The sequence below is a fragment of the Heteronotia binoei genome, chromosome 5 (genome assembly GCF_032191835.1).
Source record: "Heteronotia binoei isolate CCM8104 ecotype False Entrance Well chromosome 5, APGP_CSIRO_Hbin_v1, whole genome shotgun sequence".
Lineage (NCBI taxonomy): Eukaryota > Metazoa > Chordata > Lepidosauria > Squamata > Gekkonidae > Heteronotia > Heteronotia binoei.
In genome coordinates this window covers 17,527,962-17,778,182 of record NC_083227.1, presented here as the reverse complement: position 1 = coordinate 17,778,182, position 250,221 = coordinate 17,527,962, and the positions used below count along the sequence as shown (strand labels likewise).

The following is a 250,221-nucleotide window of genomic DNA, read 5'->3' as shown; positions in this document are numbered from 1 at the left end:
GTTCTCTCTCTCTCTCTCTCTGCTTGACTTCGCGAATGAAGATTTAAGAAGGGTGCAGTAGTCCACGTCTGCTGCAGGCTCGCTGGTGGCTGACAAGACCAATGCGGGACAGGCAGATCCGGCCACAGTGGCTGCAGGGAAAAGTCTGATTTGGGGTTGGTGCTGTAGCAGTGCGATTCTTCCTCAATCTCCTTTTGTCCTCAAGACCAGCTATGTGTGCGTTCTCAAAGGAAAAGACAGCCTGGTGGATGGTGTGCCTCCATGCTTTGCGATCTGAGGCTAGGTCAGACCACTGGTGATGGTTGATGCGACAGGTGCCAAGGGATTTCTTCAAGGAGTCCTTGTACCTCTTCTTTGGTGCCCCTCTATTTCGATAGCCGGTGGAGAGTTCGCCATACAGGGCAATCTTGGGAAGGCGGTGGTTTTCCATCCTAGAAATATGCCCTGCCCAGCGCAGCTGCGTCTTCAACAGCAGTGCCTCGATGCTTGTAACTAAGGAAAGCCCCCTACTTTTCATACACATGGACATCGTGATCACCAGTATGGTTGCCAGGGTGCCTGGATTTTTGACTCTCACACATCTGCTCTAAGAAGTGGACTTTGCTTACAGTTTCTAAGGCTTATGTGGATACTATAAGCCTCGGCTTTGCAGCTGCATTCTACACCTCTGGATGGGTGTTAGCCAGAACTCTGCTCCTTGTGTGCCCAGTCTTGGCCGCTGCAGTAAAGGAAGCCATGCCACCATGAACTGTACAAGCAGTTTCCAGCCTGTTTCCATGAACCAAAGGCTAACACCACCAGAATCCATCTTGCTTTCCTGACTCCATATCCAACAGCTGCTTCAGCTTTTGCATAAGGCAATCAAGCTTATCCAGGCATGGATCCTGCCAGACCACTCAAGCCTTTGTCTAACGAAACCCAGGACAAAGACGGGTGCCAGGAAGAAGATAAGAAAGAGGAAGACCATCTCCTGCATGAGCAAAGTCTTTTGTCTAATCTGGGGGATACCTAGGTCAATATTTGATTCTCTATTGTCACCTTTTCAGATAAGTCCATCTAATCTTAAGTGTTCCCCACCCAGTAATCACTTCTATTCTGTCACTTTGGAGCCTACCCCACGGCCTGTTTCAATCTGGAAATTCTTTCAGGTACCCAGGATTCAGGCAAGCTCATTGGTCAAGAGCAGGTAGCCAATTAGGTGCCTCCAAGGAACTTGCTATTCGCTCTGCAATAGTCCAGCCCTCCTGGTCATTGCAAAGCCCCCCCTTTCTCCTCCCTCCTACCTCCCATCCCTTGAGGGCTCAAGGGAGTCCTTATAACCTCTGACCCAACTCCACTCATGTGTGCTTCTAGCAGTATCCCAGTTCCGCTGTCTAGATCCATCCCCAATTCTGGCCACAGTTTTGGGTCCATTTCCCCCGTCCTCTTTTGTCGCCATTGGAGCCTTCCTTGAAGACTACGATAGGTAATATTACCCTGTGTGTCTACCCTTTATGTTCCCCTATCGATCTATCTATATTTCTAGGACTGTATGTGTGATTGGATGTGTATTTTTATCTTGTATGAAAGACTACATTTTTCTTAATAAATTATAATTGGTTTTACTAAATTAGAGTCCCAAATATTTAAGCATCACTTTTCTGGATGTGTATTCTTGTATACATTGGTAAAAGATTCCTAGTGAGCCAGGTGCCCACCTAACTAATTCCCCAACCTTGTTTTGAGGGCATTTAGGCTTACAGAAACCTCCGCCCTCTTGAGGACTTCAGTGTTGGTCACAAAGTCACTCCAGTGGATGTTGAGGATGGTGCAAAGGCAGCGCTGATGAAAGCGCTCAAGGAGTCGCAGGTGATGACGGTATAAAACCCATGATTCAGAGCCGTAGATGAGGGTTGTCATCACAACTGCTTTGTAAACATTGATCTTTGTGCCTTTTTCAGATGCTTGTTGCTCCACACTCTTTTGTGCAGTCGGCCAAATGCACGATTTGCCTTTGCCAGCCTGTTGTCAATCTCCTTGTCGATCTTGGCATCTGAGGAGATGATGCACCCCAGGTAGCTGAACTGCTGGACTGTCTTCAGAACTGATTCACCCACAGTGATGCAGGGAGGGTGATAATCTTCCTGGGGTGCAGGCTGGTGGAGAACTTCTGTCTTCTTCAGACTAACTTCTAGGCCGAATAGCTTGGCAGCCTCTGCAAAGCAGGACGTCATATGCTGCAGAGCTGATACCGAGTGGGAGACGAGTGCAGCATCATCAGCAAACAGTAGCTCTCGGATAAGTTTTTCCATTGTCTTGGAGTGAGCCTTTAGTCGCCTCAGGTTGAACAGGCTGCCATCGGTGCGATAGCGGATGTAGACACCATCGTCATCATCTAGATCTACTGCGGCTCTTTGAAGCATCATGCTAAAGAAGATCGTAAAGAGAGTTGGCGCGAGAACGCAGCCTTGCTTTACACCTGTGCCTATTGGGAAGGGCTCTGAGAGGTCGTTGCAGTGTCTGACTTGGCCTCGCTGGTCTTCATGTAGCTGGATGATCATGCTGAGGAACCTTGGGGGACATCTTAAACGTTCCAAGGTTTGCCACAGGCCTTTCCTGCTAACGGTATCGAAAGCTTTGGTAAGGTCGACAAAAGTCACATATAGACCCTTGTTCTGTTCCCTGCATTTCTCTTGGAGCTGCCTGAGAACAAATACCATGTCGGTGGTGCTCCTGTTAGCTCTGAAGCCGCACTGGCTCTCTGGGAGGAGTTCTTCTGCAATGGTGGGCACCAGTCTGTTCAGGAGTATTCTGGCAAGGATTTTGCCTGCGATGGAGAGCTGGGTTATCCCCCGGTAGTTGGAGCAGTCTGACTTTTCCCCTTTGTTCTTGGGTAGAGTGATGATGAATGCATCGCAAAAGTCCTGTGATAGTTTGCCTTGTTCCCAGCAGGTGACAAGTACTTTGTGAAGTGTGCTATGTAGTACTGTGCCCCCATGCTTCCAGATCTCTGGTGGGATTCCATCAACTCCCGCTGCCTTGCCACTTTTCAGCTGCTTGATGGCTTTAACAGTCTCTTCTAGGGTGGGGATCTCATCCAACTCTGTTTTCACCGGTTGAAGTGGGGTGAGGTGGATTGCTGAATCTTGAACTACGCGGTTGGCACTGAAGAGAACCTGAAAATACTCTGACCACCGGTTCAGTATGGATGCCTTGTCGGTGCGTGTGTATGCAGAGTGAGAAGTGAAGTATATACAACAGTGAGCTCCAGTAAGGAAGTGAGCCAGACACCTGCAGCTAGTATTAAAACAGTGTATTTACAAACTATATACAAAGTATCTACTAGTGCAGTAACCAACATTAACCTTAGGAACAAAGTGCTCCGCCAGCATCTATCTCTACAACGAGAGGACTGTACACTGGCAATGCAGTCCATATATATGTCCATCAGCCAATCCAGGCAGTCCATAGTCATGCTGACTCAGCAGGTACTTTCCACCTGTCCTTATCCAGCCAGAACCGGCTTGCTGACGAGGCCACTGTGACCTAGCCTGTCAGTTAGATCTCTTGCTGTCACGTTGCACCTGTCAAACTGTGTAAAGGAAGACTTAATAACAACATGCCTTGTCTGTGAGGAGCACTTGCCCGTCTGCACTACGCAAAGGACTCTGAGCCTGATATGATGGGCCATATACGGCCTTCAGGGCTTTGTAGAACCTTCTTAAATCACCAGTGTCTGCACACAGCTGGGTTCTCTCTGCAAGCTTGGTCCACCACTCATTCTGAATGTCTCAAAGCTTGCGCTGGAGGTTGCTACATGCAGCGCGAAAGATTGCTTTTTCCCCGGGACAGGAGGGCTGAGCAAGATGTGCTTGGTAGGCAGATCTCTTTTTCGCTAGTAATTCTTGGATCTCTTGATTGTTCTCGTCAAACCAGTCCTTGTTCTTCCTTGTGGAGAACCCGAGGACTTCTTCAGAGATCAACAGGATGGTAGTTTTTAGGTGTTCCCAGAGTGCTTCTGGAGAAGGGTCTGTGGGGCAACTGGGGTCCTCAATTCTTGACTGGAGTTTTGCCTGGAAGGCAGCTTTAACTTCGGCTGACTGAAGGCTGCCAACCTGAAGCTTCCTCCGAGGGATACCTCCTCTCCTGGGTGTGGGTTTAAAGTGAAGACGGAGATTGCAGCGTACAAGACAATGATCCATATGACATTCCACACTGGGCATTACTCGGGTGTGTAAGACATCTCAAAGGTCTCTCTGGCGCACCAGAATGTAGTTGATAAGGTGCCAGTGCTTGGACCGTAGGTACATCCAGGTTGTCTTCAGGCTGTTCTTCTGCTGAAAGATAATGTTGGTGATGGTGAGCTGGTGCTCCATGCAGAATTCTAGCAGGAGGCGCCCGTTATCATTGCAGTTGCCAATGCCGTGTTTGCCAAGTACTCCTTTCCAGGCTTCCGAGTCTTTACCTACTCTGGCATTGAAGTCGCCAAGGATGATCACCTTGTCCTCTGAAGGGGTCTTCCGAAATGTTAGTAAAAAAAAATATGGTCATTTGTCTCAACCTTCCCTGCTCCACACAGGCAAACCTCTCAGCTATTGGGATCTTTCTACAGTGTTCCTCCACTACTGCAGAGGGGAACATATTCCATCTAGCCATAGGGTAGGCCCTATACTGGGACAGGATCTCTAACAGTGATAAATACAACATTATCTAGTGTTCTTTGGTGGCAGGAAATTTGAAACTCTGTTGATGTTTCCCAGCTTGCTGGGGGTAAAGTGTAGATGACTGAGGAAGTCAATGACAAACCATCCCGTAAAAAGTCTGCCAAGAAAACCTCATGATGTGACATCATCCCATGGGTTGGTAATGACTCGGTGCTTTTACCTGTTGTCTTCCTGCTGTTCGGTGTCCAGTATCATTTGCTTAACCAGGGCCTTTGCTTGATTGAAGGCCATTTTAAAGAGAAACTCTGGGGAGAGACCTAACATATTCAACTTATGACAAATTGACTTTAACCAAGTGCATCAAAAAGCATCCTGGAGAATTAATGACGTGAAGTCTTGGGAGGAATGGTTTAGGTTAAGCCATGGATTGATAGAATCTAGATGCCCCCCTTAGAATCTAGATGCAGGCTTGCATTTGAAACACAGCTAGGGAATCAAAATAATGCTCTTAAATTTTTTGATTGTATTCTTTTTAATGGGGTAAAACACTAAGATAGTGGGCCTAACATTGTCCCATACAGAAGCTGTATTGATATAATTTGAAGGCCAGTGGAATATATTTTTCACCATTTATATAAAAGAATCTTAGAATAGCCTGTACCGATTTCTGGCCTGTGTTGGCTACCTACTTGTGATGGACCTTCCTCACCCCAGAAGCTTGAACCATCACACAAAAATAAGTATACCTCATGACCTGAGTAAGGATTTGAACCCAGACCTTCATCATTCAATATTCTAACTATTATACCACATGGGAAAGCAGGAAAAAGGAGGGATGTGGTGGGTGAATAGGCGCTTGTTCTGTGGCAGCAGACACCCACCCTATGTCTGGAGAGACCACTGCTGATGCCACTGAACTTGCCATCGCCACATGTGTCAAATATTTTGTAAATGCACAGCAGGTACCAACAGTCAACTAGGGTCAAAGACAGAGTTGCCAGCCTCCAGGTGGTGCCTCGAGACCTGCTACTACAATTGATTTCCAGACCAGAGAGCAGTTCCACTGGAGAAAATGACTGCTTTGGAGGAGGAACTCTATGGCATTATACCATCCTGAGGTCCCTCCCCTCCCCAAACCTCACATCCTCAAGCTTCACCCTCAGAACTTCCATATATTTCCCAACCTAGAGCTGGCAACTCCAGCCAAGGTGTTGTGAGGCATGTAATGAGAATACATTTGTGTCCCAACATGACTGTGTTGTTTGGAACTCTTGAGGGGAAAAACATCCATCCCCCCATCCCAAAAATGTAAAGTAGGGTTGCCAGGTATATAAAAACAAACTGGACACACTGAGGCACCCTCTCCCAGCACAAGCAGTGTGAAACACAGTGTTTGCACTAAAGAAGAAGATATTGGATTTATATCCCGCCCTCCACTCCGAAGAGTCTCAGAGCGGCTCACAATCTCCTTTACCTTCCTCCCCCACAACAGACACCCTGTGAGGTGGGTGGGGCTGGAGAGGGCTCTCACAGCAGCTGCCCTTTCAAGGACAACCTCTGCCAGAGTTATGGCTGACCCAAGGCCATGCTAGCAGGTGCAAGTGGAGGAGTGGGGAATCAAACTCGGCTCTCCCAGATAAGAGTCCGCACACTTAACCACTACACCAAACTGGAGGGAGCACCCAGCAGAACTTCACCCTTGGCCTCAGTGCCACCATGTCCAAGCCCAAAAACCATGCTTTGTGCTCTTCGAGATTGGTATGGGTACTAGTTGGACAGTCCAGGGCTTTCACTGACTGCTTGGGAAAAACAGAGAAAATACCAGACATTTAAATGTCAAATATTTTTTCATCCCTCCCCCCCTTCCCAGTCAGTAGAAATACTGAACTGTGGAGGTCAGTACCGGACATCTTGGCAACCTAAGTTTGAAGAGGAAGCCTGGAATTAGGACCTCAACAGTTCTGACTGCAGTATAGCTTATTGATAACTGGCTCACTTTCTTCCCAACTTTTTTTGTGCTCTATCAGGAAGTCATGAAGTCCAAACCTCTGAGCCCATGTAGCTTCCTTCTGGAACCCTCCTCCCTCAGGGCTACTTGCTGGAAAGTTGTTGAAAGCTGGCAAGGGTTGAACAACTCTTGGGATAAGGCCTTGTTCTTTGACGTGTCCCATACCGAGTCATAACCATAGTGGATGAAGAGGAAGTTTTCTAAATAGTGATTTGGAAATAATCAACCAAAAGGAAATGAATAACAAAAACCCACAGACACTGGCCTTAGGCTAGCTAGTCCCCAGGTCCTGGGGGGATCCCCCAGTTTTGCAGGCCCCTCTCCACCAGCAGCCAGCTGGCCAGAAGGCAGGAAGCTACACCCCAACAGCCACCATGTGCCTTTAGATCTCAGGCAGGTTCAGAAGCTTGCAACTGCTCCTGCTTTAAAAGGTATGTGCGTACCTTTAAATCTGTGAGAATGAAGCTGCCGGAGGAGGGCAAGCAGGAAGAGCCATGTGTGTGTGAGAGAGAGAAGTGAGACAGCCCAGCCCCTATGTTCATTTTGCATTCAAAATTAACTAGAACCTGAGTATGGGATAGAGGAAAACTCCACCCCCAGACCCCTCTCCATAAACTGGTTGAAATACAGCAGATTGTTACATTCAGCAACTGCAGTGAGTAAAACTTTCTACACCATTGTCCCAGGTAGAGCACAAAAGTGTGGGCAGGCAAACTGTTTACTTTGGCTGGGGTGTGTGTGTGTGTGTGTATGTGTGTGTGTGAGAGAGAGAGAGTTAGTTCACTTTCATTTTAGTGGAAGTGCAGCTGCTGTGGAACTGTTTGAATGCAAAGAAGAGGAGGAAGACAAGAAGACTGTATTCAGGGGAACTGCACTGCTATATTTTTATTTTATTTTTAGGGAAAGTCTCCTGGCTCCACCTGCAAAGTCCCCAGATACTTCCTGAGTTGGACATGCCAACCTAACTGGCAACCTATCCCCCAACCACAACCTTCACAGCAGGCTGTGCAAAAATTGTTGTACGAAACTGTGCACAGATAAACTGTCAGAACTTGTATTTCTTATGCCTGTCTAGCTTTGCTATGTTAGCCTAACAGACTCCATGTTGTAACTGGATACTAACCATTCCTGTTTGTGACCAGATACTAACAAAATGCTTTACACTTCAAACAAACTGTAACCACTGAAGGGTGACCGATAGGCTCTGGAAAACATCTGCAGGTGTCCTTTGAAGCCAGGGCTGTTGGAATCTCACAGCAGGACTTCTTCCTCCCTTCGGAGATAAGGAGTCCTGGGAACAGCTAGCTGTCTCCCAAAGTGTGAGAAATGCTTTTATTGTCCTTGTAACAACCGCATAAAATATGTATCAATTGCTGGGCTCGTTATCAGTATCAACTTGTGCTTTTCTCGAACGCTGTTCTCAATAAACATCCTATACTTTGCAACAGAGTAATGGGTCTCGTTTGAAGTTCTTCAAGTTCTGACATAAACAGGCAGAGGGTCCATTTTATTATTACTTCTGTGTTCAAAATGTATTCCCCACTTGTCTACTTTTCAGTTAAGCTTACTTCAAGTAACTGAGGCAGCCAGGGTTGCCCACCTTCAGGTGGGCAAACCAGTGAAAACCACAGAAAACAAGCCAAAAGCTTCTATGTAACCTCAAAAGAGTGTTTCTGTTTGAAAACTGATTTTATGATCTTTGTAAAGGTAGGTAAATGTTTTTTTCTCCAGATGTCAATTATGATTAAAAGTTACAGATTTTAATAATTTTTGTTCTCAACTTGTACTCAGTTTGGAAAAAGACACAGCAAAATGAGACTCTTGTATTCTGTTTCTGCTCATAAGCTGCACACTTGAAGTCAAGTTGGACTATTCTTGAGAATTTTTGAATACAACACTTGTACCAGAAGCAATCCTGATTCCATGAAGCAACCATAATTGGGTCTAGGTAATTCAAACATAGCAGCCCCATAGCGCAGAGTGGTAAAGCTGCAGTACTGTAGTCCAAGCTCTCTGCTCACGATCTGAGTTTGATCCCAGCAGAAGCTGGGTTCAAGTAGCCGGCTCAGGGTTGACTGAGCCTTCCATCCTTCCAAGGTTGGGAAAATGAGTACCCAGCTTCCGGAAAGTGTAGAAGAATGGGGAAGGCAATGGCAAACCACCCCATAAAAAAGTCTGCCGTGAAAACGCCATGATGCGATGTCACCCCAGAATCAGAAACAATGGGTGCTTGCACTGGGGACTACCTTTACTTTCATTCAAACTTATGTGTTTAACTTGCATGGATTTCCTGTTCTTGGTATTATAATTTTTTGGGATGTCCGTTGGACTTGGAAATTCATAGAGACATATTTTATTATGAAGTGACGTTTTCAATGATATATGAAATACTGGAATTTCTATGGATTTATGTTTTGGGGGGCTTGTTTACACAGAAGCTTTTGGCTTGTTTTTTCCACCTTCAAGTTTGTCCTGAAGATCTCACAGAATTATTATTGATCAAAGATATTTTCCTCTGGAAGAAATGGCTATTGTGGAAGGTAAACTCTAGCATTATATCTCACTAAGGTCCCATTCCCCCCCCCCCGACCTTTGCTCTCTCAGTTCGCTCCTCCAAATTTCACAAATTTCTCTACCTGGAGTTGGCAACCCTAAATAGTAGCTCCCCACTGTGGTAAGACTGATGGGGCACTTGGCCAAGTAAAATAGCCTTTGAACTTTGCTTATTCTTATTTCATTCATGGTTACCATATTTTTTTTATTCTATTAGGGTTTCTTGGATGCTATCCATTTTTCTATTTATTGTTCTCATGGTGATTTTTCAAAACTGTTTCTTTTAATTAACTCTTTTCTGCCTTCAGACACTTTACAATGAAAGAGACAGGGGGAAATTAGACATGTTCTCCATTTGGAAAGGATTCCGAGTTGACATCTAAGCCCAACTGATAGTGCTGTTCTTTGAGGTGCTAACAGAGCATTCACTGAGGTAATAGAAACAAAAAGACTGTTTCCCGTCCAATTACAGTAGTCTCTTTGTACATTGCCACCTCAGTGAACTTCTGCAACCAATATCATAGTTTTGATCTTCTAAAGCCCTACTGTGGAATAGTTCAAGGAACTACTCCTCTCATGAATGTCCCTTGCTACTGGTCAACCTGTGAAGCCCTGAAACATGGGGCCACATCAGCTTCAGAACTGCTGAAGACAATTCCAGTGAGTCAGAGCCCCATCAGCCTCAGACTTAGCAATTCACTACTGCTACAGTGAGAGAGTTCAGCTGACATTATTTTGAGTGAAGGCAAAGCCTGTTTCCCTGCTTTAAAACTAGAGGGTCCCAGTCCTTAGTGATCCTTCAGCGGTAGGGCCAAAGAGTTGTGTGACATTGGCTCTGATCTGGCACCAACTCTGATCAATTCTGGACCATTTTGGCATACCATAAAACACATGATGCAACACGAACACCCTTGACCAGGGCATAAAGTTGTATTATAAGAGGCCTCAATTACATCTCTTAGCCTTTGTCACTTTATTAAACTACTTTCTATTCAGTCCAGCATTGATTTATTGTATTTTGTAATATGAGCCTATATGTGTATAGAAAGTCAGTCTGGTGTAGTGGTTAAGTGTGTGGACTCTTATCTGAAAGAACCAGGCTTAATTCCCCACTCCTCCACTTGCAGCTGCTGGAATGGCCTTGGGTCAGCCATAACTCTCTCTCAGTTTTTGACGGTCCTTAGGGACTGTCTCTTCCCATATGTTCCCCAGAGAGTACTGCGATCTGGCTCCCAAAATCTGCTCGTAATCCCTGGGCCAAAGGAGGCCCGGTTGAAGTCAACCAGGGACAGGGCCTTCTCAATAACAGCCCCTTGCTGGTGGAACCAGTTACCGGAAGAGGTCAGGGCCCTGCGGGATATTGGACAATTCCGCAGGGCCTGTAAGACAGTCCTCTTCCGGTTGGCCTATAACTGACCGGCACCAAACTACCAAAATACCGAAGGAAGTGTATAGATTGTACGTTGTTGGACTGATGCACTGTTTTTAATGTTTTTAATGTTTTAATTTCTTAACTATGTAAATTGCTATTATATTTAAAATTTGAATTCTATGTTAGAATCTCTGTGTTGTAAGCCGCCCTGAGCCCGCTTCGGTGGGGTAGGGTGGGATATAAATCAAATAAATAAATATAATAATAATAATAATAATAATAGAAAGGGCAGCTTCTGTGAGATCTCTCTCAGCCCCACCAATTTCACAGGGTGTTTGTTGTGGGAGAGAAAGATAAAGAAGATTGTAAGCTGTTCTGAGATTCTGCAACTCAGAATGAAGGGCAAGATATAAATCCAATATATTCTTCTAGATTTGTTTGACCTCTGAAGAAGACCATATTAGGTTGAAATGTGTCAAGTCGAATAGTTTCCCATTGTTGTATGATTTTACTGTGTAAGGAGGCTAATGATGGACCCCTAAAATGTTTGAATTTACCAAGTTTATTATTATATATGCATTCAGACACAGTATTGATCTGTTTGGTGCTCCATACTGTGAAACTCACCTTTTTGGGGTAGCACAACTCACCAAGTAAAATTCTCCATTATACCCTACAGAGACTGTCCACATAGGGTATATCAGAGCCAAATAAACTCAGGTTTCCCAGATATTTACCCAATTCCCAATACAACACTGCTATTGGGATTCAGGAATATTTGGGAATGCTGTTACGTTTTGGGTCCACCTGACCCAAATCTGGGGGGAAACCCCCTATATAATTCCTTAACACACCTCTTTGATGATGTTTAAGAGAGACTGAATCTCTGCACGCTTGCCTGTGTGGGTTAAATTTTTTCAGCGAGTGCTACCATAACTGATTCTCTTCACAAACTCTAAGCATTCAAAAGGCTTCTCCCCTGTTTGGGTTCTTACAGCTATTGAAGAGTGCTGCTCTGCCTAAATTGCTTCCCACATTCTGAGCATTCAAAAGGCTTCTCCTCTATGTGCGTTTGTTAATGCTATTGAAGACCACCACTTTGACAGAATCTCTTCCTACAGTTGGCAAATTCAAAGGGCTTCTCCCGTGGGTGGGTTTGTTGATGATCCTTAAGATGGCCACTCTGAGTGAATCTCTTCCCACACTCTGAGCATTCAAAGGGCTTCTCTCCTGTGTGGGTTCGTTGATGCTTTTGAAGAGTACCACTTGAAATAAATTTCTTCCCACACTCTGAGCATTCAAAGGGCTTCTCCCCTGTGTGAGTTCTTTGATGCTCTTGGAGAGTGCCACACCGAGTGAATCTCTTCCCACACACTGAGCATTCAAATGGCTTCTGTCCTGTGTGGGTTCTTTCATGCTGTTGAAGAGTGCCTTTCCGACAGAATCTCCTCCCACACTCTAAGCATTCAAAGGGCTTCTCCCCTGTATGGGTTTGTTGATGCTGTTGAAGAGTGCTACTCCGATTGAATCTCTTCCCACACTCTGAGCATTCAAAGGCCTTCTCCTCTGTGTGAGTCTGCTGATGTTGTTGAAGACTGGTACTGCGGCTAAATCTCTTCCTACAATCTAAGCATTCAAACGGCTTCTCCCCTGTGTGGCTTCTTTGATGCTCTTGAAAACTACCACTTTGGCTGAATCTCTTCCCACAGTCAAAGCATTCAAATGGCTTCTCCCCCGAGTGGCTTCTTTGATGCTGTTGAAAACTGCTACTGTGACTGAATCTCTTCCCACACTCTGAGCATTCAAATGGCTTCTCCCCTGTGTGGGTTCTTTGATGCTGTTGAAGAGCGACTCGCCGACTGAATGTCTTCCCGCATTCTGAGCATTCAAAGGGCTTCTCTCCTGTATGGGTTCTTAGATGTTGTTTTAAATGGCTACTTTGACTGAACGTCCTTCCACACACTGAGCATTCAAACGGTTTCTCCCCAGTGTGGGTTCTTAGATGCTCTTGAAAATGGTTACTCCGACTGAATGCCCTCCCACATTCCAAGCATTTAAAGGGCTTCTCCCCTGTGTGGCTTATTAGATGACTTTGAAGATTTCCACTGGAATAGAAACTCTTCCCACATTCTGAGCATTCAAAGCATTTCTCCCCTGTATGAATTCGTTGATGCAGCTGAAGAGAGGCACTCCAACAGAATGTCTTCCCACACTCTGAGCATTCAAATGGCTTCTCCCCTGTGTGGGTTCGTTGATGCTGTTGAAGAAGGCCATTCCGATTGAATCTCTTCCCACACTCTGAGCATTCATAGGGCTTTTCCCCTGTGTGGATTCTTAGATGATGTTGAAGAGAGTCACTCTGAGAGAAACTCTTTCCACACTCTGAGCATTCAAAGGGCTTTCCTCCTGTGTGGGTTCTTATATGCTTTTGAAGAATGCCACTCAACCTGAATCTCTTCCCACACTCTGAGCATTGAAATGGCTTCTCACCTGTGTGGATACGTTGATGATTTTTAAGACGGCCACTGTGCATGAATTTCTTCCCACACTCTGAGCACTGAAAAGGCTTCTCCCCTGTGTGAATTCGTTGATGCTCTTTAAGATGGCCACTCCAACTGAATCTCTTCCCACACTCCGAGCATTCAAACGGCTTCTCCCCTGTGTGGATTTGTTGATGATCTTTAAGACGGCCACACCATCTGAATTTCTTCCCACACTCTGAGCATTCAAAGGGCTTCTCTCCTGTGTGGGTTTGTTGATACTCCTGAAGAGTGTCACTCCAACTAAATCTCTTCCTACACTCTGAGTATTCAAAGAGTTCCTCCCCTTTGTGGACCTTTTGATGCACAATGAGATGTGATCTATATCTGAAGTACTTTCCACACTGAAAGCATTTATGTCCCTTCATTATGCTGGGTTTCGGGAAGCGTACTTTATGCTTTCTTCCATCAGAGAATGCCATTCTAGCCTCTGAGCAGGTAAATTTTTTCTCCCCTGAATGCATCTTTTGGTGCTGAATAAGGTCTGATTTCTCTGAAAAACTCTTGCTACAGTCTGAGCACCTATAAGGTTTCTCTCCTATATGTGTTCTTTGATGTCTGCAAAGCTCTGCTCTGCCAATCATGGTCTTTCCACTCTCCAGGCATTCATGGCTGCTCTTTCCACCATGCATTTCTAAATGGACCTTATATTGGGTTTGATCAGAGATGTTCCTTCCACACTCAAAGTCCTTGTCTGTTTCCTCCACCATGTGAATGACTTCATGGAAACCCTCCCTTTGACAAGGAATAGGTTTGTCCCTCTTCTTAACCACGTGGCTGCCTTTCTGCCTCATGGGTTTTCCTTGATTCCTGAAGTTTCCCCTCATATCTTCATTCTGGAGTTCATCTGGCAATAGTGGATGCTGTTCCTCATCCTCGTTCTGCTGATCTCTCCCTGCTGGAATAAAGAGAGATCCTTTTAGAACCCACGCAAGATCTAATCTGACCCTTAAGTTCATCCACACTCCAAATATTTCAGTGGCTTCTTCCTGCTGTACATTGAAGAGTACACTAATATACACTTTCAGCATACATTAAACCTCCTGCATCAGAGATGCTTGTTTGGGACACTGACCAATTCTTTAGCTCTGTGTGACTTCTTAGATGTGATGAAGATACATGATTTGTAATGGAGGTTTCAACTGAGCTATCAGATTTCAAACTTTTTTTTCTCTCCAGGGAGAGCAGGCAAGAAATAATGGGACACTCCAGTTCTCTTTCCCTCCACCCCCAAGCAAGGAACAGAGATGTGGAGGAATAGAGACTACAAAGGATTCAAGAAGAAACTCCTGGAGACTTCAGAAAAAGCTTCTTTGACCCAGTCTGACCTAATCAGTGGGAGGGGAAAGACTGCTGGGAGAAAGGAGGAGGGGCTCTTTTGTGTGCATTTCATTGGGGGACTTGACTAAGGTCGAGAGGAGGCAGCTATTGCCAGGTGCTGGCCTACACTTGAGGAAGAGGAGTGAAATCAGTGGACCTCCTTTGAAAATCTGTAACTTTCTAAGCTAAGGAGCCTGCATTATATTTAAAAACTGATATGGCATCCAGAGAGGGAGGGACAGAGGAACTATATTTTACCCATTTTGTTTGAATCACTTGCTTAATCTGGAGCTGTGCTAAGAGTATGATTATAAACATTATCAAAGATTTCAGGTTTTCACAGCTGGTAACATCGTTAGGGTTTGTAGAATCTTCAAGTGCCGTGTTCTACTGGAGAAAGTTTTCCTTCCAGACGTTTCGTTCTCAGCTGCAGAGAACATCCTCAGTGGCGTTGCAGCCAGAGCAGGCGCTCTGACCTTCTTGGCTGCTGTGCATTGAGATGGAGATGGACCTTAATGCACAGCAGCCAAGAAGGTCAGAGTGCCTGCTCCGGCTGCAACGCCACTGAGGATGTTCTCCGCAGCTGAGAACGAAACGTCTGGAAGGAAAACTTTCTCCAGTAGAACATGACACTTGAGCCCGAAAGATTCTACAAACCATAATTATAAACATTGTCTTGTTAATAAACACTTTATAACTTTTGATCCTGGTATTGGTTCTGTGTACCACATAGGCCTCCACTATCTTGGAGAAGCAATTTGAAAAAGAGCCCCAGGGGTGCACGAGGAAGCAAGCTGTCCCTGTGGTGACCAGGTGCTGGGTAGAGGGAAACACAGGGGCAAGGCCTCAGAACTTAGAAGGGAAGCTGGGAGTCCTGATCCTCACAGTGGGTAATTCCATCTCCGGTTGGGGGGTGGAGGTGGCAGCAGTTGACCTGAGGGAGAGAAAATGTCCCTCCAGGAGTTGGGAAAGCCTTAAAGGGCAGGTGGAGCAGAGCCTTCTGCCTAATGAAGTAGGAACACTTTTCCCACTGAAGCTCTTTTCACACTCCAAGTCATTTTATGGTTTCTCTCCTAAGGGAATTATTATCTCTGAAATGGCGTTCGTTCTCTGACTGAAGATCTTTTCAGTGGCTGCAGTTTCATCCCTCTTTTTCTGAAGAGTGCATTTTCTGGTCCATACATGGACCTTTCCCCCCTATTTTTTGGATGACCTTTTGTCTTGGACTGGGATTTCATGGAAACCCCCTCCTTAGGAAGGAATGGGCTTACCCCTCCTCTGACCTAGGTGGCTTTCCATCTGCCTCTGTGGTCCATCTCCATCTCCCAACTTTCCTTCAGCATCTTCATTCTTGACATTTTCCAAAGAGAACCCACGGAATTCCCCAGCTGTCTTCTCTACATCTGCTGCTAGAATAAAGGAAGAGTTTCCTTCAGCACCCAGACAAGAAGCCAGGCCTCCAGGCAGGCCCTGCTCATGAATGGATGTGCAATTCCTTTGTCAGATCTTCTTTCCAGAGAAACCCGCACACTGGGGTCCATTGATCAGACGGGTACATCTAGCACTGTGTGTGTGTTTCTGAGGCAGATGCTTTCTGGCCTGAAGGGAGCGGAAGGAACTCAGCCTTTGGGAAGGAGTTGACTGCTTGCCCTTTGGGGAGATGGGAGGGGGCTACAGTGGTTTCCCTATCCTGTTCTGGCTAAACCGACTGTGTTTCCAACAGAGGACTCGCCTCTGTATTTACTGGGTTGGCAGGGTCAGTGTGAAAGCTGTGCTAGGAGGGTGCTGGTGCAGTTTTTTAAAAGGCTGCACACAAATTTCTGCTTCAGCTCATTAGAAAGAATGGAGGATGGGTGCACCTTTTTCCGGAGTCCATAAAACTGGACACCCTGGTTCAATTTTTTGAAGCTTGGGGAGGTTTTTAAGGTGGGGCACCAGCAGCTATGCTGCAAATTTGGTACCTCTTCCTCAAAAAAACAGGTGCTCCCAGAGCCCCAGATTGATTCTCCGTTATAGCCTATGGGACCCCTTGACTATAATTGTCTCCATAGGGTACAATGGATTGGGGAAAAGCTTTCTTCTTTTTCTTCTTTGTGCACACTAGTATTATGCTTTTCAGCATGGTTTGAAAGCTGCCTTCAGTCACAGGGAAAAGTGGGATATAAAAATAAATAAGTACTTTGGCCAAGTTGATAACATTTAAGCAACTTCTTTTTTGTTAGGTTAGGCAGGGTTCTGACAGTGATTGTTCCTCCTCTGTTATACCTGATCTGAAACACTGGTTGTCATATTTCCCTAAAAAAAACCAAAGCAGACTGCCAGAGACCCCCTCCCCAAGTGCTGGTATGTTTTCTAAGGCTCAGTGAAGGGTGATGGTCCAAGTCCAGGTTAACCAATACGGAGGACTGGGGCAGGTAGACCAGTTCTCCAGAGGCCAGGTCTACCAATATGGTGGAAAGGGATGGATGAGATTTGATTTGAATCTGTTATAATGTTTAAATTACTCTTAAAATATAGTTTTAAATATAACTGAAAATAATGTATGCTGAGATTTTTACAAGGTTATGGAAGTAATCTTCTCAGGGTTTGTTTGTTTCTTTCTGGAAAAAGAGGTGCTGGAATTCCCAAGAATGAAATGAAGAAGAAAAAACAGGTTGCTTACCTGTAACTGATGATCTTCGAGTGGTCATCTGTGTAGTCCCACACATGGGTCTTGCCATAGGCAACGTATCCATACATCGGAGTCTCCAATAGCTCACCTAGAGCGTTTTTTGGCGCGCTTTCCGTTCGCCCTGGGGAGCAGGCATCGACTGCGCATGCCTGGAACGAGCGGGAGGTGCCATTCCCACTCAGTTTCTTCCAGCCGCTACTGACAGTCTACAAAGGTAAAAACCAAGGTAGAAAAAGCCAGCAGAGGGGAAGGCTGGGTGGGCGTGTGTGACTGCACAGATGACCACTTGAAGATCATCAGTTACAGGTAAGCAACCTGTTTATCTTCATCGTGGTCTCTGTGCAGTCCCACACATGGGAGACTAACAAGCTGAAAGTCAAAAGGAAGGTGGGTGCTGGCAAGAAAAAGACATTTCCATACTTACAATGTATGCATGCACTCACCTGGGGTGATTTCAGTGGAAGATGGACCTGAGGACCGCTTGGCCAAAGGAGGCGTCCCGTCTGGCACAAACATCCAAGGCATTGTGCGAGACGAACGTGGAAGGCGAGGACCATGATGCAGCAGCATAGACGTCCTCTAAGGAGACGCCCTCCAGGAAGGCCGAAGAGGTCGAGACTGCTCTAGTCGAGTGAGCCTTAGGCCTTCAAGTAAAGGTTGCTTAGCAACTTCGTAACACAACCAGATTGCAATGGATACCCACTTAGAGAGTCTCTGGGTAGAAATTTTGCGTCCTCTTTGAGGATTGCCGTAGGCCACAAATAAGTTAGGGTTCTTACGTAACGGTTGTGTACAAGAGAGGTAAAAGGACAAAGCTCTTCTGACATCGAGAGTGTGTAGAGCTCTTTGTCCAGAGTCTTTAGGATTAGGAAAAAACGTGGGCAATGAAGTAGAAGTTGAAAGATGAAATTTCGATACAACCTTGGGTAAGAAAGCAGGATCTGCTCTCAGGACCACTTTGTTCCTATGAAAAACTGTATAATGTGGGTCAGAACGGAATGCACACAAGTCACTGGCCCGCTTGCCAGAAGTGAGAGCAAGCAACAGGGCAGTCTTCCAAGAGAGAAGATTAAGGTCCACAGTGGCCAAGGGTTCAAACAGGGGTTTCATAAGTTATGAAAGAACTAACGACAAACTCCAAACTTGCACAATCAGTTTGATAGGGGAGTGAAGGTGCAACATGCCCTTGAGGAATGATTTGGACAGTCTATGGGAGAAAACAGTCTGCCCATCAATAGGTTCATGGAAAGCAGAAATGGCTGAAAGGTGAACCTTTAAAGAAGAATAGCTGAGCCCCGACACTTGTAGAGACAGCAGGTATTCTAGGATCGAAGGGAGAGGTACAGACTCTGGATCAAGTTGTTGAGAGGATGCAAAGGAGCTGAAGCGCTTCCACTTACACTGGTATGAGCGCCTGGTAGAAGGTTTTCTAGCATTCAGGATAACTTCCACTATTCTCGGTGGTAAAGATGTGGCTGAATTCTCCAAGCCGTAAGTCCTAGAATTTGGGAGTTGTGGTGGCATACCTGGCCGTGATCTTGGGAGAGGAGATTGTCTGCCAGGGGAAGGCGGCGGTAAGTGTGATGGGACATTTGAAGGAGTCTCGTGAACCACGGGTGCCATGGCCACCATGGCGCTATCAGTACGCAGTCTGTACCGTCCCAAGCAATTTTGAGTAGAGATCGGGTAATTAGAGGGGTTAGTGGGAAAAGATAATGAAGAGGACCCCTCCAGCTGTGGAGGAAAGCATCGTTGCCTCTCCTGGTATAAAAGAGAGGGCATTTCGAGTTGTCCTTCGTAGCAAAAACATCTGCTTTTGGAGTCCCGAAGCATGCAAAGATGCGATGCAAGTAACGTGGATTGAGGGACCATTCATGGTTGTCTATGCGAATCCTGCTGAAAGAATCGGCCAAGACATTCTCTATCTCTGGAAGATGAATGGCAGTCAGGTACATCCTGTTTTTGATGCACCATTCCCAAAGAAGTATGGCTATGCAGCACAGACGGATAGATCTGGTACCGCCCTGCTTGTTCACATAGAAAACTGTGGCCATATTGTCGGTTGTGATCTGTACATGTCGGATGATTACAGATGGAAGGAACGATTGAAGAGCCCTGGGAATGGCTATGAGTTCTAGGCAGTTTATGTGCATGGCCCTCTCGGGGGCAGTCCACAGACCCCTGACAGTCTTGTCCTCTAAGTGGGCTCCCCATCCCCACTTGGAGGCATCTGTAGTCATGATGACAGACGGAGGAGGAAGAACAAAGGGCATTCTGCAAAGTAAATTGTCTGGTGCTGTCCACCAAACAAGGGAGAGCTGAACCCTCTGAGGTACAGTGAGAATGGTATTCTGTGGTTGTACGTGTGGATGGTAGGCATGAACAAACCAAAGCTGGAGATGTTGCATGCGCAGTCTTGCGAATCGAAGAACTGCGGTTGTTGCGGCCATGAGGTTCACAGAGACACAGAGCAGCTGCGACTACTGCCATGCACTTCGTAAACACTATGGGGGCAGTGGACAGCCCGAAAGGGAGGGATCGATACTGGAAGTGATGTTCTCCCATGGCAAAACGAAGATATTTGCGGTGCTGAGGTCTGATGGTCACATGGAAATAAGCATCCTGAAGATCCAGAGATGCCATCCAGGAATCCTGTGGAATTAGGGGAAGGATGGATTGAACGGAGATCATTCTGAATTTCTTGTAGACTATCCGCTTGTTTAGTCTCCTGAGATCCAGAAGGGGTCGCTTGCCCCCGTCCCTCTTGGGCAACAGGAAACATCGTGAGTAGAAACCTGTCCCCTGATGGTGAGAAGGAACAGGTTCTATGGCATTTTTTTGGAGCAAGTCCAGAATCTCTTGTTTGAGATGAGGGGAGGGTGGAGTAACGGTGGTGGTGGTGGTGAGGTGGCAAAACGAACTCGATTGCAGTAACCTAGGCGGATTATGGTGAGCACCCAAGAGTCCGTGGTGATTGAGCTCCAGGATGGATAGAACAGGAGAAGACGTGTTTGATAGCAGGGATTCAGCTGTTGAGTGAGATGCAGAGGGGAGTCAAAGAGACTGCTTGGCTGGCTGAGAAGACTTGCTTGGCTGGCTGAGAGCGTGGCCTCTGTTGGAAGGGTTGCTTTTGTTGGGGGGGGTTTCCTCTTCCAGTAATCAGGTTGCTTAGGAGAGCGTTGACGCCTCTGAAAAGATGGTCTCCAGGGCTTAGGTCGATTGAACTGCTGAGAGGCTGGCTGAGAGACTCCAAGGCGCTTTGCCCTCTTGCGGCCGTCATCTACCGAAGTGAGGACTTCATCAGTGGATGCATGAAAGAGGCCAAGACCATCAAAAGGTAGGCCTTCGATTTTTTGTTTAATATCGGGTTGCAGGTTGGTTGACCTCAGCCAGGCATGTTGACGCAATGCCACCAATGAAGTGAACACTCTAGATGAGCAGGAAACGGCATGTCTGATGGTGTTAATCTGCTGTTTCGAAACTTGTGATAGCTCAGAGACTAAATTAGATGCAGCTCTCTGAGAAGTCTCAGGCAGAGAAGAAATGAGAGGAGTAAACTGGTTGGCGAGATTAAATGTATATGAGCAAAATAAGCCAAGTAATTATTAAGCTTCGAATTAGTAGAGGCAAGGTAGTAAATCTTGCGAGCCAAGGTGTCCAACTTCTGGCCCTCACGATCAGGAGGAGTAGGGTGCCTGGATGGTTTGGCTTTAGTCGCTGAGTGCCAATTATGGAGTTTGGAGCAGGATGGGAGGCTAAAAATTTAGAATCAGGAGCATGTTCTCTGTACAGGGAGTCAAAGTGCTTCGAAGTAGGTGGAATTGAAGCAGGTTTGTCCCAGGCCTCACGCAGCCCTTCCAAGTGCACGAGCAACATAGGTAGGAGTGACCCCACTGGGAAATCCGCCTGAACCAGATCGTGGACTATGTCAGAAGCCTTGGGTGAGTCGGAAGGAAGAGTAACATTCAAGGCTTCAGCCATAGTAGTAATCAGGTTAAGGTAGGCCTTCGAACCGTCTGATAGAGAAAGACAAGCTAGCTGCGTGGAATCCGAGGCAGGAGAGCCAGGAGGATCTTCGGAGTCAGAAGAGCCTGAGCTGTCCCCGTCGGATTGGGATTCCTCGGTTGCAGGAGAGATCAGAGGCTTGGTAGGTGCAGATGTGGATGCACGTTCCTCGGAAGATTTAGACTTTTCTTGTAAGGCAGTCGAAGTCATGGCCGATGTAGAAGTTGTGGCCGGAGCAGCAGATATGGTGGCGGAAGCAGTGCGAGGTATAAAAGGTTCTCGGTACCAAGGAGGTTCATGGACTCGAAGGGCTTCATGGTCTCGAGAAGAGAGATACTCCAGGTCTTGGGTTCGAGAAGGCTCACGGTACCGAGGAGATTCGAAGTCACAGATTCAAGGTGTTGATACATCATGGCTGTGGGATGCGACCTCAAATTCATGGTACCGAGAGCAACAGAAACCCTCATCCGAGGGGGAACGGGAGTAGCGATGGTACACCCGGCGATGTCTGGGAGATGGTGATCTGGAGAGTGAGGAATATTCATATCGACCCCTCTGGTAATAGTCCTGGTATTCACGGTAGACTGGAGAGCATGAACGGAAATCACAACGTCGAACCGGTGAGCGGGATCAGACATGCTGGGTGGAAACCTGTGTCGACAACTCTCTGTAGAGAGGAGAAACTCCGATGTCTCGAAAGGATCCAGCCTGTAGCAAAGACCGGGGATGCTCCTGAGAGAAAGTCGGATCCAAACGGGTTGTGTTCGAGGATGTCAAACGGCACCACACTATGGACTGAGGGCGAGCGAGATCAAACCAGTATAACCTCGACTGCAGGTGGGGAGTGAGAAGTGAGATGAGGCATATTGGATATGATGTCAGAGGGCGCCAAAAGCTCTGGTGAAACAAGAGGTTGGATCAGAGCCAAGTGTGTGGAAACCGACGCCATCGATGTCGCTATAGCAGTCGAAGTGGTGGCCCTCGGGGAAGTCGTCGGATCGCGCGATTTCTTTGGGGCCGAGGCGGACAAATCGGTATGGCAAGACTTCTTCGAAACCTTGTGGCTGGTGTTGGAGGGCTTGGATGGTCTCTTGTCGGACTTATGCTTCTTGTGAAGTTGAGGAGCAGCTGACACAGCCGAATCTCCCGCTTGGTGTGGGAGAGGCGGCGAATCAAAGCTGGGCATAGCCCAAAGAGATTTTTTCGAGCAGGAAACTTTGAAGTCTGGCCACTCGGTTTTTTCGCGCCTGTTTACCGAAGCTGGCGCAATGAGGGCAAGTATCTACCCGATGAGCTTCACCCAAGCAGAAAAGACAGTACGAATGTCCATCTGAAGTAGGGATTTTAGATCCACACCTCCGACACTTTGAAAGTAATTTTCCCTTCCATATGCTCCGGACAAGGGAGGGGAGGGAGGGGAGAAAAATAGGGAAAGGAAAGCGCAGAAACAAGGGCTTTAAAAAAAAAATTATAAGGACGAAAAATGATAGAAGAAAGGTAAGAGAAAAAGGAGAATAAGATACCAAACAGGAGAAGACGAGCTGAGGAGGGAGAAACGCAGCAAGGTAGGTGTTGTCCGGGCGGCGGAAAGGAAGAAACTGAGTAGGAATGGCGCCACCCGCTCGCTCCAGGCATGTGCAATCGATGCCTGCTCCCCAGGGCGAACGGAAAGCGCGCCAAAAAACGCAAAAAACGCTCATGTGTGGGACTGCACAGAGACCACGATGAAGATCACACAGGTGTCTCCCATGAATTTTTAAACATTTATGAAGATTTTGTTCCCACAAAGAGGTTCCAGTCAAGTCTACCAACACAGTGGAAAAGGGTGGGTGAGATTTCACTTGATTCTGTTTTCTCTTATAATGCTTAAATTATTCTAAAATATAGTTTAAATATAATATAAAACAATTTATTCTGAGATTTTTTTACAAGGTTATGGAAGTAATCTTTTAAAAAACTAATGTGTTAGTCAAATGTAAACTTGCTGACAACTTTAATGCAGGCAGCTTTTTACACTCATGAGGTAGAATTTTCACTTACAACATTGTTGAGCTTTGAGGAAACATTGGTGGGAATCCCTTCAACAGTGCATGATTCCACCCCCATTTGGTGAACATTGATCCCCATCACCACAACAGAGGGTACTGTGTGGTATAACTGAAGCTATACCCTTGAGTTGCAGTGTTAACTGGTGGAACTATCTGCTGCAGGCCACACCTGCAAGCTAGAACAGCCCTCCCCTCAAATGCACTCAAACCCATCTCTACCTAATGAATGATGGCATCCAGGAGACCACAATAGGAGAGGGTTGATGTGCCTTTGGCCTAGTCCACAGGGCTCTTCATAGGTAATCCCCCCCAACCTCAGGATATCCAATATTTAAGGAGAGTGCAGCCCCTCAGCACCCATAGCTGAGCTTAGCCCCAGAAGGTGCTCCCAGATCTCTATATCCCAGTCCCAGAAGGCCTCCCTCCCTCTTTACTTAATGAGCTTGATCATTCTACCAAACCAAGAGTTGCCTAGAAGGGAAGAGGAAAAGTCCCCTCCTATTCCTGACCAACTCCCTTGACATAACCATGAGGGATAGCCACTAGCAGGCAGCTCATGTGGAAAAGAAAGAGTCTCTTCAGATACTCCTGAGAAACTCTTCAGCCATTTTTCAGACACAAAACCTTTGTTGCTCTCCATCATAGACTCTCTTATATTCCTGGCTTCTTTGGCAGAGAGACAGACTGAGAGATAGTGAACAGTCTTATATGGGGAAGGAAAGAAATCCAAGGAAGAGGAAAAAATCATCTGGAAGGATGGAATCGTGGTGAGTCAAAGCCCCAGATCCCAACCAGTATAGAGCAAATAGATCTTTTCCTGATCAAAGACAGAGCTAAGGGCTATAATCCCATCTGGAGCAAGGCCACAGGCCAGGACACCCTTTGTGGCTTGGATGATAGCCACAATATTGGCCTCAAATGTCCCTGGGTCAGCAAGCGGGCTGAGGTCACCCTCTCCAGCCATGCTGAATGTCTCCCTGCCACCTCAAATCCTGGAGGCCCACAGTGGGGGCAAGTACCTCAGAAGGTCTCATAACCACATACTGCTTTTCAATTTTTTGAGTCCTGCATCATCCCAAAGGCAGCAATTAACACCTATGAAAGGTTCTTACCTAGAGAGGCCACATGCCCATAGTTCTCCAACATGACTTCCCTATAGAGAGCTTTTTGGCTCGGATCCAGGAGGGCCCACTCAGCTTTGGTGAAATACACAGCCACCTCCTCAAAGGAAAAGGGACACTGAAAGAAAAAGCAGATTCCCTTGTCACACATCATGCCAGGCAGAGACAACACTCTCGACAGACAGGGGCATTCTGGGAGGGTGCAGAATGCAGAGCTAGCTATGTGTAAACGGAGTTGTGTTCAGAGCCTCTCTTGTTCAGACAGCTGCAGCAAAAGCATCTGTCCCTGAGAAAGAAGCAGGGGCTGACTGTCCCCCATTCATGCCTCTTACCTGGATCAGAGAGGGAGTAGACATTTGCGCTCCACTGGAAAGATGATGGCTTGGCAACATCTCTTCATGGCCTGCGAAGGAGACACAATTGAAAAGGTGAATTCTAGCTTCGACTCTATATTTTGTTAAATTTGTAATGCTTTTAAACAAACTAATGGAGAGTTGGAAGACAACCACCAGGTACCCATGAGACATGGGAGGCAGTTAGAAATGTCTTCTGAACACCAGTGCTCAAAAGGTTACAGAGTCTCTGCTGAATCAGAAACACTCCAATCTTCTTACAGCTGGTCCCTCCCACAAACCCTTGAGTCTGGAATGGAAGTTGAAAAAGAGGGACCAGAAATCACATTGAACAACACATCATTAACACATCCAGCCCCAAACCCAGGCATGATTTTAGCGCTTCAGCTGACATTCTGGTATACCGACAGGGTTCCAGGGAGTCTGCTGATTCTCTGACTTCACATCCAAGTATTCAGCCAGATGAAACATCAACAGAATATGACGTCCATAACATGCTCCACCCTCAAACCTCATGTTGTGGGAGGCAGGCCATGTTCTCTGAACTCTGGAGCTGAAAAGGTTACAGCATCCTGCCAACTCTTCAGATGATCTGGTTGGGTCTTGGCATGGCCAGTTCTCCAGAGCCGTCTATAAGATTGCACCTCAGCGTCCTCTGCGCCCTTGTTCTAACCTAGCACCATGGTACCCCTCGGAACTGCGGCAGATGAAATGAGGGCTCAGACGGCTAGAAAGGCAATGGCGGCGTAGTTGAGACAAAGTGACTAGAACATCTTATAGAGAGTTTACGAGGTCCTATGAGATGGCAGTCAAAGCCACAAAGAAAACTTACTTTGCGGCCAAGATTGCGTCTGCAACTTGGCGCCCAGCTCAATTGTTTAGCACAATTCGGACCCTTACAACACTGCCACAAGGCAGGCCAAAGCTTAGGGAATTGGAGACTGGCTGTGAGGCTTTTGCGAACTTTGTTGCAGATGAGATCTCATCGCTCTGCCACGACCTCCCCGCCACATTGGAAACAGTACGTGAACTCAAGGCCCCGTGCCTGTCTTCTGGACCAGCTTTAGATCACTTTGAAACACTCAGCCTGGAGGAAGTTGACAGAATCCTCTCCACTGTGTGCCCAACAACCTGTGATCTGGACCCTTGCCCCTCCTGGTTGATTAAAGCTTGCCAGAGGGAGCTTAGATATCCTATACGGGATATCATAAATAGATCCCTCACTGAAGGGCTTTTTCCAATGCCTCTTAAAGAGGCTGTGGTCCACCCTTTCTTGAAAAAACCTACATTAGACCCAGCCGAATTGGCATACCACCAGCCAGTCTCGAATTTACAGTTTTTGGGTAAAATTATTGAGAGGGCAGTAGCGCTACAGTTACAGAGTTTTCTGGATGATACTTCTGTTCTAGACCCCCACCAGTCCGGCTTCTGCCCAGGCCATGGGACGGATACAGTACTGGTCGCCCTGGTGGATGACCTCCAGCAGCATCTGGACCAAGGCGGCTCAGCGGTAGTGATGCTGTTAGACCTATCGGCTGCGTTCGATACAGTCAACCATCGGTTGCTAACCTGCTGCCTCATTGACGCAGCAATTCAGGGGTTGGCCTTACAATGGCTTTCCTCTTTCCTAGATGGTTGGGGACAAAGGGTGGTGATTGGGGGAGAGTCATCCTGGAGGCACACACTTAATTGTGGGATGCCTCAAAGGGCAGTGCTCTCCCTGATGTTGTTCAACATCTACATGCGCCCCCTTGCTCAGATTGCCCAGAGGTACAGGTTGGGCTGCCATCAGTATGCTGATGACACCCAGCTCTATCTGCTGATGGATGGCCGGCCTGGCTGGGTCCCAGAAAATCTGGACCTGGTGCTGCAAGCCGTGGCAGGATGGCTTAGGCTGAGTCGATTGAAGCTGAATCCAACTAAGACAGAGGTCCTTTGCCTGAGTCACAGTGGTCTAGGCAGGGAAATCCCCTTACCAGCATTTGACGATGCACCACTGACAATGGCACACAAGGTTAGAAGCTTGGGGGTGCTGCTGGAGCCTGCCTTGACAATGGAGGCTCAGATAGCAGCCACTGCTAAATCCGCATTTTTCCATCTTAGGCGGGTGAGGCAGCTGGTTCCCTTCCTTGAGCGCGACAACCTGGCAACGGTGATCCAGGCAACGGTCACCTCGAGATTGGACTACTGTAATGGCCTCTACTTGGGGCTGCCCCTGTCTCAAATCTGGAAACTACAGCTAGTGCAGAACGCGGCAGCCAGGCTGCTACTGGGACTTCCCAAGTGGGAGCACATACAGCCAGGTGGGAACTGCACTGGCTGCCAATTGTATACCAGATTCGCTACAAGATGCTGGTTATCACCTTTAAAGCCCTATATGGCCTAGGACTTGCCTACCTTAGGAACAGTCTCTCCCCACACATTCCCCAGAGGGTACTTAGATCTGGATTTCAAAATCTATTAGCAATCCCTGGGCCGAGGGAGGCCAAACTAAAGACCACTAGAGAGAGAACCTTCTCAATAGGAGCCCCCTACTGGTGGGACCAACTGCCAGAGGAAGTGAGGGCCTTGTGGGACCTTGCCCAGTTCCGGGGCCTGCAAGACCACTCTCTTCTGCTTGGCTTTTAACTGATGCTGAGCCTGTACTGTAGGGAAACTGAAGAAATACTGTCGCCATTGAAATTCTATAACATCAAAGAGGCTAGCAGCAAATCATTTTTGGACTGTTTTAATTACTGAATGTGAAATTTTATAATATTGTATGGATTTTAATTGTTTGTTGTGGTTTTATGCTGTGAGCCGCCCTGAGCCTGCCTCGGTGGGGAGGGTGGGATATAACTCAAATAAAGTAAAGTAAAATAAAGTAAAGCATCCTTGGCGGATCAAACCAAGACTCCAGGCACACCAGTCTCCTGTCCTCCCACAAATCCTTGAGTCTGAACGGGAAGGAGAAAAAAAGGGGCTGGAAATCAAGTCAAATGACACGGCATCAGCACATCCAGCCCCAAACCCAGATGTTAATAATAATAATAATACTTTTTATTTGTATCCCGCCCTCCCCGCCAGGGCAGGCTCAGGGCGGCTTATTTTATGTTATTTTATTGCATCAGCTGACATTCTGTAATACCAATGGGGTTCCAGGTCATTTGTTGATGCTCTGACTTCACATCCAAGTATTCAGCCAGATGAAACATCAACAGGATATGATGTCCATAACATGCTCCACCCTCAAACCTCATGGGGTGCGGGACAGGTCATGGCTTGGCATCCCTAGTCCAGTATCCTCTTTCTGACTCTGGCCAGCCAAAAGCCCCTGGAAAGCCCTTAAGCAGGGGCCAAGAAACCCAATAATTGGCCTCTGGAAACAGATGTTCAGAGGTATACTGCCCCAGAACATGGGTGAGTGTAGGTGTAAAGTGCCCTCAAGTCACAACCAAGTTATGGAGACTCCACAGTTATTCAAGGTAAGAGACATTCCGGGGTGGTATGCCACTGCCTACCTCTGCATAGCAATCCTGGCCTTCTTTGGTGGTCTCTCATCCAAGTACGAATCAGGAGTGACCCTGCTTAGCTTCTGAGACCAGATAAAATCGGACTAGCCAGGGCCATCCAACTCAGGGGAACATGGGGGTACTATTTATTCACCACAGCAAGCAGCTGCACCCACATTTTTCTTCCTATCCTTTTTTTTTTTTTGAGGGGGGGGATTTGTGTATTTTGTCTGTGTGCGTGTGTGCACCTGAAAGTAATGGTGACCTCTCATGATTGACCCCTACTAGTGGCCTGGAGGTTATTCAGAGAGGTGGCTGAATAAAACCTGTCCCTGTTCTCCCGACTGCTGGTATTTCAAGGAGGTCTCCCACCCAAGTACTTGCCAGACTGACCCTACTTAGTTTCTGAGATCTTACAAGATCGGGCTTGCCTGGGCTATCCCAGTCTGGGCATCTTCCTATCCTTTTTGGAGACACCTTGAGTCCAGCTAATGGAAGGAAAGTGAGATACAAATATTTTAATTCAAGTAAATCAGAATGTAATGGCCTTCTAGGAATCTGTCTACTCCCCCTTCAAGTGAGTGGCCATCACAACATCCTGGAGCACTAAGTTCCAAAAATCAACTCTGCATAGTGAGCAGTATTCCCTTTTTCTCCTGTCTCAAAACTTCCACCCAACAACTTGACTAGCTGCCCCAATCCAATCTGGGCAGGAGGCTTCCTTACCACTTGACAGGGTATCTTGGGCACACTTCTTGGCCTGCACCCTCTGACTTTCCTCTGATGAAGCTCCTTCTGCCTCAGAGAACTTGGCTTCCATCTTTACAGCTGGTCCCCACATCTGAAACAACAGGAAGGGAGACTGGTAAGAGGAAATGGAAGAGGCCAAGAAGACAGACCCTGCCCCACTACCAGAATCCTCATCCTTGCATCCACCAGCAGAGCTGGTTTAACCACAAGGTCAAAAATTAAGGTTGGGTTTTCTTCACAGCATAGTGAATTCTATCAAGGTAGAAATATCTGACAGAGAAGCCTTAGGATAAAGTTCTTGCTGGAACTGAATGAAGGAAAACCCCTCACCTGCTCTGCTTGCCTCTTCTCCTCAGCCTGACTCAGGAGGAAACCTTCGGCCAGGGCCACGGCCTGGGAACTGGTCTCTGGCTCACATCCTCTTACCCAACACTGCATTTCCTGGGGCAGGATGGCCAGGAACTGCTCCAGGATCACCAGGTCCAGGATCTGCCTTTTGGTGTGCCTCTCGGGCTCCAGCCAGTGGCTACAAAGTCCATGGAGCTGGCTGCAAACCTCTCGGGGTCCATCAGCCTCATCGTAGAGGAACTGCCGGAAGCAGCGGTTGCGTCCATCTGCAGTCATTGTGTCCTGAGAGAGAATCTCTGGTGCAGCTCTTTCCCAGAATTCAACATCACTCACAGCCTGGGTAAGATTAAAACTTTCCCTTGATCTCTTGCCTATTCCAGGTCCTTCTGGGTCCTCCTCTTCCATCTCCATCCTCTTCTTTTGAGTCCCCTATGAGAGTGGAAAGATCCTCTTACTCACATGGCTACAAAAAGAGGAAAGGATATCACAAAGGCAGAAAGAAATCAAAAGGGAACTGAGCTACATCACCAAACCTGGTCAAGAAACACTGAAGGATTGGCTCAGTGGATCAGAACGAGCGTCACTTTTGTTGTTTCTGGTGGATTAAGGTTAGCATTATTGTCCTGTATCATGTATTGAGCTTTGTTAGATATGCCCAGGGCTTTTTTTGAGCAGTTCTGGCTGGCTGGCTTGGCATGTCCTAATATGCAAATGAGTTCCTTCTGGGTTTTTTCTACACAAAAGTCCTGTGTGAAACAATGGTCAGGGTGTGTGTCCTAGCATGCAAAAGCCCTGGATATTCCTGTTTGGGCCTTTAAAAAAGTAAACCATCTCTATTTGACTGTTTAAAAGTCTGTTGCTGATGGCATGATCTTGGCTTTAGATGACTGGAGAATCGGTCTGTCCTAGGGGCTCCAGTTCAATGTAGACTGTAATGTGAAGGAGCCGATTGGCATGAATGATTCCTCCCCTCCTGATCAGGCAAGGGACTCTTTTCTGGGCTTCCCTAAGATCTCAATGGCTGAGAATTGATTTTTAATAACAGTATTCAGATCCCAACCATCTGTCCCCCACAAGCTCCACCAAGGCAGCGAACAAATTAAAACAGACCTCAGAAAAATCACATTTTGGAAGCATTTAAAGCCCCTTAGGGTCATTAACTGAGACATACATTTCAGATGGCTGGGGCATAATAACAGAGTCACAGTTAATTACTCTCAGTCTCCCACGATGAAGAAGGGTGCATCTTCTGCCCTCAGTCTCCAATCTAACACATTTATTTTCTCCCCTGGAATGAACCTCATTCAAATAGTAACCATAAAAACGAAGCTGGTTGTTCCTGTTTGGTCCTGGAATCTGTTCAACATCTTCATTATGTTGGATGCCAGTATTCTGCTCACGCTTTAGCTATATGTCCGGACTGGTAAATTCCATTTCAATGTACATCAATCAGCTTATACCATGAATAAAGCACTGTGCATGCATGCATCCGAAAGCTTCTATCTTGAATAAAGTTCCTTGGTTTTAAAGGTGTCCTTGGACACGAACTTTGTTCTGTTGCGTCAGACCAACCCGGCTCCCTGCCTGAATCTATACATGAGGACCAACATTCCTCTTTCCCAAGATTTTCAAGCTTATCCTTTCCCCCCTCCCCCGTGCCTTACTTGTGAGTAAACCTTCCCAGGATCCGGCTGTACAGCTTTTATCCGCAGTTACCTGCCTGAAGCCCCTCCTGTCCTCTTGGCCGATTCAGAAGCAACCCACCCCCGCCACAAACATACACAGACTGGAAAAGAGCCATTCCACTCCCCCCGCCGACCCGCTTGGCCTCTCTAGCAAGCAGCTATGTTGGTTCAACTCTTTCACTGCCGCAGACGAATGAAAATGCTTTTCGTCCTTTCCAGGAGCTGAAAAAAAGCGGACTTCAGCCGTAACACCCTAGGCAGCTCCACGGCGCTGCTTGGGAGTAACTCTGCACAGGGTTCCGCTCCCAGGATAGCCAAGTGCTTTCCAGCCATCTCAGAAAATAATAGTATGAACAGAAAAAAGAAAACGCCTTTCCTTTAACCCTCCCCCTTACGGATGCTAGCCACGAGGTGGGTCTTGGGGATCCTCTGGAATTACAGTTCATCTCAGTTCCCCTTCTGGAGGACAGATTTGTCTCCCAGCAGGAGACTGGCAACCCCCTGGGTCTGAACCCCACCCCCCCCACATCTGCAAAGACAGAAGCTATGTATCAGACAATGAGCTCTGTGGTGGTGGTGGGGAGACTGTTCCCTGGGTGTGGGGAAGGCTGTGTGTATTGTAAATCTTCGTTGTAGTCCTGCTTTGAAGACGAGCTAAACTAGCTGGAATTCTGAAGGCTGAACCACAAATGGAAATGTAGTAGCTGAAGAATGTTAGAGATATCTGGAATAATATAGAACAGCATTGTTGATTGAGTTTAATTAATTAACATGAGAATATCAGTTGAGGGGCATTGATAGAGATATATCAGAATGAGGGTGCCTATATGAATCAATGGGCTGAGGTCTATAATTATGATTGTGTATTTGCTTATTTGGTAGGCTTATATTCTGCCTTTTCCCGTAAACGGGCTCAAGGCAGATCACAACATATAATAATAATAATAATAAAAAACTACATATCAAAGTTAAAACACATTAAAATGAACAGTAAAAACAATAAATAAAACGCACCACCGGCAGACAGGGCACAGCATATCAATAACCAGTTGTAGGCCCACCTTAAATGATGGTAATAAGACAGCACTGTAATAAAGCATGATATCACCACAAGGGAGGCCAAATGATGGGATAATAGGACACCTGCTGCCTCAACCATAGGCTGGCGGAACAGCTCCGTCTTGCAGGCCCTACGAAATGGCAGTAGTTCAGGTAGGGCCCGGATCTCCACAGGGAGCTGATTCTGCCAGGCAAGTCAGGCATCCTTAGGGCCAGGGGTGGTCAGGAGGTGTTGCATAGCCAATCACAGTGACCTCCGGGGCGTATATGGGGAAAGGCGGTCCCTCAGGTATGTTGGTCTCAACCGTGTAAGGCTTTAAATGTCAGTACCAAAACCTTGAAGTGGATCTGGTACTCAGTAGGTAGCCAGTGCAGTTGGCCAGCACTGGCTGAATGCTTGCCCATATAGGCAATGCAGTTAACAGCCATGCTGCCGCATTCTGCACTAGGTGGAGTTTCCAGATCAGCTGCAAGGTTAAGTCTGCATAGAACGAGTTACAGTAACCCAACCTGGAAGTGACCATTTAATGGATCACAGTAGCTAAATCCTGGGGGGGGATAGGTAGGGCACCAGTTGCCTGGCCTGCCGAAGGTGGTTAAAGGTAGATCGAGCAACTGCTGTGACCTGGACCTCCATGGTAAGTGAGGCATCCAGTATCACTCTCAGACTCCTCACCTTCTGAACCGGTGCAAGAGATGCACCATCCAGGGTTGGGAGTCAGAGGCTCAACTCTAGTCCCCCACGGTTCAGGTACAGGACCTCTGTCTTGGTTGGATTGAGTTTCAGCCGGTTTTGTCACAACCATCCAGCCACGGCTTCCAAGGCCCCGGTCAAATGCTCCAGAGTGATGTCTGAATGGCTGTCCATCAACAGAGAGAGCTGGGTGTCATCCGCGTATTGGTGACAGCCCATTTCAAAACCTCAAGCAATCTGGGCAAGGGGGCACATATAGATGTTAAACATCATTGGTGAGAGAACAGCTCCTTGTGGTACACCACACTCTAGTGGGTGTTGCAAAGACCACAGGGACAAAGGCATTTTAGGTTCTTGTAAATATTTTTTCGGGTCTCTGGGGATTGATTCACTGCAGAGAAATAAACCGTTTCTTTCCTGATCACTTCATACCACACCTGGGGGGAAATAAATGTTTCTGAGGGTGGGCCCTCTGCCTCACTGGTCCCTGTCCTCCCCAAGCCCCATCCCCAAATCTCCAGGAGTTTCTCAGCCTGGAGCTGGCAGCCCTATCCACCCCCCATCCCCCACCAGTGGCCAAGGGGCATCTGGCAACCCGACCTGCACTGCCTCTGGCTTCCAGCATCTCTGCCAGCTGCCTGCAGTTGCCAACTCCTGGGTGGGAAATACCTGAAGATTGGTTTGGGTGGAGAACAGGGAGGGGTGGGTTTGGGGGTGGGAGTGGAACCTCTGTGGGGTCAAATGCCATGGAGTCCACTCTGTCATGTAGCTGTTCCTTTCTCTGTGGGATTAGTTCAAATTCTGAGAGATCTCCAGGCCCCACTGGAAGGTCAGCAACCCTTCTTCAGCCTTTGCATATTAGGCCACGCACCCCTAATACAGCCAATCCTCCAAAAGGTTACAGTAGGCCCTGTAAGAGCCATATATGCTCTTGGAGGATTGGCTACATCAGAAGTATGTGGTCTAATATGCAAAGGAATTCCGGCTACAAAAAAAGCCCTGCTTTCAAGCATCGCAACCCTTCCCTGCTTTGTGGCCCCTTTGCACAAATCCCCCCCTTGTAGCCCCACCAAAGATCAGGCTGTGGCTTCAGATACATTCCCCACCCCCCAATGCAAAAAGCAACATCCCCCCCCCCCTCTGCAGGCTCCTCTCTGCCAAGGTATAAATTGGGACAAGGTAAAAGTTGGAACAGGCCAGAATGGGCATTAAACAAACAACAGTAATGCAGAAAACACTGGGGTGCATTACAGACACTCGAGAACAATATTTTAGAAATGAATATGTGTAACTCTAGCACCTTTGTAAACCATTTCTAGGCCAGAATGACTCTGGAACAGGCTGGAACTTGCATTGAACATACAATAGTACAGAGAAAACCCTGTGATGCATTACAGACAGTTAAGAACAATATTTTAGATATGAAAATATGGAACTCTTGCTACTGTATGAACCCTTTTCAAACCAAAATGCACACTGAACAGGCTGGAATTGGGATTAAACAAATAGTAGTATTGCAAAGAACACTGGGATTACCGTATTTGCCGGTGTATAAAATGACTGGACGTATAAAATGACCCCCCCCCACTTGGTGGCATGTTTTTCAGGGCAAAAAAGTCATCTTATATGCCGGCAAATACGGTAAGTATCCCTGCAGAGCATATGAACATATATGAACATATGAAGCTGCCTTATACTGAATCAGACCCTCGGTCCATCAAAGTCAGTATTGTCTTCTCAGACTGGCAGCGGCTCTCCAGGGTCTCAAGCTGAGGTTTTTCACACCTATTTGCCTAGACCCTTTTTTGGAGATGCCGGGGATTGAACCTGGGACCTTCTGCTTCCCAAGCAGATGCTCTACCACTGAGCCACTGTCCCTCCCCTTGATGGGAACTTCAGCATCAACAAGATTGCCAGGCAAACTCACCTGATCAAATTCTCGTCCTTATAGGCCATGCAAGTTCCTGGATGGAGCTCTTCAAAGTTGTTTCAAATCCTGTGCCCCCCCCCCAAAAAAAACATTTTATTTTATAGTTTCATCTTGAATTTTCATTTGCAATGGGTATGAATATAACTTTGCAATCAGTTTCTCTTGGGGTACTAAGATTATATTGTTGTGTAGAGAAGCCAACTACTTTATCTTTAGAATATCTAGACTCCAACTGTAATCTCAACCACCAACTCATTCAGGGATTTTAGCTCCTCTTTAGATTTCAGTTCATTATTCTGTTCCAGTAAATCCTCATACCTCTAAATCATATTTGGGTTTAGTAGTTTTGACTGAATAAAAGCTTCTACCGGGGAAACCCATCTCGGAATTTTTTGATACTGCTGGGTTAACTCTCTGACCCGGATCTGTCCATCCTTACAGGGAACCACTATCCCCGTCTTGCCAAAACATACTGTCACTTTCATCTCATCGACCCTCCTCCTCCTCCTCCTCCTCAGGTGCTTCCCCTCAGGCGGCGGCAAAAGCAGGAAGGGGGGAAAGAAAAGGGGGGGGAGGAGAAAAAAGCCACACAGGCCGCGCTGAGGGGGCGCGAGAGCGGCAGTTGGTGCCCTCGCGCCTCTCCGGGGAGGGGAGAAGAACCCCGCCACTCAATGCGCGCCCCCGAGGCGACGGCTTTGCCTCGTTCCCCGCGCCCCCTCTGCTGCTCCTTCGCCTTCTCCTCAGCCCTCGCGAGTGCGCTCCCGCTGCCGCGCTGTGGGAAATCGGCGGAGGGGGTGGTGGGGAAGAGGAACGGAGGGAGGTGCTGAGAAGGGCCAAACAGGGCCCGCGGCAGGGTTGGTTTCCTCGCGGCCGCTCCAGGAGAGCCCAGCCCGGCTCTTAAAGGGGCCGCCGCCTGGCGAGGAACGCCTGGAGAGGGCAACGGCCGCCACTCCCCTCGCTCGCCTCCCGACCACCGTGGAGTTTTCTCTCTTCCTTATCCTCACCTCCAATAAACTAAATGGTGAAGCGCGGGGCTAAAAGAGGCCGGTGGTGAGCATGCTTCCTCAAAAGTCAGTGTTCCTGGAGGAGATTCAGCACAGACTGGCTCAAGAGCAGCAGGCGAGGCTGGTGGCACCTTTAAGACCAAGGAAGTTTGATTCTGCGCCCAAGTTTTCATGCGCAAGCACACTTGGGCAGATATTTGCCGGCGTATAAAACGACCCCCCCCCCCACTTGGAGGCATGTTTTTCAGGGCAAAAAAGTCGTTTTATACGCTGGCAAATACAGTAGCTTAAACCCAAGATTTAAGGCTCAAGCTACAACTGGACAGTTGGAGAGATTGAAGATGAAAGCATGTCTGGGGCATTTTCAGTCCTGACCCGTTGCAAGACACTGCTGCCTGCCACTCCCACCCAATCCTCTGTCGTTCTCCCCTCCCATAATCTGGCCCACTGTCCTTTCCACAGCAGTCCCTTAGGTCTTCCTGACTTTTCATGGGGATCTTCAGGTGCTAGGCAATTCGACATTTCTGGAAGGCAGCATGTTATAGCAGTAGGAAACCATCACTGCTTCTCACTCCCTTTGAAAGCTCCTGCACCATCACACACTCAGGGTTCAGTCTCTCACACCTTGTTCCAGGATGACAACATGGGCTGCGATCACAACACACTAAATAATGCACTTTCAATCCACTTTCAGTGCACTTTCCAACTGGATTTTTCCAGTTCACACGGTAAAATCCAGTTGGAAAGTGCATTGAAAATGGATTGATAGTGCATTATTTAGTGTGTGTGATTGCAGCCTTTGTCTATCATCCCTCATGTTTTGATCCCTCCTTTCCACTAAGAAGTTCAAGTTTCTCCATGATGTAGGTTAGGCTGCTGACTGGCCCAAGGTCACCTAGTGATCCCCCTGGCTGAGTAAAGTCAAAGTCAAATGTATAGTTTGTGACAACACAAAATCAGTTACAGCAGTGTATATATGTCTTATAAATTTTAGGAAATATACAATATTAAAGTTACTGATCTGACACAAGGGAACGTGAACTGGGGATCTGCATCTGAGAGGAACTTCCTTGTAATTTCAGACTCAGAGCAGGCAGAAAACCTCCGAGCAAGGATACAAAAATCCTCAAATTTACTCATAGAAACGGCTGTGTAGCAAAATATGCTCATTTGTCTCAACGTTCCCTGCAAACCCTGTGTCATTAGGATCTTTCTATAGCATCTTGCCGCTACTGCAGAGGGGAACATATTCCATCCAGCCTTAGAGTAGGCCCTATACTGGGACAGGATCTCTTACGATGATAAATACAATATTATCTAGTGTTCTTTGGTGGCAGGAAATTTGCAATTCTGTTGATGTCTCCCAGCTTGCTGGGGGTAAAGTGTAGATGACTGGGGAAGGCAATAGCAAACCAGCCCATAACGAGTCTGCCAAGAAAACGCCATGATGTGATGTCATCCCATGGGTCAGTAACGACTCGGTGCTTGCACAGGGGACTAACTTTACCTGATGTCTCCCCGCTGTTCAATGTCCAGTGTTGTGAGGCATGTAATGAGAATGAACTTGTGCCCAAACATGACCGTCAGTTGTTTAGAACTCTTAATGGGGAAAACATCCATCCCCCCCAACCCCGATAATTTGAAGTAGGGCTGCCAGGTATTTAGAAACAAGCTGGACACACCGAGGCACCCTCTCCCAGCACAAGCAGCGTGAAACAGTGTTTGCACTGGGGGGAGCGCCCAGCAGAACTTCACACGTAGCCTCAGTGCCACCATGTCCAAGCCCAAAGAACATGTTTTGTGCTCTTTGGGATTTATATGGTTACTAGTTGGACAGCCCAGGGCTTTCACTAATTGCTTGGGAAAAACAGAAAATACCAGACATTTAAATGTTCAATATTGCTTATTCTTTTTTCATTCATGGTTACCATATATTCTTGATTCTATTAGGGTTTCTTGGGCGCTATACATTTTTCTATTTATTAATATCCTGGTGATTTTTCAAAAGTGTTTCTTTTCTATCTTCAGACGCATTACATAGAAAAAGATGGGGTGATTATTAGTCATGGTCTCCATTTGGAAATGATTCCGAGTTGACATCTAAGCCCAACTGATAGTGCTGTTCTTTGAGATGCTAACAGAGCGTTCACTGAGGTAATAGAAACAAAAAGACTGTTCCCCCTCCAATTACTGTAATCTCTTTGTATGTCGCCATCTTGGTGAACTTGGAGATTCTGCAACCAATATCATAGTTTTGATCTTTTAAAGCCCTACTTTGGGATAGTTGAAGGAACTACTCCACTCATGAATGTCCCTTCCTACACTGGTCAACCTGAGAAGTTCCGAAGCATGGGGCCACAAATTGACTTCAGACAATTCCAGTGAGTCAAACCCCATCAACCTCAATGATTCACTACTACAGTGAGAGTCCCACTGACATTGTTTTGAGTGACAGCAAAGCCTGTTCCCCTGCTTTAAAACTAGAGGGTCCCAGTCCCTCAGTGATCCTTCGGGGGTGGGGCCAAAGAGTTGTGTGACACTGGCTCTGATCTGGCACTGACTGATCAATTCTGGACCATTGTGGCATACAATAAGACACATGATGCAACACGTATACCCTTGACCAGGAAATAAATATTATCAGAGGCCTCAATAACATCTTTTAGCCTTTGTCACTTTATTAAACTACTTTCTTTTTGTTCCAGCATTGATTTATTGTATTTTGTAATATGAGCCTGTATGTGTATAGAGAGTCAGTTGGTGTAGTGGTTAAGCGTGATCTGGGAGAACCAGGTTTGATTCCCCACTCCTCCATTTACAGCTGCTGGAATGACAGCCATAGCTCTCACAGAGTTGTCCTTGAAAGGGTAGCTTCTGTGAGATCTCTCACAGCCCCACCTACATCACAAAATGTTTGTTGTAGGGGAGGAAAATAAAGGAGATTGTGAGCTGCCCTGAGACTCTGCAATTCAGAGTGAAGGGTGGGATATAAATCCAATATCATCTTCTTCTAGATTTATTTGACCTCTGAAGAAGACCATTTTAGGTTGAAGTGCGTCAGGTCAAGTGGTTCCTCATTGTTGTTGTATGATTTTACTATGTAAGGAGGCTAATGATGGGCCCCTAAATGCTTTTAACTTTCTGTAATAAAGAAATGTATTTTTGGTTATGATTTTATTTTAAATTCTGCTTTTAATTTTTGGCCTTTATTGTATATTAACCTTTAAGTTCTTGATTCCTGTTAAAATAATCATAAAGAAAAGGACAAGCTCATCTTTTACCCATTTCAGTAATCCCTAGTATAAATCTATACTATGAAGGAATACTATACTTAAAAGGAAAGAAAGAAGTTAAAAAACCTGCAGAACCCACAGGGCCAGCTCTCGGGTGTCTGGCACCTGAGGCAAGGCCCTGCCACCCCTCACCGCCTGCAGCTTTTCTCCCACTCACCCTTGCCTCCTCGGCAAGGGAAACAGGCAAGCGCAGCGCAGCTCGGCTCCTGCGCCTCAAGAGTACATGCACCTGCCGCCCAGCTAACATCGCTCAGCCTCCCCATTTCTGCCTAGGGCTGTCTAATGGATGGGTCAGCCCTGACCACCCAGAAACTAATAACCAACTACATAAAACCCACTCAGTACTCCCTATTTGTAAAAGTATGTAACGTGATATAAATAGCAAGATGCTAGACAGACTCCACCCTACCCCCAACCAAAAGCTAGTAAATCTTTCCACTAATGAGCTGAATGCCTGAGAAATGGCCACAGAGAGCACTTTCTCTTTTCACTCGTAAGAGAGGGGAAAAGTGTTTTTTCCACTTCCCCCCTTTGACTAAAAAAATCAAAACAGAATAGAAAGAAGAGCCCTTCAAAACAAAAGGCAAAATCAATATCAGCCAAAGAGGTACTCCTTTGGAGTAAAAGCCAAAAACACTGACCTATACTAAACTGGCAAAAACAAAAAAAGCATGGGGGGAGATTTGTGGTTGCCAAAGGCAGGTACTTCATGACAAAGCAGATCAAGCTAGTGACTCTGAAAATAAAACCATAAGATAAAACTGGCTAAAAACAATTAAAAGGAAGAATTCTTCATGGAGTAAACCCAGCTCAAGCAGGAAACTGAAAGCATACGAAGAATATTCTGTATCATTCACTAACAAGAGAGTTGTTGACTGCCTTTGAACATATGAAGCTGCCTTATACTGAATCAGACCCTTGGTCCATCAAAGTCAGTATTGTCTACTCAGACTGGCAGCGGCTCTCCTGGGTCTCAAGCTGAGGTTTTTCACACCTATTTGCCTGGACCCTTTTTTGGAGATGCCAGGGATTGAACCTGGGGCCTTCTGCTTACCAAGCAGATGCATTACCACTGAGCCACCATCCCCTTTACATTGGATACCCTTCTTTATAAGGTTATTTGTTCGCTTAAATCAACTGGGTTTAACTGTGTTTGAAGTAATTATAACACATTTCAATTCTGACTGAAAATGTTTGAATTTACCAAGTTCATTATTATATCTGCATTCATATACAGTTTTGATCTGTTTGGTGCTCCATACTGTGAAACTCGCCTTTTTGCAGCAGCACAACTCACCAAGTAAAATTCTCCAATAAACTCCACAGAGACAATCCACATAGGGTATATCAGAGCCAAATAAACTAAGTTTTCCCAAAATATTTACCCAATACAAAACCAATATAGGGATTCAGAAATACTTGAGAATGCTGCAATTTTTCAGGTCCACCTGGCCCAAATCTAGGAGCGGAAAACCCACATATTTCTTTAGCACACCACTAGTGGGTTCTTTGATGATATTGAAGGATGACTGAACGACGCTAGCCTGTGTGGTTTAAATCTTTTCAAAGAGTGCTACCACAACTGATTCTTTTCTTACACTCAAAAGGCTTCTCCCCTGTTTGGGTTCTTACAATCTGTTGAAGACTACTACTGTGAATGAAATCTCTTCCCATGCTCTAGCTTGGGCTTCTTCTCCAGTAAATGCTGTTGAAGAGTGGCATTCTCCCCAAATTGCTTCCAACATTCTGAACATTCAAAAGGCTTCTCCTCTGTGTGCATTTGTTAATGCTGTTGAAGACCACCACTTTGACAGAATCTCTTCCTACAGTTGGCAAATTCAAAGGTCTTCTCCCATGGGTGGGTTTGTTGATGATCCTTAAGATGGCCACTCTGACTCAATCTCTTCCCACACTCTGAGCATTCAAAGGGTTTCTCTCCTGTGTGGGTTCGTTGATGCTTTTGAAGATTACTACTTGAAATAAATCTCTTCCAACATTCTGAGCATTAAAAGGGCTTCTCCCCTGTGTGAGTTCTTTGATGCTCTTGGAGAGTGCCACACCGAGTGAATCTCTTCCCACACACTGAGCATTCAAAGGGCTTCTCCCCTGTGTGGGTTCTTTCATGCTGTTGAAGAGTGCCTTTCCGACAGAATCTTCTGCCACATTCTAAGCATTCAAAGGGTTTCTCCCCTGTATGGGTTTGTTGATGCTGTTGAAGAGTGCTACTCCGATTGAATCTCTTCCCACACTCTGAGCATTCAAAGGCCTTCTCCTCTGTGTGAGTCCGTTTATGTTTTTGAAAATTGCCACTGTGGCTGAATCTCTTCCCACAATCTAAGCATTCAAACGGCTTCTCCCCTGTGTGGCTTCTTTGATGCTCTTGAAAACTGGCACTGTGGCTGAATCTCTTCCCACAATCTAAGCATTCAAACGGCTTCTCCCCTGTGTGGCTTCTTTGATGCCTTTGAAGAGTACCACTTGAAATAAATCTCTTCCCGCATTCTGAGCATTCAAAGGGCTTCTCCCCTGTGTGAGTTCTTTGATGCTCTTGGAGAGTGCCACACCGAGTGAATCTCTTCCCACACTCTGAGCATTCAAAATGCTTCTCCCCTGTGTGGGTTTTCTGATGCTGTTGAAGAGTGGCTCTCCGACTGAATGCCTTCTCACAGTCTGAGCATTCAAAGGGCTTCTCTCTTGTATGGGTTTTTAGATGTTGTTTTAAATGGCTACTCTGACTGAATGTCCTCCCACACACTGAGCACTCAAACGGTTTCTCCCCAGTGTGGGTTCTTTGATGCTCTTGAAAATGGCTATTCCGACTGAATGTCCTCCCACAATCCAAGCATTTAAAAGGCTTCTCCCCTGTGTGGGTTCTTAGATGACGTTGAAGAATGCTGCTAGAACTGAAACTCTTCCTACAATCAGAGCATTTAAAAGGCTTCTCCCCTGTGTGGGTTCCTAGATGACTTTGAAGAATTCTACCAGAACTGAAACACTTTCCACACTCTGAGCATTCAAAGGGTTTCTCTTTTGTGTGAGTTTGTTGATGCTGTTGAAGAGAGGCACTCCAACAGAATGTCTTCCCACACTCTGAGCATTCGAATGGCTTCTCCCCTGTGTGGATTTGTTGATGCTGTAGAAGAGTGCAACTCCGACTGAATCTCTTCCCACACTCCGAGCATTCAAAAGGCTTCTCCCCTGTGTGAGTTCTTAGATGATGCTCAAGAGTGCCACTCTGATTGAATCTCTTCCCACACTCTGGGCATTCAAAGGGCTTTTCCCCTGTGTGGGTTCTTAGATGCTTTTGAAGAGTGCCACTCCGACTGAATCTCTTCCCACACTCTGAGCATTCAAAAGGCTTCTCCCCTGTGTGGATTCGTTGATGATCTTTAAGACGGCCACTGTGCATGAATTTCTTCCCACACTCTGAGCACTGAAAAGGCTTCTCCCCTGTGTGAATTCGTTGATGGTCTTTAAGATGGCCACTCTGACTGAATCTCTTCCCACACTCTGAGCATTCAAATGGTTTCTCCCCTCTGTGGACCTTTTGGTGTGCAATGAGGTGTGATCTATATCTGAAGTACTTTCCACACTGAAAGCATTTATGTGCCTTTGTTATATTGGCTTTTGGGAAGCTTACATTATGCTTTCTTCCATCAGAGAATGCCATTCCAGTCTCTGAGCAGATAAATTGCTTTTCCCCTGAATTAACCTTTTGGTGCTGAATAAGGTCTGATTTCTCTGAAAAGCTCTTGCCACAGTCTGAGCACCTATAAGGTTTCTCTCCTATATGTGTTCTTTGAGGTCTACAAAGCTCTGCTCTGCCAATCATGGTCTTTCCACTCTCCAAGCATTCATGGCTGCTCTTTCCACTATGCATTTCTAAATGAACCTTATATTGGGTTTGATCTGAGATGTTCCTTCCACACTCCAAGACCTTGTCTGTATCCTCCACCATGTGAATGACTTCTTGGAAATCCTCCCTTTGACAAGGAATAGGTTTGTCCCTCTTCTCGACCATGTGGCTGCCTTTCTGCCTCTTGGGTCTTCCATGGTTCCTGAAGTTTCCCTTCATATCTTCATTCTGGATTACATCTGGCAATAGTGGATGCTGTTCCTTATCCTCATTCTGCTGATCTTTCCCTGTTGGAATAAAGAGAGATCCCTTTAGAATCCATGCAAGGAGGTTTAATCTGCCCCTTCTTTCATCCACACTCCAAATATTTCAGTGGCTTCTTCCTGCTGTACACTGATGTGTACAATAACATGCATTTTCAACATACATTAAGCCTCCTGCATCAGAGATGCTTGTTTGGGACACTGACCAATTCTTTGGCTCTCTGTGACTTCTTAGATATGGTGAAGAAACCGTATTTTTTGGACCATAAGACACACTTTTCTCCCCCAAAAAAGTGGGGGGGGAAGTGTGTGCGTCTTATGGTCCGAAGGTACGTTCCTTCGGGGGGCGATCCGCTGCCTCTTCCTCCGATCCAGCGCTTCCCCCGTGCATGCTTGCCTGGCTCCATCTTCTTCAGCAAGCGCTGGGATCGCTCCACGTGGCCCCAGCGCTTCGCAAGCGCCGGCTGCGGAGGGGGCAGCGTGCTTCCTCCTTGCCTGCCTTCAGCTGTGATGTTTAAAGCAAGTGCTGGGATCGGAGGGGGGAGGGAGCGATCCCAGCGCTTGCTTTAAACATCACAGCTGAAGGCAGGCACACAGGCAAGTAGGAAGCACACTGCCCTCTCCACAGCCAGCGCTCGCAAAGCGCTGCGTTTGCGGAGGGGGCGGGTGCTTCCTACTTGCCTGTGTTCCTGCCTTCAGCTGAGATGTTTAAAGCAAGCGCTGGGATCTCTCCCTCCCCCCTCCGATTCAGCGCTTGCTTTAAACATCACAGCTGAAGGCAGGAACACAGGCAAGTAGGAAGCACCCGCCCCCTCCGCAAATGCAGCGCTTTGCGAGCGCCGGCTGTGGAGAGGGCAGTGTGCTTCCTACTTGCCTGTGTGCCTGCCTTCAGCTGTGATGTTTAAAGCAAGCGCTGGGATTGCTCCCTCCCCCCTCCGATCCCAGCACTTGCTTTAAACATCACAGCTGAAGGCAGGCAAGGAGGAAGCACGCTGCCCCCTCCGCAGCCGGCGCTTGCGAAGTGCTGTGGCCACGTGGAGCGATCCCAGCGCTTGCTGAAGAAGATGGAGCCAGGCAAACAGGTGCGGGGGAAGCGCCGGATCGGAGGAAGAGGCAGCGGATCGCCCCCCCAGGAGGAAGGTGCGTCCTATCCTCTGGAGCGCCTTATGGTGCGAAAAATACGGCATTTTGTAATGAACTGAGCAATCTGATTTCAAACTTTTTTTCTCTCTGGGCAGAGAGCAGACAAGAAATAATGGGACACTTAAGTTCTCTTTCCCTCCACCCCTAAGCAGGGATTAGAGATGTGGAGGAATAGAGACTAGAAAGGTTTCAGGAAGAAACTCCTGCAGACTTCAAAAAAAGCTTCTTTGACCAGCCTGACCTAATCAGTGGGAGGGGAAAGAGAGATGATAAAACTGCTGGGAGAAAGGAGGAGGGGCTCTTTTGTGCACATTTCATCAGGGGACTTGACTAGGGTCGGGAGGAGGCAGCCATTGCCAGGTGCTGGCCTACATTTGAGGAAGAGGAGTGGAGCTCCTTTGAAAATCTGTAACTTTCTAAGCTAAGGAGCCTGCCTTATATTTAAAAACTGATAGGGCATCCAGAGAGGGAGGGACAGAGAAGAAGAAGACATTGGGTTTATATTCCGCCCTCCACTCAGAGTCTCAGAGCAGCTCACAATCCTCTTTATCTTCCTCCCCCACAACAAACACCCTGCGAGGTGGGTGGGGCTGAGAGGACTCTCACAGCAGCTGCCCTTTCAAGGACAACCTCTGCCAGAGCTATGGCTGACGCAAGGCCATTCCAGCAGGTGCAAGTGGAGAAGTGGGGAATCAAACACGGTTCTCCCAGATAAGAGTCTGCGCACTTAACCACTACACCAAACTGGCTCTATGTTTTACCCATTTCTTTGGAATCACTTGCTTAATCTGGAGCTGTGCTAAGAGTATGATTATAAACATTGTTTTACTAAACACTTCATAACGTTTCATTCTAGTATCCCAGTGGTCTGACCTAGCCTCAGATCGCAAAGCATGGAGGCACACCATCCACCAGGCTGTCTCTTCCTTTGAGAACGCACGCATAGCTGGTCTTGAGGACAAAAGGAGATTGAGGAAGAATCGCACTGCTACAGCACCAACCCCAAACCAGACTTTTCCCTGCAGCCACTGTGGCCAGATCTGCCTGTCCCGCATTGGTCTTGTCAGCCACCAGCGAGCCTGCAGCAGACGTGGACTACTGCACCCTTCTTAAATCTTCGTTCGCGAAGTCAAGCCGAGAGAGAGAGAGTATTGGTTCTGTGTACCTCCACATAGACCTCCACCATCTTGGACAGGCAATCTGAAAAGGAGCCCCAGGGGTGCACGAGGAAGCAAGCTGTCCCTGTGGTGACCAGGTGCTGGGTAGAGGGAAACACAGGCAAGGCCTCAGAACCTGGAAGGAAACTGGGAGTCCTGACCCTCACAGTGGGTAATTCTCTTAAAGGTGGGGGGTGGGTGTTGGGAAAGCCCCAGGTGTTGGGAAAGCCTTAGAGGGCAAGGTGGAACAGGGCCTTCAGTTCAGAGAAGGACTCTTCTGCCTCATGAAGTAAGGATACTTTTACAACTGAAGTTCTTTTCACACTCCAAGCCATTTCATGGTTTCTCTCCTAAAGGGATTAGTGTCTCTGAAATGACATTCATTCTCTGACTGAAGATCTTTTCAAAGACCAAAGTTTCATTCCCCTTTTTCCCAGGAGTGCATTTTCTGGTCCACACACAGACCTTCCCCCCCACCCCCCATATTTTTTGGACTGGGATTTCATGGAAATTCCCTCCTTGGGAAGGAATGGGCTTACCCCTCCTCTGACCTGCATGGCTTTCCATCTGCCTCTGTGGTCCATCTCCATCTCCCAACTTTCCTTCAGCATCTTCATTCTTGGCATTTTCCAAAGAGAACCCCTGGAATTCCCCAGCTGTCTTCTCTACAACTGCTGCTGAAATAAAGAGAGAGTTTCCTTCAGCACCCAGACAAGAAGCCAAGCCCCCAGGGAGGCCCTGCTTGTGAATAGGCATGCAACTCCTCAATCAGGTCTTCTTTACATTGAAATTCGGGCATCAGTCACACCTTATCCCTGTCAAGCCCTCCCATACAGCTGAGTTCATATTCTGCCTATTCCTCCCCTCCCTCCCAGTATGTCCTTCAAGAGGGAAAGTGGCAAAGATTCATTTCCCCGCTGTTACCACTTGATGTGCCATATAGCTCTTTAGATTCTCTGCTCTTGACCATTAAATGCAAGAAGTTATCAAGACATCTAGTCCTGCAATTACACTGAGTGTCCTTCTAAATGTCATGAGAGCCAAGAAGGAGCTGGTTTTCAAATTCCCACAAATACATGTTTGCTAAGGAGCAGTGAGAAGCCAGGAGCTCACAAAGTGAACCCTACAGTTCAAAAGGGACTCCCGTGGTTTTTGAAGGGGTGCCTTTCGTTAGGGAATACAGGTAATGACGAGTGAGAAAAGCAACCCTGCTGTGTAGGGCTACCTACACTCAGAGCATTTTCTTGGTATCTCTGAGCTTTTCTCTGGGCCTTTCTATTTTCTAATGTGCAGCCATTTCTGAGTCACCCAGGCATTTCTGCCTTCCTAGAAGCACAGAGTCAACCTGTCTCTTTGAAACCAAGTTTATCTGATGGTCAGAAAGAGATAGCCAGAAGAAGGGCTTACTGAGCCACTTCGGTGGGAAGGGCGGGATATAAATCGGAAATAAACTAAACTAAACTAAACTACTGGGACTCAAGGTCATTTTGTCATTACAAAATGTCACATTAGAGGAAAGCCTTCTGGAGACCCACCCTAGAGGAACACACAGTGCCTAAAAGTCCAAATAAAACCCCAGAAGAGTTTGTCCTGTTCCATCCTCCTCAAACCTTTGCAACACACAGCGAATATGCAGATATGCACAGGACTAGCATCCCCAGAGTGATGGAAGGGAAGCATTGGGAAGTGAGTCTGGCAGTAGCTTAGAAAAGCACATGGTTGTCAGCATTGTCAACTGTCATGGGATTAGGGGTGGACTGAGATAAACATGTTACTTTAATTTCTATAGTAAATTAGCTTCTATAGTTGAATCTTTGGTTCTGTCTCCCAGGAGGGTACAAGCACTCTGCTGATGCTGTGGCCTTCTGGTACAGGTAACCCTGGACATTATTTTTGCCTTAGAGGATGTTTATCGATTCCAGGAGTTAGTGGTGCCACTATCAATGTTTGAATAGAGTATCAGAAGCTAGCTTCCTTGATTTTTTTATTGCTTCCGGACTCCAGAGATAGAAAGAAGAGGAGGGATATGGAATGGAACATTGTGCCAGTTCCAATCAGTGCCAGTTTGTCCTGCCTCTCATTTATTGCAGCTATTCATCAGTCGGCGTGTTAGCAGCTATGGGTTCAAGAAATATATATACCTCTGGTTTACTAATAGTCAGGGCTGTTTGTCAGTGCCAGGGAGCCTTGATGCTGTAGCCAGAAAATACTCCTTATTTGTCTGGATGTGCATTGCATATTGAATTATAAGTATTGAATTAAGAATTATGAATCAATTTTGTATGCTGCACGCCAGACCCTTCTATGTTTGGGAGGTTTTGCAATTTCAGTTTGATGTTCAATAAATAAAAGGGGTTTCTTTTTTTAAAAAAATAGCTGCACGTCTTTCTTGATGCAATTGGGATCCCTGCCAGTTTCTCTCCCTCCCCAGTGAACACAGTGGGGATTTGAGTCCATGAAAAGGTTCCTGGACGCCTAGTTTCCCCAACATCCAAGTCTTCCTTGGGGACTGGGGGAAACAGTGCTGGGTGGCCTCAAAGAAACCCACACACTGGGGTACATTGATCAGACAGGTACATCTAGCATTCTGTGTGTGTGTGTGTGTTTCTGTGGCAGATGCTTTCCTGCCTCAAGGGAGTGGAAGTGAATTAGCCTTTGCCTCCTAGGGAGATGGGAGGGGGCTACAGTGGTTCCACTATCCTGTTCTGGCTCAACCGACTGTGTTTCAACAGAGGACTCACCTTTGTATTTACCGGGTTGACAGGGTCAGTTGGAAAGCTGTGCTAGGGGAGTGCTGACACACACATTTTTAAAAAGCTGCACACAGATTTCTGCTTCTGCCCACAGACACTGCTTCAGCCCATTAGAAACAATGGAGGATGGGAGCACCTCTTTCTGGTTGATCCCTGCCAGAACCGGACATCTAGTCCTAATTTTTTAAACTTGGGGAGGTTTTTAAGGAGAGGCACCAGCAACTAGGCTGTAAATTTGGTGCCTCTACCAAAAAAATCAGGTGCCCCCAGAGGCCCAGATATCCCCACACTGATTCTCCATTATAGCCTATGGGACCATTGAGTATAATAGTCCCCATATGGTACAATGGAGCCGGAGAAAAGCTTGCTGGGGTTTTTTTGCGCACTCCTGTTATGTTTTTCAGTATGATTCGTAAGCTGCCTTGAGTCACAGGGAAAATTGGGATATAAAAATAAATAAGTGCTTTGGACAGGTTGATAAATTTAAGCAACTTCTTTTTTGTTAGGTTACGTAGGGTTCTGACAGTGACTGTTCCTCCTCTGTTATACCTGACCTGTAATGCTGGTTGTCATATTTCCTTAAAAAAACCCAAGTAGACTGCAAGAGACCCCCTCCCCAAGTGCCAGTATGTTTTCTAAGGCTCAGTGAAGGGTGATGGTCCAAGTCCAGGTCTACCAATGCAGGCACTGGAGGAGGTAGCCCTGTTCTCCAGAGGCCAGGTCTACCAATATGGTGGAAAGGGGTGGGTAAAATTTGCTTTGAATCTCTTTTCTCTTATAATGTTTAAATTACTCTTAAAATATAGTTTCAATATAACTGAAAATAATTTATTCTGAGATTTTTTACAAGGTTATGGAAGTAATCTTCTCAGGGGTTTCCCCCCCCCCCTGGAAAAAGAGGTGCTGAAATTTTCAAGTGTGAAATGAAGAAACACACAGGTGTCCCCCATGAACTTTTAAACATTTATTGAGGATTTTGTTTCCACAAAGAGGTTCCAGTCAAATCTACCAACATAGCGGAAAAGGGTGGGTGAGATTTTACTTGGTTCTGTTTTCTCTTATAAATGTTTAAATTATTCTAAAATATAGTTTAAACATAATTTAAAACAATTTATTCTTAAGATTTTTACAAGGTTAAGGAAGTAATCTTTTAAAAACTAATTCATGTGATAGTCAAATATAGACTCACTGACAGCTTTAATGCTACTAAGCTTTTTATACTCAGGAGGTAAAATTTCCACTTACAACATTGTTGAGCTTAGAGGAAACATTGGTGGGAATCTCTTCAATACCACACAATCCCACCCCCATGTGGTGACCATTGATCCCCACCACCACAACAGCTGAAGCTATACCCTTGGGTTGCAGTGTTAACTGGTGGAACTATCTCCTGCAGGCCACACCTGCAAGTGAGAACAGCCCCTCCCCTCAAAAAGCACTCAAACCCATCTCAACCTAATAAATGAGACCATCCAGGAGACCACAGTAGGAGAGGGTTGATGTGCCTTTGGCCTAGTCCAGCAGGCAGGCCCGGCCCGTGGGAGCATGGCGCCCCAGGCAGCCCCAATGCCTGCCAACCCCCATGCCACACCCCGCTTCTCCCTGCGCCGTGCCCCTCCGCAGCACCTCCCTCTCTCTCCCTCCCAATCTTTAATGCCCACCCAGGGAACATGCGCCAGCTCCCAGGGCTCTTTCAAGGTGCCCCCCTCCCCCGCCAATACGCTGATCGGCGGGAAAAGTGGTGGGGAGGCCGATGTGCCTATGCTGGCCTTCCGGCGCCCTCCAGACCTTCAGCACTGGGGTAGCGGCGAAAGGATCAGCAAGCCACTGAAAAAGCGGTCCCTGCCGCTTCCTCCCTGGATCACATGGGAGGGAAGTGGGGAGAAAGCAGTGGCCACTTTTTCAGCAGCTTGCAGATCTTTCCTTTCACCGCCACCCCAGAGCTGAAGGTCCAGAGAGCGTGAGAAGGCCGGCATAGGAGCGCCAGCCTCCCCACCGCTTTTCCCGCCAATCAGCAGGGGGACACCTTGAAAGAGCCCTGGGAGCCGGCACTTCATCGCCGGTTCCCCGGGCATTTGAAAGTGAGTGGGTGGGAGGGGGAAGCAGGCAACTAGAGATTTGCCTAGGGGGCGGGGCTGGGGCTGACTGTGGTGCCCCTGCCCTGCCAGCACCTTAGGCAAATGCTTAGTTTGCCTAGTGGGCGAGCTGGCACTGTCAGCGGGGCTCTTCATAGGTAACACCCCCTCCCTCAGAATATCAAATATTTAAGGAGAGTGCAGCTCCTCAACAGCCACAGCTGAGCTCAGCCCCAGAAGGAGCTCCCAAATCTCCACATCCCAGGCCCAGAAGGCCTCCCTCCCTCCTTACCTAGCAGACTTGATCAGTCTACCAAACTAAGAGTTGCCTAGATGTGAAGAGGAAAAGTCCCCTGCTATTCCTGGCCCATTCCCTTGACATAACCATGAGGGAGAGTCACTAGCAGGCAGCTCATATTGAAAAGAAAGAGCCTCTTCAGATCCTCCTGAGAAATTCTCCAGCCATTTTTCAGACACAAAATCTTTGTTGCTCTCCACTGTAGGCCAAGGAGCCCTTGTGGCTTGGGTGATGGCCACAACACTGGCCTCAGCTGCCCCTGGATCAGCCAGGGAGCTGGGGTTGCTCTCTTCAGCCATGGGGAGCAAGTAGCTCGGCAGGCCTCACAACCACATACTGCTTTTCAATATTTTGAATCATGTATTATCCCAATGGCAGCAACTGGCACCTATGAAAGGTCCTTACCCAGAGAGGCCACATGTCCATAGTTCTCCAGCATGACTTCCATATAGAGAGTTTTTTGGCTCAGATCTAGCAGGGACCACTCGGCCTTGGTGAAATATACAGTCACCTCCTCAAAGGACAAGGGAAACTGAAAGAAAAAGCAGATTCCATGTCACAGATCATGCCAGGCAGAGACAACACTCTTGACGGACAGGGGCATTCTGGGAGGGTGCAAGATTACTATGCGTGAAGGGAGTTGTGTTCAGAGCCTCTCTTGCTCGGACAGCTGGAGCAAAGGAGAAAGGAGTGGGACCTGACTGTCGCCCATTCATCCCCCCCTTACCTGGACGAGAGGGGGAGCAGACATTTGAACTCCACTGGAAAGATGGCAGCTTGAAAACATCTCTTCACTGCCTGAGGGGGAGGCAAAATCAGAACGGTGAATTCTAGCCTCAACTCTATATTTTGTTAAATTTGTAATGCTTCTTAATAAACTAATGGAGATATGGAAGACAAGCACCAGGTACCCATGAGACATGGGAGGGAGGCAGTTAGAAATGTCCTCTGAACTCTGGAGCTCAAAAGGTTACAGCGTCACTGCTGGATCAGATCAAAACCCCAGGGACTCCAGTCTCCTTACAGCTGGGCCCTCCCACGAGCCCTTGAGTCTGGACTGGAGGGAGAAAAAGAAGAGCTGGAAATCAAGTCAAATTACACATCAGCACATCCAGTGCCAAACCCAGACTTAATTTTAGCGCATCAGTTGACATTCTCTAATACCAATGGGGTTCCAGGGAGTCTGCTGATGCTCTGATTTCAGATCCAAGTATTCAGCCAAATGAAACATCAACAAGATACGATGTCCATCATATGCTCCACCCTCAAACCTCATGGCCTGGTATCCCTAGTCCAGCACCTTCTTTCTGATTGTGGCCTGACGAAAGCTCCTGGAAAACTCTTAAGCAGAAGCCCAATTATTGGCCTCCAGCAATGGGTGTTCAGAGGTATACTGCCCCAGAACATGGGTGTAAACTGCCGTCAAGTCAGAACCAACTTATAGGGATCCCACAGTAAGCTAAGAGCTACCTCGGCATAGCAACCCCTGGACATATTTGGTGGTCTCTTATCCAAGTACTAAGCAGGGCTGACCCTGCTTAGCTTTTAAGACCAGATAAAATGGAACTAGCCAGGGTCATCCAACTCAGCAATATGGAGGTCCTATTTATTCACCATAGTGAGCAGCTGCATCCACATTTTTCTTTCTATCCTTTTTTTTTTAGGGGGGGATATGTGTATTTCATATGTCTCTGTGTGTGTCTGCACCTGAAAGTCATGGTGACCTTTGGTGACTGACCTCTACTAGGGGCCTGGATATTCAGGGAGGTGGCTGATTAAAGCCTGCTCCTGTTCTTCCAACTGCTAGTATTTCAAGGAAGTCTCCCACCCTAGTATTTGCCAGAGCTGACCCTGCATAGCTTCTGAGATCTGACAAGATCGGGCTTGCCTGGGCTACCCCAGTCAGGGCAACTTCTTATCCTTTTGGGGGCCACCTTGAATCCAGCTAATGTAAGGAAAGTGAGATACAAATATTTTAATTCAAATAAATCAGAATGTAATGGCCTTCCAGGAATCTGTCTACTCCCCCTTTAAGTGAGTGGCCATCACAACATCCTGGAGCACTATGTCCCAGAAGTCCCCTCTGCTCAGTGAGCGGAAGTATTTCCTTTTTCTCCTGCCTCAAACCTTCCACTCAAAAACTTCACAAGGTGCGTCAATCCCATGTGGGCAGAAGGTACCTTTACCATTTGACAGGGCTATTTCGGCACACTTCTGGGCCTGTACCCTCTGACTTTCCTCTGATGAAGCTCCTTCTGCCTCAGAATACTTCACTTCCATCTTTACAGCTGGTCCCGACATCTGAAACAACAGAAAGGGAGACTAGTAAGAGAGGAAATAGAAGAGGCTGAGAAGATGGATCGTGCCCCACCCCCAGACTCCTCATTCCTGCATCATTCAGTAGAGGTGGTTCAACTACAGGGCCAAGAATCAGGGTTGGGTTTTCTTCCCAGCCTAGTGAATTCTCTCAAGGTTGAAATACCTGGCAGGGAAGCATTAAGATAAGGTCCTTGCTGGAACTGTGTGAAGGAAACCCCCTCACCTGCTCTGCCTGCCTCTTCTCCTCAGCCTGACTCAGGAGGAAACCTTCAGCCAAGGCCACTGCCTGGGAACTGGTCTGCGGCTCACATCCTCTCACCCAGCACTGCATTTCCTGGGGCAGGATGGCCAGGAACTGCTCCAGGATCACCAGGTCCAGGATCTGCTTCTTGGTGCGCTTCTCAGGCTCCAGCCAGTGGCTGCAAAGTCCATGGAGTTGGCCGCAAACCTCTCGGGGCCCATCAGCCTCATGGTAGCGGAACTGCCGGAAGCAGTAGTTGTATTCTTTTGCAGTCATTGCGTCTTGAGACAGGATCTCTGGCACAGCTCTTTCCCAGGATTCAACACCACTCCCAGCCTGGGTGGGTTGGGGACTCTCCCTTGATCCCTTGCCTGTTCCAGCTCCTTCTGGGTCCTCCTCTTCCATCTCCTTCCCCTTCTCTTGGATCGCCTCCTACTGTGTTCAGATACCCTTACTTTTGTGGCTATGAAGAAAAAGAGGAAACAAAATCAAAAGGGCAGAAAGAAACCCAAAAAGAGCTACATCACCAGCCCTGGTCAAGAGACAGTGAAGGATTTGCCCAGTGGATCAGAAGAGAAATTATTGTTGCAGTTTGCAGATCATGATTGGTATCACTGTACTATATTATGTACTGAGCTTTGTTATATGTGTCTGTTTCGGCCTTCAGGAAAGTAAACCCTCTCTGTTTGGTTGTTTAAAAATCTGTTGTGGATTATATGATCTTGGCTGTAGATGACTGGAGAATCAGCCTGTCCTAGCAGCTCTGTTTCAATATAGACTGTAATGTGAAGGAGCCAGTTGGCACAAATGATTCCTCCCCTCCTGATCAGGCGTGGGACTCTTTTCTGGGCTTCCCTAAGACCTCAGTGGCTGAGAATCCATTTTTAATGGCAGTATTCAGATCCCAACCATCTGTCACACACAAGTTCCACCAAGGCAGCTAACAAATTAAAACAGAGCTCAGAAAAATCACATTTTGGAAGCATTTAAAGCCCCTTAGGGTCATTAACTGAGACATGTATTTAATATGGATGAGACATAACAACAGGGTCACAGTTAATTACTCTCAGTCTCTCCAGATGAAGAAGGGTGCATCTTCTGCCTATCAGTCTCCAATTTAACACATTTATTTCTTTCACTGATTCCTCTCCTCCGGAATGAACTCCAATTAAATGGTAACCATAAAAACGAAGCTGGTTGTTCCTGTTTGGTCCTGGAATCTGTTAAACATCTTCAGTATGTTGGATGCTAATCTTTTTGCTCACACTCTAGCTTTATGTCTGGACTGGTAAATTCCATTTCAATGTACATCAATCAGCTTATACCATGAATAAAGCACTATGCAGGCATGCACCCGAAAGCTTCTATCTTGAATAAAAATTCCTTGGTCAACTTTGTTCTGCTGCTTCAGACCAACCCGGCTCCCTGCCTGAATCTATACATGAGGACCAACATTCATCTTTTCCAAGATTTCCGAGCTTATCCTTCCCCCACTCCCCCGTGTCTTACTTGTGAGTAAACCTTCCAGGATCCGGCTGTACGGCTTTTATCCGCAGTTACCTGCCTGAAGCCCCTCCTGTCCTCTTGGCCGATTCAGAAGCAACCCACCACCCTCAGCCACACACGCACATACTGGAAAAGAGCCTTTCCATTCCACACACCCCCACCCCCGCTCAGCTTGACCTCTCTAGCAAGTAGCGTTGTTTGTTTAACTCTTTCACGGCTGCGGACGAATGTAAATACTTTTCGTCATTTCCGGGAGCTGAACACATCGGACTTCAGCCGGGCTGCTGTCCGTAACACCCTAGGCAGCTCCACGGGGCCGCTCAGGAGTAACTCCGCAGAGGTTCGGCCCCCAGGATAGCCAAGTGCTTTCCAGCCATCTCAGAAAATAATAATATGAACAGAAAAAAGAAAATGCCTTTCCTTTAACCCACCGCCTTAGGGATGGGAACTTCCAGGTGGGACTTGGGGATCCCCTGGAATTACAGCTCATCTCAGTTCCCCTTCTGGAGGACAGATTTGATTGTCTCCCGGCAGGAGACTGGCAACCTCCCGGTCTGAACCACCTCCACATCAGCAGAGACAGAAGCTGTGTATCAGACAATGAGCACTGTGGTAGAAAAAAAAAAGGCTTTTCCCTGGGGTGGGGGGGGGGGAGCTGTGTGTATTGCAAATCTTTGTTGTAGTGCTGCTTTGAAGACAAAGTAAGCTAGCTGGAATTCTGAAGGCTGAACCTCGAAGGGAAATATGTAGCAGCTGAAGAATGTTATAGATATCTGGAATAATATAGAACAGCATTGTTGATTGAATTTAATTAATTAACATGAGAAAATCAGCCAAGGGGCATTGATAGGTCAGAATGAGGGTGCCTATATGAATCAATGGGCAGAGGTCTAAAATTATGATTGTGTATCAAGGGAAAAGGTATTTCAGGTTCTTGTAAATATTTCTTCAGGTCTTTGGGGATTGATCCCCTGCAGAGAAAGAAACCATTTCTTTCCTGAGCACTTTGTACCACAAGTGGGGGGAAATGAATGCACTCAATGGTTGGGCTCTCTGCCTCACTGAGGTCCCTGTCCTCTGACTCCTCCCCAAGCTCCATCCCCAAATCTCCAGGAGTTTCTCAGCCTGGAGCTGGCAGCCCTATCCACCCCCCCCCCCACCCCTCACCAGTGACCAGGGGGCACCTGGCAACCCAACCCCCACTGCCCCTGACTTCCAGCATCTCTGGCCAGTTGCCTGCAGTTGCCAACTCCTGGGTGGGAAATACCTGAAGATTGGTGGGGGTGAAGAACAGGGATGGATGGGTTTAGGGGTGGGAGTGGTACCTCTGTGGGGTCTAATGCCATGGAGTCCACCCTGTCAAGTAGTCGTTCTTGTCTCTAGGGGATCAGTTCAAAATCTGAGAGATCTCCAGGCCCCACTGGGAGGTCAACAGCCCTTCCTGAGCCACTCCTTCAAGCAGGGTTTTTTTTTTTGTAGCAGGAACTCCTTTGCATATCAGGCCACACACCCCTAATATAGCCAATCCTCCAAGATATTACAGTAGGCCCTGTAAGAGCCCTGTATGCTCTTGGAGGTTTGGCTACATCAGAAATATGTGGCCAAATATGCAAAAGAGTTCCTGCTTTAAAAAAAAAAAGCAACCTTTCAAGCATCGCATCCCTCCACTGCTTCGTGGCCCCTTTGCACAAATCCCCCCATAGCCCCACCAAAGAGCAGGCTGCAGTTTCAGATACATCCCCCACCCCCACCATGCAAAAAGCAACATTCCCTTCCCTCACAGACTCCTCTCTGCCAAGGTATACATTGGGACAGGGTAAAAGCTGGAACAGCCCAGAACAGGCAATAAACAAACAACAGTAATGCAGAAAACACTGAGGTGCATTACAGACACTGGAGAACAATATTTTAGAAACAAATATGTGTAACCTTTGCACCTGTGCTAACCATTTCCAGGCCAAAATGTCTCTGGAACAGGCTGAAACTTGCATTGAACAAACAATAGTACCGAGAAAACCCTGGGATGCATCACAGACAATTAAGAACAATATTTTAGATATGAAAATATGGAACTCTTGCTACTGTATTAACCCTTTTCAAGGCAAAATGCATACTGAACAGGCTGGAACGGGCATTAAACAAATAGTAGCACTGCAAAGAACCCTGGGATTAGCTTGACTCTATGATTTAAGGCCCAAACTGCAACTGGACAGTTGGAGGGACTGGAGATGAAAGCATGCCTGGGGCACATTCCGTCCTGACCCACCGCAAGACCCTGCAGCCTGCCACTCCCACCCAATCCTCTGTTGTTTCCCCATCTGATAATCTGGTCCACTGTCCTTTCCACAGCACTCCCTTAGGTCATCCTGATTTTTTCACAGGTATCTTCAGGTGCTAGACAACCCAGCATTGATACGCAATCATAATTTCAGACCCCAACCCATTGATTCGTACAGGCACTCTCATTTGGAATATTTCTATCAACACCCCTCAGCTGATTTTCTCATGTTAATTAATTGAACTCAATGAACAATGCTATTCCATATTATTCCAGATATCTCTAACATTCTTCAGCTGCTACATGTTTCCCTTTGTGATCTAGCCTTCAGAATTCCAGCTAGCTTAGCTGGCCTTCAAAGCAGCACTACAACAAAGAATTGCAATACACACAGCCTTCCCCCCCCCCCAAAAAACCTTTTTTTCTTTCTAACACAGAGCTCATTCTCGGATACACAGTTTCTGTCCTTGCAGGTGTGTGTGTGGGGGGGAGGGGTGCCAGTCTCCTGCCGGGAGACAACCAAATCTGTCCTCCAGAAGGGAAATTGAGATGAGCTGTAATTCCAGGGGATCCTCAAGTCCCACCTGGAGGCTGGCATCCCTAAGGGGGAGAGTTAAAGGGAAGGCTTTTTATTTTTTCTATTCAACCACCCTATTTTCTGAGATGGACGAAAAGCACTGGATACCCTGGCAGTGGACGGAACCCTCTGCAGAGTTACTCCCGAGCAGCCCCGTTGAGCTGCTTAGGGCGTTACGGACAGCAGCCCGGCAGAAGTCCGCTCTGTCCAACTTCCGGAAAGGACGAAAAGCATTTTCACTCGTCTGCGGCAATGAAAGAGTTAAACCAACTAAGCTGCTTGCTAGAGAGGCCAAGCTGGGAGGGGGTGGAGTGGAAAGGGTTTTTTCCAGTCTTTGTGTGTGTGGCGGGGGTGGGTTGCTTCTGCATCTCCCCAGAGGACAGAAGGGGCTTCAGGCAGGTAACTGCGGATAAAAACTGTACAGCCGGATCCCGGGAAGGTTTACTCACAAGTAAGACACGACGCGGGGCGGGGGGGGGGGGATAAGCTCGGAAATCTTGGAAAAGATGAATGTTGGTCCTCATAGAATCATACAGTTGGAAAGGACCTCTAGCGTCATCTAGTCCAACCCCTGCACAATGCAGGAAACTCACAAACACCTCCCTCTAAATTCACAGGATCTTCATTGCTGTCAGATGGCCATCTAGCCTCTGTTTAAAAACCTCCAAGGAAGGAGAGATTCAGGCGGGGCGCTGGGTTGGTCTGAAGCAGCAGAACAAAGTTCATGTCCAAGGACACCTGTAAGACCAACGAACTTATATGCCTTCGGGTGCATGCATGCGCAATGCTTTATTCATGGTATAAGCCAATTGATGTACATTGAAATGGAATTTACCAGTCCAGACATATAGCTAAAGCGTGAGCAGAATATTAGCATCCAACATAATGAAGATGTTGAACAGATTCCAGGACCAAGCAGGAATAACCAGCTTCATTTTTATGGTTACCATTTGACTGGGGTTCATTCCAGGGGAGAGGAATCAGTGAAGGAAATAAATGTGTTAGATTGGAGACTGAGAGCAGAAGATGCACCCTTCTTCATTGTGGGAGGCTGTGAGTAATTAACTGTGACCCTGTTGTTATGCCGCATCCACCTTCAATGCATGTCTCAGTTAATGACTCTCAGGGTGTGATTTTCTGAGCTCTGTTTTAATTTGTTAGCTGCCTTGGTGGTGCTTGTGGGGGACAGATGGTTGGAATCTGAATACTGTAAATAAATACATTCTTAGCCACTGAGGTCTTCGAGAAGCCCAGAAAAGAGTCCCACATCTGGTCAGGAGGGGAGGAATCATTCGTGCTAATCGGCTCCTTCATATTATAGTCTATATTGATACGGAGCCCCAAGGACAGGCTGATTCTCCAGTCGTCTAAAGCCAAGATCATATCATTTGCATTAGACTTTTAAACAGCCAAATGGAGATGGTTTACTTTCCTTAAGGACGGAACAGGCATATCTAACAAAGCTCAATACATAATATAGGACAATGACACTAACTCTGATCCACCACAACCATCAAAAATGATGCTCCTTCTGAGCCACTGGGCCAATCCTTTGGTGTTCCTTGACCAGATTGGGTGATGTAGCTTCATTCCCTTTTGGTTTCTTTCTACCTTTTTGATTTCCTTTCCTGTTTGTAGCCACGACAGTAAGGTTGTCTTTCCACAGCCATAGGCGACCCAAGAGAAGGGGAAGGAGATGGAAGAGGGGGACCCAGAAGGGCCTGGAACAGGCAAGAGATCAAGGGAAAGTCCCCAACCCACCCAGGCTGGGAGTGGTGTTGAATCCAGGGAAAGAGCCGTGCCAGGGATCCTGTCTCAGGACACAATGACTGCAGATGGACACAACCGATGCTTCCGGAAGTTCCTCTATGATGAGGCTGATGGACCCCGAGAGGTTTGCAGCCATCTCCATGAACTTTGCAGCCACTGGCTGGAGCCCGAGAGGCGCACCAAGAAGCAGATCCTGGACCTGGTGATCCTGGAGCAGTTCCTGACCATCCTGCCCCAGGAAATGCGGTGCTGGGTGAAAGAATGTGAGCCAGAGACCAGTTCCCAGGCAGTGGCCCTGGCCGAAGGCTTCCTCCTGAGTCAGGCTGAGGAGAAGAGGCAGGCAGAGCAGGTTCGCTCAGTTCCAGCAAGGAACTTACCTTAAGGCTTCCCTGACAGATATTTTTGCCTTTAGAGAATTCATTATGATGGGAGGAAAACCCAACCCTGATTCTTGGCCCTGTGGTTGAACCAGCTCTGCTGGTGGATGCAGGGATGAGGAGTCTGGGAGTGGGGCAGGATCCATCTCCTCAACCCCTTCCATTTATTCTCTTACCAGTCTCTCTTCCTGTTATTTCAGATGTGGGGACCACCTGTAAAGATGGAAGCGACGTTCTCTGAGGCAGAAGGAGCTTCATCAGAGGAAAGTCAGAGGGCACAGACTCAGAAGTGTGCCCAAGATGCCCTGTCAAGTGGTAAGGGAGCCTCCTGCCCAGATGGGATCGGAGAACCTAGTCGAGTTGTTGGGTGGAAATTTTGCGACAGGAGATAAAGGGAATACTGCTCACTATGCAGAGTCGATTTTTGGAACTTAGTGCCCCAGTATGTTGCGATGACCACTTACTTGCAGGAGGAGTCGGGAGTAGACAGATTCCTGGAAGGCCATTACATTCTGATTTACCTGAATTAAAATATTTGTATCTCACTTTCCTTCCATTAGCTGGACTCAAGGTGGCTCCAAAAAGGATAGGAAGATGCCCAGACTGGGATAGCCCAGGCAAGCCCAATCATGTAAGATCTCAGAAGCTAAGTAGGGTCAGTCTGACAAGTACTTGGGTTGGAGACCTCCTTGAAATATCAGCAGTCGGGAGGACAGGGACAGGCTTTATCCAGCCTCCTCTGTGAATATCCTCCAGGCCCCCATTAGGGCTCAATCACAAGAGGTCACCATGACTTTCATGTGCACACATGCACACAGGCATATAAAATACACATATTCCCCCACCTAAAAAAAAAAAGGATAGGAAGAAAAATGTGGGTGCAGCTGCTTGCTGTGGTGAATAAATAGTACCCCCATGTTCCCCTGAGTTGGATGGCCCTGGCTAGTCCGATTTTATCAGGTCTCAGAAGCTAAGCAGGGTCACTCCTGATTCGTACTTGGATGAGAGACCACCAAAGAAGGCCAGGATTGCTATGCAGAGGTAGGCAACGGCATACCACTCTGGAATGTCTTTTACCTTTAATAACTGTGGAGTCCCCATAACTTGGTTGTGACTTGAGGGCACTTTACACCCACACCCACCCATGTTCTGGGCAGGATACCTCTGAATATCTGTTTCCAGAGGCCAAAAATTGGGTTTCTTGGCCCCTCTTAAGGGCTTTCCAGGGGCTTTTGGCAGGCCACAGTCAGAAACAGGATACTGGGGTAGGGATGCCAGGCCATAGCCTGCCTCCCCCCTGAGGTTTGAGAGTGGAGCATGTTTTGGACGTCATATCCTGTTGATGTTTCATCTGACTGAATACAGATGCCCTGGAACCCCATTGGTATTACAGACTGTCAGCCGATGCAATAAAATCACATCTGGGTTTAGGGCTGGATGTGCTGATGTCGTGTCATTTGACTTGATTTCCAGTCCCCCTTTTTCTCCTTCCAGTTCAGACTCAAGGACTTGTGGGAGGACAGAAGACTGGTGTGCCTTGGGATTTGGTCTGATCCACCAGGGATGCTGTAACCTTTTCAGCTCCAGAGTTCAGAGGATATTTCTAACTTTCCCCCTCCCTCCATGCCTCATGGATACCTGGTGCTTCTCTTCCCCCTCTCTATTAGTTTATTATAAAGCTTTACAAATTTAATAAACTACAGAGTCAAGGCTAGAATTCACCTTTTCAATTGTGTCTCCTTTGCAGACCATGAAGAGATGTTGCCAAGCCATCATCTTTCCAGTGGAGCACAAATGTCTGCTCCCTCTCTGGTCCAGGTAAGAGGCATGAATGGGGGACAGTCAGCCCCTGCTCCTTTCTCAGGGATGGATGCCTTAGCTGCAGCTGTCCAAACAAGAGAGGCTTTGAACACAACTCCCTTCATGCATAACAAGTTCTACATCCTGCACCCTCCCAGAATGCCCCCATCTGTTGAGAGTGTTGTCTTTGCCTGGCATGTGTGACAAGGGAATCTGCTTTTTCTTTCAGTCTCCCTTGTCCTTTGAGGAGGTGACTGTGTATTTCACCAAAGCTGAGTGGACCCTGCTGGATCTGAGCCAAAAAACTCTCTATAGGGAAGTCATGCTGGAGAACTATAGGCATGTGGCCTCTCTAGGTAAGAACCTTTCATAGGTGTTAATTGCTGCCTTTGGGATGATGCATGACTCAAAAAATTGAAAAACAGTATGGGGTTATGAGACCTTCTGAGGTACTTGCCCCCCACTGTGGGCCTCCAGGACTTGGGGTGGCAGGGAAAGAGACATTCAGAATGGCTGGAGAGAGTGACCTCAGCCTCCTGGCTGACCCAGGGGCAGCTGAGGCCAGTATTGTGGCCATCATCCAAGCTACAAAGGGTGCCGTGGCCTGTGGCCAAGGCAGGGCTGAGAGACCCTCAGAAAGATTCTGGAAAGGGCCAGCTCTTGATTTCTCAGTGGCCAACCTCTACCGCATGCCCTTACCCCAGATGGGATTATAGCCCTTAGCTGTCTTTGATCCATCTGCTCTATATTGGTTGGGATTTGGGGCTTTGACCACGGTTCCATCTTTCCAGATGAATTTTTCGACTTCCTTGGAGTTGTTTCCCTCCCTGTATAAGACTGTTCACTGTCTCTCAGTCTGTCTCTCTGCCAAAGAAGATGAGAATATAAGAGAGGCTGTGGTGGAGAGCAGCAAAGGATTTGCGTCTGAAAAATGGCTGGAGGGTTTCTCGGGAGGATCCAAAGAGACTCTTTCTTTCTCACATGAGCTGCCTGCTAGAGGCTATCTCTCATGGTTATGTCAAGGGAATGGGCCAGGAATAGCAAGGGACTTTTCCTCTTCACTTCTAGGCAACTCTTGGTTTGGTAGAATGATCAAGCCTGCTTGGTAAGGAAGGAGGGAAGCCTTCTGGGCCTGGAATGTGGAGATTTGGGAGTGCCTTCTGGGGCTGAGCTCATCAGGTGGGTGTTGAGGGGCTGCACTCTCCTTAAATACTAGATATTCCATGGAGGGGAGTTATTTAAGAACAGTCCTGCTGGATGAGGCCAGAGGCACATCATCCCTTTTCTATTGCGGTCTCCTGGATGCCTTCATAATAAATAAAAGTTTATTATTATTATTATTATTATTATTATTATTATTTTGTGGAAATTGGTTTGAGTGCTTTCTTTGGAGCTGTTCTACCTTGCAGGGTTGGCTTGCAATGGATAGTCTCACCAGTTAACACTGCACCACAAGGGGAACTGGCTTTAGGTATACCACACAGTACCCTCTGTTGTGGTGGTGGGGATCAATGTTCACCCCAAGGGGGTGGAATTGTGTGGTATTGAAGGGATTCCCACCAGTGTTTCCTCTAAGCTCCATAATGTTGTAAGCGAAAATTCTGTCTCATGAGTATAAATTTGTAGCATTTATTTGTTTTATGTATTATTTTTTTTGTTTAGATAATTTATATTCCGCCCTTTCCCAGACGGGCTCAGGTCGGATAACATTTTAAAACAGTAGAACAGCAATTAAAACCAATAAAAATAGACAATACTATTTAGCGACTCAGCTGGGCACATCATATTATACTGATCATCAGTATAAAATCAGTATTTCAGCAGAGGTGGTATCGCAGCATAGGGTCAGCCGATGGGACAGGACACCCGCTTCCGTAACCAAATACCTGGTGGAATAGCTCCGTCTTACAGGCCCTACAAAAAGGTAACAATTCAATAAGGGCTCAGATCTCTGAGGGGAGCTGATTCCACCAGGCTGTGGCCAAGGCCGAAAAGACCCTGGCCCTGGTCGACGCTAGTCAGATGTCCTTCGGGCCAGGGACGGTCAACAGATGTTGAGTGCCAGATCGTTGTGTTCTCCGAGGCATATATGGGGAGAGGTGGTCCCATAGATATGTCGGTCCCAGGCCGTGGAAGGCTTTAAAAGTTAAAACTAAAACCTTGAAACGGAATCCGGTACTCAATTGGTAGCCAGTGCAGTTTGTGCAGTGCGGGCTGGATGTGTGCCCGGCTTGTTAAAGTTGTCATTAAAGTCATCAGTGAGTCTTTATTTGACTATCTATCTCATGAATCAGTTTTTGGAAGATTACTTTCATAACTTTGTAAAAATCTCGGAATAAATCAGGGCTGCCAAGCTCCCAGGCAGTGCAGGCATTTTCCCGCTTGGGGGTCCCCAACCCACTGGTTCGCAGTGGGCCAGTGGAGGGATCCCCTCCTGATGTCGCCAGTGTGATGACATCACTTGTAAGTGACATCATCATGCCAGCAATGTCACATGCCTTCCGCTCTAGGAGCTTCAGAAAAAATCTGTGGTTTTCCAGGACACTTTAGCCATTTGGGAGGAAAATATGGTACCCAAAAAAGTCCCCCGCCAGATACCGCAGGGGACTTGGCAACCCTAGAATAAATTCTTTTAAATTATGTTTAGAATAATTTAAATATAAGAGAAAACAAAATGAAGTAAAATCTCACCCACCCTTTTCCACTATATTGGTAGACCTGACCTCTGGAGAACAAATCTATCCACCCCTTTCCACTGTATTTGTAGACCTAGCCTTGGACTGTTGCCCTGCCCTGAGCTTCAGAAGACATATCAATCAACACGAGGGGGGGGGGGGGACTCTTGCCGTCTACTTTGGGGGTTTTTTAGTGAAAAATGACAACCAGCATTACAGGTCAAGCATAACAGAAGAAACAATCTCTGTCAGAATCCTGCATAACCTAACAAAGAGGACATTGCTTAAATATCAGCCTGCCCAAAGTACTTATTTATTTTTATATCCCACTTTCTCCTGTGACTCAAGGCCACAGCTTACAATTATACTGAAAAGCATAATAGGAGTGTGCAAAAAAAAAAAAAAGGCTTTTGTTTGGCTCCATTGTATCCTATGGGGACCATTACAGTCAATGGGTTCCATAGGCTATAATAAAGAACCTATCTGGGGCTCTTGAGGCACCTGTTTTTTGAGGCAGAGGAACCAGTTTGGTGTAGTGGTTAAGCGTGTGGACTCTTATCTTGGAGAACTGGGTTTGATTCCCCACTCTGTTGCATGCAGCTGCTGGAATGGCCTTGGGTCAGCCATAGCTCTTGCAGAGGTTGTCCTTGAAATGGCAGCTTCTGGAAGAGCTCTCTCAGCCCTACCTACCTCACAGAATGTCTGTTGTGGGGGAGGAAGGTAGGTAAAGAAGATTGTAAGCCACTCTTAGACTCTGAGATTCAGAGTGAAGGGCGGGGTATAAATCCAATATCATCGTCGTCATCAACTTTGCAGCATAGCTGCTGATGTCTCTCTTCAAAAACCTCCCCAAGTTTCAAAAAAGTGCACCAGGGTGCCCACTTTTGTGGGCCCCAGAAAGAGGTGCCCCCATCCTCTATTGTTTCTAATGGGCTGAAGCAGTGTCTGTGGGTGGAAGAAGCAAAAATCTGAGTGCAGCCTTTTAAAAATTTGTGTGTCAGTGCCCCCCTTGCACAACTTTCCCACTGATCCTGTCAGCTCAGTAAACACAAGGGCAGTTGGTTGAGCCACAACAGGATAGGGAAACCACTGTAGCCCCCTCCCATCTCCCCAAGAGACAAGCAATCCACTCCTTCTCAAAGGCTAAGTTGCTTCCACTCCCTTGAGGTAGGAAAGCATCTGCCACAGAAACACACACACACAGAATGCTTAGGTGTACCTGTCTGATCAATGTACCCCAAGCACAGGTTTCTCCGAGGCTGTCCAGTACTGTTTCTCCCTGTCCCCAAGGGTGGATGCTGGGTAAACTAGGAGCGTAGGAACCTATTCATGGACTCCCATCCCCATTGTGTTCATTGGGGGAGAGAGAGAAAGTAGCAGGGATCCCAATTGTATCAAGAAAGACATGCAGCTTTTTTTAAAAAACCTTCTTTATTTATTGAATATAAAACAGAAATTGCAAAACCTCCCAAACATAGAAGGTTCTGGTATGCAAAATAAAATATTGACTCATAATTCTTGTCTTTTCAAAGTTTTATTAGATTTCATAAAAGGAAAAATTTGGGTTTGGAGGGGAGAGATGGGGGGGAATACAAAAAGGGGAAGAGAGAAAGATTACATTTGTTTCTACTTTAAGAGAAGAAAAAAATCTATACTTTGTTGTGCCTGTAAGCAGGGCTTTTTTTGAGCAGGGACACTGTTCGGGCTGGCTTGACATCAGAGGGTATGGCCTAATATGTAGATGAGTTACTGCTGGGCTTTTTCTACCAAAAACCCATGTGGAACAATGGTGATGTCAGAGGGTGTGGCTTAATATGCAAATGAGTTCCTGCGGGAATTTTCCTACCAAAAAAGCCCTGCCTGCAGGTATTTAGAGTTATTCAATAGACACTGCCTTTAAACTCTATACACATTCTGTGACCTTTTGATAGTTTTATATAACCCTACCACTTTGTAAAATATTTGGTAACAATCTCCAAATCTCATATCTGTCAGATTGCAAAGCGAAGTTCATACATAAAGGTGTATGAACTTCGCTTTGCAATCTGACAGATTCTAAAAAAAAAGCAAAAGAAAGGAAAGAGAGAGAAGTTCTACTTTTCATCCTAAAGTTATATATCTCTAACATATAAATGTGTATTATGAACATTCTAATGATATCTATTACTTATAATTATTATATATAACATAAATAGTTTTCCCTAACCAATAATATAATAATACAAATGTTAATACTTATTCATAGTGCCAATAAAAAAGTCCAAGAAAATTTGAACTGAAGCAGTGTGACTTAGCATAGATAAGCTAACAAGCTTGTTAAAAACAGAGAGAAGGTTTCAAGGCCAGAGATAAAGAGGAGTTCCATTAATCAAAAAAGGAATCTGGGTTGGAAAGTTCACTTATATTGACTCTTCTGGGGTGGCAGGTGAACTTTTTGGCACTGTGTTCCTGTAGGGTGGGCTTCCCTCTAATGTGAAGGTTTGTAAAAACAAAATGGCCTTGAGTCCCAGATAGGGATGTGCAAAAAAAAAAAAATTCGGAATTACACGGATTCGGAAGTATACGGGGAAAAAAATTCGGATTTCCCCGTATACTACTGAATACCGTATTCGGAATAGCCGCATATACGGTAATGCGCGGCTATTTCCGAATATACGGCCCTATTATACCCTATGGGCCATTGAAATAAATGGCAAATAGGGTATATTTGAAGCTGCCTGGAGGGGGCGGGGTTGAGGGAGAGCCCCCAAATTTGCAGGGGACCTGCAGGGGACTCTCCCCTCCAACCCCTCCAAGTCCCAAAAAGATTGGGCCAGGGGATCCCATTCCAGGGGCACCCAAAGAGGGTGCCCCTATTCCATCATTATACCCTATGGGCCATTGAAATCAATGGCAAATAGGGTATAATTGAAGCCGCCTGGAGGGGAGGGGGTTTGAGGGAGAGCCCCCAAATTTGCAGGGGAGCTGCAGGGGACTCTCCCCTCCAACCCCCCAAGTCCCAAAAAGATTGGGCCAGGGGATCCCATTCCAGGGGCACCCAAAGAGGGTGCCCCTATTCCATCATTATACCCTATGGGCCATTGAAATCAATGGCAAATAGGGTATATTTGAAGCCGCCTGGAGGGGAGGGGGTTTGAGGGAGAGCCCCCAAACTTGCAGGGGACCTGCAGGGGACTCCCCAGCATGCAACCCCCCTGGCCCCAAAAGACGGCACCCATCTGTGGGCACCCCAAAAGGAACACTGCTCCCAATAGTGAGAAAAAACCAATTAGAGCCACTTCCTCACTGCAATTGTCGTGGGAAAAGTGGCTCTGGGGAGCAGGAGGTTTTGAGGAGAGCCCCCCAAACTGCTGTGCAGCTTCAGGGCACTGTCCCACACAAAACCCACAAGGCCAAAAAAAAAATTGGACCAGGGGGTCCAATTCCTGGGGCACCCAAAGCCAAACCTAACTTCACACCAGAGAATCTCTATAGGACCCAAATGCACTACATCCCTCTATCTACTCTATGAACCCCGCAGGCCTGGAACCAATGTAAACCCAGTTGCCAACGTCACTGCCACACAAAACACAATCTGCTCAAGGTCTGCTCTGCAGACCTGGCTGCAGCAAACCCAGATGCCAGCTCTCCAGCCCTGCCCCAAACAACACGGGGAGAGCTGGCCAACCACAAAAAGCCTGCTGGTTCCGGGTCTCTCACCCAGGTGCCAGCTTCCCTGCCACAGAACACACAATCTACAGATGCCAGCTCTCCAGCCCTGCCCCAAACAACACGAAGAGAGCTGGCCAACAACAAAAAGCCTGCTATTTCTGGGTCTCTCACCCAGGTGCCAGCTTCCCTGCCACAGAACACACAATCTACAGATGCCAGCTCTCCAGCCCTGCCCCAAACAACACGGGGAGAGCTGGCCAACCACAACAAGCATGCTGCCTCTGGGTCTCTCACCCAGGTGCCAGCTTCCCTGCCCCAAACAACACAACTCTAGTCTCAAACAAGAGAAGTGGTGGACCACCACACCTAGCTCTACATCATTCTGTAACACAAAGCAAGAAGCATTTTGACTTACCTTGAGTGATGGATGGTTGGCTGGTCCCGGCTCTTTCGTGTTACCCAGGGTGCACCACGAGGAGGCGAGCCAGAATTGCACCCCAAATGAGGAATATCACTGGGAGGGCCTCAGATTATGTGAGAGGAAGGCAACCATTCCTTCTCTCTCAGCTCAGCAGTAACACACCAGCATCACTGTCCCATTAGAGGGACTTCAGCATTGGTATGGCTGCTGGCTGCCTGTCATCATCACTGGCAGCTCCCTCTTTCTTCCTCCTGCCCCTGAAAAAAAACTGGGTGGGTTATCCTGGCTGGGCCTGTGTGTGCTGTCGGTTACAGTTGGGGGCTGCAATGGCCCTTTCAGTATTATTAGGCATTTGTGGATGGAGGACTGGAGAAATTTGGATCGCTTTGCAGTTTTTAAACCAGCATTCACTTTTGGTTTGGGGAGGGATGAGGGGGGTGGGGGATGCACTGCCAATCAATTTGTGAGTGAGTTTTTGGGCTGTCTTTGGACTCTAGTCAGTTTTTATCGGAGGAGCGTTTTACAAGCATCTTTCAAGCGCGGGCCAAGAGAGGATGCAGGCACAAGTAGGTGCTCACTTCATTCAATCTCAAAGTCCATGCTCGGGGAGCCGAACATTGGCAAGTTGACCTTCAGGAAGATCAACTGCTGAACTGTCCAGGGTTGCAGGCGATTGCGATGTGAAAAGACGCGCTCGCTCTGCATGCTCGTCGGTGGGCAGGAGAGGAACGCCTTGGCCACGGAGGAGAGGGCCGGCCAGACCCCCTCCTTCGTGACCCAGTAGTCCAAAGGAGACACTTCCTGCGGCTCGAGGGGCTCAAAAAGATAGTCCTTCACCATCGCAGCACCCGTCTCCGCTCTCGGTGCCCTACCGCTCCTAGAGGGGCCAACGACCCGCCCGATGAATGTCACCTCAGCACTCCTCGTGGCGTGAGTCTGGTGGGAAACACTGCCTAGCTGGGGAGGCTGGGGATGAACAACAGCAGTGGAAGTTGCAGATGAGCTGCTTCCACCCCCCTCCTCCTCAACTATCGGCACTGGGCCCCCCCTGACTCTGGAACGCTCGACCTTCTGGGAGAGCTCGTCTCGCCAGCGATCGAGCTCGTTGGCCCGCTCGGCGACTGTGCCCTTAAGGCGCGGGTCTAACATGGTCGCCATCATGTAGACCTTATCCTGGGTGAAAGTCTGAAAGCGGGCCTCTAGTCCAACCTGCAGCCTAACAACCAGGGCGTGCACCACTGGAAGAACGTCTGCACGGCCTTGAGCTGGCACTAGAAACGAGGCCAGGTCCTCACAGGCCATCTGGACCATGGGGACGACCAGTGCGATGCTCGCCGTGTCAGACGAGAGCATTTCTGTGTAGATCTTGAAGGGCCCAAGAACCTCCACAGTCTGAGAAATGACCACCCAATCCTCTTGGGTGAGACGGTTCTCATCCCGAAAGACCCTCGTCTCAGAGACAAAGGCATCCAGGGCTGCTCTCTGCTCCACTATGCGCTCCAGCATGGCGCAGGTGGAGTTCCAGCGTGTGCTGACGTCACCGAGCAGGCGGTGCCATGGCACGCCTGTCAGTGTCTGTTTCTCACGCAGCCGAGTCCGTATTGCTGCGTGAGAAGTGACCCGTGATGTACCAACATTTCTGGAGCAGAAGTCGGTACTCATGGGTCGCGGCTTGATACAGACGATCCTGGTTTTTCGTCTGTCCCAACGCGTCCTTGACCACGAGGTGGAGAAGGTGGGCCACGCAAGGAAGGCGTTTTAGGCCCTCACGCTGGACAGCCGCCTTGATGTTTGAGCCACCATCAGTCACCACGAAGCCCTTGGTGACGTCCCCGCTGCCTACCCAGCCCTCTAACTGCTGTGAGAGGATGGCTCTGAGAGTGTCCGCCGTGTGCGGCGCGTCGACTGCTTCGGCGTGCAGCAAGGCACAGCGATAGCCGGCCCAGCGGCCCTGACCCTGCCTGTCATTACTGCCACCCCCACCCCGCACCTCACTGGGTTGCCACCAATGCGCAGTCAGGGAGAGACACCCCTCAAACGCATGTTTGGAGGTCCAGATATCTGAGGTGAAATGAACAGTCCCCCCGGCAGCACGGGACAAATGCTCCTTCACCACAGATCTGGTCGCCCTGAAAAGAGCTGGCACAATGGTCCTGCTAAGGGTGGTTCTAGCAGGAATTTTGTACCAGGGCGCCAGGTACTCCGCACCCCAGGATTCTCGACAACTGAAAACGGAAGCCCATGGGCGACCGACCTGGCAAGGTTCCAGGCGATCACCCTCCTGCCGTGCCTGATTCCCCCTCTTGGCACAGAGGTGCCCCTACCAAACATCTCAGGCAGAGATGCCTGGTGTCCCTGTTCTCCCACAGAACGCTCCTGGAGAGCGGAGGTAGTCGCGATGGGACGGACCCCCTGGCTGGGTGGTGTTGTTGTCCGCTTGGACAACACAGCACCAGCCTGCTTCTCCCCCTTAAGAAGCACCCCCGGGTGGTGCTTCCGCAGGTGATTCTGCATCCCCCCCGGAGTCAGGTGGGCAGGGTCCCGCCCACGACTGATCCGGGCCCTGCACAGCTTGCACTGCGCATAACGTGGATCCTCCATAAGTTGGAAATGCTTCCATACTTCAGAGGTGAACGGATGCCCAAATTGACTCGCAGGTTGGGTGTCCGGAGCCACCTCCTTTGAGGTGCTCGGGGGAGACACATCGTGCCTCGGGGTGGCAGGAGGGGCTGGCCACTGGGGGGAAGTGGGCGGAGATGGAGGCACCTCGTGTGTCTCCATCTCTTCCCCCTCCACCCCATGCGGCCTCCCCTCCTGGCCATCCCCTGAAGGTCTGCTGGTGCCCAAAGGAACCGAAGAAGGGGGCTGGTCCTCCTCAGCCAGCTTCTCCTCCAGCTCCTGCACGACACTCTCCACCCTCCTTGGGGTGATCGTTTTGGACAGGAAACTGTCCCCAAAGCTCATCTCCAAGGAGGGCTGCTCTTGCTGCCCCTCCTCCGGCTGCTGAGGCCGAGCGACATCAGCTGGAGGAGTGACTGCCCGAGCAGCAGACCCCTGCGCAGTGCCAGCACCTAATGGCACCTTTGCTGGGGGCGCCCCAGCAGCAGCCTCGATGAAGGGCCCAAGGTGGGCCTTCTTCTTCATCACACTCCGGCCAGAGGTCGGAGTGCTGGAAAGCAGCTGTGGAGTGGCCCCACGCACAGGTGGGGGGGAGACCTGGGTCCTCCCCCTCCCCTCCACCCCTCTAGTCTTCTCCTTGGCCTTGCCCCCAGGGCCCCTCTTCTGCTGTCTGTTACTCATGTCACCCTTGGCCAGTCTCACAGAACCTGAACTGAGAGTGGGGTTTTTTACAAACCTAACTCACTGCACTGTACCCTGAACCAACAGGTGCCCTGACTTCTTTTTAAAAAACCCTCCCACCAAAGCTTGTTTATTTGTTTTTTTGGTCCCTAACCTGTCCTTCTTTGGGTTGGGGTAGTAGTACTCTGGTAAAGTTTAGGAGACTAGGTGATCCTGCCTCTACCTGGCTGCAGTTTTTAAAAGGCTACCTTGAGATGAAGGCAATCCTTGTTATATCCTCCTAGTTAAACTTCTCCTAACTAGATCCTGGGACAAACCTGATTTCCTTGCAAACTAGAAATCAGGTGTCCCCTATAACTAGAGAGAAGCTGTGGTTTACCCTATGGAAATCTAAGGATGCACCGGCTTTCAGTGGCTGAAAGCAAGATGCACTGCAACCCTAGTTTCTTTAAAAGGGAGCCTGATGTGGCCTATTAGTCATGCTGCCTTTTATGAGAAACCTAAAGACTTTTTAAAGCACCCCTATCTGGCCTACTTGAATTGTGAAAGGAGATAAAGCCCTAAACTGGATTAATTTTGTTTTAAATTTCAAAAAAACACGATCCCTAAAAACACCCTTATTAGTGGGGCAGCCTATTTAGTGGCCCTAGCCAAACCGAGAGCACACTCAGATTCCAAAAATCACTCTATAACAACAAGAAAGTGACCCAGCCCACACACACCCTCGCCAACCCCCACACCAACCAGAGGTAATTTTAAAAAACCAAAACAAAACCAGCAGAATCACAAAAGGCCAAGCAAACCAACTCAAGTGTTTAAAAAGTGGCCTTTCACCAATAAGAAAAATTAAGCCAAATCAGTCAACAACACCCCCCCCACCCCCAAACCAGGAAAAGTGACAACAGGAAAAAAAGGCCAAGCAAAGCAACTCAAGATTTTAAAAAGTGGCCTTTCACCAATAAGAAAAATTAAGCCAAATCAGTCAACAACACCCCCCCCACCCCCAAACCAAGAAAAGTGACAACAGGAAAAAAAGGCCAAGCAAAGCAACTCAAGTTTTTAAAAAGTGGCCTTTCACCAATAAGAAAACTCAGGCCAAATCAGTCAACAACAACACCCCCACCCCTAAAACCAGAACCAGGAAAAGGGGGACAAAAGTGGCCTTTTAAACAATGAAAATTAGGCCAAACAGCACCCCCCCCACAATAACCTGAAGATAAAAGTAGCACAGCAGCAACACAACACAGCAGCAACAAATCAAACAATGAAACAGTAAAAAACTCAACTTTTAATAATACAGGAACTCCCCCCCCCAAAAAAAAAAACCCTTCACCCTAACCCCAAGAAATCCAAGCCACCCAAATCAGGAGAAGTAAAAGGACACTGCACTTTAAAAAGTCCTCTCACTAAATTAAGATATGGGCAAATTAGCAACCCACCCCCACCCCAGGCCCCCACCCCCAGCAGAACCTAGCCCCAACCCCAAATAGGCTACCCTACCCACCCAGTACTCACCCACCCAAATCTGGACAAGTAAAGGGACTCTAGTCCTTTTACCAACAAAAACTAAAACAAGAACCCCAAAACTGTCTTACCTTGTCTTCTCTGAGTCCAGGGAAGTAAGGCTGAGTGAGAGAGCAGCAGGCAGCAGCAGCTGAAGCCAAGGGCCAGCCACCAGCAGCAGCACAATCTCTCTCACACACACCAAGCCACACACCAACACAGCAATGGAGGAGTCCAGCAGGAAGACTCCTTAAAAAGGTTATCTGGCCCTACAGAGAGCAATTTCAAAAAATAGCACTGCTCTCTGATTGGCCAGACAACAGTGCTTACTTGGATACCCAAGTAAGCAGAAGATCAAAAATAACAACAATGTAGCTGATGGCTGGGCCATCAGCTACACAACAGCCCTGCAAAGCATGCATTTGCAATGCATTTTGCAAATGCATGCTTTGGATTGGTTGCTGGGGCTCCTCTTCCCCCTCCCCCCCCTCCCTGATCCCAGGGAGGCTATGGGAGAGGCGGGAAGAGGCTACTAAAGGCGGGAAAGCAGCTCCTTTGAGGCTGCAGAAGCCATTCCCGCCTTTTGCTTTGACACAGCTTTGACAGCCGTATACTTCCGAAAAGCTATTCGGAAGCATATGGCGAGCCGTATTCGGCTGCCGCATAATAGGTGGCAATGGGAATCGGCTACAGCCGATTCCGAATACAGCCGAATCAGTGTTGATTCGGCTGTATATTCGGTTTGGCCGAACCGAATGCACATCCCTAGTCCCAGACTGGCTGCTGCTATTATTAGCATCATTATTAAATTGCCCCATCCTAACCGATGCTGGGCCATGTGCAGCAACATAAAATACATATAAAATCAGTACATAAGAATATAAGAGATGCCATGTTAGATCTGGCCAGTGGCCCATCCAGTCCCAACACTCTGTGTCACACAGTGGTCAAAACCCCCAAGTGCCGTCGGGAGGTCCACCAGTGGGGCCAGGACACTAGAGGTCATCCCACTGTGTCCCCCCTCCCTCCGCCAAGCACCAAGAATACAGAGCATCACTGCCCCAGACAGAGAGTTCCAACAATATGCTGTGACTAATAGACACTGATGGATGTCTGCTCCATATACTTATCCAATCCCCTCTTGAAGCTGTCTATGCTTGTAGCTGCCACCACGTCCCGTGGCAGTGAATTCCATGTGTTAATCACCCTTTGGGTGAAGAAGTACTTCCTTTTATCAGTTCTAACCTGACTGCTCAGCAATTTCCAATTAATTAAGAACACTTAATTAAAAAACGTTATGGTTTCTTTCTGACCTTAAGATACACTTGTTTCCAAAGAGACAGGTTGACTCTGTGCTTCTAGAAGGCAAAAATGCCTGGATGGTTCAGAAATGGCTGCACATTAGAAAATAGGCAGGCCCAGCCAAGGCCCAGAGAACAGCTCAGAGATACCAGAAAATGCTCTGAGTGTAGGTTGCCCTACACTACAGGGTTGCTTTTCTCACTGGTCATTACCTGTACTCCCTAACAAAAGGCACCTTTTCAAAAACCATGGGAGTCCCTTTTGAACTGCAGGGTTCACTTTGTGAGCTCCTGGTTTCTCACAGCCCCATAGCAAACATGTATTTTGGGGAGTCTGAAAACCAGCTCTTTCTTGGCTCTCATGACATTTAGAAGGACACTCAGTGTAGTTGCAGGACTAGATATCTTGATTTCTTGTATTTAATGGTCAAGAGCAGAGAATCAAAATAGCTGCATGGCACATCAAGCGGGAACAGCGGGGAAATTAATCTTTGCCACTTTCCCTCTTGAAGGACATACTGGGAGGGAGGGGAGGAATAGGCAGAATATGAACTCAGCTGTATGGGAGGGCTTGACAGGGATAAGGTGTGACTGATGGCTGAGTTTCAGAGGAAAGAAGATCTGACTTAGGACTTGCACGCCCATTCACGAGCAGGGCCTGCCTGGTGGCTTGGCTTGTCTGGGTGCTGATGAAAACTCTTTCTTTATTCCAGCAGCGAATGTAGAGAAGACAGCTGGGGAATTTCAGGGATTCTCTTTGGTAAATGTCAAGAATGAAGATGCTGAAGGAAAGTTGGGAGATGGAGATGGACCACAGAGGCAGATGGAAAGTCACTCAGGTCAGAGGAGGGGTAAGCCCATTCCTTCCCAAGGAGGAGGTTTCCATGAAATCTCAGTCCAAGATGAAAGGTCATCCAAAAAATACGGGAGAAGGTCTGTGTGTGGACCAGAAAATGCACCCCTGGGAAAAAGGGGAATAAAACTGCGGTCTTTGAAAAGATCTTCAGTCAGAGAATGAATGTCATTTCAGAGACACTAAATTCCTTAGGAGAGAAAACTTAAAATTGCTTGGAGTGTGAAAAGAGCTTCAGTGGAAAAATCATTACTTCATGAGGCATAAAAGTCCTTCTCTGAACTGAAGGTCCTGTTCCACCCTGCCATCTAAGGTTTTCCGAACACCTGGAGGGACATTTTTTCTCCCTCAGGTCAACTGCTGCCACGACCCAGCCCCCCCTCCACACACACACGCTTTTGACGAAATTACCCACTGTGAGTGTCAGGATTCCCAGCTTCTCTTCCAAGTTCTGAGGCCTTCCCTCTGCATCTCCAGCTACAGCTTGCTGTCTTGTGCACCCCAGTGGGTCCTTTTCAAATTGCATGTCCAAGATGGTGGAGGTCTAAATGGTACAGAGAACCACTTCCAGGATCAAAAGTTATGACCTGAGGGAGAGAAAATGTTTATAATACTCTTAACACAGCTCCAGATTAAGCAAATGATTCCAAAGAAATGGGTAAAACATAGTTCCTCTGTCCCTCCCTCTCTGGATGCCCTATCAGTTTTTAAATATAAGGCAGGCTTCTTAGTTTAGAAAGTTACAGATTTTCAAAGGAGCTCCACTAATTTCACTCCTCTTCCTCATGCCAGGCAATGGCTGCCTCTCCAGACCTTAAGTCCCTTAATGGAATGCGCCCAAAAGAGCCCCTCCACCTTTCTCCCAGCAGTCTTATCATCTCTCTTTCCCCTCCCACTGATTAGGTAAGACTGTGTAAAAGAAGCTTTTTCTGAAGTCTCCAGGAGTTTCTTCCTGAAACCTTTCTAGTCTCTATTCCTCCACATCTCTGCTCACTGGTTGGGGGTGGAGGAAAAGAGAGTGTCCCATTATTTCTTCCCTGCTTTCTGCTCAGAGAGAAAAAAAGTTTGAGTGCTCAGTTCAGACCTTCATTACAAAATGCATTTCTTCACCACATCTAAGAAGTCACACAGAGCTAAAGAATTGATCAGTGTCCCAAACAAACATCTCTGATGCAGGAGGCTTAATGTATATTGAAAGTGTATATTATTGTTCACTTCAATGTACAGCAGGAAGAAGCCACTGAAATATTTGGAGTGTGGATGAAACTTAAGGGGCAAATTAGACCTCCTTGCGTGGGTTCTAAAAGGATCTCTCTTTATTCCAACAGGAAGAGATCAGCAGAACAAGGATGAGGAGCAGCATCCACTATTGCCAGATGAAATTAAGAATGAAGACGTGAGGGGAAACTTCAAGAATCAAGGAAGACCCATGAGGCAGAAAGGCAGCCACATGGTCCAGAAGAGGGACAAACCCATTCCTTGTCAAAGAGAGGATTTCCAAGAAGTCATTCACATGGTGGAGGAAACAGACAAGGACTTTGAGCATGGAAGGAACATCTCAGATCAAACCCAATATAAGGTCCATTTAGAAATGCATAGTGGAAAGAGCAGCCATGAATGCCTGGAGAGTGGAAAGACCAATATTGGCAGAGCAGAGCTTTGTAGACTTCAAAGAACACATACAGGAGAGAAACCTTATAGGTGCTCAGACTGTGGCAAGAGCTTTTCAGAGAAATCAGACTTTATTCAGCACCAAAAGATTCATTCAGGGGAGAAGCAATTTATCTGCTCAGAGATTGGTATGGCATTCTCTGATGGAAGAAAGCATAATGTACGCTTCCTGAAACCCAGTATAACAAAGGGACACAAATGCTTTCAGTGTGGAAAGTACTTTAAATATAGATCACATCTCATTGTGCATCAAAAAAGCCACAGGGGGGAGAAGCTGTTTGAATGTTCAGAGTGTGGGAAGAGATTCAGTCAGAGTGGCCATCTTAAAGATCATCAACGAATCCACACAGGGGAGAAGCCTTTTGAATGCTCAGAGTGCGGGAAGAGATTCAGTCGGAGTGGCACTCTTCAAAAGCATCGACAAACCCACACAGGAGAAAAGCCCTTTGAATGCCCGGAGTGTGGGAAGAGATTCAGTCAGAGTAACTCTCTTCAACATCATCTAACAACCCACACAGGAGAGAAGCCCTTTGAATGCTCAGAGTGTGGGAAGAGATTCAGTCGGAATGGCCCTCTTCAACAGCATCAACGAACCCACATAAGAGAGAAGCCGTTTGAATGCTCAGCATGTGGGAAGAGTTTCAGTTCCAGTAGAATTCTTCAAAGTCATCTAAGAACCCACACAGGGGAGAAGCCTTTTAAATGCTTGGTTTGTGGGAGGACATTCAGTCGAAGTAGCCATTTTCAAGAGCATCAAAGAACCCACACTGGGGAGAAACCATTTGAATGCTCAGTGTGTGGAAGGACTTTCATTCAGAGTAGCCATTTAAAACAGCATCTAAGAACCCATACAAGAGAGAAGCCCTTTGAATGCTCAGAGTGTGGGAAGAGATTCAGTCAGAGTGGCCATCTTAAAGATCATCAACGAATCCACACAGGGGAGAAGCCTTTTGAATGCTCAGAGTGCGGGAAGAGATTCAGTCGGAGTAGCACTCTTCAAAAGCATCGACGAACCCACACAGGGGAAAAGCCCTTCGAATGCCCGGAGTGTGGGAAGAGATTCAGTCAGAGTAACTCTCTTCAACATCATCTAACAACCCACACAGGAGAGAAGCCCTTTGAATGCTCAGAGTGTGGGAAGAGATTCAGTCGGAATGGCCCTTTTCAACAGCATCAACGAACCCACACAGGAGAGAAGCCGTTTGAATGCTCAGCATGTGGGAGGAGTTTCAGTTCCAGTAGAATTCTTCAAAGTCATCTAAAAACCCACACAGGGGAGAAGCCTTTTAAATGCTTGGTTTGTGGGAGGACATTCAGTCGAAGTAGCCATTTTCAAGAGCATCAAAGAACCCACACTGGGGAGAAACCATTTGAATGCTCAGTGTGTGGAAGGACATTCATTCAGAGTAGCCATTTAAAACAGCATCTAAGAACCCATACAAAAGAGAAGCCCTTTGAATGCTCAGAGTGTGGGAAGAGATTCAGTCGGAGTGGCACTCTTCAAAAGCATCTAAGAACCCACACAGGGGAAAAACCCTTTGAATGCCCAGAGTGTGGAAAGAGATTCAGTCAGAGTGGCACTCTTGAGTATCATCTAAGAACCCACACAGGGGAGAAGCCTTTTGAATGCTCAGAGTGTAGGATGAGTTTCGGTTCCATTAGAATTCTTCAAAGTCATCTAAGAACCCACACAGGGGAGAAGCCTTTTAAATGCTTGGATTGTGGGAGGACATTCAGTCGGAGTAGCCATTTTCAAGAGCATCAAAGAACCCACACTGGGGAGAAACCGTTTGAATGCTCAGTGTGTGGGAGGACGTTCATTCAGAGTAGCCATTTAAAACAGCATCTAAGAACCCATACAAGAGAGAAGCCCTTTGATTGCTCAGAGTGTGAGAAGACATTCAGTCGGAGAGCCACTCTTCAACAGCATCAAAGAACCCACACAGGGGAGAAGCCTTTTGAATGCTCAGAGTGTGGGAAGAGATTCAGTCACAGTAGCAGTTTTCAACAGCATCAAAAAAGCCACGCGGGGGAGAAACCGTTTGAATGCTTTGATTGTGGGAAGAGATTCAACCACAGTGGCAGTTTTCAAGAGCATCAAAGAAACCACACAGGGGAGAAGCCGTTTGAATGCTTAGATTGTGGGAAGAGATTTAGCCACATTGGCAGTTTTCAAAAACATCAACGGACTCACACAGAGGAGAAGGCCTTTGAATGTTCAGTGTGTGGGAAGAGATTCAGTCGGAGTAGCACTCTTCAACAGCATCAACAAACCCATACAGAGGAGAAGCCCTTTGAATGCTTAGAGTGTAGGAGGAGATTCCGTCGGAAAGGCACTCTTCAACAGCATGAAAGAACCCACACAGGGGAGAAGCCCTTTGAGTGCTTAGTGTGTGGGAAGAGATTCAGTCGCACTGGCACTCTCCAAGAGCATCAAAGAATGCACACAGGGGAGAAGCCCTTTGAATGCTCAGAGTGTGGGAAAAGATTTAGTCAGAGTGGCCATCTTAAATATCATCAAGAAACCCACATACGGGGGGGCGGAGCGTTGCGAGAAGATGGCGGACACAAAGTTGAAAGAACTCCGATAGCCTCCTTTCCCATTATAGCTGACTCTAACATCACAAACTCCAGTGTCCTCAAAAGTGAAGGGGAAAACTGCTCGACCTAAACAGAAAGTTATTTCAAAAAGAAAAGTACCAGTTTCATCTTTCTTCAGTCAGGATGAACCTTCGAAGGTTGGTGGCCTTTCCGCACACTCCCCGACCGCTCCTATAATGGTGTCTAGTCTTTCAAGTTCCCAGCCCGGTAATTCTCCTTCCCCCCTGCAACCAGAGGATGGTCCGATATCTTGTAAAGATCTTGACCTCCTCAGGCTGGACATACATAAATACTTCCAGAACTCCATTGCAGAGTATAGTCAGCCCATAAACGCCCAGATTAAAGAAATGTCAGGGGATGTGGCGACAACTGCGAAAATAGCGGAACAGGTGGCTGGGCTTGGGCTTGCACTTAAAAGGGAAATAATACAAATTAATGAACGTGAAGATAAGGTTCGGAATAGATTAATAGAGAACAGATGGAGGGCTTTGAACTTAAAATGTCACGATTTTGAAGAGGGGGCAGAAGAAAAGGGAGATCTAGTGTCATTTATTTCAAAATGGCTACAAACAAAATTGGCGCTAAAAGACAATAGTTAGGGCTCAAAGACTGGGTCCCATAGCTCTGGCACGTCGCAATCAACCTATGGATATTCTCATACAATTTGCAAATTTTAAAGTCAGAGACATGATTCTCCAAAAAGCACACTGTGCCTATGAGTTGTCATACAACGGGAAGCGTATTTTGATTTTAGAAGAAGGAGACGACGACATTGGATTTATATTCCACCTTCCACTCAAGAGTCTCAGAGCGGCTCACAATCTCCTTTATCTCCCTCCCCCACAACAAACACCCTGTGAGGTGGGTGGGGCTGAGAGGGCTCTCCCAGAAGTTGCTCTTTCAAGGACAAGCTCTGTGATAACTATGGCTGACCCAAGGCCATTCCAGCAGGTGCAAGTGGAGAAGTGGGGAATCAAACCTGGTTCTTCCAGATAAGAGTCCTCACACTTAACCACTACACCGAACTGGCTCTCCAGTTTTACTAGATCTTTCCCCAGAAACACTGGAGAAGAGAAAGAAATTGAAGATCTTTACGAATAAACTACATGCACCCAATCTGCAGTTCAGATGGAGCCCATTATCAGACATTCTAATCTACAAAAATGGTGTTTTGTATAAAGCCTCTGTAATGGAACCTCACCCTCAGCCAGCAGCCAACTCCCACTACTGACTGGCAGGAGCCCCAGTTGGGCTAGACTCTGTTGCCCAAGGTCTCTTGGAAGCCCAGGAGCCCAGCCCATATTTGTGTTGCTGTCACCACCTCAGATTCTCAAGGCCAAAGTTGGGGAAGCTTCAGCCCTTTCCAGGAGACTAATTACCACCCTGTAAGGTAGACTCACAATATAGTAACAGTTACTTATCCTAGTAGGTAGCCCCAGTCTAAGACTGGATTTAGCCCTTAGAGACTTGCAGCTAGAGACTCCACACCAATTAAGGATTAAGAATTATTTTTATTGTGTGTGCAAACAAAGAATAAACTTTATAGTTATAAGAAGGCATGAAATAAAACAGACTTATGTTTAGGGTTTGTAGAATCTTTTGGGATCAAGTGCCGTGTTCTACTGGAGAAAGTTTTCCTTCTGGAAGGAAAACTTTCTCCAGTAGAACACGGCACTTGATCCCGAAAGATTCTACAAACCCTAATGATGTTACCAGCAGTGAAAACCTGAAATCTTTGAAGACTTATGTTTAACTAGCCTTTCTCAATACTTTAGCATAGTTATCCAACGTAGTCAGCTTCAAAGAGTATAGGACCGTAGGTTCAGCCAGGCTCAACAAGGTTACAACAGTAAACTGCAGTTATACTGAGTGGTTCAGTTTAACAGCACAGCGACATGCCGAAGCATGAAGGAAGTCTGAGAGAAGTCAGACTCAAAGTGAGTTTGGGAACATTATTTTTTATATCCAGGTCTGTTTAATTGCAGGGCCCTCACAATTAACTTTACCTGATAGTATACAGCCACTCCCTAATGATGGAGTGATCTAAATTAGTCCCAAACCTCTCCCCTTCAGTAGAGGTATATTCTTCTTAATTAACCAGACTCTCTCTCTCTGACACCCACCACAGCTTGATCTAATTTATCAAGGCCACGTACCAATTCTTACGTAAACACTTGACTCTCCAGGCCCAAACTCTTAAGTTATAGCTTGAAAAACACCAAATTCCTGCCTTAACTCTGGGCCTCTCAAGATAAGAACTTACGAATGGTTTAAGGGGCCTTAAAGCATTACAGCCTCTGATGTGAATTCGGGACTAGCATTAATGAACACACCAGAAGAGGAGGAAGAACTGCGGAAGCTTATCCCAGCCCAGGATGACCAAGTTCCAGCAGAAAACTGAGTTATATAGACTTAAACTGGGCAGATGAAGTGATGTTTGTTTTTTAACTTCAAGTGTAGTCTTGTTTTATGCATATATTACTATAAAATGTATGGTCTCATACTCTGGTTTCTCTCCAGATTGCAAAATTTATGGTCTTTATTTAATGCTTAGTTCTAGAGGTTAATCAACTTTCCAGTTATATGGCTCTTTGCCTAGCAGTAAGGTTAGGGTGGTTTGAAATTTCTAATTTGTTCTAACTACAAGAAACAGGTTTATACAAAGTGTTAAAGGCATTTCTTGAAAATACAAAAGATATATTAGACATAAGGATAGAGAGCTCTCTCTCTGTTGATAGTAGGTAGGCTTTTCTTTTAAATATTATCTTGATAAAGCTAAGTTCTATGTTTCTACTTCCTCTTCTCTAACTCTCTTTTCTCTCTTTTTTCTTCTCTCTCCTCCCTTTTCCTCTCTCCTCCCTATACTTGCTTTTCTGTCACCTTTTTCTATCGCTTTTTCTTTCTATTACTGACTGATGTACTTTCTATTTCTCGTTTTACAAATTATAAATGCAAGAGGTAAATGTCTTTTTATATGAATTTAATGTATTACCTAATTGTGTGTGGTTTTTTTAATTATATATATATATATATATATAATTTTTTTATGTTTTGGTTTTAAATAGCAAATCAATTGGTGATGAACTTATAGCTTAATTTTTAATTCTTGATTTTTAATACCTAGGATGAAATAATGGATTTAAAAAAATAATCTGCACTTAATTTTAAAATGTACTATTTGATTTTCCTGTAGAATTGCATTTTATTTGAGGGTTAAAAACTACCTCTAAGAATTCATTTGGGTAAACACAAGTAATCTCTTTTTATTAATTGCAAGAAAATAAAAGTAGAGCAAGCTGCAAACGTCTTATAACTTATATGATCTAGACATTAATTCTTTAAACTGTTCACGAGCAATTTATTAAGTATACTAAAATTATTGTTTCCTTTTCCTCATTTTATTTTCTAATGTTGTCTTACCTCTTGCTAACACATTAAATTGTTTAGAAATTTTTTATGTAATGCTGACATATTTATCTCCAAATATATGAGATAGTAAGATTTTCTTTTTTGTGTTTATGATGTCAATGGGAATATATATTTGGATTACAATATCAGTGTTTTGGTTTATTACAAGACTTGTGTAAATAGTTTGTACTTAGCCATTTCCTTTTATGAGTCAAATATCTGATATGCAACTATTTTAGATAAGGCATGTTTAATTTTTTTTTTTAATTAAGCCTGTGAGAGGTTCTAACAGTAAGAATAAGGAGGGCGATAGATTTGCTGCATTAAATTTAATTATCTCTACAAAAGTTCGCTAAGGTTATAGTTGTTAATATTGTCAAATTCTATTGTTGTTGTGCTATTAGAAAACATTTGGTAGTTTGTGAAAGAATAGTTCTTACAGTTTACCTTTTCAGGTACCGATCATTTTTATATTTTATAAGCCTTCAGATACAAGAAAGAATTATTCCTAATATATTATTGTGGACTCCAGTTTAAACAATGCATTTTGGAGTTTGTTATTAAATCTTTTATAATTGGAAGAGAGGTTGGACACGTTAGTGTTTCATCTGGTTTTTGTCTATATTTGCCCTCCTTGGAAGTGAGGACTAGTTTCTTTTAAGGTAGATCAACAGGTATCCTCTCTAGCTTCTTTTTAATGAGGAAGCTTGTTGAAACTATACCCTAATTGGAGTTTTAGTAGTTTTTTAGTTTATTGTATTTACTTATTTATTATTGGTTAGTTCTTTTTAAACAAAAGTCTTGATTTTTTTGTATTTTAGTCCAGTCTAGTCATACATATTGACTGCCCATATTCTTAATCTACTGACAAGTGTCTTGGTTTATAATGTCTCAGAATTTCAAAGTCCTTACCTAGAACTGTAGGGGTTTTAAAAACTCCATTAAACATACCCACATTACTAATTTTTTGATGAAGGAAAGACCCAATGTGGTGTGCCTTCAAGAAACTCATGTCAAAAGAAAGGCTTTTCTGCTTCTACGCTCAAACTGGTTCAATCAAATTTTTCAAGCCATAGGCTTCTCTAAAGCCAGAGGAGTGGCAATACTCTTCCAAATCTACACCCTTCATCTCACAAGGCACAAAAACAGACCCCAAGGGTCGATATGTTTTTGTCAAAGGTATCCTAAATGAAACTCCTCTAGCAATAGCTTCTATTTATTCTCCAAACAGAGGTCAACTGCAATTGACGGAGAAAGCATTTGACATGCTAGAAATCAATTACCTTAAAGCAGTGTTAAAATACATGGGTTTTGGTCCGCATTTTTAAAATTCCATAGCAGCTATTTATAAATCTTCCAAAACCCAATTAAGTATTAACAATTTTAGATCTGATGAGATATTTTTATCAAGGGGCACATGTCAGGGATGCCCCCTTTCACTCATTTTATTTGCCCTATCATTAGAACCCTTGGTCCATGTGGTACGTTTAGATCCAGAGATTGAAGGGATAACGGTTGATGGCCAATCTCATAACAATCTGCCTATTTGCTGATGACACAGTCTTTTATTTAAGTAATCCTTCCACCTCTTTGAAAAAATTAATGCAAGTTATAACTAATTTTAGCAAATATTCTGGATTTACGATAAATATGACTAAATCGGAAATTTATCCAGTGTTAGAGGAATGTGTACCTCCAAGTTACAGCATTATAAAAATTTCTTCCAGTGGTATTTAAACACATTCTCCAAGTAGGGCAAAATTGAGTCCTAATCCCCTCTGCTGGAAGGGTTGCGGTAACATTTTTGCACTGTTGGTGGTCTTGTCAAAAGATCCAAGCCTTTTGGAATGCTATAATAGACAAGATAGATGACATAGTTAATGAATCTATCCCACACACCCCAGAATCCATTCTCCTAAATTATTGGCCACACAGTAATTTCTCTCCTCTTAAAGTGGAATTAATCTTATTACTCCTTTTGGCAGGGAAAATTATATTGGCAAAGCATTGGAAAGTAGTCAAAATTCCTTCCCTAACTCTTTGATTCCAAAAGATGTGGGATATTGTAATCCAAGACAAGATTGCCTCACAACTCTTACTCAATGAAAATCTCAAGGCAGGTGAGAATTTTGTAGAAAAGTGGTTCACTTTTTTTGAGTATGTCAATGAAAAATTCTCTAAACAATGTGAAATGCCAAAAAAAAAAATACTTAGACTTTGTCTTGTACTAGTATGAATGTACAGAAATGGACCTTCTAATCTCTGCTTAATGTACTAGACAGTGTACTGTTTTTTTAATTTATGTTTTATTATTTTCATTATATTATTAGCATTATTATCTATATGTATATGTTCATTTTGTCATTTTATATTATGTATAAGTTGACCATGGTGTAAAATTGAAAATAATAAAAATTTAAGTTTTTTTTTTTTTTTTAAAAGAAACCCACGTATGGGAGAATCCCTTTGAATTTGCCAGCTGTAGGAAGAGGTTCTGTCAGAGTGGTGGTCTTCAACAACATGTAACAAACCCACACAGAGGATAAGCCTTTTGAATGCTCATAATGTGGGTAGCAATTTAGGCAGAGCAGCACTCTTCAACAGCACTTAAGAGCCCATACAGGCAAAGAAGCATTTTGAATGCTAGAGCGTGGGAAGAGATTTCAGTCACAGTAGCAGTCTCCCCCCCCCCGCTTTTTTTTTTTTTTTGCCAATTTAGTATAGGTTGGTGGTTTTGGCTTTCGCTCCAAAGGAGTACTACTTTGGGTGATATTGTTTTTGCCTTTTATTTTGAAGAGCTCTTCTTTCTATTCTGTTCTGATTTTTTTAGTCAAGAGGAGGAAGGGGGGAAAGCATTTTTCCCCTCTCTTACCAGCAAGAAGAGAAAGCTCTCTCTGTGGCTATATCTCAGGCAATCAGCTCATTAGTTGGAAGATTACTGGCTTTTGGTTCAGGGTAGGGTGGAGTTGGGAGGGCAAGAGGGTAGCGCTGTCTAACTCTTACTATTTTTGTTATGTTATATATTTTTATAAATAGGGAGTACTGGGCAGGTTTTATATAGTTGGTTATTTATTTCGGGGTGGTCAGGGCCGGCCTGTCCATTAAAGGTAAAGGTAGTCCCTGTGCGAGCACCAGTCGTTTCCAACTCTGGGATGACGTCGCATCACAATGTTTTCATGGCAGACTTTTTACAGGGTGGTTTGCCATTGCCTTCCCCAGTCATCTACTCCTGTCTGTTAGGCAGCTCTATTTGGAAACGGGGAGGCTGAGTGATGTCAGCTGGGTGGCAGGTGCATGTACTGTGAGGCGCAGGAGCCGAGCTGCACTGCCGCGATTGCCTATTTCTCTTGCCAAGGAGGCGAGGGTGAGCAAGAGGAAACTGGGGATGCCGAGGCCTTGCCTCAAGTGCCAGACACCCTAGAGCCAGCCTTGTGAGTGGTGCAGGTTTTTTAACTCCCTTTTTTCCTTTTGAGTATAGTATTCCTTCATAGTATAGATTTATATTAGGGATCACTGAAATGGGTAAAAGATGAACCTGTCCTTTTCTTTATGATTATTTTAACAGGAATCAAGAACCTAAAGATTAATATACAATAAGAGCCAAAAATTAAAAGCAGAATTTAAAATAAAATCATAACCAAATATGGATGTCTTTATTACAGAAAGTTAAATGCATTTAGGGGCCCATCATTAGCCTCCTTACACAGTAAAATCATACAACAATGGGAAACCACTTGACTTGACGCATTTCAACCTAAAATGGTCTTCTTCAGAGGTCAACAAATCTAGAAGAAGATTATTATATTGGTTTTATATCCCACCCTTCACTCTGAATCTCAGAGTAGCTCACAATCTCCTTTATCTTCCTCTCCCTCAACAAACACCCTATGAAATGGGTGGGGCTAAGAGAGATCTCCCAGAAGCTGCCCTTTCAAGGACAACTTTGCGAGAGCTATGACTGACCCAAGGCCATTCCAGCAGCTTCAAGTGGAGGACTGAGGTATCAAACCTGGTTCCCCCAGATAAGAGTCCGTGTGCACTTAACCACTACATCAAAAAGACTCTCTATATGCATACAGGCTCATATTACAAAATGCAATAAATCAATGCTGGACCAAAAAGAAAGTAGTTTAATAAAGTGACAAAGGCTAAGAGATGTAATTGAGGCCTCTTATAATACAGCTGTATGTTCTGGTCAAGAATACACGTGTTGCATCCTGTGTCTTATTGTATGCTAAAATGGTCCAGAATTGCTCAGAGTCAGTGCCAGATCAGAGCTAGTGTCACAAAACTCTTTGGCCTCACCCCTGAAGGATCACCGAGGACTGGAACCCTCTAGTTTTAAAGCAGGGGAACAGGCTTTGCCTTTGCTCAAAACAATGTCAGCAGAACTCTCAGTGCTGTAGTGAATCTCTAAGTTTGAGGTTGATGGGGCTATGACCATCTGCCTGTTTATCTGTGCACAGTTTCGTACAACAATCGTTGTACAACCTATTGTGAAGGTTGTGGTTGGGGGATAGGTTGCCAGTTTCAGGTTACAAAATTCTGGGATATTTGGGAGATGGAGAATGGTAGAACCTCTGCAGGGTGTGATGCCACAGAGTTCATGCCTCAAAGTTGCCATTTTCTGCAGACGGACCGGTCTCTATAGTCTGGGGATCAGTTGTAATTCCTGAAGATCTCCAGGACGCACCTGGAGGATGGTAACTACAGCTAGTGAGGCCTACAAGGCCTAATTTTTTTGATGAAGGGGGAAGAAGCTAAAAAAGTGAGAGCTATTTTGCTGTACTAGGAAGATATACTCGAAAACTCAAGAGCCTGAGAAATAGCTGAATATTATGTCTGGGGCAATTGAGGTTGGCAGGTCCAACTCAGGAGGTATCTGGTGACTTTGCAGGTGGAGCCAACTGATCTTCTTCGTGGTCTCTGTGCAGTCCCACACATGGGTCTTGCCGCAGGCAACGGATCCATACCTCGGAGCTCCAATAGCTCGTTTATAACGTCTTTTGGCGCGCTTTCCTCCCGCCCTGGGGAGCAGGCAGCGACTGCGCATGCCTGGAGCGGGGGGAGAGCGCCCATTCCACTCAGTTTCTTCCCTTCCGCCGCCCGGACAACACCTACCTCGTTGCGTTCCTCCTCTGGCTCGTCTCTTGGTATCGTACTATTTCTCTATTTTCTCCTTTCTATCTTCTTCGTCCCCATATATATAAAAAAAAAAAAAAAAAAAAGGTAGATCCCGACTTCTGCGCTTTTGCCTTTTTTCCTTTCTACCCCCCCCCCCAACCCCGTCTCTCCCTTCTCTCCTTCCCCTGTCCGGAACGGATGGAAGGGAAAATCACCTTTAAAAGGTGTAGGCAGTGTGCTGCTAAAATCCCGTCATCCGACGGTCACTCGCTCTGCCTATTTTGCTTGGGGGAATCCCATAGGACCGATAACTGCCACCACTGCGCTTGCTTCGGTAAGCAGGCGCGCAAGAACAGAGCGGCTCGCCTTCGTAGTTTCCTCATTGAGTCTTCTCTACGCGGGATGTCTACCTCAGATCCGCCGCCTCCCCCACTTAGAGCGGGAGATTCGGCAGCGTCGGCCCTTCCTACCGTACCTAGGAAACATAAGTCCGACAAAAAGGCCTCTAAACACTCTGAGGGGCATAAGGCGCCTAAACAACCCCGTCAGGGCGAATACTCGGCTCCGAAAACCTCCAGTCCGAGCACCTTGGCGCCTAAGAAGCATGACTCGTCGGCTTCTACCTCCGTGCATCCCAATACTTCCGCCTGTACCGCGGCTGCGCAAACGGCCTCTGCGACTGCGCAATCGGTCGCTTCGGCTGCACAAGCGGCTTCTGCGCAAGCGCAATCGACTCCGATCCTCCCTATCGAACTTTCGGCTCCTTCCGACGTTATCTCGGAAATGCCCCGCCTCACACAACCTTCTCTTGAAGTTATCCCGATTGGCTCTAGATCGCCCTCGGTGCACAGCCTTCCTCCGAGCGATATCCTCGACTCCGAGGCTCCACCTCTCAGACCTGAATCCTTCCTCGACATCACTACGCCAGTGCTGAAAGATACAACTCCGTTGCTCAAGGATCTCACGACTCCATTGCTTAAGGACAATACTTCACCACTGCTCGTCGAATCCTCTACTCAGGTCTCCTCGCATCGGCTCCGATCTCGATCTCCGCGGCCCCGCTCTCGCTCGCGGTCCCCGCTTCGTCCCAGGTCTCCGACCCGAGATCCTCCGCTCCGTCCAAGGTCTCCCATCCGAGATCCTCCCAACTCTCCACATCGGGATGACTACCATGACTTCCGACGCGACCGCTCTCGGTCCCGGTACGGTGACTACTATCGCGACTATCGACGAGACCGCTCCCCATCCCGGTCTCCGTCGCCTCGGCTCCACGCACGTTACCATCGCTACCTGCGTTCGCCATCGCGCCACAGCTATAGGCACCTCTCTGACTTCGATCCGGACTCTTTTCATAGAGATGTCTATATGCCTAGACTCAGGGATTATTATTCTCCCGGACCCCGCGACTACTATCGAGCACGCGATCAGCGATCTCCTTTGCGCCTGTCTCCAGATTGCTATAGGGATTACCAACATTACTACTCTTCCCGAGAAGAGCCTACTCCTCGCACCCGAGATGATGCGGCAGCCCTTCGGACCCGAGACTCTCTCGACTCCCAGACTGCACCCGGTTCCCACAACGTTCGGCAGCCTCCTGTCCTTCCTCGGGACCGAGTTTCTCCGAGAACAGCATCTGCATCGGTTTCTAAACCGCCTGCTTCGCCGCTCAAACGCCCTCGGGACCCTTCACCTGTCGAGCCCAAGTCACCACAACATCCCGTCTCGACTTCCGATAGAGACACTTCTGATCACTCCGACTCCGAGGAGGCCCCAGCCTCCCCCGCATCGGACCAACCTCCTAGGCTTTCACCATCTGACAGTTCTAAGGCTTACCTTAATCTCATAACAACTATGGCTTCCGCACTAAACATCCCTATGTCTTCTGACTCACCCAAGATCACGGATGTGGTACATGACCTGGTTCGTTCAGACTTCCCTGATAGCTCTACGCTTCCTATGCTCCCTGTACACCTTGAGGGCCTCCAAGAAGCCTGGGACAAGCCGGCATCGATCCCTACGCTTTCCCGACGCCTAGATTCCCTTTACAGGGTGCACGCAACTGACTGCAAATTCCTCGCCTCCCACCCGGCACCCAATTCTATTGTTGTTCATTCGGCCACCAAGAACAAACAATCTCGCCACCCTGTTCCTCCTGACCGCGAGGGTCGGAAACTGGACACTCTAGCTAAGAAGATCTACAGCTTTTCCTCGACTAATTCCAAGCTGAACAATTACCTCGCCTATTTTGCTGCTTACACCTTCAATCTGGCGAACCAGATCACCCCGCATATCACATCCATGCCTGACTCGTCTCAAAAAGCGGTCTCGGCTCTTGTCTCTGAGCTCTCCCGTGTCTCCAAACAGCAAATCAACTCCATTCGCCATGCGGTTTCCTGCTCCTCCCGAGTCTTCGCAACGTCCGTAGCCTTACGTCGGCACGCCTGGCTCCGTTCTACCAACCTTCAGCCAGATATCAAGCAACGTATAGAGGATCTTCCTTTCGATGGCCTGGGTTTGTTCCATGCGTCCACGGACGAGGTCCTCGCATCAGTCGATGACGGCCGTAAGAGAGCCAAACGCCTCGGCGTCACACAACCTACCTCCCTGCCCTCTAATAGGCAGAGACCCTGGAAGTCATCTTTTCAGCGTCGTCAAAGATCACCTAAATCTCAGGAGTTTTGGAAAAGGAAACCCCTTCCCAAACAGCCTTTTCATCAGAGGCCACGGGCTCAGCCCTCTAAGAAGCAGTCCCAGACAGGCAAACAGTCTCTTTGACTCTCCCAACAGGCAGACCAGGCTATTCCCCTTTTACCCTCGTTGGAGTTCCATCACCACCGACTCTTGGGTCCTTACCATCGTGCGTCTAGGTTACGCAATAGAGTTCGTTTCGCCACCACACCACCACCACTTCATAGCCACCCCTCCATCTGCACTCCTTCAACAGGAAATTCTGGACTTACTCCAGAAGAATGCCATAGAACCCGTTCCTCCTCAACACCGAGGGACGGGATTCTACTCAAGATACTTCCTGGTCCCCAAACGGGATGGAGGGAAGCGCCCTATCCTAGATCTTCGGAAGCTGAACAAATTCATCGAATACAGGAAGTTCAGAATGATCTCCTTACAGGGCATCCTGCCTCTGATTCCCAGGGATTCCTGGATGGCTTCCCTAGATCTTCAGGACGCTTACTTCCATGTGACAATTCGACCTCATCACCGGAAGTACCTGCGATTCGCCATGGGGAGAGACCACTTCCAGTACGTCTCCCTGCCCTTCGGCCTCTCCACCGCGCCAAGGGTATTCACCAAGTGCATGGCGGTGGTGGCAGCGGCTCTCAGACTTCGAGACATCACAGTCTTCCCGTATATCGACGACTGGCTCCTCATAGCACCAACTCAGCGTCGGTTGCAGGCCAACATCAGCACAACGCTCTCTCTTCTCGATTCCTTAGGTCTTCGCGTGAACACATCAAAATCCCATCTCGAGCCCACCCAGGACATCAAATTTATAGGGGCTCTCCTACGCACTTCTCTCCACCGTGCCTTCCTCCCAGGGGATCGAGCACTCACTATCATTACCTTAGCCAAGTCAATTCAGCACCAGCCTTGCCAGTCTGCATTCATTATACAACGCTTGCTGGGCCTCATGGCCGCCACGACTTCCGTCATCCACTTTGCCAAGCTACGGATGCGACCACTACAGCTTTGGTTTGTAAGAGCCTACCATCCTCAGTTGCAACCGCAGAATGTCCTACTCACGGTCCCCCAGAGAGCACTCTCATCCCTTACGTGGTGGACAGTACCCAGCAATCTCCTTGCGGGCATGCCATTTCTACCGGCACCCCCGGTGGCTGTTGTGACAACGGACGCCTCAAAGTGGGGATGGGGAGCCCACTTAGAGGACAAGACCGTCAGAGGCCTTTGGACCCCCTCCGAGAGGGCCATGCACATCAACTGCTTAGAACTGATTGCCGTGCACAGGGCCCTCTTATCGTTTCTCCCGCTGATCAAGGGGAGCCATGTCCAGATTTCAACGGACAACATGGCAACTGTCTACTATATCAACAAGCAGGGAGGAACCAGGTCGCTCCGGCTCTGTCGTATAGCCGTTTTACTCTGGGAATGGTGCCTGGAGCACAACATCTACCTGACCGCTGTTCACCTCCCAGGTGTCGACAATGTTCTGGCCGACTCTCTGAGCAGGCTTCGTCTGGACGACCACGAATGGTCCCTCAATCCGACCTACCTCCGACCCATTTTCAGATGCTTCGGAACACCCAAGGTGGATGCCTTTGCTTCAAGGGACAATGCCAAATGTCCACGCTACTTTTCCAGAAGGCGGAACGACGCCTTCCTACACAGATGGACGGGTCCTCTCTACTATATCTTCCCACCAACCCCTCTACTAACTCGGGTGTTGCTGAAGATCACACGAGACTGCACGGACTGCATCCTGGTAGCCCCCTGGTGGCCACGGCAACCATGGTTCACGAGACTTCTCCAGTTATCTCATCACACTTACCGTCGCTTCCCTCTCGCGAGCGACCTCCTGTCCCAAGCCAACGGTCAGATATTGCACCACAACCCTCGGGTTCTGGCCCTTACGGCCTGGAGAATTCGACCTCCCACCTCTCCGCAGAGGTAGCCCGCGTTATTCTTAATGCCAGAAAGCCCTCCACAAGGCTTTCGTACCAACGGAAATGGAAACGCTTCTCCTCTTTCGCGGCTACTAACCATTTACTTCCTGAATCAGCGCCTCTCAATATGGTCCTGGACTATTTGCTTTCACTGCAGAAATCGGGACTCTGTTACTCATCCCTCAAAGTTCATCTGTCCGCCATCTCTGCGTTCCACAATCCGGTAGAGGGCAAGACAGTTTTTTCTCATCCCTTGTCCAAGTCCTTTCTCAAGGGCATGCTGCACCTCAATCCTCCTGTTAAACCCCTTGTCCCTACTTGGAGTTTATCCCTAGTTCTTTCCTCGCTTATGAAAGCACCATTCGAACCCATGGCCACCATAGACCTCAACCTTCTTTCATGGAAGACAGCGTTGCTCGTTGCCCTTACCTCTGGCAAACGGGCAAGTGACCTATGCGCTTTCCGCCACGATCCTCCTTACACCATTTTCCACAAGGAAAAGGTTGTCCTGAGACCGGACCCGGCGTTCCTTCCTAAAGTTGTCTCCCAGTTCCACTTATCGACTGCAACCTCTCTGCCGACCTTTTTTCCCAACCCAACCGACCATGGACAGCGGGCCTTGCACTCTTTGGATGCAAGAAGGGCATTATCCTTCTACCTCCATCGTACACGGCCTTTCCGTAAGGACCCTAATCTATTTGTGGCATACGGAAACCCTTGCAGGGGGCACAAGATCTCTACCCAGAGACTATCCAAATGGGTAGTGAGTGCCATTAGGCTGTGCTACGAACTGGCTAAGCAGCCTCTGCCCGAAGGTCTGAAGGCGCACTCCACTAGAGCGGTCTCGACGTCTTCGGCCTTTTTGCACGGCGTCTCCATGGAGGACATCTGTGCTGCTGCATCGTGGTCCTCTCCGTCCACGTTCGTCTCCCATTACGCGTTGGACGTTCGTGCGAGACGTGACGCCTCCTTTGGCCAAGCGGTCCTCAGATCCATCTTTCACTGAAATGGAGGTGAGTGCATCCGCTTATGCTCCTATATCATACAGTCTTTGGTATGGGTCATGTGACTAACTTTTTCTTTTCCAGCACCCTCCTCCAGAACTCTTAGCTGGCTAGTCACCCATGTGTGGGACTGCACAGAGACCACGAAGAAGATAAACAGGTTGCTTACCTGTAACTGATGATCTTCGAGTGGTCATCTGTGCAGTCACACACGCCCACCCAGCCTTCCCCGCTGCTGGCCTCTGGTACTTCTTGCTTTAGTTTCTCTAGTTTTATTGCCAGTGGCGGCTGGAAGAAACTGAGTGGAATGGGCGCTCTCCCCCCGCTCCAGGCATGCGCAGTCGCTGCCTGCTCCCCAGGGCGGGAGGAAAGCGCGCCAAAAGACGTTATAAACGAGCTATTGGAGCTCCGAGGTATGGATCCGTTGCCTGCGGCAAGACCCATGTGTGTGACTGCACAGATGACCACTCGAAGATCATCAGTTACAGGTAAGCAACCTGTTTATTTTCTGATTTGTAAAGGTATATAAATATGTTTTTCCTCCAGATGTCAATTATGTTTAAAGGTTCCAGATTTTAATAATTTTTATTCTCAACTTAGCTTGAAAAAAGCAACAGCAAAATGAGGCTGGATCTGCTCTTTGTATTCTGGATCTGCTCTTTAGCTGCACACTTGAAGTCACGTTGGATTATTCTTGAGAATTTTTGATAATTAACGGTTACAATGTTTGGACCAGAAGCAAACTGGGGGGTGGGGATGGGCATCGGCCTAGGCCAGTCAGTCATAGCCCCATCAACCTCAGACTTACTACTACAGTGAGAGTCCTTCTGACATTGTTTTGAGCAAAGGCAAAGCCTTTCCCCCTGCTTTAAAACTAGAGGGTCCCAGTCCTCACTGTCAGTGATCCTTTGAGGGTGAGGAGCAGTGTTTCCTCTAAGCTGTGTTAGCGTGCGCTAGCATGAGCTAGCTCACAAATTTTTAGCCTCCAGCTCACAGATTTTTTTGTCTTAGCTCAGGAAGCATGACTTTTTCAAAAACAGTACCTTTTCATTGCCAAAAAATAAAGTCTGATCCTAAGTGTCATTATATTTTTGTTAGAGGGGAGCTAGATGGCCAGCCACTTACAGTAGCATCCTTGTATGCCCCAAACGCGAACCAGAAAAAATTCATTAAAGAGACTCTTAACCTCATAGCAGAATTTCAAATTGGTGAAACCATAATTGGCGCAGACCTAAACTATATAATAGATCCAACACTGGATAAAACACATAAACCAGGGGAAAAAAATAGCAAAAACTACAGAACTATTAAACATAATAGATTCGTTTAATCTGGTAGACATATAGCGTTGATTGAACCTGGAAGTCAAGCAATACACATATTATTCTAGTTTACATTAAATCCATACAAGAATTGACTTTCTTCTTGTAACTAAAAGGCTAGCTAATCAGATTCAGGAGGCTGATATAGGACCAAGCATAATCTCAGACCACTCGTGGGTAACATGTACGCTCTCCACCCAAAATGATGACAAGCAAGGATATCATTGGAAATTAAACAAATTATTATTGCAAGATGAATTGATATGCGAAAAAATAACAGCTTCAATACAGGAATATTTTAAATTTAATTCGACTAAAGACGTATCACAGGAGACTTTATGGGACGCATTCAAAGCTGTTATAAGAGGGCAGTTAATAGCAATTGCATCCACCTATAAAAAAGAGAGACAAGCATTATTAACAGAAATTACTAGTAAAATTAAGCATCTGGAACTTCAATATGCTAAAAAAGGAGGCAAAAAACTGCTAAGAATTCTAGAACAGGAACATAAAAAATTAGACCTATTAGAAACATCCAAAATACAAAAAAACTTAATGATACTTAACCAAAAATATTTTACCAAAACACCGAGGTCTATTAGGTTGCTTAGACAGAGGACTATAAAGAAAAAGGTATCTCATCTTATTCATAATATGCATAACCCTCAAGGACAACTTATTACTAAATCTAAAGAGATAATTCAGATATTCTATAATTACTACCAACAGTTATACAAATCAGAGAACCCTGATCGGGCCAAAATTAAATATCTTAACTCTATAAATTACAACATCAAAATAACACCTGAACATTTTTCTTTTCTAGAACAAGAAATAACACAATTTGAACTATCTGAAACTTTAAAACACATCAAAAACAATAAAGCACTGGGCAGAGACGGTATACCTATTGAGTTCTATAAGAAATTTAAATCGATGATATTAGACCCCTTAGTACAAACGTGTAATTCTGTTATGATTAAAGGAACTATGCCTACTACATGGACAGAGGCCAGAATTACAGTGATACCCAAACCAGGGAAGGATAAACAATACCCTACATCTTACAGACCGATATCGGTTTTAAATAATGATTTTAAAATATTGTCAGCTATAATGGCTAACAGATTAAATAAAATTATTGCAAACTACATACATAGTGACCAATCAGGCTTTATCCCTACTAGAACTCTCACAGATAATATCCGCAAAACTTTGGATTTAATTTTTGTAGGAAAACAAAAAAGTGGTATCAGTTCTTTTGGCCATTGACGCTGAGAAAGCATTCGACAAAGTGGAGGTTCCATATCTGCTTACTTTATTACATCATATGGGCTTTGGTCCAAAATTCCTAACCTCCATTGAGGCTCTGTATGCTAAACCAAAAGCACAAATCTATATTAATAATTTTAGGTCTGATGATTTTAATTTACATAGAGGCACAAGACAGGAATGTCCCTTACCCCCATCTTATTTGCCCTCTCAATAGAGCCATTAGCGTTTGCTATAAGAAATGACAAATTAATTAGTGGTATTCAAGTAGGAGAAGAGGAATATAAATTGAGTCTCTTCACGGACGATGCAGTCTTTTATTTAACTATGCCCTTTCAGTCAGTTACCTCACTGTTTCAACAAATTAAAGAGTTCAGCGGGGTGTCTGGATTTACTATTAACTACACGAAATCTGAATTATATCCTATTTTTGTGCTGCCAACTTCCAAATTGGAATTAATAAATGCCTTTCCATTTAAATGGGTACAAAAATCCCATTAAATCTACAAAATCTTTATAATGTAAATTATAAGCTTCTTGATTGTTCTGTAAAATCTAGCTTGGAACAATGGGGTAAGTTTAATCTAACATTGTTGGAGAAAATAGATATGATTAAAACCTTTGTACTTCCTAGATATTTATTTCTATTTTATAACTTACTGTGTTATATTTCATTTAAAGAATTCAAGGACAAACAAAACCTTTTTTCTAAATTCATATGGTCACATAAAAAGCCTAGATTCCAATTTAAGTTAATGACTAGACCAATAAAACAGGAGGGATTGGGTTTACCTAATTTAGAAGCCTACTATCTGGCTGCTAATTTAAAAATTGTGCTATGGTATGCTGTGAAAAGCTGTGACAAAGCCTGGGTAAACATCAAAGCATCTTATTTACTAGGGGACCACTTATGGGAAGCCATCTGGAATAATCCAAATGATAGACATTTCATTTCCAAGGACAATCCTTACTTATCCTTAACACTAAAAATCTGGGACAAATACAAAAAAATTCTAATACCATCTATTTCACTTATGGCAAGCTTTTTAGGACAAGCCTGGTTTAAACCAGGTCATGCTACTAATGATTTTAAAATCTGAAGGGAGGCTGGAATTTATCAATTTCAAGACATTATTAAAAACAAACAAATGTTGACCAAAACACAATTGGAAACCCAATATAACATAACTATTCCGTGGTTTCAGTACCAACAACTTCATTATGTCCTGCATAATCCTAGAATTATAGACATAGTAGATAGGCCATTAACACCTTATGAAAGCCTGTTAAAAAAAATCCAAAGCAGGCTAGGACTTTAACTTTGGTTATTTACAACATTCTTAATCATAAAAGTTGGTCGGAAATTACGAGCCAACAAAAAGCATGGGAAAAGGATTGTGGTATAGCATTTACTCCAGAACAATGGCAGACTATATGGGAGTCCTCTCTGTACAATACCTACTCCTTAAAATTAAAGCTTCAAAATTATAAACTCTTCTCACGATGGTACCTAACACCTAAAAAACTCTTTCTGTCTCATATAAAACCTATCCCTGAGTGCTGGAAACAATGTAAACAGGAAGGGTCTTTTTTACACTGTTGGTGGCTGTAACAGAAATAAATAATTTTTGGAAAGAGATTAAGCAAATGGTAGACAATATCATAGAGGGTAATATTCCCTTTACCCCGGAATCAATCCTCCTGAATTACTGGCCAAATTTAAAACTTTCTTTAGTGAAAAAAGAGGTGGCAGCCCTACTACTCATGGCAGCCAAAATTCTGATAGCCGAATATTGGAAGAGAGATGTGTCTCCGAATAAACAACAATGGATGTCTAAGGTGTGGGAAATAATGGCATTAGATAAACTAGCCATACAAATAAGGGTAAATGACTTACTGCAGAAAGACAATAATTTTATTGAAAAATGGCTCCTTTTTAAAAATTATATTAATTCAGAAGCAGAATTTGAAAGATGTATACAAAAAAATACATTAACTTTTTGTATTATTGAAGCTTTTTAAATTTAAAAATATAATATCAAACAGTAAAACACAACTTATCTGAAATATGGACAATAAATGCATAATAATGAACAAATAGAAGACTGTAAGAGTGCTCTTATTAATATTAATATTGTTTTGTATATATTCAATGTATTTATTTGTTTCGGTGTTTATGGTGTTTAATGTTTGTAAATGTTTTTCAAAAAATTAATAACAATTTAAGTATCAAAAAAAATTGCTCCAGTGAGTAATTGCCCTAGCAAGATCACAACTTGCTTGTGAACTATATTTGGCTGCTTTATGAGAAATGTATGTGTGTGTTCACTTTAGGGTTGCAAGTCCAATTCAAGAAATATCTGGGGACTTTGGGGGTGGAGCCAGGAGACTTTGGGGGTGGAGCCAGGATACATTAGGGGTGGAGCCAAGATCAAGGCTGTGACAAGCATCATTGAACTCCAAAGGGAGTTCTGGCCATCACATTTCAAGGGACGGCACACCTTTTCAATGCCTTCCTTCCACAGGAAATTATGAAGGATAGGGGCACCTTCTTTTGGGGCTCATAGTCCAATCTTTTTGAAACTTAGAGGGTATTTTGGGGAGAGGCACTAGACGCTATACTGAAAATTTGGTGCATCTACCCCAAAAAACAGCCCCCCCAGAGCCCCAGATACCTGCGGATCAATTCTCTATGATTTTCTATGGGAATAAATCTCCCTAGGGAATAACAGAGTTCCCAGCAGACACTTCCCTCCCCTCCCCCCGCTTTCTGACGGCCCTGAAGTGGGTGGAGGGCCTCCAAACCGGGGGATCCCCTGCCCCCACCTGGGGATTGGCAACCCTAGTTCACTTTAATTTAGTGGAAGTGCAGCCAGCTGCTGAGGAACAAGGAAATGAAAACTGTATTCAGGGAAACAGCAATGTCAGGGGAGGGCAGGATACAAATGTAATAAAATAAATAAAAACTAAATAAAATGTTGTATTTTTATTTTTTCTTGGTGGAGGGGAACGGGAAAGTCTCGTGGATCCACCACCAAAATCCCCAGATATTTTCTGAGTTGGACCTGGCAACCCTACAGCCAAGCTTAGTTCTGTCAGTAAAAGGCACGGGGAGGAAGCCCTTTCCAGGCCTATTTTGATGCCACCTGACTGACTTTACTAGGCCTGGCTGCTTGTTCCTGTCCAGAAAATACCAAAAACAAAAACAAACCCTCGCTGTGATATACTGGCTAACGGTATATTTAGTAAAACATTTTAAAATCATATAAATCCTTTTAAACACATTATAAAGAAGTTTAACTTTACAAGATTGCAAAGAAAAGTCCATCCAATGAGCACCTGGATGTAGGCTCAATACATCCAAAGTCTTCCTCAGGAGTATTTCTGTGTTCTTCAAAGTTGTCAGTTTCTTACTACAATTCAGGGTTAATATTGGAAGCCAGCCAGGTCTTAACGTCTTCTCTAAGCAAATGCAAAAGCCTTCTGAATTTGGCTGGCAAAATGCTCTGTGCAGCCTCTTTATTTCCTTCAGAATTTCTCATTCTGGAATAAACCATGGTGATTATAGCGAGCTACAACACAAAGATGGATGGAAGTGGATAACTTTTAAAAATTTTAAATGAATAATTTTTAAAAATATATTATTGATTATTATAAAGAACTTACTTCTCAATCTCACTTAAGTGTTTCTGTTTATACTAGGAACAAGCCAATCCTCAGCTTCTTCCCTAACGAGATGTAAAAGCCTTCTGAATTTTGATGGCAAAATACTCTCAATACCACTAAAGTGTTTAATTTAGGAGCAAGCCAGTCCTGAACCTCTTCTCTAATTAGATGCAAAAGCCTCTACTTAAAGAAAACTAATCAAGCTAACTCCATGCAGCTGTGTCTTGGAAATCACTTTCTTAAAGGTATAAGAGACAGAGCTATAGTTAAGATTCAGTGATATAGTAAAGATTCATAAATGGTGTTCCATTACATCCTCAGGGAAATAATAAGTTTCTAATATGATTTTAAAATGTTTTAAATACTTCATTCATGTGTCATTGAAGGGGATGGTGCTGCAGTTCTTTAATACATGTAAGAAATACAGTCCAGTTAATTTCTTAATATTATCATATTTAAATACATTGAAGTATGACATATGGTTTCAGCCCACACTCACTTTGACAGCCAGTGTGATGTGACAGTCAGTGCTTCGGGGCAGGGTCTGCAAGACCCAGGTTCTTGCTGTGGAAGCTGACTGGGTGATTTCAGACCAATCACAGACTTTCAGCCTAACCTACTTCACAGGGTTGTTGTTCAGATCAAAGAGGGAAGAGGAGAATAATGTAAGATTCCCACTGTGGAGAAAGACTGTGAGGGGAGAAGGAAAGCTGAAGTGAGAAGTCAAGTAAAGGTAGGTTGACGTTTGGTTGGGAAGGAGAGGGGTTTGCCAATTCCATGTTGGGAAGTTTTTGAAGATTGGAGGGGTGGAGCCTGGAGAGGGTGGGGTTTCAGGAAGAATGAGAACTCAGACAGGTGCAATGCCATAGACTCCACCCAAAGCCAGCCATTTCTTCCTAGGGAACCATTGTTGCCAATCTCTAGATAAGGCCTGGAGATCACTCAGAACAGCATCTGCTCTTCAGATCAGTTCCTCTGGAGAAAATGGTACACTCCGAGTCATTATACCCTGCTAAGGTCACCCCCCTTAGGACAGCTAGTGTGATGTGGCAGCTGACACTTCAGAGCAGGGTCTGCCAGACGCAGCTTCTTGCTATAGAAGCTAACTAGGTGATTTCAAACCAGTCACAGACTTCAAGCCTAACCTGCCTCACAGGGTTGTTGTGCACATCAAAAGGGAGAAGAGGAGAATGATATAAGTTGCTTTAGTCCCCACTGCACAGAAAGACTGCACTTTTCCTAGATAGAGGCTGCAGGGACAGGGGGAGGAAATAGAAAGCAATTTATCCCATCTCTTTTGCCCCCTCATCTCTTCTTTCTGAAGATACCCCCTTCTCTGATAACCCACCCCACATTTCCCCACTTTCTCCATTTCCCTTCCCAACAATTGCCTTTTTGACATACCTTGCCTTCCTCTAGCTTTTCCTTCCTTCCATCCTTCCTCAGCCCCCCACCAAGGCCATGAAACTCACCCATAGCAAATTCCTAGCGCCTGTTGTATAAACCACAATGGGCCTTAGTATAAACCTATTTGCTCTAGTATAAATCTATTTGCTCTAGTCAATATACACCGTAACATTACTTAATATATCTTAAAAAGTTAAACTTAAAATACTCTCTTAAAAAGAAAAAAGGGAGTTAAAAAACCTGCACCACCCACAGGGCCGGCTCTAGGAGCCCAAGGCAAGGCCCCGCCCCCTTGCCACCTGCATCTTTCCTTCTGCCCATGTCGCCTCCTTGGCAAGGGAAATAGGTGAGTGCGGCAGCACAGCTCAGCTCCTGTGCTTCAGAGTTCATGCACCCGCCACCCAGCCAACATCTCTCAGTCTCCTGGCTTCTGCTTAGAGCTGCCTAATGGACGGATTGGCCCTGACCACCTAGAAACTAATAACCAACGATATAAACTCAGTACTCCCCATTCATAAAAATACGTAATGTAATATAAATAGCAAGAGGTTAGACAGAGCTATCTTCTTGCTTTCCTGACTCCACCCTATCCCCAACCAAAAGCCAGTAAACCTTTCAGCTAATGAGCTGAATGCCTGAGATAAGGCCATAGAGCTTGCTCTTCTCACTCGCATGAAAGGGGGAAAGTGCTTTTCCCTCTTCTCCCCCTTGACTAAAAAAATCAAAACAGAATAGAAAGAAGAGCCCTTCAAAACAAAAGGCAAAATCAATATCAGCCAAAGTGGTAATCCTCAAGAGTACAAGCTAAAAACAAACAAACAAAAAAGGTGGGGGGAGAAGGGAAGATTTAAGGTTGCTAAAGGCCTGTACTTCATGAAAAACAAATCAAGCTAGTGACTCTGCAAATAAAGCCAGAAATAAAACTGGCTAAAAACAATTAAAAGGGGGAATTCTTTATGGAGAAATCAGCAACACCACTTCCCAGCACAAGCAGGAAACCAGAAGCTGACAAAGAATATCTGAGGTCTAGAAAGGCTTCCATATAATTATCTTACAAGAAACTTTTTGACTGGCTTTACAATGGATCCCCTTCTATATGAGGTTGTTTGTTTGCTTAAATCAACTGCGTTTAACTGTGTTTGAAGTAATTACAACACCCTTGAATACTGACTGAAAATGTTTGAATTTACCAAGTTTATTATTATATGTGCATTCATACACAGTTTTTATCTGTTTGGTGTTCCGTACTGTGTAACTCACCTTTTCGCAGCAGCATGACTCACCAAGCAAAATTCTCTATTATACTCTACAGAGACTGTCCACATAGGGTACATCAGAGCCAAATGAACTTGGGTTTCCCAAATATTTACCCAAATCACAATACAACACTGATACTAGGATTCAGGAATACTTGGGAATGCCACTATTTTTCAGGTCCAACTGACTCAAATCGGGGGGGGGGGGGAACCCAAATATTTCTTTAATACACATCTAGTGTGTTCTCTGATGATGTTGAAGAGTGACTGAATTTCTTTGCATGCTCACATGTGTGGGTTATATGTTTTCAAAGAGTGCTAATGTAACTGAATCACTTCTCGTACTCTAAGCATTCAAAAGTCTTCTCCCCTATATGAGTTCTTAAATGCTGTTGAAGAGTGCCATTCTGACTAAATTGCTTCCCACACTCTGAGCATTCAAAAGGCTTCTCCACTGTGTGTGTTTGTTAATGCTGTTGAAGAACACCATCCTGACAGAATCTCTTCCTACAGTTGGCAATTTCAAAGGGCTTCTCCTGTGGGTGGGTTCGTTGATGCTGTTGAAGAGTGCCACTTTGCCTGAATCTCTTCCCACACTCTGAGCATTCAAATGGCTTCTCCCCTGTGTGAGTTCTTTGATGCTCTTGGAGAGTGCCACTCCGACTGAATGTCTTCCCACACTCCGAGCATTCAAAGGGCTTCTCCCCTGTGTGGGTTCTTTGATGCTGTTGAAGAGTACCTTTCCGACGGAATCTCCTCCCACACTCTGAGCATTCAAAGGGCTTCTCTTCCGTGTGGGTCCACTGATGCTGTTGAAGAGTGCTACTCCGATTGAATCTCTTCCCACACTCGGAGCATTCAAAGGGGTTCACCTCTGTGTGGATCCACTGATGCTGCTGAAAACTATCACTGTGACTCAGTCTCTTCCCACTTTCTGAGCATTCAACAGCCTTCTCCTCTGTGTGGGTCCATTGATGTTGTTGAAAATTGCCAATGTGACTGAATCTCTTCCCACAATCTGAGCATTCAAATAGCTTCTCCTCTGTGTGGGTTCTTTGATGCTGTTTAAAACTGCCACTGTGACTGAATCTCTTCCCACAATCTGAGCATTCAAATGGCTTCTCCCCTGTGTGAGTTCTTTGATGCTGTAGAAGAGTGGCTCTCCGAGTAAATGTTTTCCCACACTCTGGGCATTCAAAGGGCTTCTCCCCTGTATGGGTTCTTAGATGATGTTGAAGGGAGTCACTCCGACAGAATCTCTTCCCACACTCTGAGCATTCAAAGGGCCGCTCACCTGTGTGGGTTCTTAGATGCTGTTTTAAATGGCTACTCTGACTGAATGCCCTCCCACACACTGAGCATTCAAATGGTTTCTCCCCAGTGTGGGTTCTTTGATGCTCTTGAAAATGGCTACTCCGACTGAATGTCCTCCCACAATCTGAGCATTTAAAAGGCTTCTCTCCTGTGTGGATTCTTAAATGATGTTGAAGAGAGTCATTCCGACAGAATCTCTTTCCACACTCTGAGCATTCAAAGGGCTTCTCACCTGTGTGAGTTCTTAGATGACTTTGAAGAATGCTACTGGAACTGAAACTCTTCCCACACTCCGAGCATACAAAGGGTTTCTCCCCTGTGTGGGTTCGTTGATGCTGTTGGAGAGAGGCACTCCAACTGAATGTCTTCCCACACACTGAGCATTCAAAAGGCTTCTCCCCTGTGTGGCTTCGTTGATGCTGTTGAAGAGCGCCATTCCAACTGAATCTCTTCCCACACTCTGAGCATTCAAAGGGCTTCTCCCCTGTGTGGCTTCGTTGATGCTGTTGAAGAGAGTCACTACGAAAGAATCTCTTCCCACACTCTGAGCATTCAAATGGCCTCTCACCTGTGTGGGTTTGTTGATGCTTTTGAAGAGTGCCACTCTGCATGAATCTTTTCCCACACACTGAGCATTGAAAAGGCTTTTCCCCTGTGTGAATTCGTTGATGATCTTTAAGATGGCCACTCTGACTGAATCTCTTCCCACACTCTGGGCATTCAAAGGGCTTCTCCCCTGTTTGTGTTACTTGATGCTTTTGAAGAGTGGCACTCCAACTGGATCTCTTCCCACACTCTGAGAATTTAAAGAGTTCCTCTCCTCTGTGGAGTTTTTGGTGCACAATGAGATGTGGTCTATATCTGAAGTACTTTCCACATTGAAAGCATTTATGTCCCTTCATTATACTGGGTTTTGGGATGCGTACATTATGCTTTCTTCCATCAGAGAATGCCTTACCAATCTCTCCTGAATGAATCTGGTGCTGAACCAGGTCTGAATTATCTGAAAAGCTCTTGCTACAGTGTGAGCACCTATAAGGTTTCTCTCCTGTATGTGTTCTTTGACCTCTACAAAGCTCTGCTCTGTGAAACATGGTCTTTCCACTCTCCGGACACTGGTGGGTGCTGTTTCCACTTTGCATTTGTAACTGGACTTTATATTGGGTTTGATCTAAGATGCTCCTTCTGCACTCCAAAGCCTTGACTATGTGAATGATTTCTTGGAAATCCTCTCCTTGGCAAGGAATGGGTTTACCCCTGTTCTTGACCACATGGCTGCCTTTCTGCCTCTTAGGTCTTCCTTGATTCCTGAAGTTTCCCCTCATGTCTTCATTCTGGATTTCATCTGGCAATAGATGATGCAGTTCTTCATTCTCCTCGTTCCTCTGATCATCCCCTGCTGGAATAAAGACAGATCTTTTTAGAACCTAAGCAAGGAGGTCTAATCTGTACCTGAAGTTCAATCCACATTCCAGATATTTCACTACTGTACACAGAAGTGTATAATAATATACATTTTCAAAGTACATTAAGACTTCCACATCAGAGATGTTTGTTTGGGACTCTGACCATTTATATGGCTCCCTGCCTGTGTGAATTCTTAGATGTGAAGTGTAAAAAAATGCATTTTAGGATGGAGGTTTGGACAGAGCATTTGGATCTTAAAAGTTTTTTTCTCTGGGCAGGCAAGAGTCAATGGGACAGGCAGAGTAACAGTGATTTGGAGGAACAGAGACTAGAAAGGCTTCAGGAAGAAACTCCTGGAGACTTCAGGAAAAGCTTCTTTGGCCCAGCTTGTACTAATCAGTGAGAGGGGAAAGAGAGATGATAAGACTGCTGAGAGAAAGGAGGAGGGGCTCTTGTGCTTATTCCATCAAGAGAGAGAGAGGTCTTGAATAAGATCTGGCTCCTCCAGACCCTTGTCAGGTGGTGGACTACACTTGGGGATGAGGGGTGAAATTAATGGAGCTCCTGTTAAAATCCGTGACTTTCTAAGGTAGGGAGCCAGCTTTATATTTGACAACTGATCAGGTAGGTAGAGAGGGAGATACAGAGGAATTGCATTTTATATATTTCTTTTGAATCCCTTGCTCAGTCTGGTGCTGTGCTACTAGTATGTTTACAAACACTGTCATGTTAATAAACACTTCATAACTTTTGAAGTGGTTTTCTGTACCACATAGACCGCCACTATCTTGGGCATGCTATTTGAAAAGGGGCCCCAGCGGACAACAAGGCAGCAAGCTGTCCCCATGGTAACCAGGTGCTTGTTGTGAGAGATGCAGAGACAAGACCTCTGAACTTGGAAGGGAAGCTGGGAGTTCTGACCCTCTCAGCGGCTATTCCTACAAAAGTTGGAGGTAGCAACAGCTGACCTGAGAGAGAGAGGGAAAAAAAGTCCCTCCAGGTGTTGGATAAACCTCAGAGGGCTGGATGAAACAGGGGCTGCATGTCAGACCAGGCCATTCTGCCACATGAATTAAGGATTATTTTCCCAGTGAAGTTCTTTCCATGCTCTAAACAATTATATGGTTTCTCACCTAAGGGAATTGGTTTCTGTGAAATGACATTCATTATCTGACTGAAGATCTTTACAAAGACCAAGCTTTCATTTCCCTTCTTCCTTGGAGTGGATTTTCCTATCTGCACATAGGCCTGTTTCTTTTCTTTTTTTTAATTGACCTTTCTTCTTGGACTGGGATTTCATGGAAATCCCCTCCTTGGAAATAAATGGGTTTATCCCTCCTATTACCTGTGTGGCTTTCCTCCTGCCTCTGCGGTCCATCTCCATCTCCCAACTTTCTTTCAGCATCTTCATTCTTGGCATTTTCCAAAGAGAATCCCTGGAATTCCCCAGCTGTCTCCTGTACATCTGCTGCTGGAATAAAGAAAGAATTTCCATCACCACCCAAGCAAGAAGCCAAAATGAGTACCCAGCTTACTGGGGGGAAAGTGTAGATGACTGGGGAAGGCAATGGCAAACCACCCTGTAAAAAGGCTGCTGTGAAAACGTTGTGATGCGACATCACCCCAGAGTCGGAAACAACTGGTGCTTGCACACAGGACCGCCTTTACCTTTTACCTTTACCATGAATGAGTATGCAAGTCTTTGGTCAGATCTTTACTCTGAAGCTCAACTGTCAGTCACACCTTAATCCCTGCTAGGCCCTCCAGTAGAACTCAGTTCTTATTCTTCCTGTTCATCCCCTCTCCAACATCCTCTGTATGTACTTCAAGTAAGAAAGTGGCAAAGTTTCCTTCCCCTGCTGTTCTCCCTTGACTTGCCATACAGCTCTTTTGATTCTCTCGATGATTCAATACAAGTTATCAAGATAACTGGTCCTGCAATTACGCAGAGAGTGTCCTTCTAGATGTGATGAGAGCCAAGGAGGAGCTGGTTTTCAGGCACCCCAAAATACAAGTTTGCTGTAAAGCAGTGAAAAGCCAGGAGCTTATGGTGAACTCTACAGTTCAAAAGAGACACCCATGGTTTTTGAAGAAGTGCCATTTGTTAGGAAGTACAAGTAATGACCAGTGAGAAAAGCAACCATGGAGTGTAGGGCCACCTGCACTCAAAGCCATTTTCTTGCTATCTCTGAATCATTCTCTGGGCCTTGGCCAGACATGTCTATCGTACAATGCACAGCCATATCTGAATCATCCAGGCATTTCTGCCTTTCTTAGAAGCACCCGGTCAGCCTGTCTCTTTGCAAAGAAGCTTGTCTTAGGGTCAGGAAGAGATAGGCAGAAAACTGGCTTACCAGGCCTCAAAATGTCACCATGGAGGAAGCCCCTCTGGAAGTCTGCCCTAGAGGAACACACAGTGCCAAAAAGTCCAGGTAAGAACCCAGAAGAACCTGCCCTGTTCCATCCTCCTTAAACTCCTGCAACACACAGTGAACATGCAGATAGGCACAGGATCAGCGTGAGCAGAGTGATGGAAGGGAATCATGGGGATGTTAGCTTGGCAGTGGCTTAGAAAAGCACAGGTTGTTAGCATTGTCAACAGTCACAGAATCAGGGCTAGACGGAGCCTCAGTCCCCTGCTAAGCCTGCTACTTTAATTTCTATAATAAATTAGCTTCTATAGTTGAATCTTTAGTTCTCTCTCCCAGGAGGTACAGAACTCTGCTGATGCTGTGACCTTCCAGTACAGGTAACCCTGGACATGATTTTTGCCTTAGAGGATGTTTATACATTCCAGGAGTTAGTAGTGCCACTAAAAAAAAAAGGTAAAGGTAGTGCAAGCACCAGTCGCTTCCGACTCTGGGGTGACGTCGCATCACAACGTTTTCACAGCAGTCTTTTTTACAGGGTGGTTTGCCATTGCCTTCCCCAGTCATCTACATTCCCCCCCCCCCCCCAGCAAGCTGGGTACTCATTTTACTGACCTTGGAAGGATGGAAGGCTCAGTCAACCTTTAGCCAGCTACCAGAACCCAGCTTCTGCTGGATCGAACTCAAGTCATGAGCAGAGAGCTTTGACTGCAATACTGCAGCTTTACCACTCTGTGCCATGGGGCTGCTTAGTAGTGCCACTATCAATGTTTAAATAGATGGAGTATCAGAATCTGGCTTCCTTGACTTTCTGAGAGCTTCCTGACCCCAGAGATAGAAAGAAGGGGAGGGATTTGGATCAGTATATCAGGTCAGTTCGGATCAGTTCCAGTTTGTCCTGGTCACATTTACCACTGCCAGGGTTCTTTTTGAGTAGGAATGCACAGGAACACAGTTCTGAATGGCTTGACATCAAGGGGTGTGGCCTAATATGCAAGTGAGTTCCTGCTGGCTTTTTTCTACAAAAAAAGCCCTGTGTGAAACAATGGCATAAGGGATTCTGGTCTAATATGCAAATGAGTTCCTGCTGGGCTTTTTCTACCAAAAAAGCCCTGACCGCAGCTATACATCCATAGGTACATTAACAGCTATCGGTTCAAGAAAGATGTATACCTCTGGTTTACTAATGGCCACGGCTGCTCAACAATGCCAGGGGGCTTAGTCCTGTAGCCAGAATATATTCATTTAGATATTATACTGTATATTGAATTGTTGTTGTTGTTCAGTCACACAGTCGGGTCCGACTCTTTGCGACCCCATGGACAAATTCACGCCAGGCCCTCCTGTCTTCCACCATCCTTTGAAGTCTGCTCAAATTCGTGTTTGTTACATCAGTAACGCTGTCCAGCCATCTCATCTTTTGCCATCCCCTTCTTCTTTTGCCTTCTGTCTTTCCCAGTATCAGAGTCTTCTCCAACGAGTGATCCCTTCTCATTTGGTGGCCAAAGTATTTGAGCTTCAGCTTCAGCATCTGACCTTCCAGTGAAAAGTCTGGGTTGATTCCCCTTAGGACTGACTGATTTGTTCTTGCAGTCCAAGGACTCTCATATTGAATTACAAGTACTGAATTAGAATTTATGGGTCAATTTTGTATGCTGCGTACCAGACCCTTCTATGTCTGGAAGGTTTAATATTAAATATTCAATAAAAAGAGGTTTTCTTTGAAATAGCTGTCTTTGTTTCTTGATGCAGCTTGGATCCCTAACAGTTTCTCTCCTTCGCCAATGAATATAGTGGGGATGGGAGTCCATGAAAAGGTTCCTGCACTCCTACATTCCTCAACATCAACTGTCTTCCCTGGGGACAGGGGGAGACAGTGGTAAAGAGCCTCAGAGAAACCCAGACATTGGAGTATGCTGATCAGATAGGTATACCTGGCTCTCTCTCTCTCTCTGTTTTTCTGTGGCAAACACTTTCCTGCCTCCAGGGGGTGGAAGGGAAATAGCCTTTGGAAAGGAGTTGATTTCTTGCCTCTTGCTGCTCTGAGTCTCTGATTCAGATAGAAGGGCAGGGTATAAATCTGCAGTCTTCTTCTTGGGGAGGCAGGAGGTGGCTAGTGGGCTTTCTCTATCCTGTCATGGCTCAACCAACTATGCTTCAACAGAGAACTTTATTCTGAGTTTACTGGGCTGACAGGGGCAGGGGGCATCTCTTCAATAGCACATGATTCCACCCACCTGGGGGTGAGGACTGATCCACCTCAACACAACAGAGGGTGCTGTGTGGTTTGGCTGAAGCCCCTTTGCAGTGTTAACTGGTGGGAACTGCTTCAATATACCCTTAGGTAGAACAGCTCCAAAGAAAGCACTGAAACCCATCTCCACCTAAGGAATGAAGACATCCAGGAGACCACAGTAGGAGAGGGATGAAGTGCCTTTGATCTCGTCCAACAAGGCTGTTCTTAGGTAAATGTCTCCCCCCCCCAAAGAATGTCCACTATTTAAGGAGAGAGCACCCCTTCAACAGCAGAAGATAAAGGGGTACCCTCTTTTCTCATCAAAGATTTGATAGGCGAGAAGGGCAGCGTGGGGCCAGCCAGGGATCCTCCAATGGGAGTGCAGTGGCCATGTGATAGCTTTCCTCCAATGGCGTAACACCTGGCAGTTTGATGGTGCCTCTCCCCTTCCCTAAGGGCTCTGTTCTTGAGGTGCTGCCATTTTCCCCATAAGTGTACTCGGAATTTATGTGTGTGTGTTGTACTGGAGGAAATAAGAGTGTGAAAAAAAGGATTTTCCTGTGGAGGGGTTGTGACTTGTACAAGGGGGTGTTTGGAAAGGGGATGCTTTTTGCAAGTGGTGAAAATTGAAAAGGAGAGAGCTGAAATCGCAGTTGAGCTGAATTTTCCAGATCTTCAGGTCCCACCTAGGCTGGCATGGAAGAAGTCTGCTGCTGCCAGGGCTTTTTCTGTAGCAGGAACTCCTTTGCATATTAGGCCACACACCTCTGATATAGCCAATCCTCCCAGAGCTTACAGTACGCCCTGTGCTAAGGGCCCTGTAAGCTCTTGGAGGATTGGCTACATCAGGGGTGTGTGGCCTAATATGCAAAGGAGGTCCTGCTACAAAGAAAGCCCCGACATCAACCGTGCATCATCCAACCATCTGGTAGATGGAAGGATTTAAGGAACGGAGGGACCTCAGCATGGTACAATCAGCTTTTTTTGTAGCAGGAACTCCTTTGCATATTAGGCCAAAAACCCCTGATGTAACCAATCCTCCTGGAGCTTACAGTAGGTCCTGTTCTAATAGCCCTGTAAGCTCTTGGAGGATTGCCTAAACAGGGTGTCAAACTCATTTGTTAGGAGGGCAGGATCTTACCTAAATGGGATTTTGTGGGGCTGAGCCATGCGTGTCCTAAAATGCAATGGCAGATAGAGGAGATTTAGACTTTATAAAGGACACATGCAAACCCAATTAAAGATATTATTTTTAAATGAAAATACAAACAAACATGCTTAAAATTCTTGCAATATTTTGTTTGAAATGGAAAGGTAGGGGAATAGTGGGATTTTCCAATGCAATTTTAAAAATAAAACATCAAGAAAAAGCACAAGGATCATGCAGCAGAAAATGAAAAATATAAAAAGCTCTCAGCCTGGGGAAACATGAAATGGCAAGGCATTGCAAGCTTCTCTCCCTGCTCTCCCCGGGTCTACTCAGATTAGCAATGGCTCTCCAGTGTAACATCCCCCTTTGGCTGTGGGTTCCCAAGCTAGAGTACTCACTAGGCACTAGCTCTCACTCCATTGAGAAGAGACAAAGCTGACTCAGAGCATCAACGCTTGATCTGCAAGGACACAACTCCAGAAAGCTTCAGCGGCCATAGGAACGCTGGGAAGTTAACTGAGTTCCTCTCCATTGAAACTAAGTTGCAAGGAAAACATGATGGAGTGGATTTTCCTTTCCAGTCTGCTCTGCCCATAGGCCTGAACGGGAAATCCATTCTGCATTTTCTTTGCAACTTCACTCCTGCTTTAGCCTCTGCAAAGAGAAGGCAGAAGGAGCTGAGAACATCAGTCTTGGAGCTTTGCAGGGTGAGGGCATAAGAGGTAGAGGGGAGAGGACGGAGCCCCGTGGGCCTGATTGAAGCCCCGGGGGGGGGGGGAGTTTGGCCCACAGGCCGCATGTTTAACACTCCTGGCCTAATATGCAAAGGAGTTCCTGCTACAAAAAAAGCCTTCAAACTGCCAGGTGCTATACCATGGGAGGAAAACTTTAATGAGGCCATTGCACACCTATTAGAGCAGGGGTTCCCAGGCTGCAGTCCACTACTGGGCCACTACTCCCTGACCTCTGCCCCCCTGCCCCCTCCACATGCCCTTCGCATAACCGCAAAGCGGCGCCACACTCCCTCCCCCGCGCACAACAACCCTCCCCTCCCTTCCCCAGTGCCGCACCATGTTCTGCCCTGCTCCCTCGCCAGCAAGGAGGAGCAAGGAGGCTTGGAGTCACCCCTACCTGCTTCGACAGGGCCCGGGCTGATTCTATGGCATTTGAAGAGCAGGCTGGAGGAGGAGTTTCACCCCCTCCCTCACTTCTGGAAGTGAGGGGGAGGGAGCAGCCTCCTTCAGCACACTATTGAAATAACTTAGAATCAGCCCAGGTGTCATGAGACCTGACGAGGAGGAGCTGGAAGGGTTAACAGACCTGGAAGAGTTGCCAGTTCCTCAGCTGAACAAACAGCAGCTGGCCCATCAATCACTCTCCAGGCACCAGTGTCAGCTGTTGACTATCAATCTCCTCCAAGCTCTCCTCCTCCCATCTCAAGAGTTCGAAGCAGGCTACGGAAAGAACTTTCAGAGCGAAGACATGAGGCACACCGATGCTGCAGATCTCTCAGCCCTCAGTTCTAGCAGAGTCACTGTCACCCAGGGAGCAGGCTGATTGAGGCTCCCATATAGCTCCCACCCAGGACCTGGTAACCTTGTGGAAGCAACAAGTCTATTCTCTGGCTTGCATCCATGCTCCTTCCTGATCCTGACCTGCTTGATTTCCTTGGCACCCTGACCTTTTGGCTTTTGGACATTGACTTCTGATTCCAATTTGTGATTCTGCATTGGTGACTTGGCTCCTGCTTGACTTCCTGGACTTTGACCTTGGATTGGCTTTGGACTCCTGCCTGCCTGCACCCTGAGAACGTGACACTGGGCCCTGCTGAAGTCGTAGAGCCAAGCCTCATCACACACACACACACCCCGCACGTGATCAGAGGGGCGCTGCGATGAGGCTTGGGCAGCTTTGGCAGGAACCGGGCTAATTCTGAGTTATTTCAATAGCATGCTGAAGTCTTCTCCCCCCTCACTTCCAGAAGTGAGGGAGGGGGTGAAACTCCTCCTCCTCCAGCCTGCTCTTCAAACGCTGTAGAATCAGCCCAGTTCCTGCCGAAGCAGGTACAGGTAACTACAAGCCTCCTCAGGAGGGCGGGGGAGGGGAGGAAACACAGCGCGGTGCTGGGGAAGCGAGGGGAGGGGGCGGATTAGGGTTGCCAATCCCCAGGTGGGGGCAGGGGATTCCCTGGATTGGAGGCCCTCCCCTGCTTCAGGGTCATCAGAAAGCAGGGGGGAGGGGAGGGAAATATCTGCTGGGAACTCTGTTATTCCCTATAGAGACTTATTCCCATAGGGAATGATGGAGAATTGATCCATGGGTATCTGGGGCTCTGGAGGGGCTGTATTTTGAGGTAGAGGCACCAAAATTGCAGCATAGCATCCAGTGCCTCTCCCCAAACTACCCCCCCCCCAAGTTTTAAAACGATTGAACCACGGGGTCCAATTCTATGATCCCCAAAAGAAGGTGCCCCTATCCTTCATTATTTCCTATGGAAGGAAGGCATTTAAAAAGGTGTGCTGTCCCTTTAAAAGTGAGGGCCAGAACTCCCTTCGGAGTTCAATTATGCTTGTCACACCCTTGATCCTGGCTCCACCCCCAAAGTCCCCAGATATTTCTTGAACTGGACTTGGCAATCCTAGGGCGGGCCGTGGCAGCGGGAGTGGCGGCAAAACCGGTCCCTGGTGCCAAAAAGGTTAGGGACCACTGCATTAGAGGATCCCTGACTGGTCATGCCCCACTTCCCTTGCCAGGACCCCTGAAGTCATGTCTAGCAGGGTGTGGCACCTGTCAAATCTTTATCTTCTAAGAGACATAGCTGAGCTCAGCTCTAGAAGGCACTCCTGAATCTCCACATCCCAGGCCCAGAAGGCCTCCCTCCCTCCTTACCTAGTGGACTTGATCATTCTACCAAACCAAGAGTTGCCTAGAAGAGGAGAGGAAACGTCCCCTGCTATTCCTGCCCATTCCCTTGACATAACCATGAAGGATACTCACTGGCAGGCAGCTCATGTGGGAAAGAGCAAGCCTCTTGAGATCTTCCTGCGAAACCCTCCAACCATTCTTCGGACACAAAGTGTTCATTGCTCTCCACTGTAGACTCTCTTACATTCCTGGCTCCTTTGGCAGACAGACAGAAAGTGATGATTCTTACACAGGGAAGGAAAGAAATCCAAGGAAGTGGAAAAACTCATCTGGGAGGATGGAACCATGGTCAAAATCAAAGCCCCAAATCTCAACCAGTATAAAGGAGATAGATTCTTTACTGATCAAAGTCAGAATGGATGAGTGTAATCCCGTCTGGGACAGGAGCATGTGGTAGAGGTTGGCCACTGAGAAATTGGGATCTGGCCCCTCCCAGGGTGATTCTGAGGACCTCTCAGCCCTGCCTTGACCAAAGACCAGGATAGACTCACTGGCTTTGGTGATGACCATAACACTGGACTCAGTTGCCCCTGGATCAGACAGGGGCCTGGGGCTGCTCTCTCCAGCCATCGTGAACTTCCCTTTCACTGCCACCCCAAGTGCTGGGGGCCCTCAGTGGGGGGCAAGTAGCTGGGCAGGCCTCACAACCACATACTGCTGTTCAATATTTTGAATCATGCATCATCCAGTGGCAGCAATTAACACCTATGAAAGGTCCTTACCCAGAGAGGCCACATGCCCATAGTTCTCCATCATGACTTCCCTATAGAGAGTTTTTTGACTTGGATCCAGCAGGGCCCACTCAGCCTCAGTGAAATAAATGGCCATCTCCTCAAAGGAAAAGGGAGACTGAAAGAAAAAGCAGATTCCCTTGTCAGGCAGAGACAACATTCTCAACAGACAGGGGCATTCTGGGAGGGTGCAGGAAGCAGAACTTGGGTGCAGGAAGCAGTTTTATTCAAAGCCTCTCTTGCTCAGACAGCAGGATGAAAGGTGTCCATGAGAAAGGAGCAGGGCCTGACTGTCCCTCATTCATCCTACCTGGACCTGAGACAGAGCAGGCAATTGTGCTCCAGTGCAAAGATGACCGCTTGAAAACATCTCTTCATAGCCTGTGAGGGAGACAAAATTGGAAGGGTGAATTCTAACCTTGACTCTGTATTTTGTTAAAATTGTAATGATGTTAAATAAACTTATGGACAGGTGGAAGAGAAGCACCAGGTCCCCATGAGACATGGGGGTGAGTGATTGTTAGAAATGCTCTGGAGCTGAAAAGGTTACAGCATCCCTGCTGGATCAGACAAAACCCCCAGGCATGCCAGTCTCCTGAGTCTGGACTGGAAGGAAAAAAGGAGGGGCCAGAAATCAAGACAAATGACATGGCATCAGCACATCCAGCCCCAACCTTGGACATGATTTTAGTGCATCAGCTGACATTCTGTACAACCAATTGGGCTCCAGGGTGTCTGCTGATGCTCTGACTTCACATCCAGGTATTTAGCTGGGTGAGACATCAACAGGACATCATGTCCACCCTCAAACCTCATGGGGGGTGGGCAGGACATGGCCTGGCATTCCTAGTCCAGTATCCTCTTTCTGACTGTGGCCTGCAAAAAGCCCCGGAAAACCCTTAAAGCAGAGACTGAGAAGCCCATTTATTGGCCTCCAGCAACAGGTGTTTTAACGTGTACTGCCTCAGAATGTGTGTGTGTTTGTGTGTGTTTATGTGAAGTGTCATCAAGTCACAACAGATTTATGGGGACCCCTCACTTATTCAGTGCAAGAGACTTCAGCGGTGATATGCTATTGCCTGCCTCTGCACAGCAACCCTGTACTTCTTTGGTGGTCTCCCACTGAAGTACAAACCAGGGCTAATCCTGCTTAGCTTCTGAGACATGATGAGACCAGGCTAGTCTGGGCCATCCAACTCTGAGCAATATGAAAGTGCGATTTATTCACCATAGCGAGTAGCTACACCCACATTTTTCCTCCTATCCTTTGGGGGGGGGGTTGGGGGGGAGAGGGGGATTTTTGTATTTTAAATGTGTGTGTCTGCTCCTGAAAGTCATGGCAAACTCTGGGATCCTGAAGGATATTCAGAGAGGTAGCTGAATGAAACCTGCCCCCACCTCCCAACTGCTGATATTTCAAAGAGGTCTCCCACTCAAGTACTTGCCAGACCTGACCCTGCTCAGCTTTCAAGATCTTACAAGATCAGGCTTGGCTGGACTATCCCACTCTGGGCACCTTCCTATCCTTTTTGGAGCCACCTTGAGTCCAGCTAATGGAAGGAAAGTGAGATAAAAATATTTTAATTCAGGTAAATAGGAATGTAATTGCCTTCCATGAAACTGTCTAGTCCCCCTTCCAAGTGAGTGGCCATCACAATATCCAGGGGCATCTCAGAAGTCAACTCTACATAGTGAACAGAAGTATTCACTTTTTCTCCTGTCCCAATTTTTCCATCAAATGACTTGACCAGGTGCCCCAATCCCAGGAGGCACCTTTACTACTTGACAGGACATCTTGGGCATGCTTCTGGGCTTGTGCCCTCTGACGTTCCTCAGATGGAGCTCCTTCTGCCTCAGATAACTTTGCTTCCATCTTTACAGCTGGTCCCCACATCTGAAACAACAGGAAGGGAGACTAGAAATGAAAGAGGCTGAGGAGACAGATCCTGCCCCACTCCCAAACTCCTCATCCCTCCATCCATCAGCAGAGCTGGTTCAACCACAGGGTCAAGAATCAGGGCTGGGTTTTCTTCCCAGCCTAGTGAATTCTCCCAAGGTAGAAATACCTGACAGGGAAGCCTGGAACTGAGCGAAGGAGACCCCTTCACCTCCTCTGCCTGCTTCTTCTCCTCAGCCTGACTCAGGAGGAAACCTTCGGCCAGGGCCACTGCCTGGGAACTGGTCTCTGGCTCACATCCTCTCACCCAGCACTGCATTCCCTGGGGCAGGATGGCTAGAAACTGCTCCAGGATCACCAGGTCTATGATCTGCTTCTTTGTGCGCCTCTCGGGCTCCAGCCAGTGGCTGCAAAGTCCATGGAGTTGGCTGCAAACATCTCGGGGTCCATCAGCCTCATTGTAGAGGAACTTCCGGAAGCATCGGTTGCGTCCATCTGCAGTTATCATGTCCTGAGACAGGATCTCTGGCACAGCTGTTTCCCAGGATTCAACACCACTCCCAGCCTGGGTAGGTTGGGGACTTTCCCTTAATCTCTTGCCCATTCCAGCTCCTTCTGGGTCCTCCTCTTCCATCTCCTTCCCCTTCTCTTGGGTTACCTACAACTGTGGAAAGATACCCTTACTGTTGTGGCTATGAAGACGAAAGGAAATCAAAAGGCAGAAAGAAACCATAAGAGAATGGAGCTACATTACTGACCCTGGTCAAGAGACACCGAAGTACTGGCCTGATGGATCAGAAGGATGGTCATTGCTGCAGTCTGCGGATCAGGATTAGTGTGATTCTGCTATATTACACATCAAGCTTTGTGAGATATGCCTGTTTCGTCCTTCAGAAAAATAAACCCTCTCTATTTGGCTCTTTAAAAGTCCATTGTGGATGTTATCACCTTGGCTTTAGTTGACTGGAGAATCAGCCTGTCCCAGGGGATATGTCTCAGTGTAAACTGGAACGTGAAGCAGCCATTTGGCATGAATGAGTCCTCCCCTCCTGACCAGGCATGGGCCTCCTTAAGATCTCAGCAGCTGAGAATTGATTTTTTTTAAAAAGTTCAGATCTCAGCCATCTGACTTCCACAAGGGCCACCAAAACAGCTAACAACTTAAAAACATGCATTTAAAAATCACTTTGAAAGCATTTAAAGCCCCTGAGAATAATTAACTGAGACTTTCCATTAAGCTTGGTAGAAGATGGATGGAGCGTGACAACTGTTACTCTCAGCATCCCACAATTAAGAAGGGGACACCTGCCAATCAGCCTCCAATTTTGACATATTTCCTTCACTATTCCACCCCCCCCCCCCCCAGGCCCCAGAATGAACCCCAATCAAATGGTAACTATACGAAGCTTGTTATTCTTATTTGGTCCTGGAATCTGTGAAACATCTTCATTATGCTTTATGCTAATTTTCTGTTCACCCTCTACCTAGATGTACAGACTGGTAACTTCCATTTTAATTGAACCGAAGCAGCCTGGGAATAAACCTTCGTTGATCTTAAAAGGTGTACATGGACTCGAACTTTGGTTCTTTTGCTGCAGACCAACCCTGCTCCCCACTTGGCTCTATACATGAGAGACAACAGTCCTCTTTTTTCAAATTTAAGAGCTTATACCTCCCCCCCGCCTGCCCCCACCCCCCGTGTCTTACTTGTGAGTAAACCTTCCCGGGATCCGGCTGTACTGCTTTTCTCCGCTGTTACCTGCCTGAAGCCCCTTCTGTCCTCTTTGGTGATTCAGAAGCAACCCCCCCCCCCAAAAAAAAACACAGGCAGGAAAAGAGCCTTTCCACTCCCACCCCCCGCTTGCCCTCTCTAGCAAACAGCTCTGTTGGTTTAACCCCTTCCGTGCTGCAGTCCAAGGGAAAATGCTTTTCGTCCTTTCCCCGCGAAGCAGCGCCCAGTCCAGGACAGAGCGGAGTTTAACCAGGGTGCCGTCCCTGACCCTCCCACCCCGGCCAGCTCAATGGGGCTGCTCGGGAGTAACTCTGCAAAGGGTTGCTCTCCCAGCGTATTCAATGGTGTTCAGCCATCTCAGAAAATGAGATGGTTGAAGCGGGAGGGGGGCGTTTTCTTTAACCCCCATCCCACACACTTAGGGATGCTGGCCTCCAACTGGGACCTGGGGAGTCTCTGGAATTACAGCTGCTCATCTCCAGACTATAAATTCCCCTTCTGGAGGACGGATTTGGTTGTCTCCCGGCAGGAGACTGGCAACCCCCGCCTGAACCCCCCCTCCCATCTGCAAAGGTTGAAGCTGTATTTCAGACAATGAATTCTGAAATAGGAGGGAAGGAAGACTGTGTGTATTCCCGGTTTTTGTTGCAGAACTTCTTTGAAGAAAAGCTAGGCTAGCTGGAATTCTGAAGGTTGAATCCAGACGGGAAACGTGAAGCACCAGTCAAATACTGTCACAGATATCTTGAATAATATAGGATAGCAATGTGGATCGAGTTTTAAAATTAACCAACATGAGAAAATCAGTGATGGGCATTATTTATTATTGCAGCCATCTCATTTTCTGAGATGGCTAAACACCATTGGATACGCTGGGAGAGCAACTCTCTGCAGAGTTACCCCCGAGCAGCCCCACTGAGTTGCCCAGGTGGTCAGGGATGACTATACAAATTAGGTTGGGTTATTAAAATTATGGTTGTTATAAAAGAAAAGGTGCTTCTGGTCCTTGTAAACATTGTTTCGGGTCTTTCTGGCTTGGTGGGATCTTCCCCTGCAGAGAAAAAAAACAGTGTTTCTTTCCTGATCACTTTCTGAGAAAATGGATGTTTTGGGGGATGGTCTCTCTGGCCATTGGATCCACTAGGAATGCCAGCCTCCGGGTGAGACTTGAGGATCTGCTGATATTACAGCTTCTCCACACTACAGAGACCAGTTCCCCAGGTGGAAATGGCCGCTGATGGCTCTACCCCACTGAAGTCCCTTCTTTCCCAGGCTCCATCCCCAAATCTCCAGGAGTTTCTCAGCCAAGAGTTCACAACCCTCCTGTCTACCACCTCCTGCCTTTTTTATTCTTGACTCAATTCTTTTGGGTTAAGTCCCCCTCCCGTTTTAAAATTTCTAGTAATACATCCCCTAATTTCCAAGAGTTTGTCAACCTGGAGTTGGCAACCCTTCCATCCCCAACCCCTTGCTGATGGCCAGGAGCAGGGGTCATTTTGTAGAAAAATAGGTGTTGGAGCTCATCCAGGGATTGTTATGCAGCTGCACCTACTATTCAATAGACAAGGTGGGGAGGAGGAGGGGGAACCGTCAGAAAGGTTCAGGAGCTGTGCTGAATCCTGCTGAATTCAAGGCCTGGCCAGGGGAACCTGGCAACCCTACCCCCATCACCTCTGGCTTGCAGCATCTCTGGCCATCCACTTGCAGTTGCCAACTCCTAATTTTTAAGGAACAAAATATCCAGTAATAACCTTAAGCAGGGCTTTTTTTGTAGTAGGAACTCCTTTGCATATCAATGTAGCCAATCCTCCAAGAGTTTTGATGTAGCCAATCCTCCAAGAGTTTTGATGTAGCCAATCCTCCAAGAGCTGACAGTAGGCCCCTGCACCGTCACACACTCAGGGGTCAGTCTCTCCCAGCTTGTCCCAGGAGGACAACATGATCTATCACCCCCCACATTTTGATTCCACCTTTTTACTAAGAAACTTAAGTTTCTCCTTATTTCTCCCTGTGACGTAGCTTAGGATCCTTGGCCACCCAGTGATCCTCCTGGCAGCTAGCTGAGTAAGGATTTGAACCCAGGCCATCATCATTCAGTATTTTAACTTCTACACCACGCAGGAAAGTGGACTGGAGAGGAAACAGAGAAATGTGATAGGTGAATAGGTTCCTGTTCTGTGGCAGCAGACATCTACCCTCTGTCTGCAGCTAAAGTCACTGAATTTGCCACCTCCATATGTGACAAATATTTTGTAAATGCTGATCAAGTACCAACAGTCAACCAGGGTCAAGGGTTAGAGTTGCCATCCTCCAGGTTGTGCCTGATTATCTCTGGCTATTACTTTTTTTTAAAAAAAAAATTCAAACTTTATTTCAGAATCAATGTAACAAAATCATATAAAATAAAAATAGATTACATATATCCGCAATCTTTCACAACAGGTAACAATAAATGAAAAGGTATGGCATGAAATTATACAACAACTAAGAAAACAGTTTACCAGTACTAGACTGTAAGACAAACTCCATTAAAGTTAAAATAAGGCATTGTTTTAGTTCAAAAATATAGCATTTTGTGGTGCAGTTTGTTTTTAGGGATGACCTTTTTCAAAATGAGATACTTAACAATAGGATACCAGGTTGCAATTAGTCTTGACTCTTGAATCTCTGATAAAAAAGAAATACTGGATGAAATTTTAAACATAATAAAACTTTCCCATAGTTTGTTGCGCCACTCAACAATATTGGGGTTTGATCTATCTATTCACCTAGATGCTATGACCGTGTGTGCAGCTGAAATGAGAATATGGACTGTTTCAGTTTGTTGTGTGTGGGATCTGACCACTTTCCTAAGAGAAATATCTCGGGATGCATAGGTAAGTCCATATCAGTTTTGGCGTTTAGTGTGTGGTCTCTTGAGACTCGAAGAAATAAAGTCTGCACACAGCTGCTCTTGGGCAAACTATATACACTATTTATTTACAGATATTTCCAAAGTGCTCTACATATACAAATATTTATTTTTTATAGCATATACCCATGCAAAACGACTTTTATTGTCGATCAGTATTAAGGCAAACCTATTTTTAGACACGCTAGGGGGGTAGGGGCCAATAACATCTGCGTGTATTAATTGCAATGGCCTCTCAGAGAGCCTGTTACTCCTTTTTGCTACAGGATAGGCTTTAGACTTAGCCTGTTTGCATATGTTACAATCCAAATATGTATCACAGGGCATAACCTTCTCCCCTGTTAGGATAGCCAAGGTCTTATTTATTGTGTTGAAACTTGCATGCCCCAGACGCCTATGCAACAGGTGGATACACCTGTGATGCGGCTTCTTATTCAACACCAACTTTGCTTTTACTGCATTTTGTTCTAGCACATGGACATTCTCCTTTAAATTACCTTTGGCTAACAATTTACGTCTTTTAAAGATTTTACATTGCTTATCATCAAAAGACACAGAAAAACCTACTTTGGCCAAGGCTGACACACTCAGCAGGCTAGTCTCTAAGCTTGGAACACACAGCACATCTTCAAACTTGTGTTCTAGCTCTGGGAAATATACACTCCCCATGCACAGTACCTCAGCTGTCCTGCCATCTGCAAGACTGACAGATTTTAGACTTGCTGGCACAATGTCTTAGAGTAGTTTCTTCGCACAGCAAAACATCTGTGTAGCTTCCGAGTCCACAATCCACAGAGCATGCTGCAAGTGCAAGTCTGTCCTCACCAGCGTAGCCTGCTGTCTCTGAGACTTCTTGCCTCTTTGCACCTCAGGGCAGTTTCTTCTCAGATGTTTCTCGGACCTGCAGGAAAAATTTTTTTTTACTCGCAGAGCTCGCTCCTCCGGCTGCTTCCAGCTGGACGTAACTCCTCTCTCGTCTGGTTCTTTCACTTTCCCCGGCCTCTGGCTGAGACTAGCGTGGGCAGCTTGCTCTCTACATTCCTTCTGCCACTGGTCCTCAGCCAAGAGCTTCCGGGTCACATAACTCAATGTGATTTTATCAGTATCCTGTGCTTCAAAAGCCATGAGCAGCATTGCAAACCGCTCATGGAGAGAGTTTAAGATTATGTAGACTTTATCCTCATCAGGAATCACCTTTCCTCTCTGCTCCAGCTCCTGGAAACACACCAACAAGGCATTGAGGTAGTCTCTCACCAACTCCTCTGGCAGCATTCTTTTATGATATAGCTTCCTTGTCAGGGCAATTAGTGAGCCAGCAGTCTGTTGCACGTACATGGCCTTCAGACCTTCCCAGGCTTCCTTTGCCTGCGTCTTTCCCGACACATGCACCAACTGGTCATCTGCAACACTGAGGATTATGGTGGCAAGGGCTTTCTGGTCCCGGACGGTCTCTGCAGGTGTGGGTGCATCGGGAGGATCGGATATGAATTCCCACAGCCCTTCTCGTTTCAGATAGTGTTCCATCTGCACCGCCCACACATTGTAGTTAACGGGAGTTAGCTTCTCCACCAGCAACGTAGCTGTAGCCTGAGCCATTCTGCTCCACACCTGGTTATCAGCCTCGCTGGTCTCCTCCTCCAAGCAGCCTTCTTCCTTCACTCCTGGAGCTTTCCTTCGTCTCCTTCCAACGAACCACCACTACTCAGGGTACGTAGGTGCAGCGGTATCGTGCTGGGCCCATAACCCTGTTGGCTTTTAGTGAGTGGTCTCTTGAGACTCGACGGAATAAAGTCTGCACATAGTTGCTGTTAGGCAAACTATATACACTATTTATTTACAGATATTTACACAGACTAACAAAGTGCTCCGCATATACAACCACCATCCATCCACCACATGTAGCACTGGGCTACATTACATTTATACAGTTCAGCACAGTTCATTATCCAATCAGCTTAGTGCTGAGTCATTATACTCTTCCCCCTTACATCATCCTAGCTGATGGAATCTGGAGGACTGCCAGCTGTCAACTGTCAGTTAGATCATCTACTGTCATGTAGATCATTGCAGCTCTAGCTGTGGTCTGATGACTGTATATTCTGACAATCAACAATTTGTTTGATTTCTTGAGATATTTGGAACAAAAATTGTTTTATAAAATGGCACAACCACCAGCAATGCATGTAGTCTCCTATTAAATCGCATTGTTTTTTTACAGTAGGGGTCAATTTCATGTCTAATATGATGCAAATTTGACAGTGGTATATACCACCACATTATTAACGTAATGATTTGTTATTTTATGTTATATGTACTAGACATATAACTTGGAGCAGACCAGATGTTAGCCCAGTCTTGTTCTGTTAAGCGATGATTACAATCAGAATTCCATTTTAGTTGATAATTTAAAGGCTTTTTAAGATCTAAGGATTTTAAGATTTTGTATAATTTTGAAAGGATATCTATAGTGTTGTCATTTAGTTTAGTTAATAACAGGGCTTTTTTTGTAGCAGGAACTCCATTGCATATTAGGCCGCACCCCCCGATGTAGCCAATCCTCCTGGAGCTTACAGTAGGTCCTGTAAGAAGAGCCCTGTAAACTCTTGGAAGATTGGCTACATCAGTGGGGTATGGCCTAATATGCAAAGGACAAAAAAGACCTGGTTAATAATAATCCAAAGTCAGTTTGTGGCCTCTGGAGGGTTTCTTTTAACAATGGAGATTCAAATAAATGTTTAACCTGTAAACATGAAAACACATTATTTTTTTCTGAAGTTTTTGTTCTAATCATTTTTTGTCAGCAAATTTGCCTTTCTGTAAAAAGTCTGCCAAGCATTTAATTCCTGCTTTGTGCCAGGAAGTAAAAGTTGGATTACTGTCTTTCCTTGGGGGGAACCATTCTTGGTCAATGAACGAAGAAGGTAAGGAGGTCTCAGGGGCTAATTTTTTTTTGTATTTAAGCCAGATTTTAAATAGTGTAGCAAACTATGTGTTTTGCTGCCATGTTTGGATTGGGACCAATGATGGATTCCAAGCAAAGTTCAACAGAGAATATGAGACTAAGTATGACTGCATGAGTTGAACCCATTGTAAATGAGGAAAAATAAAAGCACGTAACATCGATATTAAGTTGGAGGCCTCATAGTATTTCCGGAGTTCTGGCATATCCAATCTGCCAAATTTTGTAGGTCTATATAAAGTGAATTTATTAATTGTTTCTAAAATGCCCATAAGAAGGCATTTAAGTCTTTTTGCCGTTTATTGAGATTTCAAGAGGAAGAGTCCTAAATAAAAATAAATATTTGGGCAAAGTAAACTTTTGATAAGATTCATGCTGTCAGGCTAGGAAAGTGACAGTTGGTTCAATTTTTTGATTAAAATCTCCAGCTATTACAATTGATCTCCAGACTACAGAGGTCAGTTCCCATGGAGAAAATGGCAGCTTTGGAGGTTGGACTCCATGGCATTATGAAGCTCCTCCCTTCCCCAAACCTCATCCTCCCAAACTCCACCCCCAGAATTTCCAGGTATTTCCCAAACTAGAACTGGCAGCCCTAACCATGGTGTTGTGAGGCATGTACTGAGACGCACTCGCACCCAAACATGACCACCAGTTGTTTGGAAATCTTGAGGGGGGGGAAATATCCATCTCCTCCCCCAGATAGTTTGAAGTAAGGTTGCCAGATATTTAAAAACAAACAAACTGGACACATTGAGGTGCACCCTGTCAGCACAAGCAGCTTGAAGCACACGGTTTGCACTGGGGGGAGTGCCCAGCACAAGCATGATTTGGCAATCGCTGCTGCCAACCTCACACTTGGGCTCAACGCCACCACATTGAAGCCCAAAGAGCAAGCTTTCTGCTCTTTGAGATTGGTATGGTTACCTGTTGGACAGTCCAGTGCTTTCGCTGACTGCTTGGAGAAAACTGGAAAAATATCAGGCATTTAAATATCCGTGAAAATACCGCACTGTACTGGAATATTCTGAACAAATGGCAACCTTAGTTTGAAGAGGAAGCCTGGAATTAACACCTCAAATGTCACAAGTTCTGACAGCTGTACTAGTTCTGATTTCTGACTCACTCTCTTTCAAACATTTGTGTGCTCTATTGAGGAAGTCATAAAGTCCAAACTTCTGGGCCCAAGTAGCTTCCTTCTAGAATCTTCTTCCCTCAGGACTACTTTCTAGAAAGTCGTTGAAAGCCTGCAAGGGTGGGGCCTCCTTGTTATTTGATGTGCCCAAGGCTTTCTTTTTTTGAAAAAGCCCAACAGGAGTTTATTTGCATATTAGGTCATACCCCTGGCATCACCGAAAGTGGCATCACCTGCCCAATAAGTTACTTTCCGCATATTGACACAGTACAGTACAAACAGCTGCATTTTATGGATGTGTGTTTTCATACAGCCCAATGAGAAACCTTGTTTCGCTGCCCCCTCAACAGGGACCAGTCATCTCTGCACATTGCTCAACAACCAATTATATCAATAGTAAGCAAACCAATCAGTCATTTATAAATGATATAATTTTAAGAAGTATTAACATTTGGTGCTCATTTCAGTTCATGTTACTAAGTTCATATTACTAAGTTAGTTCATGTTATTGAGTTTTCACACAGCATACTGGGAGATGCAGTCCCCACATAATATCAAGTCAAGTCCAGTCAGCCTTTATTGGCACATAATATCATTACTTTATTCTTCCTTCATTTATAGTCTGCCTTTCTTAAACTGGATTATGCCGTGTATATGTAATTCTGAATAAAGCCCTAGATGCAGACTGATAAATTCACACTTTATTGCAAGAAAAAACAGTCATTGAGAAACACTGGCAAAACAGCAAGTATATACAGTCTGGCCATGGTTAACTCCCCCACCCCCACCCCAGCAGACAACAGTTACTCCTGCTGGCTCACTCCAGAATCCTTCATTTGCATTTCATTGTTACAAGTTGTTACATGTCTAGCATCCTGAATGGCCAATTCTTGCAGGGTTCAGGATCCTGGTTTGCAAGGAGTGCCTGCCTCAAGCTCAGGCCTACTAACAGAGAGAACACAGCAAATACATAACAGTTGCCTTCATGGACAAGCAGCTGTGTTTTGAAGTTGCTTGGCACAGTATTAGAGGTTAGTCCTCACAAAGGCTATAAGTTAAACACCTGTTATACACAATTAGAGAAACACGGGGCTTTTTGGGTAGAAAAAACCCAGCAGGAACTCATTTGCATATTAGGCCACACCCCCTGATGTTGCCATTGTTTTACAGGGGGCTTGTAGAAAAAGCCCAGCAGGAACTTATTTGCATATTGGGCCAAACCCCCGGACACCAAGCCAGTCGGAACTGCGTTCCTGCTCAAAAAAAGCTCTGGAGAAATAGAAGGGACTTGCATAGGATCATCTGGAGTTCAACAGGGAGCTCTCTCATTAACTTGCTGAGGTAAAAAGGCCATGTTTTGTAAAAATAATTATAGGAAGGAAAATGGCATCAGGATTCATGGATGCCATAACAACTAGTTTGGCCCTAAGCCCATTGGAAGGAAAGTAGCTCTTTCACACATGCTAAATCATGCCATTTCAATCCACTTCAGCAACCTTTTGCAAGTTTCACACAGTAAAATCCAGTTGCAAAGTGCATTGAAAATGTGCAATTTTGCATGCGTGAAAGCACTCTATCTTGAATACAATTGAGATATTTTCTTTTAAAATTGGCTTCTAACTCCCAAAGAGTAACAGAATTGTACTTTCGTCAGTATTATTGTCTCTGTAGATCACAGAATCAGATAACACTACTGAGTCAGTCTGTATTTTTCCTTGGACATCTTTTATCTTTCAGTTTCTAATGTTTTTGCTTTGTGACCTCATCGGACTTGGAAAAAAGGGTTATAGATCAACAATAAATCTATATTTGTTGGTACATTAGAAATTTCTTATGGGCCCAACTGATGAATGTATGCAGCTCCTAAAATAGATATCTGATCGGAATACTGTAGATTTTGTGATTTTTGTCATTTTTTTAAAGCATAACTTACTGACCGAATTATCTGCTTTGGATGCAGCAAGTCACAAGTTTGATCTCCAGTACACAGTATCACAGACTCATAGAATCAAAGACTTGCTAGGCACCTTCAAGGTAATCTAGTCCAACTCCCCGTACAGTGCAGGAAATTCACATCTCCCCTCCTCCCCATACACACCAGTGATCCCTGCTCTATGCCCAGAAGATTGTAAAAAACCTTCAGGATCTCTGGTCAAAGCGGCCTGGAGAAAATTGCTTCCTGATCTCAAAGTGTTAGGTAGGCTTCCCAATCCCCAGGTCCCAGTGGGGATCCCCCGGTTTTACAGGCTCCCCCCCGCCCTCACCCAGCTGGCCAGCGGGGGGAATAAGAACATAAGAGAAGCCATGTTGGATCAGGCCAATGGCCCATCCAGTCCAACACTCTGTCACACAGTGGCCAATTTTTTTTATATATATATATATATATACACACACACATATACATATACACACATATACATATACACACATATATATACACACTGTGGCTAATAGCCAGTGATGGACCTCTGCTCCATATTTTTATCTAACCCCCTCTTGAAGTTGTCTATGCTTGTAGCCGCCACCATCTCCTGTGGCAGTGAATTCCACATGTTAATCACCCTTTGGGTGAAGAAGTACTTCCTTTTATCTGTTTTAACCTGACTGCTCAGCAATTTTATCGAATGCCCATGAGTTCTTGTACTGTGAGAAAGGGAGAAAAGTACTTCTTTCTTTGCTTTCTGCATTCCATGCATGGAGAAGAAGAATTGCAGATTTATACCCCGCCCTTCTCTCTGAATCAGAGACTCAGAGCGGCTTACAATCTCCTATATCTTCTCTCCCCACAACAGACACCCTGTGAGGTGGGTGGGGCTGAGAGAGCTCTCACAGCAGCTGCTTTTTCAAGAATAACCTCTGCCAGAGCTATGGCTGACCCAAGGCCATTCCAGCAGGAGCAAGTGGAGGAGTGGGGAATCAAACCCGGTTCTCCCAGATAAGAGACCACGCACTTAACCTCTACACCCACCCCCACAGCCATCAATTACCTCTAGAGCTCTGGCAGGTTTGGAAACCTGCAAACAGGTCCGTTTTTAAAATGTGTGCCTTTAAAGTTGAGCAGGAAACAGGAAGCACTTCATGGGGAAGGGTCAGCAGCTGCTTCATCAGAACACAGACCCTCCGTTTGTTTTGCTTTCATTTACAGAGCAAGTAAGTGTGTGTATAAAAGAAAGCATAGCCCCTGTTCTTTTCATGTTGTTGTGGAGGAACCAGAGCCAGTAAATGTGTGTTTGTGTGTGTGAGAGAGAGAGGGGGAGGGGGAGGAGAGACCGGAAGTGGCACGACAAGGTCGGGTTTGTCATTAGGGTGCTCTCTGACGACCACTCAAATTGTGTGGTTTTTCCCGGGGGTGTTGTTGTGGAGGAACCAAACCCAGTAAATGTGCGTTTATGTGTGTGTGAGAGAGAAAGGGAGGGTTGCCAAACCCCAGATGGTGGCAGGGAATGCCCCGAGTTGGAGGCCCTCCCCCCGCTTTAGAAAGCGGGGGGGGGGGAATGTTTACTGGGCACCCTATTATTCCCTATGGAGAACGATTCCCATAAGGAATAATGGGGAATTGATCTGCGGGTATCTGGGGGGGGGTGTTCTTTGAGGCAGAGCCACCAAATTTGCAGCATAGCGTCTGATGCGTTTCCTCAAAACACCCTCCAAGTTTCAAAAGGATTGGACCAGAGGGACCAATTCTATGAGCCCCCAAGGAAGGTGCCCCATCCTTCATTATTTCTAATGGAGGGAAGGCATTGAAAAGGTGTGCAGTCCCTTTCAATGTGATGCGCAGAACTTCCCTTGGAGTTCAATTGTACTTGTTCCAACCTTGCTCATGGCTCCACTCCCAATGTCTCCTGGTCCCACTCCCAAAGTCCCCATATATTTCTTGAATTGGACTTGGCAACCCTAGTGGTAGGGTTGTCAGCTCCCGGTCAAGAACTATCAGGAGATTCTAGGTGGAGTCTGAGAAGGCAGAGCTTGAGAAAGGGAGGGACTTCAGTGAGGTATAATGCCATAGAGTTCACCTTCCAAAGCAGCCATTTTCGCTCAGGGAACTGATGTCTGTTGCCTGATGATCAGCTGTAATCCCACGAGATTTCCAGCCACCACCTGGAGGTCTTATTATTAGCAACATAGGACCATGGTGTGGAGAGCAGGACAAACTAAAGCACAGTGAAGATTCCAAGATTTTTTTTATTTTTAAAAATATTCTACTATTTTTAAAATAATAAGTCCTTTCATTTTGGCAAAAAAGCGACCTGATTGGTTGAAACAAGGTGGGACTGTGACACATCAGCCATTGGTGTATGAAACTATCAATAAGAGTACTTGCGTGCCATGGGTTGAGTTCACTCCTCTCTCCCACACAAGTGGCTGTTGCTAGCCAGCAAAGCTGATTCTGTCAATAAAAGGTACCCAATAGTTTGGGCAGTTACCGGCTCTCCCTACTCTCCCATACCAGTCCGGTGGCATCAAAATAGGCCTGGAAAGGGCCTCCCCCTGCCTTTTACTGACAGAACCAAGCTCAGCTGTAGGGCTGCCACATCCAACTCAGAAAATACTTGGGGACTCTGGGGGTGGAGCCTGGAGCCTTTCCGATCCCCCATCAATAAAAATACAACATTGTCGTTCTCCTGAAAACGTCATTTCCTTGTTCCCCAGCAGCTGATAGCATTTCCACTAAATTAAAGTGAACACACACACTCTCTCTCACATTTCCTATATTTCAACCAACTTCTTAAGACTAAAAGGAAAATCAAAGCAGAGCAGCTGCAAACAAACCTAGGGGCTCTGCTCACTTCCCTTCCTTTATACATTCACCAGGAAGATCCAGGAGCCTTCAGCCAATTTTGGGGAAGGCTTTCTGTGGCTGTTTCTTTCCTCCTTCCACCCTCAGCCAATGTAATGCAAGAGACCTTGACTGATGGTTTGATGGGCCAAAGGCTGATGCAGTGCAGTTCCAACCAATCTGGGTGCTCCATTTTGCCACCACGAATATATATATTAGACTACACCCCCTGATTGATTTTAGTTGTTCAAAAATCCTGTCCACTGTACTAGCCGTCAATGAAGAGAGTTCTTTCAATATCTTACTAGAACTACTATCATTTCTCCCATCTTCTTGTGGCAAAGGGCCTAAATCTCATTTTGATCCTCATGCAGAACTTTATGCTGAGAATCCTCTGTTATGGTTGTTAAGGCTGCAAACCAATTTGAAGTAAAGACATTGTATAGGGGACTGTTAGTAGGGGCAAAATAATCACAATTTTCCTTTGCTTAGATTCTGGAGGAGAAGTTAAATCCCCAGACTCAAGAGAGCATTTACATACTCTCATATCTTTGTATCTAATTTGCCCCCTCCTGCAGTTAAACACAGCTTAACTAACAATATAAATGGTCTTGAGAAGAAACTTAATGAAAACATAAGCAGCTATTAGTCCCACACAATCATGAAGATATACAAAACTACTTCAATAAACAGGAACTTTAAATGTCTTACGTTGTTTCAAGATGTCCTCCAACTCTTTCAGAGTCTGTGGCATGTTTTAGATGTATTCCTGTAAATTGGATGTGAAGATAAACTCCTCAAGGTAATTAAGTAACTCCACTTGTTTGACAGCCTTATCCAAAAATCAGTTCTGTGAATTGAGCAGATAACGTACCTCAAAGCAGCCAGAAAAATAGAGAAGGGAGGGAGGAGCCTCTCCCATTAGTTACTACTCCGTTCCCATCTTGAGCTCCCCCCACTTTGTTGTTGAAGAGTGCCACTCTGACTGAATCTGTTTGCACACTCACCTGTGTGGCAGATGAAGAGAGCTACCATAACCGAACCTTTTGCCATACGCTGAACATTCAACAGGCTCCTCCTCTGTATGGCATCTTAGATGTTAAAGAGTGCCACTGTGACTGAATCTCCTCCCACACTCTCAGCATTCAAAAGGGCTTCTCCCCTGCATGGGTTCACAGATGCTGTTGAAGAGTGCCACTCTGACTAAATCGCTTTCCACATTTTGAGCATTCAAAAGCTTTCTCCTATATGGGTTGTTGATGAGGTTGAAGTGCACCACTCTGGCTGAATCACTCTGCATGTTCAAAGGGCTTCTCCCTTGTGTAGGTTCGATGATGGTCTTGAAGAGTGCCATTCCAGTCAAATGTCTTCCCATACTCTAAACATTCAAAGGTTTCTTCCCTGTGTGGGTTCGTTGATGCCTTTGAAGAGTGCCACTGGAAATAAATCTCTTCCCACACTCGGAACATTCAAAGGGTTTCTCCCCTGTGTGGGTTCTTTGATGCCCTTGAAGACTGGCACACCGAGTGAATGTCTTCCCACACTCTGAGCATTGAAATGGTTTCTCCCCTGAGTGGATTTGTTGATGCTGTTGAAGGGTGCCTTTCCGACTGAATCTCTTCCCACACTCTGAGCATTCAAATGGCCTCTTCCCTGTGTGGGTTTCTTGATGCTGTCGAAGAGAACTACTCCGATTGAATCTCTTCCCACACTCTGAGCATTCAAAGGGCTTCTCCCCTGTGTGGGTTCGTTGATGCTGTTGAAGAAGGCCACTGTGCATGAATCTCTTCCCACACTCTAAGCATTCAAAAGGCTTCTCCCCTGTGTGGATTCGTTGATGCTTCTGAAGAGTGCTACTGTGCATGAATCTCTTTCCACACTCTGAGCATTCAAAGGGCTTCTCCCCTGTGTGGGTTCGTTGATGCTTCTGAAGAGTGTCACTTTGCGAGAATCTCTTCCCACACTCTGAGCATTCAAAGGGCTTCTCCCCCGTGTGGGTCAGTTGATGCTGTTGAAGACTGTCACGTCGACTGAATATCCTCCCACACTCTGAGCATTCAAAAGGCTTTTCCCCTGTATGGGTTCTTAGATGATGATATAAATGACTTCTTTGAGTGAATGTCTTCCCACACAGTGAGCATTCAAAGGGCTTCTCCCCAGTATGGGTTCTTTGATGCTCTTTAAAGTGGCAGCTCTCATGGAAACTCTTTCCACACTCTGAGCATTTGAAAGGTTTCTCCCCTGTGTGGGTTTTTAGATGTCTTTGAAGAGTGCCACTGTGCATGAATCTCTTCTTACATTCTGAGCATTCAAAGGGCTTCTCTCCTGTGTGGGTTTTCTGATGCTGTTGAAGAGGGCCACTCCAACTGAATCTCTTCCCGCACTCTGAGCATTCAAACATCTTCTCCCCTGTGTGGGTCCGTTGATGCTTTTGAAGACTGCCGCTAGAACTAAATGCCTTCCCACACTCTGAGCATTCAAAGGGCTTCTCCTCTGTGTGGGTTCGTTGATGCTCTTGAAGACTATAACTCCGACGGAATCTTTTCCCACACTCAGAACATTCAAATGGCTTCTCCCCTGTGTGGGTTTGTTGATGCCGTTGAAAACTGTCACTACGACTGAATCTCTTCCCACACTCTGAGCATTGGAAAGGCTTCTCCCCTGTGTGGATTCGTTGATGCTGTTGAAAATCACCACTCCTACTGAATCTCTTTCCACACTCTGAGCATCCAAATGGTTTCTCTCCTCTGTGGATCTTTTGGTGAACAATGAGATGTGATCTGTTTCTGAAGTACTTTCCACATTGAAAACATTTATGCCCCTTCATTATACTGGGTTTTGGGAAGTGTACATTATGCTTTCTTCCATCAGAGAATGCAATTCCAGTTTCTAAACACATCAGTTGCTTCTCTCTTGAATGAATGGTTTGGTGCTTAACGAGATTTGATTTCTGTGAAAAGCTCTTGGCACAGTCTGAGTACCTATAAAGTTTCTCTCCTGTATGTGATGTTTGATGTTCACAAAGGTCTGCTCTGTGAATCATGGTCTTTCCACTCTCCAGGGATTGATGGGTGCTCTTTCCACTGTGCACTACTAAATTGACATTATAATGTGTTTGACCTGAAACATTCCTTCCACACCCCAAGCTGTTGACTGTTTCTTCCAACACGTGAATAACCTCTTGGAAATCCCCCCCTTGGCGAAGAATGGGTTTACTCATCTTGTTGACCACATTGCAGCCTTTCTGCCTCTTTGGTCTTCCTTGATTCCTAAAGTTTCCCCTCACATCTTCATTCTGGATTACATCTGGCGATACATGATGCAGTTTTTCATCCTCCTCATTCTGTCCATCATCCCCTGCTTGAATAAAGAGAGATCATTTCCCTTTTTCCTTGAAGATTTTCTGGTTTCCATGCAGGCCTCCCTCCCTCCCTCTCTCTTTTTGTTCCATGACCTCTCTTCTTGATCTGGGATTTCATGGAAGCCCCCTCCTTGGGAAAGAATGGGATTATCCCTCTCTTACTTGCATGGTTTTGCTCCTGCCTCTGTGCTCCATCTCCATCTCCCAACTTTCCTTTGGCATTTTTATTCTTGGAATTATCCAAAGAGAATCTCTGGAATTCCCCAGCTGTCTCCTCTGCATCTACTGCTGAAATAAAGAGAGAGTCTTCATCAGCACCCAAGCAAGAAGCCAAGCTGCCAGTAAGGCCTTGCTATTAAATGGGTGGTTTAGTTCTCAGTCAGAGATCTCCCTTCCTCTGAAACTCAGCCACTGCTCACACCTTATCCCTGCCAGGCCCTCCCATAGTGCAGCAATATCAGTGAACACACAGTAATGATCTAGAACAAGCCAAAAGAACTGTGTTAACAAATTTAATAAATATCTTATGCCACTGAAAGTCTCTTGTGATGTCATTTATATACTTAAATACATGGATACAGATATGCAAAAATATTCTGTCACATCGCTATCAAACAATATATCAATTTGTCACACCCTGATTCGTGCGCCCCCTCCAGTGACCGTCGTCCCATCTTCTCAATGTCCCTCTCCTGAAGGTGGCTAGGGAAATGGAGAAGACCGGGTTTTAATCAACCTTTTGGCATGTTCCCTGGATGGGTCTTGCTGGGCTGTGTCTCTCTCTTGGGAAGCACCAGCTTGCCTTGTTCTGGGGTCACAGGACCCGCATTGGCTTCAGCTGGGCTCTCCTGGCCCTGGGATGTTTTTCCAGCCTCCTGCAGATAGAATATTGCAGACATTTTCTATCTAAGGATGTCTTAGAACACCAGAGAATGTTGTATGGTTTAAACCAGCTCTTAAGAAAGCAATGGATGTGAAACACAGCTTATTGTAGGATAGCGGGTGCACTGACAGGAGAGAGAAGCAAGCAAGAGACCGAACCATTTCTTTTTGGATGAAAACTCATTTTTATTGGACCACGCTAAAAGCAAGCTTTTTGTTCTGAAACAGGAAGTCTATTTTTGAATTTTGTCTATATTTCTGGCATATACAGTCAGCTCTATAGAGGTATTTTTATACAATTTTGTCCTGACAGCTTCCAACTGGGACTTGCACAATGCCCCCCTCCCCCTAGGAGAGCCAAATTACCCCAAACCAGTCAGCCCCATGACCCAAGCACCCACCAGGAAGGGAGGTGAGCCAGCCAGCCAGAAGTCCATGGAAATGTCCAGCTGGCTGAAGAAGAGGCAGTTCACAATGTCAGCCAGCTGACTGAAAAAGAGGCAGAGCTCCACTGTGGAGCTGGAGCCATCCCAAAGAGCCGCCGGGTCAGGATGGATGGAATAACACCCCATCCCCAGACAGCCGCAGAAGGCTGGAAAAACAGCCCAGGGCCGGGAGAGACTGGCTGTGGCCAATGCAGGTGCTGTGGCCCTGGAACAATGCAAGCCAGCATCTCCCGAGAGAGGGACACAACCCAGCAGGACCCAGCCAGGGAATAGGCCAAAAGTGTGACTAAATCTCAGTCACCCCCATTCTGAGACACCTGGCCAGATTCAGGAGAGGGAACTCAGGAAGGTGAGATGATGGCCACTGGAGGGGGCACGCCGACCAGGGATCCAGGGTGTGACAATATCATGTATTATTTGATAGAAGAGGAAAATATTGGATTTATATCCTGCCCTCCACTCCGAATCTCAGAGTGTGTCACAATCTCCTTTATCTCCTTTTATGAGAGCCAATTTGGTGTAGTGGTTAAGTGTGCGGACTCTTATCTGGGAGAACCGAGTTTGATTCCCCACTCCTCCACTTGCACCTGCTGGAATGGCCTTGGGTCAGCCGTAGCTCTGGCAGAGGTTGTCCTTGAAAGGGCAGCTGCTGTAAGAGTCCTCTCAGCCCCACCCACCTCACAGGGTGTCTCTTGTGGGGGAGGAAAGTAAAGGAGATTGTGAGCCACTCGGCGATTCGGAGTGGAGGGCAGGATATAAATCCAATGTCGTCGTCTTCTTTTTCCTTTTTCTTCTTTCTCCTTCTTCCTTCCTCTTCTACAACAGACACCCTGTGAAGTGGGTGGGACTGAGAGAGCTCTCCCAGAAGCTCCCATTTCAAGGACAGCTCTAAGATAACTATGGCTGACTCAAGGCCATTCCAGCAGCTGCAGATGGAGGAGTGGGGAATCAAACCCGGTTCTCACAGATAAGAGTCTGCGCACTTAACCACTATACCAAACTAGCTTTCTTACACATAGTGATGTGTAAGGATATTTTTGTATATACATACCAATGTATTTGAGTATATAAATTACATCACAGGAGACTTTCAGTGGTATAAGATATTTATTCAATTTGTTAACACAGTTCTTTTGGCTTGGTCTAGGCCCTCCCAGAGTGCTGAGTTCATATTCAGCCTATTCCTCTAATCCCCCCCTCCCCCAGGATGTACATCAAGGGGGAAAGTGGCAAAGATTTGTTCCCTCACTAGACCCACTTGATGTGCTGAGCATGTCTTTTGATTCTCTGGTCTTGATGATTAAATACAAGAAGTTAAGATAACTGGTCCTGTAACTACACAGAGAGTGTCTTTCTAGATGTGATGAGAACCCAAAAGGAACTGGTTTTCAGTCACCCAAAAATACAAGTTTGCTCCCCCCTTGTGCCTTTATGACTTCAACAAACAATACTCCCCTCTTTGTTGGAGGGGTTGTGGGGCTGTCGCTTTCTATCTTCATTGCTGGTAGGACTGCGAAAGCGTCACTGCCTTTCGGAAGCGTATATTTCATTACCATACATACATTACAAATCTTGACATTCCTTTCTGCCCAGGCCTACTTCCTCTCAATAATTGGTCCAATTATAAAAATAAAATCTGCCCAAAGAGCATTCATAACAGTACTCATAACGGCTGCTAAGTCAGTTATTACCCAAACTTAGGAGGACCCAAAAGGCTTGACTTTTGACTCCTGGTCCAACAAGATCTGGGATCATATCACTATGGACAAGATTTCTTCTGGCCTGGATCAATCTGATCCCTACCAGGCCTATCAAAATTACATGGCTATATGGTTTTCTATCCTTGAGAAAATTGGTAATGACCCCTTTTATACTAACTCTATTGCTAAATACATTGCTTACAAAGAAATCTTGTTACTCCAGCTTTTAGCTGCAGGCCAAGAAATCGTTAGTTATATTTGTTTTTGTGACTACAGTGATGTATTGCTGTTCTACCTTTGTTTTGTTCCGCTTTCCTCCATTTCCTCCCTCCCTTTTTAAATTGTTCTTAATTATGGTTGCATAAGTTTGGCCATGTTCCTTGATTGTATTGTTTATTGCCAATTTATTCCTGTTTCTTCTATATATTATGGCTTTAAACGGTTTCTTTCAATGTAAGGTTTTAAGCGAAAAATACAAGTTTGCTGTGGGGCAGTGAGAAGCCAGGAATTCACAAAGTGGACCCTACAATTCAAAAGGGACACCCATGGTTTTGGAAGAGGTGCCATTTGTTGGGGGGGGGGCAGGTAATGACCAGTGAGAAAAGCAGCCCTACAGTGAAAGTCCACCTACATTCAGAGCCAATTTCTTCCTATCTCCAAGCAGCACTCTGAGCCATCTCTGAATCATCCAGACACTTCTGCCTTTCCTAGAAGCACAGAGTTAACCTGGCTCTCTGGAAAGAAGTGCATCTTATGGTCAGCCAGAAAAGTGGCTTATTGAACTCAAGGTCATTTTCTGATTACAAAATGACACAGAAGAGAAAGCCCTACTGGAAATCCACCCTAGAGGAGCACATAGTGTCAGAAAGTCCAGATCCGACCCCAGGAGAATTTGTCCTGTTCCATCCTCCCCAAACCCTTGCAACCCGCAGTGAACATGCAGATATGCACAGGAACAACATGACCAGAGCGATGGAAGGGAAGCGCGGGGAAGTTAGTTTGGCAGCACCTTAGAAAGCACAGGGTTGTTATTGTTGTCAATCCTCTTTCCTGGGGACAGGGCGAGACAGTGCTGGCTGGCCTTGGAGAAAGCCACGCATCAGGGCACACTGATCAGACATGTCTATTCTTCTGTGGGAGATGCTTTCCTGCCTCAACGGGGTGACCACTGATTCCCCTCACCACAACAGAGTGTGCTATATGATATGGCTGAAGCCAGTTCCTTTTGGGTTGCAGTGTTAAATAGTGGGACCATCTGCTAGACACCACCCCTACAAGGTAGAACAGTTCCAAAGAAAGCACTCAAACCTATCTCCACCTAAGTAATGAAGACATCCAGCAGACCACAGTAGGAGAGGCCTGATGGGTCTTTGATCTCGTCCAGCAAGGCAGTTCTTAGGTAACCCTCCCCTCCATGGAATGCCCAGTATTTAAGGAGAGTGCAGCCCCTCAAGAGCCATAGCTGAGCTCAGACCTGGAAGGAGCTCCCAAATCTCCACATCCTGTGCCCAGAAGGCCTCCCTCTCTCCTTACCTAGCAGGGCTGATTATTCTACTAAACCAAGAGTTGCCTAGAAGTGAAGAGAAAAGGTTCCCTGCTATTCCTGGCCCATTCCCCTGACATAACCATGAAGGATACTCACTGGCAGGCAGCTCATTCGGGAAAGAAAGAGTCTCTTGAGATCTTCCTGAGAAACTCTCCAGCCATTCATCCAAAACAAAGCCTTCCTTGCACTCCCCTATTGTCTTCCTTACATTCCTCGCTTCTGTGGCAGAGAGAGAGAGAGAGAGAAAGTTATTGTTCTTATATGAGGAAGGAAAGAAATCCAAGGAAGAGGGAAAATTCTTATGGAGGGATGCAACCATGGTCGAAATCAAATCCCCAAATTCCAACCAAAAGAAAGGAGTTAGATCCTTTCCTGATCACTGGCAGAGCAGATGGCTGTAATCCCTTCTGGGGCAGGGTCATGTTGCAGAGGATGGCCACTGAGCAATCACGATCTGCCCCCTTCAGTCTTCCTGAGGGCCTCTCAGCCCCACCTTGGCCACAGGGCAGGGCACCCTCTCTGGCTTGGGTGATGTCCACATCACTGGCTTCAGCTGCCCCTGGATCAGCCATTCTGAATGTTACTTTCCCTGCCACCCCAAGTCCTGGAGGCCCCAGGGGAGGGGGGAGTAAGTTACTGGGCAGGCCTGACAACTACACAGTGCTTTTCAAAATTTTGAGTCATGCTTCATCCCAATGGCAGCAATTGGTATCTATGAAAGGTCCTTACCCAGAGAGGCCAAATTCTCATAGTTCTCCAGCATGACTTCCCTATAGAGAAATTTTTGGCCCGGATCCAGCAGGGCCCACTCAGCCTTGGTGAAATACACGGCCACCTCCTCAAAGGAAAAGGGAGACTGAAAGAAAAAGCGAATTCCATGTCACAGATCATGCCAGGCAGATATGACAGCCTTGATGGACGGGGGAATACTGGGAGGGTGCAGGATGCAGAGCTTGCTATGAGCACTGGGAGTTGCGTTCAGACTCTTTCTTGCTGGAGCAAAGTCGTCCCTGAGAAAGCAGCAGTCCCCCATTGATCCCCCCCTTACCTGGACAAGAGGGGGAACAGACATTTGCAATCCACTGCAATAACGATGGCATGACAACATCTCTTCACAGCCTGCGAGGGAGACAAAATTGGAAGGGTGAATTCTAGCCTCAGCTTTATATTTTGTTAAATTTTTTATGATATTCAATAAACTAAAGGAGAGGTGGAAGAGAAGCAGCAGGTACCCATGAGACTTGGAGAGGCAGTTAGGGGCCCAGATTGAAAAGGCCCTGGCCCTTGTTGAGGCCTAACGGGCATCCTTAGGACCAGGGATCATAAGAAGATACTGAGTGGATGATCTCAATGCCCAGGAGGGCTCGCATGGGGAGAGGCAGTCCCGAAGATATACAGGCCCCAGGCCTTAGAGTCAATTGAAGCTCTGTGCTACCAGTGAGGTTTCAGGGAAACTGCTGGTGCTCTGACTTCACATCCAGGTATTCGGCCAGACGAGACATCAACATGACATCACGTCCACTGCATGCTCCACCCTGAAACCTCATGTGGGGGCCAGGATATGGCCAGGCATCGCTAGTACAGTATCCTCATTCTGTGGCCTGCCAAAAGTCCCTGGAAAATTCTTAAGCAGGGGCCGAGAAGCCCAATTATTTCAGCAGTATACTGCCACAGAATAATGTGTGATTGTGCTTTTTTGTGTTGTAAAGTGGTATCAAGTCACAACCAAGTTATGCAGACCCAACACTTATTTGAGGCAAGAGATGTTCAGGGGTGGAATGCCATTGCCTGCCTCAGCACAGGAACCCTGGCCTTCTTTGGTGGTCTCTCATCCAAATAAGAACCAGGGCTGACTCTGCTTAGCTTCTGATGAGACCTGGGCCATCCAATTCACAGCAATATGGAAGATCCATTTATTCACCGTGGCTAATAGGTGCACCCACATTTGTCTTCCTCTTCTTTTTTGAGTCACCTCCAGTCCCTCTAATAGAAGGAAAGTGAAATACAAATATTTTTATTCATATAAATAAAAATGTAATGGCCTTCCATGAATCTGTCTATGCTCTCTTCAAGTGAACGGCCTTTACTACATCCTGGGCCGCTAAGTCCTAGAAATTGATTCTGTGTGGTGAGTGGAAGTATTTCCTTTTTCTTCTGCCTCAAACCTCCACCCAACAACATGACTAAGTGCCCCGATCCCATCTGGGCAAGATGCACCTTTACCATTTGACAGGGTATCTTGGGCATGCTTCTGAGCCTGCACTGTCTGACTTTCCTCTGACCGAGCTCTTTCAGTCTCCAAGTACTTCACTTCTGTCTTTACAGCTGGTCCTGATATCTGAAACAACAGTAAGGGAGATTAAGTAAGGGAAGAAATGGAAGAGGCTGAGGAGATGGATCCTGCCCCACTCCCAGACTCCTCATCCCTGCATTGACCAGCAGAGCTGATTCAATCACAGGGAAGCTTTAGGATAAGATCTATGCTGGAACCCTCACCTGCTCTTCTTGCCTCTTCTCCTCAGCCTGACTCAGGAGGAAACCTTCGGCCAGGGCCACCGCCTGGGAACTGGTCTCCGGCTCACATCCTCTCACCCAGCATTGCATTTCCTGGGGCAGGATGGCCAGGAACTGCTCCAGAATCACCAGGTCCAGGATCTGCTTCTTGGTGTGCCTCCCTGGTTCCAGCCAGTAGCTGCAAAGTCCATGGAGCTGGCTGCAAACCTCTCGGGGTCCATCAGCCTCATGGTAGTGGAACTGCCGAAAGCATCTGTTGCGTCCATCTGCAGTTATCGTATCCTGAGACAGGATCTCTGGCACAGCTCTTTCCCAGGATTCAACATTACTCCCGGCCTGAGTGGGATGAGGACTTTCCCTTGATCTCTTGCCCATTCCAGCTCCTTCTGTGTCCTCCTCTTTCCCTTCTCTTGGGTTGCCTCTGACTGTGGAAAGATGCCGTCACTCTTGTGGCTACAAACAGGAAAGGAAATCAAAAAGGCAAAAAGAAACCATAAAGAATGGAGCTACATTACTGACCCTGGCCAAGAGACACTGAAGGACTAGCCTGGTGGATCAGAAGGATGGTCATTGCTGCAGTTTGTGGGTCAGGATCAGTGTAATTCTGCTATATTACATATCAAGCTTTGTGAGATATGCCTGTTTGGTCCTTCAGAAAAGCAAACCATCTCTGTTTGGTTCTTTAAAAGTCAGATGCGGCTGATGTCATGTTGGCTTTAAATGACCAGGGAATCAGCCTGTTCCAGGGGATACTTCTCAGTGAAAACTGGAAGGTGAAGCAGCCAATGGGCATGAATGATTCATTTGCCAAAATAAATAAATAAAATTTCCTCCTGAACAGGTGTGAGACTCCTTTCTAGGCCTCCTTAAGACCTCAGTGGCTGAGAATTGATTTTTTATTTATAAAGTTCAGATCTCATCCATCTGACCCCCATAAGGGCCACCAAGACAGCTAACAAATTAAAAACATACTTTTTTAAAAAAAAATCACACTTTGAAAGCATTTAAAGCCCATGAGAGTCACTAACTGAGACTCTCCATTAAGCTTGCAAGGAGACGGATGGAGCGTGACAACAGGATCTCATTTTATGACTTAGCGACCTGCAATTAAGAAGGGTAAACCTGCCTATCTGCCTCCAGTTTTGATGTACTTCCTTCACTATTCCCCCCCCCCTCTGCCCAGAATGAACCTCAATCAAATGGTAACCATAAAAACTAAGCTTGTTATTCCTGTTTGGTCCTGGAATCTGTGAAGCATCTTCATTATGCTGTATGATAATTTTCTGCTCACCCTCTACCTAGGTGTAAGGACTGGTAACTTCCATTTTAATTGAACTGAAGCAGCCTGCAAAAGCTTAGCTGTGAATAAACTCGGTTGGTTTTAAAGGACTCAAACTTTTGTTTTACTGCTACAGACCAATCTGGCTCCCCACCTGAATCTATACATGGGAACCATACTCCTCTTTTCCAAGGTTTTATACCCTCTCCTCCCCCTCTCCCCCAGTGTCTTACTTGTAAGTAAACCTTCCCAGGGTCCGGCTGTACGGTTTCTCTCCGCTGTTACCTGCCTGAAGCCCCTCCTGTCCTCTTGGGCGAATCAGAAGCAATCCCCCCCCCCTTTCGGAAACAAACAGAGACAGGTCTGATGAAGTGCGCTTAGAGAGCACACGAAAGCTCACGTTCTGAATAAAACTTGGTTGGTCTTAAAGGTGCAACTTGACTCCTGCGTTGTTCAACTACTTCAGACCAACACGGCCGCCCACTTGGATCCATAGACAGGAAAAGAGCCTTTCCACTTTCCTTCCCCCCCCCCCCCCTTGCCCTCTCTAGCAAACAGCTCCGTTGGTTTAACCCCGTCAGTGCTGCAGTCGAAGGGAAAATGCTTTTCGTTCTTTCCCCGCGAAGCAGCGCCCAGTCCAGGACACAGCGGAGTTTAGCCAGGCTGCCGGCTGACCCCCAACCCCGGCCAGCTCAGTGGGGCTGCTCGGGAGTAACTCTGCAGAGGGTCGCTCTCCCAGCGTATCCAATGGCGTTCAGCCATCTCCGAAAATTAGATGATTGAATGGCTGGGGCGGGGGGAAGGAGCGTTTTCTTTAACTCTCATCCCACAAATTTACTCCAACTGGGACCTGGGGAGTCTGTGAAATTATAGCTGCTCATCTCCAGACTATAGAGTTGAACCTCTGTATCAGACAATGAGCCTTGAAATGGAACAAGGGCTGTTTCGGGTGTTGGGGGTGGGATTTAGCCTGTGCGTATACCTGTTTTTTGTTGCAGAACAACTTTGAAGAAAGGCTGGGCTAGCTGGAATTCTGAAGATTGAATCTAGAAGGGAAATGTGAAGCACCAGCCAAATAATGTCAGAGATATCATCGTATTCTATATTATTATCCTATTTTTATATTATCTATCTGTCTAGATAATAATATAGGATGGTATCTCTGACATTTGGCTGGTGTTTCACGTTTCTCCTGGATTTAACCTTCAGAATTCTAGCTTGTCTGTCTTATCGATCTATAAAAGCCCTTTCATGGTGGCAAAATGGAGCATCCTCACTGGTTGCAAGTGTACTGCATCAAACTTTGGCCAACGCAACCATCAATGTTGCGTTCCATTGGGTAAGGGTGGGAGGAGGAGGAGGGAAACAGCCACAGAAAGCATTCCCCCAGTTGGCTGAGGGTTCTTGGAGCTTCCTGGTGAGTGTATACAAGGAAGAGAAGTGAGCAGAGTCCTTCTGTTTGTTTGGAGCTGCTCTGCTTTCATTTTTCTGTTAGTCTTAAGAAGTTGGTTGAAATACAGCAGATGGTTCTGGTGAGTAAATCGCTCCAGTGAGTAATTGCCCCAGTGAGATAACAAGTGTGCTTACAAACTGTATTTATTTGGCTACCTTGTATGAGAGAGAGAGAGTTCACTTTAATTTAGTGGAAGTGCAGTCAGCTGGTGCGGTACAAGGAAATGAAGACTGTATTCAGAGGAATAGCAATGTTGTATTTTTATGGTTTGGGGGGGGGGGGAGAATGGGAAAGTCTCCTGGCTCTACCCCCAAAGTCCCCCACGTCTTTTCTGAGTTGGACTTGGCAACCCTACAGTCACGCTTGGTTCTGTCAGTAAAAGGCGGGAGGAGGAGGCCCTTTCCTGTAAAAATGCATTAATATATAAAAGCATGAAAGAGTTTCAGGTGCTATAATGATGGTGTGTTTAATGATGGTGGATAGCTGCCTATTCATTCTGTGTCAAATTTTGCTATTCAGCTGTTTCTGGTAGGTATTCTATGTAAAAAACAGATCTTAAGGTCATGATTGTGCTTTGAGGTGGTCCAGACAGTTCAGTGTCTGTGGTTGTCTTCAATCTTAATTAGCAAATGCTTGGTGGATAAGTATATGAATCCTTATTGTACTCAGTGTTTGGGAGATTCACCATATAGTATCTCAGTTGTTGCAGCCAACATAGATGAATCAGGTTCTCCCTGACTTCCCTTTTCATGGGGTTGATATAAAATGGTTTTATGGAATCTCATTTTTTAATACGCCTGAATAAATTTATTTGTTTCAGCTTGCCAGATTTGAAGGCCTTTTTAAAAACTTCTAATTGGCAAGCTCCCCCCCCCATAAAAATTTAGGTAAAATAAATGTTTTAACTAGGTGCACTCTATCATGACAAGGGAAAGTCATTTTATTCCAAGCGTGAAGCTGAGTTTTTCTAGTCAATGCCTGCAGGTTGTTTAAAACAGAGGGGATCTGAATCTCTAGGTGTCACCAGGATTTTTCAGTCCAGTTAAAAGCAAAATGAGCTCTTAACTGCTGTTAAGAACATAACAGAAGCCATGTTGGATCAGGCCAATGGCCCATCCAGTCCAACACTCTGTGTCACACAGTGGCCAAAAAAACCAGTTGCCATCAGGAGGTCCATCAGTGGGGTGAGATTTATGGTATACAAATTAGCCTTGGTTTGGTTTACTTGAAGCCCTGAAATATTACTAAATTGCCATAAAAATACTTGGGAGAGTTTTGAGGGAAGTTTCAGGATGAGTAAGATATAGGGTCTTATCAGCATAAAGCCCAGTTTTACTGGTACAGACTTATTGATACAGCCCAGTACAGACTTATTGTTAGGGTCCTCGTGTATATTTGGGTGAGTTCTGATAAACTGTGCTAAGGGCTCAATGCCAATAGCAAAAAGAAGCAGAGACAGGAGAGCACCCTACCTCATCCCTCGGGTCAGCAGAAAGTATTCTGTCAGGATCCCATTGACCTTTAGTTTTGCCACTGGAGGTGCATATATGGCTGAAATTGTCGAAACTTAGGCCCATAATCATCAACTCTAAAACTTTCTGTAAATAATTATTTTCAATACTAATGAAAGCCTTCCTTATAGCCAGGGAGAAGAAGAAGAATTGCAGATTTATACCCCGCCCTTCTCCCTGAATCAGTGACTCAGAGCGGCTTACAATCTCCTATATCTTCTCCCCCACAAAAGACACCCTGTGAGGTGGGTGGGGCTGAGAGGGCTCTCACAGCGGCTGCCCTTTCAAGGACAATTGTGTGAGAGCTATGGCTGACCCAAGGCTATTCCAGCAGCTGCAAGTGGAGGAGTGGGGAATCAAACCCGGTTCTCCCAGATAAGAATCCGCACACTTAACCACTACACCAAACTGGCTCTCAGAAGCGCTGCCTGTTACTTATTTGATTTACAATGATGCTGCACTCAATATGCCAGCAAATCTGGAAAACACAACTGTGGCCACAGACGTGGAAAAGGTCAGTTTATATTCCAATCCCAAAGAAGGGCAATGCCAAAGAATATCCAGACTATCGCACAATTGTACTCATTTCACATGCTAGCAAGGCCATGTTCAAGATCTTACAAGCTAGGCTTCAGCAGTACATGGATAGAGAACTACCAGAAGGACAAGCTGGGTTTCAAAGAGGTAGAGGAACTAGAGATCAAATGGTGCCCGGATCATCTGCTGCACTCAGGGGACTGAACCACACTCCCACAGAGGCCTCCCAATGCCCAGGTCTCCTGCTGTGCTTGGGAGACCCAGCTGCACTCGTGTGGAGGCCCCCCAGTGCTCAGATCGCCAGCTGCAATCGAGGGACACCAAAAATAGTTGGGACTACGGAGGTACAATAACTTGAAAGAAACACACTCTCTCAGTTTACAAATTAGTAGCAATGTGTAATACGAACTACATACAACAAAACACCTTAAGCTTACATAAACTAATGCAATTGAAAAATCTTCCACTGCACAACATAGCTACTGTCCAAAGTCCAGAATGATTTTTTAGCAAGTCCAACAAGAAAAAAGAACCGATCCAATTTCATTTTGGATATACTATCCTTCTTCAAGGGACCGTCTTGCCACATTCATAGGTTCAGTAGGCTTGAAGTGCCAAAATTTCCCAGCTTCCTTGTATTTTTTTATATATATTTATAGAACGCCTCTACCAATTTCTATCAGCATTCAGTTGGAACGCAACTGAATGCTGATATAGAAATTGGTAGAGGTATTCCATAAATAAATATATAAAATCCTCTGATATGGTGGTTAGGGCTACAAACTGGTTTGAAGTAGAGACATTGTATAGGGACTGTTAGTAATGGCAAATTTACTTTGCTTAGACACTGGAGCAGAAGTTAAATCCCCAAACTCATAAGAGTGTTTACATACTAACATATCTTTGTATTTATTTTGCTCCTCCTGCAGTTAAACACAGTTTGTTTAGAAGATAATTCCAGTCGTTGGGTGTAGAAGTTACGTCAGGCAGAAAGATCAAGCACTCCTAACAATACAAATGTCCTTGAGAAGAAGCCTAATGAAAACACCAGCAGCTATTAGTCCCACACAGTCATAAAGATATGACAAACTACTTCATTAAACAGAAACTTTCATTGTTGTATGTTGTTTCAAGCTGTCCTCTGACTCTTTCAGAGCCTGTGGCATGTTTAGATGTTTTCCTGTAAATTGGACACGAAGAAAAACACCTCAAGATAATTAATTACTCCCCTTGTTCGACAGCCTTATCCAAAACTTAGTTCTGTGAATTGAGTGGATAATGTACCTCAAAGCAGCCAGAAAAATAAGGAAGGGGAGAGGAGCTTCTCCGTCGCCATCTTGAGCTCCTCCCCCCTTTGATGTTGTTGAAGAGTGCCACTCTGACTGAATCTGTTTGCACACTCACCTGTGTAGGCTGTGTGGAAGATGAAGAGTGCTACTATAACTGAATGTTTTCACACTCCCTGAGCATTCAACAGGCTTCTCTTCTGTATGTCATCTTAGATATTGTTAAATAGTATCATTGTGACTGAATTTCTTCACACACTCTGAGCCTTCAAAAGGGCTTCTCCCCTACATGGGTTCATAGATGCTGTTGAAGAATGCCACTCTAAGTAGCTTTCCACATTCTGAACATTCAAAAACCTTGTTCTGTGCCGGTTTGCTGTTGAAGCACACCACGCCAGCTGAATCACTCTGCATATTCAAAGGGCTTCTCTCTTGTGTAGGTTCGCTGATGATCTTAAAGAGTGCCACCCAAATAAATGTCTTCCCATACTCTAAACATTCAAAAGTTTCTTCCCTTTGTGGTATCGTTGATGCTTTTGAAGAGTACCACTTGAAAAAAATTTCTTCCCACACTCTAAGCATTCAAAGGGCTTCTCCCCTGTATGGGTTTTTTGATGTCCTCGAAGATTGGCACACCGAGTGAATGTCTTCCCACACTCTGAGCATTGAAATGGTTTCTCCACTGAGTGGGTTTGTTGATGTTGTTGAAGTGTGCCTTTCCGACTGAATCTCTTCCCACATTCTGAGCATTCAAACGGCCTCTCCCCTGTGTGGGTTTGTTGATGCTGTTGAAGAGAACTACTCCGATTGAATCTCTTCCCACATTCTGAGCATTCAAAAGGCTTCTCCCCTGTGTGGGTTCGTTGATGCTTCTGAAGAGCGCCACTGTACATGAATTTCTTCCCACACTCTGAGCATTCAAAGGGCTTCTCCCCTGTGTGGGTTCGCTGATGCTGTTGAAGAGTGCCCCTGTGCACGAATCTCCTCCCACACTCTGAGCATTCAAAGGGCTTCTCCCTTGTGTGAATTCGTTGATGCTTCTGAAGAGTGCCAATGTGCATGAATCTCTTTCCACACTCTGACCATTCAAAGGGATTCTCCCCTGTGTGGGTTCTTTGATGATTCTGAAGAGTGCCCCTTTGCATGAATCTCTTCCCACACTCTGAGCATTCAAAGGGCTTCTCCCCTGCGTGGGTCCACTGATGGTGCTGAAGACTGTCACTTCGACTGAACATCCTCCCACACTCAAAGCATTCAAAAGGCTTCTCCCCTGTGTGGATTCTTAGGTGATGATATAAATGGCTTCTCTGAGTGAATGTGTTCCCACACAGTGAGCATTCAAAGGGCTTCTCCCCTGTGTGGGTTCGTTGATGCTCTTGAAGACTGTCACTTCGACGGAATTTCTTCCCACACTCTGAACATTCAAACAGCTTCTCCCCTGTGTGGATTTTAAGATGTTTTTGAAAAATGGTACTGCGAATTAATCTCTTCCCACACTCTGAGCTTTCAAAGGGCTTCTCTCCTGTGTGAGTTTGTTGATGCTCTTTAAGATGGCCATGCCAGATGAATCTCTTTCCACACTCTGAGCATTCAAAAGGCTTCTCCCGTGCGTGGGTTTGTCTATGCTGTTGTAAACTGTTGCTATGATTGAATCTTTTCCCACACTCTGAAAGTTCAAACAGTTTCTCCTCTCTGTGGATCTTTTGGTGCACAATGAGATGTGATCTGTTTCTGAAGTACTTTCCACACTGAAAACATTTATGCGCCTTCATTATACTGGGTTTTGGGAAGTGTACATTATGCTTTCTTCCATCAGAGAATGCCATTCCAGTCTCTGAGTAGATAAATTGCTTCTCTGTTGAATGTGTGCTTTGGTGTTTGTCAAGGTCTGATTTCTCTGAAAAGCTCTTGGCACAGTCTGAGTACCTATAAAGGTTCTCTCCTATATGTGATCTTTGATGTTTACAAAGGTCTGCTCTGTGAATCATGGTCTCTCCACTCTCCAGGGATTGATGGGTGCTATTTCCACTATGCATTTCTAAATGGACGTTACATTGTGTTTGACCTAAAATGTTCTTTCCGCACTCCAAGCCATTGACTGTTTCTTCCAACATGTGCACAACCTCTTGGAAATCCCCCCCTTGGCGAGGAATGGGTTTACTCCTCTTCTTGACCACATGGCTGACTTTCTGCCTCTTAGGTCTTACGTGATTCCTGACATTTCCCCTCATATCTTCATTCTGGATTTCATCTGGTGATAAAAGATGCTGTTCCTCATCCTCCTCAGCCCACTGATCATCTCCTGAAGGAATAAAGAGAGAGAGATCCTTTTAGAACCCACACAAGGAGATCTAATCTGCACCTGAACTTCCATCCAGGCACTCCAAATATTTCAGTGGCTTCATCCTAACGTACACTGAAGTGTACAATAAAGGTACATTAAACCTGCATCAGAGAACCTTGTTTGGGACTCTGACCATTTGTACAACTTCCCATCTGTATGATGTCTTAGATGTGAAGTGGGAAGAAATGCACTTTGGGATGCAGATTTGAACTGAGCAAAACCTCAATTCTGAGTTTAAAAGGAACAGGGCCTGCAGGTGAGAGCAGGACAGTTCCACCAGAAGTAAGACTATATTAGAAGAAACATCAGGGTGAAACTATACTAGCAAAATCTTTATTACAGGAAAAAAAGTATGTGATAGGAAAAACCCTGTGGCCTTCACTTCTGAGTAGACTCTATTTCTAAATAATCTAAGATGAAAAATATAAATGTGCACACAGGCACTTTAGTATTCCAAAGCTTCTACCTTTAAACAGACTGCAATATGAAACACAAGAGTGCACGCAGGCACTTTGGCATAACCTCTTTTCCCAAACAGTCTTCACTAAAATGAATTTAAACATTTTTTCCACATTTCCGCTTAAAAGTCATCAGTCTTGAAAAAGGCAACGAAACATTTGACACCAGCTAACATGGACTGGCTTTATGTGGATGAACTTCTTCTTTGTCCTAACACCTCATTGAAACAATAGTGGACTAAATATGAAAGACTGTGAAGTGGGATAATTTAAGTGTCTGTGTGTGATCTGGATGAAAGAATTCATTACAGACCGTCGTCTCATGATTTTGGTTTATGCGTCAAAAGCAGACTCTTAACCTTTAAAAAGTGCCTGCGTGCACTTTAAAAGTGCCTGTGTGCACTCTGATTTATTTTTCTGCGGGCTGTTTGAATTCATTTTAGTGCAGAATGTTTTGCTTAAACGCAGGGAGCCCCTTTTTTTTCCTATAGTGCTCACCTGGACTGTTTTCCCATAGACGCTCTTTCTGTACTTCAAGTGATTATACGGTTTCTCTCCTAAGGGAACTGGTGTCTAATGACGTTCTTTCTTTGACTGAAGGTGTCTGCGAAGGCCACAATTTTATTCCACTTTTTTCCTTGGAGAGGATTTACTGGTTCCCATGCAGGCCTCCCTCCCTTTCTCTCTCTTTTTCTTTCATGACCTGTCTTGGTCTGGGATTTCATGGAAAACCCCTCCTTGGCAAGAAATGGGCTTATTCCTCCTCTTACCTGCATGGCTTTGCTCCTGCCTCTGTGCTACATCTCCATCTCCCAACTTTCCTTCAGCATCTTCATTCTTGGCATTTTCCAAAGAGAATCCCTGGAATTCCCCAGCTGTCTCCTCTGCATCTGCTGCTGGAATAAAGAGAGTCTTCATCAGCACCCAAGCAAGAAGCCAAGCCACCAGCTAGGCCCTGCTCATGAATAGGTGAGTAAGTCCTCAGTAAGATTTTCCTTCCTCTGAAACTCAGCCACTGGTCACACCTGCCAGGCCCTCCCATAGTGTAGCAATATCAGTGAACACACAGTAATGACCCAGAACAAGCCAAAAGAACTGTGCTAACCAATTATATAAATATCATAAACCACTGAAAATCACTTATGTCATTTATATACTCAATAATACATGGATACACGGATATAGATATACAGAAATATTCTTACCCATCACCATCAAACAATATATGAATTTGTCACTCCCCGGTTCCCTGGTTGATGGGCCCCTCCGGTGGCTGTCATCCCACCTTCCCATGTCCCTCTCTTGAAGGCTGCTGGGGGCTCAGTATGGGGATGGCCAGGTTTTAGTCATCCTGTTCCCCTTCTGGGTCATGCCCCTCTCTTGGGAGGTGCTGGCTTGCCTCATTCTGGGGCCACAGCACCCGCATAGGCCGCAGGTGGGCTCTCTTGGCCCTGGGCTGTTTTTCCAGCTTCCTGTGGATAGAATATTCGGAAGACATTTTCTATCTAAGGACATCTTAGAACACCACAGCATGCCGTAAGGTTTAAATCAGCCCTTGAGAAAGCAATGGAAGTGAAACACAGCTTCTTGTAAGCTAGCGGGCGTATTGAGAGGAGAGAGAAGCCAGCAAGAGACTGAACCATTTCTTTTTGGATGAAAACTTCTTTATATTGGACCACACTGAAAGCAAGCCTTTCATTCTTTGTCTATATTTCTGACATATGCAGTCAAAACTACAGAGATACTTTTGTGCAATTCTGTCCCAACAATTCCCCGGGTGGGACTCGTGCAACAGCACCCCTTCCCTCCAGGTGAGCCAAATGATCCCAAACCATCGAGCCCCATGACCCAAGCACCCACCAGGAAGGGAGGTGAGCCAGCCAGCTAGAACGCCATGGTGTTGTCCAGCTGGCCGAAAAGAGGCAGATCGTGACGTTGGCCAGCCAGCTGAAGAAGAGGCAGGGCCCCGATAAGGAGCTGGAGCCACCCTGAAGGACCACCAGGCCAGGCCCTTTCAGTGGATGGGATGACACCACACCCTTGTCATCCCCATTCAGAGACCCCCTGGCCGCCTTCAGGAGAGGGACTCTGGGAAGATGGAACAACAGCCTCCACAGGGGGCCCGCCATCTAGGGAGCCAGGGCGTGACAAATTCATATATTGTTTGATAGTGACATCTAAGAATATTTTTGTATGTCTGTATCCATGTACTTGAGTATATAAATGACATCATAAGAGACTTTCAGTGGTATGAGATATTTATTCAATTTGTTAACGCAGTTCTTTTGGCTTGGTCTAGGCCCTCCCATAGCACTGAGTTCATATTCTGCCTATTCCTCCAATCCCCCCCTCCCGCAGAATGTACATCAAGGGGGAAAGTGACAAAGATTTGTTCCCTCACTAGTCCCACTTGATGTGCTGAGCATGTCTTTTGATTCTCTGGTTATGATTAAATACAAGAAGTTATCAAGATATCCAGTCCTGCAACTACACAGAGAGTGTCCTTCAAGATGTGATGAGAGCCACAAAGGAGTTGGTTTTCAATCACCCAAAAATACAAGTTTGCTTTCCCCTTGTGCATTTCTGACTTCAACAAACAATACTCCACTCTTTGTAGGAGGGGTTGTGAGGCTGTCGCTTCCTACCTTCATTGCTGGTGGGACTGCAAAAGAGTAACAGCATTTTGAAAGCATATACTTCATTATCCTATACATATCAAAGCCCTTCCGTGGTGGCAAAATGGAGCATCCTGATTGGTTGGGACTGTACTGCATCAACCTTTGCCCCATCAAACCATCCATCAAGGTCTGTTGCATTCCATTGGCTGAGGGTGGTAGGAGGAAGGGAACAGCCACAGGGAGCCTTCCTCCAACTGGCTGAGGGCTCCTGGATCTTCCTGGTGAGTATATAAAAGGAAGAGAAGTGAACAGAGTCCCTCTGTTTGTTTGGAACTGCTCTGTTTTCATTTTCCTGTTGGCTGAAATACAGCAGATTGTTCTGGTGAGTGAATTGCTCCAGTGAGTAAATTGCCCCAGTGAGATCACAAAAGTGTGTGCTTGCAAACTGTGTTAATTTGGCTGCTTTGTATGAGTGCACACTTCAAATTAGTGAAGTGCACTCAGCTGCTGGGGAACAAGTAAACGAAGACTGTATTCAGGGGAACAGAAGTGTTGTTGTTTTTGGAGGCGGGGGAATGAGAAAGTCTCCTGGCTCCACCACCCAAGTCCCCAGATATTTTCTGAGTTGAAACTGGCAACCCTACAGCCAAGATTGGTTCTGTCAGTAAAAGGCGGGGGGAGGAGACCCTTTGCAGGCCTATTTTGTTGTCACCTGACTGGTATGACTTAACTAGGCCTGGCTGCTTGCTCCTGTTCAGAAAACAGAAAAAAAACCACCACTGTGATATACTGGCTAACAGTATACTTATTTTTAAGAAATCATATAAATCCTTTTAAACACATTATAAAGAAGTTCAACTTTACAAGACTGCAATGAAAAGTTCATCCAACGTAGGCTCATTTAATCAAAAGTCTTCCTCAGGAGTATTCCTATTTTCTTAAAAGTTATCAGCTTCTTATTACAATTCAGTGTTAATACCAGGAACCAGCCGGGCCTTAACATCTTCTCTAAACAGATGCAAAAGCTTTCCTGATTTGGGTGCCAAATGCTCTCTGCATTACATTTATATTAGGAGCCAACTATTCCTGAACCTCTCTTCTACCCAAATGAAAAGCCTTCTGAATTTTGATGGCAAAATGCTCTCAACACCACTTAAGTGTTTAATTTAGAAGCCAGTCCTTGAAGCTCTTCTCTCATTAGATGCAAAAGCCTTCTGGATTTTACTAGCAAAACACTCTCTCCAAAAAGCTTGAAAACTAACTCTACTTCAAGAAAACTAATCTAGGTAACTCCATGCAGCTGTGTCTTGGATATCTCTTTTTTAAAAGGTATAAGACACACACATATAGTAAAGATTCAGTGATATAATAAAGATTCATAAATAGTGTCCCATTAAAACTTCAGGGAAAGAATAAGTTTCTGGTATCATTTTAAAATGTTTGAAATTCTTCACTGATGTATCATTAAAGGGGATGGTGCTGCAGTTATTTAATAAATGTAAGAAACAGAGCCCAGTTCATACCTTAAAATGATCATAATTAAAGTACATTGAAATGGAAGTATAACATATGGTTTCAGCCCACATACTTTGACAGCCAGTATGATGTGACAGTCAGCACTTCAGGGCAGGGTCTGCCAGAACCAGATTCCTACAGTGGAAGCTGATGGAGGATTTTAGGCCAGTCACAGACTTTCAGCCTAACCTACCTCACAGGGTTGTGCGGATCAAAAGGGGGAGAGGAAAATGATGTAAGCTGCTTTAGAGAAAGACCTGGGTTGGAGGGGTGGGGGGAGGAGATGGAAAGCTGAAGTGAGAGGTCAGATAAATGTAGGTTAGTGATTGGCTAGGAAGGAGAGAGGGTTGCCAACCCCAGTTTGAGAAATTCTTGGAGATTTGAGGGTTGGAGCTTGGAGAAAGTAGGGTTTGAGGAAGAATGGTAACTCAGACAGGTATAATGCCATAGACTCCACCTCCAAGCCAGCCATTTCCTCCTGGGGATCCATTGTTGCCAATTTCCAGGTGAGGCCTGGCGATCACTCAGAACTACAACTGTTCTCCAGATGGGCAGATATCAGTTCCTCAGGAGAAAATGGTATTCTGAGTCATTGTACCCTGCTGAGGTCACCCCCCTTGGTGTGACGTGGCAGCTAGTGCTTCAGAGAAGGGTCTGCCAGACCCAACTTCTTGCTGCGGAAGCTGACTCGGTGATTTCGGACCAGTCGTAGACTTTCAGCCTAACCTGCCTCATAGGGTTGTTGTGCAGATCGAAAAGGGAAAGACAAGAATGATGTAAGTTGCTTTGGTCCCCACTGCAGAGAAAGACTACACTTTTCTTAGATAGAGGCTGTAGGGAGGAGATATCACTATGGACAAGAGCTCTTCTGGCCAGGATCAATCTGATCCCTACCAGGCTGTATCAAAACTACATGGCTAATGGTTTCCTATCCTTGAGAAAATTGATTATGACTCCTTTTATACTAACTCCGTTGCTAAACACATTGCTTACAAAGAAAACTTGCTACTCCAGCTTTTATCTGCAGGTCGAGAAATTGTTAATTATATTTCTTTAATTGTTTGTTTTTGTGATTACAGTGATGTACTGCTGTTCTACCATTTTTTGTTCCTCCTTCCCACTCCACCTCCTTTTAAAATTTTTCCTAATTACAGTTGCATACGTTTGGCCTTGTTCCTTGATTGTATTGTTTATTGACAATTGTTTCCTATGTTTCTTCTATGTATTATGGCTTTAAACATTTTCTTTCAGTAAAACATTTTAAATGGGGAAAAAAAAAACACCCTTGCTATGGGGCAGCGAGGAGCCAGGAACTCACAAAGGGTACCCTACAGTTTAAAAGAGACACCCATGGTTTTGGAAGAGGTGCCATTTGTTAGGGGGGGGGAAGGTAATGACAAGTAAGAAAAGCAGCCCTACAGTGTAAGTCCACCTACATTCAGAGCCATTTTCTTGCTATCTCCAAGTGCTCTCTAGGCCATCTCTGAATCATCCAGGCACTTCTGCCTTTCCTAGAAGCACAGAGTCAACCTGTCTCTCTGGAAAGAAGTGCATCTTATGGTCAGCCAGAAAAGTGGCTTATTGAACTCAAGGTCATTTTCTGATTACAAAATGACACAGCAGAGAAAGCCCCACTGGAAATCAACCCTAGAGGAGCACGTAGTGTCAGAAAGTCCAGATCCGACCCCAGGAGAGTTTGTCCTGACCCATCCTCCCCAAACCCTTGCAACCCGCAGTGAACATGCAGATATGCACAGGAACAGCATGACCAGAGCGATGGAAGGGAAGTGCGAGGAAGTTAGTTGGGCAGCACCTTAGAAAACCACACGGTTGTTATTGTTGTCAATCCTCTTTCCTGGGGACAGGGCGAGATAGTGCTGGCTGGCCTTGGAGAAAGCCACACATCAGGGCACACTGATCAGACAGATATACCCGTTATTTCTGTTTGTGTATGTCTGTTCTTCTGCAGCAGATGCTTTCCTACCTGAAGGGGGTGGAAGGGAAATAGTGTTTGGGAAGGAGTCAGTCACCTGCCTGTTGGGGAGACAGGAAGGGGCTACAGGGCTTTCCCTATCCTGTTGTGGCTCAACCAACTCTGCTTCAAAGGAGAACTTGACTTTGTGCTTACTGGGTTGACAAGGTGAGTGGGAATCGCTTAAATAGCACACGATTCCACACCCGTGGGGTGAACATTGATTCCCCTCACCACAACAGAGCATGCTGTGTGGTTTGACAGAAGCTGGTCCTCCTTGAGTGGAACTATCTGCAAGACGCCATCCCTGCAAGGTAGAGCACCTCGAAAGAAAGAATTGGACACCACCCCTACAAGGTAGAACAGCTCCGAAGAAAGCACTCAAACCCAACTCCACCTAAGGAATGAAGACATCCAGCAGACCATAGTAGGAGAGGGCAAATGTGCCTTTGATCTCATCCAGCAGGGTTGTTCTTAGATAACCCTCCCCTCCATGGAATGTCCTTTATTTAAGGAGAGTGCAGCCCATCAATAGCCACAGCTGAGCTCAGACCCAGAAGGAGCTCCCAAATCTTCATATATCCGGCCTAGAAGCCCTCCTTACCTACCAAACTTGATCATTCTACTAAACCAAGAGTTGCCTAGAAGTGAAGAGGAAAGGTCCCCTGCTATTTCTTGCTAATTTCCTTGACATAACCATGAAAGATACTCACTGGCAGGCAGCTCATGTGGAAAAGAAAGAGTCTCCTGAGATCTTCCTGAGAAACTCTCCAGCCATTCTTTGGACACAAAGTGTCCATTGCTCTCCACTGTAGTCTCTCTTCCATTCCTGGCTTCTTTGACAGAGAGACAGAAAGTTATTGTTCTTATATGAGGAAGAAAAAAAATCCGAGGAAGAGGAAAAATTCTTATGGGGGGGATGGAGCCATGGTCAAAATCAAAGCCCCAAATTCCAACCTAAAGAAAGGAGTTAGATCCCTTCCTGATCACAGGCAGAGAGGGTGGCTGTAATCCCATCTGGGGCAGGGGCATGTGGTAGAGGATGGCCCCTGAGAAATCAGGATCTGGCCCCTTCCAGAGCCTCTTTTTTTAAATTAATAAATTTTATTTCCTGAATTGTTTAAAAAATACTATCTACAGATAACAATGATAGAATCATAGTGTTGGAAGGGACCTCTAGGGTCATCTAGTCCCACCCCCTGCACAATGAAGGAAACTCACAAACACCTCCCCCTAAATTCACAGGGTCTTCATTGCTGTCAGATAGTGAAAAATCAACAAAAACAACACATATTTAAAACTATAATCTATCCTATAACACTATTCACAGCTAAACATTTATCCTTCTTCCAAGCAAATGCATCTCATATAGTTATCTCGGGGAATCGGGAATTTACATAATAAGATATGTTTCCAGTCTTTCTGAGGGCCTCTCAGCCCCACCTTGGCCACAGGCCATGGCACCCTCTCTGGCTTGGGTGAAGGCCGAAACACTGCTGCCCCTGGGTTAGCCAGGGAGCTGGGGTCACTCTCTCCAGCCATGCTGAACTTCATTTTCAGTGCCACCCCAGGTCCTGGAGGCCCTGGGGGGGGGGGGGGAGCAAGTAGCTTAGCAGGCCTCACAACCACATACTGCATTTCAATATTTTGAGTCACGCATCATCCCAATGGCAGCAATTAGCACCTATAGTTAGAAGATCCTTACCCAGAGAGGCCACATTTCCATAATTCTCCGCCATGACTTCCGTATAAAGAGTTTTTTGACCTGGATTCAGCAGGCCCCACTCAACTTCGGTGAAATACACGGCCACCTCCTCAAAGGACAAGGGAGACTGAAAGCAAAAGCAGATTCCCTTGTCACAGGTCATGGCAGGCAGAGACGACAGCCTTGATGGACGGGGGCATTCTGGGAGGGTGCAGGATGCAGAGCTTACTATGTGCACAAGGAGTTGTGTTCAGAGCCTCACTTGCTCAGAAAGCTGGAGCAAAGATGTCCCTGAGAAAGGAGCAGTCCCCCATTCATCCCCCCTTACCTGGGCCAGAGGGGGAGACATTTGTGCTCCACTGTAAAGATGATGGCTTGACAACATCTCTTCACAACCTGCGAGGGAGACAAAATTGGAAGGGTGAATTCTAGCCTTGACTCTGCATTTTGTTAAATGTGTAATGCTTTTTAATAAACTAATGGAGAGGTGAAAGACAATCACAAGGTACCCATGACACATGTTTTTTTGTTTCGTTAGAAATGCCCTGTGAACTCTGGAGCTCAACAAGTTACAGCATCCTTGTTGGATCAGACCAAAACCCCAGGCACTCCATTCTCCTGCCAGCTGGGCCCTCCCACAAACCCTTGAGTCTGGATTGGAGGGAGAAAAAGAGGGGCTGGAAATCACATTGAACTCCATGTTCTCAGAACATCCAGCCCCCAACCTGGATATAAGAACACAAAAGCATAAAGAAGCCATGTTGGATCAGGCCAGTGGCCCATCCAGTCCAACACTCTGTCACACAGTGGCAAAAAAAAAAAACCCAGGTGCTATCAGGAAGTCCACCATTGGGGTCAGGACACTAGAAACCCTCCCACTGCTGCCCCCCTCAAGCACCAAGAATAAAGAGCATCACATGCCCCAGACAGAGAGTTTCATCTATACCTTGTGGCTAATAGCCACTGATGGACGTCTGCTCCATATGTTTATCTAGTCCCCTCTTGAAGCTATTTGTGCTTGTAGCTGCCACCACCTCCTGTGGCAGTGAATTCCATGTGTTAATCACCCTTTGGGTAAAGAAGTACTTCCTTTTATCCGTTCTAACGCAACTGCTCATGATATTAATACAACTGAAGTTCTGTGCCACCAAAGAGGTTTCAGGGCAACTGCTGATGCTCTGACTTCACATCCAGGTATTTGGCTGGACATCAACACGACATCACGTCCACTTCATGCTCCACCCTGAAACCTCTTGTGGGGGCAGGATATGGGCTGGCATTACTAGTCCAGTATCCTTGTTCTGTGACTTGCAAAAACCCCTGGAAAACTCTTAAGCAGGGGCTGAGAAGCCCAATTATGTCAGAGGCAGACTGCTGCAGAACGTGTATGTGTGTGTGTGAAGTGGCATCAAATCACAACCAAGTTATGGAGACCCTACAGTTATTCATGGCAAGAGACAATCAGGGGTGATATGCCATTGCCTGCCTCAGCACAGCAACCCGGCCTTCTTTGGTGGTCTCTCATTCAAATGCGAACCAGAGCTGACCCTGATTAGCTTCTGATGAGATTGGGCTAGCCTGGGCCATCCAATTCACAGCAATATTCACCATGGCTAATAGCTCCATCCACATTTGTCTTCTTTCCCTTTTGGAGCCACCTCGAGTCCCTCTAACAGAAAGAAAGTGAGATACAAAATATTTTAACTCAAGTAAATAAGAATGTAATGGCATTCCATGAATCTGTCTTTTCCCCCTTCCAGGGAGTGGCCATCATGACATCCTGGGGCACTAAGGCCCAGAACTTGAGTCTGCATAGTGAGGAAAGCATCTCTTTTTTTCTTCTGTCCCAAATCTTCCACCCAACAACTTGACTACGTGCCCAAATCCCATCTGGGCAGGAGGCACCTTTACCATTTGACAGGCCACCCAGGGCACACTTCTGGGTCTTTGCCCTCTGACTTTCCTCGAATGGATCTCCTCCTGCCTTAGAGAGCTTTGCTTCCATCTTCACAGCTGGTCCCCAAATCTGAAACAACAGGAAGGGAGACTAGTAAGAGAAGAAATGGAAGAGGCTGAGGAGACGAATCCTGTCCCACTACCAGACTCCTCATCCCTGCATCCACCAGCAGAGCTGGTTCAACCACAAGGCTAAGAATCAGGGTTGGGTTTTCTTCCCAGCCCAGTGAATTCTCTCAAGGTTGAAATATCTGGCAGGCAAACCTTAAGATAAGGTCCTTGCTGGAACTGAGCGAATGAAAGCCCCTCACCTGCTCTGCCTGCCTCTTCTCCTCAGCCTGACTCAGAAGGAAACCTTCGGCCAGGGCCACCGCTTGCGAACTGGTCTCTGGCTCACATTCTGTCACCCAGCACTGCATTTCCTGGGGAAGGATGGCCAGGAACTGCTCCATGATCACCCGGTCCACGATCTGCTTCTTGGTGTGCCTCTCGGGCTCCAGCCAGTGATTGCAAAGTGCATGGAGTTGGCTGCAAACACCTCGGGGTCCATCAGCCTCATGGTAGCGGAACTGTCGGAAGCATCGGTTGCGTCCATCTGCACTCATCGTGTCCTGTGACAGGATCCCTGGCACAGCTCTTTCCCAGGATTCAACACCACTTCCAACCTGGGTGGGTTGGGCACTTTCCCTTGATCTCTTGCCTATTCCAGGTCCTTCTTCCATCACCTTCCCTTTCTCTTGGGTTGCATCCTACTGTGTTCAGATACCCTTATTTTTGTGGCTATGAAGAGGAAGAAGAAAGAAAATCAAAAGGGCAGAAATAAATCAAAAGAGAAAAGAGCTACATCACCAATCCTGGTCAAGAGACAGTGAAGCATTGGCCCAATGGATCAGAAGAAGCATTATTGTTGCAATTTGCAGATCACAATTAGCGTCATTGTGCTATATTATGTATTGAGCTTTGTTAGATATTCCTGTTTGGTCCTTCAGGAAAGCAAACCCTCTCTATTTAGCTCATAAAAAGTATGTTGCAGATGATATCACCTTGGGTTTTAGTTGACTGGCGAATCAGCCTGTTCCACGGGATACATCTCAATGTAAACTGGAACGTGTAGCAAGCAACTGGCATGAATCATTCCTCCCCTCCTGACCTGGTGTGGGCCTCCTGACCCGGTGTGGGAAGGATGGTGGCTCAGTGGTACAGCATCTGCTTGGTAAGCAGAAGGTCCCAGGTTCAATCCCCGGCATCTTCAACTAAAAAGGGTCCAGACAAGTAGGTGTGAAAAACCTCAGCTTGAGACCCTGGAGAACTGCTGCCAGTCTAAGTAGACAATACCAACTTTGATGGACTGAGAGTCTGATTCAGTATAAGGCAGCTTCATATGTTCCATTCTGGGCCTCCCTAAGACCTCAGTGGCTGGGAATTGATTTAAAAAGTTCAGATCTCATCCATCAGTCTTCCACAAAGGCCACCAAGACAACCAACAAATTAAAAACATACTTTTTTTAAAAAAAATCACACTTTGAAAGCATTTAAAGCCCGAGGGTCTTTAACTGAGACTCTCCATTAAGCTTAAGAAGAGAGGTAAGCTTGACAACAGGGTCTCATTTTATGACTCTCAACATCTCACAAATAAGGAGGGGACACCTGCCCATCAGCCTCCAATTTTGATATATATCCTTCCCTATCCCGCCCCCCCCCCCCAATGAACTCGTCAAATGGTAACCATAAGAACTAAGCATGTTATTCCTGCTTGGTCCTGTTAAACATCATCATCAAGCTGTATGCAAATTTTTTGCTCACCTTTGCCTATATGTATGGACTGGTAGCTTCCATTTTAATTGAACTGAAGCAGCCTGCATGCTCGCAAAAGCTTATACTGTTAATAAAACTCGGTTGGTGTTAAAGGTGTCCATGGACTCGAACTTTTGTTCTTCTGCTGCAGACCAACCCGGCTCCCAACCTGAATCTATACATGAGAACCAACATGCCTCTTTTTCAAATTTAAGAGCTTATACCTCCCCTAACCCCCGTGTCTTACTTGTGAGTAAACCTTCCCAGGATCCGGTTGTACAGCTTTTCCTCGCTGTTACCTGCCTGAAGCCCCTCCTGCCCTCTAGGGCGATGCAGAACCAACCTGCCTCCCCCCGCCGGAAACATACACAAGCAGGAAAAGAGCCTTTCCACTCCCCTCCCTCGCTTGCCCTCTCTAGCAAACAGCTCTATTGCTTTAACCCCTTCCGTGCTCCAGTCGAAGAGAAAATGCTTTTCGCTCTTTCCCCGCGCCCAGTCCAGGACAGAGCGGAGTTTAGGCAGGCCGCCGCCTCTGACCCCCTCCCCCCCAGCTCAGTGGGCTGTTGTTGTTCAGTCGCACAGTCGAGTCCGACTCTTTGCGACTTTAGTAGGCTGCTCAGGAGTAACTCTGCAGAGGGTTGTTCTCCCAGCGTATCCAATGGCGTTCAGCCATCTAGGAAATTAGATGGTTGAATGGGGGGGGGGGGGGCGGTGTTTTCTTTAACCTCCGTCTACAAAGGCTGAAGTTATATATCGGACAATGAGCTTTGAAATGGAACAAGAGCTTTTTCGGGTGGGTGGGGGGAGAGACTGTGTGTGTTCACGTTCTTTGTTGCAGAACTTCTTTGAAGAAAAACTAGGCTAGGTAGAATTCTGAAGGTTGAATCCAGAAGGGAAACGTAAAACACCAGCCAAATAATGTCAGAGGTATCATCCTATATTATTATTATTATTCCCTGTTTTTATTTTTACATTAATATTAATAATAATAATTTTTGTGGTGCCAAAATGGAGCACCCTGATGACAGTACCACATCAACCTTTGGGACATCGAGGTCTGTTGCGTTCCATTGGCTAAGGGTGGGAGGAGGAGGGAAACAGCCACCGAAAGCCTTCCCCTAATTGGTTGAGGGCTCCTGGAGCTTCCTGGTGAGTGTATAAAAGGAAGAGGTAAGCAAAGGCCCTTTGTTTGGAACTGCTCTGCTTTCATTTTCCTGTTAGTCTTAAGAAGTTGGTTGAAATACAGCAGATGGTTCCAGTGAGTAATTGCCCCAGTGAGATTACAAAAGTGTGTGCTTACAAACTGTGTTTATTTGGCTACTTTGTGAGAGTGTGTATTCACTTTAATTTTGTGGAAGTGCAGTCAGCTGCCGGGGAACAAGGAAATGAAGACTGTATTCAGGAGAACAGGCAGGGCTTTTTTGGTAGAAAAAGCCCAGCAGAAACTCATTTGCATATTAGGCCGCACCCCCTGATGTGCTTTGCATAGGGCTTCTTTGTAGAAAAAGCCCAACAGGAATTAATTTGCATATTAGGCCACACCCTCTGGCACGAAGGCAGTCAGAACTGCGTTTCTGTGCGTTCCTGCTCAAAAAAAGCCCTGGAACAGCAATGTATTTTTATGGGGAGGGGGAGTGGGAAAGTCTGCTGGCTCTACCCCCAAAGGCCCCAGGTCTGGTCTTTCTTTCTTTCACAGTTTTTTTGTTTTCTTTATTAGGCAAAGCTGAATGGTAGTTTTAAATCTTACATTTTTATGCCATGGTTTACAAAATCTCAATGGGTTTGACTTTTTGTCAACTGAAGTTTATACAACTGTAATACACAAGAACAAAAATTTTGCCACCAAACCTAGCTTTATTTAAAATTCAGGGCCACCAAGCATATTCCCACCCTCATGCAGTTTATTACATCCTCCATTTAGATATCCAGTATTTGCTATACATTATAAATTAGATGAAGCATTTGGTACATCAGGTTAAAAAAACCCACAAAATTTTCTTCTCTACATGAACACTGTAATTTATCACGGGAAACAGATGAACCAAATGGAGACTCTTGAAGAAATGTAATGTTGCTAAGCAGATACTATCAGGAGCTGCTTATCTTCATAGTAAACATTACCTTTATGTGAATTCACTTAAATAAGAAGCTGTATGAATAGCCATGGTACTTGGCGCGGAATATTGAAGCAGGAAGCTGAAGAAGAAAATGACCAGCCTCAGACCTAGCAAGCATATTATTCTTTGTTTCCCAGCATCCCCTTTGAAGGTAGCAGCTTCATTCAAAAGCACCATCCCCATGGTGATAGCAGCATTCAGGAGTAGTATACTGTGAAGTTCAGCAACAAATTGTGCCTGGCTGCTTCCATGAATGTAACTCACCTGCCCATTCTGAGGATTTTTATGAGCATAGGGGGGGACCACAAACGCGATTCCACATTTGGCCAGAAGTCTTCGCAAATGCAACACACAGTGCTGCCATTGCCCAGCCAATCTTGTTGTAGATGAACTCTCAAGTTATTTCACTGCAAGTAGAGCAAACCACTGATCAGTGAAACCAAGAGGGCCAAGCAATAGTACCTGAATTGTTTGGTGGCCTGAATACTCTAATATGAACATCAGTTCTGTCAGCTAACTGTTCTGCTGCGAATCCAATTTTCTGCAGGTCAAATGTGTCAGCTCTCTTGAGCTTACCTTTTGGGGGGAAATGCATGAATGTTGGAGCAGAGTTCATATTGAGCTGCTGAAAAACATCTGCTCCCTCATCATAAGAACATAAGAGAAGTCATGTTGGATCAGGCCAATGCCCATCCAGTCCAACACTCTGTGACACACAGTGGCCAAAAAAACCAAGTGCCATCAGGAGGTCCATCAGTGGGGCCAGAAGCCATCCCACTGTGCCCCCCCAAGCACCAAGAATACAGAGCCTCACTACCCCAGACCTATTTTGATTCCACCTGACTGGTATGACTTAACTAGGCCTGGCCGCTTGCTCCTGTTCAGAAAATACCAAAACAAAAAAAAAAACCCCTCACAGTGATATACTGGCTAACAGTATATTTAGTAAAACGTTTTTAAGAAGTCATATAAATCCTTTTAAAAGCATAATAAAGAAGGTCAGCTTTGCAAGATTGCAAAGAAAAGTCCATCCAACAAGCACCTGCATGTAGGCTCATTTCATCAAAAGTCTTCCTCAGGAGTATTTCTATTTTCTTCCAATAGCTTCTTGTTACAATTCAGTGTTAATATTGGGAGCGAGCCAGTCCTAAACCTCTTCCCTAACCAGATGCAAAAGCCTTCTGAATTTGTCCGGCAAAATGCTCTCTGCAACCTATTTTCATCAGAATTTCTCATCCTGGAATAAACCTTGGTGATTATAGCAAGCGACAATACAAAGCTGGATGGAAGTGGATAACGTAAACATTTTAAACGTGTAATTTTTAAAAATATATTGATTATTATCAAGAACTTACCTCTCAATCTCACTTAAGTGTTTCTATTTATACTAGGAGCAAGCCAGTCCTAAACCTCTTCCCTAACCAGATGCAAAAGCCTTCTGGATTTGGCTGGCCAAATGCTCTCTACATTACATTTATATTAGGACCCAGCTATTCCAGAACCTCTTTTCTAGCTAGATGCAAAAGTCTTCAGAATTTTACTGGCAAAACACTCCCTCCAAAAAGCTTGATAACTAACTCTACTTAAAGAAAACTATTACAGGTAGTACATGCAGCTGTGTCTTGGATATTTTTTTCTTAAAGGTAGAAGGCACAGTGATGTAGTAAAGATTCATAAATGGTGTTCTAAGATCGTAAAGGAAATAATAAGTTTCTGGCGTGATTTTAAAATCTCTGAAATACTTCATTGATGCATGATTGAACGGGATGGTACTGTAGTTATTTTGTAAATATGTAAGAAATATAGCCCAGTTCATCTCTTAAAATTATATTTAAAGTACATTGAAGTGGAAGTATAACATGGTTTCAGCCCAAAATCACTTTGGCAGCCACTGTGATGTGACAGTCAGCACTTCAGGTTCAAGGTCTGCCAGAACCAGGTTCCTACTGGGGAAGCTGACTGAGTGATTTCAGACCAGTCACAGACTTTCAGGCTAACTTACCTCACAGGGTTGTGGGGATCAAAAGGGGGAGAAGAAAATTATATAAGCTGCTTCATTCCCCACTGTGGAGAAAGATGGCGCGGGGAAGAGGGGAGGAGATGGAAAGCTGAAGTCAGAGGGGCAAACAAAGGTCGGTTGATGGTCAGCTGGGAAAGAGAGGGTTGGCAACTCCAGGTTGGGAAATTCTTGGAGATTGGAGGGGTGGAGCTTGGAGAGGATGGGGTTTGAGAAGGTACAATGCCATAGACTCTACCCCAAAGCCAGCCATTTCCTCCTGGGAACCACTGTTGCCAATCTCAGAACTACAACTGCTTTCCAGATTGGCATCTATCAGTTCCCCGGAAGAAAACAGTACACTCTGAGTCATTATACCCTGATGAGATCACCCCCCCCCCCCCCCCGCAATGCAATAGGGTTTCCAAGTCTGAGTCAAGAAATATCTGGGGAATTTGGGGGTGAAGCGAGGAGACATTGGGGGTAAAGCTGGGAGCAGAGGTGTGACAAGCAGAACTGAACTCCAAAGGGAGTTCTGGCAAGAGACCACATGCCTTTTAAATACCTTCTCTCCATTTGGAATAATGGAGAGAGGCACCTTCTTTTTGGGGCTCATAGAATTGGACTTCCTGGTCCAATCTTTTTGAAACCTGGGGGGTGTTTTTAGGAGAGACAACAGATGCTAGGCTGAAAATTTGGTGCCTCTACCTCAAAAATCAGTTCCCCACCAGAGCCCAAGATACTCACAGATCAATTCTCCATTACACTCTATGGGAATCATTAAGTACAATGAAGTGTCCAGCACAGTCTCCCCCCCCCCCTCGCTTTCTAATGACCCTGAAGTGGGGGGAGGGCCTCCAAACCAGGGGATCCCCTGCCCCCAACTGGGGATTGGTAACCCTGCTAGGGACAGCCAGTGTGACATGGCAGCTGGCACTTCAGAGTGGGGTCTGCCAGACCCAACTTCTTGCTGTGAAAGCTGATGAGGTGATTTCAGACCAGTCACAGACTTTCAGCCTAATGTGCCTCACAGGTTTGTTCTGCAGATCAAAAGCAGGGAAGAGGAGAAGTTTATAAGTTGCTTTGGTCTCCATTGTGAAGAAAGACCGCACTTTTCTAGATAGACGCTGCAGAGAGGGGGGAGGAGATAGAAAGCAATCTACCCCATCTCTTTTGCCCCCCATCTTTTTTTTCTGACGAAACCCCCTTCTCTGATAACCTACCTCACATTTCCCCACTTTCTCCATTTACCTTCCCAACAGCTGCCTTCTTGACATACCTTGCTTTCCTCTATCTTTTCCTTCCTTCCCTGCCAAAGCCATGAAACTCACCCATAGCAAATTTCTAACGCCCGTTGTATTCTCCCCACAAAAAACAAGATAGACAAAAATAATATTAGAAACCTGATACTATATATTTAAAATCGTAAGACCACATTTCACAAATTTTGTAATTTTGCCATTCTTCAAGCACCTGGTATAAACATAGTTTTCACCATTCAAAATAGAACTGTATCTCTATACCAGGGTTCAGAAGGTAGAATATTTTTTCTGACAAAAATTGTAGCACAGAATACCAGATGCTAACAAAGATATTGGATTTATATCCCGCCCTCCACTCCGAAGAGTCTCAGAGCGGCTCACAATCTCCTTTACCTTCCTCCCCCACAACAAACACCCTGTGAGGTGGGTGGGGCTGGAGAGGGGCTCTCACAGCTGCTGCCCTTTCAAGGACAACCTCTGCCAGAGCTATGGCTGACCCAAGGCCATTCCAGCAGGTGCAAGTGGAGGAGTGGGGAATCAAACCCGGTTCTCCCAGATAAGAGTCTGCACACTTATAACCACTACACCAAACTGGCTCTCCGGCCAGTTATGATACTTTCTTTCTGAAAAGGGGATTGCAAGTTCACTGTTATTTTAGAGAATACGATATATGTCCATATTTGAGTATTCCACAATTGAATATTTAAACTCATTTTTCCAGTTTGCAGCTATTGTGGTTCTTGCTATAGACAACAGTATTGAGATTAACTCAGCCTGTAATTTATTTGCTATACTATCAAGTTCAAATGCTAATAATAAAAACAGCTCTGGAGTAAATTCCAGGGAAAGATTTGTTATTTGAAGGCCGGCCCTAGAACTATCTGGTGCTCTAGGCAAAGCTCACTTTTGGCACACACACACACGCACACACACACACACCGAACCAATTTTCGAAAAAAGATGAATTATCATCATGACTTCCAGATGCGCACACAAACACAAATACCAAACAAACCAGAGAATTCTGAGAACAAGTAATACGATAATCCTTCATTTTCTTGTAGGCCTGTTCTCTTTAGTAGCTACATGTTTTTGCTGTAATGACAGACAGCAGATATAAACTTCATAAAAGATACAGACCAACACAATTAAATATAATATGGAAACAGAGTTGAAAGGGATCTCCAGAGTAATCTAGCTGGACTCCCTGAACAATGCTGGACATTCACAATTACTCCCTCCCCTTTTTTTTTACTTACAATACAAACATGCTTAAAACTCTTGCAGTATTTTGTTACTTATGCTCCCATGTTGCCTGGAATGGGGAGTCTACAAAACTGAACTGGAGGTGTGTGTCTACAAAACTATATTTAACCCCAGAAAAATAACTACAACTCCTAAGAGGCAGTGTAATAATAGAGAGACAGCCATGCATAGTGGTATGAACCTACTATTCGGAAGGCTTAGATTCAAAAACCCCAGTCTATAAAGCAAAATGTGCTGGGTGAACTTGGTCTGAACAAATACTCTCAGCCTAATGTCCACCTCACTGCCTTGCTTTGTACACACACAGAGGCTCAGTAGCAAGGTTAGGGAAGGAGGGAGGTGAGGGGAAGGCAGACCTACTGGATTCAGACCTTTCTTTGCAAACACATAGATGCATTCAGGGGGGCAGGGAGAGAAGGAAAGAGACCCAGCTACTGAACTCTTTGTGAACACATAGACATGGGGGAGGGGGAGAAAACAGACGAGGGTGGGGGAAAAACAGACCCGCCGCCCTGAGCCCACCTTGGTAGGGAGGGTGGGATATGAATCGAATAAATAAATAAATAAACTTGAAGGAAACTTTGTGAGTCTGAGGTGGCACTGAACTTGCAGACTACAACTCCCATGATGCAACTGAACATGCTGCTATTTTAACCCTTTATTGGGCCTCAAAGTATATCTAATAGTCCAGCAATCAGCAGGATGTGAGTCACATTTGTGCCCAGGTTTGTGACAACTAGAAGAGACAATCGAGGCTCGAGAGGCTTTGTAGAATGGGAGGATAGGGAAGCAATCGCCAGACGCAGCTGCCCTCGCTCCTCGGGATACCGAGCTTGGTGATATGACGACAAAGCAGAGAGATACAGGAGGGGAGCTTCATTCGGTTACCCCAGCGAAGGCTTGCCTGAGTGGCTCCAAGAGAGCCTAATGGTACATAGCCAACACTTGAGAGATGAGATGCTCACCATGAATGACTATTTAATGCGGGAGGTGAGAACTCTTGCGTGTCAGCTAGCAAAATTAGCTGTTTGGGTCACCGGGGCACCTCTTGTACAGCAACCAGCTGTTCCCCCCCCCACGCCAGATGGAGGAGTATCTCCACCCCCACCAGATGGTGGAGGGCAATCAGCCTGGCTGCTTCAGCCAGCCACCCTGCCGGAGTCATCCATCACCCCAGGGGGCTCGAAGGTGTACGAGACATGGTTTGACAGGAACCCCGCCAATGTGGGGTACTTTTTGGTCCAAATCAGGGGCCACTTTCAAGTTTGAGCTGATAACTTCCCAACAGAGGATGCCAAGGTTATCTACACCGGAGGATATCTACAGGGAGTGGCCGCAGACTGGTATATTACCCTGTATGACTCACACTCGCCCACTTTAGACACAGCATGGGACCTATTATGGGCCTTGAGGGAACAGTTCGAGGACCCTTTGCAGGAGACCAGCACCATTTCCACTCTCCACGACCTGAGGCAAGGAGTGAAGTCAGTCCGGGATTACATGTCAGAATTCCTGCTCCTGATACTCCTCCATCTGGCGTGGGGGGGGGGAACAGCTGGTTGCTGTACAAGAGGTGCCCCGGTGACCCAAACAGCTAATTTTCCTAGCTGACACGCAAGTTAAGCTGGGTTTCACATCGTAACAACACCGTCAACTTGGCTAAATGTTCAGCTGCTCAAATTAAACAGTTTTTCTTTGCAAGGGGCAACCAATTAGTTCCAGCAGCTATTAAAGTGTTCAAAGCCAAAACACTTGCCCAAATCCTCTATGGTATCCCTATTTGGATCTCAGCTTTTACCAGGAAAGTGGAGGGCATTCAAGCCTCATTCTTTAGACAAATTCTTGGTTTGCCAAAATGTGTGTCCTACTTTGCTCTCTGCTCTGAAGTGGGTCAGTCTTTGGTGGAGACAAAAGCCTGGATTGCAGTGTTTAAATTCTGGCTCAAAATTCATTTTAGAACAGATCCCAACAGCCTTCTTGATTGTATGAAAAGAGACCCATATATTTCATCCTGGACAGCAGTGCTTCTGTCTAAACTCAATCAATTGGGGTTAGAGGTAGATGATTTTTCTACCGCTGATGAGTCATATATCTCCAGATGTATTAAACTGAGACTATGGGAATTGGAGGAAATGAAATTACGGCCAACTGACCCTTATATTTGCTCTCCAGCTTCCTTAGGTCTTTATGCTTTTTGTGGCAAAATGCCCAATTATCTATCAGACCTAACCACTCCAAGTCATCGCAGGGCATTTATGTTGGCTAGACTAAACGCGTTTCCCTCCAAAGTTTTACAAGGGAGATATCAGCGAGTCCCTTTAGCCGACAGACTTTGCTCCTGTGGAGCAAATTCCCCTGACTCAATCCAGCATATATTGCTTGATTGTTCTTTATACCATAACCTCCGTAAAGATTTATTTGGCAAGCTTTCTTTTTCTCCAGATTTGTCTATTCTGCCACCCTGTTATTATTTATTGAGTGATAGTGAGGGGGTGGTTAGTGAGGCTGTGGCAAAATTTCTGGCTGACATCCTTAAATTTAATTCTGACCATGTTTGAATGCATCTGTAAGCTCGGTTTTATTTTGATTTTATCTCCAATGTTTAAATTTTTATATTCTGTGTATTTTTATCTGAATCTTTTATGCCATTAAAGGTTTGGTATATAATGGTATATAGAGTTCTCACCTCCCGCATTAAATAGTCATTCATGGTGAGCATCTCATCTCTCAAGTGTTGGTTCTAGCAAGGTGCACCATTGGGATGCGGGGGTCTGGGTCGAGCAGTACAAGAGGGGTCTCAACTCATTGCTCTTTGCTGAAGCCCTGTACATGGGGAAACCCCAGACCCTTGTTGGATGGATACAACTTGCCTGTGAGATCAAAGACAGGCAGAAGGTGGTAGCACTCCACCACAAGTAGCAGGGGGGCCCTAACCCTTGAAAGGCTAAAAGTAGAGGGAGAAGGGAAACCCCCGCAGACCTGCGCTTACTCCCAGTGAGGAGAGGGACGCCAAAAACTGCCTGTGCTTCAAATGCAGAGGGGAGAATCACATTGCCAGCGAATGCCCCAGCACCCCTCGGGGTGTTCTAGCCCCAACCCTTAAGAAAGGGGAGCCAAAAAATAAGACTCCCCCACCACCATTGAAGGCTGCGAAGGTGGGAGCAGCCTTACTCCACTATCTGGACCAGCACACCAAGGTTTTGGAGGAGAGTGGAGAGGAGCAGCTGTGGGGAAACGCCAACAACCTGCTGTGAGGAGAGCAGACCAGCAGGTCACTGCCACCGCCATGCCACTACGGGTGAGAGTTTCTGTGACTTTGTATTTTATCCCCATCACCCTAGTAAACCCCTTGACCAGAAGTTTTATGAGTGTCTGAGTGTTACTAGACTCAGGGTGTTGCCGAGATCTACTGTCTCTGGGATTAGCTGAGGCTTTAGGGCTGCTATGCAAAACCCTACTTTTCCTGTTATTGTTTGAACAAATGGATGGAGAACCCATGAAGGGGGTGCCGTACACTCAGGAAACAGATCTCTATGCTGTGGGGGTGGGGCCCCACTGGGAAGGTCATTCGTAATAGTACCCTCCGCCTACTTCCAGGTAGTACTAGGGATAGAGTGGCTAGCCGACCATGACCCCTTCATTAAATGGAGAAGCCAGGCCATCTACTTCCAGGATGAGAAATGTAAGAAATGTAAGGTTTGGAACAAGGACTAGGGCTCCAAACCCCCTCCCCAAATGGAGAAATTATGCTTAACCAGACAGGAGATATCCTCCATCGCCCCTGAGTATCAAGACCTAAGGGGAGTGTTTGAAGCAGCAGAAGCAGACAAGCTCCCCCACCACCACCGTCCCACTGACTGTGCCATTGAGCTTATTGAGGGGGAAGCGTTGCCAAAAGCCAAATTATTCTTAATGAGCCGCCAGGAGAGAGAGAGGAACTTTAAAAATTCATTGATGTCAACCTGCAGAGGGGCTTTATCCGCCCCACCCAATCCCATCATCGCGGACCCAGTGCTCTTTAGGAAAAAGAAAGATGGGAGCCTAAGACTGTGTACTGACTATTGGGGGCTGAACGCCATTTCCATGAACAATACCTACCCTCTCCCACTTATAAAGGATCTTCTTAGTGAAGTCTCTCAAAGCAAAATTTTCACAAAATTGGACTTGCGCGATGCTTACTTCTGAGTGCAAGGGGGAAGATGAATGGAAGACAGCATTTAATTCCCCCCTAGGTCAGTTCGAGTATTTGGTGATGCCGTTTTGGCTGAAGGGGCCCCCAGGGGTGTTCATGAACCTGATAAATGAAACCCTACAACAGTAGCTATTTAAGGGCATGGTCTGTTACCTGGATGACATGTTAATATATTCAGAGGATTTCCCCTCCACATTAAATTAGTGCATACTGCTGGATTCCTTTTATATATAGCTGAAATATTTATGTGTATTAATAACTAGGGTTTTATCTGTTTTATCTGTTTTAAATATGGATCCCTCTATATGTGTAATTTTGATGGATCTACTATTGGAAGCCGCCCTGAGCCACTTGTGGGAAGGGCGGGGTATAAATCTTAAATAAATAAATAAAAATAAAATAAATAAAGTACTGCAGACCTTTTATGAGAACAAATTATTTGCTAAACTTTCCAAGTGTGAGTTCCGTAAGATGGAACTCTACTTTCTAGGCTATCAGGTTTCAGCCGGGGGGCTGGGAATGGACCCTGCAAAGATCCAAGCTGTAGTAGATTGGGTGCCCTCCAGACTCGGAAACAACTCCAAAGCTTCCTCGGTTTTGCAAATTTTTACCAAAATTTCATTAATAATTTCACAACTGTGGCCCTCCCCCTCAGTTTTTGACGTTAAAAACTAAAGGAAAGGGCACAGAAGTGCAAAAGTCAGGGGCTTGACTTGCATGGTCTCCAGATTCCCAAGCAGCCTTTAATGAACTAAAACAATTATTCACTTCCGAACCAATCCTCATCCACCCTGACAGAATAAAAAATTTGTGGTGCAATGTGACGCAAGCGATGTTGTCTAAGCGACCGTTCTCCAAGAAGGAGAGGACGGGAAATTACACCCCTGCATGTATCTTTCAAAAAAGTTTTCATCGACTGAACGTAATTGGTTGGTCTGGGACAAGGCGGCTTTGGCCATCCAACTAGCATTGGAAACTTGGCGCCACTACCTTGAGGGGGCCAGGGTACCATTTGAACTCTAGACTGATCATAAAAATCCAGCATCGCTTGTGGCCACCTGTAAGCTTAGTACCAAGCAAATTCGGTGGGTGGGATTCTTCCATAGATTCCACTTTACCTTGGGGCATATATTCGGAAAACAGAATATTTTGGCCAACGTGCTCTCCCATCTCCAGCAGCACGATAGCAAACAGGAAGTGGTAGTGGACTCATTATTCTCCCCTTCCCAACTGGGAGCACTCATCATCACTTGGCGCCAGGCACAGATGCAACAGGGAGGGGAGGATGGCAAGTCCCTTGTGACATCATTGCACGCTGCACTGACTGGACAGACACCAGATCCAAATTTAGGATTGTTCTTATCTCCCAATGGACTCTGGTATAAAGACTCTAAGCTGTTCATCCCAGAACCCCTCCGCCTAGCGATTTTGCAGCGCTCTCACGATGCAAAACTGGGGGGCCACTTCGGCTTTGTAAAAACTCTCCACCTAATTCAACTTCAGTTTTGGTGGCCTGGGTTGCACAGAGATGTTTCCCAATATGTCACAGGATGCCCTGTATGCCTGATGGTGGAAAGGCAAGGGGGAACCCCCCCCCCGGGAACTACAACCACTGGAGACGGACTCTCAGCCGTAGGAATGTATTTCCATGGGCTTTCTCACAGAACTGCTCCCCTCGCAAGGGAAATCCGTGATCTGAGTGGTAGTGGACACTTTTTCCAAACAGGCACATTTTGTTCTGTGCAAACAGCTCCCCACCGCAAAGAAACTAGTCCAGCTTTTCCTACAACAAATTGTTAAGATCCGTTTCTTCCCGACCAAAGTAATTTCTGACCGCAGCCCTCAATTTGTTGCCAACTTCTGGGGACAACTGTGCAAGTTAACAGGCATCGAACAAGGACTAAGCTCTGCCTACCACTCCCAAACCAACGGGCAGATGGAACGCATGAATGGTGTGTTCGAGCTGTTTCTTTGATGTTATTTTTCATTTCAACAGGATAACTGGGTTTCCTTACTGCCTTTTGCTGAATATGCGTACAATAACAGTGTCCACAGCTCTACCAACACGAGCCTGTTCCTTATTGTTAAAGGTTATGAGGGAAAACCATTCCCAGAACTACCGGGAGGGCCTGAGAACTCGAACTCCCCGAAATTTACGGAATGGTGGCAATCTAGAGCCCATGGCTGAACAACAATCCAGACCAAGCTCAAAAAAGCTGAAGAGATTTACAAAAAGTACCATGATAAGCAACATTCCAAATTATGGGACCTCAAGGTGGAAGACACAGCATATATCTCCATTTTAAAATGGCTTGAATATCCATTTTGATCCTCATGCAGACCTTTATGCTGAGAATCCTCTGATACAGTGGTTAAGGCTGCAAGCCGATTTGACACAATTGAGGTTTACGAGATTATGCATGGGATAGAGACGGCAGAGAAGGAAGTGCTTTTCTGCCTTTCTCAGAATATGAGAGCTCGTGGACATTCAATGAAATTGCTGAGCAGTCAGGTTAGAACTGATAAAAGGAAGTACTTCTTCACCTAAAAGGTGATTAACACATGGAATTCATGTCCATAGCAGGAGGTGGCGGCTGCAAGCTTAGACAGCTTCAAGAGGGGATTGGATAAACATATGGAGCAGAGGTCCATCAGTGGCTATTAGCCACAGTGTATTGTTGTTACTCTCTGTCTGGGGAAGTGATGCTCTGTATTCTTGGTGATGGGGTGGCACAGTGGGAGGGCTTCTAGTGTCCTGGCCTCACTGATGGACCTCCTGATGGTGCCTGGGTTTTTTGGCCACTGTGTGACACAGAATGTTGGACTGGATGGGCCATTGGCCTGATCCAACATGCCTTCTCTTATGTTCTTATGAAGTATAAACATTGTATAGGGGACTGTTAGTAGGGCCAACATAATCTCCAAATTTACTTTGCTTAGACATTGGAGGAGACGTTAAATCCCCAGAATCATGAAAGTGTTTACGTACTCCCATATCGCTGTATCTATTTTGCCCCTCCTGCAAACACAGCTTTGTTTGGAAGGTAATTCCAGTAGTTGGGTGTAGGAGTTACATCAGACAGAAAGATCAAGCACTCCTAACAATACAAATGTTCTTGGGAAGAAGCCTAATGAAAACACCAGCAGCTATTACCCACATAGTCATAAAGATATGCCAAACTACTTCATTAAACAGAAACTTTCATTGTCTTATGTTGTTTCAAGGTGTCCTCTGACTCTTTCAGAGCCTGTGGCATGTTTTAGATGTTTTCCTGTAAATTGGACATGAAAAAACCCCACCTCAAGATAATTAAATAACTCAACTTGTTTGACAGCCTTATCCAAAACTAAGTTCTGTGAATTGAGCAGATAATGTATCTCAAAGCAGCCATAAAAATAAGGAAGGCGGGGAGGAGCTTCTCCAGTTAGTTGTTACTCCGTTGCCATCTTGAGCTCTACCCCCCTTTGATGTTGCTGAAGAGTGCCACTCTGACTAAATCTGTTTCCACACTCACCTGTATGGAAGATGAACAGTGTTACTAAAATGGAATCTCTTCACAGGCTTCTCCTCTGTATGGCATCTTAGATGTTGTTAAAGGGTGCCATTGTGACTGAATCTCTTCCCACACTCTGAGCATTCAAAAGTGCTTCTTCCCTGCATGGGTTCATAGATGCTGTTGAAGAGTGCCACTCTGACTAAATGGCTTTCCACATTCTGAGCATTCAAAAGCCTTGTTTTGTGTGGGTTTGTTGATGATGTTGAAGCACACCATTCTAGCTGAATCATTCTGCACACTCAAAGGGCTTCTCCCTTGTGTAGGTTCACTGATGATCTTAAGTGCCACCCAAATAAATGTCTTCCCATTCTCTAAACCAGGGGTGTCAAACTCATTTGTTATGAGGGCTGGATCTGACATAAATGAGACCTTGTTGGGTCGGATGTCACTTTGTTGGGTTGGGCCGAACCACATTGGGCTGGGCCATATGTGTATCTATTTAATATTAGGGGGCAGAAATATAAACGTTATAAAGAACACAAACATATACTTTTTAAAAACTTAAAACATGCTTAAAATGTTACCACTCATTGGTGTTAAAGATGCTCTCTTTGTATTTCTCCCATGGGATCCAGGGAACTGGGCAAAGGAAGCTCTGGCTCTTTCCTTCCTCCCCCAGGGGACTGGGGGGAGGAGCCTCATTCAATAGAAGGAAGAGAGACTTGGCTCAGTAGCTCTGCTGTGCGATTAAGAGAGCCTGGCAAAGCAAGCTATCCCTTCTCCCCTTCCTCCCCAAGGGAAGAGCATCAGCCAATGGAAAGAATAGAGGTTTTGCTGGGTAGCTCCTGTGCAATTGAGCAAGCCTTGCAAAGCAAGCTGTTATGCAGAAGGCAGCGAGATATAGACAGAAGGAAGCAGATGACAGCCAGTTGCTTAGGGCCCTGATAGGAGCCCTCCAGGGGCCTGATTCACCCCCCCCCCCAGACTGCATGTTTGACACCCCTGCTCTAAATATTTCAAGGCTTCTTCCCTGTGTGGGTTCGTTGATGCCTTTGAAGAGCGCCACTTGAAAAAAAATTCTTCCCACACTCTAAGCATTCAAAGGGTTTCTCCCCTGTATGGGTTCTTTGATGCTCTCGAAGATTGGCACACCGACTGAATGTCTTCCCACACTCTGAGCATTCAAATGGTTTCTCCCCTGAGTGGGTTAGTTGATGCTGCTGAAGAGTGCCTTTCCGACTGAATCTCTTCCCACACTCTGAGCATTCAAATGGCCTCTCTCCTGTGTGGGTTTGTTCATGCTGTTGAAGATAACTGCTCCGATTGAATCTCTTCCCACATTCTGAGCATTCAAAGGGCTTCTCCCCTGTGTGGGTTTGTTGATGCTTCTGAAGACTGCCACTGTGCATGAATCTCTTCCCACATTCCGAGCATTCAAAGGGCTTCTCCCCTGTGTGGGTTTGTTGATGCTTCTGAAGACTGCTACTGTGCATGAATCTCTTCCCACACTCTGAGTATTCAAAGGGCTTCTTCCCTGTGTGGGTACTTTGATGCTGTTGGAGAGTGCATTTCTGACGGAATCTCCTCCCACACTGTGAACATTCAAAGGGCTTCTCCCCTGTGTGGGTCCATTGATGCTGCTGAAGACTGTCACGTCGACTGAACATCCTCCCACACTCTGAGCATTCAAAAGGCTTCTCCCCTGTATGGGTTCTTCGATGATGATATAAATGGCTTCTCTGGGTGAATGTCTTCCCACACAGTGAGCATTTAAAGGGCTTCTCCCCTGTGTGGGTTCTTTGATGCTCTTTAAAGTGGCCGCTCTCACGGAATCTCTTTCCACACTCTGAGCATTTGAAAGGTCTCTCCCCCGTATGGGTTTTTAGATGCCTTTGAAGAGTGACACTGTGCATGAATCTCTTCCCACACTCAAAGCATTCAAAGGGCTTCTCCCCTGTGTGGGTTCGTTGATGCTTCTGAAGAGTGCTACTGAACATGAATGTCTTCCCACACTCTGAGCATTCAAATGGCTTCTCCCCTGTGTGGGTTTGCTGATGCTGTTGAAGAGGGCCACTCCAACTGAATCTCTTCCCACACTCTGAGCATTCAAAGGGCTTCTCCCCTGTGTGTTTCCATTGATGGTTTTGAAGGCTGCCACTAGAACTAAATGTCTTTCCACACTCTGAGCATTCAAAGGGCTTCTCCCCTGTGTGGGTCCATTGATGCTTTTGAAGGCTGCCACTAGAACTAAATGTCTTCCCACACTCTGAGCATTCAAAGGGCTTTTCCCCTGTATGGGTTCGTTGATGCTCTTGAAGATAGTCACTCCGACGAAATCTCTTCCCACACTCTGAACATTCAAACGGCTTCTCCTCCGTGTGGATACTAAGATGTTTTTGAAGAGTGCTACTGCGAATGAATCTCTTCTCACACTTGGAGCATTCAAAGGGCTTCTCTCCTGTGTGAGTTCGTTGATGCTCTTTAAGATGGCCACTCTCGTTGAATCCTTTCCCACATTCTGAGCATACATATGGCTTCTGCCCTGTGTGGGTTCGTTGATGCCGTTGAAAACTGTCACTACGATTGAATCTCTTTCCACACTCTAAGCATTCAAAAGGCTTCTCCCCTGTGTGGATTCGTCGATGCTGTTTAAACTGTCCACTCCGACTGAATCTTTTCCCACACTCTGAACATTCAAATGGTTTCTCTCCTCTGTGAATCTTTTGGTGCAGAATGAGATGTGATCTGTTTCTGAAGTACTTTCCGCACCGAAAACATTTATGCCCCTTCATAATACTGGGTTTTGGGAAGTGTACATTATGCTTTCTTTCATCAGAGAATGCCATTCCAGTCTCTGAGTAGATAAATTGCTTCTCTGTTGAATGAGTGCTTTGGTGCTTATCAATGTCTGATTTCTTTGAAAAGCTCTTGGCACAGTCTGAGTACCTATAAGGGTTCTCTCCTGTATGTGATATTTGATGCTTACATAGATGTGCTCTGTGAATCATGGTCTTTCCACTCTCCAGAGATTGATGGGTGCTCTTTCCACTATGCATTTCTAAATGGATGTTACATTGTGTTTGACCTGAAATGTTCCTTCCGCACTCCAAGCCATTGACTGTTTCTTCCAACATGTGAATAACCTCTTGGAAATCCCCCCCTTGGCAAAGAATGGATTTACCCCTCCTCTTGACCACATGGCTGCCTTTCTGCCTCTTCGGACTTCCTTGATCCCTGAAGTTTCCCCTCACGTCTTCATTCTGAATTACATCTGGCGATACATGATATTGTTCCTCATCCTCCTCATTCTGCCGATCATGTCCTGCTTGAATAAAGAGAGATAATTTTCTTTAGAGCTTAGAGTGGCCAGCGCGCAGCAATGTTGGAGAAGGCTCCCCACACCGTCCCAATGTGGCCCGGCGGGTTGAGTGCCTCCAGGGGGGAGAGATCAATAAAGAGAGATCACAGAGTTTTCCTGGAATAAAGAGAGATCATTTTAGAGCCAACACAAGGAGAGCTAATATGCACCTGAACTTCCATCCACACTCCAAATATTCAAGTGGCTTCATCCTGCTGTACAATAATATACACTTTAAAGGTACGTTAAACCTCCTGCATTGGGCTGGTGGGGGGAACCTCCTCCAACATTGCTGGCACAATGATGTCACCCAGAAGTGACGTCATTGTGCTGGCAATGCCGCGCGCCGGCTGCTCTAGGCATTTTTGGGAAAACTCTATGGTTTTCCAGGACACTCTAGAGAGAGAGAAAAGCTCTATGGTACCTATTGTACCATAGAGTTTTCCCTCCCAAATCACTAGAGCGTCTGGAAAAACCATAGAGTTTTCTCAGAACCGCTTAGAGTGGCCGGTGCGCAGCATTGCCAGCACAATGATGTCATCGGCTTTCAGTGTGACGTCATCAGCTTCCGGTGTGATGTCATCAGCTTCCGGGTGATGTCATTGCACCAGCAATGTTGCAGGAGCTTCCCCCCACCGGCCCAATGTTGCCCAATGGGTTGGGAACCTCCAGGGCAGGAGAATCCCCGCCCATCCTAGGGGCTTGGCAGCCCTAACAGCTCCCCACCTGTATGACGTCTTTGATGTGAAATGGGAAGAAATGCATTTTGGGATGGAGATTTGAACTAAGCAAAACCTTCATTTTCCCATAGAAGCTCTTTCTACACTCCAAGCAATTATACGGTTTCTCTCCCAAGGGAACTGGTGTCTGGGTAATGACCTTCTTTCTCTGACTGAAGGTCTTTGCAAAGGCCACAATTTTATTTCCTCTGAAGAGGGTTTTCTGGTTCCCTCACAGGCCTTCTTTTCCTTCTTTTTTTGGATGATCTGACTTTTTGGTTCGGGATTTCACAGAAACCCCCTCCTGGACAAGGAATGGGCTTATCCCTCCTTTACCTGCGTGGCTTTCCTCCTGCCCCTGTGCTCTGTCTCCATCTCCCAACTTTCCTTTGGCATCTTCATTCTTGGCATTTTCCAAAGAGAATCTCTGGAATTCCCCAGCTGTCTCCTCTGCATCTGCTGCTGAAGTAAAGAGAGAATCTCCATCAGCTCTCAAATAAGAAGCCAAACCACCAGTTAGGCCCTGCTCATGAATGGATGTTTAAGTTCGCAGTAAGATGAAACATAGCCGCTGGTCACACCTTATCCCTGCCAGGCCCTCCATGGTGCAGCAATATCAGTGAACATGCAGTAATGATCCAGAACAAGCCAAAAGAACTGTTAACAAATTAAATAAATATTTTATACCACTGAAAATCTCTTGTGATGACATTTATATACTCAAATGCATGGATATAGATATACAAAAATATTCTTACACATAAGTATCAAACAATATATGAATTTGTCATGCCCTGCTACCCTGGTTGGCAGGCCTCCCCAGTGGCTGTTGTCCCACCTTAGAATCACAGAATTGGAAGGTACCTCCAGAGTCGTCTAGTCCAACCCCTGCACAATGCAGGAAACTCACAAATACCTTCCCCTAAATTCACAGGAGAGAGCCCCGTGGCGCAGAGTGGTAAAGCTGCAGTGCTGCAGTTGGAGCCCACTGCTCACGACCTGAGTTCGATCCCAGCGAAAGCTGGTTCAGGTAGCCGGCTCCAGGTTGACTCAGCCTTCCATCCTTCTGAGGTCGGTAAAATGAGTACCCAGCTTGCTGGGGGGAAAGTGTAGATGACTGGGGAAGGCAATGGCAAACCACCCCATAAAAAGTCTGCCATGAAAACTTTGTGAAAGCAACGTCACCCCAGAGTCAAAAATAACTGGTGCTTGCACAGGGGACTACCTTTACCTTTTTAAATTCACAAGATCTTCATTGCTGTCAGATGACCATCTAGTCTCTGTTTAAAAACCTGCAAGGAAGGAGAGCCCACCACCGCCAGAGAAAACCTGTTCCACTGAGGAACTACTCTAACGGTCAGGAAGTTCTTCCTAATGTTGAGCTGGAATCTATTTTGATTTAATTTCAACCCACTGGTTTTGGTCCTACCTTCTGGGACCACAGAAAACAATTCCACATCATCCTCTATATGACAGCCCTTCAAATACTTGAAGTTGGTGATCATATCACCTCTCAGCCACCTCCTCTCCAGGCTAAACATGCCCAGCTCCTTCAACCTTTCTTTATAGGACTTGGCCTCCAGACCCCTCACCATCTTCGTTGCCCTCCTCTGGACCCATTCCAGCTTGTCTATATCCTTCTTAAAATGCAGTGCCCAAAACTGAATCCAATACTCCAGGTGAGGTCTTACCAGAGCAGAGTAAAGCGATACTATCGCTTCACAAGTAAAGCAATACCATCACTTCACCTTCCCAATATCCATCTCCTGAAGGTGGCCAGGGGTCTCAGAATGGAGAAGGCTGGGTTTTATTCACCCATTTGGCCTATTCCCTGGCTGGGTCATGCCCCTCTTTTGGGAGGCGCTAGCTTGCCTGGTTCTGGGGTCACTGCATCTGCATTGGCCTCAGCTGGACTGTTTCCCAGCCTCCTGCGGATAGAATGTTGGGAAAAAATTTTCTCTCTATGGATGTCTTATGACACCACACAATACTGTAAGGTTTAAATCAGTTCTTGAGAAAGCAATGGATGTGAAACACAGCTTCTTGTAAGCTAGCGAGTGCATTGACAGGAGAGAAGCACGCAAGAGACTGAACTATTTCTTTTTGGATGAATTGGGCCACACTGAAATCAAGCTTTTTGTTCTGAAACAGGAAGTCCATTTTTGAGTTTTGTCTATATTTCTGGCATATGCAGTCAACTCTGCAGAGATATTTTTGTACAATTCTCTCCCAACAGCTCCCAGCAGGGACTCGCACAATGGCCCCCCACAGGAGAGCCAAATTATCCCAAGCCAGCCAGCCCCATGACTCAAGCACCAACCAGGAAGGGAGGTGAACCAGCCAGCCAGAAGCTCACAGCATTGTTCAGCTGGCTGAAGAGGAGGCGGTTTGCAATGTCAGCCAGCTGACTGAGAAAGAGGTGGGTCCCCACTGAGGATCTGGAGCCACCCCGAAGGGCTGCCAGGCCAGACCCCTGCCATGGACGGAATGACATCCCACCTCTGGATAGCTGCAGAAGGCTGGAAAAACAGCCCAGGGTCAGGAGAACCTGGCTGTAGCTGATGCAGGTGCTGTGCCCCTGGAACAAGACAAGCCGGCATTTCCCAAGAGAGGGACACAACCCAGCCGGGGAATAGGCCAAAAGGGTAACTAAAACCTGGCCATCCCCATTCTGAGACCCCTGGTCACCTTCAGGAGAGGGACCCTGGAAAGGTGGGATGATGGCCACTGGAGAGGGCATGCCAATCAGGGAGCCAGGGTGTAACAAAATCATGTATTGTTTAATAGCAATGTGTAAGGATATTTTTGTATATCTATATCCACGTATCTGAGTAATGACATCACAAGAGACTTTCAGTGGTATAAAATATTTATTCAATTTGTTAACACAGTTCTTTTGGCTTGGTCCTGACCAGGGGTGTCGAACTCATTTGGTACAAGGGCTGGATCTAACATAAATGGGACCTTGTCGGGCCAGGCCATGTGTATCATAAATTGTAATGCCAGGTAGTGGAGATATAATTCGTTATAAAGGACACAGACAAACACAATTAAGAATATTTTTTAAAAAAATACAAAAGGCTTAAAACATTAACATTCTTGCAACATTTGTTTGATGACTGACACCTCTTGCTCTGAATTTCTATGTTAAAATTTGAAAACAATTTCTGTGCTATAGCAATCTTGAGTATGCTGTTTATATGTGTATCTGTAAACTGCGAATGTACTTTTGTTTTTTTTACATTCATTACAGAGAAGAGCTGTTCATGAACATAACTTTTGAAGGCCTACAAAATGTAGCAGCAAATAAACCCAATTGTGCCTGCTTAAAGAATATGATAGGTAAACCTGCAATTAAACCTAGGAAGACAAGAGAAGCCATGTTGGATCAGGCCAATGGCCAATCCTGCTGGGCAGTGAGCTCTCACTAAAGTTCCCAAATTGCAATCAGGCAACATTCCAGGGAAAGCACCATCAAAGGTCACAGAAAGATACCACAAGTAGGGTTGCCAAGTCCAATTTAAGAAATATCTGGGGACTTTGGGGGTGGAGCCAGGAGACATTGGGGCGGAGCCAAGAGCAAGGGTGTGACAAGCATAATTGAACTTCAAGGGAGTTCTGGCCATCACATTTAAAGGGATTGCACATCTTTTTAAATGCCTTCCTTCCATAGGAAATAATGAAGGATAGGGGCACCTTCTTTTGGGGCTCACAGAATTGGACCCCCTGGTCCAACATTTTTGAAACTTTGGAGGTATTTTGGGGAGAGGCACTAGATGCAATACTGAAAATTTGGTGCATCTATCTCAAAAAACAGCCCCCCCCAGAGCCCCCGATGCCCGCGGCTCAATTCCCCATCGTTCCCTATGGGAATCGTTCATGGAGGTGCATGATGGCTGTGGGGGTGGGGCTTCTCCCGCCAGCCAGCTGGCTGGGGGAGGGGGAAAGCCTGTAAAACCGGGGGATCCCCCTCTGGGACCTGGGGATTGGGAAGCCTAACCACAAGCAAGCCTGGGCTTCAATGGATCAATTGTAACACAGATGCTGTTTCCTAAGATAATCAGGGCCGGATCTAGGGGGGTGGGGGCAGAGGGGGGTGCTTCCCCTGGGCGCCATTGGAGGGGGGGGCACCAAATTGTGTATGGAGTCCATTCCATTCTATGGGCCTATAAGGTAGAATAAGGTACCATTTTTTAATTTTGCCCCCCCCCAAACATGTAGATCCGGTCCAGCAGATAATATTTGCAATATTAAATGCAGTTTCACATTATAAATAGAGTGTTACTTACTCAAACAGATCTTTTTGACTTGTTTTTCATAACCTCAAGTAAATTTTAATGCAGCTTTCCATGCAACCACACTTAAATGTAATTTAATGGCGAAAAAAAAATTTATTCATTCCAACCTGCAATGCTCAGAGAACAGACCACCGGTCTATAGCAGACAACTGTGCTTCTTTGGGCTCTGCTGCTTTTGCAGATAGAACACGAGGCAGCTTCCAGCCTTGATGGAAGAAAGTGTTGCCTGACACCACAGAAGCAATGTTCCCTCTAAGCCACAGTGTCTTGTGAGCAAAAATTGGTATTAAATTTGTGAGCTACTGGCATGAAAGTTGTGAGCTACTGCATAAATTATTTTGCTCTGGGGCCAATTTTCCTGAGCTAAGACGGAAATGTGTGAGATGGAGGCTAAGAATCTGTGAGCTAGCTCACGCTAACTCAGCTTAGAGGGAACACTGCACAGGAGAACCCCAGAGGCCCCTGGAGAATCAATCCAGTCGAACCTTGCAGGAGCCCAAATGCTGCTTAAGAGCTCAAGAAAGCCACACTCTGCATCACTACAGCGTAGCTCCCCGCCAAAACATCCAACTCAACTCAGCCCTCCCAGTGACGCAGCAGGGCCAGCTAGCTCAGTCAACTGAGCTCCTGCCTTTGCAAACCTGCTTGGTGGGGAGGGGAAGAGGCCAGGGCAGCTGCTTTTCCTGAATAGGCAGATGATTCACAAAGCTGCTGTTTTAATTATTAGAATATTTTACTGATTGTACTATTTTTATAGGATATTTTGTTTTACTACTGTGAAGTTTTTATGTTGTGAGCCGCCTTGAGCCTGCCTTGGCGGGGAGGGTGGGATAAATCAAATAAAATAAAGGCACCAGAACAATGCAAGGCCAGTTGGCTCCATCAATTGAACTCCTCTCTTTGCAAACCTGCTTGGTGGGGAGGGGAAGAGACCAGGGCGGCTGCTCTATCCCAACAGGCACACAATTCAAAGAGGCATCAGAATGAAGCAGGGCTGCCTGGCTCCATTGACTCCATTCCAAAGGCTCCATTCCAGCCTTTGCAAACCTGCTTGGTGATGAGGGGAGACTAGGGCCACTGCTCTAACCCAACAGGCACACAGTTCAAAGAGGCATCAGAACGAAGCAGGGCTAGCTGGCTCCATTGATTGGGGTCCAGCTTCTGCAAACCGGCTTGGTAGGGAGGGGAAGAGGCCAGGCAGCTGCTTTGCCTCAGCGATTCAAAGAAGCTCCAGGATGACGTGGGCGCCATTGACTGAGCTCCTGCCTTTGCAAATTTGATTGGTGGGAAGGGGAAGAGGCCAGGGAGGCTGCTCTACTTGAACAGGCGTGAGCTCAAAGAGGCACTGGAACAACGCAGTGCTAGTCGGCTCAGTCAACTGAGCTGCTGCCTTTGCAAACCTGCTTGGTGGGGAGGGGAAGAGGCCAGATGGCTGCTCTACTCCAACAGGAGCACAATTTAAAGAGCCCACAGAATGACGTGGAGGCTGACCAGAATGGTCGAGTGAGTTCCTGCCTTTCCGAACTGTTTGGTGGGGAGAGCAGGAGACCTCCGCTGGCCGGATAAAAGCCCTGGGCGGGCCGGGTGTGGCCCGCGGGCTGTATGTTTGAAACCCCTGCTCTAGACTCTCCCATAGAGCTGAGTTCATATTCTGCCTATTCCTCCAATTCCCCCCCCCAGGATATACATCAAGGGGGGAAGTGGCAAAGATTTGTTCCCACTTGATGTGCTGAGTACGTCTTGATGATTAAATACAAGAAACTATAAGAACATAAGAGAAGCCATGTTTGATCAGGCCAGTGGCCCATCCATTCAAACACTCTGTGTCACACAGTGGCCAAAAAAAAGGAGGTTCACAAGTGGGGCTAGAAGCCCTTCCATTTTGCCACCCCACCAAGCACCAAGAATACAGAGCATCACTGCCCCAGACAGTTCCAATAATATGCTGTGGCTAATAGCCACTGATGGACCTCTGCTCCATATTTTTATCCAAACCCCTCTTGAAGCTGGCTATGCTTGTAGCCGCCACCACATCATGTGGCAGTGAATTCCACATGTTAATCACCTTTGGGTGAAGAAGTACTTCCATTTATCCGTTCTAACCCTACTGCTCAGCAATTTCATTGAGTGCTCACGAGTACTTGTACTGTGAGAAAGGGAGAAAAGTACTTCTTTCTCTACTTTCTCCATCCCATGCATAATCTTGTAAGAGAGAGTGTCTTTCTAGATGTGATGAGAGCCACGAAGGAGCTGGTTTTCAGTCACCCAAAACTACAAGTTTGCTTCCCCCTTGCGCCTTTCTGACTTCAACAAATAATACTCCTCTCTCAGTTGGAGGAGTTGTGGGGCTGTTGCCTCCTACCTTCATTGCTGGTGGGACTGCAAAAGTGTCATCACCTTTTGGAAGTGTGTACTTCACTATATTACATGCTGTGAAGGAACTAGTCACCGTCAGCTTGGGAGGGTGACCACAATAAATTTTTTCTGTCACCTTCCCCCAGTACTTCAAGCAGACAGACTGAAATCCAGTCAGAAATATAAAAATAGGCACCAAACATTTTCAGAAACCACAAAGGATATTTATTGGCTCACAAAAGGCAAGGGAGGGGGTAAAATAAAATGAGGCTAATGAAAAGGGAAATCAGTTGGCAGGCAGAAATACAAAATAATCAATTTCTGAACACAAGAGATATATCAGGCTGAGATAGTTTAAAAATATAAAAACAGGCAGGCTTTAGAAATATATAAAACTTTGAACAGGCAGGCAGTGCCTACTGGGCACTAGAAATGCTCTGCAGATGATTTTATAACGGTATGCTCTGGCTTCTCGAATCATAAAAATAATAAAACTCCACACACTCTTTTCCATTCACACTGAGGACTCCTGACTTGTGCCAGAACAATATTCCCTCACAGATGTACACACTAACATTCAGGATTCACACCTTTTGAGTGCTCTTCTAGCCCCTCAATCCTGTGTGTCCCACCCAGCTAGATTTCTAGTCTGACTCTTGGGATTCCTTTCTAGCCACCAGAATCCAGTCCTTCCTTCAGAGTGTTCGAGGGTTTTCAGCTTAATTAGGATGCTTTCCTGCATCAAGGGGGTGGAAGGGAAATAGCCTTCAGGAAGAAGTCAGTCACTTGGCTCCTGGGGAGACAGGAAGGGGCTACAGGGCTTTCCCTGTCCTGTTGTGGCTCAACCAACTCTGCTTCAATTGAGAACTTCACTCTGTGTTTACTGGATTGACAGGGCTAGTGGGAATCTCTTAAATAGCACACAATTCCACCCCCTTGTGGTGAACACTGATTCCCCTCACCACAACAAAGGATGCTGTGTGGTTTGGCTGAAGCTGGCTCTCCTTTTGTTGCAATGTTAACTCTGGTGGAACTATCTGCTGGATGCCACTGCTGCAAGGTAGAACAGCTCGAAAGAAAGAACTCAGACCCATCTCCACTTACGGAATGAAGACATCCAGCAGACCACAGTAGGAGAGGCCTGATGGGACTTTGATCTCGTCCAGCAGGGCTGTTCTTAGGTAACCCTCCCCTCCATGGAATGTCTATTTAAGGAGAGTGCAGCCCCTCAAGAGCCATAGCTGAGCTCAGACCCAGAAGAAGCTCTCAGATCTTCACATCTCAGCCCAGAAGGCCTCCCTCCCTCCTTACCTAGTGGGCTTGCCCATTCCCTTGACATAGCCATGAAGGATACTTACTAGCAGGAAGTTCATTCAGGAAAGAAAGAGTCTCTTGAGATCTTCCTGAGAAATTCTCCCGCCATTCTTTGGACACAAAGTGTTCGTTGCTCTCCACTGTAGTCTCTCTCAAATTCCTGGCTTCTTTGGCAGAGAGAGAGACAGACAGACAGACAGAAAGTGATTGTTCTTATATGACGAAGGAAATCCAAGGAAGAGGAAAAATTCTTATGCAGGGATGGAGCCATGGTCAAAATCAAAGCCCCAAATTCCAACCAAAAGAAAGGAGTTAGATCCTTTCCTGATCACAGGCAGAACAGATTGCTGTAATCCCATCTGCGGCAGGGGCATGTGGCAGAGGATGGCCACTGAGAAATAAGGATCTGGCTCCTTCCAGAGTCTTCATGAGGGCCTCTCAGCCCCACCTTGGCCACAGTCCAGGGCACCCTCTCTGGCTTGGGTGATGGCCACAACACTGGCCTCAGTTGCCCCTGGATCAGACAGGGGGCTGGGGTCACTCTCTTCAGCCATGCTGAACTTCCCTTTCACTGCTACCCCATGTCCTGAAAGCCCCCAGTGGGGGGCAAGCAGTTCGGCAGGCTTCACAACCAATGTTCCTTCTAAGCTGCAGAGTCTTGTGAGCAAAAATTCTACTTTATGAGCTACTGGTATTAATAGCCCAGCTGGCAGGAGACTGGAGTGCCACATTGCATAAATTATTATAAATCACATTGCATAAATTATTGTGCTCTGGGGTCATCCTTCCTGAGCTAAGACAAAAATGTGTGAGCCGGAGGCTAAAAATCTGTGAGCTAGCTCACGCTAACAGCTTAGAGGGAACACTACTCACAACCACATACTGCGTTTCAATATTGTGACTCATGCATCATCCCAATGGCAGCAACTGGCACCTATGAAAGGTCCTTACCCAGAGAGGCCAAATTCTCATAGTTCTCCAGCATGACTTCCCTATAGAGAGTTTTTTGGCCCAGATCCAGCAGGACCCACTCAGCCTTCGTGAAATACACGGTCACCTCCTCAAAGGAAAAGGCTGACTGGGGGAAAAAAAGCAGATTCCCTTGTCACAGATCATGCCAGGTAGAGACGACAGTTTTGATGGGGAGGGACATTCTGGGAGGGTGCAGAGCTTGCTATGTGTGAAGAGAGTTTTATTCAGAGCCTTACTTGCTCAGACAGCTGGAGCAAAGGCAACACTGAGAAAGGAGCAGGCCCCATTCATCCCCCCCCTTACCTGGACCAGAGGGGGAGCAGGCATTTGCCCTCCACTGTAAAGATGACGGCTTGACAACATTTTTTCACAGCCTGCAAGGGAGACAAAATTGGGAGGGTGAATTCTAGCCTCAACTTTGTATTTTGTTAAATTTGTTATGATATTCAATAAACTAAGGGAGAGGTGGAAGAGAAGCAGCAGGTACCCATGAGACTTGGAGGGGCAGTTAGAAATCCCCTGTGAACTCTGGAGCTCAACACATTACAGCATCTCTGCTGTATCAGACCAAAACCCCAGGCACTCCAGTCTCCTTACAGCTGGGTCCTCCCACAAACCCTTGAGTCTGGACTGGAGGGAGAAAAAGAGGGGCTGGAAATTACACTGAACTACATGTTGTCAGAACATCCAGCCCCAAACCCAGACATAAGAGAAGCCATTTTGGATCAGGCCAGTGGCCCATCCAGTCCAACACTCTGTCACACAGTGGCCAAAAAACCCAGATGCCATCAGGAGGCCCACCACTGGGGCCAGGACACTAAAAGCCCTCCCACTGCCCCCCCCCCCCAGCACCAAGAATAAAGGGCATCACATGCCTCCACCAGGGAGTTCCATCTATACCTTGTGGCTAATAGCCACTGATGGACGTCTGCTCCATATGTTTATCTAGTCCCCTCTTGAAGCTATTTGTGCTTGTAGCTGCCACCACCTCCTGCGGCAGTGAATTCCATGTGTTAATCACCCTGTGGGTGAAGAAGTGCTTTCTTTTATCTGTTCTAACCCAATTGCTCATGATTTTAGTACACTAACTGAAGTTCTGTGCTACCAATGAGGATCCAGGGCAACTGCTGATGCTCTGACTTCACATCCAGGTACGTGGCTGGACGAGACATCAACACGACATCATGTCCACTCCATGCTCCACTCTCAAACCTCATGCAGGGGTCAGGATATGGCCTGGCATTACTATTCCAATATCCTTGTTCTGTGGCTTACTAAAAGCCCCTGGAAAACTCTTAAGCAATTATTTCAGAGGTATACTGCCGCAGAACGTGTGTGTGTGTAAAGTGGTGCCAAGTTACAACCAAGTTATGGGGACCCCACAGTTATTCGAGGCAAGAGACAATCAAAAGTGGTGTGCCATTGCCTGCTTCTGCACAGCTAGTCTGGCCTGCTTTTGTGGTCTCTCATCCTAGTATGAACCAGGACTGACCCTGCTTAGCTTATGAGACCTGATGAGATTGGGCTAGCCAGGGCCATCCAACTCAGGGGAACATGGAGGTTTTATTTATTCACCTTGGCTAATAGTTCCACCCACATCTGCTTTCCTCTCCTTTTTTTGAGCCACCTTGAGTCCCTCTAATGGAAGGAAAGTGAGATACAAATATTTTAATTTGTATACATAAGAATGTAATGGCTTTCCATGAATGTGTCTATGCACCCTTCATGTGAACAGCCATTACTACATCCTAGGCCACTAAGTCCCAGAAATCAATCCTGCATAGTGACCATAAGCATTTCCTTTTCCTCCTGTCCTAAATCTTCCAACTTTACTAGGTGCCCCAATCCCATCTAGGCAGGAGACACCTTTACCACTTGACAGGACATCTTGGGCACACTTCTTGGCCTGCACACTCTGACTTTCCTCTGACGGAGCTCCGTCTGCCTCAGAGAACTTCACTTCCATCTTTACAGCTGGTCTCCACATCTGAAACAACAGGAAGGGAGACTAGTAAGAGAAGATCTGGAAGAGGCTGAGAAGAAGGATCCTGCCCCACTCTCAGACTCCTCATCCCTGCATTGACCAGAAGAGCTGGTTTAACCGAAGTGCCAAGAATCAGGGTTGGGTTTTCTTCCCAGCCTAGAGAATTCTCTCAAGGTAGAAATACCTGGCAGGGAAGCCTTAGGATATGGTCCCTGCTGGAACTGAGTGAAGAAAAAACCCTCACCTGCTCTGCCTGCCTCTTCTCCTCTGCCTGACTCAGGAGGAAACCTTCGGCAAGGGCCACCGCCTGTGAACTGCTCTCTGGTTCACATCCTCTCACCCAGCACTGCATTTCCTGGGGCAGGATGGCCAGAAACTGCTCCAGGATCACCAGGTCCAGGATCTGCTTCTTGGTGCGCTTCTCAGGCTCCAGCCAGTGGCTGCAAAGTCCATGGAGCTGGCTGCAAACATCTCGAGGTCCATCAGCCTCATGGTAGTGGAACTGCCGGAAGCAGTGGTTGCGGTCATTTGCAGTCATTGTATCCTGAGACAGGATCCCTGGCACAGCTCTTTCCCAGGATTCAACACCACTCACAGCCTGGGTGGGTTGGAGACTTTCCCTTGATCTCTTGCCTATTCTAGGTCCTTCTGGGTCCTCCTCTTCCATCTCCTTCCCCTTCTCTTGGGTCGCCTCCTACTGTGTTCAGATACCCCTACTCCTGTGGCTATGAAAAGGAAGAGGAAAGGAAATCAAAAGGAGAGAAAGAAACCAAAAGAGGAAAGAGCTACATCACCAACCCTGGTCAAGAGACAGTGAAGGATTTGCCCAGTGGATCAGGAGAAGCATTATTGTTGCAGTTTGCAGATCATGATTAGTGTCATTCAAGGGTCATTTTGTAGAAAATGTGCCAGACCTCATTAGCACAACTCACTTGCATATGCCTGACATCACCCGAAGGTATACTAAATTATATCAGCTCAGCATCTACCTTAAAATGCTCCTTAAATTATAATTGTCATAATAAACCTTACTCCCATCATAATTTTAAAACTACTCTCTACTATGCGGCCGCAGTGGCATGATGATTTCCATCCGTTTGCTTTCTATATTTTGGTTGTATTCCCATTTTTTGTGGCTGGGCGGGGAGGGGTTAGAAAGTTTGTCAAATCTTAGAACTCAGCAAAATTCTCACAGGGAGTTTGAACAATGGAGCTCAGAAGCAAGTATTTTTGGGGTGGGGGGTGGGGGGGTGGGTGGAGTTGTAAGAAAGAAAGAGCACAATAAAATTTAGAGGTTCTAAAGCTCCGCTCCTGTGAGCTCCTGCCCAAAATGAGGCCTGGTGTCATTGTGTTATATTATGTATTGGGTTTTGTTGGATATTCTGGTTTGGTCCTTTAGGAAAGTAAACTCTCTCTATTTGGCTCTTTAAAAGTCTGTTGCGGATGATATTGCCTTGGCTTTAGTTGACTGAGGAATCAGCCTGTCCCAGGGGAGTCTCACTGGAACATGTAGCAGCCAATTGGCATGAATGATTCCTCCCCGCCTGACCAGGTGTGGGCCTCTTTTCTGGGCCTCCCTGAGACCTGAGTGGCTGAGAATTGATTTTTATTTATAAAGTTCAGATCTCATCCATCTGTCCTCCACAAAAGCCACCAAGACAACTAACTAATTAAAAACATACTTTTTTAAAAAAAAAATCACATTTAGAAAGCATTTAAAGCCCTGGCAGGAGAGTCATTAACTGAGACTCTATTAAGCCTGAGAGGAGATAGATGGAGTGTGACAACAGGATCTCAGTTAATGACTCTCAGCATCCCACAATTCAGAAGGGCACTCCTGCCCATCAGCCTCCAGTTTTGATATATTTATTTACTTCACTATGTTTCCCCCAGAATTAAGCCCAATCAAATGGTAACCATAAAAACTAAGCTTGTTATTCCTGTTTGGTACTGGAATCTGTTAAACATCTTCATTATGCTGTATGTTAATTTTCTGCTCACTGTCTACCTATATGTATGGACTGGCAACTTCCAGTGTATCTGAAGCAGTCTGCATGCACATGAAAGCTTATACTGTGAATAAAACTTTGTTGGCCTTAAAGGTGTCCTGGACCAGTATTCCCTCTTAGCTGAGTTAGCGTGAGCTAGCTCACAGATTTCTAGTCTCCAGCTCACGCATTTTTGTCTTATCTCTGGAAGGATGACCACAGAGCACAATAATCTATGCACAGAATCATAGAATCAAAGAGTTGGAAGGAATCTCCAGGATCATCTAGTCCAACCCCCTGCACAATGCAGGAAACTCACAAATACCTCCCCCAAAATTCACAGGATCTTCATTGCTGTCGGATGGCCATCTAGCCTCTGTTCAAAAAACTCCAAGGAAAGAGAGCCCACATAAGAACATAAGAGAAGCCATGTTGGATCAGGCCAATGGCCCATCCAGTCCAACACTCTGTCACACAGTGGCCAACATTTATATATATATATATACACACACACACACACACACACACACACATTGGGGCTAATACCCACTGATGGACCTCTGCTCCATATTTTTATCTAAACCCCTCTTGAAGGTGGCCATGTTTGTGGCCGCCACCACCTCCTGTGGCAGTGAATTCCACATGTTAATCACCCTTTGGGTGAAGAAGTACTTCCTTTTATCCGTTTTAACCTGTCTGCTCAGCAATTTCATCGAATGCCCACGAGTTCTTGTATTGTGAGAAAGGGAGAAAAGTACCTCTTTCTCTACTTTCTCCATCCCATGCATTATCTTGTAAACCTCTATCATGTCACCCCGCAGTCGACGTTTCTCCAAGCTAAAGAGACCCAAGCGTTTCAACCTTTCTTCATAGGGAAAGTGTTCCAGCCCTTTAATCATTCTAGTTGCCCTTTTCTGGACTTTCTCCAATGCTATTGGAAACCTCCTGAGGAAGCCTGTTCCACTGAGGAACCACTCTAACGGTTAAGAAGTTCTTCCTAATGTTTAGCCGGAAACTCTTTTGATTTAATTTCAACCCATTGGTTCTGGTCCTACCTTCCGGGGCCACAGAAAACAATCCCACACCATCCTCTATATGACAGCCCTTCAAGTACTTGAAGATGGCGATCATATCACCTCTCAGCCGTTGCCTATCCAGGCTAAACATCCCCAGCTCCTTCAAACTTTCCTCATAGGACTTGGTATCCAGACCGCTCACCATCTTCGTCGCCCTCCTCTGGACTCATTCCAGCTTGTCTATATCCTTCTTAAAAAGTGGTACCCAAAACTGAACACAAGACTCCAGGTGAGGTCTTCCCAGAGCAGAGTAAAGCGATACCATCACATCACGTGATCTGGATACTATACTTCTGTTGATACAGCTCAAAATTGCATTTGCCTTTTTAGCCATTGCATCACACTATTGACTATGTTCAACGTATGATCCACTAAGACCCCTAGATCCTTTTTGTACACACTACTGCTAAGACAAGTCTCCCCCATCCTATAACTGTGCATTGGATTTTTCCTACCTAAATGCAGAACTTTACATTTAATTCATTTTATTGGTTTTAGCCCAATTTTCCAGCCTGTCAAGGTCATCCTGTATCCTGTTTCTGTCTTCTACTATATTTTCACCCCCTCCCAATTTAGTATAATCGGCAAATTCAATAAGCATTCCCTCTATTCCATTTATAAAGATGTTGAACAGATGTTGCAGTAGCTCACAACTTTAATGCCAATAGCTCACAACATACCAGTAGCTCAAAAAGTAGAATTTTTTGCTCACAAGACTGTACAGCATAGAGGGAACATTGCCCTGGACTCGAATTTTGTTCTTCTGCTGCAGACCAACCCGGCTCCCCACCTAAATCTATACATGAGAACCAACATTCCTCTTTACCAGGATGTTATCCCTCCCCCCTCCCCGTCTCTTACTTGTAAGTAAACCCTCCCAGGATCTCTGGCTGCATGGCTATTCCCTGTTGTTACCTGCTTGAAGCCCCTCCAGTCCTCTTTGGCGATTCAGAAGGAAACCTCCCCCCGCGCTCCCAAAACCACACCCAGCAAAGAGGCCTTTCCATACATGCCCTCGCTTGGCCTCGCCTCTCTACCAAAGAGCTCTATTGGTTTAACTCTTTCGGTGCTGCAGACGAATGAAACATGCTTTTCGTCCTTTTCCCGAGGAGCAGCGCCCAGACCTGGACAGAGCGGGACTCCCGCCAGGTTGCCTAATGGGCTGCTTGGGAGTAACTGCAGAAGGTAGCGCTTCCAGGGTATCCAGTGCTGTTCAGCCATCTCAGAAAACGGGATGATTGAATAGGGAAAAAATGCATTTTCTTTAACCCTCATTCCACACACTTAGGGATGCTGGACTCCAGCTGGGACCTGGTATTACAGCTGCTCATCTCCAGACTGTAGAAATAAATTGCCCTTCTGGAGGACAGATTTGGTTGTCTCCCGGCAGGAGACTGGCAACCTCCGTCTGAACCTCCCCCTGCAAAGGTAGAAGCTGTATATCAGACAGCGGGCTTTGAGGTGGAGCAAAGGTTGTTACATAGGTGGGGTGTGGGTGGGGGAGGCTGTGTGTATTCCCGTTCTTTGTTGAAGAGCTTCTCTGAAGAAAAGCTAGGCTAACTGGAATTTTGAAGGTTGAATCCAGAAGGGAAACGGGTAGCACCAGCCAAATAATAATTTGAATAATATAGAATAGCAATGTGGATCGAGTTTTAAAATTAACGTGAGAAAATCAGCAAGGGGCAATATTTCAAGACAAGTCAAGTTCGCCTTTATTGGCATTATTTATATATATAGCAAATTGGTTCAAAAAAGGTAAAATGGAACGATTGCATACATATACATCAGGAAAAGCGGAAACATAAACTGTTTCTATGAGATCCTCTGACGTTCCTTTAAAACAGAATAAAGAAACTTAGCCACTTTCTCAGTGACACTAGATGAAGTATTGTTCAAAAGACTATAGACCTTAAGTGTATCAGAACAATTAACCATGCTAACTAAAAGAGGATGTAAATACTTGTGGTGAAGATCTGTATACAAATTACAATAAAGAAGAATATGAGTAACTGACTGCACACATTTTTGCTTACAGAGACAGTATCTGACTGAGTAGGCTGTCTTGTTAAATCTGCCATAAAGAATGGCAGAGGGCATGGCGTTGCATCTGGCAACGGGAAAAGCTCTACTGCTGTGGCACCTGCAAGATGAATAGATATGAGGCCATACTCCCAGTACTAAGAGAGATCTCAAAACTCAGTGGGGAACAAGTTTTCTTATCCAGACTGTATATGTCACGTTCTCAGGATGCAGGCAGGCAGGAGCCCAAAGCCAGTTCAAGGTCAAAGTCCAGGAAGTCAAGCAGGAGCCAAGTCACCAATGCAGAATCACAAACCGGAATCAGAAGTCAATGTCCAAAAGCCAAAAGGTCTGGGTGCCAAGGAAATCAAGCAGGTCAGGATCAGGAAGGAGCGTGGATGCAAGCCAGAGAATAGACTTGTTGCTTAAGAACATAAGAGAAGCCATGTTGGATCAAGCCAATGGACCTTCCAGTCCAACATTGTGTGTTACACAGTGGCCAATATGTGTGTGTGTATGTATGTGTGTATATATATATATATACACACACATATATACACACATATATGTGTGTACATATATATATATACTGTGGCTAATAGCCACTGATGGACCTCTGTTCCATATTTTTATCCAATCCTCTCTTAAAGCTGGCTATGCTTGTAGCCGCCGCCGCCACCTCCTGTGGCAGTGAATTCCACATGTTAACCTTGCTTCTACAAGGTTACCAGGTCCTGGGTGGAAGCTATATAGGAGCCTCAATCAGCCTGCTCCCTGGGTGGCAGTGACTCTGCTAGAACTCAGGGCTGAGAGATCTGAAGCACTGGCATGCCTCATGTCTTCGCTCTGAAGGTTCTTTCCGGAGCCTGCTTCAAAGTCTTGAAATTTAGTGCCTCCATGGCCAAATACAAACTCCCATGGTCAGAGTCCTCCTGAATGCCACCAGAATTCATGCCATGGTTGTTACCTTGAGATTGGATTACTGCTCCTCGCTCTACTTTGGGCTGCTTTGAGGCTGAACTGGAAATCACAGCTTGCCCAGAATATTTATTTATTTTAGATTTATATGCCGTCCACTCTGCAAACGGACTCTGGGCGGCTAACAGGCATGGTAAAAACAATTCAAATTACAACTATAAAAGAATACAAACATATATAAAGAATTTAAAAACTGCATTATTAGGTGCTATAAGAAGATTTCATAAGAAAGGCGGTTTCTCCATATCTCAGTTCTCTGTTCCCTTTATTACTCTATTAGCAGTATTACAGATAATATTGTTCAGCGACGTAACCGTGGCAGCCTCCTCCCACGTTAGTTGTTGTGGGCCTGTCGAAAAAGTTTAGTTTTGCAGGCCCTGTGGAATTGGGAGAGGTCCTGCAGGGCTATCGTGGCCTCTGGGAGAGCATTCCATAACATCAGAGCTGCCACTGAGAAGTCCCTAGCTCATGTGCATCAGTGGGGGTACTGAATGGGTGCCCCAGTGGTGACATACATTCAGCCTGTGCTCTGCCGGTTGCACCGGCTCCAGGTTGAGTCCTGGATCCATTTCAAGGGTTTGGCGCTGACCTTTAAAGCCCTTAATGTAAAGGGGAGGGACGGTGGCTCAGTGGTAGAGCATCTGCTTGGGAAGCAGAAGGTCCCAGGTTCAATCCCTGGCATCTCCAAAAAAGGGTCTAGGCAAATAGATGTGAAAAACCTCAGCTTGAGACCCTGGAGAGCCGCTGCCAGTCTGAGTAGACAATACTGACTTTGACGGACCAAAGGTCTGATTCAGTATAAGGCAGCTTCATATGTTCATATGGGAGGAGGAGAGCTTGGAGGAGATTGATTGTCAACAGCTGATACTGGTGCCTGGAGAGTGATTGATGGGCCAACTGCTGTTTGTTCAGCTGAGGAACTGACTGGCAACTCTTCCAGGTCTGTTAACCCTTCCAGCTCCCCCTCATCAGGGCTCATGACAGTATAGGTCTTGGCGCTCAATATCTAGCAACCTGCTTTTAATTTGTTGGACTGCGGTGGTGAAGGACAGCATGGACAATAGTTCTAGGGAAAAACCAATTCCTTTGATTTTTCTCTTAATATGTGCTGACCAATTTGACAAATTAAATTCAGAGAGCATTTGAGAGATATAGCTCCCTGGTTCAGAGTTGTAGTGCAAGCGTAGCCAGAATTTTAAGATCATGAGCACTAGTAACCATTAAAGACATGCCAGTTTCTAAGCAGATAACTGCATATGGGACACATTTTGGCATGCCCAGAATTTTACACAAGAATTTGGATTGGACACATTCGATAGCACATTCATAAGATCCAATCCAGATTGGGATACCATACAGAAGTTGTGAAATCACTTTGGCTTTGAATATTTTTATGGCAGCTGGCACAAATTGGTTACCTCTGCCATAAAAAAAAGTGAGCTATGGCAGATGCACTGATGTTAGCTATCTTGTTGTAAGCCGCCCTGAGACACTTCGGTGAGAAGGGCGGGATATAAGTTCAAATATAAATAAATAAATAAATAAATCTTTGCTGCATACTTTGCAATGGGTAGACCAAGTCACATTATATTGAAAATAAACACCTAAGTATTTAAAATACTTGACTTGCTCTATCTCTTTACCATCAGTAACCCATTTGTAAAATCTCCACTTTTTTGAGAAAACTAAGATTTTGGACTTCTCATAATTGAGCTGGAGCTTATTACTAGTAAAATACAGAACACAACGAGACAAAAGACGTCTTAAGCCCACTCTAGAGCTGGACAACAGCACCATATCGTCCGCATAAAGTAACAAGGGTACATATAATGCACCGAGTTTTGGACTATGGCAGTCAGGACCAGACAGCTGAATAGCCAGGTCATTAAGGAAGAGATTGAATAGAAAGGGAGCCAAAATGCAACCCTGTTTGACACCCTTATTGGCAGCAATCTTTGATGATAGGTTGCCTGCTAATGAGCATTTGATCTGACAGGTGGTAGAAGTGTGTAATCTGTTAATAAGCATAAGGAGTCTTTTATCCATGTTTAGTTTATCTAGCTTAATCCAGAGGAGGTCTCTGTCAACTGAATCAAATATGCCTTTTAAAACTAAAAAAGCAACAAATAATTTCTGGTTATTATGCACAGTGTACTTGTTGACTAGATGGGATAGGGTAATGCAGTGGTCTAAAGTGGTCTTCCCTTTGCAGAAGCCCAGCTGTTCAGGGTCTAGAATATTTTCCTGCAACATCCAGAGATTGAGCTTGACTAATAGATGTTTGGAGTAAAGCTTGCCAATGATGGAGGGTAGTCGAATCGGCCTGTAGTTGGGTTAGTGTGATCACCTTTTTTGTATAGCGGGACCACTATTGCATTCAGCCATGCCAAGGGAATTATGCCAGTTCGATCTACAGTTGTAAACAGAGATGTAAGGAGACAAGCCAACCGTCTGGGTCTAATTTTAAGATTTCGGAGGAAATGGCATCCTGGCCGGGAGCCTTTCCTAATTTCAGTTGTGTAATTAATTCTTTTATTTCCTCCAGAGGGACAGGAGGCCAGTCAGATAAATCGGATAGGGGAAAATCAGATGGTTCAGCACAAGTTAGATCTTGATGGAACAGAACTGTGAAGTGCTGAAACCAAACATAAGAGGAAATGACAGACATAGATGGGTCATCAACCCGGAATGCACCCGAGACTATGGCCCAGAACGTATTAGAATACTTTAAGGTAGTAGCATGGTGTAGCTCAGGGGTCCTCAAACTACTGCCCGCGGGCCAGATGCGGCCCGCTGAGGATGTTTATGCGGCCCGCCGAGTTATGGCAAAATCAGACCGGAAGTGACGTTCGACCTAAACTCGCGTTAGCAACGCACACTTCCGGCACTGGGCTGAAGCGGCGGAGACAGAGTGTGAGGTGATACCGAGGTGAGGTGAGTTCCCAGGCCGGGGTGTGTGGTGTGGGGAAGGGAGAGAGATGCAGAAGACGGAGAACTGACGGCCCGTGGCCTTGTACAGTAACGGCGGTCCGGCCCTCCAACAGTCTGAGGGACAGTGAACTGGCCCCCTATTTAAAAAGTTTGAGGACCCCTGGTGTAGCTCTTCCCATTGAGTTTTAATATAATTGTGCCTCTTTTTTGTGATAAGGTGGTGCAACTAGGGTTGCCAATCCCCAGGTGCGGGCAGGGGATCCCCCGGTTTGGAGGCCCTCCCCCCGCTTCAGGGTCGTCAGAAAGCAGGGGGAGGGGAGGGAAATGTCTGCTGGGAACTCTGTTATTCCCTATGGAGATTTATTTCAATAGAAAAACATGGAGAATTGATCCATGGGTATCTGGGGCTCTGGGGAGGTTGTTTTTTGGGGTAGAGGCACCAAATTTTCCATATAGCATCTAGTGCCTCTCCCCAAAATACCCCCCAAGTTTCAAAAAGATTGGACCAGGGGGTCCAATTCTATGAGCCCCAAAAGAAGGTGCCCCTATCCTTCATGATTTCCTATGGAAGGAAGGAATTGAAAAGGTGTGCCGTCCCTTTAAATGTGATGGCCCCAACTCTCTTGGAGTTCAATTATGCTTGTCACACCCTTGTTCCTGGCTCTGCCCCCAAAGCCTCCTGGCTCCACCCCCAAAGTCCCCAGATATTTCTTGAATTGGACTTGGCAACCCTAGGTGCAACTGAGTCTTAAGCTCAAAGTAGTCTGATGGCAAGGTCAGGGCCTTTAAATTGCGGTATTGGTTGTAAACGTTATGCAGTAGAGTTTTTGTTACTTTACATTCTCTGTCGAACCATTGGTGTGTAGAGTTTACTAGAATAGTTGCACCTCTGGTTGGGCACCCTGAACTGACGCTCAGTGATTCAGAGATATAAGATGATAAAGAATTGTAAGTTGATACAGATACATTAGGGTCAGATGCACATATTAAAGAGGATCTGTATTCTACAGCGGGACCAGATCTGAAGAGCTGTTGGGTTTTCCAAACTGTGCGATCGTTCCATGGGATTCTGGGCAATAAGTCAGTCTTATAAGGTTGCAAGGACAAGTTACAGGTAGGATAAATATGAAGACCAATTTGAAGACTCAAAATGATGGGAAAATGGTCACTAATAGTAAAATCCCCCAATGTAAAATCTTTGACATAAGGTTTCAATAAAGGAGAGATTAAAATGTAATCAATTATGCTACAGCCCCTCGGGGAGACAAAGGTGAATTCACCTGAATTTGGGTAGCCAATCAAACCATTTAACCAAATTCTGTTGTACTGCATACAGAATTTGGCAAGACAGATGCCTGCTGAATTTAGAAGGCTATCCTTGGAGTATCTTGGACAGGAGAAAATGGGTGGAAGGGTGTTGTCTTGGTTAAAATCAAAAGCTTTAAAAAATGTACTACAGTCCTTCCTTACCCTAGCATTAAAGTTGCCCACTAGAATTATTTCTATGGTTGGAAATTTCCTCACTAATTCCTCCATGAGTATGGCCAAGTGTTCCCAGTATTGCAAAAGAGTTAGCTTATCTAGAGTGGGTGGTACATATAAATTCACAATAATTAAGGAGAATTTTTTGAGGAGAAGCTTGACGATCTGCACCATAGAGATGTTTGCCTGTAGAGTGATGTGTTCCAAGGAAAAATATGAGGAGACAAGTATAGACAATTCTGCTTGAAAATGACCCCTTGTATTACTCCTGAAGGCTGGGAGGGAATAGGACTTGTACCCTTCTAGTTGGATCTGGTGTGGAGTCCAGGTTTCTTGGAGTACGTCACTTCTGGGTAATGTCATTGCATTGCGTGCAGCCACTCTAGGTGTTTCTGGGAAAACTCTCTAACCATTTGGGAGGGGAAAACTATTGTACCATAGAGAAATACAAAGAAAGCACCTTTAAGACCAACAAGTGCTAATGTTTTAAGCATGTTTTATTATAATTTTTTTTTAAAAAATCTTTGTGTTTGTCTGTGACCTTTATAAAGTTTATATCTCTGTTACCTAATCTTAAACAAGTACACATATGGCCCAACCTAACATGGCCCGGCCCAACAAGGTCTCATTTATGTCAGATCCAGCCCTCATAACAAATGAGTTTGACAACCCTGGTTTAAACAATGTCTACAGAGCACCTGCCTTATGGACCTATTTTATGAAATGGAACCTATTCCCATAAATATTCGTTTGTGCAAACAAACCCTTGTCCTTCACTCTCATACACTAGGATCTTCCCAGTGAAAAAGTTAGTTATTTTTTGTTTGAATTTCTTTATGGCAAGCCTTTTCTGATGGTATAGCAAATGGGAAGGACAACTCTGGAAATGGAGGATACAATCTCAAAGAGAATGCGTTATTGTTTTGCAGTCTTGTCCGTTTTCATTTCCAGAAATGTAGTAGCAAATTTTGTTGGATGTTTCAAGGTGCCATTTCCTGTCTAGAAACTGGACGCATGAGAAGACTTGGAATATAGATCTCCGAAGCCTGACTCAGAGGATCCAGCATCAATCCCATTGACGTTGTGTTGCAGTGTAGGTAGAAGGAAGTGATATCTGGCTATGCCATACCTGAAGGAAGAGAGCTTCTGTGCCTGCCCACAGACCCAGGACAAGAAGCAGCAGACTTTGGGTTAGCCAAAACCTGCCAACAGACCAGGATGAGAAGATGCTGACAGCAAGGCAGCTGAGACCTCAGCAGCTGGCAGAAGTAAGGAGAAGTGATCTCAAGAAAAGTGGCTGAAAAGTAGTGGGTCAGATGCTAGAGTGATTCCAGCATAGCTCTTTTATTAGCGAAAACCCAACTGAAAACACATGTGGCTAGCTGTAACTATATGCACAGAAACTCCACCCAAAACACACCTCCAGCAATAAACGCCTCAATAGAAAAACAGGCGCTCAAAATCCTCATTTGCATGTAAAAAAAAGTTAAAGGTAGTCCTCTGTGCAAACACCAGTCGTTTCCGACTCTGGGGTGACATCACATCATTTTCATGGCAGACTTTTTTAACGAGATGGTTTGCCATTGCCTTCCCCAAGGTAAACGTAGTCCCCTGTGCAAGCATCAGTCGTTTCCAGCTCTGGGGTGACGTTGCATCAGATGTTTGGGCTTCATTCAGATAGATATTACCTGATTGGCTGGCTCAGCAAGGGTGGCCAATCTGAATGTAGCTGCAAGGAGTCACACAATGGGTGCTCACTCATAGTTCCCAATATACTACAGTGGCTCTCAGAAACCTGTTTGGGTTTGGCCTGAAATCGGAATCTACATATGATAAATGATTAAGTTAGACTGAGCAGTGAATCTCTTACTTGATATAGGAGAAGAACCAGAAAGATGATATCGCTTATAGTTTGACAATTACAGGAATTTGAGGGGTCACGTCTTAATAGAGCAAGATCATCTATATTACCTGGGAAGAGACAAACATCTTTTTTTCCAGGTTTGTTTTCCTTGTGCTATATGTGATAGGCTTGCAAATGAGATTATAAGAATCCAGAACTTTTGCTTACACGCTATAATCAACCCTGATGTGTCATACATCTCCGTAACAGCCAGCCTGACCAGGTGAATGACCAACCTGATCAGGAAAGTTCCTCCAGAGAAGAAGAGGAGCACCCAGCTGAGGTCGAGCCAAACACTCTCCACCGACAGGAGATGCAGGCTCTTGACAGAATGGCAGCTGTTTCCAATCTTCCCTCTTCCTCCAGCTGACAGTACTTTACCAGACATGGGGTGGAAGAGGAGGCAGGACCAGTGTTTCCCCAACACCCTTTTATCCACCTTCACTGTCAGTGGAGATCAGATCTGAGGGCTGGTTGCACTGAGTGTCTGATGAACCACAGACACCTGTCACCAGATGAGTACTTGCAGGGATGCATGCCACAATTAGCAGTAGCTAAATAGCCCATGGAAAACCAGCTATAAATCCAGGCAGGGAAAGCTGCTAATTGTGGATGCAACTTGTACCATGGCTGCCTAACCAGCAACCTTGTGTCCTGAACTTCTGGCTGAAACCTTGGCTGCTTCAGACTCAGACTGGACCTTGGACATCCTGACTTCTGAACTCCCAAACCTCAGCCTGATGATTCTCCCCCAGACTTCTGAAGCTTGGACTGTCTCTTGACCACTCTAGCCACTTGTGAGTGACTATCAGTGCTTTCTGTGTGCTTGCCTGCTGATCCTATGGAACTTCCTGCACCCGACTCACTGGGGCCAGTACATGACGCAAACGTTATTGATGTAGATATAGGGAATTAAAAAGAATATTTGGACCTCTGAACAGTTCTGGATTTAAAAAAAGGAAAAGAATACATCAACTTTATAGAAATTTTGGAGTGTAGTACAGAACCAATTTAAACAGTGTGTGGAAAGAAGAAAATAACCAATTCATTCCCAAAGGTCAAACTGTTGTTTAGTGGGGAAATAGGGATCCCTCATTCTCCCCCTAGAATATTTACAAAATGTCAGGAGAGGAATCTCAGATGTTTCTCCCACAGTCATTCAGAGATGTTAGGGGGTATTATTCTCTGAGATAGATGGAATATGGGCATTAGATGTGAGAAATAAGAATATAAGAGAAGCCATGTTGGATCAGTCTAATGGCCCATCCAGTCCAACACTCTGTGTCACACAGTGGCCAAAAAAAAGTTTTATATACTCATCCTGCCGGGCCCAATAACTAATGAAGCACTGGCAGCAGAGGCCTGTCTTTTTGGATATGTACAGGGCTTTTTTTGTAGGAGGAACTCCTTTGCACATTAGTACACCTCCCTGATGTAGCCAATCCTCTAAGAGTTTACAGTAGCGAGGGTTTTGGTGGGAAACCCAAGGCCATTCCAACAGTTGCAGGTGGAGGGGTGGGGTATCAAACCCAGTTCTCCCAGATAAGAGCCCGCGCACTTAACAACTTGTCATGATCCTGGGCGTAGTGAGGCCTGAGGCCCCAGGGAAGCCTGCTTAGGAGTTACTGGGAAAAGTCTACATCTCCCAGGATCCTCTCTGTCCCTTTGATTGGGTAGCGAGGGTTTTGGTGGGAAACAGGCCCAGAGAGGGGTGGGGCTTGGGAAGAGAATATATAAAGGCCAAGCCCTGGAAGTGGGTGGTCTTTTCCTAGGAAGCAGAGCTGAGGAAGAGCTGCTGCCAGGAAAAAACCCTCGCCCTTAGAGGAAGGGTGAGTAGACTCAGGTCTGACTGAGACAGTAGGGACTGTATAGAGAGACACATTGGGGCATTTATTTTCCCTTCACCCCTTTACTCTTCAGTGCACCTTGTTTGTTTATATTGCACTGAACTTCTTTTAAAATAAAACCTTTTTGTTGTTCATTCTGCCTGGTCCTCACACCTCTTATTTGACCTAAGCTACAAGAAGCCTGAAGGGCTTCGGAGGGTACTCTGGGCCTTCTCAAGGGGAACCCTTAACCCAGGTGGTGGCAGCACTTGGTAAGGCCCCCCTGAGTTGTGACACCACTACACCAAACTGGCTCTCAAAGGAGGCATTTGTGTGGTCACAGATATTTCCTGCTGTATGTATGAACATTGTTGAGGATCTGGCCAGCACCATAGCTCAGGAGGGGGAAAGTGAGATAGAGAATAATAATATAATACATGGTGGGGAGAAGATTTAATGAATTGGTTTGGAGGATGGGGACATTGGGCAAAAACTGTTTTTAGTCTGATAAGTATGTTAATGATTCTAGGCTTTTGCTTATGCTGCTGCAGCCAGTGTGTCCCTAGCATGTTTTTTTTTTTATGTCTGCAAGGAAATGACACCAAAACCAACATCAGAGGGCAAAGCTTATATGATGATACAATGGAAATGTGAAGAGTATGTGCAGACATATCAAACGGTGCCAGTATTTATTTATTATTTATTACTTTAAATTTCTATCCTACCCTCTCCGCGAGCGGACTCTGGGCGGCTAACAACATAGGCCTTGAGGTGGTCACTGGACCAAAAGGGGGGACTTGTGGAATAAGCACTCTGTGCCTTATAACCATATTAGGATCTCCACTTGTAGATATAGTAGAAGCATCGCTCAGGGGATGAATTGTTTAATTATATTTAGCTACACAGAGGCAGCAGGCAGTGTGCACATATGTAGAAAGAGTAGTTACACAACCTAAAAGCAGCCAATCAGTAAATGCCATAATTTAGATTCAGCATCCATTAACAATTGTATTTGTATCAAAGTAACGAATCATGTAGAACAGTGGTCCCCAACCTTTTTGGCACCGGAGACCGATTTTGCTGCCACTGCTGCTGCCATGGCCCGCCTTAGGGTTGCTGAGTCCAATTCAAGAAATATCTGGGGACTTTTGGGTTGGAGCCAGGAGCAAGGGTGTGACAAGCATAATTGAACTCCAAAGGAAGTTCTGGCTATCATACTTAAAGGTACCGTACACCTTGTAAAATGCCTTCCTTCCATGGGAAATAATGAAGGATAGGGGCAGGGGTTGTTTTGTAGAAAAATAGGTGGTGGAGCTCATCCAGGGATTGTTATGCAGCTGCAATACTAGTCAATGGACAAGGAGGTGGAACTCTCAGAAAGGTTCAGGAGTTGTGCTCCTGTGAGCTCCCACTGCATCTGAAGTATGGATAGGGGCACCTTCTTTTGGGGCTTACAGAATTGGACCCCCTCGTCCAATCATTTTGAAACTTGGGGGTATTTTGGGGAGAGGCACCGGATGCTATGCTGCAATTTTGGCGCCTCTACCTCAAAATACAGCCCCTCCAGGGCCCAGATACCCGCAGATCAATTTTCCATTATTCCTTATGGGAATAAGTCTCCATAGGGAATAATAGAGTTCCCAGCAGACATTTCCCTCCCCCCGCCCATGCTTTCTGATGACCCTGAAGTGGGGGAGGGCCTCCAATCCAGGGGATCCCCTGCCCCCACCTGGGGACTGGCAACCCTAGCCCACCGCCTCCCCTTCCCAGTGCCGCGCTGTGTGTTCGCCACCCCTCCCCCAGCCTCGTGAGGAGGCTCAGAGTCAGCCCTACCTGCTTCTGCAGGAACCGGGTTGATTCAAAGTTTTTTGAAGTACAGGCTGGAGGAGAGTTTCACCCCCTTCCTCACTTCTGGAAATGAAGGGGGAGAAGCCTCCTTCAGCATGCTATTGAATAACTTAGAATCAGCTCGGGCCCTGCTGAAGCAGTAGAGTCGAGCCTCATCGCCGCCCCCTCCCCATGCAATCAGAGGGGCACTGCGACAGGCTTCGGCAGGGCCAGTTATTTCAATAGCGTGCTGAAGGAAGTGAGGGAGGGGGTGAAACTCCTCCTCCAGCCTGCTCTTCAAATGACTTAGAACCAGCCTGGCTCCTGCCTAAGCGGGTAGGGCTGACTCCAAGTCTCCTTCCTCCTCTGCTCAAGGAGCGGAACGAGGCGCTGGGAAAGGGAGGGAAGGGGACAGGCCGGAGGGGGAAATAGGCAGGCTTGCAAGCTCTTCTCCTTTACTGCAGAGGCTGCCCAGAGACCTAGAAGGGCGAAAGAGAGTGCAAGAGCTGAAAGGGATTGCAAGAGCTGAAGGAGCCACTGGAAGGGGGGATGGAATTAATAAGGGTGGTGCAGGTTTCCCCCTTAGTTTCATAGCTATTGTAGGAGCTGTATTTTCTAACCTCAATGTCAAGGCAAAGAGAGATGCATAATGATGCAAATGGTGGCCAGTTATTAATGGGGAACATGTGTGTTTCCTTCTCCCTCTGGTGCCAAAAAATAATTCCCTAACCTTTCCCTATGCTGGTATTATGGGGACTGTTATTCCCAGCGTTTGTTTTTTTAAAAGTCTCCTTCTGGCATGATGGTGTTGTCAAGTGCATACATATGTATTTTATCTTTTTGTGCAAAGAAAGTATTAAGAGTTTTAAGAAAGACATGTGTGTAATATTTGTTCATGTCTCGAGGCTCTCAAATATCTGCCATTTATTCTATGTGGCTCTTACATTAAGTATGGTAAGTTTGGCCACCACTGCAGTCAAAAGGGTTCTCAGTGTGGGTTTGTTGATACTGGTGAAGATGGCCACTCTGACTGAATCTCTTCCTATACTCCAAGCATTCAAAGGGGTTCTCCCTTGTATGGGTCCTTACATGCTGTTGTAAGTGGATTCTCTGACTGAATGTCCTCCCACAAAAGGAGCATTTAAAAGGCTTCAAAGGGCTTCTTCCCATGTGGGTTTGTGGATGCTGTTGAAGAATGCAACTCTGACTGAATCTCTTCCCACTCACTGAGCATTCAAAGGACTTCTCCCCGTGTGGGTCTGTTGATGCTGTTGAAAACTGCCCCTGGGACTGAAGAATCCCTGTGTGAGTCTGTTGTTGCTGCTGAAAACTGCCTGAGACTGAATCTCTTCTTACACTCTGAGCATCCCAAGCGCTTCTCCCCTGTGTGGGTTCGTTGATGCTCTTGAAGACCATCACTCCGACGGAATCTCTTCCCACACTGTGAGCATTCGAAAGGCTTCTCCCCTGTGTGGGTTCGTAGATGCTCTTTAAAATGGCCACTCTGACCGAATTTCTTCCCACATTCTGAGCATTCAAAGGGCTTCTCCCCTGAGTGGGTTACTCGATGGTTCTGAAGATGGCTACTTCGACTGAATCTCTTTCCACACTCTGAGCATTCAAAAGGCTTCTCCCCTGTGTGGGTTCGTTGATGGTCTTTAAGATTGGTACTGGAACGGAATCTCTTCCCACACTCTGAGCATTCAAAGGGCTTCTCTCCTGAGTGGGTTAGTTGATGACGTTGCAGAGTGCTACTGTGTCTGAATCTCTTCCCACACTCTGAGCATTCAAAGGGCTTCTCCCCTGTGTGGGTTCGCTGATGGTCTTGAAGAACGTCACTCCGACGGAATCTCTTCCCACACTCTGAGCATTCAAAAGGTCTCTCCCCTGTGTGGGTTCGTTTATGCTCTTTAAGATGGCCATTGGAACTGAATCTCTTCCCACACTCTGAGCATTCAATGTGCTTCTCCCCTCTGTGGTCCTTTTGGTGCACAATTAGATGTGATCTATATCTGAAGTACTGCCCACAATGAAAGCATATATGTCCATTCATTATACTAGGCTTTGGGAAGTGTAGATTATGCTTTCTTCCACTAGAGGACACCATTCCAGCCTCTGAGCAGAGCTTCTCTCCTGAATGAATCATTTGTTGCTGAACAAAATCTGATTTCTCTGGAACACTTTTGCCACAATCTGTGCACATATAAGGTTTCTCTCCTGTATGTATTCTTTGATGTCTACAAAGGTCTGCTTTGCCAATCATGGTCTTTCCACTCTCCAGAAATTGTTTGGTTTCCTTTCCACTGTGCATTTCTAAATGGACACTATATTGAGTTTGATCTGAGATGTTCCTTTTGCACTTCAAGCCCTTGTCTGTTTTCTCCACCATGTGAATGACTTCTTGGAAATTCTCTCCATGGCTAGGAATGTGTTTACCCCTTTTCTTGACCACAAGCCTGCCTTTCTGCCTCTTAGGTTTCCCTTGATTTCTGAAGTTTCCACTCATGTCTTCATTCTGGATTTCATCTGGTGATAAAGGATGCTGTTCCTCATCTTCCTCGTTATGCTGATCATTCCCTGTTGGAATAAAGAGAGATCCTTTAAGAACCCATGCAAGGAGATCTAATCTGCACCTGAAGTTTCATCCATAATCCAAATATTTCAGTGTCTTCTTCCTTCTGTACATTGAAGCATACAAGAATAAAGGTAAAGGCAGACCCCTGTGCAAGCACTGAATAATTACCGACCCATGGGGTGATGTCACTTCACATTTTCTTGGTAGACTTTTTGTTATGTGGTAGTTTACCATTGCCTTCCCCAGTCATCTACACTTTACCCCCAGCAAGCTGCATACTCGTTTTACCAACCTTGGAAAGATGGAAAACTGAGTCAGCTTTGAACCAAATACCTGAACTTGGCTCCCTCTGGGATCGAACTCAGGCCGTGACTGCAGTACTGCAGCTTACCACTCTGCCTACACTTTTAAAGTAAATTAAGCCTCCTACATTAAAGATGCTAGTTTGGAACTCTAACTATTTATATGGCTCCCCACCTGTGTGATGTCTTAGATGGGAAGTAATGAAGAAATGCATTTGGGGATGGAACTTTGAACTGAGCAAAAACTTCATTCTGAGTTTCAAAGTTTTTCCTTTCAGAGCAGGCAAGAAACAATGGGATAATTAAATTCTCTCTCTCTCCAACCTGAATCAGGGGACAGAGATCTGGAGGAATAAAGACTAGAAAGGCTTCAGGAAGAAACTATTGGAGACTTCAGGCGAAGCTTCTTTGACCCAGCATGACCTCATCAGTGGGAGGGAAAAGAGAGATAAGACGTCTGAGAGAAAGAAAGAGGGGCTCTTTTGTGCTCACTACACTTGAGGGAGAAGCCTGAAGTTACTGGAACTCCTGCAAAAATCTGTAACTTTTTATGCTAAGGAGCCCTCCTTAAACTTAAGAATTAATAGGATATGTAGAGAGGGAGATACACAGAAATTGCATTTTATTCATTTCTTTTCAGTCCCTTGTTGTTCTATGAGTATGCTCATAAAAGGTCTTTTGTTAATAAACACTTTATAACTTTTGATCCTGGTATTGGTTCTGTGTACCACACAGACCTCCCCCATCTTGGACATGCTATTTGAAAAGGAAGCAAGCTGTCCCTGTGGCAACCAGGTGCTGAGTAGAGGGAGACACAGAGGAAAGGTCTCAGAACTTGGAAATGAAACTGTCAGGATCAGCCAGGTTTCAGTCAAACAAACTCTGATGAAACCACAGATAAAGTTTATTAGTACTAAAATGCCAGCACTAATCTACACATGACCAGCATTGTCAGGAATGCATATTAACTGTTACAACTGGGTAGATATAGGGCAGTTGCGTGGGTAAATTCTGGCACTCATTCCTCCCACCTCCAAGACGTTCAAACATATTCCTACTGCTCTAATCAGTCCAAGTTTGCTATACTTAGGGTATCTTTGGAAGGGCCAGATGCCAGTTGCCTTAGTAACAAGATAACTTAACAATCCTGGGAAACATTGGAGTTCACAGTCAAAGTGAATATACAGAATTTTCCATCCCCCCCCCCCCTTCCACTCTCCTCTCAACAGGCATTGATTTAGCAAGCTATATAGATCATGGCAGTATGGAACAAGCAGCATGGATCATGGCAGGCACACCTGACAGAATCCTGCTCCTCTCAGTGGGCAGATCCTACAGACACGGGGGGAGCCAGTGGTCGACCTGAGAGAGGGAGACAAAGCCCCTCCAGATGTTTGGAAAACCTCAGAGGACAGGGTGGAAGAGGGCTTGCTGATCACACAGGACCATAACGTCACATGAAGTGAGGACTGTTTTTCCACTGAAGCTCTTTCTAAGAAATTATACGGTTTCTTTACTAAAGGAACTGGTGTCTGTGAAATGATGGCCATTCTCTGAATTAAGGTTTTTCAAAGGCCGCTTTCATTTCCATTTTTCCTTGGAGTGAATTTCCTGGTCCCCACTCAGGCCTTCTTTTTTAGGTTGACTTCTTCTTGGACTGGGATCTCACAGAAACCCCCTCCTCGGCAAGTAACTGGTTTATTCCCCACTCTTACCTCCGTGCATTTCCTCCTGCCTCTGTGGTCCATCTTCATCTTTCAGATTTCCTTCAGCATCTTCATTCTTGACAATTTTCAAAGAGAATCCCTGGAATTCCCCAGCTGTCTCCTCTGCATCTGCTGCTGGAATAAAGAGCGAGTTTCCATCAGCACCCAAGCAAGAAGCTGAGCCATCAGTCAGGCCCTGCTCATGAATGCGTGCGCAAGTCCTCAGTCAGATCGTCTTTCCTCTGAAACTCAGTCATCAGTCACACCTTATCCCTGCCAAGCCCACCTGTACAGCTGAGTTCATATTCTGCCTATTCCTCTCCTCCCTCCCAGTATGTCCTTCAAGAGGGAAAGTGGCAAAGATTCATTTCTCCGCTGTTCCCATTTGATGTGCCATGCAGCTCTTTTGATTCTCTGCTCTTGACAATTACATACAAGAAGTTATCAAGATGTTAGTCTTGTAGCTACACAGAGAGTGTCCTTCTAAATGTGATGAGAGCCAAGGAGCTGGTTTTCAGCCACCCCACAATACAAGTTTGCTATAAGGCAGTGAGAAATCAGGAGCTCATGAAGTGGACCCTACAGTTTAAAAGGGACCCCCTTGGTTTTTGAAGAGGTCCCATTTCTTTGGGGGGGGGAGGTAATGACCAGTGAGAAAAGCGTAGGGCCACCTACACTGAGAGCCATTTTCTTGCTACCTCTGAGCCATTCTCAGCTGTCTATTGTCTAATGCACAACCATGTCTGAATCATCTAGTCATCTCACCTTTTCTAGAAATAGAGAGTCAGCCTATCTCTCTGGAAAGAAGCTTGTCTTTATGGTCAGTAAAAGAGAGCCAGAAAACTGGCTTACTGGGCCTCAAGGTCTTTTTTGTGGACAGAGAGTGTCCTTCTAAATGTGATGAGAGCCAAGGAGCTGGTTTTCAGCCACCCCACAATACAAGTTTGCTATAAGGCAGTGAGAAATCAGGAGCTCATGAAGTGGACCCTACAGTTTAAAAGGGACCCCCTTGGTTTTTGAAGAGGTCCCATTTCTTTGGGGGGGGGAGGTAATGACCAGTGAGAAAAGCGTAGGGCCACCTACACTGAGAGCCATTTTCTTGCTACCTCTGAGCCATTCTCAGCTGTCTATTGTCTAATGCACAACCATGTCTGAATCATCTAGTCATCTCACCTTTTCTAGAAATAGAGAGTCAGCCTATCTCTCTGGAAAGAAGCTTGTCTTTATGGTCAGTAAAAGAGAGCCAGAAAACTGGCTTACTGGGCCTCAAGGTCTTTTTTGTGGACAGAGAGTGTCCTTCTAAATGTGATGAGAGCCAAGGAGCTGGTTTTCAGCCACCCCACAATACAAGTTTGCTATAAGGCAGTGAGAAATCAGGAGCTCATGAAGTGGACCCTACAGTTTAAAAGGGACCCCCTTGGTTTTTGAAGAGGTCCCATTTCTTTGGGGGGGGGAGGTAATGACCAGTGAGAAAAGCGTAGGGCCACCTACACTGAGAGCCATTTTCTTGCTACCTCTGAGCCATTCTCAGCTGTCTATTGTCTAATGCACAACCATGTCTGAATCATCTAGTCATCTCACCTTTTCTAGAAATAGAGAGTCAGCCTATCTCTCTGGAAAGAAGCTTGTCTTTATGGTCAGTAAAAGAGAGCCAGAAAACTGGCTTACTGGGCCTCAAGGTCTTTTTTGTGGACAGAGAGTGTCCTTCTAAATGTGATGAGAGCCAAGGAGCTGGTTTTCAGCCACCCCACAATACAAGTTTGCTATAAGGCAGTGAGAAATCAGGAGCTCATGAAGTGGACCCTACAGTTTAAAAGGGACCCCCTTGGTTTTTGAAGAGGTCCCATTTCTTTGGGGGGGGGAGGTAATGACCAGTGAGAAAAGCGTAGGGCCACCTACACTGAGAGCCATTTTCTTGCTACCTCTGAGCCATTCTCAGCTGTCTATTGTCTAATGCACAACCATGTCTGAATCATCTAGTCATCTCACCTTTTCTAGAAATAGAGAGTCAGCCTATCTCTCTGGAAAGAAGCTTGTCTTTATGGTCAGTAAAAGAGAGCCAGAAAACTGGCTTACTGGGCCTCAAGGTCTTTTTGTGGTTACAAACTGCCACAGTTAGAAGAAGCCCCTCTGGAGGTTCTTCCTAGAGGAAAATTCAGTGCTGAAAAGTCCAGATATGACCCCAGAAGAGTCTGTCCTGTTCCATCTTCCCCAAACCTTTGCAATACACTGAGCATGCAAATACACACAGCATCATAAGAAGATATTGGATTTATATCCCACCCTCCACTCCGAGTCTCAGAGCAGCTCACAATCTCCTTTATCTTCCTCCCCCACCACAGACACCCTGTGAGGTGGGTGGGGCTGAGAGGGCTCTCACAGCAGCTGCCCTTTCAAGGACAACCTCTGCCAGGGCTATGGCTGACCCAAGGCCATTCCAGCAGGTGCAAGTGGAGGAATGGGGAATCAAACCTGGTTCTCCCAGATAAGAGTCCGCACACTTAACCACTACACCAAACTGGCTCTCCATAGTGATGGAAAGGGAGCATGGGGAACTTAGTTTGGCCGCACAGGGCGGTCACCCTTGTCATCCCTCTTCCCTAGCGATGGGGGAGACAGTGCTGGATATCCTCAGAGAAACCTGGGCATCAGGGCAAGCTGATTGGACAGGTATACATGTTTGTCTCTGTTTGTGTGTTTGTTTTTATGAGACAGATACTTTCCTGCCTGAAGGAGGCAGGAAGAAATTAGTCCCTTGCCTCTTGGGGAGATGGGAGGTAGCTACAGGACTTTCCTATCCTGTTCTGGCTCAACCAACTATGCTTCAACTGAGAACTTAACTCTGGGTTTGCTGGGTTGACACGGTCAGTGGGAATCTCTTCAATAGTGATGATTCCACTCTCTTGGGGTAAGGACTGATCCCCGCCACCACAACAGATGGTGCTCTGTGGTTTGGCTGAAGCTGGTTCTCCTTGGGTTGCAGAATTAACTGGTGGGACTACCCACTGCAGGTCACCCCTGCAAGGTAGAAGAACAGCTCCGAAGAAAGCACTCAAACCCATCTCCAACTAAGGAACGAAGACATACAGAAGACCACAGTAGGAGAGGACTGATGTTCTTTTGGCCTTGTCCAGCAAGCCTGTTCTTATGTAAATCCCTCCTCCCTGGAATGTCCTTTATTTAAGGAGAGTGCAGCCCCTCAACATCCACAGCTGTGCTCAGACACAGAAGGAGCTCCCAAATCTCCACATCCCATGCCCAGAAGGCCTCCCTTCCTCCTTACCCACCAAACTTGATCATTCTACCAAACCAAGAGTTGCCTAGAAGGGGAGAGGAAAGATCCCCTGCTATTCCTTGCCCATTCCCTTGACATAACCATGAAGGATACTCACTAGCAGGCAGCTCATGTGGGAGAGAAAGAGTCTCCTGAGATCTTCCTGAGAAACTCTCCAGCCATTTTTCAGTCACAAAACCTTCATTGTTCTCCATTATAGTCTCTCTTACATTCCTGGCTTCTTTGGCAGAGAGGTAGAGAGACACACAAAGTAGTCATTCTTATATGAAGGAAGGAAAGAAATGCAAGGAAGAGGACACATTCGTACTGAAGGATGGATGGGACCCTGGCCAAAATCAAAGCCATAAAACTCAACACGATGGATCCCTTCCTGACCACAGGCAGAGAGGATGGCTGAGGGGCATGTGGTAGAGTTTGGCCAATGAGAAATCCGAATCTGGCCCCTTCCAGAGTATTTCTGAGGGCCTCTCAGCCCTGCCTTGGCCACAGGCCAGGGCACCCTTTGTGGCTTGGCTGATGGCCATTGGCCACAACGCTGGCCTCAGCTGCCCCGGACCAGCCAGGGGGCTGGGGATGCTCGCTCCAGCCACACTGAAAGAAGCTTTCACTGCCACCCTACATCCTGGAAGCCCCCAGTGGAGGGCGAGTACCTTGGCAGGCCTCACAACAACATACTGCTGTTCAGTATTTTGATCCATGCAACATCCCAATGCAGCAACTGGCACCTGTGAAAGTTCCTTACTCAGAGAGGCCGCATTCCCATAGTTCTCCAACATGATCTCCCTATACAGAGTTTTTTGGTCCGGATCCAGCAGGGCCCACTCAGCCTTGGTGAAATTCACAGCCACCTGAAAGAAAAAGCAGATTCCCTTGTCACAGATTATGCCAGGCAGAGACAACACTCTCAATGGATGGGAGCACTGCAGGATGCAGAACCTGCATTGTATGAAGGCAGTGGTATTCAGAGCCTCACTTGCTCAGACAGCTGGAGTAAAGGAGAATGCAGTGGGGCGTGACTGTCCCCCTTCATCCCCCCCCTTACCTGGACCAAAGGGGGAGCAGACATTTGCACTCCACTGGAAAGGTGACAGCTTGACGACATCTCTTCACTGACTGCAAGGGAGGCAAAATTGGAAGGGTGAATTTTTGCCTCGACTCTGTATTTTGTTAAATGTATAGTGCTTTTTAATAAACTATGGGAGAGGTTGGAAGAGAAGCATCAGACTTGGAGGATATGAGACTTGACGTTCTGTACTACAAATGGGGTTCCAGGATGTCTGCTGATGCTCTGACTTCACATCCAAGTATTCGGCCAGACAAGACATCAACAGGACATCACATCCACCCCATGCTCCACCCTCAAATATCATGGCAGGGAGCATGCCATGGCCTTGCATCCCTAGTCCAGTATCCTTTCTGACAGGGGCCAGCCAAAAGCCCCTGGAAAGCAGAGGCTGAGAAGGCCAACTATTGGCCTCTGGCAATGGGTTTTCAGACATAGGCTTCCCCAGAACATGTGTGGGTTTGTGTTTGTGTTTTTATGTGTGTTATGAGCCATCAAATCAGGCTTTATGAGGACCACTCAGTTACTCAAAGTAAGAGATGATTGGGGTGGTGTGCCATTGCCTGCCATGGCAAAGTAACCCTGGACATCTTTGGTGGTCTCTCATCCAAGTCTGAACCAGGGTTGATCCTGCTTAGCTTCTGAGACCTGATGAGATCAGGCCATTGACTCTCACAGCAATATGGAGGATCCATTTATTCACCATGGCTAATAGCTCCACCCACAGTTTTCTTCCAGCCACCATGAGTACCTCTAACAGCTGGTGAAAGTGAAATACAAATAATTCAATTCATTTAAATAAAATACAGTGACCTTCCATGAAACTGTCTATGCTCCCTTCAAGTGAACAGCCATTACTACCTCCTGTGCCAATAAGTCCCAGGAATTGATTCTGCGTAATGGCTGTATTTTCTTTTTTTCCTGCCCCAAACCTTCCACCCAACGACTAGGTGCCCCAATCCCATTGGGCAGGAGGCACCTTTACTATTTGACAAAGCACCTTGGGCATGCTTCTGGGCCTGCACACTCTGACTTTCCTCGTACGGAGTTCCGTCTACCTCAGAATACTTCACTTCCATCTTTACAGCTGGTCTCAACACCTGAAACAACAGTAAGGGAGGCTAGTAAGAGAAGAAATGGAAGAGACTGAGGATCCTGCCCCACTCACAGAGTCCACAGGGCCAAGAATCAGGGTTGGGTTTTCTTCACAGCCTAGTGAATTCTCTCAAGGTAGAAACACCTGACAGGGAAGCCTTATGATAAGGTCCTTGCTGGAACTGAGCAAAGCAAACACCCTCACCTGCTCTGCCTGCCTCTTCTCCTCAGCTTGATTCAGAAGGAAACCTTCGGCCAGGTCCACTGCCTGGGAACTGGTCTCTGGCTCACATCCTTTCACCCAGCACTGCATTTCCTGGGGCAGGATGGCCAGGAACTGCTCCAGGATCACCAGGTCCAGGATCTGCTTTTTGGTGCGCTTCTCAGGCTCCAGCCAGTGCCTGCAAAGTCCATGCAGTTGGCTGCAAACTTCTCGGGGTCCATCTGCCTCATGGTAGCAGAACTGCCGGAAGCATTGGTTGCGTTCATTTGCAGTCATCATATCCTGAGAAAGGATCTCTGGCACAGCTCTTTCCCAGGATTCAACACCCCTCCCAGCCTGGGTGGGTTGGGGACTTTCCCTTGATCTCTTGCCTATTCCAGCTCCTTCTGGGTCCTCTTCTTCCATCTGCTTCCGCCTCTCTTGGGGACTGTGGAAATATACTGTTGCTCTCGTGGCTACAAAGAGGAAAGGAAATCAAAAAGGCAGAAAGAAACCAAAAGAGAATGGAGCTACATCACCAACCCTGGTTAAAAGAAACTGAAGGACTGGCCCAATGGATCAGAAGGAGTGTCATTGTTTGCAGTTTGTGGATCATCCTGCTATATCAAGGTTTGTTAGATATGGCTGTTTAGCCCTTCAGGAAAGCAAACTATTTGGCTCTTTAAACGTGTGTTCTGGATGATGTCATCTTGGCTTTAGATTACTTGGGAATCACTCTGTCCTAGGGGCTACATCTCAGTGTAAACTGGAAACTGGGATAAAGTGACTATTAGCGGCTTCTGCATTGCTGATATCTCCTCAAGAGGTTGGAAAGCTTAGGCAATAGCTGTGTCCAAGCACCCAGCAGAGGGGATGGGACGGGTCGTCCAGCTCTCCAGATCAGGGCAGAAGGGTTGCCTGGATGGACCAGAGCACAGGGAGGCAGTGAACCTCCAGTCTCCAATGTTGATATATTTATTTCCTTCACTATCTGTCTTCCCCCGTAATGAAACCCAATCAAATAGTAACCATAAGAACCAAGCTTGTTATTCCTGTTTGGTCCTGGAATCTGTTAAACACCTTCATCTCATCGGATAGTAACTGGCTGCTCACCCTCTATCTATAGTTATGAACTGGCTACTTCCATTCCGATGTACCTGAAGCAGCCTGCACCCACAGAAAAGCTTATACTGTGAATAAAACTTGGTTGGTCTTAAAGGTGCGGCTGAATTCGAAGCTTGTTCTTCTGCTTCAGACCAAAACGGCTTCTCACCTGAATCTATACAGAGAGCCAACATTCCTCTTTTGTAAGATTTAAGGGCTTATCCCTCTTCCCCCCGTCTTACTTGTGAGTAAACCTTCCCAGGATCCGGCTGCACGGCTTACTTACATGTTTGAAGCCCCTCCAGTCCTCTTTGGCGATTCAGAAGCAACCTCGTCCACGCTTCCTCCCAAAACAGACAGGAAAAAAGCCTCTCCGCTTCCCCGGTCCTACCCTAGTCTGGCCTCTCTAGCAAACAGCTCTGTTGGTTTAACTCTTTCAGTGCTGCAGGCGAAGCAAAAATGCTTTTTGTCCCTTTTCCGAGGAGCAGCGCCCAAATCTGGACAGAACGGATTTCAGCCAGGCTGGCCCCCCTGGTCAGTGGGACTGCTCGGGAGTAACTTCAGAGGGCTTGTTCGCTAGGGTATCAGTGCTGTTCAACCATCTCAGAAAACGGGATGGTTGAATAGGAAAAAAAAAAACCCACACATTTTCTTTAACCGTCTCACTTAGGGGTGCTGTCTTCTCCAGATGGACTCGTGAGGATTCCCTGGAATTACAGCTCATCTCCAGACTACACAGCTAAGTTCCCCTTCTGGAGGACGGACTTGGTTGTCTCCCGGCAGGAGACTGGCAACTCCCCACTCTGAACTCCCCCATCTGCAAAGGCCAAGCTGTGTATCAGACAATGAGTTTTGTGGTAAAGCAAAGGCTCTTGGGAGGCTGTGTGTATTCCCATTCTTTGTCATAGTGCTGCTTTGAAGACACGCTAGGCTAGGCTGGAATTCTGAAGGCTGAACCACGAAAATCATGAAGGGAAACATGTAGCAGTTGAAGAGAGATATGTGGAATAATACAGAATAACATTTTTGATTGAGTCTTAAAAGTAACATGAGGAAAATCAGCCGAGGGGCATTGATACAGATAGTCAGAATGAAGGTGCCAATGGTTTGGATTATTAAAATTATGATTGTATCAAGAGAAAGGGTATTTCAGGTTCTTGCAAAAAAAAAAAAGTATGTCTTCCTGGCTTGACTGCTAGGGGCCTTTCTCTGCCCAGAAATAAAAAGTTTAACCATTTATTTCTGGATCCCTTTATACCAAACCGGGGAGAAAATGGATGCTTTGGCATAGGGGTGGCCAAACTTGTTTAAGGTAAGAGCCACATAGATGTTTGAGAGCTGCAAGACAGAGGAAAGAAGGAAGGAAAATAGAGAGAGGAGAAAGAAAGCAACTTTAAATGCATTCTCCAAGTCACCAGCTGGTTTGGGTTGGAGAAGTGATTTAAAGAGAGAGAAATGCCTTCTCCAAGTCGACTGAGGAGGCAGTGGGTGCTTCATGAGCCACACAATATGTGTGAAAGAGCCACATGTGCCTCCTGAACCACAGTTTGGCTATCCCTGCTTTGGCGGGTGGACTCTCTATACCACTGAGGTTTCTGTCCTCTCCAGGCTCCATTCCTAAATCTCCAGGAGTTTGTCAACCTGAAGCTGGCAACCCTCCCACTCCCACCCCCACCAGTGGCCACAGAGAACATAGCAACTTCACTCGCCACTTCCAGTATCTTTGGCCAGCCACCTGCAGTTGCCAACTCCTGGGTTGGAAACACCTGAAAATCGGTGGGGGTGGAGGGTTGGGATGCAGGGGTTTGGGGTGAGTGGGACCTCCATGGGGTCTAATGCCATGGAATTCACCCTGCCAAGTAGCCATTTCTGTTGCTGGGGAGACTTGCAGACCCCACTGGGAGACTCATAGATACACACAACCATCAGGTTACAGTGACAAGATAACAAATATAACAAGAAACAAGTTCCTATTAAAAGTCCAAATGAAATGTGTCTGTTTCTAATTCCTGATATGACTCAATGAGGATGTCTTCTTGACATGAAATGTTCTTTCGGCATGCAAGCTGTGAAATAATTCCTTGGAACTCCCTGGACAGGCCGTCGACTTCCGTTGCACCTGTTTCAAAGCCTTTATCAACAAGGGATGTTCCACCTTGTTTCTAAAATATGAAAAGGAAAACCTCATCCCAACCAATATATTATCTATACTGCTAAATGCAGCATACAATACAAATAGTGCACAACCAACATGCTTACTCAAATAATCAATATCACTGATTTACACACAATTCTCATAGGGATCTGAAGTCTCCAAAAGACTGATGGGCGGGGGGAAAGCAGCACGCCAACTCACAGCTCTGCAGCAGCTTGTGTGAAAATGGAGAGAAGCACAAGGAGCAAAAGGGCTCTCCACCCGGAACAAGCCTAGTGTGAAATCGGCCAATCTCTCACTTATGGCTCATGCTCTAAAATGGCTCAAAGTGGCAGCACACTCCAAGCTAAAGAGTATAAGAAACCATAATTAAAAGCACCTGTATTCCTTATTAAAGGACCCTTCTGCAACGTGCATAGCAAAGAGCTGGAACATTAACATTAATACAAAACAAGATCCATATGATAGTTCAGACCAAGGATTAATCCAATATGGGACTTATACATCTATCCATTATACATGTTTACAAAACAGGATAAATTCATACAGTTATTCAAACCATAGGGTGACACAGTATTAAACTTATAAATCCATTTGCATTCCTCCTGAAGTAATTTAGTGTGTATGTCCTCAGAGTTGCACCACATTTCATGTTTATGTAAAACCAAAAAAAACAAAGCTGTCAAATGCATGTGATTTCCCCAAAAATGGCTGACAAGAGAAGCATCATAAATTTTGTTCTTAATGTGACTTCAGTGTTCCAAAACACGGTGGGATATTATTAGGGACTTGTTTCTCTTTATTGTTCATTGTATACTTGTTATATTTATTTTGTCACTATAACCTGTCACTATAACCTGATGGTTGTATGTATCTATGAACTTTGAGTGACTTCTCTCATTTGTATTTTCACTACTGGGAGACTAGCAACTGTACCTGAGCCTCCCCTTCAAACATCGCAACCCTTTCCATCCCTGATTTTTGGCTCCCTTGTGCAAATCCCCCCTCCCTGCCCCACCCAGAAGCAGGCTGTAGCTTCAGATATACCCCCGCCCATACAAAAAAAAACGTCTCCCCCCTCTCACTGGCTCCTCTGCACCAAGAGATAATTTGGGACAGAGAAACAGTACACAATAGTACCGCAGAAAACATGAGATGCATTACAGACACTCAAGAACAATTTTTTACAAATGAAAATGCAGAACACTTGCACCTTAATTAACCCATTTCAGGCCAAAATCCCTAGTGAACAGGCCAGAATGAGTATTAAACAAACCATAGTACTGCAGAAAACAATGGGATTAGCTTGAGGCGGTGATTTAAGCCCCAAACTACAACCGGACAGTTGGGAGGGGGGTTTGGCGATGAGAAGATCCTGCTGCCTGCCTCTCCCACCCAGTCCTCTGCTGTTCTCCCCTCCTGAAATCTGGCCAAGAAGTCCTTTCCACAGCATTCCCTTAGGCCATCCCTGCCTTTTGATGGGGACCTTCAGGTGCTGGGCAACCTGACATTTATTGAAGGTAGTATGGTGGACAATGACATCCAGTTATTACATTCTTGGCACTTTATGGACTCTGAAGAATTGTAGAGACATTTTTTGCACAAATGTTGGATTTTTGTGAGCTTACTGCCGTTTGAAATCCATTCCATTGTCACAATGCTTGTTTGACATTAAAGGCTTCTTTATTGATTCAATACAATTAATATAAGTTGAAAATAGTTCAAGTACTGTATAAGTTAATTTTCATGGGGTTTTTGCTTCTTGCGATAGTCCTTTTCTGTAATTCCCTCTGTGATTTCAACCTCCATGTGGTGCCTGGAGAATTCCTGCTATTACAGTGGATCTCCAGGATACAAAGGTCAGTTCCTTTGGAGAAAATGGTTGCTTTGTATGGTAGACTCCATGGCATTATACCATCCTGAGATGCAACCCCCCAAATCTCCAGGTATAACCCAACATACAGCCACTCTAGCCAAGGTGTTGTTATGCATGTAGTGAGAACGCACTTGCTCCCAAACATGATCGTGGTTGTTTGGAACTCTTGAGAGGGAAAACTTCCATTCCACCTCTCACTGCTAGTTTGAAGTAGGGTTACCAGATATTTAAAAAGAAAGAGAAACACGGAGGCACCCCCCCTCCCTGTGCAAACAGCATGACGCACACTGTTTGCACGGGGCGGGGAGGGGGAAGCACCCAGAAAAAGTGCGAAGCAGCAACCAGACATTTAAACATCCAGTATTTTTTTCATTCCCCCCGCCCCCGAGAAAATACTGAACTGTACAGGTGAATTTCTGACATCTGGCAACCTTAGTTGGAAGAGGAAGATTGAAAATAGCACCTTAACAGTCACTAGTTCCAATGGCTATACAGTTTACAAATAACTAACTCATTCTCTTTCCAGCTTTTTGTGTGCTCTGTAAGGAAATCATGAAGCCCAAACCTCTGTCATGAAGTCCAAAGCTCTGGGCCCACAGAGCTTCCTTCTGGAATCTTCTTCTCTCAGTACAACTTGCTGGAAATATGTCAAAAGCTAGCAAGGCTGGCGTTTGTGGTGGAGCCTCCTTCTTTGATGTGCCCACACTGTGTCATATTGTTTTGAAAATTGGGGGCTATGCTGAAAATGGATACCAGATATAAAAAAAACAGCTACTCCAGAATCCCAGATACCCACAGATCAATTCTCCATTATACCTTAAGGGATTTGGTCTCCATAGGGTATAATGGAGTGCCCAGCAGACATTTCCCTCCCCTGCTTCTTTCTGATAGCTCTGAAGTGGGGGGAGAGCCTCCAAACCGGGGGATCCCTTGCCCCCAACTGGGGATTGAGCAACACACAGAGAATCACACCAAAAGGTGACAAGCGTAAACCCTAAGGTTCTGTGATAACCAGCTTCTATATCACTTAACACAATTTTTGATCCTTATAAACCTCTTTATATTCTCTGAAACATTCTCACAAAACATTGTTCCAAATCATACACTGATAAATAGAACACCCTTAGTGAACAAAGAGGAAGAACATAGGCTTTAAAAGTTCAGAGTAAACTGTCTCATAAGAATACAATTCTGTCCTTCCGTATATTAAAGGGAATCCTCGGTCCGCTTGCTCCTAAGGAGACCCAACGATGTCTCTTGAAGATTCAGCTTGAGATGTACACAGCCCAACACAGCTACGAGGTTGTACTTTGTTTTCCCCGTTTCACCAAAGGCTTTGACCAGCTTTTTACAATTTCATCAGAGCACAGGCAAGATTCCAACTCTTCTCCTTCAGAACATTCTCAACTTAGGCAAGACTTATTTTGAAAGTTGAGAATGTTCTGATGGAGAAGAGTTGGAATCTTGCCTGTGCTCTGATGAAATTGTAAAAAGCTGGTCAAAGCCTTTGGTGAAACGGGGAAAACAAAGTACAATCTCATCACTGTGTTGGGCTGTGTACATCTAAAGCTGAATCTTCAAGAGACATCGTCGGGTCTCCTCAGGAGCAAGCGGACCGAGGATTCCCTTTAATATATGGAAGGACGGAACTTTATTCTTATGAGACAGTTTACTCTGAACTTTTAAAGCCTATGTTCTTCCTTTTTGTTCACTAAGGGTGTTCTATTTATCAGTATATGATTTGGAATAATGTTTTGTGAGAATGTTTCAAAGAATATAAAGAGGTTTATGATCAAAAATTGTGTTAAGAGATATAGAGGCTAGTCATCATAGAACCTTAGGGTTTACTCTTGCCACCCAACTGGGGATTGGCAACCTTAAAGCATTAAACAAAGAATAGTACTACTAAAAACAGTAAGGTGCATTAAAGGCGCTCCAGAATAATATTCTGGAAATCAAAATACAAAGATATCATGCATTTATTAACCCTTTATAGTCCAAAAATGCCTCTGAAACACCAGGGGAGGGCCGGAAAGCTCATTAAACAAATCATAGTACTGCTGAAAACAATGAGATGCATTAAAGGCACTCAAATATTTTGGAACTGAAATGGATAGAAATAGTAGCAGGCCAAAATGCCTACAGAACATGTGTGTAATATCTGTTCATGTCTTGAGGCTCTCAAACATCTGCAGTTTATTCTCCTCAGTGTGGGTTTGTTGATGTTGTTGAAGAGCACCACTCTGACTGAATCTCTTCCCACACTTTGAGCATTCAAAAGGATTCTCCCCTGTGTGGGTTATTTGATGACGTTGTAGAGTGCTACTGTGCCTGAATCTCTTCCCACATTCTGAGCATTCAAAGGGCTTCTCCCCTGTGTGGGTTCGTTGATGCTCTTGAAGACCGTCACTCCGACGGAATCTCTTTCCACATTCTGAGCATTCAAAAGGCTTCTCTCCTGTGTGGGTTCGTTGATGCTCTTGAAAATGGCCATTCTGGCTGAATTTCTTCCCACACTCTGAGCATTCATAGGGCTTCTCCCCTGAGTGGGTTACTTGATGGTTCTGAAGATAGCTCCTCCGAATGAATCTCTTTCCACACTCTGAGCATTCAAAAGGCTTTTCCCCTGTGTGGGTTCGTTGATGCTGTTTAAGAGTGCCACTGTGCATGAATCTCTTCCCACACTCTGAACATTCAAAAAGCTTCTCCCCTGTGTTGGTCTGTTGATGCTGCTGAAAACTGCCACTGAGACTCAATCTCTTCTCATACTCTGAGCAATCAAAGGGCTTCTCTGCTGTGTGGGTTCGTTGATGGTTTTGAAGAGTGTCACGCCGACGGAATCTCTTCCCACACTGTGAGCATTCAAAGGGCTTCTCCCCTGAGTGGATTACTCGATGGTTCTGAAGATGGCTCCTCTGGTTGAATCTCTTTCCACACTCTGAACATTCAAAAGGTTTCTCCCCTGAGTGAGTTCGTTGATGATCTTGAAGAGTGGTACTCCGACGGAATCTCTTCCCGCAGTCTGAGCATTCAAAAGGCTTCTCCCCTGTGTGGGTTCGTTGATGTTCTTTAAGATGGCCACTGGAACTGAATTTCTTTCCACACTCTAAGCATTCAAAGGGCTTCTCCTCTGAGTGGGTTCTTAGATGTCTTCGAAGGCTATTGGAACTGAATCTCTTCCCACACTCAGAGCATTCAAAAGGCTTCTCATCTATGTGGGTTTGTTGATGTTCTTTAAAATGGCCACTAGAACTGAATCTCTTCCTACACTCTGTGCATTCAAAGGGCTTCTCCCCTCTGTGGTCCTTTTGGTGCACAATCAGATGTGATCTATATCTGAAGTACTGTCCACAATTAAAACATCTATGCATGCTCATTATGCTGGGTTTTGGGAAGTGTACATTATGCTTTCTTCCAGCAGAGAACACCATTCCAGTCTCTGAGCAGATAAAGTGCTTCTCTCCTGAATGGATCATTTGTTGCTGAACAAGGTCTTCATTCTGGATTTCATCTGGTGATAAACGATGCTGTACCTCATCTTCCTCGTTCTGCTGATCATTCCCTGTTGGAATAAAGAGATGTCCTTTAAGAATCCATGCAAGGAAATCTAATCTGCACCTGAAATTTCATCTAGACTCCAAATATTTCAGTGTCTTCTTTCTTCTGTACATTGGAGCATACAAGAATAAAGGTAAAGGTAGTCCCCTGCGCAAGCACTGAATGGTTACTGACCCATGGGGTGATGTCACATCACAACATATTCTTGGCAAGAGTATTTATGATGTAGTTTGCCATTGCCTTTCCTAGTCATCTACACTTTAACCCAGCAAGCTGGGTACTCATTTTACCGACCTCAGAAGGATGGAAGACTGAGTCAGCCTTGAGCCGGCTACCTGAGCCTGGCTCCTGCCGGGATTAAACTCAGGTGATGAGCAGAGCTTGGACTGCAGTACTACAGCTTTGCCACTCTGCCGACGCTTTCAAAGTAGATTCCGACTATTCCATCAAGCCTCCTGCACCAGAGATGCTTGTGTGATGTCTTAGATGGGTAGATGAGGGAGGGACGGTGGCTCAGTGGTAGAGCATCTGCTTGGGAAGCAGAAGGTCCCAGGTTCGATCCCTGGCATCTCCAAAAAAGGTTCCAGGCAAAAAGGGGTGAAAAACCTCAGCTTGAGACCCTGGAGAGCCGCTGCCAGTCTGAGTAGACAATACTGACTTTGTTGGACCAAGGGTCTGATTCAGTATAAGGCAGCTTCATATGTTCATATGTTCATGATAGAGTTTGGCCAATTAGAAATCCTAATCTGGCCCCTTCCAGAATATTTCTTGAGGGCCTCTCAGCCCTGCCTTGGCCACAGGCCAGGGCACCCTTTGTGGCTTGGCTGATGGCCATTGGCCACAACGCTGGCCTCAGCTGCCCCTGGACAGCCAGGGGACTGGGGATGCTCGCTCCAGCCACACTGAATGTCGCTTTCACTGCCACCCTACATCCTAGAAGCCCCCAGTGGAGGGCAAGTACTTTGGCAGGCCTCACAACCACATACTGCTGTTCAATATTTTGATTCCTGCATAATCTCAATGGCAGCAATTGGCACCAGTGAAAGATCCTTACCCAGACAGGCCACATTCCCATAGTTCTCCAACATGATCTCCCTATACAGAGTTTTTTGGCCTGGATCCAGCAAGGCCCACTCAGCCTCAGTGAAATTCACGGCCACCTGCAGGAAAAAGCAGATTCCCTTGTCAGAGGTCATGCCGGGCAGAGACAACAGTCTTGACAGAGAGAGGCATTCTGGGAGGGTGCAGGATGCAGAGCTTGCTATGTGTGAAGAGAGTGGCATTCTGAGCCGCACTTGCTTGGACAATATCAGAAGGATAGGGAGGAAAGGTTTGGTGGCTCTGTATGTCAGAGAGGGTATACAGTCCAGTAAGACTGAGAAGATAAGAGAATTAGATTTGCTTCTGGAAATGCTTTGGGTTTTCATAGTGAGCCCAAAAGGAAGCTTAACTCTGGGAGTTTGTTATTGCTCACCATATCAAAAGATAGAGGATGATTATAAAATGATGAAAGAATTAAGAGATAGCGGCTAGATGTAAAAACTATGTCATAATAGGTGATTTTAACTACCTGCACATTGATTGGGTCAATATATGTTCAGTTTGGGAGAAAGAGAATAAGTTTCTAGACACTCTCAATGACTGTGCTATGGAGCAGATGGTCACAGAATCTTCCAGGGGAGAGGTGATCCTGGACTTGGTCCGAAGTAATGCCCAAAACCTGGTGAGAGATGTAAAAATTATTGCACCGCTTGGGAGCAGTGACCATAATGTTGATTTCACCATTTGTATAAGTAGGGAGCAGCCCAAAAAGACTAATACAACCACTTTTAACTTTAAAAGGGGTTACTTCTCTGAGATGAGGAAGCATGTGAACGGAAAACTGGAAGGAAAAGTAAATAGGGTCAAAACCCTTGGGGAAGCTTGGAGACTATTTAAAACTACAATCCTAGAAGGTCAGATAAAATATATAACACAAGTCAGGAAAGACACAAATAACAAACCAAATAATGGAAGCTGTAAAAGACAAGGATTCCTTTAAGCGGTGGAAAGCTAGTCCAAGGGATCTGTCTGAGGGATCTGTTGAGACTGGGCGAGTGGGCATCAACATAGCAAATGAGGTTCAATGTGGCCAAGTGCAAAGTAATGCACATTGGGGTCAAAAATCCTAGCTATAAATACAAGTTGGTGGGGTGTGAATTAGCAGAGACTGACCAAGAGAAAGATCTTAGGGTCATGGTAGATAACTCACTGAAAATGTTGAGATAGTGTGCCACTGCAATAAAAAGGTGAACACTATGCTGGGAATTATTAGGAAAGGAATGGAAAACAAATCAGCCAGCATCATAATGCCCCTGTATAAATCGATAGTGTGGCCTCATTTGGAGTACTGTGTACAATTCTGGTCACCACAACTCAAAAAAAGATATAGCATTGGAAAAAGTCCAGAAAAGGGCAACTAGAATGATTAAAGGGTTGGGATACTTTTCCTATGAAAGGTTAAAATGCTTGGGGCTCTTTAGCTTGGAGAAATGTCAACAGAGGGGTGACATGATAGAGACGGTATAGAGGTTTATGAATGGGATAGAGAAAGATTATGCATGGATAGAGAACTTTTCTCCCTTTCTCACAATACAAGAACTTGTGGGAACCCAATGAAATTGATGAACAGTTGGGTTAGAATGGATAAAAAGAAGTACTTCTTCACCCAAAGGGTGATTAACACATGGAATTCACTGCCACAGGAGGTGGTGGCACCTACAAGCATAGCCAGCTTCAAGCGGGGATTGGATAAACATATGGAGCAGAGGTCTATCAGTGGCTATTAGCCACAGTGTATTGATGGAAGTCTCTGTCTGGGGCAGTGATGGTCTGTATTCTTGGTGCTTGGAGGTGGGGGGCAATGGGAAGGCTTCTAGTGTCCTGGCCCCATTGCACCTGGTTTTTTTGGCCACTGAGTGCTCGACTGGATGGGCCATTGGCCTGATCCAACATGATTCTCTTATGTTCTTATGACAGCTGGAGCAAGGGTGTCCCTGAGAAAGAAGCAGGGCTCAGCTGTCCCCAATTCACACACACCCTACCTGGACAAGAGGGGGAGCAGAAATTTGCACTCCACTGGAAAGATGATGGCTTGACGACATCTCTTCACTGCCTGCAAGGGAGGCAAAATTGGAAGGGTGAATTTTAGCCTCAGCTCTATATTTTGTCAAATGTGTAATGCTTTTTAATAAACTATGGGAGAGGTGGAAGAGAAGCATCAGGTAATCAACAGACTTGGAGGACATAAGACGATATTCTGTACTACCAATGGGGTTCCAGGGCGTCTGCTGACTTCACATCCAGGTATTCAGCCAGACAAGACATCAACAGGACATCACATCCACCCCATGCTCCACCCTCAAACATCATGGTGGGGGGCAGGACATGGTCTGGCATCTCTAGTCAACTACTCTCTGATGGTGGCTGGCCAAAAGCCCCTGGAAAGCCCTTAAAGCAGAGGCTGAAAAGCCCAACTATTGGCCTCTGGCAATGGGTTTTCAGATATATGCTTCCCCAGAACATGGGTGTGCGTTTGTGTTTATTCTTGAAGTTTGTGTGTCTATTCTTGATTTGGTTGGTCTCCCATGTCGGCACTGTCATCTGTGCTATAAAATGGAATAATATCTGCCATCTCTATGGAATAACATCTCATCATGATGTGAGACAGCCAGGCTGGGCAATATTGTGACGATATGGAAAATTTCCTGAGAGCTGTTGAGTTGTTCGTTTATAAAATGTTTTTCATTGTATTTTATTGTTTTATTATATGTTGTACTCTGCCCTGAGCCCTACAGGGAATGGGCAGAATAGAAATATACTAAATAAATAAAGTGTGTATAAAGAACCATCAAATCAGAACTGACCTATAAGAACCCCTCAGTTATTCAAAGCAAGAGCTGATCGGGGTGGTGTGCCATTGCCTGCCTCTGCATGGCAACCCCAGACATCTTTGGTGGTCTCTCATCCAAGTCTGAACCGGGGTTGACCCTGCTTAGCTTCCAAGATCTGATGAGATCAGGCTAGCCTAGCCCATCCAACTCACAGGAACACAGAGATTTCATTTATTCACTATGGCTAACAGTTGCACACACATTTGTCTTCCTCTCCTTTTTTTGAGACACCTTCAGCCCCTCTAACAGAAGGAAAGTGAAACACAAACATTTTAATTCATATAAAAAAGAACATAATGGCCTTCCATGAATCTGTCTAAGCTCTCTTCAAGTGAACGGCCATTACTACATTTTGGGCCACTAAGTCCCAAAAATCGATTCTGTGTAGTGAGCAGAGGTATTTCTTTTTTTCTTCTGCCCCAAATCTTCCACTCAAGAAGTTGACTAGGTGCCCAGATCCCATCTGGACAGGAGGCTCCTTTACCACATGACAGGGCATCTTGGGCATGCTTCTGGGCCTGCGCTCTCTGACTTTCCTCTGACAGAGCTCCTTCTGCCTCAGAGAACGTCGCTTCCATCTTTACAGCTGGTCCCCACATCTGAAATAGCAGGAAGGGAGACTAGTAAGAGAAGAAATGGAAGAGGCTGAGGAGATGGATCCTGCCTCACTCCCAGACTCCTCATCCCTGCATTCAGCAGTAAAGCTGGTTCAACCACAGGGTCAAGAATCAGGGTTGGGTTTTCTTCCCAGCCTAGTGGATTCTCTCAAGGTAGAAATATCTGGGAGGGAAGCCTTAAGATAAGGTCCCTGCTGGAACTGAATGAAGGAAACCCCCTCACCTGCTCTGCCTGCCTCTTCTCCTCTGCCTGACTCAGGAGGAAGCCTTCAGCCAGGGCCACTGCCTGCGAACTGGACTCCGGCTCACATTCTCTCACCCAGCGCTGCATTTCCTGGGGCAGGATGGCCAGGAACTGCTCCAGAATCACCAGGTCCAGGATCTGTTTCTTGGTGTGCCTCTCAGGCTCCAGCCAGTGCCTGCAAAGTCCATGGAGATGGCTGCAAGCCTCTCGGGGTCCATCGGCCTCATGGTAGTGGAATTGCCGGAAGCATCGGTTGCGTCCATCTGCAGTCATCGTGTCCTGTGACAGGATTTCTGGCACAGCTCTTTCCCAGGATTCAACAGCCTGCGAGGGATGAGGACTTTCCCTTGATCTCTTGCCAACTCCAGGTCCTTACGGTTCCTCTTCCATCTCCCTCCTCTTCTCTTGGGGACTATGGAAATATACCATTACTGTCATGGCTACAAAGAGGAAAATAAATCAAAAGGGCAGAAAGAAACCACAAGAGAATGGAGCTACATCATCAACCCCTGTTAAAAGAAACTGGTGGATCAGAAGGAGTGCCATTGTTGCAGTTTGTGGATCAAGATTAGCATCATTCTGCTGTATCAAGCTTTGTTACATATGGCAGTCTGGCCCTTCAGGAGGGCCAGCCTGTCCATTAGGCAGCCCTGGGCAGCTGCCTAGGGTGCAGCCTGGGGGGGGGGGTTATGCTGATTTTGGCCCTCCCACCCACCCTCACCTCCTCAGCGAGAAAAATAGGTGAATGGGACAGCAACATGACGCTGCTCCTGTGCTTCGGAGCATGTACACCACCCCACAAGAGAAACAAGGTCTGAGGGGCGGACACTGCAGGCACGTGCCACCCCATAATTTGCCAGTTTAAAGGTTTGCTGATCCATTGATCTGTTGCAAAGATCGCAAACCAAAAACCTTATCTTAGGGAGGGGGGAGAGAGGGAAATGTTTGCAGGAGAAACCCATTTCTTTCCACAACTTTTGCAAAGGGATCTCTCAGTCTTTCCCAGTTCTTCCCTTGCAGGAGTTATTATTATTATTATTATAGTTATTTGGCCACCAAATGAGAAGGGAGCACTCCCTGGAGAAGACCCTGATGCTGGGCAAGACAGAAGGCAAAAGAAGAAGGGGACGGCAAAAGATGAGATGGCTGGACAGCATTACTGATGTAACAGGAATGTGAGCGAACTTCGGAGCATGGTGGAAGATGAGAGGGGCTGGCGTGACTTGGTCCATGGGGTTGCAAACAGTCAGACTCAACTGTGTGACTGAACAACATGACCCATGCATTAGTAAGCCTATTTTAAACTTCTTTGTTGTTCTACAGAACCGGGGGGGGGGTGTGTGTGTCCAACCTCCCCAATCTCTCCCTCCCCAATTAATATGGAAGAAAAACCAAACATATTGTCTTCTCTCTACTGTCGTTAAAATCCCTTTGCAGGCTTTTAAATTGCTCAGGCTGGAGGAAAGCTGATGAAATTGACTGCGCAACATGGCCACCCACCCGCATACTTCTGTCTCTCTTTAATTCAATAGTGACAATACCTCTTCCCCCACTGCCAACTATTTTAGTTATTGGACTTGAATTTACAGCCTCTCAACATGATTCTTTTTGGGGGGAAGAACGCAGGGAAGCGATTTTTTTAATGGTAGGTTTTATATGGGGAAGATATTCCCTGCCCTTCCCCATGTCAGGGGGAAGAAAGGACAATTCTCCATCCCAGTTTCCTGGTGCTCATTTTCTTCTTAAAGGCGGCTGGTGAAATTGATTTCTTCATGGTGGGGGGAAGCTGGTATTGGCTAGACTATGTGTGTGTTGGGGACGATTGACATTTCCTCTCTTTCTCCCTTGCCACTAAACCCTGGAGCATAAATTATTTTCTCTCCCTCCCCCCCCCCCCCCCCAATCTGTCTACTGTAGTTAAGGCCCATTTTATAACTTCAATTTCTCCCCTGGTTGGAAGGAGGGCAGATCTTGACCACCATGGAGGCATTTTAAAGGTAGGGGAAAAGATGAAGAGCACAAATGAATCCTTCTCCCCTAGGGTAGCCAACCCCCCCCCCCCCACGTTTGGAGGCCCTCCCCCTGCTTCAGGGTCATCAGAAAGCAGGGCGGGGGAGCTGTCTGCTGGGCACTCCATTATGCCCTATGAGACCGATTCCCTAGGGCATAAGAGAAAATTGATCTGTAGGTATCTGGGGCTCTAGGTGGGGGCTGTTTTTTGAGGTAGAGGCACCAAATAGGCAGCCCAGCATCCGATGTCTCGCCTTAAAAGACCTTCCAAGTTTCAAAATGACTGGACCCAAAAGAAGGTGCCCCTATCCTTTCTTGTTTCCAGTAGAGGGAAGGCATTTAAAAGGTGTGTGGTTCCTTTAAATGTGATGGCCAGAACTCCCTTTGGAGTTCAGTCACGCTCGTCACAACCTTGCTCCTGGCTCCACCCCTAATGTCTCCTGGCCCCACCCCCAAAGTCCCCAGATATTTTTTGAATTGGACCTGGCAACCCTATTCTCTCCCAAGAAAAAGGAGGAGGGGAAGCTTAAAAATAGAGCAGCCGCTCTCGCAGACAAATGCACGCTCACTGGCTGCAGGCACGTTCCGGCCGCCAGCTGGCGAGGGCTCTGCTAGGCCAGCGGCTTCTTCCCTCGCCCGCCCCAAGAGCTACCATCGGGGCTGGCGGGGGGGGAGAGCTTTATCCCCTCCAGCCTCTGACCCTCTTGGGTTTCTCTTTCTCTAGATGGGGCAGGCCCGGCGCTAGGACCTCGGGCGTCCCAGGCCAGCACCTGCCCTCGCCGCACCCCCGCCCTGGGGAGGACAGGCGCCGCAGTAGGGGAGGGTTGCACGGGCTCCAGGCAAGCCGCGCCTGCGCAGTGCTCTTTTGCGCCTCCGGGAGCGCATTGCGCAGGGACCCGAGAGGGGGCTGCAGGTGATCCTTGCCGAAGCCCCGGCCTGCTCCTGCCCTGAGCAGCGGGGCGGGCTTGGAAGAGAGCAGGCGCCATCCCGCTGCTCTCAGCTTCCCGGGCTGCAAGTGGTCGCCAAACAGTCTTTCCCCGTCTTACTTGCGAGGAAACCTTCCCAGGATGTCGGCTTTTCTCCGGTGTTACCTGCCTGAAGCGCCTCCTGTCCTCTTGGGCGATTCAGAAGCAAAGCCCTCCTCGTCCACCACCCCAAACAGAGAGGAAAAGAGCCTCTCCACTTTCCCGCCCCTCCCTCGCTTGGTCTCTCTAGCAAGCAGCTTTGTTGATTTAACTCTTTCCCTGCTGCAGACGAAATAAAAATGCTTTTCGTCCTTTCCCCGAGCCGAGGAGCGGCGCCCAGATCTGGTCAGAGCGGACTCCAGCCAGGCTGCCCTCCCTGACCCCCTGGGTAGTTCAGTGGGGCTGCTCGGGAATAACTCTTAACTTAAGACAGCTTGTCTGCCCAAGATATCCAGTGCTGTTCAGAAAATAGGGTGCTTGCATAGAAAAAAAGAAAACGCATTTTCTTTCACCCTCTCATTTAGAGATGCCAGCCTCCAGGTGGGTCGTGAGGATTCTCTGGAATTACAGCTGATCTCCAGACTACAGAGCTCAATTCCTTTTCTGGAGGACGGATTTGGTTGTCTCCCGGCAGGAGACTGGCATCCCCCTGGTCTGAACCAGGGCAGAAGCTGTGTGTCAGCCAATGAGCTTTGTGGTAGAGCAAAGGTTTTTCCACAGGGTGGGGGAGGAAGGCTGTGTGTATTCCCATTCTTTGTTGTAGTGTAGGCTAGCTGAAATTCTTTATTGTAGTGCTGCTTTGAGGACAAGCTAAACTAAGCTGGAATTCTGAAGGCTAAACCACAAGGGAAACATGTAGCAGCTGAAGAGTTAAGAGGTATTTGGAATAATATAGAATAGCATTGTTGGTTGAGTTTTAAACTTAACATGAGGAAAATCAGCCAAGGGGCTTTCTATCCACCTCTCCTCCCTCCCCATTTTTTCCCTTCTGTTCTAATAATGGAGCCAAAATAAATCAATAAGGTTGGGTTATTAAAATGATTTTCTCTCTCTCTCGGCTTGGCTTCGCGAACGAAGATTTAAGAAGGGTGCAATAGTCCACGTTTGCTGCAGGCTCGCTGGTGGCTGACAAGACCAATGTGGGACAGGCAGGTCCGGCCACAGCGGCTGCAGGGAAAAGTCTGATTTAGGGTTGGTCCTGTAGCAGTGCGATTCTTCCTCAATCTCCTTTTGTCCTCAAGACCAGCTATGCGTGTGTTCTCAAAGGAAGAGACAGCCTGGTGGATGGTGTGCCTCCATGCTTTGCGATCTGAGGCTAGGTCAGACCACTGGTGATGGTTGATGTGGCAGGTGCTAAGGGATTTCTTCAAGGAGTCCTTGTACCTCTTCTTTGGTGCCCCTCTATTTCGATGGCCGGTGGAGAGTTCGCCATACAGGGCAATCTTGGGAAGGCGGTGGTTTTCCATCCTAGAAATATGCCCTGCCCAGCGCAGCTGCGTCTTCAACAGCAGTGCCTCGATGCTGGTAACCTCTGCCCGCTTGAGGACTTCAGTGTTGGTCACAAAGTCACTCCAGTGGATGTTGAGGATGGTGCGAAGGCAGCGCTGATGAAAGCGCTCAAGGAGTCGCAGGTGATGACGGTATAAAACCCACGATTCGGAGCCATAGATGAGGGTTGTCATCACAACCGCTTTGTAAACATTGATCTTTGTGCCTTTTTTCAGATGCTTGTTGCTCCACACTCTTTTGTGCAGTCGGCCAAATGCACGGTTTGCCTTTGCCAGCCTGTTGTCAATCTCCTTGTCGATCTTGGCATCTGAGGAGATGATGCACCCCAGGTAGCTGAACTGCTGGACTGTCTTCAGAACTGATTCACCCACAGTGATGCAGGGAGGGTGATAATCTTCCTGGGGTGCAGGCTGGTGGAGAACTTCTGTCTTCTTCAGACTAACTTCTAGGCCGAATAGCTTGGCAGCCTCTGCAAAGCAGGACGTCATATGCTGCAGAGCTGATACCGAGTGGGAGACGAGTGCAGCATCATCAGCAAACAGTAGCTCTCGGATGAGTTTTTCCATTGTCTTGGAGTGTGCCTTTAGTCGCCTCAGGTTGAACAGGCTGCCATCGGTGCGATAGCGGATGTAGACACCATCGTCCTCATCTAGATCTACTGCGGCTCTTTGAAGCATCATGCTAAAGAAGATCGTAAAGAGAGTTGGCGCGAGAACGCAGCCTTGCTTTACACCTGTGCCTATTGGGAAGGGCTCCGAGAGGTCGTTGCAGTGTCTGACTTGGCCTCGCTGGTCTTCGTGTAGCTGGATGATCATGCTGAGGAACCTTGGGGGACATCCTAAACGTTCCAAGATTTGCCACAGGCCTTTCCTGCTAACGGTATCGAAAGCTTTGGTAAGGTCGACAAAAGTCACATACAGACCCTTGTTCTGTTCCCTGCATTTCTCTTGGAGCTGCCTGAGAACAAATACCATGTCGGTGGTGCTCCTGTTAGCTCTGAAGCCGCACTGGCTCTCTGGGAGGAGTTCTTCTGCAATGGTGGGCACCAGTCTGTTCAGGAGTATTCTGGCAAGGATTTTGCCTGCGATGGAGAGCAGGGTTATCCCCCGGTAGTTGGAGCAGTCTGACTTTTCCCCTTTGTTCTTGTATAGGGTGATGATGATTGCATCGCGAAAGTCCTGTGGTAATTTGCCTTGTTCCCAGCAGGTGACAAGTACTTTGTGAAGTGAGCTATGTAGTACTGTGCCCCCATGCTTCCAGATCTCTGGTGGAATTCCATCAACTCCTGCTGCCTTGCCACTTTTCAGTTGCTTGATGGCTTTAACAGTCTCTTCTAGGGTGGGGATCTCATCCAACTCTGTTTTCACCGGTTGAAGTGGGGTGAGGTGGATTGCTGAATCTTGAACTACGCGGTTGGCACTGAAGAGAATCTGAAAATACTCCGACCACCGGTTCAGTATGGATGCCTTGTCTGTGAGGAGCACTTGGCCGTCTGCACTATGCAAGGGACTCTGAGCCTGATATGATGGACCATATACTGCCTTCAGGGCTTCGTAGAACCCTCTTAAATCACCAGTGTCTGCACACAGCTGGGTTCTCTCTGCAAGCTTGGTCCACCACTCGTTCTGAATGTCTCGAAGCTTGCGCTGGAGGTTGCTACATGCAGCGCGAAAGGTTGCTTTTTTCCCAGGACAGGAGGGCTGAGCAAGATGTGCTTGGTAGGCAGATCTCTTTTTTGCCAGTAATTCTTGGATCTCTTGATTGTTCTCATCAAACCAGTCCTTGTTCTTCCTTGTGGAGAACCCGAGGACTTCTTCAGAGATCTGCAGGACGGTAGTTTTTAGGTGTTCCCAGAGTGCTTCTGGAGAAGGGTCTGTGGGGCAACTGAGGTCCTCAATTCTTGACTGGAGTTTTGCCTGGAAGGCAGCTTTAACTTCGGCTGACTGGAGGCTGCCAACCTGAAACTTCCTCCGAGGGATACCTCCTCTCCTGGGTGTGGGTTTAAAGTGAAGACGGAGATTGCAGCGTACAAGACGATGATCCGTATGACATTCTGCACTGGGCATTACTCGGGTGTGTAAGACATCTCGAAGGTCTCTCTGGCGCACCAGAATGTAGTCGATGAGGTGCCAGTGCTTGGACCGTGGGTGCATCCAGGTTGTCTTCAGACTGTTCTTCTGCTGGAAGATAGTGTTGGTGATGGTGAGCTGGTGCTCCATGCAGAATTCTAGCAGGAGGCGCCCGTTGTCATTGCAGTTGCCAATGCCGTGTTTGCCAAGTACTCCTTTCCAGGCTTCCGAGTCTTTACCTACTCTGGCATTGAAGTCGCCAAGGATGATCACCTTGTCCTCTGTAGGGGTCTTCCGTACGAGGTTGTGTAGATCAGCATAGAACTTGTTCTTTTCTGCAGGATCTGCTTGAAGGGTTGGGGCATACACACTGAAGAGTGTTGCATGCTGCTTGTTTTGAAGTGGGAGGCGCATGGACATGATGCGATCTGAGTGACCTGTTGGCAGGTTTTCGAGTTTGGAGGCAATGGAGTTCCTGACCATGAAGCCAACGCCAGAAAGGCGGCTCTCAGCCTTTGACTTACCCGACCAGTAGAGGGTATAGCCAGCACCGTGTTCTTGAAGACTACCTTCCTCAGGGAAACGGACCTCACTGAGAGCTGCTATGTCGATATTCAACCTGAGAAGTTCTGTTGTGGATGCAAGCGATACCCATAATAGCCTAAAGAACTCATACTTTGTTCTTGACTATTTCTCATTGCTAAGTAATCACTTAACATAGTAATCTTCTAGGCTGAAGATAAATGCTTTAAATTATTTGCAGAATAATAGAACAGCTGTCGAAACTTTCTAGCATTGTAAAAACAGTCATGTAATCAAAGAACAGTTCTTCATTAGCCAGAATCACTTTGTATGTTTTTTGATTTGGGATACATGTGATTTGCAACAGAATCTACTTTGCTAAAAAGTGATGTTGGTTTCAGTTCTACTAATACTGAATACCTAGGATTGGCAGCCATTTAATGGAGGTGGGAAGAGAGGCACCAATTGCTTGACCTAGCATCCAATAGACCTTTGGGATTCAAGGGAGCAGGCATGATTTTGGGTCCAGTTTTAACATAAAAGGATTCAAATGTGCAAGTGCTCATGATAGAATCCTTTGGCATGATTATGCTGCCTCAAAATTCATGCTGGAGGGGAAAGTGTTTCCTTCCTACATTTGAATAAATATCCCCCTCCTCCATTCTGTGCATTATAGGGTGGTATGGTAGCATGAGAAGAATTCCCTCTGGGAATCCTACCCCCCCAGGGAAAGTGCATGCGCAATACATAGCCTCTCCTCTCCCGGTGTAGTGAACGCCGTGTGGTTACTGTCTGGCTATGCCTGGCAGATGGTCACTGCAATGGCCTCTCCTACATTACTGCATCCGTAGCAACACCTTCTCGCTGGTCCCCCCCCGTTTTCACAGAGTTTGCTACGTCATGGTGTGACCGAATTGTCCGGCGGTATAACCGGATGGGCAGGCTGGGCCCACCAACTTCGTCAGCCTAAGAGAAGGAAAACTCTAACATCAAACCCGGGCAGATAGAGCTCGTTAATGTAACACCTACCACCTGGAGGACTCGCTGCCGGCGTCCCGGCTTACTGGGCCATGGCAGATGACCCCCAGGTGAAAGGGTGGAGCCAGTACCGCGCACACTGCGCTTCACCTAAAAAATTCCTCTGCGCAGGCCTGAAGGGCATATCCACACACACAACCCACAACGCATCAAGTCCTGCAGCGATAGGCAAGGGGCGAAACGGCAGGTGGAAGGTGCCACTGGAAGCCGCAGTCCCGATCCTGCATGTAGGCGGTTCAGGATATTGGTCGCCTGATGCTAACCCGGAGACGAAAGCATCTTTCGGCAGCACCCTGAACGACCAAGCAGCCTTATCTAGGGACAGCACTGCTTGCTCCACACGGAGAGGGGCCTAGAAAAGGTGGCCTAAACAAAGCTCGTCTCCCCCACCCCAGTTGGCTAGCCGCGGTCAACGGGCATCCTTACTTGCGGTCGAAAAATAACAACAAAGAAAAGGCATGCACCTGCCTCACAAAGTGTGCAAAGACTAAAGCTTGCGTGTTGGAACATCAGAACCATGCTTGACACAGTAGGCAGTGGTCGCCCTGAACGACGCTCTGCTCTAGTTGCCCACGAACTTCTCAGATTAAAATGATTATATCAAGAGAAAAGGTATTTAAGGTTTTTGCAGATAGGTCATAGATTTCAATCAGTCAGTCAGGCTTCTTGGCTTGACTGCTAGGGTCCCTTGTCTGCAGAGAAATAAACAGTTCAACCTTCTATCCTGATCACTTTGTACCACACACAGGAGGAAATGGATGCTTTGGCACAGGGGTGGCCAAGCTTAAGGTAAGAGACACATAGAATAAGCGTCAGATGTTTGAGAGCTGCAAGACATGAGCGTCAGGTGCTTGAGGGGAGGGAGAGAGGAGTGGGGTGGGGAAGATGGACTGGAAAAGTTCCTCTACAGTGGGAGGCGTATTCAAGCAGAATTACACATAGTGAGTCAGTACAGTCAACAGAATGGGACATTCACACTGCTCCCTGCCTACTTATGAAAGGATTGTACAAATCTCAGGTAGTTGGGGGAGCACTGGGATGCTGTGATGAAAGGTAAACTTTCTGAAGTTGGCATTAGCAAATTTCAGGTGATCCCCAACTTAAGGCTTTTGCTTCTAAAATTCTGCTTGTGTTTGGGACAATGTTTTATTTATTCAAAATGAAATGAAATGTATGTCTGTGAACAGCTCTTTTCTGTAATAAATATCCATAAATCAAAAGTACATTCTCAGCTTCAAGATACACACTAAAACAGCATACTCAAGATCACTACAGCATAGACCATGGATGGCCAAACTGCGGCTCATGAGTCACATGTGGGTCTTTCACATATATTGTGTGGCTCTTGAAGCCCCCCCCCATCCCATTGGCTGGCTTGGAGAAGGCATTTCTCTCTTTAAATCTTTCTTCTCCAAGCCAAGCTAACCAGTAGTTTGGAGAATGCATTTAAAGTTGCTTTCTATCCACCTCCCTCCATGTCACAAACATCTGACATTCATGCCTTACAACTCTCAAACATCTGATGTTTATTCTATGTGGCTCTTACATTAAGCAAGTTTGGCCACCCCTGGCATAGATGTCGACTCCAAATTTTGATGCAATAATTCAGAGCAAGCAGTGTCAGTTATCAAAGAAAACAGTGTACGGCTGTTAAGGATTTAAGCGTGTTTGTATTTTGAATAAAAAATAGTATCGTTAATTGGGTTAATTGGGTGTCCTTTCTGAAGTTTATATTGCTTGTTCTTGATGTTCTATTTAATGGCACACATGGCCCAGCCTGACTATAATAATTCCATAAGCACACTGTGCCAGAAGGATTGACAGTTTTACTGGAACAAAAGCAGGGCTTTTGGTGCTGGGGTGGGGACGCAACAGTGTCCTGATTGGACCTTCGGATGGCACCTTGTTTTTTTACCACTGTGTGACAGTGTTGGACTGGGTGGGCCATTGACCTGATCCAACATAGATTCTCTTATGTTCCTATGTTCAATGCCTCTGCTTGAAGAAACACTAACATCCAGCCACTGACAGAGGAAATGAAAACACAGACTATTGGGCCTAAGGTACCAGGGAAAAACAATTATACAATAAGGGAAAATCGCCATTTTTACAACTTGCCACAATGTAACACTGCCAAAGTGACATTTACATCCCATCAGGCCCTCATAACAAACAAGTAACAATTCTGGGCTGTTACGGAGTTTCTCTTTATGTGGTTACTTACATGCTGTTGAAGAATGCCGCTGTGACTGTACCTGTTTGTGCACACAGAACGTTGAAAAGGTTTCTCCCCTGTGTGGGGTCTTAGATGTCTTTGAAGAGTGCTACTGTGATTGAATCTCTTCCCACACTCTGAGCATTCAAAGGGCTTCTCGCTTGAGTGGATTATAGGTGTGTGCCCTTGGTAATATATCTCATCAGTATTTTTCAAGTATTCAGCCAAATACAGATTAGACCAGGAGTGTCAAACATGCAGCCTGGGGGCCAAATCAGGCCTCCGGAGAGCTCCTATCAGATCATCAAGCAACTGGTTGTTGTCTGCTTCCTTCTTTCTCTCTCTTGCTTCCTTCTGCATCACAGCTTGCTTTGCCAGGCTTGTTCAGTCGCACAGGAGCTACAGATCAAAGCCTCTATTTTCCCCATTGGCTGTAAGCTGATCCTGCATTGAGAAGGGGGTTGGACTAGTCCCACTGCATCATCCATGAAATTGGATGTCAAGCTAAGTAGCCCTTGCTGTGCTACAAGCCAGCATAGTAGGGATGCACAGTTCAGTGATACAAACAGTGGGCATTATTACATCACCCACTGTATCATCCACCAAACAGGATGTCAAGCTGAGCAGTCCTCACTGTGCTACAAGACAGCATGATAGAGCCACACAGTTCAATGATGCAAAAACTGGGCATTATTGTGGAACAAGAACTCTGTGCCTTATAACCATATTAGAATATCCACTTATAAATATAGTAGAAACACAACCCAGGGGATGAATTGTATAATTATATTTAGCTACACAGACACAGAAGACAGTGCACACATGCGTAGAAGAGAGTAGTTATACAACCTTAAAAAAGCCAATCAGTAAATGCCATAATTTAGATTCAGCATCAATGAACAACTGTATTTCTATCGAAGTAACTAACAAATCATGTAGATGATTTGAAGAACAGAAATGTATAAAACTAACTTGCCAATGAATGAGAAGCCGGAACTGTGCTTTTGTCCAAGGAGGGAATGGTTTCCTGCTTACTGCAATAAATGTGTATCTTTTTTTCTTCTCATTGAGACTCCTCCATCTGATTCTCATATCAGCTGGGAAATGGGAGAGACATGCTTGTGTAATATTATTAGATCACCCACTACATCATCCAGAAAACTCAGTGTCAAGCTTAGCAGCTCTCACTGTGCTACAAACCAGCATGAGAGGGCCACACAATTCAGTGATGTAAACAATGAGCATTATGAGATCACCCACTGCATCATCCACCAAACCTGATCTCAAGGTGAGAAGCCCTCAATGTGCTAGAAACCAGCATGATAGGGCCACACAGTACTTCGATGATAACAGTGGGCATTATTAGATCACACATTGGGGCTGGCCAAACTCTGGCTTGGGAGCCACATGCAGCTCTTTCACACATATTACATGGCTCCCAGAGATCAAGGAGGCACTTAATGCAGGCTTACTCTCAAGTAACCCTGTTTAGCATTGGGACCTCAGTCAGTTTCCTAGGTCTGACCCATATGTAGGCAAATATTTCCATGGTGTGAAGTGGAGAAGAAAGGGGAGATAGGCAGGCTTGCAAGCTCTTCTCCTCTACCACAGAGGTTGCCCAGAGATCTAGAGGGGGGAAAGAGAGTGCAAGAGCTAAGGAAGCAACAGGGAGGAGGGACAGAATTAAAGAGAGCGGTGCAGGGTTCCCCCTTAGTTTCATAGCTATTCTGGGAGCTGTATTTACTTGCCTTGGTGTCAAGGCAAAGAGAGATGCATAAGGATGCAAACGGTGGTCAGTTATTTATGGGTACATGTGTATTTCCTTCTACTATGCCAAAGATTTGTCTTTTAAAAAATTTGTCTTTGCATTTGTCTTTTAAAGAATATCCTTCTTGCACAGTTGTGTTGTCAAGTGCACACATATGTATTTTATATTTCTATGCAAAGAAAGTATTAAGACTTTTAAGAAAGACATGTCTGTAATATTTGTTCATGTCTTGAGGCTCTCAAACATCTGCCATTAATGTGGCCCTTGCATTAAGTGAGTTTGGCCACCACTGCTCTGAGCATTCTAATGGCTGCTCCTCAGTGAGGGTTCATTGATGCTGTTGATGATGGCCACTCTGACTGAATCTCTTCCTACACTGAACATTCAAAGGGCTTCTCCCCTGTGGGAGTTCACTGATGCTGTTAAACAGTGCCACTCTAACTGAATGTCTTCCCACACTCTGAGTATTCAAAAGGTCTTCTCCCCTCTGTGGGTTCACTGATGCTGTTGAAACCTGCCATACCAACTGAATCTTTTCCTACATTCTGAACATTCAAAGGGCTTCTCCCGTGTGGATTTTTTAATGCTGTTGAAGAGTGGCTCTCTGACTGAATGTTTTCCCACACTGAGTATTCAAAAGGACTTCTCCCCTCTGTGGGTTCGCTGATGCTGTCGAAAACTGCCATGCCAACTATATCTTTTCCCACACTCTGAACATTCAAAGGGCTTCTCCCCTGTGTGGGTTCTTTGATGCTGTTGAAGAGTGGCTCTCCGACTGAATGTTTTCTCACAGTCTGAACATTCAAAGGGCTTCTCCCCTGTGTGGATACTCTGATGCTGTTGAAGAGTGCATTTCTGACGGAATCTCCTCCCACACTGTGAGCATTCAAAGGGCTTCTCCCCTGTGTGGGTTTGTTGATGCTGTTGAAGATTGCAACTCCGATTAAATCTCTTCCAACACACTGAGCATTGAAAGGGCTTCTCTTCTGTGTGGGTTCGTTGATGCTGTTGAAAACTGCCAATGAGACTGAATCTCTTCCCACACACTGAACATTCAAAGGGATTATTCCCTGTGTGGGTTCGTTGATGCTGTTGAAAAATGCCACTGAGACTGAATTTCTTTCCACATTCTGAGCATTCGAAGGGCTTCTCCCCTGTATGGGTTCTTAAATGCTGCTGAAGAGAGGCTCTCCGACTGAATGTCTTCCCACACTCTGAGCATTCAAAGGGTTTCTCCCTTGTATGAGTTCTTAGATGCTGTTGTAAGTGGCTTCTCTGAATAAATGTCCTCCCACACTCGGAGCATTTAAAAGGCTTTTCCCCTGTGTGGATTCTTTGATGCTCTTGAAAATAGCCACTTCGACTAAATGTCTTCCCACACTCGGAGCATTCAAAGGGCTTCTCCCCTGTGTGGGTCCGTTGATGCTGTTGCAAACTGCCACTGAGACTGTACCTCTTCCCACACTCTGAGCATTCAAAAGGCTTTTCCCCTGTATGGGTTCTTAGATGATTTTGAAGACCACAACTGTGACTGAATCTCTTCCCACACTCTGAGCATGCAAAGGGCTTCTCCCCTCTGTGGGTTCTTACATGATTTTGAAGACCACAACTGTGATTGAATCTCTTCCCACACTCTGAGCATTCAAAGGGCTTCTCCCCTGTGTGGATCCGTCGATGCTTCTGAAGACTGCTACTAGAACTAAATGCCTTCCCACACTCTGAGCATTCAAAGGGCTTCTCTCCCGTGTGGGTTCGTTGATGCTCTTGAAGACCGTCACTCCGACGGAATCTCTTCCCGCATTCTAAGCATTCAAAGGGCTTCTCCCCTGTGTGGGTTCTTAGATGACTTTGAAGACCACAAGTGTCACTGAATCTCTTCCCACACTCTGAGCATTCAAAGGGCTTCTCTCCTGTGTGGGTTACTTGATGCTTTTGAAGATGGCTACTCTGACTGAATCTCTTTCCACACTCTGAGCATTCAAAAGGCTTCTCCCCTGTGTGGGTTCGTCGATGTTCTTTAAGATGGCCACTGGAACGGAATCTCTTCCCACACTCTGAGCATTCAAAGGGCCTCTCCTCTGAGTGGGTTCCTAAATGTCTTCGAAGAAGGCTATTGGAACTGAATCTCTTCCTGCACTCTGAGCATTCAAACGGTTTCTCCCCTCTGTGGACCTTTTGGTGCACAATGAGATGTGTTCTATATTTGAAGTACTTTCCACACTGAAAGCATTTATGTGCCTTCATTATACTGGGCTTTGGGAAGTGTAGATTATGCTTTTTTTCACCAGAGGACACCATTCCATTGTCTGAGTAGATAAACTGCTTCTCTCCTGAGTGAATCCTTTGGTGCTGAACAAAGTCTGATTTCTCTGGAACACTCTTGCCACAATCTGAACACCTATAAGGTTTCTTTCCTGTATGTATTATTTGATGTCTACAAAGCTCTGCTCTGCAAATCATTTTCTTTCTACTCTCCAGGGACTGGGTCTTTTTTCCACTGTGCATTTCTAAATGGATATTATATTGGGTTTGATCTGAGATGTTCCTTCCACACTCCAAGCCCTTGTCTTTTTCCTCCACCATGTGAATGGCTTCTTGGAAATCCCCCCCTTGGCAAGGAATGGGTTTGTCCCTCTTCTTGACCACATGGCTGCCTTTCTCCCTCTTAGGTTTTCCTTGATTCCTGAAGCTTCCACTCATGTCTTCATTCTGGATTTTATCTGGGGATAAAGGATGCTGTTCCCCATCTTCCTTGTTATGCTGATCATTTCCTGTTGGAATAAAGAAAGACCCTTTAAGAACCCATGCAAGGAGATCTAATCTGCACTGGAAGTTTCATCCACACTCCAAATATTTCAGTGTCTTCTTCTGTATACTGAAGCATACAATAATAAAGGTAAAGGTGGTTCCCTGTGCAAGCACCTAATAATTACTGACCCATGGGGTGATGTCACATCACGACATTTTCTTGGCAGACTTTTTGTTATGCGGTAGTTTACCATTGCCTTCCCCAGTCATCTACACTTTCCCCCAGCAAGTTGGGTATTCATTTAACCAACCTTGGAAGGATGGAAGGCTGAGTCAGCCTTGAGCCAGCTACCTGAACCTGGCTCCCTCTGGGATCGAACTCAGGCCATGAGCAGAGCTTGGACTGCAGTACTGCAGCTTTACCACTCTGCTCACACTTTTAAAGTACATTAAGTTTCCTGCATCAGAGATGCTTGTTTGGGACTCTGGCCACTTACATGACTCCCCACCTGTGTAATGTCTTAGATGTGTGAAGAAATGCATTTTGGGATGGAGGTGTGAACTAAGCAAAACCTTCATTCTGAGTTTCAAAGTTTTTCCTCTCTGAGCAGGCAAGAAACAATGGGATAATCAAATTCTCTCCCTCCACCCTGAATCAGGGAACAAAGATCTAGGGATAATCAAGTTATCTCCCTCTATCCTGAATCAGGAAACAGGGATCTGGAGGAATAAAGACTAAAAAGGCTTCAGGAAAAAACTGAAAACTGAAAACTTTAGGAAAAGCTTCTTTGACCCTGCCTCACCTAATCAGTGGGAGGAGACAGAGAATAAGACTCCTCGGAGAAAAGAGGAGAAAGGCTCTTTTGTGCTCACTACACTTGGGGGAGAAGCCTGAAGTTAATGGAACTCCTGCAAAAATCTATATATTTGTGCTAAGGAGCCAGCCTTATATTTAACAATTAATAGGAGATGTAGAGAGGGAGATATATAGAAATTGCATTCTATCCATTTCTTTTCAATCCCTTTCTCAGTCTGATCCTGGTAGTGGTTCTGTGGATGGACTTTTCTTTGCAATCTTGTAATGTTGAACTTCTTTATAAGAACATAAGAGAAGCCATGTTAGATCAGGCCAATGGCCCATCCAGTCCAACATTCTGTGTCACACAGCGGCCAAATATATATATATATATACACACACACACACACACATACACACTGTGGCTAATAGCCACTGATGGACCTCTGCTCCATATTTTTATCTAACCCCCTCTTGAAGGTGGCATGCTTGTGGCCGCCACCACCTCCTGTGGCAGTGAATTCCACATGTTAATCACCCTTTGGGTGAAGAAGTACTTCCTTTTATCCGTTTTAACCTGTCTGCTCAGCAATTTCATCGAATGCCCACGAGTTCTCGTATTGTGAGAAAGGGAGAAAAGTACTTCTTTCTCTACTTTCTCCATCCCATGCATTATCTTGTAAACCTCTATCATGTCACCCCTCAGTCGACGTTTCTCCAAGCTAAAGAGCCCTAAGCGTTTCAACCTTTCTTCATAGGGAAGGTGTTCCAGCCCTTTAATCATTCTAGTTGCCCTTTTCTGAACTTTCTCCAATGCTATAATATCCTTTTTGAGGTGTGGCAACCAGAACTGCACACAGTACTCCAAATGAGACCGCACCATCGATTTATACAGGGGCATTATGATACTGGCTGATTTGTTTTCAATTCCCTTCCTAATAATTCCCAGCATGGCGTTGGCCTTTTTTATTGCAAACGCACACTGCCTTGACATTTTCAGTGAATTATCTACCACGACCCCAAGATCTCTCTCTTGGTCAGTCTCTGCCAGTTCACACCCCATCAACTTGTATTTGTAGCTGGGATTCTTGGCCCCAATGTGCATTACTTTGCACTTGGCCACATTGAACCGCATCTGCCACGTTGACGCCCACTCACCCAGCCTCAACAGATCCCTTTGGAGTTCCTCACAATCCTCTCTGGTTCTCACCACCCTGAACAATTTAGTGTCATCCGCAAATTTGGCCACTTCACTGCTCACTCCCAACTCTAAATCATTTATGAACAAGTTAAAGAGCATGGGACCCAGTACCGAGCCCTGCGGCACCCCACTGCTTACCGTCCTCCAATGCGAAGACTGCCCATTTATACTCACTCTCTGCTTCCTATTACTCAGCCAGTTTTTGATCCACAAGAGGACCTGTCCTTTTACTCCATGACTCTCAAGCTTTCTAAGGAGCCTTTGATGAGGAACTTTATCAAAAGCTTTCTGGAAGTCAAGGTAAACAACATCTATCGGGTCTCCTTTGTCCACAAGTTTGTTTACTCCCTCAAAGAAATGTAACAGGTTAGTGAGGCAAGATCTTCCCTTACAGAACCCATGCTGAGTCTTCCTCAATAACCTGTGTTCATCAATGTGCCTACTCATTCTGTCCTTGATAATGGTTTCTACCAACTTTCCCGGTATTGAAGTCAGACTGACTGGCCTGTAATTTCCTGGATCTCCTCTGGAACCCTTTTTAAAGATCGGGGTGACATTTGCTACCTTCCAGTCCTCAGGAACAGAGGCAGATTTCAATGAAAGATTACAGATTTTTGTTAGAAGATCCACAAGTTCAACTTTGAGTTCTTTCAGAACTCTCGGATGTATGCCATCCGGACCCGGTGACTTATTAGTTTTTAATTTGTCTATTAGTTGTAGGACCTCCTCTTTTGTCACCTCAATCTGACTCAGGTCTTTCAACACCCCTTCCAATATTAGTGGTTCTGGGGCGGGCAAACACTTCTCATCTTCCACGGTGAAGACGGAGGCAAAAAATGCATTCAGCTTCTCAGCCATTTCCCCATCCTCCTTCAGTAATCCTTTTACCCCATGGTCATCCAAGGGCCCCACTGCTTCCCTGGCTGGTTTCCTACTTCTAATATATTTGAAGAAAGTTTTATTGTTGGTCTTTATGTTTTTTGCAATATGCTCCTCATAGTCCCTTTTTGCCTGCCTGATCACAGTCTTGCATTTGATTTGCCACTGCCTGTGTTCCCTTTTATTAATCTCACTTGGACTGGTTTTCCACCGCTTAAAGGAGTCCTTCTTACCTTTTACAGCTTCCATTACTTTGTTTGTTAACCATGCTGGCCTCTTCTTATACCTGTTTGTGCCTTTCCTAACTTGTGGTATGTATTTTATCTGAGCTTCTAGGATTATAGTTTTAAATAGTCTCCAAGCTTCCCCAAGGGTTTTGACCGTATTTACCTTTCCTTTCAGTTTCCTCCTCACATGCCTCCTCATCTCAGAGAATTTACCCCTTTTAAAGTTAAATGTGGTTGTGGCGGTCTTTTTGGGCAACTCCCTATTTATACAAACGGTGAAATCAATAACATTATGGTCACTGTTCCCAAGCGGCGCAATCACTTTTACGTCTCTCACTAAGTCTTGGGCATTACTTAGGACCAGATCCAGGATCGCCCCACCTCTGGTAGGTTCTGAGACCATCTGCTCCATAGCACAGTCATTGAGAGCATCAAGAAACTCAATCTCTTTCTCTCGACCAGAACACATATTGACCCAATCAATCTGAGGGTAGTTAAAATCACCTATTACAACACAGTTTTTACGTTTAGCCGCTATCTTTAATCCTTCCATCATATTATAATCGTCTTCTCTCTTTTGATTTGGTGGGCGATAAACTCCCATAGTTAAATTTCCTTTTGGGCCCTCTATTTCAACCCAAAGCATTTCTAAAAGGGAATCTAATTCTCTGACCTCAGTCTTGCCGGACCGTATATCCTCTCTGACATACAGAGCCACCCCACCTCCAACCCTTCCCTCCCTATCCCTATAATGTGTTTAAAAGGATTTATATGACTTTGAAAATGTTTTACTAAATGTTTAGTTAGCCATTATATCAGAGTGTTAAATCATGCCTGTCAGGTGGCATCAAGTCACCCAGAGGGTGCTGCCAGGCCTAGAGCAGGAAACATCCAGGAGGAGGGTGAAGATATCCTGGTATCACAACTGAACTCCAGACAACAGATCTCTTTTCTCTTGGAAAAAATAACTACTTTGGAGGGTGGGCTCTATGGCATTCTATTTAGCTGGGATTTCCCATCCCCAAAGTCTGACTTCTGTAGACTCCACCAAAAAATCTCCAGCAATTTCCCACCAACCTGGAACTGGCAGCCTTAGTCAGGACTGGCCCCAATGAGTTCTCTCTCAAAGGCCAAAACAGGCCTAGAAATGGCCTCCTCCCCCAGCCTTTTACTGACAAAACCAAGCTTGGCTGCAGGGTTGCCAGGTCCTACTCAGAAAATACCTGGGAACTTTGGGGGTGGAGCCAGGATATTTTCCCATTCCCCCCCCCCAAATAAAAATACAACAACGTCATTCCCCTGAATACAGTCTTCATTTCCTAACCCCCGGCAGCTGACTGCACTTCCACTAAGTGAAAGTGAACACACACACACTCTTTCAAACCACAAAGCAGCCAAATAAACACAGTTTGCAAGCACACACGTTTGTGATTTCACTGGGGCAAATTACTCACTGGAGCAATTTACTCACGGGAACTGTTGGATGTAACCATCTGTTGTATTTTTTTACTAACAGGAAAAATGAAAGCAGAGCAGCTCAAAATAAACAGAGGCGCTCTGCTTGTTTCTCTTCCTTTTATGCACTCATGAGAAAAACCCTGAAGCCCTCAGCAAATCAGGGGAAGGCTTTCTGTGGCTGTTTCCCTACTTCTTCCACCCTCAGCCAATAGAGGGAAGGTTTTCTTTCTCTTCTCTGCAAATCAGAGCCTCAAAACTCAGCCAATGGAATGCAACAGACCTTGATTGATATTTTGACAGGCCAAAAGTCGATGCAGCACAAGCCCAACCAATCAGGGTTGAATTTGCTACCACAGAAGGAGTTTTTATATATATATACAATATGTCACAGAAATGAGTACACCCCCTCACATTTTGTAAATATTTAAGTATATCTTTTCATGTGACAACATTGAAGAAATGACATTTAGCTACAATGTAAAGTAGTGAGTCTACAGTTTAAATGTGCTGTCCCCTCAAAATTACGCAACACACAGCCATAAATGTCTAAACTGCTGGCAACAAAAGTGAGTACACTCCTAAGTGATAATGTCCAAATGGGGCCCAAAGTGTCAATATTTTGTGTGGCCACCATTATTTTCCAGCACTGCCTTAACGCTCTTGGGCATAGAGTTCACCAGAGCTTCACAGGCTGCCACTGGAGTTCTCTTCTACTCCTCCATGACGACGTCACGTAGCTGGTGGATGTTAGAGACCTTGCGTACCTCCACCTTCTGTTTCAGGATGCCTCACAGATGCTCAATAGGGTTTAGGTCTAGAGACATGCTTGGCCAGTCCATCACCTTTACCCTCAGCTTCTTTAGCAAGGCAGTGGTCGTTTTAGAGGTGTATTTGGGGTCGTTATCATGTTGGAATACTGCCTGCGGCCCAGTCTCCGAA

At 46.0% G+C, this 250,221-nt stretch overlaps 12 protein-coding genes, 1 long non-coding RNA gene and 1 pseudogene across 13 annotated transcripts; 2 read left to right on the top strand and 12 right to left on the bottom strand.

Annotated features, from left to right (window-relative positions):
* Nucleotides 1–11,120: 11,120 nt before the first annotated feature.
* On the bottom strand, nucleotides 11,121–35,196 carry LOC132571042 (zinc finger protein 709-like). Its single transcript, XM_060237673.1, has 6 exons — nucleotides 35,065–35,196; nucleotides 29,206–29,652; nucleotides 28,852–28,966; nucleotides 24,614–24,684; nucleotides 24,273–24,399; nucleotides 11,121–14,014 (listed from the first exon to the last, which is right to left on the bottom strand). The coding sequence occupies exons 1-6, from the start codon at nucleotides 35,074–35,076 to the stop codon at nucleotides 11,658–11,660; spliced, it is 3,129 nt and encodes a 1,042-aa protein (XP_060093656.1). The 5' UTR covers nucleotides 35,077–35,196; the 3' UTR covers nucleotides 11,121–11,657.
* A 4,873-nt stretch (nucleotides 35,197–40,069) lies between these two features.
* Nucleotides 40,070–138,046, bottom strand: LOC132571073 (zinc finger protein 345-like). Its single transcript, XM_060237735.1, has 3 exons — nucleotides 137,948–138,046; nucleotides 45,859–45,984; nucleotides 40,070–43,031 (listed from the first exon to the last, which is right to left on the bottom strand). The coding sequence occupies exons 2-3, from the start codon at nucleotides 45,872–45,874 to the stop codon at nucleotides 40,894–40,896; spliced, it is 2,154 nt and encodes a 717-aa protein (XP_060093718.1). The 5' UTR covers nucleotides 45,875–45,984; nucleotides 137,948–138,046; the 3' UTR covers nucleotides 40,070–40,893.
* LOC132571779 (neurotrophin receptor-interacting factor homolog) lies at nucleotides 50,822–54,685 on the bottom strand. The gene is made up of 5 exons (XM_060238572.1): nucleotides 54,503–54,685; nucleotides 52,976–53,456; nucleotides 52,620–52,734; nucleotides 51,161–51,231; nucleotides 50,822–50,965 (listed from the first exon to the last, which is right to left on the bottom strand). Exons 2-5 carry the CDS (start codon nucleotides 53,396–53,398, stop codon nucleotides 50,822–50,824), a joined length of 753 nt encoding a protein of 250 aa, XP_060094555.1. The 5' UTR covers nucleotides 53,399–53,456; nucleotides 54,503–54,685.
* Nucleotides 58,999–59,893, top strand: LOC132571778 (zinc finger and SCAN domain-containing protein 23-like). The gene is made up of 2 exons (XM_060238571.1): nucleotides 58,999–59,473; nucleotides 59,702–59,893. Exons 1-2 carry the CDS (start codon nucleotides 59,051–59,053, stop codon nucleotides 59,891–59,893), a joined length of 615 nt encoding a protein of 204 aa, XP_060094554.1. The 5' UTR covers nucleotides 58,999–59,050.
* On the bottom strand, nucleotides 102,292–118,211 carry LOC132571041 (zinc finger protein 420-like). Its single transcript, XM_060237672.1, has 8 exons — nucleotides 118,110–118,211; nucleotides 116,614–117,066; nucleotides 116,279–116,399; nucleotides 114,816–114,886; nucleotides 114,497–114,623; nucleotides 113,847–113,969; nucleotides 106,440–106,565; nucleotides 102,292–105,086 (listed from the first exon to the last, which is right to left on the bottom strand). The coding sequence occupies exons 2-8, from the start codon at nucleotides 117,034–117,036 to the stop codon at nucleotides 102,841–102,843; spliced, it is 3,237 nt and encodes a 1,078-aa protein (XP_060093655.1). The 5' UTR covers nucleotides 117,037–117,066; nucleotides 118,110–118,211; the 3' UTR covers nucleotides 102,292–102,840.
* On the bottom strand, nucleotides 131,295–132,827 carry LOC132571777 (zinc finger protein 420-like). Its single transcript, XM_060238570.1, has one exon. The coding sequence runs from the start codon at nucleotides 132,813–132,815 to the stop codon at nucleotides 131,295–131,297; it is 1,521 nt and encodes a 506-aa protein (XP_060094553.1). The 5' UTR covers nucleotides 132,816–132,827.
* A 7,472-nt stretch (nucleotides 138,047–145,518) lies between the features above and the next one.
* Nucleotides 145,519–161,167, bottom strand: LOC132571047 (zinc finger protein 420-like). The gene is made up of 8 exons (XM_060237678.1): nucleotides 161,041–161,167; nucleotides 159,311–159,779; nucleotides 158,955–159,069; nucleotides 157,372–157,439; nucleotides 157,044–157,170; nucleotides 156,052–156,174; nucleotides 150,004–150,129; nucleotides 145,519–148,733 (listed from the first exon to the last, which is right to left on the bottom strand). The coding sequence occupies exons 2-8, from the start codon at nucleotides 159,719–159,721 to the stop codon at nucleotides 146,923–146,925; spliced, it is 2,781 nt and encodes a 926-aa protein (XP_060093661.1). The 5' UTR covers nucleotides 159,722–159,779; nucleotides 161,041–161,167; the 3' UTR covers nucleotides 145,519–146,922.
* Nucleotides 161,168–162,473: 1,306 nt separating this feature from the next.
* Nucleotides 162,474–163,565, bottom strand: LOC132571133 (tumor suppressor candidate 3-like; annotated as a pseudogene).
* An 11,624-nt stretch (nucleotides 163,566–175,189) lies between these two features.
* On the bottom strand, nucleotides 175,190–177,999 carry LOC132571091 (oocyte zinc finger protein XlCOF6-like). The gene has a single exon (XM_060237768.1). The coding sequence runs from the start codon at nucleotides 177,967–177,969 to the stop codon at nucleotides 176,140–176,142; it is 1,830 nt and encodes a 609-aa protein (XP_060093751.1). The 5' UTR covers nucleotides 177,970–177,999; the 3' UTR covers nucleotides 175,190–176,139.
* Nucleotides 178,000–204,254: 26,255 nt separating this feature from the next.
* LOC132571140 (uncharacterized) lies at nucleotides 204,255–209,734 on the top strand. Its single transcript, XR_009555377.1, has 3 exons — nucleotides 204,255–204,329; nucleotides 208,629–208,859; nucleotides 209,364–209,734. It is a non-coding gene; the product is annotated as an uncharacterized LOC132571140 (long non-coding RNA).
* LOC132571120 (gastrula zinc finger protein XlCGF17.1-like) lies at nucleotides 207,042–208,276 on the bottom strand. Its single transcript, XM_060237802.1, has one exon. It carries the CDS (start codon nucleotides 208,258–208,260, stop codon nucleotides 207,388–207,390), a length of 873 nt encoding a protein of 290 aa, XP_060093785.1. The 5' UTR covers nucleotides 208,261–208,276; the 3' UTR covers nucleotides 207,042–207,387.
* Nucleotides 209,735–210,348: 614 nt separating the features above from the next.
* On the bottom strand, nucleotides 210,349–217,894 carry LOC132571776 (zinc finger protein 483-like). Its single transcript, XM_060238569.1, has 8 exons — nucleotides 217,782–217,894; nucleotides 216,395–216,867; nucleotides 216,095–216,194; nucleotides 215,074–215,144; nucleotides 214,774–214,879; nucleotides 214,129–214,248; nucleotides 210,746–210,868; nucleotides 210,349–210,392 (listed from the first exon to the last, which is right to left on the bottom strand). The coding sequence occupies exons 2-8, from the start codon at nucleotides 216,815–216,817 to the stop codon at nucleotides 210,349–210,351; spliced, it is 987 nt and encodes a 328-aa protein (XP_060094552.1). The 5' UTR covers nucleotides 216,818–216,867; nucleotides 217,782–217,894.
* Nucleotides 217,895–221,314: 3,420 nt separating this feature from the next.
* LOC132571082 (zinc finger protein 883-like) lies at nucleotides 221,315–233,091 on the bottom strand. The gene is made up of 6 exons (XM_060237753.1): nucleotides 232,979–233,091; nucleotides 229,857–230,289; nucleotides 229,501–229,615; nucleotides 228,168–228,238; nucleotides 226,139–226,244; nucleotides 221,315–225,088 (listed from the first exon to the last, which is right to left on the bottom strand). Exons 2-6 carry the CDS (start codon nucleotides 230,148–230,150, stop codon nucleotides 223,692–223,694), a joined length of 1,983 nt encoding a protein of 660 aa, XP_060093736.1. The 5' UTR covers nucleotides 230,151–230,289; nucleotides 232,979–233,091; the 3' UTR covers nucleotides 221,315–223,691.
* Nucleotides 233,092–242,606: 9,515 nt separating this feature from the next.
* Nucleotides 242,607–244,710, bottom strand: LOC132571775 (zinc finger protein 883-like). Its single transcript, XM_060238567.1, has one exon. It carries the CDS (start codon nucleotides 244,671–244,673, stop codon nucleotides 242,607–242,609), a length of 2,067 nt encoding a protein of 688 aa, XP_060094550.1. The 5' UTR covers nucleotides 244,674–244,710.
* Nucleotides 244,711–250,221: the final 5,511 nt, after the last annotated feature.

Coding starts and splice junctions, on each gene's coding strand:
- LOC132571042 (XM_060237673.1), bottom strand. Junction 28,967..29,205: donor AGAAGAGGCAAGCAGAGCAG/GTGAGGGGTTTT, acceptor CTGTTGTTTCAG/ATGTGGGGACCAGCTGTAAA. Junction 24,685..28,851: donor CCAAGATACCCTGTCAAGTG/GTAAGGAAGCCT, acceptor TCTCCTTCGCAG/GCCATGAAGAGATGTTGCCA.
- LOC132571779 (XM_060238572.1), bottom strand. CDS start 53,398: ATGGAAGAGGAGGACCCAGAAGGAGCTGGAACAGGCAAGGGATCAAGG. Junction 52,735..52,975: donor AGAAGAGGCAGGCAGAGCAG/GTGAGGGGGTTT, acceptor CTGTTGTTTCAG/ATGTCGGGACCAGCTGTAAA. Junction 51,232..52,619: donor CGAAATAGCCCTGTCAAATG/GTAAAGGTACCT, acceptor CCTCCCCCTCAG/GCAGTGAAGAGATGTTTTCA.
- LOC132571778 (XM_060238571.1), top strand. CDS start 59,051: ATGGAAGAGGGGGACCCAGAAGGGCCTGGAACAGGCAAGAGATCAAGG. Junction 59,474..59,701: donor AGAAGAGGCAGGCAGAGCAG/GTTCGCTCAGTT, acceptor CTGTTATTTCAG/ATGTGGGGACCACCTGTAAA.
- LOC132571041 (XM_060237672.1), bottom strand. CDS start 117,036: ATGGAAGAGGAGGACCCAGAAGGAGCTGGAATGGGCAAGAGATTAAGG. Junction 114,624..114,815: donor CTGCTCTGTCTCAGGTCCAG/GTAGGATGAATG, acceptor TTTTTCTTTCAG/TCTCCCTTTTCCTTTGAGGA. Junction 105,087..106,439: donor GCAGGAGGAAAGCCACACAG/GTAATAGGAGGG, acceptor TCTTTATTCCAG/CAGGGGATGATCAGAGGAAC.
- LOC132571777 (XM_060238570.1), bottom strand. CDS start 132,815: ATGTGTTTAGAAACTGGAATTGCATTCTCTGATGGAAGAAAGCATAAT.
- LOC132571047 (XM_060237678.1), bottom strand. CDS start 159,721: ATGGAAGAAGGACCTGGAATAGGCAAGAGATCAAGGGAAAGTGCCCAA. Junction 159,070..159,310: donor AGAAGAGGCAGGCAGAGCAG/GTGAGGGGCTTT, acceptor CTGTTGTTTCAG/ATTTGGGGACCAGCTGTGAA. Junction 150,130..156,051: donor TCCACATGAGCTGCCTGCCA/GTGAGTATCTTT, acceptor TCTTTATTCCAG/CAGCAGATGCAGAGGAGACA.
- LOC132571091 (XM_060237768.1), bottom strand. CDS start 177,969: ATGGCATTCTCTGATGAAAGAAAGCATAATGTACACTTCCCAAAACCC.
- LOC132571120 (XM_060237802.1), bottom strand. CDS start 208,260: ATGGTGTCCTCTAGTGGAAGAAAGCATAATCTACACTTCCCAAAGCCT.
- LOC132571776 (XM_060238569.1), bottom strand. CDS start 216,817: ATGGAAGAAGAGGACCCAGAAGGAGCTGGAATAGGCAAGAGATCAAGG. Junction 216,195..216,394: donor AGAAGAGGCAGGCAGAGCAG/GTGAGGGTGTTT, acceptor CTGTTGTTTCAG/GTGTTGAGACCAGCTGTAAA. Junction 215,145..216,094: donor GGCCCAGAAGCATGCCCAAG/GTGCTTTGTCAA, acceptor CCTCCCTTGCAG/TCAGTGAAGAGATGTCGTCA.
- LOC132571082 (XM_060237753.1), bottom strand. CDS start 230,150: ATGACTGCAGATGGACGCAACCGATGCTTCCGGCAATTCCACTACCAT. Junction 228,239..229,500: donor CCAAGATGCCCTGTCATGTG/GTAAAGGAGCCT, acceptor CCTCCCTTGCAG/GCAGTGAAGAGATGTCGTCA. Junction 225,089..226,138: donor TGGGAATGTGGCCTGTCTGG/GTAAGGATCTTT, acceptor TTATTCCAACAG/GGAATGATCAGCAGAACGAG.
- LOC132571775 (XM_060238567.1), bottom strand. CDS start 244,673: ATGAGTGGAAGCTTCAGGAATCAAGGAAAACCTAAGAGGGAGAAAGGC.